General features: G+C 49.1%; 2 protein-coding genes and 1 long non-coding RNA gene across 6 annotated transcripts; 2 read left to right on the forward strand and 1 right to left on the reverse strand.

Moving 5' to 3' along the window:
• Positions 1-12,737: 12,737 nt before the first annotated feature.
• On the reverse strand, positions 12,738-21,782 carry LOC132251401 (uncharacterized). Its single transcript, XR_009463419.1, has 2 exons — positions 21,602-21,782; positions 12,738-21,244 (listed from the first exon to the last, which is right to left on the reverse strand). It is a non-coding gene; the product is annotated as an uncharacterized LOC132251401 (long non-coding RNA).
• A 71,856-nt stretch (positions 21,783-93,638) lies between these two features.
• LOC102572496 (diacylglycerol kinase beta) lies at positions 93,639-232,074 on the forward strand. The gene is made up of 25 exons (XM_019489894.2): positions 93,639-93,979; positions 105,949-106,025; positions 114,417-114,582; positions 116,488-116,550; positions 119,564-119,821; positions 121,235-121,405; positions 128,275-128,324; positions 132,978-133,052; positions 134,103-134,222; positions 144,818-144,935; positions 146,636-146,724; positions 147,684-147,800; positions 150,296-150,394; positions 151,293-151,409; positions 152,276-152,349; positions 157,834-157,908; positions 158,072-158,157; positions 159,542-159,631; positions 162,506-162,666; positions 169,615-169,679; positions 186,168-186,258; positions 196,103-196,304; positions 217,329-217,449; positions 219,294-219,354; positions 221,138-232,074. The coding sequence occupies exons 1-25, from the start codon at positions 93,913-93,915 to the stop codon at positions 221,234-221,236; spliced, it is 2,712 nt and encodes a 903-aa protein (XP_019345439.1). The 5' UTR covers positions 93,639-93,912; the 3' UTR covers positions 221,237-232,074.
• An 8,017-nt stretch (positions 232,075-240,091) lies between these two features.
• ETV5 (ETS variant transcription factor 5) lies at positions 240,092-271,097 on the forward strand. Of its 4 annotated transcripts, none has more exons than XM_019489876.2 (13): positions 240,092-240,165; positions 241,849-241,992; positions 242,144-242,231; positions 242,371-242,418; positions 242,512-242,562; positions 252,350-252,479; positions 253,358-253,654; positions 258,781-259,040; positions 261,112-261,174; positions 262,904-262,972; positions 263,169-263,338; positions 267,459-267,560; positions 268,872-271,097. In XM_019489876.2, exons 2-13 carry the CDS (start codon positions 241,948-241,950, stop codon positions 269,091-269,093), a joined length of 1,545 nt encoding a protein of 514 aa, XP_019345421.1. In that variant the 5' UTR covers positions 240,092-240,165; positions 241,849-241,947; the 3' UTR covers positions 269,094-271,097. The 4 variants fall into 4 exon arrangements, with proteins under 4 accessions (XP_019345421.1, XP_019345422.1, XP_059586777.1 ...); XM_019489877.2 differs by having other exon boundaries at positions 240,163-240,248; XM_059730794.1 differs by lacking the exon at positions 240,092-240,165 and adding an exon at positions 241,360-241,711 and having other exon boundaries at positions 242,147-242,231.
• Positions 271,098-285,368: the final 14,271 nt, after the last annotated feature.

The following is a 285,368-nucleotide window of genomic DNA, read 5'->3' on the forward strand; positions in this document are numbered from 1 at the left end:
AATTGTTGCCTTGGGTCCTCCACGATCCACTGGCTGGAAAATTGTCTCCGGGGTCGGACCCAGAGGGTAGTAATTGATGGAAGTCACTCATCGTGGTGTCCTGTGACCAGTGGGGTCCCCCAGGGCTCTGTCCTTGGACCCATACTGTTCAACATCTTCATTAATGATGTGGACACTGGAGTCAGAAGCGGACTGGCCAAGTTCGCCGATGACACCAAACTTTGGGGCAAAGCATCCACACCAGAAGACAGGCGGATGATTCAGGCTGACCTGGACAGGCTCAGCAAGTGGGCGGACGAGAATCTGATGGTGTTCAACGCCGATAAATGCAAGGTTCTCTACCTTGGGGAAAAAAAACCTGCAGCATCCTTATAGGCTCGGCAGTGCTATGTTGGCTAGCACTATGGAAGAAAGAGACTTGGGGGTCATCATTGACCACAAGATGAACATGAGCCTGCAGTGCGATGCTGCGGCTAGTACCAAAACGCTGGCTTGCATCCATAGATGCTTCTCAAGCAAATCCCGGGATATCATTCTCCCCCTGTACTTGGCCTTAGTGAGGCCGCAGCTGGAGTACTGCATCCAGTTTTGGGCTCCACAATTCAAAAAGGATGTGGAGAAGCTTGAGAGAGTCCAGAGAAGAGCCATGCGCATGATCAGAGGTCAGGGAAGCAGACCTTACGATGACAGGCTGAGAGCCCTGGGGCTCTTTAACCTGGAAAAGCGCAGGCTCAGGGGTGATCTGATGACCACCTACAAGTTTATCAGGGGTGACCACCAGTATCTGGGGGAACATTTGTTCACCAGAGCGCCCCAAGGGATGACGAGGTCGAATGGTCACAAACTACTACAAGATCGTTTCAGGCTGGACATAAGGAAGAATTTCTTTACTGTCCGAGCCCCCAAGGTCTGGAACAGCCTGCCACCGGAGGTCGTTCAAGAGCCTTCATTGAACACCTTCAAGATGAAACTGGATGCTTATCTTGCTGGGATCCTATGACCCCAGCTGACTTCCTGCCCTTTGGGCAGGGGGCTGGACTTGATGATCTTCTGAGGTCCCTTCCAGCCCTAATGTCTATGAAATCTATGAAATCTATGAACTAATCTCCTGAGCACACTGAAGTTAGCCTTTCTGAAGTCTAGCACTTCAGCCCTGCTGGTTAGTGTGGCAGGGCACTGTTGGTGCCTGCCACTTTAAGAGCAGAGCCAAGCAGCCAGCAGGTGCTTGACTGTGGCGGTCATGTTAGACTTCTGTCTGCCTGTATAAAGAGAGCAGTTCCCTGTTGGCAGGGGAGGCAGTAACATTGCCTGGCTGTAAATCTTCATGCAACATCCAGGATGTAAGGGTAGGAGCTGTAGGGGATGGCTTGGAGGCTCCTGGTCCTGGGCATGACCTAAAACTGCACCCTGCCAGGAGTGGGTGGCCTGGTGGGACTCTCAGTGGCATGGGAGCCCCCAGGAAATGCCAGGCCAGTTACCACCCGTGTGAAAGGCGGGTAGGGGTGCCTTAACCCCAGCCCTCACCTTCGGGTGGGTCATGTAACATCAGAGACAGTTGGGGCCAGGCATGGCTACGGCCACCTGAACCCTGTGGAGTGCAAGACCCTGAGGAGGAAGAGTGGGAGCCAGGCATGGTTGCGACCACCTGAGCCCTGTGGGGTGTAGGACCCCAAGGAAAGGTAGTTGGGGCCAGGTGTGGGTCTGGCCACCTGAATTCACCGGGAAGGGAAGCCCTGTGGCCCCAGTGAGGGGGTGGTGTGGAGCCCCAGTGAGGGGAGGCCAAGGTATGTCTGTGGACGCCTGAGGCTGCAGTTTGGGGCAGAGGCCAAGTAAGGGGGCTCAGTCCGATGGATAGGGGTGAGTCCTGACCCTGGCAAATCCTCTGCTGCTGGGAGGCTGAGTGTGGGTCAAAAGTGAGATCTATAGTTGAGCACAATGACCTGCTGCTCCAGGTGGGGAGTGAGTACCCGTGAGACCCCAGAACACCAGTCGTGATGTGAGTTAGGAATACCCTGGTGAGGAGTGGCCCCAGAAAGGGGGCAGAGATGAGGAGCCCCTGTGGGGGGGGGGGAGAGAAGAACCAGAGGGCAGGGATCCCAGTATGTCTGAGTGCACAGAGTTGCCCCAGGAAGGGGCCAGGGTAAGCTTAGACCCGGTCGGGTAATTGGTTGGCCACTACCCTGGTGAGGGTCACAGGAGAGACCCAAAAGACAGTACATCTGCCACCCAAGGTATGAGCTAGCTAAAGCCTATGGCCTAAGGGGCCCGCTCCAAGGGACAGCAAGGCAGTATAAGTTGTTGATGCGTGAAAGAGACCCTGTGAGAAGGGGTGGAGTGTGTGAGGCCCTAGTGAGAGAAGGGCGGTATGAATGTGCATGTCTGTGGCCTGACAACAAGGGCTAAGCTTGGCCTGGCTGTAAGCCAGGAGCATTGTCATCTGGATGCCATCTGCAAGGCTTGGGCTGTGGTGTAGGGGAGGAACAGAGCTGCAGATGGCACCCCCTGGCATTGGGGCACGAATGGGCAGCCTCCCACCTTAATTAATAACTTGATTAATTAACAACAAGGCATGGCAGGTGAGTCAGTTGGGTGGCGTGCCCAAAGGCAAGTCGGGAAACTAGCGCTGTGGCTAGTTGGGGAGCCCCACTTTGCCACAGTTAGTTTACCCACCCTTCACCCAATAGTGAATTCAGTCAATCGATGGTCACTATCCCCTAGGTTACCTTGTATCTGCAGATTCCCCAGCAGGTCATCCCCTGTAGCTAACACCAAATCCAGCAAGGCATTTCCCCTAGTGGGATCGTATACCTCCTGTGTTAGGTGCTGGTCCTGTATGCGGGTATGTGAGGAGTTGGATTCAGCTGGCTGCTCCTCCTAGCAGATGTCAGGGTAGTTTAGGTCATGACAACTTTATCTCTCAACTGTACGGCCACTGAGAGCTGTGTGGAGAATTACAGGTCTAGCTCATCCTCCTGGTGTGGCAGTCTATAGTAGACCCCCATTACCAAGTCCCTTTCCCCCTGACCCCTTTGTATCCTGACCCACAGTACCTTGGTTTGGCCCTCCTCTGATCCCATCATGATTATACAGGATGTATATTATTCCTTAACGTAGAGAGCGACACCCCTCCCCCCACACTTTTTTTCCCCACTCTGTCCCGTCTGTAACCTGTAACCCTCAATGCCTACTGCCCAATTGGTGGGACCCTACTCACAGGTTTCAGTTAGTCCAACCAGGTCAAAATTGTTGCTTGCAGGGAGGAGTGCAAATTTCTCCTGCTTGTTCCCCATGCTCCTAGCATTAGTGTAGAAACACTTAATCCCACTGATGGGTGCCCTTGATATCCTCTGTCCTGATGTCTGTCAGGCCCCTTAGTGCTTACCTGGGCTGATCCAGTGCATTGCTCATGGCTCGCTGATCCTAGGTTCTCGTTGTCCACTGGATCCCTGTCCCCTAATGAACCTAGTTTAAAGCCCTTCAGAGATCAGTAACCTGTAAGAGAACAGATTCTTACCTTTAGAAGAGAGATGAAGACCATCTTGTCCCAGGATGCCTCTCTCATGGAAGCACGGATTTTGGTTGTAGAAGCCAAAACCTGCATGATGGCACCAACTCCGGAACCGCAGGTTGATTTCTCCGATGGAGGTGTCCTGATGCTGACGGTGACTGCTGACCGGAGGGATGGATGTGAAGACCACCTGCTCCCCCAACTTCCTAAGCCTGGCCCCCAGAGCCCTGTAGTCACTCATGACATGGTCTGGACTACTCCTGGCTGCATCATTCGTGCCCACATGGATGAGGACCATGGGATAGTAATCAGAGGGCTGGATGAGGTTGGGAGTCCTTGCAGTGATGTCCCGAATCCTGGCTCTGGGTAGGCAGCAAACCTCCTGTGCCATGGGATCCGGTCAACAGATAGGCCCCTCCATGCCTCTCAGGAGGGAGTCCTACACCACAATGATCTGGTGTCTCTTCCTCCGGCTGCTCTGTTGTTGCTCAGCCTGCCTGGTGTTTGTTGTGGATGTGTCTTCCCCTGTGGCATCATCCTCCAATGCTGCCAGGGCTTCGTATCTGCTCCCGACTTGAGTTGGGGAAACAGTCACAGCCACGCGCTGTCTAGCTCTGGAGGTGACTACCCTCCATTCAGCTGTCCTGGGACTCTCCCATGATGTCTCTGCACCAGGTGTCTGGTCCTGCAGAAAATGAAAGTATCCATCAATCTCATCCTCTGCAGCCCTGATCCCTCGCAGCCCGCTCACCTCTGCCTGGAGTTCCCTTACCTGCCCCTGCAGGGCCTCAATCCAGGCACATGTGGGACAGGCAAGGGGACCCCCAGCCCCCACGCTACCCCTCAGAGGTCCTGCCAGGCAACCCCTGCAGACGAGGGGCCAGGGCACTGCACTCTGTGTCACCCCATAGTAGTCCCCCTCCTCATTCAGTTACCTGAAGTCTTTGTCAGAAGCTCCCACATACTCTTACATCGTGTGTACTTCTGTCCACAAACTACCTGCAAACTGCTCCCCTGTTGGCAGTGGCTGTTTGCTGGTTGCCTGGGGAGTCTCCTTTTATACCCTTCTGGGCCTGGGCTGACTCCAGTCCAGGCAGCATTCCCACAGCAATCAACACTCACTCAGCAGTCAGCACTCACTACTGCTTCTCAGAACAGCCCCCCCCCCAACCAACCAACCAACCAACCAACCAACCAACCAACCAACCAGACAAACAGCTAAACCAAAGATACAGGCAGCTGGATCACATACCTTTCCTGGGCAGGATCTGGTGCCTGGCCTGGCTTCTCTCCTCCTCCTTCTTCCCTCCTCTTGCCTCCAGAAACTGCCTGCAAACTTCTCTCCTGTTGGCAGTCCCTTTTAACTCTGCATTTCCTGGGTTTGTTGGATCAGGGGATTTCAAAAAATAAAACTCCTCAACCCAGGAGGGCAACCTGAAATCAGATCTTGGCTCTAGGCGCCTAACCATACCCATGCCTTGTGTGTGTGAATAATAATCCTTACCTATCCACTCACCTCCCAGGACTCTGGAGAGGATTAATTAGCTAATGTTTGAAATAAGCCATGTATGAGCTAACCATTATCAAATTGGCAAAGAAGAAATGTTCTTTCCAAGACCTTAATTACCCTTCCTCTCAGCTTTTGCTCCAGATTTAATCAGCTCTTATGTTCTTAACAAAAAAAATCTGCATTTGAAAATTGAATTGGGAGGTTAAGTGTGGACACAAGTGCCAGCATATTATTTGGGTTTTGGACAAATCAAAATCCTTAGAAAATAATAGATGTACTAGACATGTACACAAGGACATGCTGAACAGAGAGTTTATTTGAAAGAATATGAGCTTTCTGAAATTGGGTCAGGCCTGTAACCTTGAACCCAGAGTCTTGGCCTAACTAGCATAACCACTTGACTCACTTGGGGACTTTGCTTGCCTCTCAACCCCCTGGCTTCCTGGCTTCGCTTATCCCTGGAGTCTGCTTGCCTTTTCTATCTCTGAATTTTACCCTGATCCAGTAACCTTGATCCCTGATTAGTCCGTAGGCCTGGCTGCCCATATCTCGGCGCGGATGATCTGACTGTTTTGAGCATTGATTTAGAATCACTGAATCACAGAACATGAGGATTGGAAGGGACTGCAGGAGGTCACATCTAGTCCAACCCCCTGCTCAAAGTAGGACCAGCCCCAACTAGATCGTCCCAGCCCAGGCTTTCTCTACCCAGGTCTTAAACACCTCCAAGGATGGAGATCATTGAATCATAGAAAATTAGGGTTGGAAGGTGCCACAACCTCTCTGGGTAACCTGTTCTAGTGCTTCACCACCCTCCTAGTGATAGATTTTTTTCCTAATATTCAACCTCAATTCCCCTTCTTGCAACTTGAGCCCGCTGCTCCTTGTTGTCATCTGCCACCACTGAGAACAGACTAGCTCCAACAGTTTTGCCCTACTGCTTTGAGTGCTGCTCCTGCAAACCATTTTCCCCATGTGTGTGCATCAGCCCTGGGATACAAAACTGTAACCTTGAGAGTGATCACAGTCATGTGTTCAAGGTTTGTCTCCTCGCTATCATACACTCTATACTGATAGTCCCCTGTCCATCTGATGCATTTTGCCGGAGGTTGTGCAGTGTTACCTGGATGATATTACCCAGGGGGTGTGGTCTGTTGTAGCTCTTGGATCCAGCTCCAAAGCATACCTAGGACAGCTACTAGAGCAGGATAGAAAGGGGTGATAGGAAAGGAGTACTTTTTTTCATTACTGCTGCCTTGACTTTGTGGCTGCTAACAGGAGAGTTGGGGAGTGGAGGGGTTTTGGGAAAGAAGTAGGTGGAACAGCTCACAAGGAATACTTTATTCCATGATCCAACTCTCCCCGCCCTTTTCACAGGCTGCAGCTTATAACCAAATGAATTAGCTCACAAGATTGACTTCTCAGGGCCTCTTTTGGGGGATGCTTTGGGCTGTTTGCTGCAAAAATTCCTAGGAGTTCTCAGTGTTCCCATTTGAATGTCTGAATTGTCTGATTGCTTGCTCCATCCAAGCTGTAGATCCCTATCCTCCCCCCTCCCCTTGCCTTGGTGGGGTGACCTGGTCTTCATCAAGTACTTTTGCCTGAAACCAATTTTGTTCAGTCACCAAATTAATTTAATTTTATGATTAAACAAACTTTGACGGCAGCTCCAAAGCAAACTTTCCATGAACTTCCCTTTCTAGGGTGGGGATTCCTGTGCACAGAGAGAGAGAGAGAAGCACTGGCACTTTCTCTGCTTGGCACTGTGACAGGGCCATAGCAGCCAAAAGCCGGCATCTGCTGGGAGAGAGCAGTGCACGAAGATTCAGCTGCAGCATGTTCTGCCTGGCAGGGCTGGAGCAAATGGGAAGATGTTCTCTGGCAGCAGCGAGGGAGAGAGTTAGGAGCGCTGGCTCTGGGTGGCTGCGGCGAGGGTCAGCACCTGTTAGGAGAGCAGCAGGTGGCAGGGGAGTTGAACTTGGTCCTCCATAATTTAGGAGCAGAGACTGTAACCGGCCAGCCTTGTGTCCAGGTAGCTTGTACTGTCTGCAAGGAGCAGTATAGATACAGCTTTCATCACATTTGCGTCTGTGCGACCATGGAACATAATTTGAAAAGTCGCATTACACCAGCTATTAGGCATTTGTTTGGGACTCCAGCAAGTGGCCATAACCATGGCTTGAAAGCATAGGTCCCCACAGGGACCAACTTTTAGGAGCCTGGACCTTACGGTAGAATCTCAAACCCAAGCCCCCAGAGTGCCTGCCCATGGAACGGGGAGCATTAGGTACCTCAGAAAGGGCTCCAAAAGCCTGCACGCAAAGAAGAAAGCTGCTTAGAGCTAGGCTTGGGGGACAAGGCTATGTTGGGAATCTCTCCCTTCTCCAGAGATGAGGTGGAGGCAGAGCCTCAGGCCTACATGTGAACACCTCATCCGCTGGAAATGCAGAGCCGCAGCTCCTCTCCTGAGTCTAAGTCCTGGTTGTTGAAGGACCCGAGCAGGACTTGTGTCTTTCAAAACTTGGCCAGAGGAAGCGAAGCCAGCGGGGCTGCCCTGCTTCTATATAACGACTCAGGGGTTCTCAACTTTTTTAGACTCAAGGCACCCCTCAACAGATTCAGGGCACCCCTAGATAGATTTGAAAAAGCCAGCTCTTGATTTTTACTTTATTTTTGACGACAGCAAAATACTAGAGCATTTCGTCTGTCGCAAAGACCTCAGGCAGCCCACAGGTTTTTAGCATCATTGGTTCCTATGTGAAATCTCTGGGTTTCTCTTGCGAATCACAGTTGCATACCAAGCTGTGCTAACATTGTATACAGGCACTCCTCACTTAACGACCGAGTTCCGTTCCTGCGACTAGGTCGTTAAGCTAATTGGTCGATAAGCGAGGAGCTGCCCCTTGATACTGCGTGCCTTGGCTTGAAACGCCGCGCTGCCGTTTCCACAGTACGTTTCGTACAATACCGACTGCTCGGAGAGCTGGTCGTAAGTCCGAACGGTCGTTAAACAGGTAGGTTGTTAAGTGAGGAGTACCTGTAGTGCCATGCTAGCATTGGGAGGCACCCTGCGGCACCCTTAATAAGATCTCAAGGCACCCCAGGATGCCATGGCACCCTGGTTAAGAATCACTGTAATAGCCCAATGCAGGGGCCAGATCCAGTTGGTGAAACTATGGCAGCTGGCCTGTAGGGCCCTCCATGGGTCGGGAATTTAGGTGGTGGGGGAGCAGTGGCAAGAAATACTGCTACTCTTTTCCCACTGCCAAATCCCCAAGCCTGGTTGGGCTGGGCTAAGGCTGAGCCATGTGCCCTACTCCACCCCTGCGCAGCTGGATGGGGCCCTGCTGTGCCTGCCCCACATACCAGATCAGTCCCACAGCTGGATCTCATCCACAGATGGATCTCATCCACAGATGGACTGGGCACTGCCCATCCAACCACTCACACAGGAAGTGGGAAAGCCAGGTTCACTGGCCGCCTCCTCCTGAGGGGCTCAAACAGTCATCTCCTACCTCCCAGGAGAGTACCTTACCCACAGCCTGTGGGCAGAGAGGTGTGTGTATGCGCGTGGAGGGAGAGAGGCACCTACAGAAACATTTGCATCCGACCAGGAGGCACCTGGCGCATTCGGGTGCCTCAGGGTTACATGGCTGCTGAGCAGGGGGCTTTGCACCAAAAGTGTGGATTAAGAAGCTCAGTCAAGTCCTGGTGTAAACACCTAAATTTTGGGGGGGACCTGGCCCATAACCTTATGGCTTCTCACATCACACTTGTGGCTGTGAGGTGCCCACTGTAGCTGTTAACCACATTGTGTTGAGCATGTAAGGAGGTGATCAACCCTCAAGGGCTCAGGACCCAGCTGCAGGTGCTCAGCAGCTCTTAGGGTGCCTGGCTGGGAGACTGGGTGCTAGCTGCAGCTGATACCAGCTGCTGAGGGAGGAGCCATGATGAGGGTTTAAAAGCTCCAGAGAAGTGTGCAATGAGGAAGGGAGAGCAGGCTGTGAAGAGGCACAGGGCCAGAAGGGTTTCCCATTCCTTGTCTGAAGGAAGATGGGAGATTTTGTCTGCTTCCTTTGCTTAATTTGTTTATTGTGGGTATGAAGCTTTGTTGGACGGGATAGGGGGATCTGCTCTGCAGCCTGAAGCCAGAGCTGGCTTGCTTTGCTAAAGAAGCAAGGTAAGAAACCTGTGTACAAGTGTCCATGTCACTTCAAAACTTTCCCCTGGCTAAGGCCAACTAATCATAGCTCCCAGTCATTGCCTCCTTGTGATGGAGAGGGAAGCAGGCTGGAAAATGTAGCCCAGGGAAGGAACCATCCTTCTGGGAGTGGTCTGGGGAGACATGGTGATTACTTCTGTGGCAGAAGTGAAGGGAACAAGGAGGGGGCTCTGCCTGTGGCTTTTCCTCTGCCATTGACCTGGGAGAGCTCCTAACTCCATCCTCACAGACACACCATTGCTTGGGTGCAAAGCCAGCTTTGTGCTCTGCTTGCCTGGTCCAGGGAAGATCCCTGCTATGCAGGAAGCACTGGGCTGTAGACTCTGCCCCCTCCCATCTGCTATCACTGCCCTTTGGGACCCTTAGCAGCTGGTGCAAACCCCAGCAACCAGGCTGCTGTGTTTGGTGCTGGGCACTGGACCAGCACCCAGCAGCCTCTAGAAGCAGCAGGGCATGTCTGTGGCTTCCAGCTCCCTTTTCCCCAGCACCTGCCAGACTCATGCAGAGCACAGCTTGGGTCCCTGGAGACGAGGGGCAGCAGTTCACAAAGGGGTGGGCATTTTTCATATGTCCCTGAGCACCTAGTGTAGTGGGAGAGGACGGCAGACTGCCCCGTGGCTCTTGCTCCCCTTATCGCTGTGCTGCACAGGAGCTCTGGGAAGGGCTGGGATGGACACCACTCTCACACTGCTGTGATTGAGCACAGGTAGCACACTCAGTCCAGCCAGCAGTGCTGGCACTGAGGACACACCATGGAGCGGTGTGCCCTGCTGGGCCGTGACCACCCTCACTGAAACCTGGGCCCCCTTCATTGTGAGGCTGTGGGCCCCTGTGTCTACTTCCCTAGCTGCAATCCCATGGCTGCCTGTCCTCCAGCAGGCATCCTGCCCTGACATCCTACTGCACTGCCTTTTGTCAGTGGAGAGGGGAAGGGGGGATTTCCAAGCTGCCGTGGGAGCTCCCAACCTCGCCAAGTGGTTGTTTTTCTAAACAGAACATTTTTCAGGAGCAACGTGCTTCATTAATCACCCTGACTGCGAGGCCAGGATCCCAGTGCCGGGATCTGCTGACTAACCTAGGCAGAGAGGAGCTTTAATGATGTCCATCTCCTTTCTGGCTGTGGGGCAAAACTGTAAACACTCCCTTTGCATCTCAGAGCAGATGGTTTCTTTCTCTCCCATGCCCAAGGCAGCAGACAGGAGGGTTTTCCTACCAAAGAACATCACTACCAAGCCCAGCCCTCTTCTGTGGCTTGACACTTTCCTGGAAAAAGGCACTGGTTTCCCCCTTCCCTTCTATGGTCTGGGTAGGCTATTTTTAAATTGCTGTAGCAAACAGAAGACATGACACAAGGAGACAGGGCTTCTCCTGGCTGCCACACGGCTCTGTGGGGGCTGAGTGAGCAAGAAAATAACTATTGGAAATGGCTAATTAAATTCTTGCTGGCAGGGATAGGACTGTGGGATCAGGTCATATCCCATAAAACCCCATGATGCAGACAGCAAAGGGAAGCGTGGCATCAGAGAAGCCTGGAGAACAATCCCCCAGCAAAATGCTAGGGTTGGTAAAACATCTCAGTCCTGATGGCTCAGCAGGTTGTGCTACATTAATCCCCCAGCTAAGATCAGGTTCCCATTTTGCCTGGCATTAAACATGCCTCCTGACCAATAGTCCCTGCTTCAAAGAACTTCCAAGATCTGAGTAGTCTCAATGACTGATGGGTGGGGAAAAGAAAGACTTGCTGCTGCTTCTCTTCCAACTAGGAAACTGGCCTCCATCCTGCAGCTTGCTGAGAGCTCTGACCCCAGTCCAGCAAAGCAGTAGAGAAGCCATTAACATGAACCTCATGAGTAGGTCCCTTAACATGAGTGGGGCACCTGCAAGACTTAAATACTTCGCCAATACCGTGGTTATGCGGGCAATTAGTGCTGGAGCTGGGAAAAGACCCAAGATATCCCGAGTCCTGGTCCTGTGCCTCATCTCTCATTAAAGGGATGACTTGCCATCTGAAAAACAATTGGAGACACACTAAAAGACCTGGAAATACTGTGACTGCACCAGCTGTTTTGCCACTGCCTCCGGGCAAATACTGGAATTTGAAGTGAGCCTTTTTGCCAGTATGCCTCCTTAGTAACACTGAACCAGGCAGATGTCTGGAGAAAGTAAACACACAAGGATGATGCCTGTGACTGAACTTGAATTTGTTTGCAAATACAAATGTTTGCAGGAAAGCTTTTCTACTATTCTCTCAGCTCTGCTAATTAGAGGACTGTTTTGAGGGTGTGTTGACAAGTATATGTAAATTAAAGCTAGGGATTCTGATCTCGTTGAAGTCAATGGCTCTACAGCTGTGAAAATCAGGGATAAACAAGGCCAGAGCCAGATCACCATTCTCTGTCCTCCATTTCTCCTGGAGGCCCCGGGCTCTTCCGGACCCAGATGTGTTCAAAAGGGCAGTCTCCTCTTCCCCCTCCTTGAGACCTAAATCCAGCTTCACAAGAGACTGCTGAGGGGAGATCTTGTAGCCGCCTATGAATTTATTAGGGGAGGTCAACGGGGAATAGGTGGTGCGCTGTTTACTAGGGTGCCCCAGGGAGTGACTAGGAATAATGGGTGTAAACTAGTTGAGAGTGGATTTAGGTTAGATATTAGGAAGAAATTTTTCACAGTAAGGGTGGCCAGGATCTGGAACGGGCTTCCAAGAGAGGTAGTGCTTTCACCTAGCTTGGAGGTCTTCAGGAAGAGGCTAGATAGTCACCTGGCTGGGGTCATCTGACCTCGGTCCTCCTTCCTGCCAGGGGCAGGGGGTCGGACACAATGATCCATTGTGGTCCCTTCCGACTCTACAATGTATGAATCTATACCGACAAATCAAACATTTAAGCCCCTGCATCTGCATGTCTCCTCTTCATTTAATTTATCCCCTTAGTATCCTTCTCCAGTCCTTGAAAAGTAGTAAAGCTGGGAGCACCCTTTCTAGAACCATAGTTCAGTGCTCTTCATGTGGGTCCTTCGATGGATCCAGCCCTTAAATTATCAGGGCATCAAACAGTCCACCAAATCAATGTACTTTATATGTTTTCCCACCAGCTGGCAAAGGGAAGTGTAGTCTGCAAGCCCACCACTTCTGGATGACTAGGGTGCTGCCATTCTAGGACCACCTAGGCACAGAGGGATGTTGCATGGCTCACCTCAGACTCCACTCTGGCTGAGGACAACAGTGTCTCATGGGCAGATGACCTGACCTGGTCATTGCTTCAGTTGCCTTCCAAATGAACACCAAGCCCCAGATGCTATCCCACCCATCAGGCATCTGTATCACTTACATGTGATTCTATTCTGCCCTGTTCAGGGCATCTACTTGTGCGGGCCGGGGGTGAGCCGGGCCCGTCTTTGTGCACGCGGGCTGTGGCCAGCAGCTCGGGCACGTGAGGCCAGAGAGAACCGTGCGGCGGCAAGGCACGCACGGGCTAGAATTAGTCACAGAGGCATAATGGTTGATTTAAAGATTATTTACTTACACCCAAGATGGTTGCAGTGCAGGCAGGAAAACTTGCTTGAGTTACAGTTGCAGATATAAAAGAAGAGAGGTGGACTAGAGTTCCTTCCCGTGAACACTCTTCTAGCCCAACCAGTTGGAGGCTTTAAACCGCGAGCCCGTCGCGCCAACCGAAGAAAGTACTCGAAACAAAACAAGAGCTCTGAATACACTCACACAAAGTTTGCTAGGCTCTGTGGATCCTTTTTGCGCGCAGGGAAGAAGGATACATCGGGATTGCGCTCGGTGATGGGGAGAGGCTAGAGGCTGATCAGACCTCTGTTGCCTGCTTGAAACGCATTGGGTCCGTAAGGATCTGCAGCGCTTAGAGATCTTCACACAGCGTGAAGTCTCCTCCTCCTGGTGTTCGTGGAGTCCTCCAACTTGGGCAGAAACCACTCAAGCTCTTTATACGGCTAGCAAGCCAATCACTAGCCGCTACGTGTGAATAATTTAGAACTAGCCAATGGTGGGGCACAAATTTGAATATGAATGGCGGGAACTCCTTGCAACGAGCATTTCTGTGCTGCAAAGAAGAAATGCACACTGCAAAGAAAGCTACAAAACGGCGGGAACTTCTTTTGCACCTGGGGTTCTCCTCTGCAGCGGAAAACTCCACCGTGCAAAGAAGCTGCAATTTGGCGGGAAATAATTCAGTGGTGCCCAAGCGCACACAAACAAAAACTCACAACTTTGGGTTGTGACACTACTCTTGTAACACACCGTCCTCTTAGCCTTAAGGTTGAGTCACAAAAAAGCAGTGAGGCAGATGAGGACCCACCCACCTTTTGCACTAATTCTTTTCCAGGGATATGAGCAGGCTGGAATAGAATCACATGCCTTAGTACTTAGGTACTCAATTTACATGCCTAATAGGAGAAATAGGAACTGGTCCCCACTTCTGTAGCTGTAGCCATGGTGAAACAAGTGCTCCTATCTGTACTTCCTCAAGAAAAGAGCATTGAGTTGTTCTCTCTCTAGAGAGCTGGCATCTCTTTTTTTCCATCCCCGAATATGTTATAATGCAGGGGTTGGCAACCTATGGTCTGTGGAGCCAGGGCGACTTCAATGTCATTCAGTGATGGAGGCTTCATCCACAACGCCGTTGGGAGGCAAAGGGTTTTGTCTTTGCTGGGGCTGGACAACAGACCGGGCAGCAGAGAAAAGCAGCAACAACCACCAAGTCCTACTTCCAGCCCACTTGGGACCAGAGCTGGGTCATTCTGGCCCGTGGTTAGCAAACATTGCCATTTGCTGCTCTAATGTTTCCAAGTTTCCTTCAGAGTTTCCTCTCCAAATATGAAGGCCCGCAAACCCAACAGGCAGATTGTTCAAAAGAAGCTGGGATCCAATGCTGCTTCTGTCTGGGTTGAGAAATTCTGAGGATACTGCGGCACAATTGTGTTTCCAAGTGATATTCGTAGCAACTTCTGCCCTGGCTGTTCTCCTTTGCTGCTTTCCTACTGCATGGGGTTTCAGGCCTGGGCCGCGCCCCTCCATGCTAGTGACAGGGATGGGTTTGCCTTCCATCACCAAGCAGACTGAAGACCCCATGTAATGAATCTATGAAAGGACATCTTTGGGCAAGCATGTTTTCCCTTTCTCTGTGTGCTGTATACTACCTTACTGTTGTTACCCTTCCCTCTTAACCTAGCCTTCCTCACTTGAGCACCTTCCTTCTGCGTCTCTCTCTCCAATTTTCTTCTCCAGCCAAGTGGTTAATAAAGCAACAGAAAATAGAAGAGGTCAGAGATGAGTACCTGCTTGACAAAAAAATAATTAGACTGCCCCAGCTGTTTGCTTAGAGCAGCAGTCACAGATAAAGGGCCCAAAGATATGCAGGCTAAAAATAGCCCGAGCCTTATAAATTAAACAAAAGGTTTTTTGCTGGGCTTTCAGGAAGAGACTTTTCCAGCAGTATTTCTTATCTCTGTGAGATAGAGCTCCCAGGTGATGTTTATCATTACTAACCAGACAGACTATATGTCATTACATTGCAAGTGGTTGGAAATGTTAGTTCATACTAGCCATGCTCTGGGTTCCTGACAGCTTCCATAAGCCCCCAGCAAAGAGTCTCAGCCTCAAGCTTTTCCATCAGCTTCCTCACTCTCTGCCTTTTCTCTGATTCAGTGCAGCATGCTGCCTGTTCTCTGGACTGAGATTTGGATGCCTGTGCTGCAGGTTGGCTCCCTGTTGTTTGTGCACTTCATTCTGATCATCCAACCCAGTTGAGAAGCGCACCATCCTTCCAGTAACATCTAAGAAAGAATTGGTTTCATAGATCCAAGCCAAAGGTTCTTCAGAGCCCAATAACTCATTGTACCAGCACAGCTAAGGTGCACTGTAGACAGCAATGCATGAGAGAAGTGGCTGGCATCACATCCGACCACCTCAGGCTGCCCAGCCCCAAATAGCCAGATACAGCTTCTGGCACAACTCTAGCCCTTCCCCTGCTTCTTATACAGCCTCAAGTCCCTGCAGGTGCTGTGAAGCACTCAGAACCTCAGATTACTGCTCTTCAGAGACCCGGACCCTGACCTCCAGTGTTTGCACAGCTCCAGAAGTCTGTTCAGAATGAGGGCCAGAGATGGTAGACTCAGGGTGTTGGTTTCTGAAGAGTTAATGCACACAGAGCCCCTTCTAGATGAAAAGGACATTCTTAACTTTTTTCAAGAGCTCAGTGTTGCCATTTTATTAAAACACAATCTCATTTATCACCATAGCAATATGTAAGCTCTGAGACCAGATGTCATGTCACTCTTGATTTGTATCACAGTAAGTGCCAGTGATCAAGTCAGAACCAGCACACTGCAACAGTGCTGTCCCTGGCTGAGGTCAGGCCGGGAGACCTCCCTGGTTAGACTGTGCTGGCACTGTGAATGGTGGTGGTGACTGGTATTCCTCCTTCTAACTCAGTTTCATAGATTTCATAGACATAAGGGCTGGAAGGGACCTCGGTTCCTGCTGCCTCAGTGTGAGGTTGCTAGTGCAACTGGCCAGACCAAATCACAAACAGAAACAAGGTTAAATACAGAGGGTCTCCAATTTTAAATCCTGGGCCTGTCTCCAGTGAAATGCTAGTGGTCATGAGTGTAATAAGGGCCCTTTCCCTGTTACTGAAGATGTGGAAAAAATCATCATCAGCTATCACTCAATACAGGGCTGATGTCTGCTGGAGAGGGGACAGGGGAGGGAGGGAGATTACTGGTGAGTTTTAAGGGGCTGAGGAGGCCAATCGGTGCTCTGCAAGGTTTTCCACAGATATGACAAGTGGTGCCTTGGTGGGTGCACAGCTGTTGGCCAGGATGTTGTGCACTTTCCTTCCTTCTCTGCCATTTCTTGGCTTCCAGAGCAAGACAGTTCTCTTCAATGTGAGCTCTAGCTTGATGTATAATGCAGTGCCATTGAGACCTGTTACCAGCCAGCACTTCCCAGTTTGTAAGGGTGATTTCACCCTCCTTAAGGTTTGCTTTCAGGGTGTCCTTGTAGTGCTTCCTCTGTCCTCTGTGGGTCCTCTTACCATGATTGACTTGAAAGAAGAGGACTTGCTTTGGGAAACAAGTGTCAGCCATCAGTGCACAGTGGCCAGCACAGTGCAGTTGATATTTCATGATCTTTGGCCTCAATGCTGGTTATGTTAGCTGCAAAGAGGATGCTGGCATTGGTGCAGTGGTCTTCCCATCTCGTGCAAAGGATCTTCCTGAGGCAATGCTGATGGAACTGTTCCAGGCACATAAGATGGGTTTGATACATCACCCATGTTTCACACTCATAGAGGAGTGTGGGGATAATCAATGCATTGTAGACCAGGATCTTAGCTTCCATCTGCAGATCTTGGTCAGCAAAGACATGGCGAAGCAGCTTTCTGAAGGATACGTTGGCACAGTGAATCCTATATTCGATTTCTATATCAAGAATGACTGGGAGAGGTGGCTACCAAGGTATGGGAAATGCTCAATGTTTTCCTGAGGTTCTCCATCAGTGCTAATTTGTGGGGGGAGGAGGGCAGCTTGTGCTGGGGCAGGCTGATGGATCACCTTGTTCTTCCCAATGTTAAAGGAGAGTCCCAGGCTGTGATAGGCACCTGAGAAAAGGTCAAGGGTGGACTCCAGATCAGTCTCAGTGTGCACAAGGATAACACAGTCGTCAGCATACTGAAGGTCGGTGATGCCAGTTTTGGTAATTTTCATTTTGCTGTGAAGGCGCTGCAGGTTGAAAAGTTGACTGTCCATTTGATACTCAACCCCAATTTCAGGAGGAAGGTGGTCACAGATGGGAATCAAAATCACAGCAAGATAGATGGAGAAAAGGTTTGGGGAGATGCTGCTGCCCTACTTGACACCAGTACAGATGGCAAATGGCTCTGTCTCTGATCCACTGCAAAGGACTGTGGCAGTCATCCCATCATGGAGTAGCCTGAGGATGCTGATGAGCCTCAGTGGACAACCAGACCTAACCAGCAGCTTCCATAAGGCTTCACAATTGATGGAGTTGAAGGCCTTGCTTAGGGTAACGAATACCATAAGCAGCTCTTGGTGTTGCTTTCTACGCTTCCCCTGGATCTGTCATGCAACAAAAATTACGTCGCTGAGATGGTCTAAAACCAAACTGGGATTCTGGGAGGACATCTTCGGAAAGGGGGAAGAAGTGATTCAGAAGGATACAGGTAATAATCTTCCTGGCAATGGAGAAGAGGGCAGTGCCTTAGTAGTTCCCACACACTGACTTGTCCCCTTTCTTGAAGATGGTCACAATGTTGGCATTCTTTAAGTCAGGTGGAACTTCCTCATTAACTCATATTTTGATGAACAGTTGGTGAAATGTTGTGCTAATGCTGTTCTACCAACTTTAAAGACCTCTGCGGGGATGCCATCTGGGCCTAGTGCCTTATTGTTCTTGGTCTGAGTGATGGCATACTAGACATCCTTGAAGGATAGGGGATCAGCAAGAGGTTCTCTTACTGGGTGTTGAGGGATGGACTCGATGGTGGCAGCTGAGACCTCAGATCCATGGTTAAGTAGAGACTTGAAGTGCTCTTTCCAGCTTTGCTTGATTATCTGTGAGAAGGGTGGAGCCATCCTGGGATCACAAGGGGGCTAGGCCAGTGCAACATGGCCTGTGAATGTTTTTTATTGCTTGTCAGAAGTTTCTAATGTCATGTTGGTCAGTGAAAATCTGGATGTTCATGACCTTCACTTGTCACCACTGGTTCTTGAGGAGAGGTGCCTTTAAGGGCAAACCTGTTTTGCATAATGACCAGAGGGGGTGGAGCTTATTCACCATATAAGCCAAGCTCCAGGAGCAGAGCTTGCAGTCTGATTCTAACCCTGGGGGAAGAAGATGCTCCTAGGAGGCCTGCAGTGAATTGAAGTGCAGTGCATAAGCCTAGCAGGGCTGAGCGGTTTTGAGCCTATGAACAGAGGGACAGCACCTTGGCAGGATGGTGTTGCTTTTGTGAGACTGTGGGTTTGTGCTAAGGCAGATTTTTTGGCTTGTTTGAAGCACAGGACAGCCGTGGGATTGTTGGGGAGACTGCTGAGAGTCCTCTGGAAGTGGGGTGCTTGGTGGAGCTGACAAAGGCTTGAGGACTTGGGGGGGGGGGCGGGGCAAGCCCAAGGAATCTTGAGACTAGGCTAAAGGTCCTAAACCAGCAGAGAGAGATGGAGGGTGTTAAGAGTAAGCCCAGTGGGGAGGTGAAGTGTGTGGCACTAAGATTGGGTGGTCTCCTGGAACTGGAAACAGACTATCCATTTGTTTCAAGAGCTTATTCTATGTGGACTCTGATAGGGGGTGCCAGTCCCCGTGGACTGTGAATTGGGGCTAGGAAGAGAGCCTTAGTTAGGGACTGTTAATTGAGAGGGCAGAGAAAGCCCTGGATATCAACTGCTAGTTGTGAGTCTCAGAGAAAGAAAGTGAGTTTTCTCAGTAAAGGCTAGGGATTTCCAGATGCCTTCCCATGATGAACAGCATGGGAAAAGGCACCTGAAGTATCCTCCTGGCTGCCTCCCAAGTTTATTACAATAATACCAAGGCAGGGTAGGGGAGGCAGGGGGTTGTTAGTGTGCCAGAGAGGGAAAGAGGCCAGAGCAGGCCACCTGGGGAATGGCAGACCACTCAAGAGATCCTAGGCCTGCTATGATGAACAGAGCCCTTATTTCAAGAGAGGACCTGCTCCAGTTCCAGGTTGAGTTGATGCATTCTTATTCCCTAAATATGGCTGTAGTTCCAGATGACTGTGGAGCTCTGCTCCAGATCACAGCCATCTGGCATAAGGTAGAAGCAAAGGAGGCCCCTTCCTCCAGGATGAAGTGATGCCCGGTGTGCCGGCCTTCCAGCTGTGTGTACAGAACCATGACCAGTGATTGCATAGCATCATCTAGGAATGCATGTGGCAGAGAGCGCTTGTCTAAGAGTGACTGATGCAGCTCAACTTGTTGGCCAGGGGGCTTAACAGATCAAACTTGCTCAAAGTGTGTCTGCTACTCAGAGTGGAAGTCTGCTGCTTTGAAGCCTGCTCCCTCACAACTGGTTAGCACATTAAAATAAAGCTGGAGCTGTCTGAGGCTGTGTCGAGAGACCTCTCCTGGTCAGATTGATGTGGCACAGGGAATGGGTGGTGATGGCTTGGGAGGTGGTATTCCTTCTTCCAAGTCAGCTCTTCCCTGAAGCAGCAAAGGAGAAGGAAGTATGCCTTGTGATCTCCTTGGGTCCCTACTCCCACTGTGTCTTGCAGGGGGTGCTGATGCTGGAAGGGGGTATGAGGCACACCACTGGCAAGGCAGGTGTGAGGATGACCAGCAAGAAGGGAAGGAGGAAGCAGTGGCGTGAAACCATACAGGGTGGCAGATCCAGGCCTCTCTCTAGCCTCTAGCTGGACTTCAATGGTTGTGGACTTGGGAGTGGAGGGATTGTATATGAGGACCTTTGTGTGGTCTCCCAAGTGGCAGGGAGCTGTACAGCCCTTCCCTGAGAAGGATTGCCATGACTCTGGCTTGCAGACCAAGCCTGCCCTGATGATGATTTCTGGGTTCCCTATGCTCTCTGGTAGGCACAATGGAGGAGGGTCTGTTTATTGTGGATGGAGAACATGGGAGCACTTTGTCTACAGGATGCAAGTTTGTCAAAGACCATGGGCATCATCGCATCCATGTACATCCAGTCTAGATAGTATGGTGAGACATGTCCTTGTCCAGAGTTCAGAGGAGCTGAGGGAGGAGCAGCACAAACCAATCTATGGGGACCTCCGGTGAAATTCCCAATGCCTCTTTATGGTCTGCTTTGACAAGGCAGATCCAGCCATAACTCTCCTTCACATGTAAAGTGCATGTACAGATGTTTGTCGGAGAGACTGGGTAGTTCTCTCCAGTGCAGCCACTGTTGGGACATGCGTAGGAATCCTGGGCTGCTGGTTTAATCTACTGATCAAGTATAACATTGATAAGCTTTTATTAAGAGCCATATATCAGCATTAGCCTCCCTCTGCCTTGAGATAAATGGAATTAGCCCCAAAAGAATAACAAGGTCCTTAACAGTACTGGGTATGCTCTAGCCAGAGCAACAGGGTTTAGTAGCCTCTGCCTTTAAGCAGAAGACATACATGTCTTCCGTCTCTCGCAGCTAAGGTGCAACCGTAGACTACAAAAGGACTCCTGAGCGTAGAAGTGCCCCAAGCTAGATCCTCTGAGCTTTGCAGGAACTGTTTATTGTCTATATAAACTTTGTATATGTAATGCTTACCTCGTCTCCTCACTTAAAGGGCAAAAATCTGCTGCCAGACTATTTTAAGTGAACTTGAGGAAAAAAATGTCAACTCTGAACTGTCATGGCTATATTTAGCTGGAACTTTTCTGTCCAGGATTGAAACTGTATTTGGAAACCTTGTACCTTGGAGCACAGCCAAACGTCTCTCTTTTTTATACAGTAATCCCTCAGCATATGGCAAATGGTTCTTGTCCCTCTCCATGGCTGCTGCACTGGCCCAGGCAGGCCAACAGCAGAGGCCTCTAAGCTGAAACTGAGACAAGCTGGCTGTCTACATATGGTGATTCACATCCCAGACCCAGGAGGCCTGTTAATAAAAATGTCTTCTCTAGTGTTTTGAAAAGCCACGGAGAGTCTGGTGCCTGCCTTTGTGCTTTGCTTCAGGCTTTCAGATGGCAAGAAAAGGTTGGTTAGTAACTCCAGACCCCCATGCAGTCTCTGATCACCTCCTCCTTTCTGCAAAGCTCTTTTGGGATTGTGTGGTAAGGATGGAAACTTGTGACCCCAGCGTTCGGCGAAGCTCACGCTGTTGACCCATGAGGGTAGTGACTTGCGGTCGAGGCAGCATTGATCTTTTCACTTCACTCATGCTTAAAAATCCCTCTATTTCACACTTGACTGGCTGAACGGAGCCTCAGTGTCTGACGCAATTACCGCTCAGAGGCCAATTTGATTTCCAGTGATATTGCTGGGATGCTATTGGTGCTGGCAGTGAGGGGAAAGAATTTAAAATAAGTCATTTTCACATATGAGTGTGGCTGTCTGATTTTTGGCTTGTCTCCCGGTGGCTGAACAGTCATTGTCATCATAAACACAGACCCCACAACGCAGGCCATGCCACCACAAACACACAGCCCCATGCCCTTATGCACACAGTGCAGGCAACATCACCCCCCCCCCCCTTGCATACTTAATGCAGGAAAAAGCATCAGAAACTCACACATTCAATGCTATCATACCACCCCAAATGCAAACCCTTATGCACATGCCCACCCAACATATTCCCCCCCCCAAAATCAAACCTTCACATGAACGCACACAGTGCAGGAAACACTATCATACCTTCAGTATCACAGGCAGTGCACCCAGCATTGTGGGCCGCGTTTTGGACAGGCCGTTTCAAAAGTTTGATTGTTAAACAGAGAGAATGTTTTCCTTCCCTTTTTCCTGTTGCAGCTTTTGAATGAGGTGTTTCATATTTCATTCTCCAGGGCTGCCTCTTCAAGTCCGGTTCCTGTCTAGACAGGCCTCCACTACCTAGAAAAGTTTGCTAGAGTAGAGCTTACTCTCAAACTTCCTTTATCTCACCAAAGCTGTGCTCCATTCCTTTGACTGGCTGTTGTAAACTGGCTTTGACTGGCTGATGTAGCCTTCTGGTGTTGTGGCAGGGGGTCACTCCTGCTCACTTGACATACGCTACATACACAGCGCTGTGCTGGCTGGTTGATAGTGGCTTCTCAACAAAGAACGCTCCCTGCTACAGAGGAAGGCAAAACCCAGCACAGTTTGTATCAGTCTGACTATGGGGTAAAATTCCTCCCTGACCCTAAATATAGCGATTGTTCTGACCCTGAGCAGAGGGGCAAGACCCTTTAGCCAGGAACCTCCAGGTTTAAGACCCAGCAGGAGCATTGGCAAAGCCCAGTCAAAATCCCCAGCCTGGGCTGCAGACAACACCCTATGCTTCTGCTTCATGATACCACTAGAGGGCTCACAAACTGTTTAAAGGATCTAACCTGTTCCTATACTGTGTAGGGAGAGCTATGAAATGTGGTGAGGATACCCAGGTCCAGATCCTGTTTCACCTTTAAGAGGTCTAATTAGCACTTGTGTGATTTTTAGATGTCGAACTTGCCAAGTCTAATCCTATTTCACCCTGCACGGTAGCACAAAACCACTAAGATGCTTTGATTCCTCATGTGTATCTAGCTTGGCTTGAAGCAATCCCTAGTGACTGGATAAGATGCAGGAGCTGTCTGACTCCCACTTAAGCCCTGTTGTAATCCAGTTCAGTCTGGGAGCTGCAGGAACTCTGCAGAAGACCGTAATTCCATAGGCAGAGAAAACCCATGCCAAGTACCTGTTTGATCCTTTGTGTAGCTCGCTGGAAGGTAACACACCTACCTGTTACCCAAAAGCCTAATGGTTAGGGCACCTGGGGATGTGGGCTTTAGGCCCCAGTTACCAGAAGAAACTTAAACCCATATCTCCCATTTCCCAGGAAACTGCCCTTACTTCCCACCTATGGGCTTTCAGTGGCTGAGGGCAGTCTTTATGCTTCTTGTTGGAGCTGGGCCTCAGGGTGCAAAGGCATGCATGAGTCATGGGGCCAGACAGACAGCGTGCAAGATAGATGAACTCCATTAAGGCAGGCACTGCTCTGGGAGAGGCTCTGGGGTCTCTTCCCTGCAGCTTCTGCATTTTTACATTACATAGTTGTTGGATAAAATGCATAAGACATAGCCCAGATTTCCCTCCCTCCCAGGGGGAGTACCTACCTCATGCAGCTGCAGCATCCTGTTTCCATGTGTTCCCTATAATTGAATCTTTTTCCTCATTACTTGAGTGCTGGGGTAGCACTGGGTGGATGGCCCCTTTAAGGCCATGTCCATACCCACTTCTAGCCCCACCTACCCAAGACCATATAAGAGCTGGTGAACTGGAAGCCAGACATAGTCACTGTCTGGTCTCTGAAGAGATCCTTGCCAGGAAGTGCTGTGGACATCTCCCAGGGGAGGGCTGGGCAGTGTTGGAGAAGGGTGCTGAGCAGCTGGAGCAGAGCATGGTACTGTGGGGCTGCAGGAGACCGAGGGTAAGGCAGGAGTGCAGAAGAGAAGGCTGATCCATGAGGTATTCCATTACAATGGATCTGCAGTGACAAGGTACCTGGGAAGGGTTGGGGTGAGACAGTGGCACAGAGGGCCTAGGGATTGGGCAGGCAGGGGGATGGGGGGCAAGATCCATGGGGCTGAAGAACTAGTACCAGCCTATTATTTTGGCAACATGGACCTTTGTTTTTTTTAGCCATATAATGACTCAGGTTCTCCAAGAAGGATGGATGGTCTTCTAAAAAGGGAGAGAACTAGAGTTCGCCCCTGTCCTGGTAGAGTGGGTTTATAACCAGGTCTCTTACTTCCTGGGCAAGTAGGCTAACCACTAGGCATTGGGCAAAAGGTGAGTGGGTCTCTTGCATTGTGCTTGACCTTACACAGAAGTCAGTGCTGCTGTTAGTTAGACATGCTGGTTCAGGTAAATGTTTTGAGTGAGCTGGATCTCACTGTGAGGGCAGTGGATATGATTAGTGAGAGGTAGTTGGCCATGTTAGTATGAAGTCAGGGAAAAAGCACTTTACAAGCTAGCCAAATAAGATGTGTATGTGTGTATAGAGTACAAACTTTCATGAGCTTGATTTCACTTTATCAGATGCTGTGAAAAGACGTGCACAGAGCAGTGTATAAAATGGAGTGAGTGATTTGAATACAAAAGGTGGGCAAAGAGGAGGGAGATAGAAGGGAGTATTGCTGGCAGAGGCATACAAGCAAAAAGCCCATAGGAACAAAGGGGACCCAAAAAGTAATCTAGGTAATGGGATAAGAATCTCTAGTCCCTGTTTAAAACATTCTTAAGTACAGTCAAGTCTTTGCATGATTTCTATTATACCACTTCCTGTTCAAACTGGTTTTTAAAACTTTATGGTCTGAGAACAGCCATCCTGAGGTCAGCGATGGAGTGTCCAGGAAGGTTAAAATGTTCTGCCACAAGCCTCCGTGGTTTTCTGCAGCTGATGTCAGATCTGTGTTCATTCATCCTTACACATAGACTGCCCTGTGTGGTGAATATAGGCAGCCAAGGGGTACTGTGAGTAGGTGATGGCATACATAATGCTGCTAGAGTTGCAGGTGAATGAACCTTGCATGTTGAACTTGTTATTCAGTCTAGTGATGATGTGTTCTATACTGATGTGGGGGCACAGCAGACATTTGGGTCCAGGGCAAGGTGTGGTGCCTTGATGAGAACGACTTGAGTGGTCTGTTCTTGAGAGATGTTGTTTGAGGCTGTGGGCCTCTCCATACAGCAGCACAAGCTTGTCCCTTGTGACTACCTTGAGACAGTCCTTGTTTTCCAAGAGGGGTTGGAGGTGATTAATGATGTGTCTAAGGCATTCAAGCTGGGAGTGGTAGGTGACAAGTAGAGGGATTCTGTAGTTTGCCTTGAAGTTGATATTATAGCAGGTTGGAGCAAGGTCCGAGTCTAGCTTTGATTTGAGTGGCTACAGTTTTGGGATGGTATTGTAACTGTAGGAATCCTTGCTTCAGATCACTTAAAGTGTTTATCTTAGTCAGTGGGGTCAGAGTAGATCTGGTTGTAACAGAGCTTGGCTATAGATGATGGATCTACTGGTATGCTTAGGATGAAAGCTGGTAGCATGAAAGTAGCTGTGGCAGTCAGTCAGTGTCTAATATAATGTGATGGTGGTGGTGTGATCATTGCAAACCTCCATGTAGTGTCTAGGAAATGGATCTGTTGGGTGGAGTGTTCAGGAGTTAGTTTGATGAAGGGGTGGAAGTTGTTAAAAGTCCTGATGACATATCTCCAGAGCTTTCTTCCCATGTGTCCATATGATGATGGGATTGATGTACCAGGGGGATGAGGGTAGCTGCAGAGGAAATGGACTTTGAGATCTGTCATAAAAATGTTGGCTTACTGGAAGGCCATATATGTGCCCACTGCAGAGCCCTTCACTTGTAGATAGTGTGGCAGGCCAGTAGGGGGTGCTCCTGTGCTGAGCCACCCTGAAGTCAGCAATGGAGAGGTGCTCCTCTCACTGTGCCTGACCACCTTCCAGGCTCAGAGTGCCTCCCTGGGGACGCCTCACACCTGGCCGACCCCCTTCCTTGAACACACCCGCTAGCCTGGGGGTAACGCTGCCACCACCCAGGGTCTGGCCTGAACTTGGCACTGTGCCCCCTGGGAAACACAGGCCTAGTAGCCCTTGAAGGTACTCAACCCACTTCACGATCTTGGGGTGCTTCCCTCAGTCTGAAGCACAAATAGTGGTCTCCCTTAGTCAGCTGAACCAAGGGGACCCCAAGGCATAATCTAGACCCACTCCCAATAAGTCTTCCATGCTAGGTACAAAGGAGAACTTTATTGGTTACAAGGAGTAGGTTTGGAATAGGGTACAGGGTAGAGCAATATCAGAGAAATCCCATAGAGCAAAGTGGCATGGCTGCTTTGATCACGCATCTAAGTTACTGCATGTTATATAACTAGTTAGATCTCAAGTAGCTTACTCAGGAGTATCACCCAAAGGCAGGTGGAGATTCCCTCTGGAGGAAGGCAGTTCATTGATCATGAGTAGGGATCCTGGTTTTCTCTGATTTAAAAAAAATCCCCAATTTTTGGTTAAAAAAAGTAACCCCCAAATCCAAATTTTTTCCATGATTTTAAATGAAACACCACTTCTAGATAAATATATAGATATAGTGATGTTTCATTTTAATCATGGAAAAATGTGGATTTGGAGTTACTTTTTTTAACTGAAAATTGGGGATTTTTTTTAAATTGGAAAAAAACAGGATCCCTGATCATGAGTTTCAAGAAAGAGAGCAAGTTTCAGATGGTCCAGCTCTTCTCTTTCTGAGTTTTCATCCTGGCTACTCTCCTCCTGGGCAGTCCTTAACTTGTATAAAGCTTATGATCTCATTTACCTGGTCCAATGGAGGCCAGGACCTGTTGGCTGCTACTCAACCAATTTGAAATGCATCCCTGGTTGCTGGGTAGACTGGCATTGCTCAGAACAAGGGGAAGCCCAAGCCCCTCACCCAGGTATGTGATGCCAGTTATGTAGGCAAAGGGAGCAGGTTTCCCCCCTCCCTCAGGAATGTATCCAACTTGGGTTACAACTCAAGGTTACCTAAAGAGCCCATCGGATGTCTGCCCTTTGCAGTGACCATGTTAACCAAATTGTCACATAGCAGAGTTTTTGGGGAGACAGAGGTGGCATTCTGCCACAGATAGGGAGTCTCCATTGGGAAAATGGGAGAGCTCCCCAAACAGATCACCTTTTGGGGGCAAGGCACGAGCACATGCGGAGTGACTGTTGGGTCCTACATGTCTAAGGATCTGTGTCCTAGAGTTAAGAGCTGCTTGTCCCAGCTGCTGCCAGTAGGAACAGCTCTCCAAACAGATGTGGATGTCATGCTTCTATTGTAGCTTAGGGTTCAAAACTGCCTTCCTACCCTGCTGCCTACCTTGTTGCACTCCCTCCTGCTAGTCCCTTGATCCCCTGCTGTGTTACAGTTATGCAGGTCTATAAAAAAAAATTGTAGTCTCCAGGTAGACTAAGGAACAAGAGACAGCAGAGTGCAGAGGCTGCAGGGTCAGAAAAGAAGGATGTGGAAAAGGTGGCGGGTGCATCAGCTGCAACTGCAGGGCATGAGGGTCTGATGGGGATGTGAGATCTGGCCTGTTAGGAGTCTGGGGTGGGTTGCTGTCTTTACAGAACAGGGAAGTGTCCCCACCTAAAGCATTACCTGGTCTCCAGACTGTTCCAGTGTGTTTTCCTATTAAACAGTAAAGGTGCTAGACCTTGGAGCACCATGAACATGTGGTCCAACAATGGTAGCTACCATGCTTGACCATCGGAACATGATCCAGCTGCTTCCAGAGACCCCTCATGTTAACAATAAATCCCTCACTTTCACCATACGGCCACCATGGCACACTCATTGAGAGATGATACTGAAGACACTTTTTTTGAGGCACACTTGGTTATCTTTTGGCTCTATGCTAATATCCTGGTGAAGATCAGGAGCTGCATCAGCTTTTGGCAGTGTTTGGAAGAGCTTTAGAAGGCAGGTACTCTGAAGCCAGAAGCTCGTTCTTCAATAACTACTGTAAAAATTGTGTTACTGAACATTAAGAGAACAGACAAGAATGATTAATCCCAGAAAATTTGGGGGGGGGGGGGGTGTTACACAAAGAAGAACCACTTCTATATGAGACAATCCAGAAAAAGATGCAGCTAAATTCCATAAATTTCAGTTAGTATTGCTAATATTTCCACTTCCAGATGAAATAGCCCTTAACCTAGCACTTGCTCTTCAAAAGAGAGAGAAAAGAAGCACAGTCAGGTGAGGCTGACATGAATGTGTGGCAGTGGCAATTGGTGAATGGCTATGAACAGTCACAGTGGACCTGACTGCAGCAGAACCAAAACCCTTTGACCACAACAAAATGTTACCCATTCCCTTTGGATCATGTCTGAACTCAGTTGCTTTACTGGCATGTGAACTTGGTTGAGATTTATGCTTGTAATATAGTGCTGTTGTGGGTTTTACTTGGTTATGCAGTCAGTGTGGATGGATGGAACTGCACTTCATTTCTCCCTTTCTGCTTTATATACTGGGAGTCTTTATCCCCACTCTTATACATTACATTAAATACAAATGGGCATATTCTCTGCATTATTATGAATAGGACTGTTTTTTGAGTAGCTCTTTTCAATATTAGCAGTGAAGAAAATATATAAAAATGGCTATTTGGGAGAAAACTAAGGAGTCTAATGCACAAGATAAGGATTGGCAGCAGTTTATTGAAGGTTTGGACCACCATTTCATTGCAAATGAGATTACAGATAAAGAAAACCAGCCTGTATGTGTGAGGCAGTAATTCATAATCCCTCAACCTAAAAAAGTAGTCTCTTTTGACAGAGATAGACACAGAAGCTGAGAAGACCTGCAGGAGTTGAGTCTTGTTGAAGAATGCTTTGAGATGTGTAGTGGGGCAAGGAGTCAATGTGACTCAATAGTGGTATGTGTGGTTGAGCTGAAAAGACTCGAGTCCAGGTTCTAGTCCACTTATTCAGCTCCTGGGAGATGCTTGGACCTCCAAGTATGATCCTGCTTCAGAACCTGAAAAATTCTTAACGAAAAGAAGAGATGGGTCCTTCCCCTCCTTGCCATGTCCTGTATTTTAGTCTTAAGATTAAGATGAAAGTCTATTACAAAAGCATCTGGTGCTTTTTATTTTGTTCCAGAGACTGAATCGGGATGGGCTAGGATTACGTTTGGACTTAAAGTGAAACTCAACTTGGGCATGGCTGCCAAAATGGCTAAGAGGTCACTGCTTATAGGCAATGAAGTCCTGAAACTACACTTAACTTGTGTGTCTGCATTTTTGGTCTTCATGACTCCACTTGTCTTGTTGTACTTTGCTATGGATGCAGGGCTGTCCAACTCCATCTGTGCTCCCCTATGATTCAGTTGCATTGTGGGTGATGGACATATCATGCAAAACCCTGCTAAATGCTGTGATGGGCAACTAGTTTCTGCAGGGCAGTGGTGCCCAACTCTTGTCCTATAGCCTAGGGCAGCTGCCTAACACCCTGGGGACAGACCCAAGCTCTAGGCCTACCTCCTGTCAGGAGGAACTGAATGCTGTCCTGTGACCTGAGATGTTAGTACTCCAGTGCTCCTTCCTGTTGAAGCTTGGCCCCTGGGCAGCCACAATGCTAGTGTCCTGGGGGCAGAAGGAGAACGAGGCCTGTGGCCCCGAGAGGTAGAAGTTACCCTGGCAGGGCTGTAGGCAGAGAGAGCCTTTGTGCCTAAATTGCATTTATGAAATCAAGGGGCTCTAGTACATGACTGGGGGGGTGGGGAGGGATTAAGCCCAAAGGTTTAATTTTATGCCCCCTGTGGCAGGGCACTGTTGGTGCTGCCACTTTAAGGGCCAGAAGGCAGCAGCCAGCAGGTGCCTGGTGAGGGCGGCCATTTTAGATTCAGGGCTGCCCATACAAACAGGGCAGTTCTGTTGCTGGAGGCGAGGCAACAACATTACCTGGCTGGAGGGCTGCTTGTGTCGTCTGGAGGTAAGGCTGGAGCTGTCGGGGATGGTCAGGAGGCTCCTGGTCCTGGGCATGACTTAAAACTGCACCCTGCCAGGAGTGGGTGCCCTGGTGGGGCTCTCGGTGGCACGGGAGCCCCCAGGAAATGCCAGGCCAGTTACCACCCTGGTGAAAGGTGGGTCGGGGCGCCTTAAGCCCTAGCCCCCACGACTGGGTGGGCGACCCCTTTGTTGGAGGGCCCAGAGGGTGGAACCTTGGAGAGTGAGAAAAGGGCCATAGGCTCAGGCCTGTCTGAGCTCCCCCTGACTGGTCCGTGCTGGGGCCAGGACCGGAAGGGTTGAAGGGCTGGGGGTCCACCGCGAGGAACGCCCAAGAGCCGAGGGCCTGGGGTCCCGACTGGCCTGGGGGTGGGCCAGGGCTAGAGAGCCGAAGGTCCTGGTGGGGGGACCACACTCGAAGGGGGATCAGTTCAGGGAGCGATGCTGCCTGGTATGACGGCAGAAGAGTCCTCCTGAAGGGAGGAATCCAGGTGGGTTCAATAGTAGAGGTGTGGGGGCCGGTGATGATAAGAACATCTGGATGCCATCTGCGAGGCTTGGGCTGCGGTGTAGGGGAGGAACGGAGCCGCAGATAGCGCCCCCTGGCATCAGGGCATGAAATGGGCAGCCTCCTGCTTAATTAACATCTATTTAACTAATTAACAACAAGGCGTGGCGGGCCAGAATGCGGGCGGTTGGCCCAGGAACAGGTGTGCGGGCCAGAGTGAGTTCGGCCCCGAGCAGGCCCCCCTGTTACACCCCCTAAATTGAAAAAGTGGGTTTTTAATTGGAACCCATAGTTTAAATTTTTCTGTCACATTACAGTCCTGTCCTGTGTTGTCGTCCCTCCCCCCCCAGGCCTGTCATGTTTTTTCCCCTTTTTTTTGCTGGAGCCTGCCCATGGCCAGGGGTGAGCTGCTGGTGGGCTGAGTGGCCCCTGAGCTATGGGTGCCCTGGTCCTTCTCTCCATGGTGGTGGCGCCCCCTGGGGCTGCCAGGGAGGGCTGCTAGTGGGCCAGATGCTGCCCTGTCTCAAGAGGTGTGTGTGCATGACACTTTAAAGTGGGCTAAATGCTTTTGCATTGCTTTAATGGTGTCAGTGTTTGCACGCCTCGGCGGTGTATTGCACATTACTTCCAGCTGCTGTAGGAAATTTGGCAGCATAATGCACCTTAAAAGACTTTGGGTGCAGCAAACTAAAACTCCTTTGAGGAGTTTTAGTTTGCTGCCCCTACAGCCATGGAGCGAAGCACAGGGCTCTGCAGGCAGCCTGGCAGCAGCCGCGGAAAGCAGGCTCCACCCAAGGAAAGCAGTGAGACTCGTCTTCCCCCCTTCCCCACACTTCTTTGGAGCCTGCCTGTCTGAGCTGTGGGGGGGCCCAGTGCTTCCCTCCGTGGCAGTGGTGTCCCCTGGGACCACCTGAGGCAGGTGCTGCTGGGCGGGGGAAGGGAAGGGCTGCCACTGCTGTGGAGCGAAGTGCCAGTCCCCACCCCCCCCTGCAGCCCAGGGACCGCTCCACCCACTGGCAGCTTGCCCTCGCCTCTCTGCTACAGAGGCAAGTAAGTCAGTGGGGTGTGTGCACAACACGGAGGGTAGAGGGAATGTTAATCAGCCCTAAATTGAAGCAGTGTTTTTTAAAAATGTACACTGCTTCAATTTAGGGCCCCAATTTTGTCTACACATGCCCTAAGGCAGCAGCTGGCCTAATCCAACTTTTTCCTTGAGCCCATCAGGTACTGCTCCCTAGGCGGGCTCTGGGAACAGTTGGGTTGGGCAGGGGGCTGCTTCCAAACTGGGTCGGCTCAGGGGCCACTCAGCCAGCTGGCAGCTCACTCCCCAGCCATGGGAGAAGCGGGGCAGGCTCTTCTGGGGGGTGGGGGGAAGGATGGGGCCCCTTGCCACTTCTGCCTTCAGCAGACACCTGCTGAAGGCAGAAGTAGCAAGACGCCCAATCCTTTTTTTTTTTTTTCTCCAGAGCCTGTCCACCTCTGCCATGGCCAGGGCATGAGCTGACAGCTGCATTGCTGCAATTTGTAACATTGCAAACTAAACTACGTAGAGATGTAGTTTTAGTTTGCAACAGACAGTCATTTAAAACTCCCCAAACTGGCGCACATGTAATGCGTGATGCCGTTAGGCCCCTGTGCTGTCCAGCTGGCCACAGAGTTCCCTGCTGCCCTCAGAGGACCCCCACCCCTTTTCCCCCTGGAGGGGCAGGCAACCCCTGTTGCCCCAGCCTCTGCCCCCACCACCCTGCACTGACCAAATGTTAGGGATTTTGCTTTACTTGGCTGGTGGGATCAGGGATAGGGCAATCTGAGCCAGATTGGTATTTGGCTTCCCCTGCTGGAATTTATGGGGAATTGCACATGGGGCTTAATTTGTTCAAAAGCCCAGTGCAGGCAAACACAAACCCAACGCGCCAAAATAAACAAGATTAAAATTTGTAATGCTCTTTAAATTAATGAGGATTAGATGCTGTAGTGTGTACAAGTGGCCACAAATTACATTTTCATCATATGTGCATTGTGATGACAGGCATGTGTGCACGCATCCCTGGGGGCTCTACTTGGATTACACTGGGGGCAAAGAACAGGCTACTTCACACAGTGATCCATCTGCTTGAAGCTCCCTCTAGTGAAGCCAGACAAGATGCCCAAACTGTACTTGAAGAGCCTTTTAGTGGGAGTCCTTATTCTGGTACAGTTTCATGCAAGGAAGGCCTGTTGAAGGATGTCACCTAGTCTCCAACATGGAGTGTTCACGTATGTTTGGAGAGAGGAAAAGGAAGGAAACATCTAGAATTATGCTTCCTTTCAGGCAAACCAAGCCCATATGTGTACAAGACTTGGCATTCCCCAGCATTCTGGCACTACCTTCTGGTGGAGAGAGGAGGCTCACATTCCATCAAACGTGTCCTGAAATCACACCCCTGCAGCAGTTCTCACCAGACATCCATCTTACCCACAGGGTGGAGGGGTTGTAGGAATCATTGGCGGTTAGTCTGTTTGCAGACCACTCAGCACTGCAGGCCAGGTCCCATCTCACTTGCATTGATATGATCCCATTGGGCTATATCCTGGCCTCTGTTCCTGAAGTACAATCCAAAAGGCTGCCATTCCTCCAGCATTACATCAGCTCATGTGATGCATTTGGCACTAACTAGCTTTTGGGTATAATGTGTAAGCAGCCAGATGGTGTCCTTTTGCCCAGGTCACAGGCTTACACTCTCTTTTGATTGCTTTCCTTCTGATGCTATGACTCTTTCCCTCTTGACTGCCACTTTTCAGTAGGAGGCAGGTGAATGGTACTTCTGGCTATGCCTGCCCCATAGCTTGCTGGTTAGGGCACAGTGCTAGGACATGAAGTGAGTTTAAATGTCTTGAGGGTGGGTCCCCCAGAACTTGTTTCCCATGACCTGGGCCAGTGCTCCAACTGGTAGGTTGCTTATGAAGGAAGGTCATTTGAATGTGGAAGTCATGGGTGCCTGGTGGATAGCTGCAGCTGTTCATGTAGGCATGTCTTTATCTGGATCCTAAGTCCAGTTGAGGCATGTAGTTTTGGCAGGTTGTGGGGGAATGGAGTTCTGACCAGATGGAAGATACATCTGTGGAGGCATCTATTTTGCTGTAGACCCATGACTGTCTCTTCATTACAAGAGAAAATTTTAGCCCATGCTAAGTTGCATCTAAGTGCTGCATGTGAACAAGTGGAAAAGGCATGTGATCCTACAGGGAAAAAATCCAGATGTGACTTTGGGGGTGTACTAGTTTCCTAGTGGAAGCTCAGGAGAACCTCATATCACAGATGATGTAGAATGCCTCCCTGTCCCTGGTCACATGAGCTGAGACTGCTGGCAGCTACATGGAGACTTCTAGGGGGTGAAGAAGAAACTTTTCCTTCAGATGCCAAGGGGCAGTTAGAAGCCTGCTTGGAGCTAGGCATTGTTCCACCTCCGTGAATATTGTTCATTTGGAGGTGTCCTGGATGAGTTGCTATGGGACAGGCCTGTGCTGTTAACATAATGGTGGACTTGAAGATTTAATCATTGGTGGAAGTTAACACAATGTAAAGTGGCAGAATTGGCAACAAACCGTGGGATCAGCAGTGAGGAACCAACACCATCTGTACTTGTCAGGCAGGGGCAATCGGACTGATGCGGGAACAAAATACAAAGTGGGCAGAAGGGGCTGAGGCTTCTGAGGGGAGTCTCTGATGTTGAGGGGCTTGTTCTGGATTCATTCTTAAACTTTAAAATGGCTGTGTGTCTGAGCGTGTCTGCACTGTGGTGGGGCTGGAGCATGGGAACAAAGGTGTTAGTACTGCACCTCAGGAGAATGTATATGTGTTGGTGATTCTGACTGGGAGATGACTTCCTAAGAAGCACAGCAGCAGAAAGGGATCTTGGAGTCATAGTTGACTCCAAGATGAACATGAGTAGTCAGTGTGACAAAGGGATCAGTAAAGCTAACTGCACTCTATCTGTATTGTCAAGTGCATCACGAGTGGGTCTAGGGAGGTAATACTTCCCCTCTGTGTGGCACTGGTAAGGCCGCAGCTGGTGTACTGCGTCCAGTTTTGGGAGCCCCACTTCAAGAGGGATGTGGAAAACCTTGAGAGGGTCCAGAGGAAAGCCACTCATATGGTTAGGGGCCTGGAGGTAAGGTCCTACAAGGAGAGATTGAGGGACCTGGATCTCTTCAGCCTCTGCAAGAGACGGCTGAGAGGAGATCTAGTGGTAGTTTACAAATTCCAGGGGGGGGGACGGACAGCAAGGAATAGGAGCTGCTCTGTTTACCAGGGCACCACTTCGAGTAACTAGAAACAGTGGCCACAGACTGACAGAGAGCAGACTTAGTTTAGACTTTAGGAAGAACTTTATAGTAAGGGTTACCAGAATCTGGAATAGGCTTCAAAGGGAGGTGGTGCTCTCCCCTATCTTGGAGGTCTTTAAAAGGAGACTGGACAAGCACCTGGCTGGGGTCACCTGACCCCAGTGCTCTTTTCTGCCCAGGGCAGGGGGTCAGACTCTGATCTACTAAAGTCCCTTCTGACCCTAAACATCTATGATTGAGATCAAGCCGGTTTCTAGAACTTCTGTCCCAGACCCCTTCCTGGTTTAAGTTAAACCAGAGTCCCCCAGCATGCTTTGCAGCCCTGGGCAGGGCTGTGCTCTCTGCTGCAGTGGAAAAGGGCTGGCCCCACCCCTGTGTTCCCTAGTTGGAGCAGGGGAGAGCAGGGGCAGAGGCATGGCCATATGCCAGCCCCTGCCCCCCAGGCAAAGGGAGCAGGAAAGAGGCTTATTTAGCCCCTCTTTCCCCATCCTACCAGCACAGACCTGCCAGGCATTTCTGCACTCTCTGCTGCAGAGGAGAGGGCATAGCCAGCGCCGGCAGCAGCCTTAAATGAACTGGCTAGGTAGGGGTTTAATTCCCCCCTCCCTGTCCCACCACAATGAACCCGAGTTAGGGTCCTCCTGGCGCTCCCCCCTCACTGCTGCAGGGGTGGGGGTGCAGCCAGATGCTGGCTGGCATGGCTCCCTTACACATTGGGGGAATAAGGGGGGGTTATTTTCCCTCCTCCCTCCAGCATCTGGTGAAGGGGGCAGCAAGGGGGCTTAATCCACTGCTTTCCCTGTGCACGGAGTGATCAGTGGAGGCGGTGGTCAGGGTAGGTGGACCCCAGCTGCAGTCCCCTGGAGTGGAGGAGGGAATAAACCCCCTACTTGCCGCCTCTGCCTTGAGGGGCCATTCCAACTGGTGTCTGACCATGCCCCCACCCCTGCCACTGCTGCAGTGAGGGGGGGAGTGCCAAGTGGATCCCGGCTTGGGTCTGTGCCAGTGGGACAGGGAGGGGGGAATTAAAACCCCACCCCTAGCCAGTTCACTTGAAGCCTCAGAGGTGGCTGTGAAGCCTAAACCAAACTAGGAGGAAATCTTTCAATGTGGCTCACGGTGAAACTCTGGAAGCTCCACAAGGTCTGCTCGGGCCTTTCTAAAGAAGGATCAGAGACCTTGCAGCCAGTCACGGTCAAGATGTATATCCAGGATAGGGGCAAAGTGAAATACTGGTGTAGCAGCCTTTAAAAAATGGACCCACCTGAACAGAATGGGAAGAGCTGCCTGGCAGAGGCAGAGTTTGTCCCAGAGGGGACACTGTAGGCTCTGAGGGCAAGTGAAGCTGTTTTGGAAGCAGCCCTGTTGGAAGTGGGAGGGGTGATGTAACCCCTGCAAAGTTTTGAAAGAGAGGGTTAGCAAAAGCCCAGGAAGGGCCCTGAGCTGGGATTGGCTGAGAGGCTTGGATAAAACAGGGAGCAGTTGTTCATGCTGGGGGGGTGGGGTGGGAGGGACGAGAGAGAGGGGGCTGAGGGACAGGCTGGAGACCGGATTTGGAGTTTCAGCACAGTGGTCCCTCGCAGAGCCCTTGAGAGAGCTCTGCGGAAGCAGCAGCAGAGAAGCTGCAAGGGAGTGAGCAGTATCCAGTATCCAGTTCTTCTCTCTGGCCCCAGAAGGCTGTCGAGGCAGGAGCAGGCAGGGACTGCTTGTGTGGAGAATCCAAGCCTGGAGAGACCTGTCTGCAGCCGGTGTGGCTGGGTGAGCACAGCAGAGCCGGGGTGGGGACTGCCAGAGTCTGCCCTAGTTTCCCTGATGGGTGAGGGGCCCCAGGGGCAGGCAAAGCCCAGGGAGGGGCTGCATTTGCAGAGGCTGTGTGGGACAGGAGGGTTGCTACAGCCTGCACCCCAGACACTGTTCACAGCAGATCCCGGGGAGGGGGTCAAAGGCAGGGGGAGGCTGTCTTGCAGGGTCTGCAGAAGAGGAGTCTCCGCTTGCTGCCCAGAGACTCCAGGAGCACGGAGGCGGACACCAGCGCCAGGGAGCATCCACAGACCACGTGCAGGGATACAGACAGTCCCGCTCCCTGAGATACCCCGCTAGGGGCAATGCACACAGGATCCCCAGTACACCGTGTGCAAGTGAGAGACTGTAAATAAGTACTTGAGGGTTTATTAGTCGGTGTATCCATGTGCTTATTTAATGATTATTTGTTATGCTGTAAATAATTAAATCTTGTAAATAGTTTGAGAATTGTCTGCGAGGGTGCTTGATTGTAAGGGGAGTCTCTCCACTCGGGGGCACTGCAGCAGCTTCCCAGGGGGGCTGGGTAGAGTTACTGGGTACCCCAGGATCCCATTATTCAGGTGAGGGCACATGTAGTGTTGCACCCAGGGTTACACTGGGAAGCAAGAATAAATTCCTGAAGCCCTTGCAAAAGGGATGGAGTTAGAGGAGCTGGGGAAAGGCCCTCACTTTGCTAAGGGGTTGCTGAATGGGTCATGCCTGTAGCTCAGCCAGATAAGGCTGTATTGTCGAGGGGGGAGAATAAACACATGGTGAATCAAGACAAGTTAAACTGTTTCATGGATGGGGGATGTCTGTTAGGCGGGGGTAAAGACACAAACCAACCCCAAAGTGGTGCCTTGTCTACCCAGCTCTCAGCAGATGTGGAAGAGAATAAGATCTTTATCACTACAGCCACTCACAGGGGCACACTTCAGTGCAGTACGTTGGCCTGAAATGGCCTCTGCAGTTGGAATTTTCCAGAGACATGGAAATTTTTCTCGAAAGGTTTGGTACGTGACAGTGAGGGCTGATGACAACATCCTGGGCACAGGCAGAAGCAATGCTGACCATCTGTTAATGCTAGAGATGGTGCATCAAAGCCTGGAGACAGCGTAGCTTTGTGTACAGCAGAAAAACCTGCTTTCTCTCAAACGAAGTATGTGGCTATGGGACAGACCAAGAGCATGTTCCCTGACGAAAGACAAGCTCATGGCCACTGATGTTAAATTATTATGACAAGTTTCTCCCAAATGTTGGAGCCTTTTCTGAGTCCTTGCATCGCTGGGGGAAGGAACTCCTGAGTGGCAGGGGCAGAGAAAGGAAATGGGGTTGCGAGCCCTGGAAGCTACCTGCATATAGCTTTGGGCTTTGACCCTGGCTGTTTTTGAATAGAAGAAAGTCCATAGAGCAGGTTGTCAGTGCAGGCACAGCTTAGCATTAGCAGAGGAATCTGGCCCTGGAGCTTCCAGGTGAATTTGGGAGGCCATACTGCCCAGACCTCAGTTGGGAACCTGACTCAACAGGGCCCTATTCCATCTTGGGTGCTGGCCAAAGGCAGTGGGTTGGGTCCAGGCTCTATCCTAAATGAAACTGGGCCCTAGCCTTGTACAGTCCATTTTAAATGATGGCTGAGTCTTACAGAGACATCAGGATCATGTTTGCAAGCTGCAGAGCCTTGGCCTGTGGATGGTTCTTGTTAGAAGAAGCCAAGGACCGGAGAGAAGGCAGCTGTGCTGGAATGGACAGGATCAATAGAGAGTGGGCCTCTGTCCTGGGAGATTGGTGCCAGCACTTTGTGGAAAGCTACTATCTCATTCTGAGAGAGATGAGCCCTTGGCTGTTCACAAGGCCACATCCCAGTTGTGAATGAAGAGGGGAACAGATGTAGAAAATGTCCTGCTCATGAGATGAAGTGAGTTCTCTTGGGTAATATGTGATGGATTCACGCTTCAGCCTGAGGTTGCTTTCTGTTCATACAGTGAGAATCTTTTATTCATTCCCCCCCCCCCACTTCTCTGTTGTGATATGATGTAGTCAAGATAAAGCAGCATGTTTCCTTGCAGTGCTCTGCAGACATTGAGCTTTTGAACTGAGCAAGCCTTCAAGGAAAAGCTGTACAATTAATGGAAGTGAAACTCACTAGTGTCCTCTTACCTCCTCCTGTTCTCAGCAAGGCTGTGTAGCCCCAAAATACCTGTGCAGTCCCAATGAAGTCAAGAGAAGTATGCATGTGGGTATGTTTGCAGACTTGGGGCTGTAGTCAGTAACAGGCACCTGTAAGCTTATTGAGAATACAGACTAAATGGGACATTGCTCTTTTTTCTGGTTGTTCTGAAAAAAAAAAGAAAAAGGGAAATATGGACTAAATGTATTGAGGTGATTTAAAATAGTTTATTTTACAACGCCTTTCAAAACATATTTCGAAAAGGCCTACATTAACGATATTGTATATTTAAAAAAACAAACCCTTTTCAAATTCAGTCTTCCTTTAATTTTAATTCACCACTTACAAGGATTTAATAAAGTAAATAATTAAAATATTCAGATGGCTCATACTTAATGCATGAATATGATTCCAGTCTTGTAATATGACGCAATTGAATAAACCCACACCTGGTACAAAACTGGATCTTCAGCAGTAAGTGACATTTTTTACAAATGAGGGAGGGGGGGAACAGAGCCAAATATTTAAATGGTATTTAGTGGATTTGCATAAGGGCTTCATTAGGTACCTAAATACCTCTGAATAGCTGGCTCATAAGGGTCCAGTACTACATAGGCTCCTGTTGACGCATCTGAAGATTACCATGTTTTCAATTAAATGCATATGGGTAAATACTCTCGGGCTCAGAACCTCAAATGCTAATGGGTTGCTGAGGGTAGTACACCACTGGCACAGGCAGTTCCTAACTGTACCGGTAATGAAGAGCTCTGAAGTGTTGTGGAGGCTGAACAGCATGTTACCGTGTTTAAATATTCAGCATAGTAGTTCTGGGGAGAAGGGAAGCTTCTGTTCTTCTGTGAGAGACTTTGTCCCACGCCAACCTTATTAGAAGGGTAGAAAATCGTCTACCTGGCTGTGTCTACTGGGGCTGCACACGCTCTCTACAACCCTGAGCCAGGAGTGTGCAAAGGGTGGAGCACCCAGCTGCGACTCCTCATACCAGTGGGTTCCTAGGATCCCAGAGAAGTCTGGCAGAGGGGACCTTGGGAGGTCACATCGGGTCCAGCCCCCTGCTCAAGGCAGGATCAGCCCTGACTAAACCAGCCCAGCCAAGTGTCTGCAGTGGAGCTCACAGATGATGTTGAGGCTTAGTTAGTTTGCTTTGTGCAGTGTTTTCAATACACATGCTACAAATGTGCCTGCTTAAACAATGCCAGAGCCCCCAAACCAACCTCTTTTCCCACTTTGTAGTCTCATCTGGGTACTGAGGAATAGGTCCAATGGCACAGGGCAGTTCTCTAGTCTGTAAAATTTTGCCCTGCCTGCTAATGATGCACATGGCATGATTTTTGTTTGGGAGAGTCACACCCCCCCAGCACACCTGCTATTTCTAGCTCTCTTACTGAAAACACACACACATGGCTTTTTAGAAAACTCCATGTGTAACACATGTCTGCCAAGGCACCCCCTCAAGAAAAACTGTTTCCTGTCACAGAGCTGGTTTCTTCAAGCACTCTGGGATATGAGGAACATCACTGTAGGAGATAAGAGATCCAAGGACCTCCTGCTGGCAAACACTGAGCTGCTCGACAGCTCTCTTTGAATCAGGCAGTAGCTCCTGCCTTCTGAAGCAGGGAGGATCAGAGCTTTCTTGCGGAAGCTCAGCACCAGTTGTGCCCCCCTGTAAGAGCTAGCATGACCTTCCTAGAACTATTATTGCTAGTAATGCAATCCTCCACTGTAGGACCATGGGCCGATGAGACTCTCAGACCCTGCCCCTCCCATCCTTATGATTTCTGTTTTGTCGTTTGTGCTGGCACAGCCCTTGCTCATGAAGAAGCAGTATTTATAGTCCTTGTGGACCTTATCAATATTCCCGAACCAAAGTCTCTGTTAGATGTGCCTTCACTGTCTATAAGAATCTACACAGTAGCTGTGCTGGTTTGAGCAACTTTTTTGCAGCTATTTAGTTGGTCTAATAAATATCGTCTCTACAGAAAGACTTTACCTCCCCTATCTGCTGCATCCAGAGTTCTGTCAGTACTGGAACCTGAAGTGCTGGTGTTTCCAAACTCTTTGCTACTAGTAGTGGCCTTCACACTTGACTACTGGTGATTCTTCCTGTTTCTGTTCTGTAGGGATCTTCTGCTATAGGAATATTACTTTTAGGCATCCTCAGTCATGCATGGCACCAACAGCACATCTCTTAGGAGGTTCTTTCCTTTCCCCAGACTGACTAATGGGGTACTCGCACAAGGAGTCCTCACCATCACCACCACATGCTCTAGAGAGGTCCCCTGCTCAATAGGTACCACTGCAGTAACATGCCCTTATGGTATCTGTTTTAATTCTAAAATGAGTGAGCCACTGCACTCTCCAAAGGATTTTAAAAGTGAAGGTTGGGGTCTACAAAGGACACCTTTACTAAAGATGCCTCATGCCAATGCCAATGGAGAGCTCCAGGATTTTTCTAGGAATAGATCCTGTTCCCAGAGAGGCCCTTCTATTCTGACAGTGCGCTCTCCATCAGACCAAAGACTACAGGTTTCCCATCATGGCTGACAGCCCTAGACTAATCATAGGCTATCCACTTTCTTTTTTTTCTTTTCTTGGATGCATGAACCACAGTTGGAACTGAATGGTGAAGTCATCTAAATGGGGTGCTGAATCAAATTTTTTCTCTGCCAACTGTATCTTTTCTAGTCCTACTCCTGTCCTGGAGCTCTTCAAGATGGTTTTCTCTTTCTCCCAGATCAGGTGCAGTGGAGAAGGCTCCTTGAGTTTTGTGGCAAGAATTTAAAGTCTTGGTACTTATCACTGAAGAGAAAAGGGGAAGGGGGAAGTGACCTCCAATTTTAAATCTTAGAAGTCCTAGTAAGTCCATCTGATTCAAGTTTTCAAGCTCTTCTCCATGATCCTTTCCTTAGGTCTTACAAATTGGTTTATGCATCTTTACTTGCACGATGTATGCCATCATGTACCAGCTCCCATGTGCTGGATGAAATATCAACAATTCCTGGTTACTGACAGCTTCGAGTCCTTCTGTATGAAGAATAGCTTCAAGGGGATTTATCAATGTCTGCCTGTAGTAGCATATCAATTAAGTAGCCAAGGCTGCCTTGTTTAACTATATCTGGCTGACAGCTGACTTTGAGATCGATCAGCTTATCAAGTCAAGTGTGGGGATGTCATATTCTGAATCAGCCTTATAGCTGCCCGTCTTCTGGGCGCCATACACAATTTCAAAGTTTTTCCTGCTTTAGTCGTCATGGTCAGTGGACCAACGACCTGCTGAATATCTTTTCTCCCATTGTGTTCATCCTGAAAGAGGATTCCTCAAGGCAAGGCTTGAGGAACCTCAGCCAGTGTATTCCTGTTCTGGTCCCCAGACCTAAGACACTTGTTAGCTAATTCATTGGTAGATGCAGAAATGGAAGAGGAGACACTTCAAGCCTGATGCTTCATCCAGACCTAGAGTTTTTACTTCAAGTGTTCTCTGATTAACTCAGTGAAATGTGCCCAAACGAATTCTGTGGGAAAGTCTAGCTTGCCTGCAGTACAGGGCATTCTCGTTCAAAGGTGAACATGAGACACACATTGTTGAGTGTGATTCTGCTTCCTGTACTCTTGTGCGCCAATGACCTTGGAGCTGTTGTGGTCTTTCTAAGCATCCCTGACTTTTTCATTTAGCTGTGTAAGTGTTCTTCTGGGTGCTATTTCAACATGTACACCATGGATGAACAACCACACTCTTCTTTTCTCACCCTTCCACCCGTGTCTCCTTCTCACCTTGCAACTTCTACAATTACAGGTCTGACTTGTGGCTTTTACCCATAAAGTAGCCATTTCCCACTGGGGCTTGAATGTTATATCCCACTACTTGATGGGAATGCTCTCCAACCCCCACTCCCCTTTTTTTGAGTCAATGGTATCACATTCTCTTTATTTTACCTTTTTAGTAAACTGTTTCTAGTTGCTAGCAACTCAGCCTGCAGAGTACGAGAAATTAAAACATTGATGTGTTGGTCTCTGCCTATGGTCTTTCATTAAGATGGAATAACACTCAAAACACACACAGAACTTTTGTTAAATGTCATGTTAGTCTTTCACACATCTATAAATTAGCTCATATGAATACTTGTTTTTCTCCAGATCTTATGGTTCATCAGAAAAGAATGAATCACTAGATCAGTAATTCTCAACCTTTTTAGACTCAAGATACCCCCTTGATAGAGTCAAAGCACCTCTCAGAAAATGCTAGTTCTTAGCTTTCACGCTTTTTTTTTTTTTTTGTCTACAGAAAAATAATAAAGCAATCCTTCTATTGCAGCAAATGAAACGACCAGAATGGGTCAGAATGTTTCTAACACTATGGATTCTTATTTGAAACCTCTGGTTTTTATCTTGTGAATGATGTTTCCATGCTTCACAAGGTGCCATGGCACCCTGGTTGAGTAACTACACTAGAGGTATGTAGAGCCGTATCCTCCTTGCTTTCCAAGATGGTTCTTTTCGAGAGAGCAACAAAACAGATGGATGATTTGGCTTTGGCTAATATGTTTTAAGTGTTTCCTCTCCCAGGCTTTCTAAATGGGTAATGGGCTACATTTAAATTGCCTAGTTTGAATGAATTATTCCTTCTTAATTTAAGGCTTGTTCTAGTAGAGCCCAAGTGACATATGTAGCTTGTTTTTAAAGTAGGCCTGTATTCCCAGATTCTGTAGTGCAGCTGATTGGGTTTCAGTTCATATTCTTATCAATCACAACTGTCTCGGCTTTTAGAGCAGCTTCCCAGTTTGGTAGAGTGATACTATGCTAATTTAGAGCAGACTTCCTCAAAGTGTGACAAGGGAACCTGCCCTGTTAGTGAGAAAGCAAGAAATTGAGGACTATGCCTTTTTAGGGCAAGCTCTTAAGAGACAGGTATTGAGCTAAATAAAACCTGCAATAGTATCGGAGTGGGCAGTTTGACCTGGGCAGAGCTGGAATAAAGGGCTCACTGCTGGGAGCAGAGAGAAGCAGCGCAGGGAACTGGAGACTGACCCTGGCTGTGCTGAGTGGAGAAGCAATGTAGGAGAATGGGCCCCCCATTACAGAAAGGATGTGGGCCAATTTAGAGAGGGTCCAGCAGAGGGCGATGAAAATGGTTTGGGGGCTGGGGCACATGACTTCAGGGGAGGCTGAGGGAACTGTGTGTATTTAGTTTGGAAAGGAGAAGACTCAGGTGGAATTTGATAGCAGCCTTCAATTCCCTGATGGGTAGCTCTAAGGAGGATGGAGCTGGGCTGTTCTCAGTGGTGGCAGGTGACAACAAGGAGCAATGGGCTCAAGCTGCAGCAAGAGAAGTTGAGGTTAGATATTGCAGGGGGGAAACTCTCTCACAAGAAGGGTAGTGAAGCACTGGAACAGGTTACCCAGAAAGGTTGGTGAAGCTCCATCCTTAGAGATTTCTGAGACCTAGCTAGACAAAGCCTTGGCTGGGATGATCTTGCTGGGGCTAGTTCTGCTTTGAGCAGGGGGTTGTACTAGATGTGACCTCCCGAGGTCCCTTCCAGCCCTCTTTTTCCATTATTCTAATGGAGGAGCTGTAAGTAGGCCAGGAGGGCCTAAGCTGGGGGAAGCCAGCAGAACTGATTAGAAAGGCACTTAGCTGCCTTTGACTGTGGTTTTCCTTTGTGTTGGTGTTTAGTCTGTGAGGCATGAGAGTGGCTGAAAAGGAGGGGGACCCCTGCAGATATCACACAGAGGCTTAGATTAGTGTTGAATGGGTGGGCTGTCAGAGCCCCTGTGAACTGACCAGGCTGATTAGGGCACTCAGGACAGCCATTCTGGTTCTTTGGAAGCAACCTCCCACAGTTGTTATAACAAAGGTATGGCAGATGAGGACAGGGAGTGAGACCAGAGTGGAAGGGGTGGGATTAGGGTGGCCCAAGGAGGTGCCACTCCCACCACTTGTGGCAGGTCCCATTACAAAGGCAAACTATAATTGCCTGCTTTGAAGGGTAACTACAAATTGCTTACTGCTGGATAAATCTGGGTTCATGCATACATCTATACTGGGACCTGGGTTGCGAGAGGCATCTTGGGGAGCTCCAACTGCTTGCTCAGATGCTTGAGGATATAAAGGTAAGAGCTGTGGTCCCCACAAACAACTCATACCTGTATGTGGGATGGGGCTGCAGTTTTGCTGTGGCATGAGACTCAACCAGCTCACTTGTGCAAGAACTCTACTTCTTCTCATCTCAGAGCTGCGAGTTGGGAAGCCTCCAGTTCACCTTGCCAATTGCTGCCTGATTGTGTTTATTAATACTGATTGTGAAGCTCTGGCAAAGATGCTGGCCATCAGGCCTGAGGGAACCATGCCAAATCTGGTGCATCCCAACCAGATGGGCCTTATTAAGAGATGCCAAGCTGCTAACAACACCTGACAGTTCTTTGACTCACTTCCCTTCTCTCATCATGATCTGACTAAGGCAGCCTTTGGAAGCAAAGGCAACTTTGGGAAAGGGGGCGTTGGTACCACTCATTTGGTTGCATTGAAAGTGGTCTGATATTCTGCTCGACTTTTTTCCCTCTCAGTGGAAAGGGAGTGTTTGTTAATGATGTGATTTGACTTGACCCAAATCACAATTAATGCTGCCTGCTCTTGCTTTCTGAGGCTTGTTTGGCTTACAAGCTGTTTCTGGTAGTCATAAAGAGCAACGATGCTACCAGCAAGCAGGAGTAAAGAAAGCTTCTATAAGCAAGCAACTGATGGCTGCTCTATCCTCAGCCTTGACATTTGTGTGACATTTGTGATTTTTAATATGGAGGCCAAGTTTGGGGGTTAAGAAAGAATTTACCTCCCTGCCAGTCAGATTGGCACAGACTGGGGGAATTGCCTTCATCTGTAGTGTGGGGCATGGTTCTGTTTCAAGGATCTTCTGAAACTACAGTAACCAATTATTTCCCTGCCATTGCAGTGTCAAGGCACTGGTAGCACCCTCATCACCTTTGGTTTTACCTGTGGCACACTGTTGGAAGTTCTGGGTGTTTTGGTTTCACTCTGTCATTGAGTGAGGTTTTTGCAGCAGTGATAATGGGTCAGCAACCACATGCAAATGCAAGGGACTAGACTTGGAGAACATCTCGATCCCAGGACCATTGGCTTCATTAAGAACCAATCTTCTTCTTGTAAATCAATCTCTGCTTCACAAGCTGGCTGCTTGGTTTGGCCTGTATTTGGCACCCCAGTTGAGAAAAGCCTATAGGTTTATGCCTGGATTTAAGCCTGTGCTTAAGTGCCATTGAATTTTTAACAGGACTCAGAAACATACTCAAGTACCATCCTGAACAGGGATGGATTCTGGAGAAGGTGAGATGAAGTCAGTGGATCTGTGTCCCAGTGGGGCTTACATTCTACCCTAGCATGTGTGTGACAGCTGAAAATTATGTCTGTGTGATAAAGGTGCTTGCTGAAGGCTCTGTGAGGATTAGGCCAGGTGTCTTTTGTCATTTGTATTGTAAGCTGTATGTTGTCGCTAAGAGCCTAATTAAAGTCAAAGATTAGTGAGGCCTTATATGTAGTGAGGCCTAGTAAATTTAGCAAGACCTTGTAGAAGTAGTAGTAGGCCTTGTGATGTAGTCAAAATTAACCTTATCAGAAGAATGCAAAGGCTTGTACTGCTATTGGTCAGTCCTAAGGAAAGTTTGTAGTGGGAGAATCTGAATGGCTGTAAATTATCAGCATAGCTCAGAAGTTATAAATTGGCTAGCACATCTGGAAATCATTAGAAGGAAGATGCAGCAGTGTGAGAGAAGCTACTGATTAAAAATTAGCTGCTGACCTGGATTTAGTGGGCCTGTAGATCTTGAGGAGCCCGAGGACTGAATACCAGGGTCCTTTCCGGTACCCCTTAGACAGCGCAGATCAGGGACACCTGACTTCACTGAGCTTTATAGGAGAGGAACTTGTCATACATCAGGCATCAGAGGAGACTGCCGATAAGTTGCAGACATGAATTGTTATTGTCTGTCATTGCTGTTTTATACTACACGTAGTTGTGTTTTTGTTAAGTCAGTAAACCTTTCTTGCCTTTTACTCCTGACCACACTCTCAATCCCGAACCCTCTGCTGGCGGCTGGGACATGGGCATGGGCATGCATCCAAATGTTTCTTAAAAGAGTCCAGAGTAAGTGTTTGTACCACCTCTGGAGGAAGTTTATTCCAGGCCCTAGGGGTTTGGACAGTAGAGTTTTTCCTTATGTGCAGTTCAGGAAGAATTTTCTCACTAGGAGGGTAGTAAAGCACTGGAACAGGTTACCCAGAGAGGTGGTGGACTTTCCATCCTTGGAAGCTTTTTTTTTTTAAAACTAAGCTAGACAAAGCTTTGGCTGGGATGAATTAGTTGGGGATGGTTCTGCTTTGAGCAGGATCTTGGACTAGATCAGTGTTTTTTCAACCCATGGGTTGCAACCCAAAAGTGGGTCACAAGAAGATATGAAAGGGTCATGAACAAACTTTTAAAAATGGATTGACAAACTTAAAGAAAAACCAACAGGATTCTCCTTTAAAGGAGAAAAATGGTAGAAACTGGGGCCCTGTCATGTGTCATTTCTGCTGCCGCCCCACGCACCCACTCCCTGCCCTGCAGGCCAGGATCTGGGGATGGAAGGGCAGTGGGTTAGGAGTGAGGGGGACTGGCCATCAATGTTTACAAATGGGTCATGGTACAAAAAAGGCTGAGAACCACTGGACTAGATGTGACCTCCTGAGGACCCTGCCAACCCTAATTTTCTATGATTGTATGATGATCCATTTTCAAAGTTTGTCTGTGACCCTCTCATATATTCTTGTGACCCATGGGTTGAGAAATGCTGGCTTAAAGGACAGTCCAATATGTGAGTGTGGTGATACACCACTGACTGTTGACCACCTTCTCATGTGTGCAGTGCATCCAGGATGAGGACCTGGCAAATATCAACAATAAAGCAATCATGTGGCTCCACCACATTACCAATGTGTAGAGAAGGATGTATGTTGCATCAGCTGCAATAGGAACCAGGCTCAGCATTTTGCCTCTCTTCACCCCTAAGGCTAGGGTTTCAAATTGAGCTGCAGCTACTCTCTCCTCCCAGAGTTTGGATTTATGGGGATGGATAGATGTACGTGGGTATGTTAAGTGCGAGAGACTACGTGCGTCTCTACAAAGCATAACTCAAGAGCGTTTATTTGATGCAGTGATGACTCTGACTCTGCAGAGAGCCCTAAACAATAGCAGTGAAGTGTGGACTGACTCACTGCCCCAGTGCAGGATGACTTCAGATGTCAGCGCTGCGTAGCAATTTCATTGCTCAGAAAATAGAAGAAATACAAGGAAAAATGATCTGATCCGTCTTAAGATAAATTTCAGCTTGGCTTATTAGGTGCCTCCAATTTAGGCTTTACATTTTAAAGCATATTTCATGTCTGGCCCTGGGGTCAGAGGACATGACTCAGAGGAGCTTAGGCTCTCTCTCTATTCAGACAACTGGGCAGCTGATCACATGTAAAGGGTGGCTCAGGGTATGGGTAGGCGCACATGTAAAATGCTTCAAATTCTGCCTGTATTTGAAGAGCTTTTACTTATAGTGTACAGATGTACATTCTTCTCCAGCTACATCAGTGATTCTCAGCCAGGATGCTATGGGACACCTTGAGATCCATTCAAGGGTGCCCTAGGTGTCATGCAGTGTTATCACTGCTAGGCCTGCATATAGGGTTCATGAGCCGAATCCGCAGCATTAAAACTACTTTGACTTGTTGTGGGCTTTGAGTTCTTTGCAAGAGAAGGATGGCTCTAGTAGATTTTTGTAGTCAAGAGAACAAGTGAAAACCAAGAGCTGGCATTTTTCTGAGGGATGCCTTGAGTCTGAAAAGGTTGAGAACCACTGAGCTAACCCTCTCAAATTTTGCCAGAGTCAATGCTCTGTGCTACTTCGCATCTGGGGGGACTGCAGCAGGGATCCCAGTAGTCCTTTTGGCTGCCATTCAGAGGCTTCTGAGAAGAGTAATCTTGAGTGTTGAGCTCCAGCCACCAAATCGAGTCTGGAGGAAAGGCTTGGTACAGGGTACGTCAGAACTGAACATCCCTACCTGGAGCTTAGGACTCCATCTCAGAGCTACCGTACTGGCCATTGCCATCCATGAGGAACCAGAATCGGGGGGAGATCCATGAGGCAGTCACTGAACAGCCTAGAGTCGGGAGCAGTTGCCCAGGAAATGGGAGACCTGGGTTTTAGGCCTGCCTTGGTGATTGTGAACCCATATCTCCCACTTCCAGGAGAATAACCTGATCCCCATTCTGTGGAATAGGCTGGATGGAGGAATGAGGCAGCAGATAGCACAGGATTCAAGGTGCCATGAGCAAGCCAGAGGGAGCATGACTTTAACTCAGTAAAGAAGGTACCTCTACTGGGGTGGAGGGAGAGGGGTCCTGACTTCTGGTCCCTGCTTCAAGGAACTTGCAAACTTTATATGAGGCAGACGTTGGCTAAAAACAGAAACGAGCAGGGCCTGAAGCTCAGGACTCCCCATTCGCAGCTGAGTGTCCCAACCACTAGGCTACAGAGGTAGGCTTCTTTGGTATGTTCTTCTGTCCTATGCCTCTTGCATTCCGGGCTGCCCAGAGGAGTGCAGCGTTCTACAGGAGTGCAAAGTTCCTGGCCAGCCTACCCTATAGCTTGGTGCCAAATGTACCTTTGGGGTGGCAGCAATAGTAGGTTTGATTGCCCTCAGACTTGTGAAGAGGGGAGCCTTGAAACCTGGTCTCCCACTTACTAGGTGAGTAGCCTGTAGACTAGTACACAAAACTGGGTAACATTGCCTGTGCCCCCACTAGTGTGTTTGAGTGAAAGTAGCCAGTACTTTGTATTCAACTCAGTGGTTTTGGTACAGAGCTACTGGATAGGCTCTTCCAGGGACCAAGGGGAGAGTTAGGTGCCTTGCTGCTCAGACTGGGGATGTGCAGAAGCCTCTGCTCGGGTCCTCTTTACAGTTCAGTAGTCTGGATCTGGCTCATAGCTAAATTTGGGGGTTTGTGTGCATGTGTTTTTTGTTTTTTCTTTTCTTTTAGCGGCAAAGAACAATGATAGAAGCCTTCCTTTCCTCTTTAGATGGACACTGGGTCAGGATAGTTTAGTTGAGGATGGTTCTGCCTTGAGAAATGAAGTCATCCTGTCCAGCTTCTCTGAGGCCCTTTCCAGCCCTGTTACTTTTCTGTGATTCTGTATTTTGATGCAGTACTGCTTGTCTATAACAAATGTGAAAAGCCCTTTTCCCCAGCACACAGCTGGTTCCAAACAGCAAGGTAGTATTTTTTTATTTTTTTTTCTTCAAAATGCCAACTGATTCTTTGCAGAAAAAAACACTCTCTTTCAGCTCTCCCCACCCCCCTCGGGATCATACTACAAGCGGTTCTTTGACTGTTACTAGCTGCCTTCATGTACTTCCCTGGTTCCTTCCACTGCTCTCAAACTTGGCATCAAACAATTCTTAGCCCCCTGGCACTTGCATTCAGATACTATTGAAACCTTGTCCTCACATAGCTCAACTTCTGACTGGCTTTGTCTGTGGCTTTGCTTTTGGCTGGTAGTTTCTCCACTGTTTCAGCTGTCTATGCTGTACTCAACTGCTTTTTAAAGTAATCCCAAATGTGTGGGGTGGGGGGGGGGGCTCTTATGTCCACTGGATTCAGCGAGGTTCTACTCCACCTTCAGTGAAACATGGGAATCGGTGTGGTCTGCCTGGAGTGACTGCTCATCACGGCAACAGGAGTAGGTGGGCTTGGACCTTATCCCCCTATTAAGTTTTCTTCACCAAGATTGGAGCAGAGCCCAGTGGGACATTTGAGCCATGCTAAAGTAGAGTCAGAACCCCTGGGCTTGGTCCTGGGAGGGGAGCGGATGCTCAACGTTTTCAGCCCTGCGGGCTTGATGAATGGTGGGGCTGGCTTGCAGATCAGATCCTGTGGGTGGGGTCAGTTCACAGGCTAGATGTAGTGTGGGGGCAGGCTACAGGTATGGTCTCGCCTGCTGGATGAGGCCATGGAGCATCCCTGTATGCCAGCTTGACTCTGCGCTGGGCGTGTGGGACCATGTCATCCAACCCACAGGCTGGAGGCTGAGCATCACAGATCTAGGACGTCTGCTGAGGACAGGGGCTCATATTTTTGGGGGAGTGACTGGATGCAGATCCTAAGCTGGAACTGTAAAGAAACTACTTTTTTTTTCTTCCCTCATAATTCCAGCCTTGCTTTTATCTGTGCTGACAATGACCTCTAGGGAGCTGCAGAAGCAGCTGCTGTAATGGTATGTGAGGAAACTGCTGTTCCCAGACATGGTGCCACTTTCAAAGAAGCCCAGCCCAACCCAGCCCAGCCCAGACATGCTTTCTGAGCTGCATCTGACTCTATGGAGCAGAGCTGGCTTTGTTATGTAGTGAGCTGGGCTTGCTGGAGTGGAGTCTGTCCAGCGCTGACCAGAGGGGCTGCTGTTGACCCGTGTTGCCTTTGCTTGCCTGAACCTGCGCAGATCTCGGTAGCTGCTGTTTCTCTGAGCTTTCTCTTTTGTAAGAGTCTGTAGCTCTAGGCTGCAGTTCCTTTGTGCCAGTTTGTCCCTAGCTTCATGTCCCAGGCTGCTCTTTCGGTTCCAGTGCCTGGACTCCAGAGCAAAGGATGCACTGATCACAATTAAGTTGGGTGGGTTCCTTCATACCCAACATGGCCTGACTTCCTGAAGCCCCATGCTAGGTTGAGAGCAAGGCAGGGAGTAGGTTCTCCAAAGGAGTCCACCGGAGATCCCCGGGATATCGGGGGCTTATGAAGGAGTCTGTTTCTCTCTTCCTTCCCTCACTGAGTCAATTGCTTCCTTTGCTCTGTGTGGCATCTGGATGTGAACTTTTAATGGCCTGTTCAGCTCTACACCACGTGGGTCCATCAGGGCCTCCAGGTTTGTGGCCAGACTTGGCTACCAGTTTCTGCTTTGAGCCCTCATGGCTGGCTGTCTACTCAGCTTGGCTTCCTCCTGTATTGCCTGGTGCTCCTGTCTAGCTCACACTTGGTAGATTGCTGTAGAAACACTGGCTCCCTCTCCCCTTTCTCACAGTCAGTAAAAGAATATTATTAACCCTATAGTAAAGGCTGGGAGCTAGAGCTGGGCACTCATTACAGAACATGACTTGCAGAACATCATGGGGGAATCTTTTTTTCTGTTCACTACCTCCGAGTCTGCTCAAACACGTGTACTGGCAGGTCTGCAGTGCACCAAGCCTCAGGGTTTGGAAATCAGGATTTGGGGTCTTCCTCTAGCTCATGAAATTGTAAATCAGGGATGGGCAATTATTTCGGGTGAAGGGCCACTTACTGAGTTTTGGCAAGCCATCAAGGGCCACGTGACAAGCAGCCAGGGGCAGATGAATATTAACTTTCTAAATTTTTTAGGGGCCCTGTGGGCCGGATAGAATGTCCTGGCCCACGGGCCGCATTTTGCCCACCCCTGGTGTACATGTGGGCTAGAGCTTTTCTTTTACAGCTTCGCTGGTCATTCACATTCTTTCTCTGCAACCTGGAAGGCTGGTTCCACTCTTCAGATGAATCTCCCTCTGGAATGAGGGACTGTCACAAACCTCGCCACCTTTCACTCTAAATGAAAGGCACGTTCTTTGTCCTGCCTTCTTTACTGTAAAGACAGAGCAAGGCGTTCTACAAAAGCCTACTATAGCCTAGACACACTTCTGCACACACTCCCTCCCCCTTCCCCCCCCCGAGATCATATGCCAGATGTTAGTCACACTTTCAAGTGCACTATTAGAAGCTGATCAGATACTGCTGTTTTATGAGTGTAGCATATAAACCAATATAGAACAGAACAGAATAGAAACTTACTTACAGAAGAAACTTAAAAAAAAAAAATCTACCTGGCTCCAGGAAGTGAGACTAAGACAGATGCCAAGTATCGTGAGATTTGTGATTAACACTGCCAGTCTTATCACCACTGAAACTCTGTCTGTCTGTCAAAGCAGCAAGATTTCAGTGACCACTAAAGAGTTTTTACAGCAAGCAAATTTCAGACTTGTTATTTGTACTAGAAGCTTTAGGGGCTGACTCATCAGACTGGGAACAGAACATACAATCTACATGGTCAAAGAGCTTGAATGTTAAGTTTCCAAGATGCGTAACAAAAGAACTGCCATTCAAGAACGATTTGCCAAGACTCCCCAGTCAAAAATAAATAGGAGTTGGAGGTAAACCTGGCGGTTTCCCCCAAGGACAAATCATGAACATTAAAGAGAGGTCCGCATGCTGCAGCACAGCAGAACTGGTATTGCCTGAGACAGGAGGGGTCTCTTATTGCTATCTGGGGTCAGTCAATGATGCAGAGCATGGCTGATGCTGTTGTTTCCACACCAATGCATTGCAGTACTTCCCAGGCAAGAGGTTACCAGGGGATGGGAAAAGACTGCTACATTTACACACAGCTCTTTGGAAAAATAGCAGCTAATTAAAACAGACAAGCAGCCAAGGGATTGTGTGTTTTGCATTGCAACAGGCTGGGTTTGCCCTGCGCCTGAGAGCAGGATGACTTCCAAACAGCTTCTGGGCTGTGAATGAGGATTTCAGCAGGCTTCTGGGGATGTGACCTAGTGCTTGGCGAAGGCCCTGATACACTAGTAAGTAGGAAATAAAGTAGAAAGTGGTAATGCAGCACATGCTTGATTGCTGCCTGCCAACTGGGGTCAGCTTGAGTTGGCTGTGTTGTCAGAGGGCAGAGGGGAGGAAGTGTCTGTGTGGGAAGAAAGGAGTACATAAGGAGTCATGACATTTTGGTGCATCCACTTCCAACTGGGCACTGCGCTTACATCTGACCTGGCAAGGACCCACCTTCACAATGTGAGGGTCTCTCCATAGTGATGCTTTGCAGAGAGCAGGCCACACTGCTCAGGAGACCACTCCCTCTGTCCTTGCTCTCAGTTGCAGTAATTTCCCAAAGGCACTTGGGAACTCTGTAGCAATGCACACAGCGCCTTAAATTGACCTTTGACATACCAGCCGGACGGCTTCCCCTCCAGTACCTGTGCAACCTTTGCATACAATGCCCTGATCTTGTATGTGTGGGGATTCAGGCTGGTATTTAACAGGAGCTTGAGTTACCAAGTGCTTACACAGGTCCCTTCACCAAGACCTGATGGTGGACTCAAGTAGAAGCATATGCTAATATAAAGACAGGTTAAACCTTGTCTATGTCTGTTGCTGTTGGGTCCTTTTGGGGTGGGGAAAAAAGACTGTAGATTTCTACCTGCTTCCTCTTCATTTTTTTTTTTTTTGAGGCTAAAATTAAAATAAAACAAAAGAATGAGGAAAAAAGAACGGTCCCAGTCTTGCTTCCTATGCTGAAAGTAAATGTGGTGCTGATGACGACCACCCGCAAGCAGTAATCGCAGCAAATTTCCTTTACTGAAAGGCCAGTGCCAATGAACGGGCTGAATAAAGGCAGTGAAAATTTTCTTGCAAATGTGTACTTCCTACAGCTGTGCCAGTTGCCTGGAAATCCCTCGAACAAGCTGTTATGTGTGTGAGCTTAAAGTAGGCAGTGAAATGGCATGCAGCTATATTTTTTCTAAAAGCCCAAATCCAAACTTTTGATCTGGTCTCAGACATAACACCACATTCTCTTTAGGGTTGGGGGCTGATGGGAAGTCTGGGGTCATTGTAGTCTTGCCTTTGCCACTGTGTTCGTTGCTCAAGCCCTAACATGTTTTGCAGTTCCTGTTTTCAGTCATACATGCAGTACAATAATCTGGTTATCATTGCAAGGGATTCCTTGCTGGCCTACGTAACAGGAAGCAGATGGGGAAGATGCCAATATAACTGAGTTAGCTATGTAATGACCTAATTAAGCCTCAGCGGAGACTTCTAGTAACGATGTTTAAGAGGGAAATCTCATTAACCCCTACTTGTTGAATATGTTATTCAGAGAGAAGCCAACACAAGCGCTCCTCAGGGTACCTGGTGTGCCTTGCACTTGACAGTATTTGAAGTAGGACCTTAGCCGTGGAGTCTCCCTGACACTTGGATGAGTAGCAGTGGGGAATTTCAAATGAAGGTGATGGCCAGCTGGCATGCTATAGGAATTAAAGCCCAGGGCAAACTTTGTCAGATGAAGAGTTTATTCTCTGAGAAATGCCGTTTGTGATCAACTGACTAAAATAATATGTTAGTTTGTCCTGAATTTAGCAAATCATTTTGGTTGGGAGAAAAAAAAATTCTAAATGTTTTGTTTCTGTATCTTCTAAAAGGCCCGTTTTATTTATTTATTTATTTATTTATTTATTTATTTATGGCAAAACAACATTTTGACTAAGCTATTTGGAAAAACTTGAAAGTTAAAACCCCCCCCAACAAAACAACCAAACAAACGCTGAAAACAAAACCCAATGCAGGCTTTTTTCCTCCTTTATTTTTTTATTCGTAAAACTGGAAAATGTTTGACTTGGTCTGATTAGACTTTTTTTTTTTTTCAGATGTGGGTTTAATGGAAACCCCCCTCCTCCCCAAACTGTAATTGCACATTTCTAATTATAATACTGTGCATCAATGCAATAGTATTTTTGTATCACACTGAATTAGAGAATATTTTTCATTCTGTAACAAGCATTGAGTCCCCAAACAATTCTTGTCTTTGTTCACTTTGTTTTGTTTTTTTAAATGACATGTTCTGTCTGTAGGCACAGTGGGAGAACAACCACTTGCACACAATTTCTGCCTGGTCCTGTCTAACAAGTACCATTTCCTAAAAAGAGCAAGTAGTTAAACAGCTAGGTCACCTAGCAGTTGGTTGGTCAAATTGGGGAGGGAAAGGAAAGACAATGGGAAGAGACCCTGGTCAAAATAAACCTGGTCTGTAAAAGTGCCTGCTGGACTGGGAAAGTAAACAACAATTGATCATCTTCATGTCACTTGACAAAAGAGAGCATAACTGCAAGACTGAAAACCGGGAGCCATGACAACCAGAACGAGAACGTCTGAGAACACAAATGGAAAGTGGAATGAGAATTAGTCAGCAAATCTGCAGACCTGCTGAAGGATGAGAGTCTTTGGCCTTGTCCAAATGCAAACAGTGCATGGATTTAGTGAAGATTTGTCAGAAAAGTATCAGTTTAGACTTGGGCTGAGAATGGGGCACAGTTGTTGACTTCCTTGAAAGTTCTTCTAATGAACTTGACTTAAACTAGCTGATTTTTTTTCCACCTGCTATTGCTACATTTGATGCCTGTAAGCAGCATGCAACAGTGTTGTAGTGCAGCTGCAGCCATGATGGTCCAGGGAACAGGTGAGAAGCAAGATTTGTTTGTAAAGCTGGTCCAGTAAAAAATATCATTAAGCAAGTCTTGCTTCTTAAGTGATCAGTATAACATGGGAGAACATGTCTTTCCCTCTAATTCTTCAGACCATTTACATGTGGATATGACAGCGCTTTCCATGGAGTTTGCTGGGCTGTAATCAGGCCTGAGTCTATTTTCCTCCCTAGTTTGTGCAGGCCTTTCATATAGGTACAGAGAGGACAGGGCTTTAAACATAGGCAAATGCAGCTTATAAAACTGCAGCCCTTGGCAAGGAGGCTGAGAACAGGTGGTGTACCTCAAATGCCTTTTGCTTCTGTTCTTGAAATGGTGTAGACTTCCAATGGATTGTCCGTTTGAGTCTTACACTGAATACTCCCTGACCCTCTACTGTTTCTTTTTATTTTTCTCCATGATGTTAACAAGATGTGACTGTGCTCCTACGTGTACTCTTCATGTTTTGTTCTCCTAGGTGTAGGGGTAAATAAACCCAGATTCTGTCTTGGAAGTTGTGATCTTTGTGTCACCGCAATGTGTAAGATAGGAGCAAAGCTAAAAACAGTGGGAGCTGTGGGCCTATGTCTGTCCTGTCTCGGGCATATTTACTAGTCAGGACCAGAAATTCCAGATTAAATAATGGCTGTGACGTAAGAAATGCCCACTCCATAGGGGTAATGTTCAACCCTGTGAACCACAACAGGTGGAGTCTGGCAGATCCTAGAAAGTTATTCATAGAATAAATAAGTGCAGATCATTATCAATATGTCTGTACAAATGAGGGCTGTGGTCTTTGGTATGCAGAGAGAAACACCTTTCTTTCCCCCCCCCCCCCAACTGTTAAACTTTATAATTAAAACAGTGTGAAAGTGCACGAGTACACAGTGTGCCCCCCCCCCCCCCAGCACTGGGCAAGAAACATTCTTCAGTAAAAAGCTACCCTTGCAACCAGAGATTGAAACCCCCTCTCCAAAGGTAGTTCATGTAGTTATGCTTTTAGGACTAGCCAGGTATTTTCCACTCTGCAGAGCACCCCCTCAAAAGCCCCTCACAATACAAACTGAGCCAAGTTCTGTTGTAAGGTGACATGTCCAGACATAAAGCAGATATGTGCCCGGACCTGGAAATGGAAGAGGTAGAAGGCATCATCAATTCCTGTGGCTCTTCAAGGATGCCATGTTGGCCAGGCAGATCATGCTGGTTGGTAAGGGGCAGAGATGACATGTAGTTGCAGAGAAATTTAGGACCAGCACACCAACGTGAGCGGCGGGGGCAGCAAAGAGCTGTCACGGCTGGGGCAGTGGAGGATGGCATGGACGAGTGTCCCCTCCATTTTCTCCTCGCAGAAGAGGCAGGCTGCTGATACCAGCAGCAGGGAGGGAGGGGAGAGAGAACTACTCCAGACTGAATTTGCAAAGCTACTGGAAAAAGCATGTGTTCTGGAACACTTGGCGTTCACCCAGCAGTCCAACATATAACAATTTGGATAGGATGTGTGGTCAAGAGGTTCCAACAGGACTGCCAAATATAGGCTCTTGAATCTTTATTTAGGTCCCTAAGCTATCTTGGGGAAAGGGGAGGCTTTCTACAACTATTTTCTAACAGCGGTTGCCCTAGAAAAGTCCAGCTAGCTGCCCTGTCACCTGGAATGATGTGGTTAAGTTGCCATGTTACGTTTAGGTAAAAGCAGTGGGAATCTCAGCAGATACCAAGACCTGGTTGCTCCTGGCAAGTACTGACTCTTTTAATGATGGTCGCTTGGATCAAAAGGGAAAGTCCCTACCCTTAAAGGAAGTGACCACTGTGGAGAAACCCAGCAACTAGACAAAAATTAGAGTGAGGCTTTTAACTTCTAGCTCAGGAGCAGGAAGCCACTGACCCTTGGACTTCTGCTACATCGCTTCTGCCACTAAACCCATCAACCTCAGCTCAAAGCAGAAGCTCCTTATTAGTCCTTTCCTTCCTCAGGTCACTTCTGCTGCTGCTCAACCCACAGGACTATGGTAGGGAGAAATTCTTGCGGGGGGGGGGCAAAGAAAGTGAGGGTGAATCCCAAACATGGATGGAATTGCAAAGGATGGGGGAATCTTCCATCCAAATGTAATGCTGCTGATTGAGGACTGCTTTCTCTACTAGCAGCTGCATTAAATGAATTAGGATGAATACTGAGAACCCTGGAGCCATGGGAATCATTGTATTCAAACTCATCTGGATTTTGTGGTCTCCCTGAGATCTGAAAAACAAGACCATTTTGAAGCAAAGCATTCCTTTTAAAGCTGTGAGGTCTGATGTGGCACCTGTTTTGTGTGTGTTCACTCTAGGAAGTCTTCATGGAGAGTAGTCTGGGCAGCAGGCTCACCAACCAATGCCCAGCAAAGGTGGCAGGCCTCAGCAGCCATGTGCCACACATTCTCCATTTCTTGCAGCCAGAGCTTGGCTAGGCTGGGAAGAAAGTGGTTTTCTTTTCTTATTTGGGCAAAGTGTGCATGGCTGCTCATCACCAGTCCATCAGTTGCTCATGGTGAGCACCACTTAGCCTCCAAGCTGTTAAACCAGTAGATGGCTTGAAACCCAGAGGTGATCAGTGGAAAAATTTGCCCTGGTTACAGAGCAGGCTGGAGAGGCTCAAGCTGGCACATTTAGGGGAGCCAGGCTCCCATGTTGTAGCAGTGGTCAAAGGAAGTTGGGTGCCTGATGGTCCAGGACACTTTTGAAACCCTGTTAGGGTGTCATCAGTCCTCTGCATGTCTGACTTCCTTCTCGGAAAAGGACCCGGACTAGAATTCTTTCCTGATCCCATTGTATTTACAGCACGAACAGGCTATTATTATTGCTGCTGCAGCTGCAGCGGCTTGCCACAAGGATAAAAACAGCATGCCTGCTCACACAGGTGTAGCTTTTGTCAGCCAGCAAGCTAGCTCTGAGTAGAGGTGCCCTACCACATTGCCATTGTTCTGCTAACTTCTTTCCCCTCCAAAGGCTGTGGTGAGAACCTCTGTGTGGGCAGTCAGTCCAAAGCGCTCCCCTTCCAGGTGGGAGGTATGTGTCACTCGACCTTTCTGGGCTTTCAGTTGAGATCTGTGGGTGTCGGGGCTGGCGGCATCCCATTTTGCCCAGTTGCCATGGAACCTAGAGGTAACCCACTAGAATCGCATGAGTTTCCCTCTCCTTACATGTAGGAGCGTGGGAGGTAGCACTGAAAGCGGCTTCCTGGGACCTCAAGTCCAGGCCCCTCCTATCCTAAACACACAGGAGGCGATTCAGATTCCGCCTACATGAGTGGAAATCAAGGGTAACCCCACCGAAGCCAATACTTACACCAGGGCCAAATAATTTGAGAGCAAAGTCAGAGCCAGTCCTGTATAGCAGGGACTGAAGTTGGGTGAAGAGGCTTGAGTGCTGACTGCTAATTGCCAACAATTGGTTTCTGGCTCTTTCATGCCTAGTGCTTAGCTTTTAGTCCCTGAGCTCTTAACCCAGCAGTGCAGTGGGTGTAGCTGTAGTGGTCATTAAAACCCATATGGGGTTCCCTGCTCGGATAATTTCAGTAGCATTAGTGGTTTCAGATCTTTACTCCCCTTCTTTTAAACTAGGGAGAAAAGGAATTACTGAACATCTGCTGGGCACTAGACCCATGAATAATAAGTAGAGAAGGTTTAAGAAGAGTCAGGTTTGCCAGACACATTTGATTGCTTTTCTGGACAGGGTTACAAAGCAAGTGGCTGAAAGGAATGCAGTAGATACAATAAATACAGATTTTTAGTGCATCATTTGAATTAATTTGGAGAATACGATTTCATGAGGTAGAGCATCAAAGTCGCTTGGATGTGAGAGCAGTGTCTTGTGAACAGAATTGCCTTCAGGACCCACAGAAAGCAACATATAGACTCTGCGCTGGTGGAGATGTCTGGCAGGCTGCTGCGGGGGACTGTTTTATTCCATGATTTCATTAATGAGCTGGGACAGGGTGCAAACAGCCTGTCAGGGAGTGAAACTAATCAGTAAAGTGATGGTGTAATGGGAGAAGTTACAAATCTTCGGGGAAGCTCTGAAACACAAAGGGAATGCTCAGAGGTGAAATTGCAGTTGGGCCTAATTCAGTCTGGATTTGCCTTTACCCTGGCAGTGCCGAGGCCTGGGGAGAAGGGGCCTGAGCATGCCCCAGCACCTCTGCCTGCTGGCATACTGCAAACCTGGACGTTCGGTGAGGCAGCTCTAGGCTTGCCCCCAGTGGCTGCTCTCAGGCCTGCTGGAGAGTGTGGCCTCACCAGTGAACTTCCGGGTTTAGAGTGTACCTATGGATGCAGGTGAGCAGGGTTGGGTGGAGTATGCTTGGCCTGTCCTTGCCCTCTGTTGTAGCAGTGCAGACAAACCCTCAGAGGCCAGCAGCCTCTGGAGGTGTTCTGGTTTGAGTCTGGCACTGGTTACAATGCTTTCCTCAAATTCTTTGAGCTAAGGGGAAGAAAAGCTTGGGGGTTATGGCCAAAGGAGGCAAAGAGAAGCTTCCTCTCATCTCTCCAGCAGCACTTGTCCTAACATCTATAAGTGTGGCAGGGGCAACACATAAGGGGTACACAGGGGTGTATATGCACCCCCTGACAGTGTCAGTGCACCCCCTGACAGGACACGCTCCCTGTTTAGCCAGCAGGCAGGAGGGCAGGCGGGAGCACCAGTGCCCCCCTGTGAGTGCTGGCTGGGGAGTAGAGCTGCTAGCAAAAGCGTCCGTGCTGCTTCTGGAAGTGGCTGCAGGATTTCTGGAAGTGGCATGGCAGCTTTTATGGTGAGCAGGATTGGCCACCGGGCCCCCCCCGCTTCCCTCCCCCTCATTCAGCATGGTAAGGTTGGGAGCCATCCATGCGCCCTTGGAGTCTCCCCCATGCTGTTCTGCTTAGATGTGAACTACACGTCCACCTGTGCATGGAAGAGAATGAAAGCAGAGACAGCACGAGCTCTTTTCCATTTCCTTCCATCTGGCTGTCTCCGTGTATGTCTATACTTTGTGGTACGTTAGGATGCATGGAGCTCCATACTACTACAGCCGGGCTGCTCGCTTGCACCTGAGCTGATCATTTAGAGCTGGCCATATGCTGTACCACAGTGTACAGCATAGATGTGCTCCAAAAAGTTATGCAGGAAGAGTCCACTACAAGCTGAATTTTTTTTTCCCTTTGGGTTACAGTACCTTGGGGACTTAAACATTCAGGCCAGGAACAGACATTACACACAAACCAGTTTAAGTGATAGGAAACTGGTTTAAACTGGTAACAGAACAGATGTTTAGTGCACAGAAACCAGTTTGAAAATGGCTAAAACTGGTTTGAGATAAACCTGGTTCGAATGTAGCATATATGTGCTGCCGAAGCAAGCAGATCAGACTTAACTGATTTGGCTCAAACCAGTTTATGTAATGTGTGTCCCAGACCCCTTGCTGGTTTAAAATAGACCAGACTCCCCCAGCATCCTGGCATGCTGTCTGGGCTGGGGTGGGCAGGACTCTGTGCTCCTCAGCAGGGCTTGCTTCTCCTCTTTTCTCCCTGGCTGGAGCTCTGGCAGAGACTGCAGGCACCTCAGCGCCTGCCTGGCTTCCCCCTGCCCTACCCCATACCTCGCTGCTCAAGCAGGAATTCCCCTCCCCTCCTTCCCATCTCCCACAGCGCGGACCCCAGCCCCATGGACCCTAGGTACATGGTATGTTAGCTAATGCCAAGAGGTATCTGTGTGTGCATGTCTCCAATTTCACTGGGACAGGCAAACAGAACAGTAGCTGCTTAGGGCTTTTTGGAGCTAAATCAACAGGTCAGCTGGTAAGCTGTTTAAGAAGAGTTTGAACTAATGGAGAGAGGCTTTTGTTTTGCTGAGATGGTGATCAACACTGTTATCAGTTCCCTGCTGGGTTGCTTGCCTATCAGTTTGCTGCAGATAGTATAAAGAAGCAGGGAGGGAGATTGAAAAACTCCATATCATCAACAGATGCATGCAGTGTGTCCCAGGGGAACTGGGGTTGCAGAAAGGCCCTAGGCAAAAGGAGAGCCTCACTTACCTTCTGCAGAGCCCGAAGAGCAGGAGGAGAGGTGCACGGTGAAACCGCCATCATGGCTGATCAGCTGTGTATATATTCAGCTGCGGCCAAGCAGTGTGGGCGGGAGACGCTGCCCGGCGGAAATAAAAAGCTGCCCCGAGGTTGCGGCGGGGCAGCAGACGAGTAGAGGCTCGGGGAGAGAGCCCTCACCCGGAGGGGCTCAGCTGCCGCGTCAGGCAGTGAGGAAAGTTGGAGGTGGAGTCAGGAGAGGCTCTGACAGTAGAGCCGACAGGGTTGGCAGCGACGCCGACAACAGGGCCGGCAGGAAAGCCGGCAGTAACGCCGGCAGAGAAGCCAGCAGTGAGGCCGGCAACAGAGCTGACGGAGTCGGCAGTGACGCCGTCAGTAGAGGCGGCAGCAAAGCCGGGAGCGACGCCGTCGGAGGAGCCGGCAGAGACGGCTGCAGCAGGGATCACTGCAAAGTTGAGAGGTTGGTAGCAACTCCGGCAGAGGCTACAGCAGCAGCACCTGCAGCAGAACCGGTAGCGGCACTGGCGAAGGAGCCGGTTACAGACACGGAGAAAGCAGCGTCGGAGCACGCTGGCGCGGGGAGCAAAGAGTGAGCCATCATTAAAGCCATGGAGAGGAGGTAACGGGTGTGGCCAATGGGGTCCCATTGGGTTTCGCCAGAGGGCGGCTGAAGACCCAAGGAGGGGCTGAGCAAGTGACGGACGTGGCCCAGTATAGCCCTAGGATAAAAGGCTGGGACTCAATACCCGAGTAGGGCAAGCCGCCGGGGCTGTGGAACCCGGGCACAGGGGAATCCACGAGGCCCATAGACCAGAGGCACCCTTCGGGGCCTCCTGGCCCAGTAGCTTAGTATTTCAGCTGTTACGGTGGTGGGATTGGCATGTCAAGTCACAGGGTGATTAGTATAGGGCGCTAGGGTTTTGGATCGGAGGGACCAGGTCCGAGGATTTCGAGGTCCATACATCAAGGCCCGAAGACTCTGGCATGTAGCTGGCAAGCCATGGGAAGAGGTCGGGTAAAACTAAGAACGCCTAAGGGGCCCAAAGACCGGCAACCCAAGGTGGTGAGTGGCCGGGGTGTAGGGGAGGTCGGAGCCCCGTGAGTGCCCGCCAGGAGGTGCGACATCCCTGGAGACTGCCTCGAAGGGGAGCCCCTCCACTGAGGTAACATTCAAAGTCGTGGCAGGAGAGTCAAGGGGGTCTCCTGATGTCAGCTGGGGTAGTCTTTGGGGTCCACCCGCAAGCCCAGGACAGGCGCGATCAATAGTCTGGGCTAAGGCAGCACGAGAGCGCCTAATCGAACAGAGGCGGGCACACACTGCTTCCCTTTCCCCCCCCCCCCCCACACACCTCAGAGTGCTAGCAGGGGTCTGGGGTCTGGCAACATTCCAGCCCCCTGAGCAGCCAACGGGGAAAAGCCTGGGATGGTGCAGGCAGACCTCCCTAATCAGAGGTCCTGCCAGGGACTGGTACCCCCTACTTGAGCTCAGCATTGTGCAAGGGAAGGGAGGGCTGTTCTAGCATCCCCTAGCTTCTAGCCTGAGCCACTGCAGGCATGTGCCTGAATTTCCTCAGTCCAGAATGTCTGTCTGGTTACAAACCAGTTCAGCCTAGGCAGGTTAGACTAACCTGCAAAAATTGAATCAGTTCAGGCTCAGGCTTTTTGAATGTCTGTCCCTAGCCTCAAAGACTTTGAGCTTGAAGCAGGTGGTCTTGGGCTCAGATTCGGTGTGCTCCTTCCCTAGAGACTAACCACTCTGATCCCCTTCCCCTGCCTTATCCATTGCTGTGGTCTGACCTCTTTGCCTTATCTGCTGCTGCTATCCATGCTGCCTGTTGGATTGGCTGCATGTGCCACTTGCTGTTTGGCTTCTGTGGGTTAGCCAGCCCTGCATTAGGGTATCTGCAGTATGACTGCTGCAGACAACGAGATGTCAGTAAGTAGTGGGAATAGGGTGACAGGGTGGAGATATATGATCTGGTAAGTTTTTTCACCATAAAATTCCACTATTAATAAAGGGCAAATCCAGAGAGAAAGTCCCTGACTGTATTTCCTGAATGAGGAGAACTTGGACTTTCCTAGACAGGAGCAGGTTGTGTAAGGTTCTCTCTATTACAGGCAGGCAGCAAATCTCAGGGGGAGATTCAGCTCATAAAAATTAAAGTTAATATTGTTCTGGGAGGAAATAATATCACTGTTTCCACAAAGAATGGAAAGTCTCCCTTTTTCATGCAAGTAAGGGATCTTTTTCAACTGAAGTTGCAGAGCACACGAAGAAATCTTCCTTGACAACCAGATTGGCAAAATCAGCATAATTTTTGAGCAAACAGATTTATAGCCTAAAAATGCACGGAAAATACGGACAGTTCTCCTCCCCACTTCCCTCCCCATTTTACAAAATGTAGTATATGTTTGCAAGTATGAAGTCACGCCAACAATTCCTCAAACACTTTGGTGGAAAATGTCACCAGTGACAGGTAACATGGCTAATTGGTGATTAACGTGGACTTGGATAAAGATTTATACATGAAGGGTGTGAAAAGGAAGAGAAATGTTTACATCTCTGCTTTGTAATTTTTCCTTTCCTTCATTTCTTTGTGTTAATTAGCACCAGAATTCTTCCTAGAAGGTATTTTGACTCTGAGTGTGAAATAGTATTTCAAGGGACGTGGTTGGGTTTGTCATCCCCTGAGTGTTTTAAAAGCTGGCTGGACAAAGTATTGGGAGAGGTGCTTTGGATTAGTTAGCAAATAACTGCACAGCTGCATTCTGTTCCATCCATAAGGTTTATGTATCTGTAGTGCATTGCCTGTCTGGCTAGACCTGGGTGAAAATAAAAATTATCATGGCCGTTTGTGTAAATGTTTTGCTTTGGAATTCCTGACCCCTTGGATTCACTTTCTGCAAATATTCCTACAAGTCCATTTGTTTGCAAGAATGTTTGTGGAAAGAGTGAATGCTTGTGCAAATTGGTTTCCATGTGATGATTAATGTGGAAGTATTCAGTATGTGTCTGGATTGTTCAGTGTGGATGTCGCTGGTGATGTAGGTGGTCAAAGGGCATGAATGACCAATTATGAATAGTGGATCATTGGCATTTCTAGTTGCAGGGAAGAATTTGCAAGCCATTTCTGTTCTTTCTGCCAAGCCAGCCCTCTTGGCTTCTGGGTTAAATTATGAAGATTAAGAAAAAGGTTGTGGTTGTTTCTCTTAATAGATTTCCATATCTAAAAAGGAGCCAGGTGCTTTCAGGGAGAAAGAGCTGTGCGTTATATTGGTGAAATGACAAACAGAGAACAAAAGTAAGATATCCATGAAAGATGGAGAGAAAACACACTCTGCATCCAAAGTGGCAGGCTGCAGCTGGACACAAAATGGACCTCTGCAGCTAGGGATGCAGGCTTCTCCTCGCCTCGTGGTGCAGCTCCCAGAAAACCTTTCAGAGCAGATACATGTCTTGCTGTCTCCACCGCTCCAGGCTGCACGCTACGCTTTTGTGTAATGATGGGCGGGCAAGAGGGCTACAGGCCCTTCATAGGTTTCATAGACATTAGGGCTGGAAGGGACCTCGGAAGATCGAGTCCAGCCCCCTGCCCGAGGGGCAGGAAGTCAGCAGGGGTCATAGGATCCCAGCAAGATAAACATCCAAATTTCTCTCGAAGGCGTTGAAAGTAGGTGCTCTAACCACCTCCGATGGCAGGCTATTCCAGACCTTGGGGACTCGGACAGTAAAGAAATTTTTCCTTATGTCTAGCCTGAAACTGTCTTGCAGGGGTTTATTACCGTTTGACTTTGTCATCCCTTAGGGCGCTCTGGTGAACAAATGTTCCCCCAGGTGAACACCCCTGATAAACTCATAGGTGGCCATCAGATCACCCCTGAGCCTGCGCTTTTCCAGGCTAAAGAGCCCCATAGCTCTCAGCCTGTCATTGTAAGGTCTGTTTTCCTGACCTCTGATCATGCGCGTGGCTCTTCTCTGGACTTTCCTCAAGCTTCTCCACATCCTTTTTGAATTGTGGAGTCCTTGATGCTGTTCTGAGGGGCAGGAGTGCTGGAATGGATCTGGGGAGGTACCTCATGCTCATGTCTGTCCCCCCCATCCCCTCACATGTTACCTGCTTCAGCTCAGGGAACAGTGGCAGGGAGAGCAGAGACATGACAGCAGCATGTTGCTGGCTCCTACCCTGGGGGTCTTTAAGAGGAGGCTAGATGAACACCTTGCTGGGGTCGTTTGACCCCAGTACTCTTTCCTGCCATGGCAGGGGGTTGGAGTTGATGATCTGATCAGGTCCCTTCTGACCGTACAAACTATGAAACTGTGGTGGAGGAGTGGCCAGAGGTTGACAGCTGCCCAGGAGAGATGACAACCCTGTACTTGCCCCCCCCCAAAAAACACTTGGGTTTTTTTGGCCTTCTACATACATGGTGGTAGCAGAACATGGGATGACATGACACCTCTCCTGCAACAGTGAGCCTCTGGCTGCTCTTCCACTGTGTACCATCACTGCTTCTCTGCCTGCCCCCAGCCCTCCCCGGAGTTCCTTTAAGAAATCAGCATCCGTCAGCTGCAATGCTTGCATAAAGTGTCTGTGAAATAAAATAGAGTGGAGCACATGGCAAATGTGTCCCAGCTCATTCAGACAGGAAAGAAAGGGAGTATACTGGATGTCGCTGCTTTCAAATAGTCCATTTAGGCCTGAGCAGTGCACCATGGGCTTTGCAACCTGGCTTCTGTGAAGGCCAGAAGAGCCTTTCTCCTGGCTGTGAGTTCAGACGCACCTGTTGGACACTCTGGCAGAAGGACAACAGTCCCTGAATCTGGCTGTTCTCCTTCCTTGCTCTATCACAATAGCAGCTGATGCTGGTGAGTACAGTGGATCAGTGCAGCTGCAACACTTTTCTTCTTCAGACAGTATCGGGCTTGGGGAATGGACAGTGCAGGAAGAGGGTGTCACCTTTGCACTCCAGAACCAACCTTTCCAGTGGAGAGACTACTGTAAAATGGCCTACAGTTTGGAAAGCAGGTGTAAGCAAATGCAGGAAAGTCTTGCATGTGCAGCCAGCTGGAAACGGTAGCTTTCAGCTGCATGAGCTACCTGTGTTCATCTCAATTAACTCTCAAACCCAATGTTATTTCACTGCTGATCAAGGCAGGCAGGATGAAGGATGGTGGCAACTATGAAAATCTGCCCACGGTGTCCCGTTTTGGTGATTTAGAAGTGTGAGGATCAGACTGTAGATCAAGCTGGGGAGACTGTCAGTACTCCTCCCCCACTGTCACACACATTCTTCAGCCCTTGTTTTTAAGCCCTGAGAGAGGGAAACTGTCGTGAGTGATGAAGAGGAAAGTAAGCAGTGCTTCTGAATTGAGGGCCCTGGAGTCAATTAGAAGGAGCTCAGGGGAATACAAGGGGATCTTGTTCTTTACCTCTCTTTGTGAGGACCAGAAGACTCTACCCTCTGCTGTCTTGAGCTGAACTTCAGCCTAGGCTCAAGACCAGATCCCAGTCAGCTTTCTAAGCACCTGAACAGGACTTTGGTGGAAATGAGGTGTCTGAGTAATAAACACTGACCTAGACCAACCCCATTCCAGCAGCTGGAAAACCACATAGGCCCCTGGCTTCTTGCACATCTCCATTTCAGCCCCTAATCATTGTAGGCTACTGGGTATACTCTGAAGTGATCTGGATCAGCCACGGAGGCTCCTAGTTTCCACCTGAGCTCCATTCCTGGAGACCACCTACATCTCTTGTTCCTTAGGTGGCCGTAGAACGCACCTGCTGACGGACATGGACACCATAAAACTCATTGCAAAGCACAGTGCTAGAGGAGGTGACAGGGCCTGCCCTTTGCCCAAGAGTCCCATGGTTAGAGCTTTCAACCAGGAAGGGAGAAACCTCACCTCCAGGGGGTGTGAACCCACATGTCCCATGTCTTAGAATAGTGCTGAACCATTAGGCCATGTGCTGTGAGCCTCCTCCAACCCTCTGGTCCAGGGTGGAGTTCCTTAGACATCTCTAAAAAAGAGCAATTCCTCACCCACAAGTGGTTTGTGAATTCACTCAACACGAGAGTCAGACCTGGCCTTTGTATCTCCATCTCCCCCGTCTCAGGAGGGCCCTCCAGACCACAGTCAGTTGGCTGCCCTGCAATCTAGCTGTTGGAGCAGTTCTGCTTTGCTTAAATACTCCCGTGGTTCTTGGCGCATATGCTCGAGCATTTGAGTTTCTATTGTCTTCTCTCAATGTCTTCTTTTAGTGCTGCTCCACTCTATTAATAAATATTCACTGGCCTAGAGAGGCAGTATGAGATTGACTTTAGAGCTTGGTGCTTAGGGTGGTTGGTTACCTGGGAGGTGGAAAACTGAGGCTGAAGTCCCTGGTCTGAGTGAGGCAGGTCCACCCTAAGAGACCTAGTGCTGAACCAGGAGGACTGCTCTTTCCATTGGGTTGTTAGGTGTTCTGGGCTGGGCAGGGAGGCATATCTTTCTCTGCTTTTTTTTTTTTCTTTTTTATTGGAAAGCTTTAGAGGTCTTGGTTTCTTCCTGGCAATGACAATACTTTTGAACAGTTTCACAAGATTGCAACATTTTCTTGCTCTGCTGTATCTTGCATACATTCATGGCTAGTTTGAAGGTCTGGACCTGGACTTTGTCTATTGTGTAGCTGTCTAGGCCTCTGTGAGAGCAGTGTTCCTTTCAGTCATTCATCTACTCTTGAGTTTGTTAATAAACTCCCATCCAGTACGTTGCTACTAGCCCTGGGGGCTTTATAAACATCCTTTGGGGTCCTCTGCCCTTCTGAACAGGAGCATGCAGCCCTAGATAGATGCAGCCTTTGTTCCAGGGGCAAAGTCTCAGGTTTCCTGATGATATGGGGCTAAAGGCTCTTGGGGATAAGCTTCTTGAAAAACTGCTGATGCTAACTGGGTCCCCATGGCAGAGGCTGTACTGAAGCTCATGGGAGGGATATGCTTAACAAGTGCAGGATGTGCTACTTCCTGGCTATTCTCTCTGAAACATGGAGAATAAACTTCAAATCAAAACCTGTCCAGTGACTCAGACATCTGAGAAGTGCTCCACAGTTTTGAGAAACCTGATTTTTTTTTTTAAGTTTGGACTTTGCCATGAGGTAGGGAACTACCTGGGGCAGGAGACGGAATCTAGGACCTCTATAAAATCCTCTCAGGAACTTATGGGTCAAGTTAATTTGTTCAAGCTGACCATTTTCCACTGCTTTCCAAAGGCAAAAAGTGTTCCTATCTATCAGCAGGGCTACAAGCAACAGCCATCTGGGTTGTTGGAAAAGATGGGAGTAGAACCCATGTTCCTTCCCCCAGGAAGACTTTCCTTTGACGGACTAGGTAAAAGGCAGATATTAACTGACTCGGAAAGGATGAACTTGCATAGGCAACAACCTACTTCAACAGATGCCTGGATCCAAGTGCATCTGACAAAGTAGATTATTGCCAAAGAAAGCTCATGCCTTTTTGAACCAGTTAGTCTCTAAGGTGACACTCTGCCCTGCCTTCTGTCTAACTTCAGACTAACATGGTTTACCCCCTCTTTAAAGGGCTAACGCTTTCAGCCATGACCACCGGCGCACACGACCCTGTGATGCAGTGTGCATTGACTACAATAATTTACTGCAAACTAGGTCACTCCAAGGATCTCCCACCCTCTGTGGCACATCTGTGAGTTTGTATGTCTGCTCTCTACATACAAGGACCAGGATGGGATGGGACTGAAGGGGTTGGGAGAGAGTGCACAGATGTATGATGGGAATGTTATAAAGGAATAGGAATATACCCCTTCCTTCCAGTCTGTTTTTCTCCAGAAAGTTCAGTTTTAAGCTGTCACTGCCTTTTCCTGCTTTTTGAAGTCAGAGAGCTTCTTTAATTAATTAATATAAATATAGTGAAACATAAATAATACAACATGCCTGAAATAGTGTCACCCTTGAGCATTTAGGCAAGCACGTCATGGAAAGAAAATAAAAGGGCTTTTTTTTTAATCTGTTTTGGCTTTCTCTGTCTGTCTGTCTTTTTTGTTTTCTGTGCTTTGCCCATTCGTGAGGAAAGTGCAGCCTTTGCCACGGATGCAAATGCTCTAAAGATTTTTAAAAAGTTGAAGAAATAAACAGATCCATTCATTGGAACAAAGCAGAAAGTTTTCCATTGCAGGGGTTGTCATACCATTATAGGACAGTGCCCGTACGTGTCTGGTGCAGCATGTTGGTGTTTTTAGACTGAACTCTGGGGGTTTGCAGATACCTTCCCCTCACCATGACATCACTTTGGAAATAAAACCCCCCAAAACATAGGGTAGGGGCTGAATGAGCTTGAACAATACTGAAGCAGAGAGCTTGAATGGGCAGAGATTTCCCACATGTATTCAGTGAAACCTCTGCAGGCTGGGTGAAGCGTCCCAGTCGGGATATTTATGACCTGACGATTCATTTGAACCTGGTTGTGGATTAGGAAATGCTAGCAGAAAGATGAAAATAAATGATCTGGAAGTAGTGAGGCTTTTCAAAAGGGCCTGTTTGTTTAAGGGAGCACTAGGATTTTGGGGGAAAGAAAGAAATGCCGCAAAGGTCTTCCTTAGGTGATGAGTGACTTGCAGGCTGGGCACACTTATTCCTCTGTCTGGAGGTGCCAAAACAGGTTACTACAAAGTGAGAGAGAGCGAGAGGGGTTAAATAAATTGGCTATTTCCTTCAACTCCGCCTCTTAAGTCCTAAGTCTCTGCTCCATTCATGTGGAGCAGCCAGAGCAAGTGTAGTGTCTGAGGCAGAGGGGCTGAGCTGGATCTGCATCTCTTTTTGCAGATCAATCCAGTTCTGCTGCTAGTGGTTTGAGATCCACCTTAAGAGGGTAGCTGGAGCTGTCGGGCTGAGCGGGGAAGTGCTCAGACCAGCAGAGACAGCAGCTGCCAGTGCAGACGTTCACCATCCAGGACAACATAGCAAGAAGGCTTGGAGGAGCTTGCTGCCCCGCAGCAGCCCTCTCTTCCCACCCCCACCCCAGGGAGGCAGAGAGTGGAGCCTGACCCTCCTGGATTATAGGGGCCAAGAGCGCAGCTGGCTTGCTGGCTTGTTTCAGAGGTTTGTCTTTTTCTATTCTCCCAAGTAAGGGAATAAATTAGGAGGAGAAGCCTGAGGCAGCTTGCTTGGCACTGGAAGGTAAGGCTGACCGTGGCATGCCGGACAATGTGCGTACACTCTGTGTCTAACCGTACTCGCTCCGGTCCGGGTGCCTTGTAGAGGCTTGCTCAGCAGAAATGAGAAAACTGCTGCCTGTTTGTGTCTAATGCCTGCTTGTGATTCGGGTTTGGGGAAGCTGGGCTGCGGGGGAACTAAAATGACAACTGAGAATCCCAGTAGCCCTGAGCACTGCAGCTGGCAGGGTGGGAATGCTGGGGGGGGAAACTCTGATTTCATGTGCGCTCCAGGAAAGGCAGCTTGAAGGCCAGTTGGATGTGGTGCTCATGGAGCTGTATCGCCTGGCTTCACCCTTCTACCCTACTGTCTTTATCTCCATGCCGGATGTGGAAGGCAAGGTGTGTCTGCTGGCCAGTGTGAGCCTGGATTATTGGGGTGGGGGACTAGCCCTTAAAATCCTGCTTTTCCGAGATGATGGGGTCCTTTTTCTTAAAGCCTCCTGGGTACGTTTGTTTCTCCTAGAAATTGAGGTTTTGCCTCCTCTGCTCTAAAAGGCAGCTCTGGGGGACCTTCTTTTTGTAGCCCAACCCTCCTTCCTCCTCTGTTGCCTATTTGTACCTGTTTGCTTCAGGAGCAAAAGTTTTCCTTGCTTTTGCTGCTGTTGGCACTGCAGAGCTGACCCAACTCCCATGGAGCAGGCTGAGAACTGCAGCTCATCTTACGCGTTGTTTACTGAGGTCGAGTCCATCCCAGCCGGGCTAAGCGGCTGCAGGCAGTGGCCTTACACTGCTGCCACAGAAATCAGAATCTGAAGATGAAGGGGGTGGTGGGTGTTGTTGTGAAGGTCCAGCTGAGCCAGCATAACCCAGGTTGACCCAGTGCCCAGGTTGAAGGGTTAGGGCTGGCATTAGAAAGCACTGTTTTTCCTTGCAAGATGTGCATACTTGAAATGCAGTCACAGAGAGGGCAAGCATGGAATCACTGGTGGCAACAGACAGCACCAGTGACTCTCGAGTGGAGAGGGTTGACGGACAACATGTGTTGCATGGCACTGCACAGCCCTACATGAAGATGCAGTGCAACAAGGGGTGCTCTGGTTAGGCAGTTGTAGGGCTAAGACCCCAGGAAACACGATCCCAAGGTGTCCAGCTGGCCACCCATTGAGCCCTCCATCTAGTATTCTTCCCAGTTCATCTGTGCCTGTATTGTTGTATTCTCAGGAGGGACACCACGACCCGGCTGTATTTAGTTACCAAACTAATGATGTTGGGTGATCTGTTTGTTAGATCCAGGTCCTGAGAAAAGATTGTGGGACTTGGTGTTTGTGTTCACTAGGAAAAAAAAGGTTTCTCTAGTCTGAGTTAAGATCTCAGTAAAGACAAGGCACTATGTACTTTTTACATGTGTTTAGCAGATCGTGTTGAAATACGAGGCTTCCTATCGCCTACAAGTCAATCTGCTCCCCTGACAGCTGAATTTAACTGAATTCAGTCAGCTTCAGGCTGCCTTGTCTTTTCACAGAATCTCAAACCAAGTTAGCCAGGCCAAGCTATTGAACTTGAGATAGGCAGGCATGGTTCTTTGGGTAGATATAATATCTAAATAGTTGGAAAACAGTTCTTTGCAAGCTTTCAGGCACAAACTTGAGATAAGAAGGCACCTTTTCTGCCCAGCGAAAATGCAGCCTGAGTCGTTCCTTCACTCTGCTGTGACTTCAGGCAAGCTCTTTGCCTTCCTTCTACTTAAGTAAAAAAAAATTAGGTATCTCTTTACTTCAAAGGAGAGGAATAAGACGGGGCCTATTGAAGGCATATAAAATAATGAATGAGCTGGAGGAGGCTGTGGGGGGAGAGTCACTGAAACTTAGCAGTAAAGTCAGAGCTTTGTGCACACCAGGTTTAATCTGTGGAATTTACTGCCACAAGACACCAAGGGATTGAACAGAACTGAGAAAAATGGGACATTACTAGTATAACTCTAGAGTCCTGTATGCTTAGGAATCTATGGTTGTGTAGGCATGCTCTCCAATGAGCCACTGGGATCATGTACACAATGTAGATACTGCTGGCGAATAAACGCGCAAACTCAGGCATGTGAGCCAAAACTTGGAATGGGCTTCCAAGGGAGGTGGTGCTCTCACCTACCTTGGGGATCTTTAAGAGAAGGCTGGATAGGCATCTGCTTGGGGTTGTCTGACCCCAGCACTCTTTCCTGCCTAGGCAGGGGTTCAGACTCGATGATCTGTTGAGGTCCCTTCGGACCCTAGCATCTATGAATCTACAAATCTAAGTTCTTGCTGTGTAGGTAAGGTTTTATTTTCTCAAGCTTGGGAAGCACTGGAATCCCTTCTTCAAGCCACAGTCCAATTTAGCTACTGAATAGGTTTAGGAGGAAGCTATTCTCTGTGGGCAAGCTGTCCCCTGTGAAGAAGCATCCCATACTTTGAAATTGATGCTAGATCAGGCCTCTGGTCTGATCCAGGTCAATGAGAACAATTACTCTGTTAAAAGGAAGGGGTTCCCCGAGCACTGTGGTGGGAACCTGAGAAACTTTCATGCATAACCAGCACCAGAATGTCCTTCACATATTTTTCCCATTTTTAGTGTATCTCCAATGAATTGGCTAAATAAATCACAGAACCAGCAGATCAGCTAAACTGACCTTTTGTATCCCTCTTGTTGCCTGAACTGCTTTATCACTGAGACTTTCTTCGTTGTCACTGATGCTATCACAGTGTGTAGGTCATGGATCGGGTTGCCATTGTGTTAGGTGCTGTGCAGACATGCAAGGAAAGGGCTGCCCCTCTCTAAAGAACTTGTAGTCTAACTGGAGATGAGAGACAGCAGATAGATACTGGGAGGCAGACAGGGAGTATGAAGAAGCCATGAAGCATTATATATCAGTGGCAGGCAGTGGTCCAGATGTGTAGGCAGTTTAGCCATCGGCAAGTTGTCATGGAGTTGCCTACCCAGCAGCACCAGTGGGTCCCAGTGAGAATGGGCCTGGGTATACCGCACTAATTCATGCCTTCTGATGTACCCAAGACCCAAAAGGGCCAGCGAAGCTGCTCCAGCCTCATCCCTATTGCCCGCTGGCAGCTGCGGGCTGGAGGGCAGGACCAGAGGGAGAAGGATGGAGTGGTCTCACTGCTGTATTTCTGGGTTTGGGACATACCTGAGGCATGAGGCTTGGCTGCAGCCTTGTCGGGACCTGCCACCACTGTGGGATGTACAAGCCCTTTGATATCTGAGTCCTGGTGTTCAGTTAAACTAAAGGGGGCAGCTGTCCATTGTGGAGCAGAGCCTGGCTGGTGTTAGCAGTGGGAAGCATACGGGTGGTGTGTGTATCTGGGGAGAGGAGGTGAAGTCTGACTACGCATGTGCTTTTAAAGGGTGACTAAAATGGTGCTGACTAGGTCTGTGTTTACTGCCTCTCTCGCCCAGTCTGAGATCATCTGTCCAGGGTAAATGCATGTGGCTTTTGCCTCGTGACCAGCCTTACAGGTTACTGGGCAGATGCACCAATCAGGGAAAGCAAATACAGCCCCAAATTGGTTCTGTTCACTTGCCCCAAAGCCAGAGGCTTTAATAACACAAAAAATCCAGAGCAAGAGCGAAGCAAGGACAAGTACCAGCGTCCAACTTGGCTCTCAGCAAGCTGGAAGAGGAGAAGCCCAAGCTATTTGACCCCGCTTCTGTAGCTCCCATGCCAGATCATGCATGCTGGCACTTGGGTTGCATTGGTAACCCTCTCCTTGCTGGTTGTCAGCGAGTGCCTTATGGCTGTGTCCCACCTACCCTGCGAGCAGAGAATCAAAGGTGCAGCATGGTCCAAAATACATGAATAGAAACAATGGCAATCTGATATGTGAGCAAGGCAGATCCTCTCGGGGTTAAATAAAGGAAAAATTACTTTATTTTCATAGAAGAACCCACAGGAAGGCGTCAAACAGACATGCAACAGCCAGGTCATTCGATGCCAGAAGGTGCCATTAAACTTTGTTACATCACTGAGCAGGGCCACATCAGCTTGCTTCAGTCAGGAGATACTGCCATAGTTGTTAGTCACCCATACCTGTAGATAACACGGAGAGGAGGAGAGCATAGGGGACCTGGCACGTGGAAGCCAGGCATGGCAGTTTAGGGTGTAACACAGCGCAGCATCTCATTCTCGTGTGTCATCGGAAAGCAACCTACTCAGCTGGCAGCCCTTGCAGGTTGGCTACGGTTTGCTTTAAGAGGGAGTGGGGGTAATGGAGCTGCAGGTTTATCTGTCCTTCGCCGGAGCTTGTGTTCAGCTTTAAGATAGCTGCGACTCTTCACGTCTTCAGTTACAGAGGGGAATATCTGCTAGTGCCATGGCCGGAGGGGTACACCCTAGCTGGAAGGCCTGAGCTGCTCCACCCCAAGGCTGGCAGTTCTCGTTCTAGGGCTCTGTGCGCTGCTGGGGGTCTAGTGACACACTCACACCAAGCATGGGATTACTGAGGTTGCAGAGCTGGATGGAGGGTGTGTAGTATTTCCCATGCTTCTGGGCTGTACTAAGTGTCATAGAGCCCTGGAAAAAATTTCACCCCCTTCTTTTTGCTACATGGGTCAAGTTTTTATTTTTTTCCGCGTTCCTCAGAGGCATTGGGTGTTGGCTGTAATCACGGCTGAGGATTTTGACTGGGCTGGGCCAGTGCTTCTGCTAGGACTTAAACCTGGAGGTTCCTGGATAGGGGGTCTTGCATCTTTGCTCAGGGTCAGACCAATTGCCACATTTTGGGGTCAGGAAGGAATTTTACCCTGTGGTTGGATTGGTAGGGACTTGCAGGGGTTTTGCTTTCCTCCGTAACGGGGATTTGGCCCTCTTCTTTGCATCTTTTGAGTGCATTTTAACAACCCTTGTAGCAGCAGGGCACTGGCTGCCTTTGTCCCTCTGATTCACCTGTGGCAGGTTAGGATGCTTTGCCTTGTGGCAGGCTTGATTGTGTAGTTTTTGTAATAGGTTAGAGAAGGATTTGTATGAGATGGTTTGGATTGGGAAGAACCTGCTTCAGGTAGGGGGTTGGACTAGATATGACCCTCTGGAGGTCCCTTCCAGCCCCACTTCTCTCTGATTTATCTGATTCTTTATATACAGCATGTTCACATGTCCCTCCACCTATTCCAGTACATTGCGGATCAACCCCCGTATCTGAAAGGTTTCCCCTCCCCACCTGCACCTTTCTTCTCGCATGTTTTCACAATCCTGGGGCTCATCAACCTCTGGTGAGAAAGGGCCCATTTCTTGCAGAAGGGAGAAGCACAGATCAGTTACACCCATTTTTTCGCTCTTCAGGGAGCTTGGCGCACTGGGCAAAGAAAAGTCTCCCCAGGGGGTTCATAGATTTCCACTGCAGAAACAAGCAAGGAAGACCAGGGCAATATGTTTGCTTTATAGCAAATTTGCTGGAAGAGTCCAATGTTGAAGGGATCAAAACGATTTGTATTTGGGTGGATTCGGTGAATGGAACGGACTGAAAACCCCATGGGGAACATTTCAGAAACTCTGCTGGATCTGTTTGTAGATGAAATGATTTGTTTAAACAAAGCAAATGGTTTCATGTTGCTATTTCCCAAATGAGACCCTCCAGCTTTCCTTTGCGAAACTTTGTTTTCACTTCAAAATTGACTTAAATGAGAAAAAAAGGCAAGTGTGTGTCTATGTGCGTGGGAGGAGTGGGGGCGGGGACGGAGCCGAAGGGTTTAAATTGCTACAAAAACAACACAGTGGTTTGGGTTGATGTGAACTGATTGGGGGGTTTTTTGTTTGTGTATTCCACTGAAAACCAATTGGACAATTCCTGATTTTAGCCCCCTCCCCTCCCCCAACTGAAAAATAAAATTCTGCTTTCGGCTATGGCCACTGGCCCAACAATTGTGTATTTGGCCAGCTTTAATTCAAGGGCCAGTCTTCATCACTGAAGGTGCTTGAGGTTTAATTCCAGGCCAGGTATCTGGTGCTGAGAGCTCTGGGCCCCACCTTGCTTGACACTAGCTGAAGAGTTGGCCGTTAGTTGGCAAACTATGAGCGTTAGTTTGCTTGGCCCAGTGCGGGCAGAAAGGTGCATGCAAAAGGAATGGGCCTCTGCATATGGCTATGAACCACCAAGGCTTAATCTGAGTCAGCTCCTGGATATTTTGGGGACCCACCTGCCCCAGAGAGTGGCCATCCAACAGTCTTCTCCCCTTGCTGCCCATGGCTGTGCTGTCCTGCATGGGTGATGGTGCCAGGGCAGGGAGAGAAGGGACCCTGTTTGTGATTTCCTTGTTTAGGGGCAGCCAGGGGCCAGTTTGTCCTTCATGAACTATAGAGGCTAACTCAGTGGCTTGTCGCATTGTCTGCTGTGGGCCACTGCAGAGCCCAGCCCTGCTTCAAACAGTCCTGATCTGCCTCCACCCCTGGGGGTTCTCCAGCAGTGCATCTGGCATCAAGCTCTCTGTTCATGTGGCAATGGAGTGCCTCCATCAGCCTTCTGAGCCCCACAGTTCATCCTTACACAGAAGGCCATCTCTGCACAGGAGAAGCTGTCCCACATGCACAAAATGGTGACAGCAGTGAATCCGCACATATGTGTCTGGCAGGTGCATGTTTCCCATTGCAATGCAATTCTCCCTGTGAGCTCTGAGGTAGAACCCAGGAGGTGTCTGTAAGGCTGTAGATGGAGGGTGTCTTTGGAGTGGGAGTAGCGGGATGTGTCCTGGCACAGCCGATCAGCTTCACTAGCATAGCAATGTCGCTTGGGCCGTTGCTCTGCAGGTCGGGCCTCTGTTGCTTCAGAGGCCTGATCCTGGGTTTCCCCTACTTGCAGCAGCCTGACATGCATGCAGCAGCAATCCCCTTCAGGGAAGTTCCCGTGGCACTGAGTAAGCAAACAGGCATCCTCCTGTTGAAGGCATCCCAAACTGTGTCTGCCTTTGGTCACGGCAACATTTTTGGGCACTTGGAGCACAACAAGAAGCTCGGATGCCAGAGAGGGTATGACAGAGGATAGATCACTCTAGACACACTTATTTCTTGTGCTGTCTCCCTAAAGCATTCGCTATTTGCTGCTGTCAAAGACATACTGCTGGGCTAGAGGGCCAGTTGATCTCAAACAATCTGGTACTTCTTGTGTCTTGAGAGAGGTTGCAGAGAGATGGCTTAGCTGACATATTTCTGGGTTTGGAGCATGGGAGCAGGAGTGAGTAGGTGGGGCAGGCTTGGGAATGTCCCAGCCAGGACATGCATGATGGCACATGTTCAGAGCCATAAAGACACCTGCCCTTTTTATCATGCCTAATACCCACCTCTCCCTCCCCAGGGTGGATGGCTTCAGGATAGATCAGTATCAGGGGGATTCTCTGGGGTAAGACAAAAATAGATGTTCTTTCCTGAAAGATGGGCCTCACAGGCTAGAAAATGCCAGTCCTGAAGGGACCTGATTCACTTCTGTAGAACAACAAGGAAGTTGCAGGTAAGCCTGTAGTTCATTACAGGTCGGGGTGTTGGTGCAGAGCCTGGCCTATGAAAACACAGGGACGTATACCAGATTCATTAGAGCTATACCACAGGTCCCAGCACTTCAGGGCCTGCACCTGCCCCCTCAATTCTGCAGACACACTCCGGGGCTGGGAGGTCACTATTCAGGTACTCTGTACCCATCTGAACCCTCAATTTCCAACGTGCCTGGGAACAGGTACTGGGGACAAACCTGGAGCAGCCTCACTAGCAAACATCCAGTTCTGGAACATGTTCATGGACACGGACAGGTAGGACTTGGGGATGGGGCCATCAGCCCACTCCTCCTCAGGACCACCAATGACTAGGGTGTAGATGTGCCCTTAGCAAACCACAGTGGCAGCTCCCCTCCCTGTATATGCAGTGAGGCTCCCCTTCCATCCCTGTTGCATGCAACTGATGAGAGGCCCCTGGTCCCATTACAGAGAAGAGGAGAAAAGGCATGCTTGAACCTTTAAGACATCTGGCACAGACCTGGAGCCCTGCCCCCCCCCCGAGCTATATAAGTGCAGCCACAGGACGTGCTGGGCAGAAGGACTCTGGCTGTGCAAGGGAGGAGGGGAGCTTCAGCTGGAAAGAGCAGGAGCAGGGACAGGGACAGGGAAGGTGATGGTAAGCAGTGAGTAGGTCTGAGGAGTGGCCAGAGCTATGGTGAGGCTGCTCCATAGGAGTCACTGGGACTGTTTTGGGACCACCATGCCATTTGGACTGCTAGCCAGCCCATTGATTACTGGAGGGGCAGGCTGGAACCCTGCGAAAGGGACGGGACACGGGTGAGGGCCTATGGGAGGCACCTCCAGGGCTGCCCTCCACCCGTCTGGCAGCCTACGTCAAAGAGTAATACCGAGACAAGGCAGGTGACTAAATTTGGCATCGGGGTGGTCAGATGTGTAGGCAGATGCAAATTGATTCCTAGGGGCCAGATCTCCTGTCGTGTTACAGTTGCATAGCCCTGCTGCGAGCAGAGACCATCATTCCCCTTCCCAGGGGGTGGTCTGAGGCAGAAATCCCCAGGAAACCAGGGCTTGGATCCCTAGGCTTTGAGTCTTGAAAAACATTTCTGACCTACTTGAGGCATTGGGCTCTGATGTCACTACGTGAGCTCCATGTTGTTCTACTTCCTTGAAACCCATCCATCCGCACATTGTAAGTTTTACCAATCACTCTACCATTGGTAGACTGGTTGTTTGCTAAATTAAGGCATTCACAACCCATAATGTCCACTGATTACCTCAGTTTGGCAGTGTATTCTCTTAAGCATCAGATTCACAAGATGCCTGGTTCTTTGTTAATTCTTGGAGTAGCAGGGATGTGGCAATTACGCTGAAAGGCTCTGGAGAACGCTGACCCCTTTGATGTATTGTTTCACTTTAAAAATACTCTTTGGGCCGAGAATCCCATCAGCTGGCTTTATCTGGCAGTGAAACAAACTCTTCAAGAAGTTTTCTTTCTTCAGACAAACTGCCACTGATTGGAGATCCTCATTAATATTTCAGTTGAGCATCACAAGAGCAGAATTCAATAAAATGCCGTTCACTGGCAGCAATAAAATCTCAGCCTCCTCCTTCTCCACTTGTAATGTGATGTCCATTTTGCAGACCCTCTGTTTTGCATAGGGCTCCGGAGTTTTTGGCTCCCAAGTGGGATTAGGATAAAGATTATGGACCTTAAAGCAATATATGCCCGGGAGCTGTGCCTGGCAGCTGTCATTAGTGTTTACTTCTGTGCCAGTCAGCTGAGCACTTGGAGGAGTTGGGGAGAGGAAAAGTTTAACTGAAAACTACCACGTTCCCTGACTTAGAGGATAGGGCAGGAATTCATGGCTCTTAGCACTGTCCTCTGTCCTGGAGCTCATGGAAAGATGAAGGGGTGACTGGATCAGTCTCTCAGCACCTAACTAGAGAATGGTACCTTGATAATGGACTTTTGCAGACAAACGTATTGCAAAATCCAGTAGTTGAAGCTAAACAAATTCAGACTGCAAATAAGGCAATGTTTTTAACAGCATGGGTAATTCATTATTGGATCAATTTACCATGGTAGATTCTCCATCACTGACAGCTTTTATATCAAGGATAAGTATGTTGTACTAACATCTATTTTAATTCATCAGAAATTAATTTGGGGCATTCTAAGTTGTTCTGTGCAAGAGGTCAAAATGGATGATCTCAGCGGTCTTTTTTGGCTTAGTGATTTCTGAATATAGGTGGCTGGGATAGGGCTAGAAGGACAAAACTTGGGGCTAGCTGGTATCCGCAGCATTGTCTACGGCTGAGCCTGAAAACTCCTGTAGAGAGAGGGTCAGTGCAGGCTTGAGATGCTTCAGACTCGAGACTGCTTGGACTTGTTTGCCCTGAAGCCAATGGCTAAAATGGTCTGGGTAAGACTGAGACAGGAAGCCTGACTCTCCACTGCCTTGCAGCTTGTGTATGGCAGCAGTGCAACTGAGCCTCGCTGTGCTGTGTGCTGCTGTGCACAGAGGTAAGAGACCAGTTGCATGTCACTCCAGCTTGTAACTAATGGCTTATGCTTTTGGCAGACACGTGTAACTAGCAGTGGAGAATCAGGCCCACCTTTGTCACTGGGGACAGTTGGATGAGGTTCCCTTGGCAGGACTGACTAAGGGAACATGGCTGTAATTTACAGCACGGTACAGAGTCCGGCTGGACCTGGCACTGTTCCTTTAAGCTCAGGTAGCAGCTGAGGCTAAAAGCACTTTTTTTCCTCCATCTGGCCCTAGAAAGACTGAAAATTCTCTCTCTTGCTCAGGTATTGATGGCTCAGGTATCTATGGCTCGATGTCTAGTTGGCAGCCAGTATCAAGTGGAGTGCCCCAGGGGTCAGTCCTGGGGCCAGTTTTGTTCAATGTCTTCATCAGTGACCTGGAAGATGGCATAGAGAGCACCCTCAGCAAGTTTGCAGATGACACCAAGCTGCGGGGAGTAGTAGATGCACTGGAGGGTAGGGCTAGGATTCAGAGTGACCTAGACAAATTGGAGGATTGGGCCAAAAGGACTGTCATGAGGTTCAACAGGGACAAGTGTAAAGTCCGGCACTTAGGACGGCTCAATCTCATGCACAGGCTGGGGGCTGACTGGCTGGGCAGCAGCTCTGCAGGAAAGGGCATGGGGATTACAGTGGACAATAAGATGAATATGAGCCAGCAGTGTGCCCTTGTTGCCAAGAAGGCTAACAGTATACTGGGCTGCATTGGTAGGAGCATAGCCAGTAGGTCAAGGGAAGTGATTATTCCCCTGTATTCAGCACTGGTGAGGCCACATCTGGAGTACTGTATTCAGTTTTGGGCCCCCCACTAGAGAAAGGATGTGAATAAATTGGAGAGAGTACAGAGGAGGGCAACAAAAATGGCTTGAGGGCTGGAGAACATGACATGTGAGAAGAGGCTAAGGGAACTGGGCTTATTTAGTCTAGAGAAGAGAAGACTGAGTGGGGATTTAATAGCAGCCTCCATGTCTCTGCAGGGAGATTCAAAAGAAGGTGGAGTTAGGCTGTTCTCAGTGGTGGCAGTTGACAGAAGGAGCAATGTTCTCAAGTTGCAGCAAGGGAAGTTTAGGTTAGATATTAGGAAGAGTTTTCTCACTAGGAGGGTAGTAAAATGCTGGAACAGGTTACCCAGAGACGTAGTAGAAGCTCCATCCTTGGGGGTATACAAAACCTGGCTAGACAAAGCTTTGGCTGGGATGACCTAGTTGGGGCTGGTCCTGCTTTGAGCAGGGTGTTGGACTAGATGTGACCTCCCAAGGTCCCTTCCAACCCTCACTGTCTCTGATTCTATCAGTGCGCTGGAACTGAGCTGCACCAGCCCAGAGGGTAGATCTTGGCACCCCACTGGAGACTGAGGCTGAGTGTTAGGCATGGCCAGTGGACTGCAACTGCACCTCCCTCATGTTCTGGAACCAGCCCTGACCGCGTGCCAGGATCTGGATGGCATGTCACTGGTTGCCTTTAATTATTCAAGCACTAAGTCCTTTGGGGCCTGGTTCCCTGAGGCAGTGCATCACAGCCTGCTCATCCCACAGCCAGCCTTAACAGCTGCCTGGGGGCCTGCACAATCAACCAGAAGAGCATAGCTGTAGCCAGATGCTGCATGGTGCAGCTACCTCAGTGCAGCAGCAAAGCACTCGGGGCCGCTGGCTCTCTTCAGCAAAGGTCATTAGCGTCTGTAACACTGAACAAAGGGAAAAAAATGCTATCAGCAGAGGTGCCCAAAATGCAGCTCTGGTCTTGTTGCCTGCAGGCTGTAGCTGGCAAGGCCACCTCTTTGCATGGGATTCCTACAGTTCCCTGCCTCAGTCCTAGTCTGCCCCAGCCTGTCTCCTCTCACGGCCATTGGAGATGGTGAAGGGAACTCTGCCTTAGTACTGGAAACTTGCCAGAATGAGGAGAGGGGTCTTGGTGTCTTGTGTCGGAGAGAGCCTGCATGAGGGAGAGGAACTTCTTAGTGCATTTAAAAATGGAGGTAGCAAAGCGGCATTGACTCCCACCAGCCGTAGGGAGAGGTTGCTGATGTCAGTAACACTCCTGCCTCCACTGCAGCGCTGGCTGGAAAGGAGGAAGAGCAGATGCAGGAAGCCCTGCCTCCTCCACGGGCCTCATTGCTCCACTCCCTCCAGGGAGATATCGACCAGCGCCAGCTTCATGGAGCTCTGGGTGGCTGTCCCTGCCTGACACTTCTGCAAGGACTCTGATTTAATAATGCAGCACTTAGCTCAGTCTGGTGAGGAGCTAGAGACATAAACATGAGCTCCGAAGCACTCTTGCTCCTGGTGAATCCTGCTGGCTGCCTCTGCTCAGCCAAGATACCCTGGAACGAAGGCTTCTGCCTTGCAGCTGGAACATAAAGCTGGCTGATTGAGTGGAAAGCCTGTAGTCTGGAGGTTGGATCACCAAAGCTTCTGTCTTAGAGCTGTGCCAGCCATTAGGCTTTATACTTCAGCCAAGCATAAGCACAGCAAGAATGCAGATAATGCCTTTTGGGACTGCCGGCTGGCTGAACCAAACATTGCCACAACACCTGAGCTAGGGAGGAACGCCAGGGAGAAGGATTTGGCCAGCCTGCAGGCCTTCAAAGCCAGCAGGCATTCCTGGGCTGAAGAACGGTTGCTATCGCTCCATCCCCTTTTCATCTGTGGGAGGGCTGGGGCCAGCCCAGGCACCCTCTTGGCTGCCCAAATGGAGAGGGAAGGACCTGGCCAGCTTGCCCATCCCGCAGAGCTGGTAGGTGTTCCTGGGTTGGTGCTGCCCTGGGGTGCTGGATGGTAAATGGATGTAGGGAAGTATGGTTGGGATTGGCCAGAGAATTTGCTTATATAGAGGAGACTGGGGCAGATCTAGGGGGGGTGGGGTGCATTGCTGCATTTGCACCCCCTTTCATTCCTGCCCCACCTAAAGCTTAAAACCAACTGCCTGGCAGTGGCAGCAGCATTTCTAATCAGGCAGCAGCGAGGGGGTTGTTTGGTTTCATGGTTCACTGTCATCTACTTCATCCCTTCTAAACTTTTCATTCCCCAGGTGTTAATAACCCTCTCTTCTTTGTAATGGTCTTGTATCCACTAATTGAGCTTTCCTTTGTTCTGCAGTGCTGCCGTCTGCCCCTGCTCCTGGTACCGAAGCTCTTATTTCACAGCCCTGCAGCTTGTTCTTGGATCGTGCCAGTGGAGCTCTACTTGTTTTTGCTTCAATCTGAAACTGAATACTGCCAGGGACCTAGGCCTAGATATTACTACAGCTTCTAGTTTCTTTTTAACTGGAGAAAAATGTGTTATATGTGATGGAGGGGTTTAGGTTGTAGCCGTGTTGGTCTAAGGACATAGGCAGACAAGGTTCCTTGGGTGAATTTGATATCTTTTATTAGACCAACCCAAACAGTTGGAGAATATTTATTAAGCAAGCTTTCGGGTTCAAAAACCCTTTGTCAGACTAAGGAAGTTTCAGCAGTTGGTGTGTGCTCTTCCTGGTGCACCTCACCCCTTTTCAAGATCCTGGATCTGGCTATGAGGAGGGAGGTGCGCGGGTGTGGAGGGGAATTAGAAGTTTCAAGTTTTGCTGGGGGCTGTTTGGAGAATCAGCTGTTGTTTCCTGTCTGAGTTGTTTGCTTATTATAAGCCGCTCTGAACCTTTTGGGCAGGGGAGAGTGTAAATCCATAAATAAATACAGGGAAGAGTTGGAGGGAACGGGCATTAGGGGGATGCTAAAGGGTGCAATGAAGACCAGTCCTCTTCTGTGTGTCCCAGAGGGAGTTGAGGGCATGGGTTGACATTTGTTTCCAGATGTGGATTTGATATTTGTGCCAGATCCTCTATTAACACAGTGGGAGACTGAAGCCCGCCCTTTGTCTACCAAAGAGACAGAGCGGTGGCAGCCCCCATGCAAACTTCCCCCCTGCCCTTTCCGTGTGCCTCAGCCCTGAGCTGCTTTGTTGGCCTGGGGCCGAACCAGCTCTGTGTGCCTAGGTGCCAGCTCGGCTTGCCAGGGGAAGTACTGCAGCTACTTCACAGCCTGTCACGGGCCTGGCACAGGAGTGAATCACCCCATGAAGCCCAGGTCTTCTCTGTCTCGAGTAGGACGCTGCCAGCAGTGTGAGAATTTCGACTTGGGAACCTTTGAAGGGCCTTTTCACCGGTGCAAGTACAACCGGAGGCCGCTGATGCTTGGCATTGGGGGTGGGCTCAAAGAGTGGCCAGAGTGAAGAGGAAAAATAAGGGAGCAGAGTAGAAAATAGGGAGCAAGGCTCAATTGCTATTAGCATGGAAGGGGCGATGGGTGAGCGGGGGCAGGCGTGCGTGGGTGATATAAGAACCAAAGGGTGTCTGTTGGGAGGTAGGGGGGGCTGCAATGAGAGGGATGGTGTTGATAGGCATTGCAATTGTGCTTTTAGAGTGTTTTAATGTGATTTCTCTTTCCAGTGGGAAATGCAGGAGTGAATGAAGCCCAGGGGGGTTGAGACAAGCCTGTGTATTAAAGGGACTTGAAAGCCAATCACTTGCACGAAGAGAGTTTTAGCAGCGCTTCCAGCCAATGCCTCCCAGCCCTCCAACTCCCTCGGCAGTTTTTATAGTCTTGCACTTGCACATTGCTATCTCAGAAGCATTTATTCTGTGTCACTTTACTGTGGAAAACCCACACAAACAAGGGAGAAATGACTGGGCAGGGTAGCTGCCGAAAACCAACCGGGCAAAGCACTGTCAAACTCACAAGGCAGAACCGGGGGAAGATGAATTGTTTTCTTGTTAATCTCCTTCAGTCAGAGTAATCTGATGTTATTTGTAACCCTAGTAGGGGAGCTATTTTTAGAGAGAAGCAAATTTGATTTAATAGAATATAATTTGCCAGTGACAATTTGGAGAATGCCAAATGAAGAGCAGCTGGGTTTCCAGAGAGCCTGTCGGCGCCCCCCCCCCCCCCCCCCCAATCTAAAATGCAGGAAATTGCATTCATTATTCCAAAAATGGCTGTGGAAAAACCCCTACAGTGTCCCAATTTGCAAATTTTCCCCTCTTCCTGGCTACCCATAGCTTTCCATCTCTACCTTCACTGTTGAAATGGTGATGATATTTTGACTATCTTCACAGAACGGGCTTGCTGTATGCTATCAATCAGGTCATCCCAGGCATACAAAGCAGTCTGACTGAAAGTACAAAATTGAGAGAAAAAATGCAAATAATGGATTTTTTGGCTTGCTGACCCCCTTCCCCAAATCATTTCAGGTCAAGCTAAAATAAGAAAAAAAATGTTGTGGGTTTTTTTTTTCTGGGAATCAAAAGTCAGATTTTACTTTGGCAGGGAGTCAAACCACTTTAGGGTTGGAGTGTTGTTGTCACCATGATAATCCAGGAAGTGTACAAGCGTCAGGGATATTTTGTGATATCTTTTATGGGACCAACTATATAGTTGGGAGAGCTGTTGGACAAGCTTTTGGACATCAGGTACCCTTTCTCAGGTCTTAGATCTTGAGCATTTATTTTCCGGGTTTTTTTGTTTTTGTTTTTTAATTCTGCCTGGTGAGTTTAAAAGGTATTGGGAAATAGCGGGAAGTCAATATTTTATTTTAAAAATAGCAAAAGAAAACATTTGAACTTTATCTTCTGTTTTCAGATCCCCGTTTTCCCAGAGCACACAATTCAGTGAAACTGCCACAGATTTACCAAATGTTTTGGTGGCATCACATAAGCAGTTTGCACCAAAAAAAAAAAAAGTTGGATAGAAAATTTTGCATGTGTCTATTTAGGAGCGGAAGAAACAGGTGACCGGTTGGGGGAGAGAAGCCTGAACCCTGTAGGTAGAATAGGAAGTGGGGTGTTTAACCTTCAGATCTGGCATTTCAGATCATAGACTCCATCCATGGTGGAGACCATCTTGTTAATGCAGGTCACATTATCCTTATAAGCCTAACATATCATTTCAGCAGTAGAGAAGCAGGATGGTAGGTAATTGTTACTGCTCTCAGATAATCTAACACTAGTGCAGAGCAAGCATATTACATGATCCATCTTACTCCCAGGCAGTGGTACTCCAGTAAGGATTGTCTTCTAACCAGGGGTAAAAGGAAAGAACAGCTATTTTCCAGAGGTTTAAGGATGCATTTAAACTCTGCCAGAAGCCAGGACATTTGGCATCCAAGCTGAAATTCCACCCACACTCCACAAATTGCAGCTCCTTGGTGCCATAAAGTTAATGACTAGAAGGACTGGTCTGGCATCTAACTGGCATCTGGTACGGCACGGTGGGGTAGGTCATGCAAGGGCTTTTAGCTTGTATGCTTCCTCAACAACAGCAGTGCCACCCTGGGGCTGTCTCTCACCTATTAGCATCCAGCACAGGGGCAACAAAAATGCTTCCCTCACTCTTGAGATGTTTCCCTGCAACGATGGTTTTCTTTGGCAGCTCTCAGAACTTGACTGTTTATTTGGAATCGCTGCAGCCCTGACATCTGGGAACTGTCCCCCTTTCCTGTCCTTTTTTTCCTCAAACCCCTCTGGTCTAAGCTTGCACACGATATGGGATCCTCTGCTCCACTCTGGGTTTAATCAGAGGTGTTGGGGCTGTATCGTGGAAGTCACGCTTCCATCCTGGAGCCTGATAGCACTGTGTATTGGAGCCCTGGACCACGTTTATTCATGGATTTGTTTATTTCATGTTAACTGGACACATGTTACTTATGATTTATGAAGGGAAAACAGTAACAGTTGAGCCAGTTGCGGAGCAGCAATAGTGTCTACGGCTATTAAACTTTTACAAGAGGAAGCTGGTCTGTCCCAGCGAGACGCTGCACCACAGGCAGTGCAGAGCCTGTGCAGAGTCCCATCCTGCTCTTACTGAAGTCAGTAGGAGTCTTGCAACTGATAGCCACAGGGTGGGGCTTTTGCTCTTTGGTGAGAGCAAGCCAGCCTGAGAGGGTCACACTGTGGGTAAAACCTGTACGTTCAAGTTGTCCCAACTGGATGAGTGACTTTTTTTGCCCATATGTGACTCAAAGGGTGATTCGTTTTCCAAATCACCTCCCCTTGGAAACCAAGCACTTGGCCCAACAAGAGAATTCTTTAGATTATTAGCACATGAAAGGGGGAGGGCAGTGAAAAGGTGAGCAGATGCAGGCAGTCCGGACCATGTTGTTGCTAGCAGATTCCCACACTACTGAGAACGCACAACAGCCTTCTTATATCTTGGCAAAATGTTGTAATCCTCCTTTCCAGTGGTGAATTAGGCCTTCCACTGTAATGTGCTTCTGTCAGCAGGGATCCCTGTGTAATATTCTTTAAGAGACGTCTTTGCAGTTTGTGATGCAGTTTTTCCCTCTGCATCTCATTCTGGCCACTGCCCAGACTTAGTCCATTATTAGACCTCTTCCAACGCTGAGCTTAAAGAGTTGGGTATTTCCAAGCTAATGCTGATTCCTAGGCTGAGTAACTTCAGCCTAGGCTGATTGTTCAGGGTCTCATGCCTCATTGGGAACAATGCTGTTTTCCCCCGATATTTTTGTTGTGCATGAAGGTCAAGGGACAAAAAGATGCATGTAAGTGGCACATTTATATTGGATAGCTTTTATCTTTGTAGCGTTTCTTCTGTCCGTTGCCTGAGAGTTAAATACCACCTTCCCGTGAAGCAAACTGCCAACTCAGGTCAAAGCTTGGAGCTCTTGACTGTCGGACTAGATGGTGCCACAGAGAGGGCATGGAGGGGCTCACCAGGTCTGAAGAGAAAATCTAGAGATATGTTTTAAACCAGAAGCTTTACTCAAATTCATTTTAGGCAAATCTCTCTGAATGCCAACTCTGGAGCAACATCCTGATGCTGGATGAATTCTTTGTAAATAATTTATCCAGTTAAATTTGGGCATTTCTTGGTTTTTTGAAATTTTCCTTCCTTAATTGCCTACTTCTTCTGTCCCCAAGAAGAGTGAGCAGACAGGCTTGCACACAGAAAGTACTAGCAGGACTTTCCTTTTTCCAAGGATGAATTTTTTGTTGTGGCCAGAGACACAGACAGATTCATTTTGTGGCTTCTGTAGAGTGTTTCTGTGGACTAATAATGTCTTTTCTGGTTACTAAAAGACAGGTGGATCAAAAGTAGTGGTGAGCACCTGGAGACATCAGTGGTAGATGCCAGGTATCTGTCTCTGATGTGGAGCCAGATTTTTTCCCCCAGAGACTAGTGCTCTCTTGCATACCTAAATGCAGGCCAGAGCACTCTGCCCCTGTTCTGCATTCAGTGCATTGAACCTTTCTAAAAATCTGATCCTCCATTTATTTTTGATTGCAGATACTTCCCCTTGCAGAATTTTAATAGACTGGTTTATGTTCACATTGTCTGATGTAAGGTGTGCTACCATGTCTCCTCTTCAGTAAAAACAATAGACCAGTCAGTCTCACGGGCCAGTTCTCATGCCTTGCAGACTTGTACTGCAAGATCTGGATTCTGAATGTTCCCCTGAATGCTTTATTTCTTCCATTTCTGCTGGCCTCATGTTTCCTAAGAGCTCGATGCTAGCTTAGATGCCTTGGAAGCGCTCAAACATAGACCCGTGGAACTTAGTGGAGCTGTTCAATTATGTAAATATTTACAGACTTCCCCTCCACTAAAGCTGATGTTCAGTTTGATCTGGTTGTGTACCTACCTACATGCAGTACTGAAAATATCTACCACTGCTTGAAGCATAAGGATTATGGTGTTGAAGATTTCCATCCCCCCTCTGATTAAACTGACAAAGTTTTAGAAGTGCTGTGAAATGCTGTCCCATCTCCCACCCCTGATATCTCTTCCCAAGTTGGATAGGATTTTCAAGAAACAGACATGGGGACATTGGGTAAGATGTGGAAAATGAGATTGTAAAACCAGAACATTTTGGAGGTCTACTTCCATCCACTCGTTTTTTAATGGATTGTGGAGAGAGAACGGAAGGTAGGAGCTTCCTCTTTGCAAAAAAGCTGATCAAAAAGGGAATCTGTTTGAGTGATGGAAAATGAGAGAGGCTGTAGGTTGGCTTTTAGGCCAGACGGAAGGGAGAACATTCCACTTCGTTTCGGCAGGAAGAGACATTCTGCTTGTTTGGAAAATCTAGTTTATGCGATTAGATGCAGAAATGCACCAACCCACCTGAAAAGCAGTGCTAAACAGTCCTTAAAACCTTTCAAGGAAATGCTTGCTCTAGAAGTCTTGTAGATATTGGTTGTATCTGTGAGATCTGGCCACTCCAGTGGATGCATTACATGCAAATTCACTTATGGGGGGATATGATATCACTTATCAGTTAAGCGTTTCAGAGCGAGCAGACCCTTAAAGGAATCACTGGCTATTTGGACAGCTTTGCCCTGGAAGGGTAGGTAGGGCCTTTCTGCCCTCAGTTGATCTCTTGTAGCCTCCGAGTCATGGGATTCCAGGGATAGCTCAGAGGAATCCCAGGAACTGGGTGGCTAGTTTACCTTCACCTGATGAAGAAGAGAAGGGGAGGTGAGCACGTTCCACACCCCAGGAAAGGGACTAGGGTGGCATGCTCTCAGCTATGCTTCTTTCAAGATAGATTAGTACAGGGACACCCAAAATCTCCTGGTCTCACAAATCCCACTGCACCCATTTGGCCCTCTAGTAAAATGAGACTTGCTGAACTTGACATTCAGCATCTGTCAGGGAAATGGGCCTAAAATTAAGGTCATCCTCACCTTTCTCCTAGACAATGGCTCTGTAGACTGCTGCATGCACCTTCTTAGAAAGCAGATGTTTCCCAAATATTTCTCCCCCAAGTCTATCAGTTTAAGCCAAGGAACTAACAGGTTGTCACATCTGCACATTGATTGTCAGCAGGGCTGTCACCTCCAGGAGGTCACTGACATTTCCTCTGTGGCAGAGAGTTTTCTGGGGGCTGTGCTGTTGGAAGCTACTTTGTTGTTCGTCTCTCTTCCCTCCTCCTCATTTTTTTTCTTTTTGTTTTTTGATTTAGATTTTCATAAAAGCTGTTATTAGCTTAGAATCTGTTCCCAAGGTCAGAGATGAAGGCATGATCTTTGAGTTTCCACTTGTTTAGGTCATCTTTGGCTTCAAGGCTTCCTGACCTCCCGCTTCCCTAATTAATAGTGCTGTCCTTTCTGCTCAGATCAAATTGTATTTTCCCTGGGAAATTTAAGTCGTAAGTAAGTAGAATGGGAGCTCTGCAGTACTTCTTGCCAGTGAGAGGTTACAGATTGTACTGGTATTTTCCATTTTCTAAGATGTAGGAAATTCCTCACGCTGGCAATCATCTTTCAGTGTGGAAGAAGGATTAGGTCCCAGCCTCTGTATATGGCTGGAGAGTGGGAGGGATCCAGACAGCAGTGTTAGTGTCCCCAGCTCCTAGACATGACCACACTCTGTCTGACATATTGCTGGGGCAGTCTGAACTGGCTACTGTCCGAGTGGCCTGCTGGACTAGGAACTCTGATGGCAAACAAACCCTGCACTGTTCTTGGTAGCTAGCCATCTCTGTCACCTCAATATCAATGCAACAGTCATTTCTGGTCACCTGCAGGGTGCTCATGAGCCTTGGCTACAGTACTGACATCCTGGTGTTCCCCCTGATAGAGATTCAGTACAGAAAGGCTTGGTAGGAGGAGAAATCAGAATAATACAAGGTGTCTCGTAACAAATAATAACAATGATGTTGATGATAATGACAATAATGATAACGTTGATTATGGTTATTATAATACAAAAATAATAATACAAAGTGTCTTGCAGTAAAAGATGTATATGGACATGTGTGTCACTTTGAGCGTCTGGCTGTTCAGGATGGATATTTTGACCATCTACAACAGCATGCATTGTAAATGCTGCGTCTCACTTTCTAAGGTAACAAGAAGCATCATTGTCAGTTGCTACATCTGTACTCCTGATGACTAAAGTGTGTATATCTATTTTTTCCTGGAGACTCTTTGTTGCCCCCCATCCCAGTCCCCTTATCCCACTTTGCTGTAGGGCCCAGTAGAGCTGGCTGGACTGTGCAGTTCAATGCTCAAGCTAATGTCTAGATGGGATTGGGGCACAAGAGGGTGTCTCAAAAAATGTATATATGCTTTAGTCAGAAATACAGAGGCAGTAATGATTCATGTTTCTTTTTTTTAGTTATTTTAAGATCAAAATAAATAATAATATTATATTAAACAGCTCTGTATGAGAACAGGACTTCCTATGGGAGTGCTTCAGAAAGCAGCAGCAATTTCACAATAGAACCATTTCATATTCAGTGATCGTTTACTGTGCCATATCATCTCTCTCCATAGGCATGAATGATGAGTACATTTGACAGTGCCACCATTAGTGTTCCCCCTGCTGAGTAGTTTCCCACTCATTGCACACAAAATGGTTTTATTTTGAAATTGCCTTTCTGAGATGCCCTCGTAACATACCAGAAGGTGGTAGCCATCTTTGGCGTAGTCTGTATATAAAGTGGCAATGGTTTAGGGATTGTTCAACCAGTGGGAACCCTTCAGTTCAATCAATGTAAAATGCATCTGAATTGAATTGAAGAATGTCTATGGTGTTTTGCTGCAGTTCAAATGTCACCCTTCAGCTGGTTAACCTGGTACAAGCTTGAATCCAAATTTGCTATATTTGACCAAGTTGCCATGTCAGATGGTCACTAGTTGCATGACACGCATAACCTTTCTTTTAGTTTTGACACACGCTGAAACATGCCTCCCTAGGGAAGTATTTGATTCTGTACATTCTGCTCCAGATAAGCCATCCCTTCATACACCACTCGGATATGCTGTCAGCCTCCGCACCTCATTATAAAACTGGCTGTGCAGCTGAAATCCCTGCTGTACCTACAGTGTTCCACCCCCACGTATACCAATACCTATTAACTTTGGCATTTGCACAGGTCTTTTTAAAGTTTTATGGCCAAAGTGTCTGTAAGTCCAGGTTAATGTGTTCATTATCCAGATAAAATGAGAGAACAAGCCATGAGCAAACAAGGCCCTTTCATTCTGATTTGATTGGAGAACCATGAATTACAACCAAGTTTGGTAGAAGGTATTTGCTTTATTCACATAGGTCCTTGGAAAATACTCAACTTACTTGGTCATCAGATCCAACCAAGAATTTGCTTGCTTGCACTAGATAGTTCCCTCTTTAGGGTTTATTGTCCCAATTCCCTTTTGTTGTTCTCCTGCTTCACTCTTCAGGATGGCTTGAAATGGGTTCAGTTCCAGCTGACTACTTGTGTTTAAGCAGCAGGCTGCTTGTGCCTTGATTAAACTCTTGTGTGGCCCTCATTCCTCTGATGGCATGGACAGATGAATATGTAGTACCATAGGAGAGCAGGGCTGGAAGGGACCTCACGAGGTCATGTGGTCCAGCCCTCTGCTCAAGGCAGGATCATCTCTGATTAAACCACCCCCCTCGAGTACTTATGTACCGCAATATATTTTACTTTTGTTTTGAACACTCATGTAAATAAAACTGGGACTAGGACTGTACAGATGTGCAGCTATTTCCAAGGTAAGCTGCATGCAGTAGGATGCTATTACTGTGGCACACCTGTAGGTAGCATGGAGAAGATAATACCTTGTTGCCCTCGGCTAATGGCTACCCCCAGATGGGTATGGACAGATATCATCTTCAACCGGCTAACGTATCCCTATAGAGTTTTACTCTTTCAAGGGTAATTCTTTACTAGATTGGTCAAAGTTACGACAGCTAATCTGTCCCTCTTTTTTTTTTTTAACACTGGTTTCATGCTGGTTACACTAGGGTAAACATCCTGTCTGTCCATGCCTGAGCAATTGAGAAGGAAGCAGACAGGTATTGTAAGTGATTGACTTGCTTGCATGTCTTTATAATTTTAGGAGAGAAGACAATGAAGTAGAGTTCATCGCTTGGCTTCTCTGAAGTTTGTCCTCGTGGAATCACTCATGTCATGGTCGTGAAGATGTCTGTGAAAGAAGAGACCTCAGCGCTAGCCCTGGAGGTGATGTGAAGTATGTACCTTGCTCCCTGTGACACTGTGGACATGGAACTACAGCAATGAACCCAGACAACTCCTAGCTCCAAAGACAACCCCTTGCTGTGGATCTTTATTCCCCCTTTATTGTGGACTTGGTCTTCCCAAGGGCTCACCTGAAAAATGAGTGATGGTGTGTGGATCTCCCTCAGTCCGACAGAGTTTGCTCAACTCCAGCAATACACTGATTGTAAGTACCAGGACTCTTCTTTGGCTCTGTTGCCATTTTTACTATCATCATGGATTGCTTGTGTGGGGGCAGGGTGAGTGCTCCTGAGCTCAATGGCCAGGGGTGTCACCCACAATTTGTGTGCAAGGCAAAGACAGTTCATGTTCTCCTCTTCATGGTGGCAGTACCCAGAGCCCATCCCATGGTACAGAACCTCTGTAGACAGGGAACGTGCACATGGAGGTTTTATGAGGCACTGCCATATATCCTATAGGTGCTACCAGTAACCTGTGTTCCATGGAGCAAACGAACGTGTACCTCTGTGATTCTCCAGCATATTTGGGCTGAGGTCTGGCCTGTCCCAAGTCACAGTCCTGAGTGTCACAGGTCAGACAGGTTATGTTTGTTAAAGTGGTAGTGACCTGAGGTGCTTTTGGTCACTTGATCCACATGTGTGGCTGCAACAGCATGTGTAGAGGGTGAGGAGAGGCCTGCCACTCTTTGGCAGAAGTCGTTCTCAGCTTTGTCCATCACAAAGAACTCATCAGAACTGCCCTGTGCATTATTCTTACGTAAAGTTTGCATAAACCTTGCTCCTTCAGCCCCAGAGACAGGGGCTGACTGGGCAAATCTCTTCCCTGCCCCACAACAAACCATATCAACAAGATGAAATCTTATGGGGCCAGTCTAAAGTCATTACTAGGCGTCTGCATCACTGATTAAGCAACAATATCTCTAGTGTTTGCAGCAGCATATACAGTAGCTTTAGTGCACTTATTCTTGCACTAGCCCCTTCAGACTTCTCACAGCTGTTCCTCCTTTTAGGCACTGGCAGTTCCTTCCCTTTGCATTTCAATCTATGTGGATCCGAGATGAGTAATCCAGGTTAGCTGCACCAGGGAGCCCCACCAAGCTCCCTTCCTGGAACCACAAACCCAACTCCCATTAGAACATTTTGGGGGATTAAGCCTTCCCAAATATATTTGATAGCCACAATAATGATGACACGATGTGAGTCTGAAACGAACTCTGCTTCCATTGCAGGGGGGAGTGGAAGTTCAGCTTGGGAACAGCTACAGTGGTAATGTTACTCCCTTGAGCAGAACCCGCTGGGTATCACTGCTAGGGAGCTACCCCTTGCTTTTGGTTTCCACCCACTGATTTACTCCTGTGTATAGGCCTTCCTGCTTACAGCAGAGCTAGCATCAGGCAGGGTGAATGTTGACATCAACTGTACCAGTTGAGAGGGTGGCTAGGGAAACTCAGAGGATCCCTAGGCAGAGCCCTAGACTAGTGTTTCCTACTGTCTTGACCAGATCACCTCCCTTATTTCCCCCAGCCTATACTCCATCTTCCCCTGTTTTTCCTCACTCCCTACTTTGGCAGATTCAAGCTTGTGACTGTTTTGAGGCCCTGGCACTGGGAGAGGGGGGAAGCTGTGCATGGATGAGATCAGTGGCCCACAGTTAGCCAAAAAGATGCAGTATTATTAACTACTGCACTGCTACTCCATTTTATCCAATGACTATTAAAGGCAAAAAGCAGACACGCAATTGGAGGCAGATGCCAAAACCCAGGGCCCAGTCTGCTGAGGCAGGGCAAAGCTCACTGAACCATATTTTCTGTGCTTTGCTGCCCTCCTGGCCCCACATATTCTTCCCTCTGGGTCATCTTTAATAGGAGGGGTGAAAAGTGCGCTTGGCCCTGCCTAGACAGTGGCCTGGGGCTTAGAGCATGTTGCAAGGAAGCAGGAGATGTAGGTCCAAACTCCCTTTGGCAAGGTGGGGTGGGCAGGTTTCTCACTGCCTGTGCAAGTGCCTTAAACATGAGACTGGTGGCCTACCACATGGGAGGCCCATTCTCTTCCTCCTCTGAAGAGTTGCTAGCTGTATGTTTTTGGGATCTTACGTGAAGCTATGTGCCTCCCTGCATGGGTTAGGGTCACAACAGAGCATAAAAGGCTGAGCAGATCTCTTCTGAGTATGCTCATAAGAGCAACATGTGTTGCACAGATGGGAGTAGGGTCTATAATCCAAGAAGTTGGCCGCAGATGCCCTTTCTGTGCCTAACTTCAATTGTGTGAGCACCCACCTGAAAGGGAGTTGGACTTGGGTCTCTAATATTTCATACAAGGTGGGACATTAAGAATCACCCAGGGTTTAGAACATGTGCTGGACTGCAAATCCATTTCCTGTATGATTCAGTGTAGGAATCTGAACCACGTTTCCCCACCTCAGGTTAGGCCAGGGTCCTGGGAGGTAGAATATGTGGTTTCACATCCCTTCAGGGAGAAGAGAAGATTCAAATCAGCTAGGGGGGTGTGCTGATCCCTGAACTATGTTACAGGAGAGGCATCGCCTCTTGTTTCGTGTGGTGCAGTGAGTGACAGTTGTTTGTAGTTTCAGGGCCAGTGTAACGTTGTAACCTCTGTGGCAGAAATGCCACCGTTGGTGCCCCTCTCCAGAGACCTGTCTCTGCCTGCGTGAGAGGCTGGTGTTGAATCCCTCAGGGCGGGGATCTCCCTCCCTGGTCTGCATGACAAAAGCCTGGTGCCTGAATGCTCTGGTTACCTGGGCAGGGGGGAAAAGCCTGGCCCTGCGCATGGGCCCAGGTAGCCAGGGATGCTTGGTAGATTGGTTGGCTTGTGGCCAGTATTGGCAGCTTCGATTGGACCGGGCTGCTGAGGTCAGAGAGGTTTTAAAAAGGCCCGGGCCAGGAAGAAGGGCAGCCATTGGCCATGCGGTCATCCAGGTGAATCTGAAACTGGGGGAGGAGCTTCACCATCTGAAACTTGCTCTTTCCTCATCACCGCATGCTCCAAAAGTGGCCTGCCTCCAGAGGAAAACTCCAACCACCTCTGGATGATGCGTGTGAGTAAGCTGCTCGAGATCAGACTAGATATTTAGCTTACAGTAACTCAGATGCATGTTTAAAAGGCTACCATCAGCCACCCTGGTTTGCTGTTTGGGATTCCTCTGATATTGTTCTTCCTTTTACCCTGTTTCTGTCCTACCCCCTGTAATCCATAAATTACAGGGGTCTAAATTATGCTGAGGAGGCCCCTTAGGTCTGCGGACTAAGGGAGACTTTCCTAATAAGCCCCTGACTTGGGGAAGTGCCCCAAGTGCTGGTATTGGGTCTAGTATCCATTGGACAATCAGGCCTGTGTTCTCCAAGGTGCGCAGAGCCAGAAGTGAGTCCAGAGCCTTGGATGGTGGCAGCGGGAACCCCAGGCTAGCGGGTGTGCTCCAGGGAAGGGGTCGGCTGGACGTGAGGCTCCTCAAGGGAGGCACTCAGAGCCTGGAAGGTGGTCGGGCACAGGGAGGTGGGCAGCTCAACGCAGGAGCGCCCCCTACTGGCCCGCCACAACCTCAACTCATCCTAGAATGCAGAGCTGTCCACCTTCGTGTCCCCTGGGCTAACAGTCTTCCTTGGGGTCTGAGGCCGCTGAGATGCTCTTGGTGCAGAGAGGTCCTTCTGGTTAAGTCATAAGCCCCTTCCATTTCAGTGGTAGAAGAGTCTGTATACCCCCATACCCTTTTTCCTGGGCCTCTCTAGGTTTGCTCTGCTCTGTCTTGTAGCAGGGCTTTAGGTCTACCATACAGGGATAGAGCATGTAGTACAGGTTTAGCCATCTGACTTGGTCTGGGGCTTGATAGTCTTCAAAGACCTTCCCTGAGCTTGGTAGGACAGTAGACCTTCATTGCCTGGCCACTGTAGAGCATCTCAACATTGCTGCCTCCATGGCACTTGTGACAGCAGGTGCTGCAGTCACACAACCCTCTCCTGATCTTTCAACTATGCTGATAAGGTGCTCTTCTTGGGTATACCCTAGAAAGGTGCTTTTCTTGGGTATGTTTGATTCAGGGGAAGCTAGAAACAAGTGGGGCTGAGCCTAGGCTTCCTAAAAGACCAGCTTACCTGTGGTAGTCAGACTACCTGCTGCCCTGCTAGCTGCAAATGGAAAGTACCTGTCTGTTGAAAAAAGGTGAATGATATAGGAAAACTCCCAATGCTTTACCAAGAGATGGTTCAAAACAGCTTACGTGCATGTCAATCCAGTAGGCTTTTCCTAAATTTGTAAAGTGGTTTTACTCATTTTGAGGTTTGTACCTGTCAAGTCTTTGCAATAATTATACGCAGCATTTTTTCAAAGGACAAATGGCAGGAGTCAAGCAACAGCTTGCATACAAAACTATCTCTGGAGAGGGAGAATTTCAAGTCAGAGGCTCACACAAGCCTAACAACCTAGAGCTAGTGTGGTTAAGAAACAAAAGTTTCTGTAGCCAGAGGAGACGAGTTTCCAGTAAATATATACACTGGGGAACACGCAGGAGTCAGAGCAGAAAGAACAGAATATTTTTAGTTCATACGTATCAAGAACGAGATTCATGACTTTGAGGAGGATAAAGAAATAAAGCATCAAGAAAGACCATAAAAAAATAAATCTTCATAAGATATGGCTGAGAGTCAAAAGGTGATGATGTATGTGGAATAGCAGCATCTGAATCCAGGCCTGTGTTTTATTTAATAACAGACCATAACAAGCTGGTTGTACTGTTAAATCCCCCAAAATACACAACATCTTTATTTTATTAATAAAAGTTTGGCAAGAAAACCCCTGGTCTGGAACTCAGAGAGATGAGTTATAAGAAAGCCGCTAACTTTATCTACGTAAGAGTTATTCAAGAACTAACAGGGGAAAGTGATATTTTACAAAAGTGCGAGTAGTGTTTCCCTTTCCAGACCGCATTTGGCCTTCCTCCTATGTTCCACAAGTGACTAACAGCATAAATGTTGGTGTTTTTTAATGCTAGATGCATTGTGAGTATGCAGTACCTTTCCTGTATTGTTAAAAAGAGAAAGATTTCCTCCTCCCATTACTACTTAATGCAGATAGATGCAACATTCAAATACTGTGTTTTTCATAAGTTCTCCTTTAAAGTGTAACATATGTAAATTGCAGTTTGGCATTGTTTTTATTTCCTTAAATCTCTTGTACATTTTCCTAAATTAGACATGGTCCTGGAGACGACCATAATTTGCATCTGACTGGAGGGTCTGGTGGCGGTGTGGTGGGGCTACTCATGGCAGGAAAGTTGCTATAAAATGCCACAGTGTTGCAACTTCCAGAGTAAGGCCAGTATAGGGCACAACAAAACCCTACTTTCCACTGCCATGTGGGTGCTCTTTGGTTGGAGAAAGTCTAAGGGACATCAGACAGAAACGTGCCCTCGCTGAGGCATCAGGCAGTCAGCAACAGTTCTCATCTGTTGTTCTCTCACAGAACCTACAACCATCGAGGCACCGAACTCCTGGATTTGGTCTTGCCTTTGGATTCTGTCTTGTTGCTCTAAAGTGGGGTTGGTAGGTCTTGGGCAGCCTGCACTCCTTCCTACTCTTACCTAGGCATACATGCTGAAAGTCTTGGTGTGATGGTCACATAGACCTCTTGCACGTACACCATGATCCAGAGGATAGGTAGTTGCCAAGACATGGATTTGGAAGACGGTAGCTTTGATTCAGGCCGTGCTGTTCATATTTAATGCGGTGGGCTGGAACAGGTCCATTCTCCTCCTGCTGGCTCTAGTGTTGGGTCTCCCACATGTAGAGAAGGGCATCCCTGACATGCTGCCTCTAGCATCTCACTGGTGGAAAATCCCCACCAGTTTGATGCTAGGAGATAGCAGCAAAAAGCTGCACTCGAGGCATGGCTACAGCACCGCAGACCTGAGTAGGGAGTGCTGCAGGCCATGCCAGGCCCATTCTTCCTGCACACAACTCCTAACTTGGTGTTACGGACTCTCCTTGGTGAGGCAGCAGGTGCATGGCAATCAGCCCACTCTCAGCCTGCTCTCCAACAGGTAGCTAATGCTGTATCAAGGCAGTGCTGCTGTGTCCTTTTGGGCTGTCATGCCTCTGGTGCAGGAGCCCTTTAGTGATGTAAACACAGCTTCCCTTTCCTGGTGGACTGACCTATGTGGATCTTGAGCAGATGTGATCCCTGAGGGGCCACATGTGGGAACAAATACACTTCCTGCATGGTTGGGCCCACTTGGAACGGGATAGCTCTAAAGTTCCCATTCCTTTCTCTTTGCTCCCATAAACCCCCAGACAGCTCTTGGTTGGGTACAGAGTTCCCTTCTCTGTGGTCTCCTACGTTACAGGAGACTCAAAGAAGGGCTAGAAGAAAAACTTGCTAGGGCCAGAGGTGGACGGTTAAGGAAGCGGATATTCCTTTTTGCTGAGCTGTTGACATTTAAGGGTGTCAGGCAACCCTCCATCTCAGATGCCAGCAATGCAAAGGCAGGAAGACCGGGGCTTCTAGTCTTTCCCTGTGGCACTTTCTGCAATGGGAAGGTGCTTCTTGGAAGTTTGTAGCTTAGTATTATTTCAGTCTCTCCATTTACCATTCCCGCATCATTCAGTAATGGCTGTCACTGCCTCAGTCCTGCTTCATAGGCCAGACCTTTAGGGCACCTACTCTTGTTTTTAAGTTTCTTTATGTTGCTTTACAGACCATCTGTATGTTAGCCATGGGCCTGTTTTTTTGGCTGCCTGTTTGGCATCTCATGACCCCCCTGGTCCCCTTTACTAGGCAGAAATCCCTGTTCCCCCTTTGGAACAGGCTTTCTTTTGTTTAGCTTGGTGCCCTAGCTAGACCTCTACAAACCTGGCCTGTGCCTCAGGCCCCTCCTTGCTTACTTTGCATGCTTTCTGCCTCCAGTATGTCTCTCCACCACTTGGCCTGCCCAGTATGCCCCCTTCCCCTGAAACTGCTTTGTCTGCTGTGTGAGTGTCATCCCTGCCCCTCTGCTTGGGTCTAGGGGGCTCCCACTGTGCACATGACAACACCTTCACTTGGGGTAGTTTTTTTCCAGGTTGCCAACTTCTCCAGTCCTGCACAGGCCCATAGCCAGGGACAGGTGCATCCTCTTCCTGCTGGCTCTGATGGGTCTCCCCCATGTAAAGAAGGGCATCACTGACATGCTGCCTCTAGCATCCTGCCCTTAGTTTTCTGTAGGAGGAGAAAATGGCTCCCACCCTTCGGGGGCATGGAGAGGGAGGGAGAAGGCTCTTGTACAGGGGCAGTAAGTCCCCACTCTAAAGAGGAGTCTCTTCGCCAGACTACACCCATGAGGCTGCTCCCTGAGGAGCAGCAGGAAGGCAAGGAAGTTAGCAGCTGGTTGCTGGGCAGGTGTGAGGGATGTGGAGCGTGATGGGGAACCTGCACCACTCGGGATAGCCTGCAAGATGAGGGCACAGAGCAGGGCTTGGTCAGAGAGAGGGAGGGAGGGAGGAATCATAGTTGGAATCATAGACAGTGAGGGTCCGAAGGCACCTCAGGAGGTCACATCTAGTCCAACCCCCTGCTCAAAGCAGGACCAGCCCCAACTAGATCATCCCAGCCCAGGAGGGAAAGGTTGGCCTGTAAAGATTACTAAAGGGAGAGCTGGCAGAGCTCTGCAGGCGTCTAAGCGGCAGGCCAGTGTCACGTGCACCCTGGGGGGGTCATGCTGCTGGGAGTGTGGAGAGGCAGCCTGGCCCATCTCCTGGCTCAAGCAGTCCATCCCCCTAGATTCATAGATTCATAGATGTTAGGGTCGGAAGGGTCCTCAATAGATCATCGAGTCCGACCCCCTGCATAGGCAGGAAAGAGTGCTGGGTCTAGATGACCCCAGCTAGATGCTCATCTAACCTCCTCTTGAAGACCCCCAGGGTAGGGGAGAGCACCACCTCCCTTGGGAGCCCGTTCCAGACTTTGGCCACTCGAACTGTGAAGAAGTTCTTCCTAATGTCCAATCTAAATCTGCTCTCTGCTAGCTTGTGGCCATTATTTCTTGTAACCCCCGGGGGCGCCTTGGTGAATAAATCCTCACCAATTCCCTTCTGTGCCCCCGTGATGAACTTATAGGCAGCCACAAGGTCGCCTCTCAACCTTCTCTTGCGGAGGCTGAAAAGGTCCAGTTTCTCTAGTCTCTCCTCATAGGGCTTGGTCTGCAGGCCATTAACCATACAAGTGGCCCTTCTCTAGACTCTCTCCAGGTTATCCGCATCCCTCTTGAATTGCAGCACCTAGAATTGCACGCAGTACTCCAACTGCGGTCTGACCAGCGCCCGATAGAGGGGAAGTATCACCTCTTTGGACCTATTCGTCATGCATCTGCTGATTCACGATAAAGTGCCATTGGCTTTTTTGATGGCTTCGTCACACTGCCGACTCATGTTCATCTTGGAGTCCACTAGGACTCCACGATCCCTTTCCAATTCCGTGCTACCCAGCAGGTCATTCCCTAGGCTGTAGGTGTGCTGGACATTCTTCCTCCCTAGGTGCAGCACTTTGCATTTCTCCTTGTTGAACTGCATCCTGTTGTTTTCTGCCCACTTGTCCAACTTGTCCAGGTCTGCTTGCAGCTGTTCCCTGCCCTCCGGCGTGTCCACTTCTCCCCATAGCTTTGTGTCATCTGCAAACTTGGACAGAGTACACCTCACTCCCTCGTCCAAGTCACTGATGAAGACATTAAAGAGTATCGGTCCAAGGACCGAGCCCTGCGGGACCCCACTGCCCACACCCTTCCAGGTCAAAACCGACCCATCCACCACGACTCTCTGGGTGTGACCCTTCAGCCAATTCGCCACCCACCGGACTGTGTAGTCATCCAAGTCACAGCCTCTTAACTTGTTCACCAGTATGGTGTGGGATACCGTATGGAAGGCCTTCCTGAAGTCTAAGTATATGACATCCACCCCTCCTCCTGTGTCCAGGCGTTTCGTAACCTGGTCATAAAAAGAAACTAGATTGGTCAGGCACGATCTGCCTGCCACAAACCCGTGCTGATTTCCTCTCAGCATAATTTGTCCTGCCGGGCTCTCACAAATGTGAGCCTTGATAATTTTTTCAAAGACTTTGCCAAGGATGGAGGTGAGACTGACAGGTCTATAGTTGCCCGGGTCCTCCTTCCTCCCCTTTTTGAAAATGGGGACCACGTTGGCCCTTTTCCAGTCCTCCGGGACTTGGCCCGTGCGCCACGAGCTTTCAAATATTCCCACCAGTGGCTCTGCAATGATGTCGGCCAGTGCCTTCAGTACCCTCGGATGGAGCTCATCCAGGCCTGCTGACTTAAAGGCATCCAGTTCTTCCAAGTGACTCTGCACCATCTCAGGGTCTACGCATGGAAGTCTGGCGCCTTGCTGCTGCCTCTCTACAACCCCAGTGAGAGACTTGTCGTGCCCCTCGCTTAGGAACACTGAGGCAAAGAACTCATTGAGGAGTTCAGCCTTGTCCCCCCTGTCCATCACCAATTGTTTCTGCCCATTTAGCTTCTAGGGCATGCGTACTGTTGCAGCTCTAGCATGTGGGGCCTCTCTCCTCTGGACACTTGTGGAAACACGGCCCAGTTCAAAGCCTCGCTAGAAGCCAGTGCCAACCAGGGGTGCCACCGGGAAATGGGTTTGTGGCCTTGGGTCAGTGCTGAGCCAGCAGGGGTATGCACATTTGAGACCCCCACCCTGGCAGGTGCCGTTGTACACTACCTTCAGCAAAGCGAAAGGATTGGAAAGGCTACAAGCACCTCCTGGCAGGAGCCAGGGCAGCAGGCAGGCTAATTGCTTCCACTTTTCCCTGGTTACCTCCCAATCCCCTGACTCTTGACTCCAGTTTGCACCTTGTCTGCTTCTGATCCCCTGGGGTTGTGACCTTCTGTGCTCAAGCCCTGACCTCCCAGGTCTCCCTTTTAGCTCTAATGCTTCCCTGTGCTCACAACAGGGCAGCTTCTGTAAGTTGAGATGGGGGCAGCATAACAGTGGCATTGGCTAGCCTGTTCCATGCCTCTGTACTACCCAGAGCAGGAAGCTCATCACCTTTCCCCTTCCTGAACACCCAGGTGAGAGCACTCTTGAGTCAGCCTTGTGTGGGGCCCTGTTCTGAGGAGGGATCTCCATTCTGCACAGTTCTCCTTTATGGGTACCTGGCAATTTCTTTCGGGTTTTCCTTTTTCTGTATCCAGGCAGCAGTTTTTTCCCCTCTAGTTTTCTCCCTCTCTGCAGACTCCCTGGCAGGGAGAGGACTTGTAAGAATAGGAGTCTGCAGGAAACTGCTATTTGAAGAAAAAACATGGCAGTATAGAAGGCCTGACTGTGACTGAAGGGGCCACTGCACATCACGTACGGTCTCCCGCAGTCCAATAGAGATTGCTTCCACATCCTTGAACATGCTGAACCAGAGGAAACTTCCCATAAAAGCCCCAACCTACCCAGAGCTCTTTCATATCTTATTTATTCACAATAAATCCCTGAAGACAATCAGGTGCATTGTCAGGTTCACAGAGGAAGCTAGGACTGGGTCCAAGGCACCCACTGTGTTCAGGTGGATGGATCCAGTAGGTTGTGAGACCTCTAAACTGTTAACTTCCTCCTTCTGTTTTCAAGTAATGGTGCTATTATTTCCTCCTGATCTTTAGCGGTTCTCTTATCTCCTGCTTTGAAATGCAGGTGTTGTCTTGGCTGGATACAAATTTGGGGAGAAAAATTGGCAGATTCTCTCTTGTTTCTTTCCTTCATTAAAACTCTTGATCAGGTGGGGGAAGAAAGAGGAGGAGGAAAAGCAAAAAATCAAACAACGCTACCCTCAAAGAAGTGGTGTTTTTCCCCTGGGTGCAGTAGTAATAAATGAATAAGTAGATAAAAAAACAAAAACACCTGTGGCCGGATCCTATTTCACCTGTTAGGCATGTGTGTGACCTAGTGTGATCCTATCCCACCCTGTTCTAATCCCTGAGAACCTGTTTCTGTTATCTTGGCCTTAAGACCTCATTGCAAAAAACAGCAAGGAGAAGAAGGACTCCCCACCTATTGCATTAAGTTGTTCATGGACTTGAGCAGGGTGGAATAGGATCACAGTTGGTATGACAGGATCTGCCCCAAAGGCCCCTGCTTGCTGGTGTGTTGTATAGGTTCTGTAGGCTGGGCATCTCCAGCAGCTCTTTCCGTCCTTCCATCCATCCTCCCACTCGGCTCTTTGGATGGCACTTACCTGCCCCCCCTGTTACAGGAGCCCCTTCCCTAAGCATTGGGATTTGTACATCCTCCACTGGCCCCTTCCATCCTACCAGGTTCATCCTCTTCCCACCTATGCCAGGAGACATGCATCTACCCCTCCATCATGTTTGCTACTTCACTCTTTCCTCCTGGGAGATGTCACTTAGACTACAAACAGATGTTGTTTCTGCGTCTGCAGCACATCTGAGCTGATTGATCGGCAGGTCCAGATGTTGCCCAGGGCCGCTATTTTGTAGAATTGGGGCCCTGCTACTCCCAGGGCTTCAGGACATGATCCTCTGGGTTGTTGGCCCTGGGAGCCTGGCCCCAACCTGAAGCACATGTATGCAAGCTAGACAAACTATTAATAGGCTTCTCTCACTAACATTATTGGGCTTTTGGGGCATAACAAGGTCCAAGGATGTCTGTTCACTCATGTTTTGTGTCTACAAACAGATGTCACCAGGGTGACATCTGCCTGATTCATAGAATGACCGACTATTTCTCTGTCGTGGCAGGCATGGCACTAGCAGTGCCCTCACCTTTCCCCCTTCTACCTATGGCATGTTATGGGTCTCCTCCATATTCTGGGTATTGTGTCTTATGGTTTTGGGTGAGAGATTAAAGAGTTGAGTGGGGAGATTCCTTGAGCAAATGATTGCCTGTAAACACAGAGGTCGATAGACCAGGAAGCCCCTTCCATTCCTGTGTTCCTGTGACTCTCACTAATGACGCTAATGTCGTCTAAATGGATCATGGAGTATGATGGAGGAAGAAGCATTGTGGGCAGGTATGTAAATGGTACCCTTTGTAGCAACCTACTAGACCTGTTTGTCCTGTGATTAGGTGGAGGAATTAATGTTTCTGGGAAAGCTCATGACATTGTGTCCTTTTCCTCCTCCGTTGAATCAGCAGTGCTGTGATGCTTATTGCTGTGGGTTCTTTCTTCCTAGATTCTAGTAAGAAACTCAAGGATGTCTTGGAAGAGTTCCACGGGGATGGAGTCCTCTCCAAATATAACCCAGAACAGGTAAGGGCCTTTATATTCTGAACTTCTGAAACCAGCATGTTACATATTCATCCCCTTCCATAAAACCTCACAGGAGTAACTGGGGTAAGTACATCCCTGGCCCATCCCAATATCCCCTTCTCAGCTGCTGTGTTCTCAGGGTGGAATCAGGTGATTCTCACATTCTCGGGGTTTCACTGGGTTTCATTTCCTTGTATATCAAGTGTAACTACCTTAGCAGGTGTGATATATCCAGTGCTTGTGAGTCTGCTTCCAACGGCAGCAATAGCAGTGGTGAGCACTGAATAGACATCTCTGATTTAGTTAGTCTATAAGGTGCAAATCTACCCTGTCTTCTGAGTGACCAAACAGCCATCTTAAAGCACAGCAAAAGACAAAGGTGTTTAAAAAACCCTCTGTTCTTCAGACATTAATCAGTCTATTTGCACACTGGCCCCTCTCTAAGGCTCACTGCTCCCTGGAGCTGGAGAAGGGATGGCTGTTTTCAGACACCCCTACAGACCACATTGGCACTTACTGACAAAATCTCCGGACCATGCTTGACTATTACCCTCCTCACTACCACCACAGAAGCCAAGCCAATTACTGCTTGTATGTAATAGCCCTTTGTTCCAGTAATGCTCAGCTTTGGCAAAACAAGACTCATGGCTGGTTAGTGAAAAGCAGTAGGATCTTTGAAGCTGTCTTCTCTCATTGTCTTCCAAGTGTGCACCTAGATGTTCTTACCAGGGACCTTTCTTCTCCAGTCCCACTAAATTGTAGTGGTACATTAAATATTCCAGTGCCACAGCATAAGTAATAGTGTCTCGCAGTGCGTAGGTTATATAAATGTGTTCTTAGATTACCATGAAGCCTGTTCACCTCTGTCACAAAGAGGTGGGCAGGTCTCCCACCCCTTCTCATCAGAGATATTTGAGCTCCAATCTCAGCCGCTTGTTGTGATGCCATTTACCTAAACATTGATTCTTCCACCCCCACCTTCCCCTTCCTCCCTGTCTATTAGGGGAGCAGTGTGCTTTCCTAATGCAGTTTTTCTCTCTTCATGCAAACACTTCTTCAGCTATTAGCAAAGCTGGGACAATGGGCCATCCTAGTGGAATAAGTATGGGGAAAGCCTTTGCTTTGTAACACCTCTCTCAGGAGGAGGTTTGTCTTTTGTTAGAGGATGCTTTTAGAAAGGCTTATGAGCATGCCAGTATGACAGAACCTATAGCAGGGGTCATAATTATAAATCATTAGAAACAAGGTGATTAAGCAAATCAGTGGGCTGCACCTGGCTCCGAGGCACTAAAAGCTACAGAGCTATTCAAGAACGCAGTGGGAACCCAAATCGGAGAGCATGGGCTGACATTATGTGGGGCCCAGTCACAAAGGGAATTGGGGGAAAAACTTCTTGTCACCAAAGGTAATTATGCATGGAAGAGAGCAACAAAGGCGCTGAGAGAGCTGTGGCTGTGAGCATATTGAGGGGAGAAGTAAACAAGCATTAGGAGGAAAATAGGACAAGGTCCAAATGCTGGGTTGTGGGTGGACCTAAGAGGTCCTCACAGCTTCCTGCCAAGCACGTCTATGGCTGTTCCAAGCTTGTGACATGGCCTCTATCCAGGAGCCTATTCTCCTGGCACAGTGGGGACTCATGTAGGTGTGAAGCTTTTTGGGAGAAATTAGGATAATGACTAATTACATTCAAATGTCTTCAAAGCTCAGACCAGCCTGGGGGAAGAGGGGGGTGGTCCTTGGATAAAAATGGAAAAGGGCTGTTTTCCTCCTGTATCTCTCTTTTTGGGGTGTTTTAGTAAACAGAGTCCTTCTGCACTTACCTCTGTGATTTACCAGGGAAAACATTCTTTGGCCCTTGCCACAATCTTCCCTTACCACATCCCCTGAGATGCCTGAGCATGTGGGTGAAGCTTAGTAGGCTTGCTCACCTCGCTCCCACCATGTCAACCTGCTGGACTTACTCTTGGGGGTGGGAGGGATCTGCAGGCAAGAGCCTTCACTTGGTCCAACTACCTCTTCCAGTTGGTTAAAAATGAAAATGTGCTTGGAAGACTTTGGCTCATAGGACTCTTGACATCTCCCTCATGGATCAGTTTGCAAGGTATTATTTAACACTCTTGTTTCTAACGTGGCTGAGTTCCTTTGCATTATTCCTGTGTCTCATTGGTTTTCCCAACACTTCCAAGTTCTGGAGGATTTGCAGGACTCATTAGTGTTTCACTTAACTGCAATTCTCAGGGTTTAAGGAGTGTTAATTAAAATTGGATTTAACATGGACCCTTTCAGCATGCTGTTAGATCCCAGTCTCCCCCTACAACTTGATGCTGCTTATTGCTACCTGTCACCTGTTATCCTCAATATTCAGTCACAATTGGAGGGGAAAGAAAGCTGAGGAGGTGCAGGGAGAACGTCTCTGAAGAGGCACAGCTGTGCAGACAGCTGCTAAAGGCCTGAGCTATATCATAAGCTTGGTTTTATGTATTTGTAAAGGCTTAGTTGTATCCTTGTAACCTGAGCAAAATAGGGTCCAGGAATGAAGCCCTGCAGCAAACCTAGCCAAGAAGTCCATCTTGGGCTAGATTAAGGGCAGATAGGTGCCCATGCGTAGTATTTAGACACTGGCAACATTTGCAAAACCTTCCTCCTGCAGCTACTGCCTAAATCTGGAGACATCAAAAGTCCATAGTAAAGTCTCATAGTCTCCTGTGTTTTATGTTGCCTACATCTTGATAACACCATCAGCATCTACCCCGTGCCTCTTCCCCCATGGGCTCACAAATAAGGTGCTGGCTGGTCTCTCACAGGAAGAACCCAACTCCGCAGGTGCATTTTGAGCACACAGACACTCATACAAGACAGCTAGGGGAGGAGGATCCCCTCTTTAGAGGGATGCTCAATGGCTAGAGCCCTCACCTGGGCTGTAGGAGACTTGATTTGATTCCTCTGCTTGCTCTGGAACCCAGGTCTCCCACACCTCTAGCAAGTCTCCGGACCACTGGGCTAGAGAATATTCTGAAAAGAGGAGCTTTCCCAGTCTCTCCCCTGGGTCTCCAGGGTGCAGGGCCCTAATCACTAGGCTATATTTTCTCTGGCCAAGTGGATGGAGGTGCTTCCTTCCAACCCAGAGTCAGGTGCTTTTGCACTGTAATGGGTGGGGCTTGGGTTCCTCCCCTTGCTCAGAATTTCCTACTGGCTGGATCTGGGGGTCTGCTTGCTTGGTGTACTAGCTTCTGGGAATCCCATTCATGACCTAACTTGCCCCATGGCTCCTAGCAAGAGCCCAGGCACCAAACTCAGGGCTGTGAACTCCATTGGGCACCAGGGCACCTAACAAAGCCAAGCGATCCCACACCTAGTTCCCTATGGCAAATATGGCCCTTTGGTATTGGACTAGCTGACCCCAGCCCATCAGCTTCCATTGCCCAATCATGATTCCTAGGTAACCTTTCTGATAGATTGATTCCCTCTTCTGTCAATGGAGTCTTTTTATCTAAGGTATTGCTTGCTACTCACTCTAAGTTACCTGCAACTGTGCTGCCATAAAGGTCCTTGCACCTTTATTATGCAGAGGTCTGAAAAATAGCATAGGTGAGACAAGAAAATAATTGGAAACTGGGGCTCTGGTGACTCACACATTTGTGCTGGAGGGTATGTGCAGCAATGTCAGCAGAGCAGCACCAAGGTTTCTATTTATGTGCTGCAAACTCTGGTTGGAGCAGCATAAGGCAACTGGTCCTGCAGTTCTGGGTGATTACAGTGTGCTGGTGATGGGAATGCCACCAGAGCACTTCCATCACTGGCAAAGTTAAATGATTGAAGGTACTGACTCATGCTTTATTGCTATCAGGGTGAGGAAAGCTGTTTTGCCAAGGGGAATGCTTCCGGTGCCAGGCTTTGGATGGTGTGAACAGGTGCAATTATGGCACCTTCACTGGAGGTCTGCCAGTTTACCTCTGCTCGGGGCCCCATCCTGAAAACCCATTTCCTGCACTTGATAGCGGATGTCTGAGCAGCAGTCAGAGGCTGCAGTGACGTGTGGCATAAACACCTACATAAATGCACCAGGCTTTATGTGTGTCTAGGATGTCAAGGTCATTTTGTGACAGTTTCCAGCTACTAACACACCTACGATTCCACTAAGATTTCCGGAGCATGGTACTGGCCTAATCAGAAATACATCCTCATGTACTGAGTTCTGGGGACCAGAGGGACAGCCCTGCCACCCTGCTGTTCAGAAAACACATCCTCTTTACCTGGCAAACTTGTGAGGGCCGAGGTCCCAGTTGTCACTCGAGGTCCTGGCCTGGGAAAGTGCCAGGGCCACTGCACCTGGAACCCACTCAACTATAAAAGAAGGCAGATGGTCTTGACCCCAGGGTGAGAACCAGGGGTTCGGCCAAGCCATTGCCTTGCAGTGTGGAATTGGGAATTGTGGGGCCCAGTGCTGGCTTCAGGTTTGTTTGCAAGATGTTTGCTGTGCTTCCTTTCTCTTCCCTCAGCTGTGTGTCCTCACTCCACTGCCCTGCTGGCAAGCCGTTCCCTCGTTGTGCTCTTTCAGCCTTCTGTCTCCTCCCAGGAATGGCTCCCTCCAGCTCTCCTCTCCTGACCACCACGGCCTCCTCCCCTCTTTCCATCCTTCATCCTTCTCATCTGACTTTCCTCCCCTGTCCTACCTTCCAGCCCTTTCCCACAATCCCTACCCCTGAGCATACCCACGATGCTCACACTGCCAGCTCCCTGCTGCACCTTCAGTCTGGCATTCCTCCCTGGGCATACCCGGCACACGGATACTAGGCAGAGCAGACAGCACTCACCAGAGTAAGCTCCAGGAGCAGAGCAGCACCCAGAGCATGGGGGAGAGCTCCAGCACAGAAAACCACATGGGTTTCCAGAGCTTAGGCAGCTCAGCGTAGAGCCCAGGTCTGGGCAGGAAGCTGGTGGGATCAGCAGAACCACCATCTGGTTATGTTCATACGTGAAATCTCTAAAGGCCTCTCTGCTCCCCTCCTCCACTGTGACCAAGCTCAGTCATTGCAGGAGCATGATCCCCAAGCTTGTAGTCTTTGCCTACAAGACAAGTGACTGTGTAGGAAGGTCAGGGCTCTTTTTATTGGGCTCCTGGGGATGAGATTTTTAGGGCACTGTCCTGCTACATTCTTGGTCTTTTCTCTAACCAAAAGAGCTATAGATTTGCTTTGCTGGGAAACTGGGGGCATGGCAGGAAGTGCAAGCTGAAAGAGAGCAAGGCAGCCTGTAGTCAGCAGCAGCCGCAGGGGTGATGAGGGGGAGTGTCACCTGGGTGGGAACCCGTGGGTTGCAAGTCAACCCTTTTACAGGCTGATTACAACCCACCCTCTGCCAGTTGGGCAGCCAGCAGGTAGGGCTTTCAGGGCATGGGATTTGCAACGAGCTGGTTCAGTTCCTCCCTGCACCAGGTGTTTCTGCAGGGGAGATTCCCCCTTTACCTCAGTGCTGCTTGTGCTCTGGCCCATCCCCTTCTCACTAAACTCTCCTCTCTGTTTTCTTTGGTCTTCTTTCCTGCAGAAGCAAGACACCTTGAACCAAGTAAGAGACCTGGCTGCTGCTTGTCTCTGGTTTTGGTGTGTGTGGTTGGCTGTTAGCTCCTGCTTTGCATGCTGGCTTCTGCATGTTCAGCTGGGGCTGCTACTAGGGTTACCACATCCCACCCACCCCACATGTCCCTATGGCAGGCAGCTCCCCATAGGAGAAGGGGCAAACCCCAGGAGGACTGGTCTTATTAGGACCTAAACAGCAGAGACACTCCCTTCATTGCTCCCTTCCATACAAGCAAGAGACAGCAAGTTGAATACCCAGGCTTCCCACCCACCCTCCGCCTTCTGCTGTTCACTAACATCTGAGCTCCCACAAAGAGTGGGAGGTGGTAAGGGGCCTTGTCACAGGCATGTCTCCCCCTGCCCTGGTATCTGGGCAGTAGAGACAGACAATTGTGCTCTTTCTCAGCCCATGGGGTTTCAGTATGTCCCTGCCAGCCCAGAAACGGGGTCTGCATGTTCCACCACAAAACCCACTCTGGGCATCTTCCTAGTTGTACAGTTTGGAAACTTTTGCCTAGAGTTATGTGGATAGTGATTTACAGAAGCAAGGTTATCTCCTGAGCTGCAGAGTGAAGTCACGCTGTGGAGAACAGAAGTCATTAAATATTTTAGAAGGGCTTTAGCTTTCCAGAAATAGCCGTCTAAATGGGCGCAATTTCACTCCACTGTGACATGAGCTATTGGGTACTGTGCTCCCGTTAATGGAGATTTTCTTGCCTAGGTACCACAGGCACATCATAATGAAATGTTAAGTGGCAAATCGATTTGGGTAATTTATTTATATATAATTAAATGCAGAAAACTGAGTTAAAGCAGGACTGTGGATGAGATTTAGTGAGAACAGAAGGCAAGAGCCTGGAGGAATTGATTTATGAGGAAAGATTAAAACAGCTTGGCTGAATGATGAGCCAGTGGGTCATGAGAAGAGACCAAGAAAAGGCCCTGATGCTCTGACTGGCTCCACAGAGTCGGACTCCTGTCTGTGCACGGAGCGTACTGGGTTCAGTGGGGTTTCACGTGGCTGTGGCAGTCTGCCTTTGTGAGACTGAGGTCTCGCTCTGTGCTAGTTCAGTGTGGCAGTTGAAATCTGGCCCTCATTGCACTGCCTTTATCTTATTTATGCCTCTACTATTTCTGCCCCCATCTAGCTACCTTGAAAGGCTTCCCTTAGAAAGCTACCCTCAAAGTTGAGACCTAGGGTGAGAAATTTCAGTCCCTAGGGAAACCATCTGGGGGTGGGGGGTCTGTGCTCAGTACTGTCTGAGCCAGCCCTGATGGAGCTAATTTTTACCTGAATCAACGTGCAGCAAAACCCTCCGTGTATTATCTCCAAAGGGAGCATGGCACAGGGAAAGGCTCTGGAGTGGGAGGATTACACCCACTGCCTACAAAACAGGCATGGCAGGACCTGTGTCAAGGGCTTCTCTTCATCAGGACCAGAGGGATACTGGGCAGTTAGCCTTGGCTCCTTTTCCGTGGTGCCAGCCACCCCAGTGTGCCAGTCTCCAGCTCCAAGAGCAGCCGTGGGGAGAGGGAACCTGAATGTTCCCCACATCCCCTCATCTTTTTCAGTATAACCAAGGAGAGGGATGGGGCCAAGGGTTGTTCTTCTGAGGATGGGCGAGGCCTGTAGAGCGATGAGCCAAGACAGGGCACTTGTCCTGCCCCAGGAAGGGAAGGGCAGAGTGGGGTCGTTCTTCCCTGGCCCAGCTCAGACCCAGTGTAACTAGCAGAGTCCTGGCATGATGGCAAAATGACCTTGGTGGGGTATATCTCAAGGCGGGTCTAGTGTGGCATTTCTGGCATGGACTAAAAAAGCTGGGGAAGGACAGAGCTAGGAAACAGTCAGCTCAGAGAGCACATTGCATGCTGGTGAGCAGAGACCTCTCTCCTGGGGTAAATGGGAAAAATTGGGGGGGGCATCAGTGGATCCAGGAAGGAGGTAAAGGGAGTGTGGGCGCCGCCGCCCCTATGGCTGTGCCACACATGTCCAGTGAGCTCTGAACTCACTGCCTGGTCAGAGCAGGCTCCTGCTCAGTGTGGCCAGTGACGTTGTTTGGAGTCAGGGCTGGCCAGAGCCCCTGCTCTTGCACAGCTCCAGAGCCTACCGGTAAATGCTGCTGCTGTTCACCCTTCCTTGAATTGAGCAGCTGGGGAAAGTCAAGGAAGAGCAGTGGTTATCCTGAGCCATAGGAAAGCAGGGGCTCTGGGCAGACCCATGCTGAGAGTTCACATGTGACACAGCCAAAGTGGAGAGTGTGACTGCTACCTTCACCTAGTGCTTTTCTGCTGGGATGCGGAGGGGAGTGAAAGCAGTTACACAGCCCTCGTCCCTTGTGAATCCTTGCTGTGCTGCCTAGCAAGGTGGCTGCCCCTGGATGCCTGGCATGTGACCCGTCATGGGAAAGCTTTCAGAGTCAGAGGCTGAACACAGAGGAGTTCAAAGTGGTTCTGCTTAACCGCAGGAGTTGAAATCCCGGGGGAAAGAAGCAGCACAGAGCAGGCGCTGTTCACATGAGAAACCTCCCACAGGAGAGCATGGAGAGGTTCCTATGAAACAGCGACATGTTCCCAAAGCTCCTTTTGCTGCTTCCCATCTGGGCCAGCAGTTCCCTGTTTTGTGTGCCCTTTGCAGAAGACACTTGCAAAAGCAGGAAAGCCGTTTTGTTCTTTGCTGGTCATTGCCTCAGAGGAAAGGCCATGTTTCTGCACAGGTCAAACATTGTGCAGAGGAGGCAAAGGAGTCTCTGTCCTTGCTGTGGGGGTCCCATGGGGAGGCAGGGCATTTCTAATGGCATCCTTTGCTTCTCCATAGCCCATTGACTATGAGGGCTTCTGGCTCTTCATGAAGACGTACCTGGAGGTGGATATCCCAGAGGAGCTTTGCCAGCACCTCTTCATGTCCTTCAAGCGCAAGGTCTGCCAGTATTCCCCAGAGCCGCAGCAGCAAAGTTCTGGCGTCTCTCAGCCCAATGCACTCGGTGAGCAACATGTATCCTATTCCTGTGATATCCCCAGCCCTACCTGCTCCCCACAGCAGCAGCTGATGCAGTCACCAGCCATTCCCAATGCTGTTTGCAACCGTGCAAGTGGTAGCTAACTGAATTAGATATAGAAGTTAGCATCCTTCATGGGTGGAACTGTCTGGCCAGTAACTGACAGGTCAGACTCAATGATCTTCTGTTCCCTTCGGGCCTTCAAACTCTCTGATTTATGCACTTTGTAGGTGTCTGCTTGTTCAGCATGTTTGTCTAGCAGGCCCTGAATAGTACTGGGGGTGTGAGCTTCATTCTCCAAATCCCTCTGATTCCCTCTTTGATGTTTCAATAATGCAATCATCTGGCTGCCCTGACATATGCATGCACCGAAGAGGTTGTTAGAAATGAGGGTTGGTCCAAGAGGATGGGAAGGATGCATCTATTGACTGATTTTTTTTTAACCTATTGGAATATGATGGAGAACCAGTTCTGTTGACCCACAGCCAAGGAGGGACAACTCAGCTGATGTGTCCAGGGTCTCTGTACCCTCAAGGTGGTCCCGTACTCAGTCCATAGCCAGAGAATCAGGGCACTCATTACAATTGGTGTTCCTGGTAGATTTTGCATAACTTCTACATACAGTAGGTAGACAAAGCAAGAGCCCCTGTCTCTCATTCTCCTCAGTTTCCAGGGCTTCCACAGGGCTAGGGAGTTTTCAATGTGAGCTACATTAGGTGGCTAATGTAGCTCTGGGGATGGTGGAAGAAGCTGTATCAAGAGGAAGACTGCCAGTATTTCCTGCATGGTCTGGACTCATCTGATTGCATCTGGAAAGTCATTCCATGGCTAGATCCCCACAGCAGAGACTGCCTTGTCCCTAAACCCTACTTGCTTTATTCTGGGGTTGAGTGGGCTGCATTGTCTCGGAGGATTAGGGACTTATAAGTCTCTGCTGTAATTGGCACCTGATCTATGAATGGCTTTGGAGGTCAGGACCAAGGTCATCAGCTGGCAGGGGAAGCAGACTGTGGGCCAGCGGGAGGCATGGAGCATATGGTCAAAATTATCCCAGTGATCTGCGTCACAGAGAAGCTGGGTAGTCAGAGCTTACACGCTGGAGGCTCTGCATTGCTTTGACATCCAGCCTCAAAGATGCAAAGATGACTGCAAGGTGTCCCGGCATCCAACATACCCACCTTCAGGCCCCACTGAGTATAATGTGGCTCTGTCAAGGATGAAGGACGTATGCAGCAGGCATCATCATGTAGATCCTGGTAGTGGTCCTGAGAGTGTGGCAACTAGTGCATATCACAGGGGATATAGTGTGTCCCCCACACCCAGGCATGGGGACTGCTTTCTGGTATAGTGGAAAGACTGGGTAGGCATAGTGATCGAAGTGCATTCTGGCCATGTCCCCTCTGAACAGCTCCAGCAGGTCAGTACCGCACTTTTCAGGCCAGAAAATATGGCTCCCAGTGCCAGATTATTAGGTTTATTTTATGTCTCCAGAGCAGAATAAAGTTAATTCTTAATGTACTAAAGGGAGGATCCTTCCACTTAAGCTGGTGTGTATTTGATTGAAGAAGAGGTTCTTTCCCTCAGACTAACACCTTTCCCTCCTATATAGCTTTTTAATAAATGACATCACCAAACAAACCTTTGGTTGTGGATTAATCCATATATCTATGACTTTGTGACTCTTTGAAGCAACTGAACATTGGTACAAGTTCTTATGTGCAGCCTTTCACCAAGTGCTCTTGTTTTTCATTTTATTTTTTCCAGGATGGGGGAGGTAGAGTGAAAGATGAGGGATGAGGCACTTCACCTGTTTCTCATAATGTTCAAATGTTTGAAGATGAATTCAGTATATTTATTTATTTATTTGTTTTGGTTCTTGTATGGATTCAGAGTCAAAGTCCATCGATACGGGCATCTCCATTCAGACCGAAGTGGCTTGCGCCCCTGTCACAGGTAACTATTGTGTTTTTGTGACTAATCACACAATTTGTGGGATCCAGTGCATCTGAGAGAGGAAGTGTTTTTTTAGAGAAGATAACCAAATTATAAAAACAAAGAAGAACTCTGCCCAGCTCAGGTTCCAACTTTGTCTCCCTTGTTTACCCTTTGTCTACCTTGTCCTACTTTACAGCACACTGAGACATCTAGTGGCTGGATTATGTATTGCGCAAAAATATTCATCACTCCAATTCATGCAAGGGACAGGTGTGTAAGGTTTGGTGCACAGGGCTGAATGTCTTGCAGCTTTGGGTATCTGTCTTGCAGTGCAGGGAAATGTAAAGCCAAAGACAGATGAGTACAGAAGAAGATGGGAAGGGTCATTTTTCCCAAACGGGCTAGATCTTTTCCTGACTGTGGGCAGTACAACAAGGGGTGCTGGTTCACTTTTGGAGGCTGCAGGTCCAGCAGGGATTTTTAAATGTATGGTTGTGCAGATAGTCTTGTTGTCAAGTTTGGAGTCAAACTGAAAAATTAAAAAAAAACCCTGGTTCAGTCCAAACTGAAATGATTTAGGTATTTTTTTGGCCAAAACAATACAACCAAGCACTTCATTTGACTCAAAGCAACATGCTTCATTTCCATTTCTGAGGCCCCAAGGAAAGCAAGAGGCTAGACTTGCACCATTCACAAAAGGGACAGTGACAGGAGCAGCAGCCACCATGTGCTTTAACTTGGTAGCCCAGTAGTGTGTTCATCTGGGATGTAGAAGACCCTAGTTCCACTTCCTCCTCACTGTGAGGGGTTTGAACCTATATCTCCCACTTCCCAGAAGAGGACTCTTACGGGCTTTCCTAGGGTGTGTTGCTCTCATTTATTCCTATTGATGCTGTCCTGCTTTTGTATAAAACACTTGAGTGTTCATTGCAGTGGGGACTAGAACCAACTGTTTCTCAACTCAGCTGCCCTGAGGGATCTTCTTTGGCCCTGGGAAAAGCCATTCCATGGGAAAGCTGACTCTCCTGTCTGAGCAGTGCCGCCTCCTCGCCAAGTGGCAGCATGGTAGAAAGACTTCTGTTCAAACACCTGAACCCAGGGGGAAGTGGTGGCTGTCTGAACCCTCTTTGGTATAGAAGCCAGGGACCAGTTAGGCTAAAAAAAATCCCCCCAGGCAGATTTTCTTTCTCCCTGTCTAGCTCCTAATTGTTTATGGGAAATAACATGTTATTTCTGGGCCGTGGCAGGCATCCCCCAGCATATATAGGAGCATTCTCTCCCTGCAGGCTGTCCCAGGGTGACTGCAGAGTAGTTTAGAGGATGTCAGTCTCAGTGGTTGAACTCCATGGTTTTCCCTATTATGTTCTGTAGGATTTTTACATAATGGCCTCTCTACTGCTGCCTTAGATTCATAGATTCATAGATGTTAGGGTCGGAAGGGTCCTCAATAGATCATCGAGTCCGACCCCCTGCATAAGCAGGAAAGAGTGCTGGGTCTAGATGACCCCAGCTAGATACTCATCTAACCTCCTCTTGAAGACCCCCAGGGTAGGGGAGAGCACCACCTCCCTTGGGAGCCCGTTCCAGACCTTGGCCACTCGAACTGTGAAGAAGTTCTTCCTAATGTCCAATCTAAATCTGCTCTCTGATAGCTTGTGGCCATTGTTTCTTGTAACCCCCGGGGGCGCCTTGGTGAATAAATACTCACCAATTCCCTTCTGTGCCCCCGTGATGAACTTATAGGCAGCCACAAGGTCGCCTCTCAACCTTCTCTTGCGGAGGCTGAAAAGGTCCAGGTTCTCTAGTCTCTCCTCGTAGGGCTTGGTCTGCAGGCCCTTGACCATACGAGTTGCCCTTCTCTGGACCCTCTCCAGGTTATCCGCATCCTTCTTGAAGTGCGGCGCCCAGAATTGCACGCAGTACTCCAACTGCGGTCTGACCAGCGCCCTATAGAGGGGAAGTATCACCTCCCTGGACCTATTCGTCATGCATCTGCTGATGCACGATAAAGTGCCATTGGCTTTTCTGATGGCTTTGTCACACTACCGGCTCATGTTCATCTTGGAGTCCACTAGGACTCCAAGATCCCTTTCCACCTCTGTGCCACCCAGCAGGTCATTCCCTAGGCTGTAGGTGTGCTGGACATTCTTCCTCCCTAGGTGCAGCACTTTGCATTTCTCCTTGTTGAACTGCATCCTGTTGTTTTCTGCCCACTTGTCCAACCTATCCAGGTCTGCCTGCAGCTGTTCCCTGCCCTCCGGCGTGTCCACTTCTCCCCATAGCTTTGTGTCATCTGCAAACTTGGACAGAGTACATTTGACTCCCTCGTCCAAGTCGCTGATGAAGACATTAAAGAGTATCGGTCCAAGGACCGAGCCCTGCGGGACCCCACTGCCCACACCCTTCCAGGTCGAGACCGACCCATCCACCACAACTCTTTGGGTGCGACCCTCTAGCCAATTCGCCACCCACCAGACTGTGTAGTCATCCACATCACAGCCTCTTAGCTTGTTCACCAGTAACAGCCTGGCTGTCTTTGAGCAGCTGTTCTCCCAGGATGCCTCTTCTCTGCTCCTCCAGTACCTCAGAAGCACCAAGGCACCCTGCCCCTTTCGCTCTGCAGCAGTCCCTCTGGAAGTGGGGAGGGAGGCTAAGATAGGAGACCAAGGCACTGCAAGCCCAAGCTGCTTTGGCCAGTGTCCTAGGACAGCACAACAGGCTGCTGTCACTGCAGCCCTACCAGATCTCCTCTCAGCCCGTGCTCAGGTGGCACAGTTGGGAGCTGTAACTCAGAGACCAGGAGAAGCAACGGGCTGGGCTGTAGCCCTCTTATGTTTAGCACTCGGTCAGTGACTAGTCAGACGAATCCAAAGGGCAAAGACAAGGAGTGAGGGGCGTTGCCTAAGACAGCTGTCCTGAGTTGGGCAAAGCCCAGAGCTGCTGGGGCTTGGTGCTGTGTTCTGCCCTGCAGAGCTCTTCTCAGGGGTATCCTTCACAGCCTACTCTCCACATTCATGTGTCTGCATTGCAGGGATGAATGGGAAAACTCTCTTAAGTGCCTTGGGAAGACACACTCCGGAGTCCAGGAGCTCCCAAGCTAACCTGACAGACCAGCCACCAGCCACTCTGACCCCTGCGCCTATTGCCAACAACAGTGCCATTGGGAATGCCTCTCCCAGCTGGTCCAGGTCATCCTCCCAGAAATCCACTGCGGGCACCCCTTCTGCCCACAACTCCTCAGGGTCTTCGAAGATCTCCTCTGGGTCTCTGCTCAACCCGCAATCTCCAGGTAAGCTTTAACCTGCCTCTCTGTTGCCCTGCTCAGGCCTCACTGTCCATGGCTCTTCCTGACTTTTCACCAGTCCAGTCTTGGGTCATTTTGGCTACCAAAAGTCAGAGCTTCATGTTTTGCTTTCTCCCATCACCTTCAGATAAAGGGGAACGATTGGCTAGTGCAGCCTGTCAGGTCCAGCAGAGACCTGAGACTGTACCCATTGTCATGACTGCCTGGGGAAACTGGGATGTAGACTCTGTGAGGCTGTCATTGGAAAACTTACATTTAGGGAGCCTCAAAAGTACACCATTTTACACAGAGGCTAGAGATGAGCGTGCAAACTGCTTATCGGCATAGGTTGGACTGATTGGAGCACCCAGAGCTCTCTGGGGGTCTGTTCTTGGGGCCCTAGTATTTGATATTCCTGCTGGCTTTTTAGACAGGGGCCTGCATTTTTAAAAGCAAATGACCTGAGATAGCTGCACAGTCTGTTCATCCCCTGAGGGAACAGCAGTTACATTTCAAATGCAGCGGGCTCCATACCATCTCATCACCTTCACTTGTGGCTCAGAACACAAATCCTATCCTGCTGAGACACCGTCAGTCAATGTCTTAATTAGCTGGCAGCAGGGATGCTGGGGAGTGAGGGGATATTAAAGTGACTCACCATCGCCTCAAGTTGTGCTTATGCCAGCAATGAACACTGGAGCGGGGTGAGGTTTGGAAATATCCCTAGATGCCAGATTGAACTGTCTACTGAAGGGTAAGGCCCTGCTGTGCTAAGAGTGTGGGCCATGATGGTCTGTGCCCCGGCTTCTTGGTCACTGAGCATGCAAGCCAGCCAGCTGCCTCTTGCTTTCATTTTAATTTCCTCAGTTAAGTCCTGGGGTGAATGTAAACAGGAGTTTGACTGCACCAAGGACAAACTTGGAGAGGGGAATGTCATGGGCAGTCCAGCCCCCTCGTCTCTGTGTGGGCTGCCAGAAAGGCTGTTTTACATCTTTTGGCCATTGATCCACTAGCGACCAAAAGTCATGCCACCCTCCAGCTTTGTGGTGTCCTCTGGGAAAGGAGTTGAAGCAGGTGTATGCCTGTCATACTTGAAGCTGGGCAAAGCAGCATGGCTACAGGCTGAGCCAACCCAGACTTAATCTAGCCTCTGAAGACTTCCCTTGGGCCAGAAGAAGGCTTGACCTGTTTGGGTTTTGTGCATTTTGCTTTGCCCGCATTTGCACTTCCCAGTTCTAGACTGTGGAACAGAAATGCCACAAGGGTGGAGGTTTCACCCATTGTTTCAGTCGTGTCCAAGCACCACAGTGCATACAACACATGACACCTTGGCCAGGGGTAGGTCACTCAGAGAGGAGCAGTAAGGGAGCAAGCTGGCAATTGGGGGTGGCCATTAATTATCTCCTTTTCCTCCCACAGGCGGAAGGAGCTTGGAGAAGAGGTTACCTTTCAGCCTCCGGAAGACTCACAACTCTTTGAAAACGGCCAATGCACACCCGCCAGCCCCAGTGGCTCCTGTAGTGTACTTGAAGGACATTGTCTGTTACCTGTCGCTGCTGGAAAGAGGACGGGCTGAGGATAAGCTGGAGTGTAAGTGCTTGTGGGCAGGCGAATGTTTCAGACTGAGGTGCCAGTGATGGTGGCTTGTCTAAGGTGGAGGGAGACTGGGAGGCTGGGAGGACTGGTTGGCAATGGCTTTTCTTTATGGGTTAGTGAAAAGAGCAAGACAAGATGGGGGGGGGGAGGGCCATGTCTTGTGTTCACAACTGATCTACTCTCTGTGACCCGGACAGTGCACCAGCCTCTCCTACAATGTAGACAGAGGGAAAATGCTGCAACGGAGATGAGGTTTTGGAAGAATTGGGACCCTTAAAAAAAAAGGCAACAGTAACATGGTTGCCCCCATTCCCCTCTCACTGACATATCTGTTACTGTCAAAGCATTTCAGACAGAGGGTCAGAGCTCTTTGTTGATTAGCTCACTGACCATGGCTGATACTGTGAAGAAGGTGGCTGATGAGATTTCTTCTTGAAGACCCTTGTTGTGTTGATCTGGAATCACTAGGGCTGTTGTGTTTCAACTTTGAGAAATAGAGGTGTTTCTAGGAACTGATGTTGGCAGAAGCATTCTGATTGCCTTGAGTTTTCATCACAAGTCAAGAAAGCTTCTTACATGGACTCAAGGGTTGCACTGCAGTGTTTGGGGGTTGACTCTGCTCATTTAACCCCCAGCCATTGCTTTTTACTTAGCTTCCAGCATGAAAACAGTCAAATGACCTGAATAGTCAGAAGCCCATGTAGATTTTTTTTTTCTTCTTGTAATGGTTTGTATTAATTATACAAAGCTCTTTACTGCCTTATAAAAGCAGGGTCTTGCAATTGAATATGCTGTTCTGAGGAATTTCTCCCCTAAATTGCCCTCATTCCTAAATATTCTGAGAACCAGAAAACCTCCCCTTCCCAAAATTTAACTCATCAGCCTGACTCTACACAGGTCATGCTAGCCAAGCAGGGAAGAATCTAACATGTCACAAAAGAGCAATCCCAAAGACTGTAGTGAAGTGGTGAGTGTGCATTTATGTACGGCTGCCCCGCACCCCGATATAATCAGCCTTGCACCGCAGTCACAGGCTTTTCTCAGCTGACAGCTGACCATAAGTTCGTGTCTACACAGATAAATTGAGCTAGTACAATGGTACTGATATAACGTGCCATGAGGACAGTCTTATCAGTCGTGTATACACACACACCTGATAAGACTGTCTACATGGCATGTTATACCAGTACCTCAGCTCAGCGTACCTATGTAGACATGTATATGGGTTTGGTTTAGTTTAAACCTCTTCCCAACTGAAAATAGCCCTCTTGTGGCAGACCAAGCCTGCTCATGTGATATAAATATATCAGCATAAAAAACTTTCTCGTGTAGACAAGGCCAGAGTTTCCTCTCCAACAGCTTGGGGCCTGTGCTGGTCAGCAGTGGAGGATTTGAATTGCTGTGTTGTTCCCAGCCTTGTTGATACATGTAGTGATCATGCTAGAGCCCGATGTGCTCTAGGAGAGCAGTGGTTGGTGCTCATAGCATGGCTGCAACCCCTTGGGCAGGAGTTGCAATAGCAGCACAGAGGGAGCTCTTTTTTCCAGCCAATTAGCAGGCACATAAGCCAGTGGCATTGGTTAGGCCAGTAGTTTTCACTGTTATCTTACTCCAGTCCAGCTATCTGTGTGCTCAGAGGAATATTTTTTTCACTGTCCTTGAAAGAGGAGAGCTCTCTGGGCAGTACCTAACACAATGGAGTGCTGACTCCCCCGCCCCCCCACAACAGGCTGGCTTCACTCTATGGCAGTGCAAAGCATTCACGATAAATGGCAGCTGTCTTTGGTACTGCAGACACTGCACCCCCAGCCCTTCCTTTCTTGAGCTGTCCCTTTGGCCTGAGTGCTCTCTAACGCCTAACGCCCAACTCTGCTGGTTATAGTCGGGAGAGACTCCATTTCATAAAAGGGTCTGGGCTTCTGGTACCTTATCATGTGTTTTAACAGTTAACCTGGAGTTTGTTGGGAAAGGCTTCTCTCCTTTCTACTCTCCCCACACTTTTCCAGGAGCTATGCTGTTGAGGGAGGCTATGTAGCAAGCTGGTACAAGCCCACGCACATGCTCAAGGGAGCTGGCATTATGTCAGCCACTCATCTCACTCGGGTGCATGAAAAACAGTGTGGCTGCCAGGTTTTGCACTTGTTAATCACTGCATTTCCCATCAGTCTCCTTCTACCCCACCAGCTGCTGCTGGGGAATTCCCACCTGCCAGTTCTCGCTCTCCATCAGCGCCTGCCCCTTCACCCCTGACTTTGGCTTCTTTCCCTTCCCTTCCCCAGGAGTGCCTGAACCCCTGGGATGTCTCTGTGACGTCTCAGCAGCTTGGCCTATGGCAGGGAAATTGAACCACCTGCATTTTTTAAATGCCCAGTTGCTTTTAACGGATGGGAGTGCAAATCCTGGTTACATCAAAGGTTTCCTAGCTGCGATGCCAGTGACTCACATAGGCCAAATCTGCTGGCTTCAGCAAAGACAAGTAGGAGCCAATAGCCCTCTCTGTCCTCTTCATTTTCTAAATTCATAGATGGTCAAATAGCATTTGAAAAAATCCATTTGCATTGAAAGTGAGGCCATTGTTTACAATGACAAACACTTGCATGTGTTTTCATTACTACCTGCAGTGACCTCGTGCACACTGTCTATGGGCTTAGCTGGGGCGGGCAATTGTTTTGGGCAGAGGGCCGCTTACTGAATTTTGGCAAACTCAAGGACCGCATGACAGGCAGCCAGGGACAGATAAATATTAATTTTCTAAATGTTTTAGGTGCCCCACGGGCCAGATAAAATGGCCTGGCAGGCCATATCCGGCCCACAGGCCACATTTTGCCCATGCCTGGGCTTAGCAGTATGATAGCAGAATGAGAATAGCCTTCTCTCATGCCCTGTTATGAGGCCTTCTTTAATAAAGGTGTGAGGTATCCAGACATTTAACAGTGGTCAGTGGGAAGGGAAGGGTTAGCTTTTATGCAGCCCTGGCTTGTAGTTCACAGCAGCTTCCCCACCCACTTAGGTATGTATGATGCTGTGAAGGAAACTGCATCAGAGCTTCCCAGAGCACTAGAGCTTTTTGCTGCTGTGTCACTTGTTCAAAGTAACACATTGTGGGGGAGGAAAGAAAGCCGAACCCAGGGACAACGCTTGGGTTCAGAGCAAGAAATGGGGGGGGGGGAACCCACCTCCCAAAATGTCAACGTTTTGGTGTTTTGAAAAAATGCAGATGGAATTGATAATCTCTATTCTAAATAAATCAAAATCAAAAGTGCACTTTGTTGGAAAATATTCCCTCACAAAAATTCAAGCAGAAAGTTTTCAGGCTAGCTTGTTCACGATGGGAGGATGGTGTGGATGGCCAAAGCATTACTCCATGTTACACACAATGAGTACACTCCTGTTATGCTATGCTTCTAGTATGCATCTCATGAGGTCCCTTCCAGCCCCTAATGTCTATGACGTCTATGAAAAGAACTTTAAAAAACCAACTTGAAGACACAATGGTGGAAGAAACAATCATCCACAGATTGGATTGTCTAGTATGGTCACAGGAGGGACTATGGATTCTTATCCCATTCCCTGGACTAGCTGTGACGTCTTATGTCATTTAATGTGCTGACTTCCTTGTTCATCTCCATTGATCTAATCAGCCCTTTTTACCTGTCCTAGCAGTGTCTCCTCCCCCATCCCTTTTCCTTCTGTATAAAACCCTCCATTCACAGCATCTGGCAAAGTAGGCTACCACCTGTGAAAGCTCATGCTTCTCTGAAGCCGTTCATCTCTAAGATGCCACCTTGCCCTGTCTTTGCCGGCAGTAGTGATGTGCACTTCTTCAGCACCCTCCCCTCAGAGATCTTTGGCAAACAGAAGCATGTTTAGCCTCCGAAAGCTAAAGACTGCCATTGTCATAGTATCTGGGTGAAGAATGAGGCCCAGACTATCTTGGGATACCTTTGCTCTTGTTATATAGGACTGTCCCCTAAGGGCAGTTCTTGTGGCATGCAGCCATGATGTCATGTCCATGGCCATCTTAGAGGTCATTGTCAGAGCAGGGCATAGCATTTGGCCCCTGTGACTTCCTGCCTTGTGCTTTCAGAAGGAACTTCTTTCTTTTATGACCAAGTGCCTGCAGCTTCTAAACTTCCAGTCCCAAAAATGTACTGTCTGAAAAGCCAATTAAGATTGCTAAGTGACCACCTACCACTGGGCCCTAGGTCTTGAAAACAGAAAAATTACAGTCTTAGGGCACCATCAATCTTATTCTGCCCACTTAATAGAAGCCATGTCTGTATCAGTGCTAAAGAAGTGCATATTTAATTGGATCTGTCACTTTCCTTTTGCATGAATCATGCATGACTCGCAACACTATGCACTCACTGAACAGTTACATCTTTTCTGCAAAAGAGCCTTGGTCTGAAAACTTCCTGTTACTGATAGTGGTTCAGCTCCATTGGAAACCCTTCTTTAGAAGCATCATGTAGCTGAACGCCATCTCAGAACAAGTCAGGTTTACCCAGTGCTAAATAGCCTGATGGCAGCTGGCACCTGTCTACGCTGTCTTGCAGTGTTGCCTACTCTAGGGCGGCTAAGCTGATGTTAGCAGAGGTATAACTGCCCGGCACTGTGCCCCAGGCAGTGGTGGCTCATGGGGAGGGAGCAGTGCGTGGAGGTTTGCTGCTGCATGGGGAGATGTTACCTCATATTTTGCAGGTAATGTGTGTGTTAAATGGTCATTTAAACACTGATTTTCATTGGCAAACAAAGAAAGCAACATCTACACCAGAGGACAGGATGGTAAGGCACCCCCTTAGCTCCATTTGGGTACTCCTCCCTGCCCCCCCCTCCCCATCACCTTAGGCATCACCCAGAGCTCATGCCCTGCTCATCCACCCATCATTAAGCTCTACCAGATACTAGTACCAAAGGGAAATGTCCCTAACATAGGTAGGACCAATGGGGAGCATGCATCCAGTGTAAAGGATAAATGGGAAGGGTGACGGTCTGTTTTAAATGATTCCGAGCACAAACCTGTGACTTACAGATTGTTAATGGCTGTAAGACAAGAAAGGCCCTACATTTCTGGGGAATAATAGCTCATCACTTTCTCTGCGTATTAAAATTGCTTGGCTTGCTGCCTAACAGGGGCATTAGTCACTCGCTCACAAATGTGCTGCCTGCTGCGTGTGTCATTGCTTATTACCTGACGGGGCGATCTGTGCATAAGGGAAGGTGATCAGAGTAGGTTGTTGCAGTGAAGGAGTTTCTGCTGCTCTGCCTCTGTCTGTAGATCCCATGCCAGGGGAAGGGGGCTCTGTTGTTGTGCAGTGAAACTGCAAAGCTGCCCTCTAGTATCTACAGGCTCATTTGTCTTTCTTTTGCTTCTATTAGCCTTTCAGAGGGGTGTTAAAGCAGCTTGAGGGAGGCTGGAGTTTCTGGTGGGGATGTCTGTGACATCAACTCGTGAGATGGATTTTTCAGTGGCATAATTCACAAGAGCCACGTAGACAGGGGACCATAGATGTTGGACTTGAACAGTACTTTATTGGAGCCATTTCATACCCCCTACCGCCATCATTCACATCCTGGGTTTATGCATCTCTGTTAAGGTAGAAAAGCAAGCACAACGTGCTTAGAGGAAATGGAGATCCTCCACTGAAGAAAGCACTTGTTCATTAAGAAAGAAGAAAGAAGCTTGTAAAGTAGCCCTGGCAGCCATAAAGAGATTGATGGCCTCCCATGCTCTGCTCCCTACATGCTCCATTCATGACACCAGCTGAGGTGGACAGTGCTCCTCTTCACCATGCAGTGGGGAGGTGGTTAACAGCATTGCCATTTATTGTCGTCTTTAGATGCCAAAGTTAGGGTTTCCCAGATTGTGAAGGGGCAACTGACACCTCCCACAGGGGTTATCGCAGAGTCTCTGCAGACTCATGGAGGCATCACTGCATTGGTTTACTCATGTTCTTGCTTTAAAAGCTGTCTTTGGCACCAGAGTATTCAAGGCTTGTTTCTGGTTTTTTGTTTTTGTTTTTAAACAAACTTGAGACTCTTGAGCACAAAACACAGCTGTGGGGAAGAGACCCCCACTGTGAGATGGCTTATCTACCCCCAAAGCATTTGGCCCACCTTGCTATTCAACTCTACCTAATGCAGAATTAAAACTAACACTTTCCTCAGTGCCAGAGACTCACAGGCTCTCAGTGGCTGAAGGCAGTTTTGAGAAGTTCAGTTGCACTTTTACATCTACTTCCTTTTAGTCCTAGAAGTACCGGATAATTGCCCCGCAGCACCACCCACCATCCTGTTGGCTTCTCCGAATGCCAGTTTCTCTCCTTCTCACAGCTCCCTCCACATCCAGCTCCTTTGGAAAAGCTCTGGATGACTCATTAGGAAAAGAAAAGCTCTTCTGTGTCACCGGAACCAGTCTTGGGGATCTAATAGAGAATTTGATAAGTAGAGCATAGCCAAGCAAATCCTACAGCAATGCCTAGCTCTTGTATGGCACTTTTCACCTCCATATGCTTTAGGCTGAAGATGGGTATCATTTTGCACTGCACAGTAAAGTGTATTTAGGAAAGCACATGATGAGACACAGCTCAGGGGGCTGCAAGTGAGATCTCTGGGTTTTAGTGCATCTCTGACATCGAGGAGAAGGTGCCTGGAGTAGATTATGGATGGCTGGCCATCAGCTGCATTTAAATCTTTCATAAGATGAGAGCTCCCTGAGATGCCCAAGGGCATGGGTTTAGTGGGCCACGAGTGCGTGCCCATGAAAGCTATGGGAGTGGCCCCAGGCTGGAATGCAGCTTGGTGAGCTTGTTCGTCCACAGCCCTGCTTCTGCCTCATGCCTGGTATGTTTGTTTGTTTGCAGTTATGTTTCGCCTGTATGATACAGATGGCAACGGCCTTCTGGACAACTCGGTAAGTCTTCCCCAAGGACCTTGTCTGATAGAGAGATCTTCTTGAGCCCATCTCTCCTGACATAGGAGGACACCTACAGGCACCTGCCCAGCTCAGGCATGGTCATCAAGTGTGAGCAAGGGCAGCACCTGAGCCTATGAGTCATTCAGAGAAACTCTGGCAATTTCCAGCCCCATTGTCCAAGCAGGCCATTGCATGCTGGTTGTCTTGGGCTCAGTCAAGGGACATATTAGATCAACTTGAGATTATCTGTGGGACACTCAGCCAGAGAGCACACTTGCAGTGGTGTGCAACAGGCATCTGTACAAATCACACTGTCTCACATAGAGACCTGTAATTCATCACATCAACCCACAGATACATGGAGGGAATTGCATGAGTGGAAAACACCTGAGATGTTGCCTTAGATCTGTGCTGGCCATTCAGCCCCGCAATTCAGGGCATGAAGGCAAGTCACCACCTCCTGACCAGGCTGCAGTCACTTTGCAAAAGAGGCTTCCTGAATCCAAACACTGTCAGAACCTCACCTGAAAGGCAATCTCTGTATTGACTCTCTCAGCTGCTTCTAGCTCAGCCAGCTTGTTTCTAGGCAAGAAACTAGGGTGGTTTCCTCCAGATCACTGGGTACATCACCATGTGTGCACTCTCCATTCAAGCCTCTCGTTGGAGCTAATTTACGTCTATGACAGAGCTATTTCATTCAGAAGTAGCTCTGCATGGTACCATGTAGGTACAGAGAGAGGTAGTTAGCTATGTTTGTCTGAAGTCAGTCAGAAGGCAGGGTATATATAGACTAACTAAATTAGACAGACAGACAGACAGACAGACAGACAGAGACAGAGAACAAATGCACAAACTTTTGTGATCCCAAGTTCACTTCACCATATAATATTCCTTCACCAAGCAAAAACTGCTATTATACTGCTCATGTTCATTTGAGTCCTTCTGGGGACATTTTTTTCTGCCCTTTCCCTCCTGTTTCTCTGGGGACAAATTATAATTCACTTACTCATGTTGAACTCTGGTTCACCTCAGGGGTAGATATTGAAGCAGGGCATCCAGTTCTCTGGGCAGTATTTGGAGGCAGGGGCAGAAATTGTTCCAAAACCTAGTAAAAAAATAACTTTCCCACAGAACTGGGAAATCCACTCTTTGATTTTACTTTTTTAAATCATTTGGAGCAGCTGCTACTGAGTATCACCATCATTTTCCCATCAAAGTATTTCCTGTGCTGTGAGAGAGAGAAAAAGTGGTAAGGTGTCACACAAAGAGGAGATGTATTGGTTTAAAAAGCACAAAAAAAAAATGTCAAGGCACAGTAGTCTTGATTTAATAATTAAAAAAAAAAAAGTTAGACTAGTCCAACCAGTCTACAAGGTCATGTTACGTTAGTGGTAGTGTGTGTATGAAAGGTCACAAGCTGGCAGAGGGTAGATACAGACTAGACATCAGGAGGCGCTACTTCATTGTCAGGGCAGCTAGGATCTGGAACCAACTTCCAAGCAAAGGGGTGCTGGCTCCTACCTTGGGGGTCTTTAAGAGGAGGCTGGATGAATACCTTGCTGGGGTCATTTGACCCCAGTATTCTTTCCTGCCATGGCAGGGGGTCGGACTTGATGATCTGCTCAGGTCCCTTCTGACCCTACTAACTATGAAACTATGAAAGACCATTAACATAGCACAACAGAAAGTAAAGTGAAAAATCAAGAACAAATTTCAAAATACCAGAATCAAGTTTCCGTCCAGGAAAAAAAAATCATGTTTTTTCACATTTATTCTGTGTCAGTTTTTAGGGTTATTGAGACAGTTTAGGGTAAATACAGACATTCAGGAAGGTTAGATCACGTTAAAAATGGCCACGTGATCTAACTTAGTCCCCCCAGGTGTGGACCTTACACTTAGATCCCTAGTTAGGTAGATCTAAATGCAAACAGTATAGAAGTTCAGGGGTGTGAACTGTACAGAAGTGACAATTTTCACATGATCAGGCCTCAGAAAGCAGTCTATAGCTGGTGATTGAACACAAGTTCACAGCTGTAGACAGCTTCAAAATGGTGGATTGGAAGAAAATCTGCCCCCCTCATTGCATGAGGGTTCAGATGAAGACATTTCAAAACAGAGTGTCTTCTGTAACTTGTCTGCCTGCCTGCAAGCCTTGAGCTGTTTTCAGAATAGGAGCGGGGAAAGAGAGCAGAGGGAGTTTGGTTTGGAGTTTTTTTTTCAACCCCTGCTGGAGGATGGGGAAGGGTGTTTGAAGCTGCTCTCCCTGAGCTGGGGGAACTCCAATTCACCCACTCCACTGTCCAGTGCCGGTTGGGGAACACCTAGAACAAGCTCCCTCTGCTCCCTTCCCCCCAATTCAGAAACAGGGAGAGGCTGGGAGAAAGGAGAACACTTCCTGCAAAGCCTTTTCAGTTACAGCGGGGAGCTGCACATCTGTCTGTGCCCCAGGATGGTTAGATCAGTCTAAAAATGGGTGAACCAATCTAAGTCTGGAAGAAGGCCAATGTGGTGCCTATCTTCAAGAAAGGGAGGAAAGTGGATCTGGCTAACTATAGGCCCATCAGCCTGACTTCTATCCCAGGGAAGATCTTAGAAAAGTTTATTAAGGAGGCCATCCTTAATGGACTGGCCGATGCCAACATCTTAAGGGATAGCCAGCTTGGGTTTGTTGCGGGTAGGTCTTGCTTGACCAATCTCATTTCCTTCTACGACCAGGTGACCTATCACCTGGACAAGGGAGAAGAGATTGATGTCATATATCTTGACTACAAAAAAGCCTTTGACCTGGTTTCCCATAATCACCTCTTAGAGAAACTGGCCAATTGTCGCCTTGGGTCCTCCACGATCCACTGGCTGGAAAACTGGCTCTGGGGTCGGACCCAGAGGGTAGTAATTGATGGAAGTCACTCATCATGGTGTCCTGTGACCAGTGGTGTCCCCCAAGGCTCTGTCCTTGGACCCATATTGTTCAACATCTTCATTAATGATGTGGACACTGGAGTCAGAAGCGGACTGGCCAAGTTCGCTGATGACACCAAACTTTGGGGAAAAGCATCCGCACCAGAAGACAGGCGGGTGATCCAGGCTGACCTGGACAGGCTCAGCAAGTGGGCGGACGAGAATCTGATGGTGTTTAACGCCGATAAATGCAAGGTTCTCCACCTTGGGAAGAAAAACCCGCAGCATCCTTATAGGCTCAGCAGTGCTATGTTGGCCAGCACTATGCAAGAAAGAGACTTTGGGGTCATCATTGACCACAAGATGAACATGAGCCTGCAATGCGATGCTGCGGCTAGTAAAGCGACCAAAACGCTGGCTTGCATCCATAGATGCTTCTCAAGCAAATCCCGGGACGTCATTCTCCCCTTGTACTCGGCCTTAGTGAGGCCGCAGCTGGAGTACTGCGTCCAGTTTTGGGCTCCACAATTCAAAAAGGATGTGGAGAAGCTTGAGAGAGTCCAGAGAAGAGCCACATGCATGATCAGAGGTCAGGGAAGCAGACCCTACGATGACAGGCTGAGAGCCCTGGGGCTCTTTAACCTGGAAAAGCGCAGGCTCAGGGGTGATCTGATGGCCACCTACAAGTTTATCAGGGGTGACCACCAGTATCTGGGGGAACATTTGTTCACCAGAGCGCCCCAAGGGATGACGACTAGGTCGAATGGTCATAAACTACTACAAGACCGTTTCAGGCTGGACATAAGGAAGAATTTCTTTACTGTCCGAGCCCCCAAGGTCTGGAACAGCCTGCCACCGGAGGTGGTTCAAGCGCCCACATTGAACACCTTCAAGAGCAAACTGGATGCTCATCTTGCTGGGATCCTATGAACCCGGCTGACTTCCTGCGCTTTGGGCAGGGGGCTGGACTCGATGATCTTCCGAGGTCCCTTCCAGCACTAATGTCTATGAAATCTATGAAAGTTAACTATTCCTCCAAGGTAATCTAACTTAATTGGGTCTGGCGAGACTGATGTAAGTAAACATTTGTACAGTTCCGGGCCCAGCCCTGGGGCTGGGAAAAGCCCAGCCACTGGTCCCAGCCTTGGCCCTGCACTTTTCCTACCACCCCCTCACCCTGACACCCAGCTATTTTTAGTCCCCTGGCCCTTTGCCCCACCCCAAAATGGACAGCCCTCATCCTGCAACCCATGGACCAGCCTGCCCACCCCCCACACAACCTGCTAGCACCCCTGATCCTGCCAAATCCTCTAACTCCGCTGGTGCCCTCTGATCCCTCCAACTCCCCCATTAGCGCTGCTCCCCTCCCCCATCTCAACTTAACTTGGATGGGATGTCCATTTTTTAACTCAATCTAACCTCTTTCTTACCTCTCTGAGTGTCTGTACTTACCCTTTGTGAAGAAAAATCAGTTTCAGGAAAACAGCTTTTTCCAAAGAAAACTGTTTTTCATCCAGATGTTCCAACCAGCTGAAATGTGGCTGCCTGTATTAAAGGTGTTTCCCCACCAGACCTGTAACCTCAGTGTCCACACTTTAGTTTGTATATGGTTTGGTTTGAGGTCTCTTCCACCTTGTGTCTATGTGAATAGCCTATGCCATGAGTTGTACATGCTTGTAGTACTGTCAGATGTTGGTTGAGGGACATCTCTGATTGTCTCTGTTTCCTTGTTTGTCTCCTCTCTGGGCTCAGGAGCTGGATCGAATCATAAATCAGATGGTGCATGTAGCAGAATACCTGGAGTGGGACTCAACAGAGTTAAAACCAGTAAGTTACAGCAGAGCCTGTGGCCTCTGTCAAGCATGTGACAATTGTTAGAGGAGATGAAGTTGAAAAGACTGAGGTGACCATTTTGGCAGCTGCTTATGCTGCAAGGGCAGCTCTAAAAGTTGTTCTTTCTGAAGACACAGCACAGCTCAGGAAGGTAAAATTGAGGCATCTAATCAGGGGCTTTGTTATCCAGGGGCAATGTTGCTTATTCTGGCTTTTTAATGTTGCGGCTAGCTGCTATAGAGATAGAATCATAGTAAATTACTGTTGGAAGGGACCTTCGAAGGCCACATCTAGTCCAATCACCTGCTCAAAGTAGGACCAGCCCCAACTAGATCATCCCAGCCAAGGCTTTGTCGAGCCAGGTCTTAAAAACCTCGAAGGAGGGAGATTCCACAACCTCCCTGCGTAACCTGTTCCAGTGCTTTACTACCCTCCTCATGAGAGAGTTTTCCTAATATCTAATCTAAACTTCCCTTGCTGCAGCTTGAGCCCATTGCTCCTTGTTCTGCCATCTGCCACCACTGAGAACCGTCCAGCCCCGTCCTCTTTGGAACCCCCCTGCAGGGAGCTGAAGACTGCTATTAAATCCCACCTCAGTCTTCTCTTCTTCAGACTAAATAAGCCTATACACAGAGATAGTCCCAAAGAGAGGGGAGCTGGGACCTGAGATGAGGAAAAAACAGTGCTAGATTCATTCTGAAGAGACAGAGCTCCTCCGTTCATGCCTCTGCCCTTTTAATAATAAGGGTTGTTAAAAAAAGAGGTGATGGTGGAGACCTTCCAGAATAGTTAGGGAGGAGAGGCCAGGTGTAAGCAGCAGGGTAGAAGCTGGGTGGGAAAATGCTGTGGGGTATGAAGGGCACAGGGCTGCAGTCAGAGATCTGTGCTGGCCTCTGGGCACTGGAAATGGCATCAGCCTTGCCCTGTTCATTGCCTAGGTTTTCAGTTCTTCACATAAATGCTCTGACTTGCCATCCTGAGGCACCCCAGTGAATAGCTTCAGTAAGACTGCATGGTGACTCCTGGGGCTCTTGTTTCTTCCAGATTTTGAAGGAGATGATGGAGGAAATTGACTATGATCATGATGGGACTGTGACGCTGGAAGAGTGGATCCGGGGTGGAATGACCACCATCCCCTTGCTGGTCTTGTTGGGGATGGAGACGGTGAGTGCCCAGCATAGAGATCAGGTACTAGATGTACAGTCCTTGGAGATTGGGTGTTCCTCACTGCAGCCCACTTGGGAAAAGGAGCTTATCCTTCCCCTAGGGGCTCTTCCAGGTGCGATGTCCCAAAGTAGCAACACAAAGGGAAGTTTGGCTACCCAGCCCTGCTGGACACAGCCTAATTCTCTTTGCACCAAACCATGCACCCAACTCCAGAGCCCTGTGTACAACCAGAGTAGCACAAAATGGCTTTATGCAGTGGAGAGCAAGACCTGCAGATGGTGACGTTATCCCCATTGGGTGAGGAGCTCCTTGCACCCAGTGACCCCTCCAGAGCCCTATGTGTCCACACCTGCATTCATTCAATTCCTCTGTCCCTGTGTTGTGTGTGCCCCCTCACTGCTGCAGCAGCTGAGTTGTAGCCTGCCCTTTCTCTAGGAAAGCCCCCTCCATTTTCTGTCTGCACTGAACCTGATTATAGATACTTCTTTTGATTTCTAATGGAGATGCTGCATCGTCACACCCAAACAGGCTGACCGTAACTCAGGGCCGCAGGTAACTGTTCACAAGAGCAAAGGGAGAGGGAGAAAGGTGAGATGTCGGGTGCAGCTGCTGGAGAGTTCAGTGGGTAACATAGTACCACAAGAGGGTGCCACAGCCTCAAAAACCCAGCACCCAGAGCCCTGCTCTTCCCATGCTGCTGCTTCAGCAAAAAGGTTAGCAGGCTGTGGGGAAGTGTAAATGCCAACCAGAGAGCCATCATATTATAAGCTATAAGTCAACTCTGACTGCGGGGAAGAATAAATAGAAGCCTCCTTTAAAGAGGACATCTGTCAGGTCATTTGACATGTTTCCAGACTTAGTGAAGGATTACTTGGACTCCTGGGCTACCCACCAAACAGCCAAAGGGTGCACGCCAGGGGCCAGCCTCCCAGCTCATGTGAATCAATTTCTGGTAGAACCAGAGCATTGGGCCCCTACTGCAGAGCAGGCCCAGGAGAGGCACCTGTCTCATAAAGACATGTCTGCAGAATCTTTTAAGTCCCAATTCAAGGTCAAGGAACGTTCGCACAGTGTAAATTACAGCTCAGATGCATTTGCTAGTGTGAGACCAGAATTATCATCAGGGAGGAGTATTGCCCCAAGCTTTTCAAAACAGTTCTGTCTTCACTTGTTTGCTGAGGGTTGCATTCAGGCTCTTGGTTCCTGTGTGTTCTCAGCTGCAGTCTGATGACGCTTCTCCAAGTGCTGGCGGTATCATTAGTTCTAAGGTAAAACTCTAAGACACACAGGGCCAGCACAGATAACACATTTACACTTCCATTGGTTTTAGACACTGATGTAAAGTACACCAGGTTCCCAGAGCGCACAAAACAGCTATTCTGGGTGGCAGGGAGCAAGTAACAGTCTGTTTGTCATGCACTAACTGCTACCCCAGGATAAGGTGTGGACAGATGGCACCAACGCTGGCGTGATTTACACCAGTGGAGTTTTACCGCTGCTATTTTTCCTGGAGTATGTCCACACAGGATCTGAGTAGGTTACACTGGTCATGGGGCTGTATATCGTCAGTCCACTTCTTTTTTACATTGATTTATACAAGGCCTGTATTCAGACTCACTGAGATGCAGAATTAGGCCTTGAAAAATCAAAGTTCATTCAGTTGACTTTTTAAAATGTATTAATTTCAAAGTTGTAAGTTTCTTTCTTGCCCAGGGATTTCCAGTAGCCCAGGGCTGTTTGGTATGTTGTGTCCTAGGGTTTTATTATTAATGTGAGAGGTAGCTAAAACATTAGATTCCAGGTCCATGCCCAGGATTCGCCAAGTGGTAAAGCAGAAAGAACAGAATTAGGCTGGTTTTGAAGAGATGTTAGCCCAAATATTCAGGCTTCTGTGGGTTCATTCTAAGGAGGTCCTTTATATATAAGGGCTCTATTAGGCCTGAATCCATTCTAGCAAAAATTGCTATCGTTGTTTGTTTGAATTCTTAAACACATTCCCTTCAGCTGTGTTGGCCCTCATTCCTGTGTTTGCCTTCTGCATAGGGTCAAGTGAACAAGCTTACCGGTGGGAAGGTTCAAGGAAACGGGGCTTTTTAAGTGACTGTTGGAAAGTGCTTGTGCCTTAAACTCAGCTCCAAGAGATACGCTTATCCAATTGGGAAACACCAATTTATCCTGCAAACCATCTAGAGTCAGCACAGCTTGAATGTTTGACAAACTTTGAGCCAGCCAGAGAGGGAAGGATTGGCTTTAACTGTTCAGCAAATAAAGTCCAGAAAATGATAAGCTACTTGTAGACATCTGGTAAACAGAGAGTGGTAGAGTGAAATGAATGGTTTGTTAAACTCAGGGTGTGGGGGTGAGTGTGTGTGAGTGTGTGTGTGTGTGTGGGTGTGCGGGACAGTGGAAATAATGAAATAATGTGTGTGTGAGAGAGAGGCTGTCTAAGAAATTTCCCTTTAAGTCTCAGGATTACTAGCATGCCCAGAATTTCCAACCAGAATTTTTGCAACCCCAGATAAGAAGCAGAGTTGGTTCAGAGTTTTCTTACTCTACCAACATATTAAGAAGCTCAGTTAGCACTGGGTGTTGTTGTGCATGTCTGAGGCAAAGGCCTAATCACCTGGTTCTGGGCTGGCGGCAGTGGCTAGGTCAGTAGCAGCAGTGAGTGCTGCTATTGCACCCCCTCTAAGTAAGCAGTCAGGCTGGTGCCCTGGTGTCCCACCCATAGTTGTACTACTGGTCTGCAGCATGTTTTCTCCCCTCCTAAGCCGTCTCTAATAAGCATGTACCAAGCTGCAGCATCTCCAGCAACTGGGGGGAACCAACAGATCATAAAGATAGGCATGAAGTATTGCCTATAGGTAACAGTTTCATCTGCATATCTCTCAGTCCTGAGTACCTGGATTAGGAGAGCAACATGGAGGGAGCCAGTAAGGGTGGGGTAGGGCTTGACTAGCTGGGTGGGTGTGGCACTCCACCAAGAAATAATCCCCACCCACTTGCATACCCCCCAGCCTGTAAGTTGGGAAGATGATGGTCCCATGATCCCATTAGTCTGTGGTTCACCCAGGAAAGGTTTGGAGGATGGGAGTGAAGTGGGAAAGAATCAAATGTAACCAAGTTGTTTTCCTCAACTAAGTAATTAAGAAAGCTTGCGCTGCTCTGCCTACAGAGTAATAGACAGATGCAAGACAGAGACACATAAGGCACAGACAGAAGTGACAGTTTGCACCTGATCTGGCCCCTGAAAGTGCTCTACAGCCATGACCAAATGCATGGCTGGAGAACGCTTTAAAAGGGCCTAACCTCATGACAACCTGAACCCTCATTACATAAGTGTTCAGATCAAGATGCTCCGAAGTGGAGCATATTCATTAACTTCTGTCTGTGGATGCCAGGAGCAGGGCTCAGCTGTCGCAGCCCAGCACTGCTCCTGGTGCCGTTTTCAGAATGGAAGAGGGGTAGGAAGCAGAAGAAGCCCATTCTGGGGAGTGCCCCACCATGCAGAAGGGTGTGGAAACCCCAGAATTGGACCCCCGTCCCCTGCCTTCTCCCCCTTCCATCCTGAGACAGAATGGGAGCTGTGGAAGGCAGGGCAGAGCTAGGGGAAGAGGCTACAGAGACACAGCCTCTCTCCCTGGATCGGCTCCAAATTGGAAAGTGATCACCCAGCCTCCCAACCCAACAGTGAACGTCTGTTGGATCAGGAGGATCAGTTTAACTCAGGGGTGGGCAAATTCAGCCTGTGGGCCAGATGCGGCCTGCCAGGCCATTCCATCCAGCCCGGGGGACCCCTAAAAAATTTAGAAAATTAATATTCATCTGCCCCTGGCTGCCTGTCATGTGGCCCTCGATGGCTTGCCAAAACTCAGTAAGTGGCCCTCCACCCAGAATAATTGCCCGCCCTGGTCTAACTCATGGCGCTTTCTGTGACGCACCTAATAGGTGGAGCAGGGATCCAGCCCTAAGCTTGCATTTTTAAAATCTATTATCTCTAGCCCTCCTGGATGTGACGAGATCCCTGAGAATGTACAAGTGTAGCGGATGCAGTGGTGTCTACCTCAGCCTGCAGTGATAGCCCTGAGAAGCCCCATCCAGTGCAGTGATGCTCAGCCACAGTGTGGGAACATGAGATCCTTTTAAGGGTGTTGCACAGCACAGTTAAGTGAACAAACACTTAGCATGATTCACAAGGTAAATCTGGAGATTTCAAATAGGTATCCAGCGTGTCCAAAGCATTCTGCACTGTTGTGGCCTTTCTGAGTTGAATTATAGCTCTATTTTTTTGTAGTAAAAAATTAAGTGAAAGCTTAGAGATGGCACTTTTCTGAGAGGTACCTTGAGTCTAACAAGGGGTGCCTTGAGTCTAGAAAGGTTGAAAACTACTGCATTGTGGTCTCCAACCCAGCTCTTGGAGCCCTCCAGCTTTCCCTGTTGAATGCTTGACTGTGTCTATGGTCCAGTGGTGTGGTGTCAATACAGAACCCTGCTGCATGTTCACAACTGAAATTATGGAGGAAGGTTCAAATATATCAAATTCAGTTTCCAGAGAACCAGCTCCTGGTTCCTGTGCTGACCAGGCCCTTCAGGCCAACTCCTTTTCTGCTGATTACCTGCCTAAATGTAATGCTTTTCCACCCCACCTGCATCCCTGGAAAGCTGTTAATGTTTCTGCTGTTGTAATGCACCATCACTTTGGCCTTCAGGCTAAGTCACAAAAAGCAGTAAGCAGGAGGGGTCACTCCACCCACTTTTTCCATTAATGTTTTTTCAGGAGCTTGGGAAGGGGAAAATAGGTCCACTTGAGCATCTAATAGGTGGACTAGGATCTAGCTCTTAGCTTCTATTAACCAGAGTTGAAAACCATGGGCTGGATTCTCAACATAAAGCTGGGTCATTCAGGTCCCTGGTGTGTCCTCAAATAGACTGAGCTCTATGACATCTAGGATTGATTTAGCAGGGTAGGAAGCTAGGGCTGGTTCAGTTTCACATCAACACCTTTGGATGCTTTTATTCATCCTGTCATTGATACATGAGCTGAGAAATGAAAATATATCTGAAGAGTTCAGGAGGGGCCACTCCTGCTTGAGTCCTAGAGAATTGAGTGTTTGTAATTATAGGCAGGATCTCTGCTGTCTCCAGACAAATTAGGAGAATGATTTACTTGGGCTGCTGGGAGCAGATATCAGTAGCACGCACTTATGCATTTAAAATGGATGAGAATGTTAGGAAAGAGGATGAATTGTCATGAAGAAGCTGACGCTCTTGAAAGAGAGTGCCAGCATATACAAACCACCTGTATCTGATATACAGCAAGTATATCAGCAAGTAGACATTGATTTGGTACAAAACAAGGTCTCTAGCCAAAATGAAGAGGTCCTTAGCATACAACTAAGAGTGGCTAGAGGCGAGAATGTCCTCATAGCCAAATAAGACTACCTAAGGGGTTCTTCTGACCAAAGACTGCTGGTGCTAGCAGATCCTACTGCAGTTAATAGCAAAAAGGCCAAAACAAATCATTGTCTTGTAAGAACAAACCAGCTGAAGGCAGTATCATTCTTGCTGTGATACCTGGGAAAAGTATGCATTACTCTGAGTGCACTAGCTCTCCTGGTGCTGATGGAACAACTTCAGTGCTCAGTATTAAAATATACTCATAAATAACCCTCCTCCTGTAAAAGGTCTTAGACACCTAAGGGTAAACTTATTCTACCCTTCTCAAGTCCCTGAAACTGTTAACCTGGCTACTTTTGTGGCATGCTCACCTTTGCCATAAGACTAAGTCGCAGAAAGCAGGCAGGACACTCTTGCCTTTTGCATTCATCATTTCTGAGGGACTTGGGCAGAGTGGAATAGCATCCCATTTATGCAGCTGAATCCACTTAAACATCTAATAGGTGCAATGGGATCTGGCTCCAAGTGCTTTGGCCTAAGGAAATCAGTAAAGTCTCCACTGCTGCATGTTTCTTCATCACTCACTGGCACCGCAGCTGATTGGCAGTGCCCATTCATCCTTAAAATCGTAGAAAATGAGGGCTGGAAGGGACCACAGGAGGTCGCATCTAGTTCAACCCCCTGCTCAAAGCAGGACCAGCCCCAACTAGATCATCCAGCCAAGGCTTTGTCTAGCTGGGTCTTAAAAACCTCCAAGGATGGAGATTCCACCACCTCTCTGGGTAATCTATTTCAGTGTTTTACTACCCTGCTAGTGAGAAAGTTTGTCCTAATATCTAACCTCAATTTCCTTTGCTGCAACTTAAGCCCACTGCTCCTTGTTCTGTTGTCTGTCACCTCTAACAGCTTAGCTGCATCCTCTTTGGAACCACCCTGCAGGGAGTTGAAGGCTGTGATTCAGTCCCCCCTCTGTCTCCTCTGCTTCAGATTAAATAAGCCCAGTTCCCTCAACCTTGCCTCACATGTGCCTTAGCTGTGCCCCAGACCTCAAACCATTTTTGTTTCCTTCTGTTGGACTTTCTCCAATTTGTCCACATCCCTTCTGGGTTAGTTCTGTTATGGACATATCTGCTTGATCCAAAGGGGACCCAATGAAGTCAGAATAAGTTTTCCTACTGAAGTCATTAGGATCTGGGCTTGGCCCTCAATGGTCTTTGAGCTTGTGAAGTTTTATGAATGAACAACTTGTTATGTGAGGGTATTGATTGCACAGTAGTGTAGGTTTACATATATGCTTGTAGATGCTGTGAATTTCCACTGCTGGCCAGATTCACTCTGTTGAGTAAGTGCTAGCACCCAGTGGGGTTCTTTGGACTGAGCAGTGCACAGGGCAGCAAATCTCAGAGCTTTAGGGCTCATGGCACACCTACTCTGCATCAGGTGGTGCAAGGGAGCACAGCTGTGAAAAAACCACCCTACCCACTCATGCTGTTCCCTTTGAGGAAGCCAGATGTCAGGGCCAGGCTCTATTTCACCTATTAAATGTGTAAGTGGATGCAAGTATGAAAGCGTGACCCTATTCCATTGTGCTTGAAGTCCTGAAAAGCTGTTAATGAAGAAGGTGTTTGGGTCCTCCACTTCTTTGCTGCTTTTTTAAGCTTAGGGATAGGATGATGGTGTCTTACAAAATGAGATGCATTAATGGACTGGCAGTGCCCTCATCTCCCCTGCTTTTCCTACAGTCTGTTATGTGCTGTTCCTAGCATTCTGAGTATTGTGCCCTGATCTTGTGGGTGAGAAGCTGAAGTGGCCATTTTGGGGATTCCATGCATGAACAATTGCCTGTGAATGCAGGGGACTGGAGCTGATGGCTCAGAAATGAAGGCTCCTTCCAGTCTGATGTTCTCACACTGTCCCCATGGACTGGACTCTGTTTGCTGAACTTTCTAAAGGCTCAACACTGAACCTTGGCCTTGGACTTTAAAGATTCTTGTGAGAGAAGGGCAAACCCTATGATGAATCAGGGTGGCAAGAGGTTCACAGTCAGTGTCCCACCCCACAGCACACACCAGCAGGATCCACTTTGTGGACACTGGGTGGGATCTGAAACAGATGCATGGAGTGGTACTGCCCTTTTCCATTCCATGCCATTATCATTATTGAAGTGAAGCCTAGGTCAGAGATGAATTTGGTTTCACACAGAGATGTGCTTTGGATCAAAATGATATCTTAAGAACGCACCTCTTCACTGATTTGCAACACAATCCCCATAGAACTCTGTTTTAGGATGACTGCAACCATCAGATGTCCACCCAGATTGGTGTCTTCCTGGGAAAACAGGGCGAGCCATTTTAATACTGTTATATAATGGCAGGTAGCGGCAACTTTAGCCAAGGAATGGTTTTTGACTTGAGCCCCAAATATAGCAGTCCATTCTCTGTCTCAGCCTGCTTGGTGCAGGCCTGGAGTTCTTGGGTTGATAAAATCAAGCTAATGAATACTCCCATTTTGCTCTGGGCATTGGATACGTTAATGCTTGCCTATCCATGCTTGCCTATCCAGCTAGAGACAAGCAAGAGCCGCTGCAGCCATTGTGCCTGGCTTAAGGTCGTAGTCCACTCCAAGCTCCTTCAGAATTTGCAGTTATTGCTTTTGTAGATGTAGCTAACTTAAAGGTCCTTTGAAAGTCAAGGCACTTGCTTTGAATTTTTGTGTTGTGAATTCTTGGCTGACTCGCTGTTATGCTTGGCTCTACTCAGCTTTTTTGGTATCACTTTCACTTTGCTAACAATAAGGGAGTGGTCTGTATCACAATCTAAACTGTGATAAGTGCAGATGGGTATTATACTGGCAGGTCTTTCCTCCTGGTGATCACGAGGTCTAATAGGTGCCAGTGGCCAGATAGTGGGTGTCTCCCTGAGAATTTTTGATGCTCTTTGCCTGAAAAGTGGGTGTTAGTGATACGCAGGTAGTTTAAGGTGCAGAGTCTGAGAAGACGTTAGACCCATTTTCATTAATTTTTCTGATGCCATGATGTCCCAGGCAGGTTGATCAAGAGTCATGATCTACGCCTACTCGAGCATTAAAGTCCCCTTGGAGGGGAAGCCTCTCATTTGATAGTAGGTGCTCAATGACTTGATGCAGGGCATTGTAGAAGTTATCCTTATCATCTGAACTTGCCTGTAATGTTGGTGCATAGGCGCTAATGTTGTCAACAAAATAGTCAGTTGGCTGTAGTCAGAGTGAGATGATGCAATCTGATGTCCCAGTGGGGTTCTCCATGGTTTTAAGCAACCTGTTGCAAACTGCAAATCTGACCCCATGTAGGTGAGTATCTTCTGCACTTCTGCCTTCCCAGAAAAAGGTGTAGTTGGCTTCACGAATGGAGCCTGAGTTGGTGAATCTTGTGTCCTGTAAGGCTGCAATGTTGATGTTAAGATTTTGCAGCCCTTGATCAATCAGTGAGGTCTTCCGGACGTTGTCCATCATCTGTAAATTGTCATTCATGCTAAGACACATGTTTTTGACATTCCAGCTTCCCAGCTGGAAGGTTTTAAGGTTTCTTTTCTTGTTGCCTGGTACTTGATTTGCCATCTGTTTTTCAACTTTTGGTCTAGCCCTACACACCAAATAAGGCAGGCAGACCATAGCAGATCAGCACCTTACCGGCTGGGGTCTGCTCAGCTTAAGGTGGGCAGTAGCTGACCAGTGGAACACAGTTGGTTCCACCCACCAATGAAGGTGACGCGTGGCACTCTACACCAATTGAGTTCAGCTTACAACCCATGACTGCCCCCTTCCATATTGTGTCCCTACAAGTAGCAAAGATGGAGTGTCCTCTCTATTCAGTTTTAACTGCAATGGCCTGGACAGTTGATATGGAGATGCTGAAGTTGTCCATATATCAATGTCCCCCTCTTAGCCTAGTTGGTTGATCCCAAAGGAAAGACAGAAGCCAATACATTTGGAGCCAGCTTGGCTGCAGGAGCTGCTGGTACAAAGAAGATCTTACTTCCATCCACCTCTCGGGGCTCCACTCCTAGATTAGGTGCCAACCAAGGCTGGAGAGCCCAGTCCACCCCGCCATGGAATCCTCCTTTTGGTGCCATTTCCTCCTCCCAAGGTACCCCGCTAGAGCGGGGTACTAGTACCCTGCTCTATGTTGCTCCTCCATCCAATGCCATTAGGACCATAGAGGTTGTTAAGCTATCTCCTGCCTCCTAGCTCTTGGCATTGACAGCTGTAGGTAGTACCATCTACTGTCATAATGGTAGCAGACCTAGCCTGGTCTGACCTGACTATACTCGCACACCTAATCAGTAAAGTGGAATCTGGCCCTTGGGAGTCTGTCTTTCTGAGTGGGTCGATCGGTAAGGTGGAGACAAGTCCCCTGTGCTGGGCCGGCCGTGAGGGTGTGCGGTTAATGCCTGCCTCGCTTCATGCAGCCTTGTGTGTGGAATGAGTGGAAGAAGCGGGAAATGGAAGAGGAATAAGCCAAGAAGCACAGAGTGTTTTAAAGGCAATAGCACTGCCACATAGAAAGCAGAAAAGGTGAACGGACTGAGAGACATGCCCTAGGTGTTACCAGAGGCAGGAATTTTAGCAGCCCTGGGTTTCATAAGGGAGAAGAATGAAGACAGAAGCCAGCCAGGTTGACTGCCCTTGGATCACCCTACACATGCCTTGCTTTTAATATACTTCCTCTAAAGCATCCATTGCTTATCAGCTGGATACAGGCCTGTTTGCTGGACAGAGACAGTGGGCCTAGGCCCACCAGGAAGCCATAAGTCTCCCTCAATTAGAGGGAGACCACTAAATGCCACTTAAGTCCTTGGGACAACAGAGAAAGAGACAGAAATGGGAGTGCAGGTCATAGGATAATAACTAGAGCTCCAAGAGGGGGACACCGAGCAGAGAACCCTGGCACCCACTGACCCTCAGTCCTATCTCAGGATAGGATCCTAGCTAAGATAGGCATGGATGAGCGAGAGGTAGACAGCCCCACCGTCATCCTGGTCAGATACAGGAGACAGGGCTAGATGAACCTGTGGTCCAATACACCCTGGCTGCCCTTGTGTTGTTACAAGGGTTAGAGCAGTGATTTCCAATCGGGGCATCCTGAATGGCCTTGAAGTGGCCACTGGGGGTTCCTTCTTGGCCTCCCCTGACCGACTGCTGCTGTGTTTTGCCTGCAGAATGTGAAGGATGATGGGCAGCATGCCTGGAGACTGAAGCACTTCAAGAAACCTGCCTACTGCAACTTCTGCCGCACCATACTCCTAGGAGTCCGGAAGCAGGGCCTGTGCTGTTCCTGTGAGTCCTGCACACACATCGGCATGCGACCCCTGTCCTTGCCCTGAGGCACAGACCTGGCCTCTCCCTTTCAGTATAGCGTAGTTGCCACCATGCTGGATGAGCCAGCCTGCCAGAGGCCATTCTTTAAACAAAGGAAGCCACATGTTGCCAGCTTTCTGGATTTAATGCATACCCCTGAAGCTGGGATATTCAGGGCTTGTCTATGTCATGGCAGCAGTGTGTCCTGGCCCAGAGAGCTCCAGCATGCCTCACCTGCCTGCTTCCTCATGCACAGTCCTAAACACAGATATCACTCAGGAAGGGCTGTACTGGGTGGGTTGGGGGAAGGGGGTGTTAGGGCACTCCAGGATGGGGAGAAGGACATTGCAGGTTTAACAGGGAGTGCAAACCCATCTAACTTGGAGGTGTCTCTACCCGTGCTGGAAATGAGCCAGCGAGGCCTTCCCAGTGGCTTCTGTTAAGCAGCTGGAGTCTGAGGTCTCAAGGACAGGCAAAGGGGGACACCTGGAGTGTCTTCACCGGGCTCTGAACTCTGCCTGCTTTAGCTGTTTATGCAGTACTGGTCCCCCGTCCGCCAGCAAAAGAGCACTGCTTCCATCTCCCTGGGGTGTCTTCCTGCAGGTTGTTTGATCTCCTAATTCCATCATTACAGGGACTTGTTCCTCCAATGGTTGAGCACATCTCAGGCAGGTTTGTGTGCCTCTGAATCCTCTGGCTTCAGGTGTGGTGTTGTTGGGTCAGGCTGGGAGTCAGCAGAGTTGGATAATGCTTGATGTTTCCCTAGAGGTGCCGGACATCTCACAGACACATGAGACAGCAGGCAGCCCACACTCTTATGTGGTGCCTGTGGTTGTTGGTGGCCCTTCCTCCACTGTAGCATAACTAGGGCAGGGCATATGGGGCAGCTTCCCTGGGCACTGACTTGGGGGGGGGGGAAGGGAATGACAACACTACTGCAGCACCCGCTGCATGATTGAGCTGGCCCCATGTGTCACAGCTGCCCTGTACACTGTTTTGCCTCTGCTCCTCTCAGCAGTTTTATGCTAGTCTGTGCATGGATTCATATCCTCCCAGCATTTTCATACATTTTTCTGATGCTATGATGTCCCAGGCAGGTTGGCCAAGAGTCATGATCTACGCCTACTCGAGCATTAAAGTCCCCTTGGAGGGGAAGCCTCTCATTTGATAGTAGGTGCTCAATGACTTGATGCAGGGGATTGTAGAAGTTATCTTTATCATCTGAACTTGCCTGTAATGTTGGTGCGTAGGCGCTAATGTTGTCAACAAAATAGTCAGTTGGCTGTAGTCAGAGTGAGATGATGCAATCTGATGTCCCAGTGGGGTTCTCCATGGTTTTGAGCAACCTGTTGCAAACTGCAAATCTGACCCCATGTAGGCGAGTATCTTCTGCACTTCTGCCTTCCCAGAAACAGGTGTAGTTGGCTTCATGAATGGAGGCTGAGTTGGCTAACCTTATCTCCTGTAAGGCTGCAGTGTTGATGTTACGTTTTTGCAGCTTTTGATCAATCAGTGCGGTCTTCCAGTCATTGTCCATCATCTGTAAATTGTCATTCATGTTAAGACACGTGGCTCTGACATTCCATTCCTTTGCCCATGCTGCAAGGCAGCTCTAAGGTGGGTGCCACGTGGCTGTGTGGAGAGTTTAGAGGTGACTTCTGTCTTCCTCTCCCTTGCAGTTTGTAAATATACTGTCCATGAAAGGTGCGTGTCCAAAGAAATCGCCTCCTGCATCAGCACTTATGTGAAATCCAAGAGAAACACAAATGTAAGTAGTGTGCTTGTGGGTCTCCACTGACTAGCTTCCATTGCAGGTCTGCTCATGCCAGAGCTATCTGTGCAATCCTTAGAGACCACAATGGGCCTGTCCTTGTGAGGGGGTCATTTCCTCCATTCTGTATCTGAGGCCTAGCAGCAGGAGATGAGTGAAGCTTTAGGAAGCCATGGTCTTCCTCAGTGGGGTTCTTAGCTGACCGGTGGCCAGTGGAGTTGCTTAAGATCTTGAAAGGCTCTCATCAGTGCTTAAGATCCTGAAAGGGGCTGAAAGGCTCACATCAGGTTTAGCACAGACTTCACCTTTGAAGGTCCAAACCCAGGCAGAATGAATAGTAGGGAGGGTGACTATGGAGCCAGGTGCCCACCAGCAGACTTACATATTGGAGCATCATTCCATGGAACCAGCCCCTGGCCACCACTGAGCTGTGGGGATTGTCTTTTCCTGTGGTTTGCTGTTTGCTTGAGGCTCCCCAAGCCTAGAGAACCTTGGGCTTTTCCTGTGGTGGGCAGGTGTGCCTCTGAGGAGCAGCTACATTTAGTAGGACAGCATCCACTGATGTCTGGGTTGCTCCCCACTTGTCTGCTGGGTAAAGCAGGCCAACATCCTCTAATGTCTAGGGAAAGGAGTAGTGGCAGCCTATCACACTGTCCAGAACCCTTTATCCCAAGTTTTCTAGTGTCCTCTGAGAGCTTTGGATTCATGGACTCCTCCAGGACACACACCATGCAATCTTGTACTGATATGTCCTCATTATTCTGTTTAGTCTGTCACACTTGCTCCTTAGGACATGATCTAAGCCCAAGACTGCAGTCCCCACCCATTCACTGCCACTCAGTGAGAGCACTCAGGGCCTGAGCTGGTACTGGGTACCAAGGGTGCCACAGGCTGGCCGTGCCCTCAGTCTGGGTGCATAGTGCCATCCCTCTTTCTTTTCTCTCCTGTGCTTTTAGGTGATGCAGCACACATGGATTGAGGGCAACTCCCCAGTCAAGTGTGACCGGTGCCACAAAAGTATCAAATGCTACCAGGGTATTACCGGGCTACACTGTGTATGGTGCCAAATCACAGTGAGTACGTGGAGTGGATGATGCGCGGGCTTTGCTGGCACCCAGGGGTTCTGGGGAGATTTTTTTTCATAGACATTAGGGCTGGAAGAGACCTCAGAAGATCACCAAGTCCTGCCCCAGATGGAAGGGCCCAGGTCATTAGGTTGCAAAGGCTTCTTTTTCTCAGTGACCTGCTTACATCCAGCTCTAGTCTGTATCATTCCAAAGCCTGTTGCCACTGGCAAGGAGGAGGCAAGCTTTTGGCCTCATGGATGTGACCTGGGTCAATCCAGTTCCTCATGGGCATGGGCCCATGTTATACAAACTGCTGTCATCTTGAGCTGGGAGTCTCCATTGAGAAGCCAGTGACGGGCTCATCATGGAACATACGTAACTTAGCTGCCACTGCAGTAGATCTGGGCCAGTGGAGGGACTAAAGAAGCTTTTGGTCCTGCATTTCTTCAGGCAGTGACCACTGGGCTCACTGCAACTGAAACAGGTGACTCTGAGGAAAGGCTTGTACAGTGGGAAGAGAATGAAGGCAACTGTCCCAGGGAACCCACATGCTTCTGCTGCCCCAGTGACACTTATAAAAGAAGGTCTGGCAGGTCCTGTGGCCTGATGCACCAATACTTGTGCCTGCAGCTATGTGCTGTGTGCACCCAAGATTAGAGATTTTGCTAACAGTTTCTGCATGCTGCTAACCAGGGTTGCACACCAAACCAGCATCATGTAGTGCAGTGTTGAACTGGTTGCCATTCCAGTTCCTCTCTCTGCTCTTGGTCTGAGGTGCCCGTGTCTGCAGCTAACTGAGTTGGTTGCACATCCAGCTGTAAACATTAGGAAGAGATATGCTGTTTCTTGGCTTACTCCCCCAAAACCTCATTCCCAGGGGGAAGAGACAATAGATGCTCCTAAAGAGTTTTAACTTTTTATTTACATAGGATTAAGCCTTTCAGATGATACCCTACATTATCAGTCTTTGTTGCTGAGAGAGCAAGGACTGAAACTAGTTTCCACACCACGACTTCTAAACTGGTATCTAGCTCTACCATGACCTCTTGAATAGTTGACTCCTATTATAGTAAAGCTTATGTGACCTCAGTGGCCTTCAGACCCCTGAAAAATATCCACATTCTTCCTTTGTGCAGAGCAGCCACATGGGGAAATAGTCCTGCTTCCTCAAGCACAAGGCACTAATACAAGCATCTGCACTGCGTGCCCCTTGTGGTAGGAGTTAATGCAGTCAGTTCTACACCCTCCCCTGGCCCTGGTGCCGGCCTCATTAAAACGCATGCAGGAACAAGCACACAAAGAAGAGAAAACTTACCTGCTGGTGCAGTGATTGGAGGTCTTTGACATGCGGTATGCCCATAAGCACTCCACTCTCCGCCCTCTGCCCCCTCAGTCAAGGATCCCGACTGCTGTGGGGATCACAGTGGGGAAGGGACTGGAGTGGCAACTTGGTTCCTCTCTGTCCTCTGTGCCCATGGCTGGGGCATGAGGGTGACTAGTTTAAATGCTCAGAGTTGCAAAGTCTCTGGCCTGGGTCCCTTGAAACGGGCACATCTGGAGGAGCTCCAGGTATCACACTGTGAGTAACTTTACCTTAGGCAGCACCAAAAAAGGCCTTGGCTTCTGCCTTTACAAGGGAGCACTGAGAGTCAGGGGTGTGGCAGGAGGCAAGATTCTCCCGTGGTTCTCCAGCCAGCTGTTGCCGGTGGGTTTCTTTGGGTGATAAATGAGCCGTGAGAGGTGCCCTTGGGAATGGTGGTGATGCTGGCACTCAGTCAGCTCCCTTGTACCAGGCTGGGATGTCACACTGCAAACTTCCTCCTGCATTAGTCCACCTAGAAAGGGAACGGCACAGCTTTCCCAAAGCCACCCCAGGCCCTCCTGTTCCCTCTCCCTCTGCCCCAAATGTGCTGTGGGCCATCCCCTGAGAACTGCTCTGAGCTGATGGCTTCCTCTCCTTGTCCCTGCAGCCCCATGCCTCTGTGCTTGGAAGTAGATGGTGGTAGCACAGAGGAGGCAGCTTTGGCAGCTATCTGCGCTTGCTCTTATTTCTCCCTCCTGCAGGCAACAGCCCTCTCAGAGCCTTGCAGTGTGAGTGCCATGGCCCCTGACTAAAGCAGCCCTGGGCGCTCTTCTCCTGAGGTAGAAAATAACCAAGGCAATAGGGAGAGGTTTTAAGAAAGCAGACAATGGAGCAGGAAGGAGGAGATTCAGGCCCATGAATGCTGAGGGGGATTGGAAGCCCCTGCCTGGGAAGTCATGGTGCCTGAATAACCAGGCTACATATTACTGCTCCTCTGGCATCAGACCAAGCCCAAGGCCCCCATCATGCAGACCTCCTGTGGAAAGCTGGTGTGTTTGGTGCTTATACATACCATGCAGGCCTTCTCTGCTGCTCAGCTCCACATGATTCCCTCACCACAGCCCAGAGTTGGGGTGCTTGGAGGGGAGGCAGTCATGCTCACATCCCCTTTCCTCTCTCTCTCTCTCTTTTCATCCAGCTTCATAACAAATGTGCCTCTCATGTGAAGCCAGAGTGTGATGGAGGGCAGCTCAAGGACCACATCTTGCTGCCTTCCTACATCTGCCCAGTTGTTCTGGTAAGGAGGCCTATAGGGGCTCATGTGACAAGGGCTCTGTAGGCTATAGACACCATCAGATAGCTGCACATACATGTGCGCGTGCCCCCTCATAAGTATGCCCCTCTTCTGCCCCAGACGTCTTTCTTAATTCAAAACCAAGCTGGCACAAGGGCATTTCCTCACAACACAGTCCCTAGTATAGCGGTACCCAGAGACTAGCATTAACCCACTAGAACCACCGACCTTCCACAATATTCAATGCCAGTGGCATCACCGCCATCAAAGCCCACCTCAAAGAACTGCCAGGCGTGGTGAAGGGTAAGACTGAAAATGCCACTAAAGTATTCCCATGCCCTGCAACGATGGGTTAAGAATACATAGCATGGTATCAAAACGCAGGCAGACATCTGCTGTCCACTTCTGTTGTGGCTTTCAAAGGCTTGGATCCACTTTGTGACATACGTGGCTAAGCTAAGCCATGCACACGTGCCTTCCATCTACACACGTATGACCTGTTATAATGGGGTGTCACAGTGGCCAGTCATTGCTGACATTAGGACACGCAGGGACAGCTCTGTGGGTGGTGGCAGCGTGTGCAATAGGATGGAAAGAGACATGCGAGTGAAGCTGTACTGGGAGGCTGCTGTTGTACTGGGAAATTGGCAGTCAAGGCTACAGTTATGCCATGCTTCTCTGCCTCTGTGCTGAGCTCTCAGTGAGTGCATCTGTGATGCTTATGCCTGTGTGCCTATAGAATGGTCTCCATTCATTTTGTGAAAGCTTCCAGATACGGGTGCACCAGTAGCTTTGTCCCAGCTGAAATTATCCTAGGGGGTCAGGTGTGACAAATGAATTCATCTCTCTGCTGGTCTTCAGCCGAGTGCTAGCTATTTTGCACTTTTCTCCCCTTTAAAAGGAAAGACAGCCCCATTCAAGGAAATCAGACAGCGATTCTCCTGCCAGCACCAGTCCAGATGATGCCAACCAGACCTTCAAGTTCAATTCTACCACCGTGGATGGGCAAGGCTTGCAGGTAGGTGGCTGAGAGCTGCTTTCTGCTTTAGAGCGTGCCCCTGCTGGGCGTGGAGCAAGAGGCCTGGGGTCAAGAGTCCCTCTTGAATTCTCTTGCACTGGCTAATGGCAGAAGAGGCTGTGATTGAGGAGCTACCATTTCCATGCCTTCAGCATTGCTTTTCCACTGGTGACTGTGGTGTAGCAGAGCAGGAGTTGCCAGCCTCAGGGTATGGAAACCAAGGCAGGGACAGTCTGGCCTGGTGAACCTGTCCTGGTGAGACTGTTTCCCAACAACCGCCTTTTTTTGCCTACCATGTGACCCATTGCTCCTGAGGCTGTATTTCCAGAAAGGACAATAAAGAGCTGATTACTAGGGCGGATATCATTGCTCTGCTTCTGCTTGCCCTTCCCATCCATAGGTTGCCTTCCTTTGCTCCTCTGGTCTTGTCCTCAAATGGCAGTCTGTCCAGGGGATGGGCCTTCTCTTTGGCCTGTGTCTGCAGGGTGGTGAGCCCAGAGAGGCTGCAGCTGCTAGCCACTACTGCAATGCACAGGGTTCACAGTAGCTATATCAGCCGGCAGAACATGGGCCTGGCATTGCATTCCCTGCTCCCATCATGTACCAGACAGTTTTTTGTCTGTGTAGAATAGTGGCCATAACTCTGCCCTTGAGGTCCCTCCCTGGCCTCTTCCTTCATATGAGATTACTCCTCCAGTGCTAGAAATGTGGACCATCCAGTCTGACAGGGCTGCATGGCTCCTACATACCCTTTGAAGGAGATTGGGTGCCCCCCTGAGTGCCCTCCTTCCTTCCCCTGTGCACACAGAAGGACAGTTTTTGAATGTTTTCTAAGGAGGGTGGTTGTTCTGCTCTTTGCATTTCAGATCAGCCCCCGGCCTGGGACACACCCACTGCTGGTGTTTGTGAACCCCAAGAGTGGAGGGAGACAGGGAGAAAGGTACGTTGTCGTCTTCCCAGAGGGGATGGCACTATCAGTGACCACCCCTTGAGGCCACCACTTTTGTCCTGGGGTCTGTGGCATGGGGCATGACTGGAGATGGGATCAGGTATTAAGGGCTCTGTGATGAGCAGCAGGCATGCTGTGGTCTACTTCAGGCTTTGTCCGCCTAGCACCATCACTTAGAGCCAGAGTGCACATGTGGGAAGTGCCTCCTGATGCCTCTGCCAGGCAGAAGGCAGAGGGACTGGGCAGTTCTCTGCGGAGGAAGAGTCCCCAGGGCCACAGAAGTCAGTGCCCATGAGAGCAGTGGGAGGGATACAGGATCTTACGCCCAGGTTTCAGCCAGCATTTCCCAAACTAGGTGCATGAAAGGCTCTTGGAAGGGCACATGAAAACCATGACAGTAGTCGGTGGTCCCCCTACACCAGCCAGTCTTGTGTCCCCCTACTCTATCCACCACCACTGCAGAAGAAGTGTTAATGAAGGCAGCAGCACTGGCTAAAGTAGGGGGCATGAGTGCCCAATTTACTGTGGTGAGGTGTGAAGGTTTGGGAAATGCTGCTCTCAACCAGCACCCAACCATTAGGGGTTAGAATGAGACCTTCTTGAGGCAGGGTAGGCCACAGCTGCTCATTGCATGGGGTTTGCACTGTCCTTTGAAGCATCTAGAGTAGGGCAGAGGCAGGACTCAACGATCCTTGGGTTTGGTCCCCTGCTACTCATTTTGACCAGAATTTGGGGGATTGTGTATTACTCCAGTTGAGGGAGGAGCTGGGGACAGGGAAAGGTCTCTGTCCTCCTGCGTGTTTATAGGAACATACAAAATCTAGTTTACTTTAGCATGGTGGAATAAAGCAACCAAGAGACAGTTTCCCTTGCTCTCAGCCTGCTTTTCTGGATTACCCCAGCACCACACATCCATGCAGGGTCAGGCTGTCTTCCCAGCCCCTGTTTCTGCATCTGAGCTGTCTCCCTTCTAGACCTTGTGCCAAAACAGTGTACAGCAGCATCCGTTCACCTCTGCTCTTGTCTGGATGTGTTGAGAGTATGTGTGCCTTGTGTTGTGGGCTAGGAGTCTGCTGTTTTTTCAGCCCTCTGCTTCCCTAAGGGAGTCCAGTGACTTCCCACAGCTATCCCAGTGGAAGTGCTGTGATTCAACTTGCTGATCTCCAACGGGTTCAGTACAACCCGCATCTCCTGACTTAATGTTGCTTCATGGAGCCAGAAATGTTGGGACCCTAAACACTCATCCCAGATGCAAAGGAAAGAACTGTAATGTCATTGCTTAGAAGTGATACAGACCTCCCAGTTTACAGTCACAGGGTCCTATTGGGGTCCTCAGTACAAGACTTTTTTGGTCCCATCAGGACCTCTTTGAAGGTTTCCACTCCCTGATTTTCTTTTAGCAGGTAGGAGGGGTCTCTCTCAGTGAGTTCCACTCCCCCATTTTCCCTTTCCATCTGTAGAGTATCTGTGGTTTCTGTGTCCCTTCTGACCCACTGGTAAACTGGAGCATCTGAATCCAGTATGACAGGAGTTTGGAAGACGCGAAGACCACAATGACTCTGAGAAGGTCAAGGAATGCTTTGCTGACAGCTGCAGTGCCGTTCTTACCCATCTAAAGCAGTATCAGCAAACTCACACATGGGCTTTTTGTGGTCAGAGCAGAGCCCAATAAATTCAGTGGGCGTCAGGGTCTCGGTCAGTTTTGCATGGCCTTGATTTCTTTTTTTTTTGTCAGTGGAAATTCCCTCCCATGGTTTTGTCTATGCCAGCATTTACCAGACCACCTGGCACACATGTTGCAACCATAGTTCCTTTTTTTTTCCACTGTTCTCTGCTTCTCAGAAACATTTTTCAGGCTGACAGGGATAAGTTCCTATTTCAGATCTACAGACACATTAGCAGCTAAAGAGTCTCCCAAGACCCAGGGTTTTGGTCAGTCCCCACCTGTCCTTTGCAGGGAAGTTACCACTGGATGTAGTCATCATAATGATTCGTAACTCTGGCAGCAAGACAACTTGCTCCATGCAGCCAGTTACCTGTAAACTTTTGACTTCACCCAGGCCACATCTTGAAAGAGAATTACTGTAGAGTGAATTGTACAATGCCTTTCCTGGCAGTGAGGACACATTTGTTAGCCATTAGGAAATCCAGCCCAGTCATTAGCTCATCTTCTATCTTGGGTTCCCAGATGGGTTTACTCAAATTCTAGAGCTTTAATTTTCAAACTTGATTTTCTTAGTTTTTGCAGAAAGGCACTTTCTGCAGATGTTGTCTCTCCTTGAGACCATGAGGTGGCTGGGTCTGGATCCCCTGTGTCCAGCACTCCTGGCGTGTCTGGCCGAATAACTGTTCTGTCCAAGCCAGTGCCTGCTACTTGCTCTGCCTTTTCAGCTCCTATTATACATCCAGTAACCAAGCTCCTAGCTCGAAAAATACCCTGACTCCTCCTTGTCCCTCCAGGCTTTGCCCCTTCAGCTAAGCATCTCCTCCCAAGACCCCTTTCACATACTGGGAGAGTTTCAATTATAATGTAACATTCAAAGCTTCTAACATTCTTTCCTGGCCTGCTTCATAGCTGTAATTGTCCTCCTTTCATGGTCAGTTTTTTCAGTGTCAGCATTCAGCTGAACTGCCTCTTTTAGTTTCAGCATTGTGGTCAATTCCCCTTTCTTTACAAATGGAGTTGATCACTTTTATTCACTACTCGGTGAGGGGATGACCTGGATAAGAATCCCATTTGCCATCATAATGACTAGGCCCTGAGCTGTGCTTACAGGGCTCGTGGCTATCAGTTTCCATCTTACTTGCTTCCCCTTCTAATGTGCTGCTGTATGGAAAGGCTCTGGCTGGCTCCATGCCCCATTTCACAGTCTTGGTCTAGGGAGGTTGTTGGCTTCCTTCCTTTGACCGTGATCTGCAAGTCCAAGTTCACTTGAACGTCTATACACTGGTCCAATGCCAGTCTCTCCTTGGGGGTATCTGGGTATGCCATGAATATGAGTCCCTTCAGGTCTCTTGCCACTTCAGTCAGGCTCTTTACTGTGCTGTGGTCAGCCCTGATCCTTGGCTGGCTCCAAAGCCAAATTCAAAGGGCTTATTCCAGGTCTGGGCAACTACCTGTAGCAGCCTTGGATCTGAGTGGCTCATGTTGACTGCTAGAAACCCTTCTTCCTCTCCCATCTCCCAGCCATGTGTTTGACTTGTGACGAATCATAGAAAATGAAGGTTGGAAGGGACCTCTAAGTTGGAAGGGACTATCTAGTCCAACCCCCTGCTCAAAGCAGGACCATCTTCAACTAGATCATCCCAGCCAAGGCTTTGTCTAGCCGGGTCTTTGAAACCTCCAAGGATGGAAACTCCATTGCCTCTGAGTAACCTGTTCCTGTGTTTTACTACCCTTCTACTGAGAAAATTTTTCCTAATATCCAACTTAAACTTCCCTTGCTGCAACTTGAGACCGTTGTTCCTTGTTCTGTCATCTGCCACCACTGAGAACAGTCCAGCTCCATCCTCTTTTGAACCCTCCTTCAGGTAGTTGAAGACTGCTATTAGACTGCTATTCAGTCTTCTCTTTTCGAGACTAAATAAGGCCAGTTCCCTCAGCCTCTTCTCATAAGTCATGTGCCCCAGCCCCTAACCATTTGCATTGCTCTCTGCTAGACTCTCTCCAATTTGTCCATATCCTTTCTGTCGTGGGGGGCCCAAAACTGAACACAGGAGTCCAGATGTGTCCTCACCCATGCTGAATAGAGGGGAATAATGAGTTGAGTGGAATGTTATTACATAGAAAGTTGCTTTTTGGGAGTTTTCCTCTCAGAGTGTTTTTGTAATGTTTGAACTGGAGCAGTCCATCCTCTCCTTTCTGGGCCTCTGGGCCTCAGTGGGTTACCCCATGTCCTCAGACAGGGCCCATCCCACATTGGGGTGTCTGAGCTGATCTGTGACCTTAGATTTCCTTACGGAGCAGAATGCCAGGCTTCTAAGTCCTGGCTGCAGCTCACCTGTCTCAGCAAGTGCCAGGATGGCCAAAGATTTCTTGATCTTCCCTATTGTGAGGAAGAGCTTCTGGGCCACAGCTGTGCAGTGGTCAGTGTGTCTCACTAGGTCAGATGGGGATTATTGCAGCTGAGCTTCCTGGTCTGTCTGGGCACTCTGAAGTTCCTTTTCCAACAGAGATTTCACCCACCTCTGCCTGCCAGTCATCACGTGGCTCTTTCTGGGGAACCTCTAAAACCTAGGCGACTTGCCGCTGTGACGTTTTCTGTGTTCCTGCTTTGTCTCCATTCCTTCTGGTCATGTTTTAATGCTTTTGGGTTGAGCAGCACTGTTATTCACTCCCTACCTGCTCACAGGTTCACTCCTGACACTAGTGTAACCCCTTTTGACCCACAGGATTACTTGCAATTCAGGGCAGAGCTGTCTACCTCATTCCCACCCTGTATTCCCCCTGCAGTTTTAGTCACCAAGAGCCACCATGGGCCCTGGCAGTGGGCAAGGAGGTGGGGGTACATCCTGTGCCACACAGTGGCAGAGAGCAGATGCTGGAAGGGAGAATGACTGGGTCTGACCAGGGTTTTTCCCCTGTCCCTCCTTCTCACTTGCAGCCTCCACCACTGAAGGTCCAGGCAGCTCTGATTCAGAGGCTGTGCTCCTCACTCCAATGCTTGATAGCTGATGCCCCTTTCTTCCAACCTGTTGTAGGTTATTCTAGTTCTTGGGAGAAATTGGTGATGGAATCAGGATTCTTTGGTATTTATTTGCAAGAATACTGAAAGCCCTGCTTTTTTGAACACAGGAAAAAGCAAACAACCAGATACAGTGACCCTACCCTACAAGACAAGAAAGCTCTGCCCTACAAGACCCTGAATTGTAAGGGGATTTATGTCCCTTCCAGCCAGCAGCTTGACCCAAAGACCAGGAGCTCAGCCCAGAACTCTCAAGCCCTCATCCTGAGTCTTGATCACACAACCACCACACCGCAGAGACCTCTGCAAGCCTGGCCAGCTCACTCCACCCCTCAGTTCCCCGTCCTCAGAAAGGAGTTCCCAGCATTTAGCTATATCACAGGGGTAGATGATTCCTTCATATCTGTAATGCATTTAGAAGGGAAATTCAGATGTGAGAGATCACTAAGTATGCTGCCTTTGCTGCTGTGAACCAGGTGGGCATGCTTCATCAGCAAACTCAAGTGGAGGTGGTTGAAAGTGTTTGTACAAGTGAGGAATGCTTCTGCAGTTAAATTCCCACCAAGGATTCCCTGGGATGCTGCCCCCAACCTTTTCTGCCTTGGTGGGGGGTGTACAGTACTAGGAGTCCCACACAAGGTATAAGGATGGAGAATGCACAAGAGAGCCCCCGATAGCCCCATCGGTCTCTGTAGAGTAGAGGAACCAGCAGGGGCAGAAAGGCAGTTGCATGCCTGTTATTTGTGTTCAGGAAAGTTTTCTTCTGATCCTCTCACTCTTTGTTTCCTAGAGTTCTTCGGAAATTCCATTATCTGCTCAACCCCAGACAAGTGTACAACCTGGACCGAGGGGGACCAACTCCTGGGTATGGAGATGCACTGTTCAGCTACTAAACAGTCCCCAGCCTCCTACACCCCTTCCTTCTTGCCTCCCCTCCATTTTCTGCTCCTTTCCCCACCTCTCCTCCTCTTCTTCCCCCACCTTCCCAACTACAAACTCCTTTCTCTCCATTTTCTTACATTTTCCAGATTGAATTTTTTCCATGACACCCCAGACTTTCGTGTTTTGGCCTGTGGAGGGGATGGGACGGTCGGATGGATCCTGGACTGCATAGGTAACTAAGAATCCATACTGCTGAGTTATGACTTCACAGACCACAGGCCTGGAAAACTGGTTGAGACCTTACAGTGGAGCTGTCCTGGACCTTGGAGCAGACCTGCACCGAGAGAAGGACTTAAGAATTATTATTATCCCTTTCTTGCTTGTGCAATTGGCCAAAATTCAGGACAGAGTGGGTTATTTCCCTTAGGAGGTGTCATTGTTGGTGGAGCCAGGTGTGTGGTTGATGTAATCCTGTGTATTTTCAAATAATGTTCTTATAAAGACTTGTTCCTCTCACCAAGCAGCAGGAGACGGGTCCTTTGCTTATACTTCTAAGCCCCTTTCCAGCCAGCACTTAGCCTAAATTCTCTCCCTCTTACTTTTTCTCCAAGCCACGTGTCCAGTGTTAGTTTTGGCTTTCTGGTGCTTCTGTCTCAGCTCCTCTGCTGTTTCTCCTGCTTTTGTCACAGAGACAAGTAAATGCATCTCCACCAAGCAATACCCAGGGAGCCCTCTCTGCCCTTGGCTGCCTGTGTTCAGTGCACAGATGTGCCTGCATTTTGGGTAGAGGCTAATTTTGTTTTAGGTGCCTCATTCCTTAAAGGAGATCAGCTGGTTCTTATGTCAGCCGGTTTAGCTGAGATTTAATCCAGCCCCTAATGCTAGCAAGTGAACGCAGGGAGGGGCGTCTTCTCCTCCTGAGCTTCCATGTCTCCTACTTGCCCTCAAGCTGCTTTCCTGTTGCCTTATTGCTACACATGCCTGCCTCCTGCTCCCAGCTTCATCTTCTGCTTTATGGCTCTATTTTATTCTCTGCTATGGCCGCTCAGTCCCACCAATGCAACAGAAGGGAGATGCTGGTAGAGAGGGGAGGGAAGGCTGAAGAGCATGAATAGGAATGTCATGCAGCAGAAGGGAGATGTGGGTAGGGAGGGGAGGGAAGGCTGGAGAGCATGAATGGGAATATCCCATTCATGCTCTTCAGCCTTCCCTCCCTTCCCTATCAGCATCTCTCTTCTGCTGTGTGAAAGCTGGGTTTTCTGCAGGGAAGCCCCCATAGCCAAGGAAGCCTGCTCCTACCTGCATGTGCCCATCCCTCTACATGGTCTGTGCACTCCCTGAGCTCACCTTCTGCACTCTGGAAACTGTAGTGTTGTTCATGTCCTGAGCCTCACCTGCCTCTTGTGTGATCAGCCCAGTGCCCAGCTGCAACCTGTCCTCCTTGAGTTGAGGCCACAAAGGAAGAGAATCGCTCAGTTTGCCCCAGGAAGGATTGTCCTTTAAGCTGCCTCTCCAGCCTCCGTGCTGTTTTGGGCAGGTGGGTGGCTGACTGGGTTCTGTCCCAGGGATGCCTGCTTGTAGAGAGCCTCTGACACCTGTTTCTGTTTGGGCTGCAGACAAATTGAACCTACCGAAGCACCCGCCTGTGGCCATCCTACCGCTGGGAACTGGCAACGACCTCGCCAGGTGTCTGCGCTGGGGAGGAGGTGAGGCATCATGACCGCTCTAGTACTATTTGGCTGACAGGGCTCTGCCCATTCAACACTTATGCATCCTGAGACATGCCCACATGCCTCTTGCTCTGTGTTCAGAGGCCAAACACTCCCTTCAGAGGTGCGCATGGACACAGGGCACAAAGAGCCTCACTAACTTGCCATTAGGACACATATTTTGTGTAATAACTTTGTGGCTTATTCCTCATTTGATTGCGCCATTAATTGAATGAACATGTGGCCAGGTCACTACTGGAGAGTTTAGCCAATTAATCATGTCTTAACTGTAATTTCTGCCAGGGGCCTTAGAGTCAGCATGTGCCCAGTGGTCTAGCTGCAAGCTTTCTCTTAACACTGGTTAACCATGGTTGACAAAAAGTCACCCTGCATCAAGCCAAAAATTTACCCCTACTTAGTCACCTGTCTGCTTCACCAGAGATGCAGCTGGCCCCAGGAGAGGGCAGACTCCAGGATTCAGACCCACGTGCGCTCGCAGTGGACTTTTCTTCTCCCGCCCCCTTTGTCCTCTCATCTCTCCTTAGATAATCAATCCAGCTGGGATAGCAAAGGGCTTTGAGACCTGTTTCTAACTCCCTGTAATGGGCAGTATATATGCTGGTAATACAGGGCTTACGTGGATGGGATAATAACAAGGAATTCTCTTTGCTGGTGCCATAAGAGGTGATGTTACTCTTTGTGGCATGGGGTGGCATGGGGCTGTGTTACCTAAAAGCACAGTTCTCCCTAAGCACCCACAAGCACCCTCATCCACTACATCCCCTGGAACCCTAAAACCAGCAACCTCCGGGTTAAACTCTTGCAAGCAGGGAGTGCTCTCTTGGCAGCTGGTCCAAGGCCCTGGCACTTCCTTCCGGAGGAGGAGGAGGAGGTGAGAATGACCACAGAGCTTTCCGCCTGCACAGTGAAATGCTAGCCTTGTAGCGTGGTGTTCCCACAATGGCAGCAACAATCTCTTACCATGGAAAAGTGGGCTAGTCATGCACACCCAGGCAGCTGGGGAGGAGGAAGAATTATAGTCCCCTCAGTGGGCTCTCCTTTGAGGTACTGGGAAACGCACATCCTATGGCGATAGACAGAGGAGACAAACCCAGATAGAGAGCTGGGCATTGAGGCCACCATGAAGCATGCATGCTTCTAGCCTAGCTGTTACCCATTTTTAAATCATCCTTAAGCCAGGGATGGCCAGTCCTCAGCACCTCATGTCCTGGAGATTTCACGGGGGTGGCTCGGAATTTGTACAGCGAGACCAAACGAGCCTGGGGGTGGGGTAAATATGAACCAATACATCCTTTGCCCTGCAGGAGACTATTCCTGCTTGGGTCAGTAGAATCTTCATAAAACTTGGCCCATGGGGGTTGTAAACTGGGGCCCATTTGGTTCTGCAGTTTGACACGTGATTCAGGTTGCAAAAACATTATCCCAGCCAAGGCTTTGTCTAGCCGGGTCTTCAAAACCTCCAAGGATGGAGATGCCACCACCTCTCTGGGTAACCTGTTCCAGTGCTTTTCCACCCTCCCCATGAGAGAGTTTTTCCTTCCATCTAAACTCAACTTCCCTTGCTGCACCTTGAGCCCATTGCTCCTGTTCTATCATCTGCCACCACTATAGTCTAGCTTCCTACAATCCAGCCTAAATCCCTTGTGGTGATTTAAACTCATTATTTCTGGTCTTTTCCCCTGTGGACACAAAGAATAGTCCTGCCCTTCTCTTTATAATAACCATTTAAAAAATTTATTATCAGGTCCCTCCCCATGATCTTCTTTTCTCCAGACTACATAGTTCCAGTTCTTCCAAACTTTCCTCATACCCCTAATCATTTTTGTCACTCTCCTCTGGGCTAGTTGGTCCACATCTTTCTTGAGGTGCTGTGCCCAAACCTGAATTTCTTACCTGGCTTTCAGGTGAGAAAGTGACCCCAGTGTGCTGTAAGTGCACATCCTCCAGATCTGGAGTCAGATGTGCTACTATTGTGCCATAAGACACCTAAAAGCACATGTATGCAACCGGGGTGGGGAGCTGGGCCCTGATAACTCAGGAAGGTGCTGCCCACTGCCTGGTTTGTTGCACTGAGTGAAACCTACTGAGAAAACAAGCCCCTTGCTGTGAGCAGAAAATGAACCTGCACAGAGAAACCCCACTGGATTTCAAGTCCAGTGCCTTAACCACTCAGCCAAATGCAACTTCTAAGGACACATATGTTACCACTCAGGAACTGTCCTCTGCAGAGCATCTGCCCAGGCTGTAGCTCTTTGTGCCAACAAACATGGTGTTTCTGCCTGGATGGGGAGGAGAGCTGGTCCTGTCCACTCTTCACTCTGCTCACTGCCATGTCCTGCTGAATGCCATAGACCCTCTTCACCACCCTACAAAACTGCTGCTTCTGTGCCAGCAACCTCATTCAATGCTGAGTACTGCCTACTGCCAGTGACATACTGGTCACTGTCTGGTTCCATCTGCTTCCAGCACTGGTCTGTCACTGCACTTGCTGGTCAGGTGACCCTCACTGGTGACACCCCCTGCCCTGGTCACTGCCGTGTCCTACCAGCCAGCACTAACTCCATGTACACACAGATGGCTAGGCTGTACTGTGTCCCTTCTGACATGGCACTACCCACCTGCCTCTGCTGGCTCACCATAGCACTGGGCTTCATCTCCTACCTCAGCCCTAGTTGCAGACTCTGCAAGTGTCACCACTGTCACCAAATCTACAGCCCATGGAGCTGCATCTCCCATCTGCACCCAGAACCCCCACCAAGGCCTGACTCCTGCTGGCATTGTCCATTGCCCATCTGTACCTGCCACTCTTCAGTTAAGAGTGACCCATGGCTGTTGTTTTCCCCTCCCGAGGTTATGAAGGTGGCAATTTGTTGAAGGTCCTGAAGGACATTGAGCACAGCACCGAGATCATGCTGGACCGGTGGCGAATTGACGTGATCCCCAACAACAAGGAGGAGAATGGGGACCCTGTCCCATACAGCATCATCAACAACTATTTCTCCATTGGAGTGGTGAGTAATCCAGGAGTCCCCTTTCCCACAAGGAAGCACCCCGTCTGGCTGAGGTAGGGTCAAGAGGAATTCATTGATCCTGGTTGCAGGCAGTAGTTGCACCCTAGGTCCCCTAGCACCTGCTGTACTAGTGATTTGTCCCAAGCCTTCGTGCCAGCCACAGAGTTATTATGTATATTTTGTGTAATAATGCTGTGGCTTTTATCACACCATTCATTGAAAGAACATGTGACCAGGTCACTGCTTAAGACATGATGTCTTAAGTGTAATGTTTGTCAGGTGCTTTAGAGTCAGTGTGTGACTTTATGCTGGGCTGTAAACAGCGTGACAGGCCGTTACACCATGCAGTTAGTTCTTGGATGTCTTTTTGGAGCCGTAGTGGAGCATAGGGCTGGAAAGGGCCTTCCTGGCCATTGAGCCCAGGCTCCTGCTTGCCAGAAGCTATTGGCACAGAGCTGTCCAGAACTATAAAATACAATACAGTCCTGGAGCCCTACAGCCCTTGCTCATGTTGAGTAAACCTTGTTCACACAGGCCATCCTCTTGAAGCTCATTAGAAATGTGTCCTTACTGTGTGCAGTGTCACTTGTCAGTCCAGACCCTTCATAGAGCTAATTGAAGATAACTTCCCAGGGCTTGTCTATACCAAGATGGCAATAAGTCCTGGCAGTGAGGGGCATGGACTCACCCTGCCTATGTCCTGATCACCTGCTCCAAACCTGGAAGTTACCCATGAGGCTAACCCAGGTTTGTCCCTCTGTGGCCATTCTCAGGTGTGACATAGATCAAGAGAGCAAGAGCAACCAGAAAGAGAGGAGCCAGGTGCATCCAGACTGACCAACTGCCTAATTTGTAATTTGTTTGCAGGCATAGGTCAGCAGGCTGGTGACAGGACATGCTTGGGCCTCTCTATGCCAGGACTCACTGCTGTGTGGGATAGACAAGTCCCCAAGGGCCTCACCAAGGTGGAACTGCTGCTGGCCCTGCAGGCTGGGGGGTACAACAGTCCGGGGAGCAGGCTGAGATTCCTATGGGACCATTGTAGGGGTGGAAAGCTCAGGGCAGGAAGGTGCTTAATGCTGACCGTGTTCCACCTGTGAGCTACTAACACCCTCTCCATGCTGACCTGGGGAAGCCTGGTCTGAGCCTGGGCTCTCTGCAGAATAACAAGCCCACTGAGAACCACAGAAATATTTTCATCAGAACGGATTTTGGCCCAGTCTCGCTATGCCTGGCTGCTTCTAATACTTGCTCCAAGCTCAGGCAGATCTCCACTCTCAGATCTGCCCGTGCTGTCCCTTGCTGTGCTCCTGCCAAGTGATTTCAACACTGCTGCCCACAGGCATGGAGCTGTTGTACTTGTGGAGCTGTGTGATCTCCCAGAAAAGCTTCAGTCTTCAATAAAATGCTCTGCTTGGGCATTATTATTCCCCAGTCATATTCACTGGCATTTTCCCAGGGAGACCCACATTGTTATACTGCTTCCTGATACTTTTATGCTCGTGATATATTTTTTCCCCTGTCTTTATGGCTGTTTGCAGCACTTCTTAATTCAGGCTCCTCATCAGATGGTCCCCTTACAGTTTGACAATCTTTCTTAAACATGGAGAATAAGGTCAGGGTTAATGTTTTCTAGGCACGTTGGGGCTTGTCTACACTGCAGTGGTAGTGCATCCCCATGCTGGAGTGGGGTGTGAGTATACCCAGCAAGGCTGCTCCAAGGTCATCCTTAGTGCCCACTCTTAGACCTGCCAGGGACTACTCCTAGGTGACCTAGGAGCTTAGATCCTGTTGACCTTCAGTGAGATTTGGGCTCCCAAATGCCTTGCTCACCTTTGACAACGGGACTTTGGCTATTCAGGCAATGATGTGCTTCTGAAACTATTAAGCCAGACCTCCAGCACCTGCCAGACCCCTTCCCTCAATAGCATGCACTTCTGTTTCTTCCCAGAGATTACTCTCAGCTTATTTTCCTAGAAAAATAGAATCATCAGCAGTCAGGCTGGAAGAGAGCTCCAGAGGTCATAGCTAGTCCAGCCCACTGCATGAGACAGGATCAGCCCTGTCTAAACCGTCCCAGACAAATCCATCACCTAACCTCTCAGTAGAATGACCCTTGGCTTTGACATAACACAAGACATAACATGCTAACCTGCCACAGGTAAAGCAGCCAGTGGCCTGCTTCTGTTTTCCATTGAATGGCCTTGTTTTGGGAAGGTTTAGGGGCCCAGGTGCTGGGTTGACCTCCAGAAGGAACCTCAGGAAGGCTTGAGCTGAAACGTCATCATGTGGAAATAGGGAAAGGTCTAGAGCCAGGGGGGCTGGCAAAGGGGCTGGGTATTTACCTAAAAAAAGAAAAGGCTGGCTGTTATTTTTGTGGGGAGGGATGACATGACACATGCTTGTCCCCATCCTGAGAGCTGCCCTGTGAACTTCAGCTGTTTCCTCCTACTCTGCCCCTCATTTGACCTGACTCCTACAGATTTACATACGTGCCTGTCTTGACATAGGCAGGTTCCCTGGTAAAGCCATTGGCAGTTGCACTTCTGCTCATGCTACAAGCTCCATCTTTGAGAGCACCAGGGAAGCCCTCGGCCTGAGAATGCAATTCCCTTTCCCTTCCACGGGACTACCCTTCCTGGTCTTTGGAGACAGGCACCGGAGCCGGGATTCTCCAGTGACTCTTCATGGGCCACTGGTGACCTGTGGAGCAGTTGCTGGTCACTTGATGCCCATTCTCCTGTTTATGTCCAGTTGCTAAAGTACACGAAGATGGCTAAAAATATAGGGGATGCTTTACTATGTAAACAGTTGCTATGGTTGCCATGGCAATGTTATTAGACACCAGATGGGAAAGGAGGTGGCCCATCCTGCAGGCAAATAGGAGGGGAGGTGTGCCCTGGGCTATCTGGGCCATAAGGCTCAGTCCACACTTGGAAGAGTTTAGAAATTTCTGCTGGCTTTGTGTGTGGACGTGAAAACATCATCAGACATTTGCAAGCTATTTTTCCTTCCCACAAACTGACTGGAGGCAGTTAATTCACAACGCACAAAGTACTTAAATGCTTCAACTCATACTCCAAGTTAAGCCCAGGCTTTGTTCGGTGCTTTGTTTAATCAGGGGCTTCAGCCTTGATGCATCTCTAATTAAATTAAAGCCAGGACTTTAGCTAATGTTATAAAGTGGTCTCTCAACCTTTTGTGGCACTCAATATGACCTTAGTTAGTGACAGGGCTGCAGCACTAGATTGCCATCTAAAAATAGTCTTGGGAATCTCGCACATTAGCCATGTTCCTAAAGAACCAGCAGGAAAATCATTCTCAAGCTATTGACAGGTACTTTGCCTGCTGCAATCTTCATCACATGGCCATTTCCTACCCTGTGAAATCAATGCAGGACATGAAAACAGAGTGCCTTCTGCTTGGGAAACAGCAGCTCTAGGTGCTTTTGCTGCAGCAGCACCACTGTTGGTAACAAAACCAAAGAACATGCCAAAACAAATCTCTGTTTCTTATAGCATGGGTATGTTATGGGATCATTTTTCTCCCAGTAGACCAGGAGTTTCCCAGCCACCCTTGGAGGGAAGGAGTTAATGTCAGCCAGTCATATCAGCACCCTGTCGCCAACATCTTGTTGGTCCCACATGTGGACCTGGTTTGGATCATGGGCACGAATGGCGCAGGGCCCATTCCAGCCCTGTCACCAGAAGACATTAGTTTCAAAACAGATAGAGACAATTTCACATGCAGTCATTTGTGTTTTTCACATGTTTTCTGTTTAAATCTTTGTTACTGGTAACCCCTGAGGCTCAGCTCAGAGTCACAATGTACTTACGTACATCAGCCACTTTTCTGTATCATGGTGGGCCCTAAAAGGGCCCCAGTCACAAAAATAAGACCTGGAAGTATTTGCTACATCCAAACCATTCTCACTGTCCATTCTGGAAGACTGCAGGGTACTGGCAAGCAGATAAAAGGGACAGAAATGAATGCATAGCTCATACTTGGGAATCTCAGCGCTGACAGAATGCCTTTAAATAATGCCATTGATAATGGGATGTTTCAGTCTTGGGGAGCTAGGCTGCCACTTCCTATCTCCTCCTCCTTTATTTTGGGTGTTGATCCATGGCAGGCAGCAGTGATATCATTGACAGGAAGTTTTGGATTGCAAATAGTTTTTGTGCTATGTTTAACTCAGGGCTCCCCAAAGGTTCTGTCACTGGGTCTTAGGTGATGAATAGGCTGCTAATCCCTTGATGGAGTGAAGTGTATTTCCAGGGTTACCTGAACTCTGAGACTTGAAAGAAATCCATTGGCACTATTACTGGGGCATTTGAAAACCTACTTAAGTGGCTGACTTGATACCTGCATGCTCACATGGACGCTGCATCCGGTCACGTGACAAGCGTGGACGTTAACACATTTCTAAACAGGCGCTGTTGTTAAAAATGTCACACGTGGGCCAACACTGACACATTCTCCACTGCTTGTTATTGTAGTTAATCTCCCGTGTGGGATCATTAGCATGGCACACATGGAAACTGAGAGGGAAATTGTGCTTATTGGAGCATGGCGTAATCACCCTTTTCTATCTGCTGCTGAGGCGGGAGTTAATCTGTATCATCTCACTGGCTTTTTAACCCCAAAGGCATTTGCCCCATTTTTACTTAGGCCTCTTTGATGAATTAGCACTAGCCTTCCTTGTGTTAAATCTTGACTCAGTAATTCCAAAGCAGGAATGCCTTCTCCCGGTCCCCAAAATCCTAGAATAACCTAGAATTTCTGAATCACACCGGAGAACCTAATGGATAATTCTAATCCTGCCGTGCCATTGCATGGGACGATTCAAATAGTCCATAGAAAGAATAGTATTCCGCACCCTTAGTCAAATAGGTTGCCGTCTACACGGACCCAGGAGTGTGACTGTGCTAAAAATTTGGTGACAGTTGTTAATATATGTTTAAATCAAGCTCAGTAGATAATAAAGTTTATTTTTAGTTTTAAAATAGCTTTGAAATTGTAGGAAAGCAAGACAGAGATATAAAACAAGATTTGTCATATATTCCTTCTGCTCTTGAGACTTGCTGTTCTTTGAGCTCTGAGGGAGGGAGCGCAAGTAAGTTTGCTCCACTATGCTTTCCCTTACAGTAGCTGGCCATTCTCAGATTTGGCCTCCTTCTACAGATCCTGTCTTTCATGTGTGTAGGTTCCCTAGGTAGGAGGCTATTAGCTAATTGTGCCTTGTTCAAGAAGCCCATTCAAAGCTCTTCTAAACAGGATTGGATTTGTGTGTCCTCTGGCAATAGTCCAGTCCACTCCTGGAAGCTCTCCTGGGTAGCAGGGCCTGAAGGTCAAGTGTCTGCCTAAGCCCTGCTCCCTGCAGTGTTTCCCCAGCTCCTCCGCAACTGGTCTTTTCTGCACACCACTTTACCGCCCATAATCAGAGTAAAGGACAGAAGAAGGGTAAGTGTGATTCCTAGAAGAGCTCTACTCAAGTTTCCTGTTCCTGTTCTTCTAGGACTCAATCAGCCCTCTACCTGCCTGTCTATCCCACATGTCACTGCAGCAAGGTAGTGTCGAGCTGGGGGGGCGCCATTCACATGACGGTGAACCCTCAACTTGCCCTGAGGTGGAGGCATAGACCTACCCGTCCTGTTGTAGCACTGCAGAATTCAGTGCAGGGGAATTTAGCCCCACGTCATTATATATGACTGAAAGGTTCTTTTTATAAGTTGGCTTAGTGGGTCATATATAATGCATTGTCTTAATGGAGCCATCCCCTAATCAATGCCAGGGAGATGAGTGGTGCAATAAGAACTGCTCTTTATATGCTACATAATTGTACAAGAACAGGTGTACAATAATGCAGGGAAGTACAAGACTCTCTGCAAAACTAGATTTAATGTAAATTTTTCCCCTGAGCTACAGGGAAAGAGCCAGGGAGTGAGGTTGTTCCTTACAGTATGTGTGTCTGCTTTGTTCCCCGGTGAACATGGCACAGATTCCCAGCTCTTTTCCTGGTCACCTGGCATCATCAGGGCCTGGGCTTTGTCTCATCTTGTTTTGGGGGAAATCATAAATGAGTCTGGGTTAGCTTTGATCCATTCAGGTCTAGTCAGGATTCCAGGTGTCCCATGCTATTCCCTTGTTCCCGCCCTCCCCCCCACCTCCCCCCCCCTTTGCCCTCAATATCTGTGATAGCATATTTGCTCAACAGGGTACTGCCCTGCCATCGGCAGAGCACCCAAAGATCCCAAGATTGAGCCATAGTCATCTACTTCTGGAAATTTGGACTTACTGGTAACACAGAACAATGGTACAGCACAGACCTCAGCCTTAGCTGTTCTTCTGCACTTGACGCTGTCAAGGGCTTACTACAGGACATCCCTTCTCCTGGCCCCTACCCCTCCTACTCTGAAGAGACCCACCTTTCCCCCTATGGCCTAGTAGTGCTGATTGGGACTGGAGGTGTAATTAGTCACAGTCATCATAACACAGGATCCAAGCAGCCTGGTCTAAGAAGACCTGGTAGAACAGCCCTGAGTCATCTACAGATGGGCCAGGGCCCATCATTACCCTAGTATAACTCTGTACAAAAGCACAAGGGACTGGGCTTTATGCTGCCTCCATCTATTTACTCTGTTCAGAGTAAGGAAGCCCAGCATACAGCTTCTGCTGAGAGCCATCTGCTCTGCGTAGGGATGAGCTTTGTTTATTCAAATAAGAAACCCTAAGTAGGCTTTATCCCAGAAGTCCCAAATCTGTGTTCCAGGCCTTTGCCCCATGGAGATGATTTCTTTCCTGTGGCGGTGAACCATCATTCTCTCAGTCTCAACTCGTGGTGCTTCAGTGTCACATTCCTCTTTGTTTGCTGCAATGTCTCTTTTGCTGTTATCTGTCACTTCACACATCCAAATTCAAGTTTCTCTTCATTCCCTCTCCTTGCAGGATGCATCCATCGCACATAGATTCCACATGATGAGAGAAAAGCATCCTGAGAAATTCAACAGCAGGTAAACCCTCTCCCCATTCTGTCATGAGGCTGGTGAGGAGCGTTTTTTGGGCCCTGCCTGGGAAGCTGGGGCTTAGAACAAGCTTGCTTCCTTATCTGACCTGCCTCCTGGAAGAAACACCGATAGTCTAGAGGACAGAGGGGTGCAAGGGCAAAGCATTCATTGACCTGTCATGGTCAAAAGATGATTCCCAGTAGAAAACGTTGTGCACAATCAAAAGTTTCCCCATGGAAAAATTCAGTTTGGCCAAAACCATGTTTTCCATAGAAGAACTGTCCACCTGATGCAAAATTCCTATCAGGTCTAATTACAATCATGTAACCTGGGCACTGCCTGAGACTTTCCCAGGAACTGTCTGACACCCCTTGCTTTCTACATTTGCTTTCCTTTCCTTTGCAGTTCTGACCAGTGTGGCGGTCTTATACCTAGGCTAGCAGAGGCCAATCATTTGGCATGTGTATTGCCATCAATTAAGCCCTGAGTCCTTCTTGAGTGCTACTCTGATCCCCTTCCTCTGCCTTATTTAATGCTCTGCTTTCTGCTTCCTGCTCTGTCTTCTGCTGTGCCCCCCTCCCTGATCTTGCATGCAACACAGAGCCTGTCCATGCCACATGTGGCATGTGCACCTCAGGTTGGCCACCCCTGCTTTTTTTATGCTCGCCCCACTTCTCCACCTTCACCTTTGTTTCCTTTCCTAGGCTGTTTCTCTTCTCACTGGCTACACCAGTGAGAAAAGTAAAAACAGCTTAATTTGAGCAGCAACACCTAGAAGGGGAGGAAATGCTGTATTAGGCAAGTCATGTACAAGCGTGTCTTTAGGCCCAGACTCCATCCTTCAGGAGTCTAAATGGTATTTAACAACTGACTGTCTTCTGCACAGCTCAAGTCTCTGAGAAACTGATGAAAGAGAAGGTGGGTGGGTCTTTTTCCTGCTTTTTGTGGACTTGGTCTTATGGTGTGTTTCAAAAGTAGGCCCATAGACAATTTGTCAGGGACTTAAGGTGTAATATGTTCACGCATTGACACCTAACAGCTGGCATAGGATCTGGTTCTATGTATAGGCATATCAGCCCCTGCCTTCTTCATAAGCATGGTGGAAGATAGAGGAAAACAAACATTGGTTCCACGATGCACCCAGAAAATTAAGATCTAGGTTGATGGTGGACATAATCACACCTGTCTATAAAGCAGTGACATAACTCAACTGGAGGTGTCTCTTGGTTGATGACTCTGTGGGGAGGGAAACAGGCAGTCCTGTGCCATAAGCAATATTTGTATTAGGTCTTTACGTTACTCCATTCTGTGGGCCTGGAGAGGTAAGCTTTCATGGGAAACCTGCTGGAATTTGGCTGTAGATGTAATTACATTTGTTCACATTTAATATTTACCTACCAGTGTCAGGACTGGCAAGTACAGGCTCTCCAGCAAAGGCAGAGCTGCAGGTTCCAATTAGCTCAGATCTTACTTGGTGTTGATCAGAGTGGCACGGTGACAGGAGGAGCATGCTGCTTGTGACCTGGATCCCTACTTTCAGAAATGCCTATTAGAAAACCTTCAAACAAAGCAAAGAGCCTCCAGCCCAGCTTTCCTCTGAGACACAAAACTCGCTCATCTTAGGACAGCTCATCAAAGCACAAGTGAGAGACTGAAAGCATGCCCAGAAAAGCAGAGAAACTAAGTGGAGATGTCACACTGATGTACACTTTAATTTCCCCCTTCCCATCCCTGCCACCAAAAGCTAGATGAATAATAATTAGAGAGAACATGTCTTTCAGGGCAAATCTCCCTTTGCTAAAATCACAAGCTCCAAACTTGAGCTCAGCTTTGTAATTGTTTGTGTCCCACTGAGTTATTTCTGGCCTGGTCTGTGTGCCAATGATAGTGCATGTTTGGGCACTGGTGCATAAAACCCTCACTTAGGACCAAATCCCACCCCACCAAAATCAAGTCCCACTCCATTGACTTCTATGGGATCAGTTTTTAACCACATTCTTGTGACCCCCCCCCCCCCCCCTCCAGTGCTCTGAGGCCATGGGCTGGACACCGAGGCTATGTTCACAAAAAGACCTAGGTGCTACAATGCATGGTTACAGCAGTGCACTTTTAGGCAAATAGTCAGTAATAGAATTCACAGCCCCTGGCTCCCTGGACTGTACGTGGAGAGGATTAGGCACCTCAGAATAGGACTGAAAAAAGCCAGCATCCAAAGCAGGGCAGCTACCTAAACTAGCCAATAGGAGATGGCAGAGAGAGGGGTATGGTGTAAACCGTGCCCCTCAAACCACTGAGGTCTGTGTGGCAAAAAGTCATAGAGAAGTGGGGCTGGAAGGGAACTCCAGAGGCAACATGGAGTCCAACCTCTGCCCGAGTCAGGATCATCCCTATTCAAACCATCCCAGAAAAATCTATTGTCTAACCTTTTAGCAAAACTACAAAGTTGACCCTGATAGAACACAAGCCATAACACCTGAACCTGCCACAGGTAAAGCAGGGGAACCATGGAAGCCACCATCTTGCTTCTATAAATGTTATTAATATATGATCAAGAGATCCCAGGTAGAGGGCTATGTCTCTCACTACAGAAGAAAGCAACCCCCCCACACACACACCCTCTCCCCCAGTCTGTGCCAATCTGACCATGGGGTAAAATTCCTTCCTGACCCCAAATACAGTATTGGTCAGACTCTGAGCAGAGGGGCAAGACCCTCTAGCCAAGAACCTCCAGCTTTGGTCTCAGGAGGAGCATTGGCACAGCCTAGTCAAAATCCCCAGCCTTGGCTGTAGCCAATACCCAGTGCCTTTGATGAAGGCAAAAAAATGGCATGGTTGTTCGTGGCATAAAGAGCAAATTCCTTGGATAGTTTCCAGATGTGCTCTGGTGGCCCCTCCCCTCAACACTGATTGACAGAAGCATATACTGTATAATTTAATAGCAAATTCTGTGGAAAGTAAATTACATCATATAATTTATCATATTATTATAAATCTAAATATTACTACTAATATGTTAAATTGTTTTTATTAAGGGTAGCATAAATTATGTTAGTTGTTAAATGCTAGCATGCAGCATCCACCAGCAGTTGCAGCTGACAGCCTCTGTCTCTGCGGTGTGAAGACTTGTCTATACATTGAGATTTCACATTCTGTGTCTGCTGAATTGGTTGGAATTCTAAGTCAGCTTTTTGCCAAGTTTTAGAGATATGGAAACTGATCAGACACAGGATCCCACAATTCAGTTACATTTAAAGGCATCTGGCACTCTAACAAAGCTCATGTAAGCAGCACACTCATTAGCACGCTCTTTCTGCCATCCAGGGATTGATTTAATTAGCTAAGGGTCAGAATGCAGAAAAGATACCTGATTCGGGTCAAAAATGCAAACAACACTAAAAAAGGAGGCAGCCAGTTTAAATCAAGGTGGTAGTGACTGATTTAATTTTGTAGTACTGATTTAACTTTGTAGCTGTTGCCTAGACTAGTTCTTGTCTCTGCTGGTTTTCAGTTTGACCCTCTGAAAGCTATTGTGATGCCGTATCTTAACCCAGCTTATCAAATTCATCAGTTTGTTATGTGACTTGTGAATCAAAAACTGCTTCAAACCATGTTAGAAGCTCCATCAGCTAGATTGCTTTTTCAGCCACAAAATTAACTTGATCTTCACTTAAGCCCTAGCGCCACAGTGTTGCTGGGCACAAATCGTGACAGTGATGCTGCTGTGCAGTAGTAATGTGCTTCTGTGCAGTAGCTCATTGCTGCTGCACAGTAGTGTCTAAAAATAACTGTGTGGCAATGGGACTGTGCAGTAATGCCAGTTACTTCACAGTCGTTTAGTACTTGGTTAAACAAGTACTAAATGACTGCACAGTAAAAACTGCGCAGTCCAGCATATGTAGATGCACCCACTGTGTACAAGGTGTGATTTCAAGCTTCTCACAGACAAATTACTGGTAGGACTTAATATTCCTTTCATAGTAACAAACTGTGTTGAACCATAAATACCATTTTGGAAGCACTGGTTCTGATGGAAGTTACACGGTTGCATTTAGATCCTCATTTTGATTGGCAGTGGACTCCCTGTATCAAAGCTTACAGCCTGGACAATGATTGAATATTTTTTTAAAGAGGAAACCAGGGTATTCTCATCAGGAAAATGTATGCACTAGATATCACTTACTAAAGAAAGAATATGTGTGTTGCAGGTGACATGAATTGCACTAGACATCATTCCATGGAGCAGATCAGAGAAAGTGTTGCATATATACATTGCATTATCAGAGAGGAATGCTGAGATCTTGTTAAATTCTAAGCTGTAGTTTACAACAGCCCTCACTACAGCTTGTGCTGCAGTTGAAAAATGTACAGATGTGAGTTGAACTGGCTGTGTTTGAAAAACAGGCAGGTCGTGGTCTTTCCAGCTCCCAGGCATAAATAACGCATGGCCCTGGAGGTGACCACCTGCAGGTGGTGGTAGCAGTGAGTGGGGAGCTCCTGCAGGCAGCCTCAGCGGTGTCAGGAGGGGAGTCGGGGGGTGTAGTGAGCACCAACTGGCAGTTGGCGACCACCCGCAGACACTGCCGGCATTGTTGGTGGCACTTCTCTCAGGAGATCCGCGTGCACCCCCCACACATCGTCAATGCTCCCAGGTATAAATCCAATGTGGAGTACATAGTTATGCTGTGCATCTGTTGCTTCATCTCCTACAAATGAAATTGATTCGTATTCTGCCAAAGCAGATTTTGTAGACTGAACACGCAAAGCAATTACTTATGGTAGATAATCCTGGCAAAGTTTGTTTGCACATGGGAAACTGCCAGCGTTTGGTATGTGCTTGTTGAAGCAGTCCCTTAGTTTCAGGTTATCAGTTTTCTCCAAAGGTATGTTGGCAGCAATGAATGCCTACAGTAGCTTCTCTTCTTGTTAAACTGCTTTCAGTGGTTCTTTTTAAACAATCAAGGACATTGTCATCTGTGTTTTTTTTCTGACCTTCAGCCTTTGCAGAAGCCTGTTGCTTTATATGCGTTTTAGACTCGATCAGTGCTGTTTTTTCTCAGTACATCCAGAGTCGTATTGCAAGATGAACAAAACTATTTGTCACCATCTGAATGTAAAGCTCCTACAGGGAACTGTTACACAATCCTGAGCTGAAATGGATTTAGCTTTTTTTTATTTCTTTACAGTCATCTTCAGACTTCAAACTACTGCATTTAAGATGTCACTGAAACATTTCACTCTACCTTACTGACTAGTGCCTTCATTTAGTGACTAGTCTATGTCAGGACAAGGAGACGTTAACTCTCAATCACATGATCTATGGCTGTAGTGATATTGTTGCTTTGTCCTTGTATTGTGGTAAGCATTGGGACATTCTAAAACAGCGTATTATATGGATAATATGCATTTTATATTTTTTTAATTGATTTTGCGGGTAATCCTGTATTTTGCATTTTCCATGAAATCTGCAGAATTGTGATATAAGCAGACCCCTAATTACTACTGAGGTGTAGACACACTCCTAGGCTTCTCCTTTCTCTTTGGAGTTACAGCATTGACCTCTCTACTTGAGGTGGAAGCCTAGCCAGATCCTTCCTTGCACAAAACCAGAGGAGGAATTATGTCTGTTATGGGAGGGAGAGGTGTTGTCACACTTCTAACTAATAAATGTGGTTAGGGAGCTCACAGGGATGGAGGAAAATTTGATTGAAATCCCTTCTCTGCCAGAGAGACCATGAACCCAAACTACCAACTTCTATGTGAATGCTTTAAATGCTGGGACAGGGTGCTCTAAGATAGCACTCTGTTATGGCTAGGTTGCAGGTTGCACTTAGCAGGTGTTAAATACACTTAAAATGCAAGCAACTGAACATTCAAGCGGTAAAACATGCACCAAGTGTACTTGAATCGTAGCAAAGTTACGGCTTTTGCTGGACAAGTATTTCCAGATTGCATTAGGTAACACATTTTCAGCTATTGTCGGACGGTTCCATGGAGATAATATGAGCAATTCATAGTCCTCATCCAGCCGTAGCGCTAGCCAGGGAACCGTCTACTGTACAGAGCTCTTGGATAAGAAGAGGAAAGCCACACATCTTAGGAGGGGGTGGTCCTGAGTCTTTAGCTTGTCAGGTTCCTCCTGAAAGCTGGGTGCCTGCAGTCCCCAAGGTCCTAGGCCGATTCAAGACTCTAGCGTAGTGCCAGGGTTGTGATGGACAGTCAGCAAGCTGTGCATGTTATAGTTTGGAGCAAACATTGCCGTGCCAGTGCTCAGAGCACATTCTAACTCTAATACTGCACAGGTTTAACATGTACTAAGTGTCCCATGTGACAGAGCCCTTAGCTCTTCCTCATGGACCTCTTCCACTTAGTTTGCAGTAATTCAAAATTCTTTGGGCCACAGAGAGAAAGGGAGTGTGACTGTGTAGCCTACTGGTTAGGACCCTTCTTTGATGGAGGTAGAGCACCTGGATGTTGTTCTCTGCTCTATACTGTCGTCAGCCTAAAATTTCATGTTGATGCATATTGAGACAAATCATTTTAGCTAAATGGAATCTGTTCGTAGGTTGCAGCAAAGACGGTGCCTGTTTAGCAACTAGTTATGAATTGTGGTTTTGGATTCATACTTCAGTGACTTGAAGCCAAACCCTGGAGCCAAACAGCTTTGTTTTTAAGAGTTCAACATCCACATTTTCCTAATTTTGCAGGGGCATGGTGAGAGAGGAAGCAGGTGGTTATATGGGAATCTCCTGGCTTTTCTCTTTAGTTTTTTTGAGCAAATGCTGTTTTTGTTGAATCCAAAATGTTTCACTTTTGCTTTTGCCCAACTTCCAGTAAAACACAGGCTCTGTGTCTTTTCCTGCCAGTTCCCTTTGTTGGCAGTTTCCTGGCCCTGCAGCTCCAGTGCATGTCCTGCCACATTGTCTGCACCAGAGTGAGGAACCCAAAGCTTGCTAGCACCCTGCAGTGGGGCCAGGGGGATGGAAGCTTCTACTTTGCACGTGGCTTGTGAGGTTCCCAAGCTCTTCACTAGCCTAGGGGAAGATTAACACCAGCAAACCAGGGAGATCTGAAGAAACAATGGGGTGGCGGCAGTCTGAGTCACCCAACTAATGTGGCCCTTCCACATGTGAGCTCTGTGATTACTTGGTTGGCACTGGCTGGATTTATAAGGAGTGCAGCACTGTAGTACTCTATCTGGCTTAGTGAGAAGGTAGCTGGCCAGACTGAACAGGGTCAAAGCCAGATCCAAGAACAAGTGAGGTGCGGCAGCATGATAGGCCCGATGCTCTTCTCACTACTGCACCTTGGGCCAAGGTGCCCTGTGCATGCAGGGGGGAGTTTCCATCTCCACACTTGAAGATGCACACTGAGGGATGGCCCCTGTCTCAGGTGAGGTGCCCAGGGCCCTCTTCCCACAGGATTGGAGCCCTGAAGCTGAGGGGGTTCCTGCGGGGAGGTGGGAGGGGGCTGGAGAGTGAGCAGCCACAGGCTACCCACGGTCTCCCACTTGACAGCAAAAAGGCGGCACAAATGATTACTAGGCTCATTGCCACCACAAAATGCAAGCCCTTGTGGTGCAGCAAAGGGCTGTGGCATCTGTTCATTTGGCATTTGTGCTGCCAGAAACATTTTTATGGCACCACAGAAGTCAACTTCTGTTTGCAAAGGGCAGGGAGCAGGGTTGCTGAAAGCCTGCCACACAATCTTGCATCCACTCAAGCAAAGAGCTCAGGTGACCAGCAGGGGACTGAGAACATTTCAATGAGCCTGTGCAGTGGGTTGCCGGTTTTGCTCTCAGGATTGTCATCCCAGAGCTCTGCAAAACAAAAGAGATCACAGTTTCATAGCTAAATACGGCAGGCTGGTCAGACCATGCACTGCCAGTGCATCTGCCCCTTGCCCGCACAGCTTACCCCTTTTCCAGTATTGGCTGCTGCAGGCTAGCCCCATGTCCCACATCCAGCTAGCCTAGAAGCTGGTGCCAGCTCCTGCCCCTGGTGTATCTCTCAGCTTCCCAGTTCCCACATCCCCATCGGCTGCCAGTTGGCCTAACAAGATCCTCAGTCCCACGCACTGATGCTGGCTGGCCACGAATCACCCTTCCAGCACTTACTCCTCTTGGCCTGTTCTAGCACTCATCACTTACAGCTGTGAGAGTCAGCAAGTTGGCACATCTGGTAGGGGAGTAATTTTTTTGTCACTGAGTAACCTCCATCTCACTCCCTGTCGTTCCATGGCTTGAAAATTGTTTATGCCAAAATAACGACGTGGAAGTTATAGAAAGGAAGCATTTTCCTTTGTGTAATTGTCCATAAGTTCTCCCTTGTGGGTGTGCTCCATCCCTGAGCCTTTGGCTGGAGACTTTTATACCTTAGCACTGCCCATGGAGTATGCTCCAGCCTTGCATCCCCTGCCGGCTGCCTGTGCTGGGGGGATAAAGGGCAGCATGCCCTTCCTTCTCAGTCCCAAACCTCCTGGCGGGGATGGAGCAGTTCATTAGTTAGCTTGCTGCTGCAGCCTACTGTCCAGCTTAGCCTACGTTTCCCTTTTTACCTACTCTAAGTTCTTTATCTTCTGTCATCACATCCGAGTTCTCTAGCTTGGTGTGGGTTGACATCCTTTTCCCTTCCCTGATCCTCCTTTCTCTTTTCCCTAGCAGTTCATCAGGCACTCCATCTTAGGCACATTGTACCATATTTGTCTGTTGATTTACTCTTTGCTTTCACCCCTGCTGCAAATCTCCTGCAGCAGAATAAAGTTGTTACTTCATTGTGATGCCCACACCAAAATCCTCAGGCTGGTGCATCTGCCTCTCATGCGCAGGTTTCTGTCAGTCCTACCCAGTGCCAGGGGGACATGCATGGGCATTGGTCCAGGATTATTTAGGAATAGTACATCTGTACTGTGCTACTGTTTCCCATGCTTCTGGACTTTGGTGGTTACCACATGGGGCCCAGAAGGAATTTTTTCCCCCTCCCGTTGCTACGTGCATTATTGGCTGATTTTGGGGTTTTTTTTAAAAGCCTTTCTCAGTGACATTGGGTGTTGCCTGCAGCCAAGGCTTGAGGGCTGTCTGGGGTATGCCAGTGCTCCTGCTGGGACTTCTTGGCTAGAGGGGCTTGCCTCTCCACTCAGGGTCAAACTGACCCCATATTTGGGGTCAGGAAGGAATTTGACCCCATGTTCAGATTGGTACAGATGGGGGGGGGGGGGGTGCTTTCTTTGTGGTGGGGACGTGGCGCTATTCCTGGGATCTTTCAAGTGTATATTAGCAACTTTTAGAGCAGCAGGATGGTAGCTGCCATGGTCCTCCTGTTTACCTGTGGCAGGTTAGGGTGTTAGTCTTTGTGGTTGTGTCAGAGCTGGCTGTGTAGTTTTGCTCAGAGAATAAACAATAGATTTGCACAGGATGGTTGGGATAGCGCTGATCCTGCCTCAGGGTGGGGTGGGACTAGGTGACCTTTGGAGGTCCCTTCCAGCTTTGTCTCTCTATAATTCTATGTAATGGGGCCAGATGAGTTTTGTTGGCCCAGACAGTCCCAATCACCCTGGCTCTGATTCTGATCCTTGGCATGCCCCAGCCCTCACTCTGACTTCTGCCGTACCCCAACTTTGTCTCAGACTCCTGGCTTACCCTGACCTTGGCATTGGCTTCTGGTTCACCCTTACTTCAGCTCCAGCTCCTGGCTCCCTGGAAACAAGGTCCCTGGATATCACCTGCATATTAGGTAACTTTCCCCTACTGCCCATGCCCTGATCTCTAACAAGTGAGCTCTCAGAGCTCTCTGGCAGGTCAGCAGAGCTCCTCAGCTGTCTTCAGTAGGGAGGCACTTCATCTTTGGTGCCACTATCATGTACCCCTGTCAGAGGTACACCTTTCCAGTCTCCACAATGGTACAGTGGATCACCTCCAGTACTGTTCATTTATTGTGAGTGGAGAGATCAAGCACTCATTTTTTCTTCAGTGGCTTGCACAATGGGGTTTCCCAACCAAAACGAGAGAAAACACCATATTGTCTGCTCCAGAGTGGGCTTCAGTGCCAGCTCTCTTTTGGCTGAGTTCCTGTTTCCATGGTCAGGAGACCGTCTGTACATCTTCACCCCCAAGCCTGTGATTCTGCATGTGACCCACAAGGTGAGATGCTGCCTGTCTTGGATCACCCTTGTAGCTCCCATGTGGCTAAGATTGTTCTGGGCCTGAGACCCATTGCTTCTGTTAGCGTCACATCCTAAGACTTTGCCCCAGGCCTAGATCTCCTACTGCAGGATGACAGCAAGGTGCTTCCCCCAGGTCTGCACTCCCTCCCTCTCTCAGCTTGGATGCTGGATGGCTCTCACACTTAGAACAAGGATGTTTGACTCTGGTCAGGGGCTTCCTTAGCCACAGTAGGAAGGACTTTGCCAGGCCGGCCTTCTTGGTGAAGTGGTCTAGTTTGGCAGTTGGTGCCACTCCAGACCTTTCACTCCAACAGAGTCCTCCATCTCCTGCGTCCTGGATTATCTGCTAGAGCTAAAGAATCAGAGCTCACTTGGCAACTCTCTCAACTCATCATCTGCCTACTGATGGCTGGTCTGTTCTTTCCCATCCTGTCATTCTTGGTTTCCTCGAAAGTTTGGCCAACTTGTTTCCCTGCATAAGATTCATACTGTCAGAGCCTATGGCAATGCACTCTTTACTCCATCCATAGTCCCCACAGCTTGTCTAATTGGATCTTGAGACTGTCATATCAGTCCCTCCATCAGTGATTTGAGCTCACTCCACCAGGGCTTAGACTGTTTCTCTCCACAGTGTCTGCAGAGCTACATCCTGGAGCTCAAGACATGTCTTCACCATCACCACATCATTGTGGAGGCTTCAAGAAACAATGCTGCATTTGGCATGGTGGCCCTTCAATCTTGGTCTGCCTACTGGACTCCAAGAACTGCCTCTGTGTGTGTGAAGGTGCTATGCTAAAGTCGCCTCCCCAGCGAGGATGTCTACATGGACAGCTTCTCAAGAGAGAAAAGGAAATCACTTACCAGTAACTGGAGTCCTTTGAGATGTAAGGTCCATGTGCACATTCAAACCCCATACTCTCTTCTCCCTCTTCCTCAGAGTCGCATGTTTTAGAGGCTGTATGGTTGAGGGAAACGAGGAGTCAGAAATGCACACCATTTTGTAACCCCTCTGTGTAGGCAAGGGAGGCCATGGGGGAAGTGGAGCTGGAGTGCAATCTATGGGTGCTATTAAGGCATAAAAGTCTCCCATCAGAAGCTTACAGACTGAACCTACTTAGAGGTGATAATGTGTGCATGAGCAATTCATCTTGGGAGAACTCCAGTTATTGATAAGCGTATTCCTTATCCAACAGTGGATCCATGGGGGGTGCAGTTGCACCCCACTTTGATTCCTGCTCCATCCAAAGTTTAAAACCAACTGTCTGGCAGTGGCAGCAGTATTTCTAGTCAGGCAGCAGTGAGGGAGTCACTTGACTTTATGGCTCATTGTAATCTACCTGATCCCTTCTAAATTCTTCATTTCACAGATGTTAACGACTCTCTCTCCTTTGTAGAGGTCTTTAATGGTTCCATTAATCAAGCTATCCTTTGGGCTGCAATTCTGCTGTCTGCTAGCTGCTCCTGGTAATGTAGCTCCTATTTCATAGCCCTGCAGACTCTTGACTAGAAACATGAAATCAGGATTACAGTGAAGCACTGGATGCACTGCCAAGATGATCAAGAAGACTTGATTTTGTTTCATGAATATGAAAGAGATGTACATTTAATTCTAATGACTACAGAACTAATGAAACATCTTTTGATTATTTTTGCCTAGTTTGTTGTATTTTTATATAAAATATATAAAGTAGCAAATTGAGCATGTTCCAGTTAATCCACCCAGTTGGCCTGCCTGGGGTCCAAGTAGAGATGGCTACTCTCAGATCTGGGAGGCAGTCTGTCTAGAGCACAACAGTGTGGTTGAGAGCCCTGCTGTGGCACATGGTAAGTTTACTGGTCCGAGGCCCTAACCCAGGAGGATGAAAGGCTCATGTGAAAGAAAGAGAGAGCTTAAGAAAGAGAGAACAAGAAAAAGAACATAAGAGAGAAAGAAAGAACAAACTAAACAAAATGAAAGAAAGAAGAGAAAGGTCAAGGCTGTCCCAGAACCACCTAATTTGAGGAACTGAGGTTGTAAGAAAAAATGCTTTGAGAATTGTGATAAATTGTGAGTGTTGGCAACACTGAGGATGGGACAGAAGGAACACTGGACACTTGGAAGGAAAGCAGATTTAAGAATGATACTTACATTTTCTCTTCTACTAAGTCCCTGGTTCAGCATTAGAAGAAAGCAGCTCTTGTTTAGGATTCATAGATTCATAGATTCTCCACTGCTGTCACATGATGGAGGCCAGGCCTTGTTACTCTCCCTTTGCATCAGTGTTACTGAACCCTACGTACTTTTGAGATCCAGGGTCGGGTAGCATTTGTCCCCCTAACTCTGACATCTGCCTGTCCTATCCTTTCCTAATCCTTGGGAAGACCTTTGAGAAAATTATAAAGGAGCACATCTGCAAGGGCCCAGCAGGGGAGGTAATGCTCAGAAGCAACCAGCATGGGTTCATTGAGGGCAGGTCCTGCCTGACTAACCTGGTTTCTTTTTATGATCAGGTCACAAAGTCCCTAGACGAGGGCGTTGAGGTGGATGTCGTCTTCCTGGACTTTAAGAAGGCCTTTGACACTGTTTCCCACCACATTCTCTCAAAAAAAACTAGGTGACTGTGGCATTGATGCCTACACAGTCAGATGGGTGGCAAATTGGGTAGATGATCGTACCCAGAGTGTAGCGGTAGATGGGTTATTTTCAACCTGGAGGGATGTGGGCAGTGGAATCCCCCAGGGCTCGGTCCTGGGGCCTGTACTGGTCAACATCTTTATCAGCAATCTGGAGGTGGGTGTGGAAAGCATGCTGTCCAAATTCATTGATGAGACCAAGTTGTGGGGTGAGTTGGGCATTCTTGGGGTGAGGGACAGCATCCAGCTAGATCTAGACAGGTTGCAGAGGTGGGCAAGAAAGGAGAATAGGATGGAATTCAACACAGACAAGTGCAAGGTGCTGCATCTAGGGAGAAGGAACGAGCAACACACCTGCAGGCTGGGAAACACCCTTCTTGTCAACACAGTGGCAGAAAGGGATCTTAGAGTCATTGTTGACTCCAGGATGGACATGAGCCGCTAATGCGGTCAGTAAGGCTAACCGCACCTTGTCATGCATCCACAGATGCGTCACAAGCAGGTCCAGGGAGGTGATCCTTTCCCTCTATGCAGTGTTGGTCAGGCAACAGTTGGAGTACTGTGTCCAATTCTGGGCACCGCAATTCAGGAGGGATGTGGACAACATGGAGAGGGTCCAGAGGAGGGCTACCCGCCTGGTAAAGGGGCAGCGGGGCAGGCCCTACAAAGAGAGGCTGAAGGTCCTGAACCTATTCAGCCTCCACAAGAGAAGGCTGAGAGGGGATCTGGTGGCTGTTTACAAACTTACCAGGGGGGACCTGCAGGAATTGAGGGAGGCTCTGTTCCCCCGGATACCACCTGGGGTTGCTAGGAATAACGGCCACAAATTGTTAGAAAGAAGGTTCAGGCTGGACATCAGGAGACATTACTTTACAGTTAGGGCTGCCAGGCTCTGGAATAGGCTCCCAAGTGAGGTGGTGCTCTCTCCTACCTTGGGGGTCTCCAAGAGGAGGCTGGACAAATATTTGGCTGGGGTGTTATGACTCCGCACTCATTCCTGTCCGGGGCAGGGGGTTGGACCTGATGATCTGTTTAGGTCGCTTTTGACCCTACGCACTATGAAACTATGAAACCCTGGATATCTTCAATGATAGCGGTTCTGTGTCCTCCATATATTATAGATTGTATTCTGCAGAGAACCAGATTCCCTGCTGCTGGTGAGGAAAGGTCACTGCCCATCTGTGCACCCGAAGGGAGATGCATACATGGGGTGTATGGCCATCTCCTTGTCTTCTGGTTTTCAATGGTGCTGGCTGATGGCAGAACCTGCTAAACTCATGAAGTTATTTGTACTTTAGGTGCCCTGGACATACTCCATGACCTGTCAGATTGCCTCACTTCTTAGAAGTCAGCCACATTTTGGGTGCTGACTACTTCCAAGAAGCGCAACTTCCTCTATGGTCAGGCCTTCACTAGACCTTAGTTCAAGAAGTGCCAGTTAGCTCCTTGGCTAAATCTGGCTCAGATTTTAGTTGTGCTTCCCTGCGGCAGTGGCACTTTAGTGCATGTTCTGCTTGCATTGGCTTCTTGGGATAATCAGCCCCTCTCTCTAGCGTGGCATCCCACCGTAACTGTATTTTCTGACTGCCATCCTGTCTGCCCTCCTCTCTTCCTCTGAACTGATCTGATTGAATGTGGCAGACTTTCTTTCCCTTTGGGTAGATTGATCTCCTCTGAACTCCTTGCCTGTTGACCTCCAGCCAAGTTGTTAAGCTTGGACACCTAAGTGAGGCACCCAGTTCCATGGCTAGGTGTCCAAGTCAGCCCACATACTTGGCACCCTTCAGCTTACACAGCCCACCAAATATTTATGATATTTGTGGTATGCTTTGAACTCAGAATGGGGAATTAGTGTAAACAGCCATGTAACCATGTACATGACTGGATGCCAGCTTGTGAGGGTGCCTGCTGTAGGTGTTCAAGGCCAAGCTCTGATTTGAGCAGTCTAATTTATGCAACATTTGCTGAAAACTGAGTGCTGTTGTTTGAGAAATCTGGGGCATGGAGCTGTCACCAGTGCCCTAAATGGCCCTAACCAGTGCTAAGGCAACGGAAAGAATTACCTCATTTGTTCTATACGCCGTCCTATTAATGTAGCCCAATATAGCATACTCCATTTTTACTCTAGCTTTCCACTGCTGACTCACATGCAATCCATCACTCTTTAAGGCCCTAGATTCTTGCATTTGGAGCTGTTACCCAGCCAGTCAACCCGTTTTCTGTGAGGAAGTATGATTATTGGGGTATGAAACCAGTTTCTTCTCACTGACTTCACCCTCTTTCTCCAAGATAGCCAGGCCCTCATATATTTTAGTCCTACCCTCAACTTTAGGGCCTAGTTATTTCCTCTCTTCACCAGCCTTGTAGCAAAAAATTAAGTTAGCCCATTGTTAATACCTCATGCACTTGTCTGTCCTCCGAAAGAATGTGAGATACTTTGGCAGTACAAGAGACCTGGCTTTCTGACTCCCAGTCTGAATCAGCAACATACACATGGCAGGGAGAGAGAAAACCAGGCACTGTGTACACGCATGCACCTGGGTGAGGCTGCACAGCACACACGTGCACGCGCACACACACATGCATGCATGCATGCATGCTCGGGGGGGGGTAAGGCAACCACACAGCATTGTATACTGGTAGTGGTTTATGTGCTGTATTTCCCTCATTACTAGCCCCTGGCTACACATCTAGTTATTGTGAATGAACCCATGGATCTGTCCAGTGATTGCTTTGAGGCTTGCTCAGGGGGCTGTGCTGATCTGCTGCCTTGATCCAGTTGCTGGCTGCCACCTAACCAACAGAACTGCTTCCTTATCCCTCCCTGCTTCAGGGGGGCCCCAACCAGCTATGCCCCATGGGTCAGGCACTCCCAGCTCTTCCCCATAGCCCTGGGCCAGGCATTCCCAGCCCCGCTCAGGCCCTCCATCAGCCTTGTATCCATCCGCACTGCCTTGCTAATACTCAGATCCAGGGGGGGCCTCGGAGCTGGGAGGATGTGACTTGTGCCATAAGTGCTGGGACCTGCTGGACCTTCCCTCCCAAAGACAGCAGAGTCCAGGGGGAAGAGAGGTGTTGACCCATGTGGGATGCAGAAAGGGCCAGGGCAAAGAAGCTGCTTGTATTGTAGAAGCTATGATTGTAACTGCGGCTGCTTTCTCTGAGGCATTCTTTGGAAATCTTTAACCCCAGTAATTCTCTGTCCTGCCTGCTTCTGGCTGTGGGGATCTGAGGATCCCACGTAGAAGGTGGTTCTGTGGTAGGTTTTGACTGGCCAAAATGGGAGTGACTCCTTTCAGGATTCCCAACCCCATGCCCAGCACAGGGTAGCTCAGCAAGAAGGGAGCTCAGCAGAGCACGGCTTGCATGTGCAAAGTCTCCATCCACAGCCTGAAAGCTGTATGCTTGCCCCAGAAAACCTCAGCTCCATTATGCCTTGGATGTCAACAGCCACGACATCCCCTAATCAGAGAGCCTCAGGGGCCTAGATGATTGCCTGGCTAAGGACACTTATCTCTCAGGGGCATGCACTTGTCTGAAGAGACTCAGCAGCACCAAGGTGCAGTCTTCCTGTCTTAGTGCCATGTTTCCTCTTCTTCAAGGCCTGTGTGCCCTGAGTTGGCTGGGCAGGAACACAGAAAGCTAGCCATGTCTGGTCACTGGATTTGCCAACGAGCCACTCAGTAAAAAGCCATCCCCCCATCTCCATGTTGTGTGTTTCAGGATGAAGAACAAGCTGTGGTACTTTGAATTTGGCACAACGGAAACCTTTGCTGCCACCTGCAAGAAGCTCCATGACTATGTGGAGATTGAGGTGAGTGCTCGGGCTCAGATCTGCTGTTCCCACTGGGGCCCTTTCTTCCCCACAGTGTGTGGTTGATAGCCATCCCAAACCTTGCTCCCCTGGGAACGAGGCTCCAGTGCCTGGCTCTGACCTGCTGGTAGTGAGACATCTCCCCACAGAGGAACTGTGTGGCAGGGCAGTGGGTCACGACACGGAGCCGAGGGGATGGAGGAGGATAACATTGTCCAAAGTGCCTGAGTGAGTGAGACGTCTCAGTCCCATTTCCAGAAGTGACTGAAGGGATCTCTACACCCTTTCTCCAGAGTGCTGGAGACCATGCCAAGGAGCATGGCACTGCCCCCTGTGACCATGCTGTACACACACAAAACCTGGAACTGAGGAAGTGAGGCTGCCCCTGGAGACCCCTCTGTCACCAATCTTGAGCACTCTCTCTCCCTCTCCAGCCTGTTTGAGCACCACTTCATTGCCTTATTTCCAGGTTTAGCATAATGGGAGGGGGGAGGGACATGCCTCTTGGCAGCAACCCCAGGGTACCGCGGAAGCAGTCCATAGTTACTTGGGGCTCAGAAAGATTGGAAAATGCAGTGGTGTGCTTGGTGGGATTCAGAAGAGCACCTAAAGGCCTTGTTCCCATTGGAGTTTGTGGGGGCCGCACATCCAGCCTGCTCAGAGGCTTTTGAAACCCCCCCTGGACATACATCTCTGAGTTTAAGCACCTTTGAAAATCCATCCCTAGATACTAACAACAGTTTTGAAAATGGGATTTAGGTTCCCAAGCCACTTAAGCACTTTGAGCATTGTTAGCCTCAGGACCCTAATATATTTAGGTGCTTTGGAAAATATTAACTACAGGCCCAGCAATGCCATTCCTTCCTGCTTCCATTTTTGTTTCCTTAATATACCGCTTCAGAGCAAAGGTAGGTTTTCCATCTCTACCAATACACATTATAGCTGATAATTAGACTGTGACCTCAAGCCAGGCAGCTTTTCTTCCGGTGTGTTTGTACAGCACCCAGCACAATAGGACCTGGTTCTTGAGTGGACGTGACTGTAATGAATATCATACATAAGAATAATGAGAGCGCTGTGGTGAGAAATCCCTGCTTCTGACTTGAAACATACCAATTACGCAGCCTCTTGCAAATATTTCAGCAAATTCCCTTGAAACAATCCCATCCTTTCGCTCCGTGTTGCTGATTCCTGAGCTGCCGGTATGTAAATAGAAGCACTCTCCACTGAAAGCTCCGTTCTTTTTCCAGATTCAATTAGTGATATCGCAGTCTGACACTGGTGAAGTCACCGCACTGGGCTGTGATATCACTTGGCACCCTGGGCTAGGGGGCAGGCTGCTTACAATGGAACAAGTTTCTGTTTACAAGCTGATCCACTGATTAGCAGCAGTGATCAGAGGAAATGGATGAGCCAGTTTGGTAAAATATTTTGTTAAAGTTTGTATATGGGAAGGTGGAGTCTCTTTAAACACACACCAGACATCTCGAATCAGGGAGCTGGCTGTAACTGGAGCCAGCTGCAGGAGAACAGAATAGTCCTGTTTTTTTCCTCCGTACAGCTGTAGTTGAGTGTGTGCCTGGAATATTCTCTCTGTAAACTCTGTGTCTGCACACAGCCGTCTTTGGATTACATGGAAACAGCCTTTAATTAGAGGAAGGCGGAGGGGTGAGCTGCTTGCCAGCGGTTGCTATGAGCCATGGCGTTTTACAGTTCGCAGTGGTGTTTTTGTGCTGTGCTTTTTGTAAACTTCCTGCTTTTCTTATCTCAGAATAAATGAGCCATTTATTATTTATTCATGAGGGTGAGAGAAAAAAAAAGGTCAGTTGACACAAAGGCCGACGTGGAAGTGGCCATGCAAGCTGGGCCGCTTGCAATTTAATTCGTGTCCTAGTCGAGTGCATGCCAGCAAAGAAAATCCCAAGACACCCAAGCCTGGAGGAGTGTCTCTTGCCCCCTAATTATAGTCTGTGTGGGAAAGGTTGGGGGGAGCTGAAGAGGAATTGCCTACTTCTGCCTGGAAAATCCGGCACTGTGAACCTGCATGGGAGGTGGGAGAATGAAGGCTAGAGATAGCACAGGGATGGGAAGGTAACATGAAAGCACCCGAGCTAGTCAGAAGCAGCAGCACATATTCAGTCCATTCACAGGCATAGAAATGCCGTGGTATTTTACCTCCAGCTCTGGCATTTGCCTCCCTTTGTTATGGGAAAATGTCCTCAACCTCTGTCCCAGGAAGTGGAAGAGACAGAGGTGCTGGACAAATGGACTTGGCATCTAGGGGGTTGCTGGGTAGCTGAGCACAGAGGACAGGAGGATGCATCAGCTCTTTTCTTTGCTCATCCCTCTAATGACATCACTCCCTTTGCGTCCCTCCACCAGCTCCCTCTGCTCCACCATCCCGAACTGGCACTCAATTCCTAGAGACCCCAGGCAGACCATGGGTCTCTCTCTGCTTCTCCCTGCTTACTGGGTGCCTGGCATTGACTGAGCCCAGAAGGCTGTGATTGCTTACCCTAAAACCAGCCCTACACCAGCTACATCAGTCACAAGAACCTTGTCCTTTGCCATTCTCCATGTAGCCCTGCTGGGATGCAGTGATGCCAGCCTCTACCACCTGCCTGTCTGCTTCTCCCTTGAGGATCTCCGTGCCCAATTCCTATACTACCCCTTCTGTCTCCCCATAGACATCCATGAAGCCACCCATAGCTGGCATTAGCTAGCAAGGAGCAGGCTGAGCCTTTGGGTGTTCTGATCCACTCTGCTTGTTTTATGTTTATTGTATCCTCCCAGCCCACCACCCCCACCTTTTGGTCCCTGTTGAACACCTGTGGCACCCAGTCTGGCTTGCAGGGTTGTGCGCGTTAAGAGCAGGGCCTGTCATCTTTGTTACATGCCTGTACAGATCCCAGTACATGGGACCCAGACCCTTAATGGGGACATTACCATAATTAAATACTAAATAGTCATAGCAACAGAGGAGAGGTTAAGGGAGCTCACTGCATAGTCTAGAGGGGATATGGACACTATCCATCGCTAAATATCATTGGAGGAGGGAAATCATTCACCTCACACAGAGCAAAAACCAAGAGTTTGTCATTAAGGAGGGCTAAATTTAGCTTGGATATTAGGAAATACAAGAAACAGAGTGGTTGGACAACAGAGTAATTATCAAATGGAAGGTGTTCAAGGCACTGTCATTATGGATGCTGAAGGACAGGTCAACTGTGTACTGGAGAGATTTCCGACTGAATGACCTGGTGGACTTCTGACCCAACACAGCTCTCTGATCTTGTGACTGGACAGCCTCCCCAGAGCACTCTTCTGACCAGCTTGCATGGCAGAAACACAGGCTGACTTTAAACAGAGAGGCCAATCAAAAAAAGTTGATTTCTGAATGATGTCCGAGGGCATGGAAATGCACGATGCAGAGGCAGACTGTTGTGGTACATAATCCTCCAAACACATGGTGTTTCTGCCAGGGGCCCATGGTGGTGGGGAAGGAGACTGCTAACATCCCAGAACTCTCCTCCTGGCCTCTGCCCTGCGCTCCACGGCAGCTCACCCCTAGGCTCTCCAGGCAGGGTTTCCCTCCACGACTCGTGCAAATGCGCTGTCAGTTTTCCCCAGCACTCCATCTCACTTGCAGGCCAGCATTATACAGCGTACAAATTGCAATCCCAGGCCAGAAAGTGTTAATTTAGCAGCATTTTAAGCTGAAAATAGCAGCCTGTGCTCCCTCCAGCTCTGAGGCAACTGTCGTGATTGCAGAGAAATGGCAGTTTTGTTTTGGAAATTGGCATCCGTTATGGGATAGCTCCTGGAAATGAATTTGGTTTTCCCCCAGCTGCAAATTTCAACTTCCAGCCTCCCTGCCAACACCCCATCAGCTGCCCCTTCTCAAAGAGACCATTGTACCATGTTGGCACACAAACAGAGGAGGGTCAAAGAGGGGAAAAATAACATTCTCTGCTCATTGGACTGCCTTCAGTGTGGTGTGTATATATGTGGCATCTGTACCACATTCTTAGAGCCTTCCCAAACCTGCCAGCGTCCTGCTTATCCCAACAGTGGATGGCGTTTCTTTCTAGTACCCTGATCTCCACAAAGAAAGTCGGTGGCATCCACAGGATTTAGGAACTTATGTTCCTACTGGGCGAGGGCACAGACCCCTGCTCTTTCCCCGGTCACAGCAGTAATGTTTAATCTAAAGCATTCCAAGCAGACAATCTTGGTGCCTGTGAAAATGGGAGGGCCAGAGGCCTGGTGCACAGACTTTAACGACCCTGGCACTGCTGAAATAATGCAACCACCACAGTGTCGACACAGGCTGAGAGTCTGCCCAAGCCAAACAGCCCACGAGGTTTAAGACCTAGCAATTTCTTTACCAGCAGCACACAAGGCCATGATACATGTAGCATCCAGTCCAGCCACTTGACTTGGCAATCTAAACAATCAGGTGCCTGTTTACAGCTAGGTCGATGGGGGCAGCCTGCGGCACAAATCCAGAGCTTGGTGTTGTGCCTCTGGAACCACTGGATGCCTTAACCACTGCCCGCCAATATGGACCTACTTATACCAGTACATTGGGCCAGTAAAGCTTATCCCCATTAGGTGACTATCTGCTTCTTCGGGTGACTAAGCACCTCTCTAAGCCTTACCTCTAAATCCCTATTTAGAAGCTTTAATCAGCATTTAACTGAATTCGCACATGAGTACCCAAAGCTGCATTAAGGTAACTGTACATAGGTGTGTGCCAGACCCATCTGCAAATGGGGTTAACCATTCTGGGTGGGTTCTGTGCCTTCTCTACAGCAAATCTGAGCACATGCTGGCAAGGGGGAGAGGTTTGTTTCTCAGCAGCTGTCTCGAAATCGCTACAGCAGTGTTATACACAGGCCCTCTGTGTGTGTGTGTGTCCATTAATGATTAACAGCTGCTTTCTGACACGCTTTTGGGTTTGAGCCCTTAGATGTGGCATTCAAAATTGACTGAAGTATGGACAGACAGACAGAGAAGTGCCGTGGTGTTAAGTGTAGGACCATGCTTGGCTCGGCCAATTAATATGTTAATATATATTTTGACTTATGAGGAGAGGCTGAGGGAACTGGGTTCATTTAGTCTGGAGAAGAGGAGACTGAGGGAGGATTTAATAGCAGCCTTCAATTCCCTGAAGGGTGCTTCCAAAGAGGATGGAACTGGACTGTTCTCGGTGCTGGCAGATGACAGAACAAGGAGCAAGGGCTCAAGGTGCAACAAGGGAAATTGAGGTTAGATATTAGGAAGAACTTTCTCATGAGGAGGGTGGTGAAGCACTGGATCAGGTTACCCAGAGAGGTGGATTCTCCATCCTTGGAGGTGTTTAAGACCCAGCTGGACAAAGCCTTGCCTGGGATGATCTAGCTGGGGCTAGTCCTGTTTTGAGCAGGAGTTTGAACTAGATGTGACCTCCCAAGGTCCCTTCCAACACTCATTGTCTGTAGTTCTATATTGAATGTTACAATTTCTCATTATGGGCCAGTAGCACGTTATTCTGGGTGTGGTACAAACACATCAGAGTAATTCAGGACATCAGGGTCTTTAAAAAAAAAGAAAGTATTATTACTTTAAGAATCATGCTGGAGAGTAGGGCTGTGCAAAGCTTCAGGTGCTGATTCAATTCAGAGGAGATCCAATTCAGTGGCCAAATCTCTGAATCCGAATCAAATCAGGAGACCAATGAAAAGGTCCGAGTTGATTCGAAACTCTCTGAATCAATTCGGAAAAGATTCAGAGAGCTTAGGCGATTCAGTCAGTCCCTGCTTGCTGCTGCAGGGAGCTGGACCCAGACTCCATGGTGGTAAGTAGGGGTGGGAGAATGGGGAGGGGAACATGGGGGGGCCCTGCCTGCTCCCCCATGGCGGCCTTACCCACCCCAGCTCCCGGCCCTTTAAAAAAAGAAGAAGCCCTAACTCACTGGCTGCTGCAGCAGCTTTGGGGTTTCTAGGGGCTCCAAGCTGTAAGCCCCCAAAACACAGCTTATGACTTAAAATACATAGAACATTTCTGGCTTCTCATGTTTGAAGCTGAGCTGAAAAAAGAGCTCCAAGCATGATGGAGAAAACACACATGTATATACAAACATACATGCATATGAGTATGCACATATATGTATACCCTTGCAGTCCTATAGTCACACGTGTATGCATGCAGTAACAAATAATTAGTTTCCTACTTTTGACCCTGAATCTTATTAAAAATAAAGCAGAGGCCCTCACTGAGCAAGAAAGAGAGTGTCAACCATTTTAGCAATGTAAAGTTCTTTATTATCTAGTACACTTTCTTCTTAGTAAAGCAACATGGAGGACTAATCTCATCAGAATCGAAAGAAAAATAACTTTTCTAATCCTGGATGATCCATAGCTTAGTGGGCAAAAGAACAAATACTTTCAACCTGGAGAAACACATTCACAATTTAAAAAGGAGGTTTTTCCCCTACTACATTCATGGCTCTTGTAGCCAGGTCAAGGAAACTTTATTTTTCTACCTTGAAAAAAGACCCCTTTATTTTTACAAATAGAAATCAACAAATAACGATGTCTGGATACCAGTATTTTGGGCAAGTTTGGCAGAATTCACAGACCAAGTATTTTTGTTTAAGATACAAAATTCCCTACAAGCTTGAATGAAAAGGAAGGAATTATACAATTAAATGTTAGAGTTTTATTTACATGTTCTCCCCCTCTAATCATACAGAAAAACTCAAATACAAATATTGGACTTTTAAGTATAATTTTTCAAATAATGCAATTTTCCTATGTAATGCTGTGGAACCCTTAATAACAACTCCAAGCAACGTTTTATTACTTTCCTACAGTCTCCAAAATTGACATTTTTCTTGCATTTTTTCCTTCTTTAATATCATTTTCTGCCAGAGTCAACTCTATTTTCCAAATTGCCTGTTTGAAAAAACAGTATCCAGTTATCAAAGCGATCAAAGTACTACTCTAGATTTTAAATGGCCAGAACAATTTCTTCCCTAAAATAAGTTCCAATAATAGAAGACGGCACGGGGAAAATTAGATAAGTGGAATATTTCTAAGCCGCAGTAGCTAGAACAGGGTGGTGATTGACTTGTGATTAGAAAAACTTTCCTTTTAGTGACATCAATTCCACTTGAAGCCACTCTGACAGCTGCTACAAATTATCTAATAAGACTTTCTCTCTCTTTTTTTTTTTTTAAGTTTTCATGTAAAATACATTGTGAAAAGGGAAATGTAGGCTCTTATAGCTTAAAAAGAAAGAAAGAACAAAAAGAATGAATTGTCCCTGGCTCTCTAAGGCTAAATTCTATTTGAGAGCTCTGTGTAAATGCTCTGCTCTGCAGTATTAGAAGCAGACTTGCTCACACAGTAACACACACAACTCTGAAAGTCCACATGCTACACATGCCTCTTTTACCAGTGATGTGTAGTGCTGATAGCAGCACTCCAGCAATGGTGCCAGTTTTAAAAACAACTGACTGAAAAATACTAATTGGTTTTCTTGGGAAATTTCAGACTCCGTTTTTAGTTTTGTTAAATTTTTCCAGCGAACAAATTGTTGGTATTTGAACAAATATGTAGTAGAAAACTGAAAACTAAATGGTTTTTGAAGACCTTGTTTCAGTTAGAAAATTACGGTTCTGTTAGAAAATGGTAACTGGTTTTGTTGATATTGTTCTACAAAATGGAAATTATTCCATGAAGTTAACCCCCCCCCCCCCCCAAAAAAAAACAACAAAAAACCAACCCTTTTAATTAAAAATATCTTGAGAGGGAAATCTTTCGAGCCGCTCTCACTTTAAGCTGCTTATGGCTCGGCTCTTGCGTATATTAGAGATCATCTCTCCTTTTGTGGCATACTGTGACAGCTGAGAACAGAGGAGCTCACTGTACTCACAGTCCCTGCAGCAGGTAGCTAAGTCTAAGGGGTAGTGACAAGACGTTCTCAACGTAGGCCATCTTATCTGAAATTAACTTCCTCCTAGCTTAGTCCTTGACAACCTGATTCTGTGGCTCTACAGGACACGAGGCAAAGCCTGCCTCTCTGGCCCAATTTCCAATAAAGAGAAGACTGCGCAGGGAGAGTGTCATTGTTTGTAAAGCAAAGGCTGGAGTGGAGATTACGTCAGTTTTGATTTATCTGATGTTTTCCCCGGAGCCTGTGTATGCTCCTGGAGTAGTTATGAAAGGCGCATGAAATCTATTTGAAAAAGAAACAAATGCAGGCCTGTGAGTCTTTGCGGCCTGAGGAGGCCAAGCCTTACATATCAGGGGCAAGCAGACAGGGGTGTAAGGAGGAAACAAGGCTACGACTATCCAGCTTCGGTTTTGAAAGGGCTGGATGCTGAGTGTCCTGAACAGCTGCCGAGGACACACCATGGAGAGGTAGATGCCAAGCACGAGCCCCCCTTGAGCTGCCTAAGGGATCGATTCCTGAGCTATATCCAGGGGCTTGGCTCGGAGCCAGCACAGCACAGACCCCAGAGTGATAGCCAGAACGTTGACGTGCTGTCTGTGCGTGTAGGTTGGAAGACAACAGCTCGGGCTTCCTTGGATTCAGTTCAGCAAAGCACTTAAGCACGTTCTGATCTCCAAGCACATGACCGTTCAACTGGACTATTCATAAGCTGGAAGTTGAGCACATGCTTTGGAACCTTGCTGAATCAAGGCCAAACCCAAAGTGCCCCTGGAAGCATTTCACTGTCAATACCTCCAGACACTGCCTGGCCTCCACGTTTATCCAGGCAGCAACAGTCACTAGTCATTCAAATGGAAACACTTGACCCTTCTCTCCCCTAAGAGGTTTGCTTAAAAATTGTAACCAGTTAGTTGGCCAGAAGGGACCACTAGACCAGCATTTCTCAGCCCATTGGTTACCACCAAAAAGTAAATCACAAGGTTGCGAATAAACTTTAAAAATGGATTCTCCTTTAACAGAGAAAAGCATGGAAAGTCAGGGCTTTTCCCTTGCTGTTTGGCAGAGTTCCAGCCTGTGTGGGGCTGCTTGGACCCCCCCCCTCCCCCCTCTCGCCCCACACACTAGGGGGCTGGGGGCAAAGGGTTGGGAGTGAAGAGCACTGCGTTGGGACTGGCCATTGATGTTTACAAATGGGTCCTGGTACAAAAAAGTTTGAGAACCAGTGCATTAGACCATCATCTAATTTCACGCAGAATTTCACTGGATCAAAGCAAATCTCTCAGAAAGGCAAATAGGGCACGTCTACATGTGCACTTTAATGTGCAGTAGCCTATTTTACTTCATATTAAAGCATCACACAAAACTGTGTAATTGTGCTATGTAATTATGCTATGTAAAATAGGCTACTGTGCATTAAGCATCACTTTAAAAATGTGCTTTCAGTACTTTTAGGGCAGCCTAACATGCATTTATTTAGAACCTCACATTAGGTAGTGAATTGAATGTGCATTAGGAAAAATGCATTCATGCATGTATAGGTGTGCCCATAGGGTCTGCCTGGGGGCTGACATTATTTACAACTACCTCTCCATTCTCAGACTTGCATTGGTGAGATTCCTAGCAGGGGGGCTGCCTTTTCTGTTTGCGTGTGATGCTCATTGCAGTATTGAGGCCATTTGGAACATCCTTCTGCAGCAGAGACCTCACTGCTTATCCTGCCCTGCCCTCCTCCAGCACTTGAGGTGACAGAAGCACCCCTGAGAGCCTGGCTCCCTGAGGCCATGCATTGGTCTCTGTGTCACTGTTGTCTGCCCACAGGTGCAGTGCCCTGCTCGATATGTAATCCAGGATGCCATTAAGTATGTAATCCCTCACTGTGCCTGCCTGTCTGTGTGCCTGCCAGTGTGATGGAACGCTTCTGGACCTGAGCAACACCTCGCTGGAGGGCATCGCGGTCCTCAACATTCCCAGCATGTACGGGGGCTCCAACCTGTGGGGAGAGACCAAGAAACAGCGCAGCTACAACCGGATGAGCAAGAAAGTACCTGAGAAGCTGCATTCCACCGTGGTCACTGATGCCAAGGAACTCAAGTTCTGCGTCCAAGGTGAGCCGCTCATGCCGTCAGTTACAGGGCTGGGAGAGGGTGGAGGAAGGGGATGTGGCAGGACTGGTTCAAGTTCCCAGGGTGATGACTGAAAAGCGTATGTTCTTCTGAGAGACTTTATGCATGACTTAAAACAGGAAAGCAAGAAGAAATGGTATTACCTACAAGTAGATTTCTTTTTCATGAGCATTTAGCTGGCCCAGAACAGGAGCAAATCCATGGTGACCCCCTCACCTCATTGCCTTTGTCTGTGGGCACAGGTCTAGTGATACTGAACATTTTCCTGCCCGCTGGCCAACACTTGTAAGCCCCAAAGAATGGTCCATTCGGGTTGGCTGAAGACCATCTCAAAATGGTCCCAGTTCCTCAAAATGATTTCTAGGAGTAGAAGGCTTTGTGCTCTTGGAATGTAGAATGGGAAAGCCTACATTTGAGGATCTCTCTCAACCATGCCCTCCACACACGTCTCCCTCTTTGTCTTCTTTTTAAGAAAGGACTCGCTGTGGTGCAAATCCCACAGTTGTATCAACTCTCCAATGGCAGGCCCAGTGGGGTGCCTGAATTAAGGTACATAATGCCATAGAGACCCCAAGCACCATGAAGAAGGGCTCAGCTTAACAGATAGACAAGGAAGGGTGGCCTTGATGTTACCACAGCCTGAAACTCAGAAAGTCTGGGAGCAATACCCAGCTCTATCCTAAACTTCTCTGGGCCTTGGGTAGATTTTCATAAACTACCATAGATAGAATATCATAGACTTTTCTGGATCTGTAACGTGGGGGGTCACACTGCCTCCTCTGCTTGCTCTTTCCATTTGAATGGGTTGTAAGCTCTTCAGGGCAAGAATTCCCTCTCTCTGCACAAAGGCAAGAGAATGGGTCCTGGTGTAAGGGTGGGCCAGGCTCACATGAAGTCTGTCAGGCATACCAGCCAGGCTCCGGATTAATAAAGAGAAGTTCCTGGGGTAGGGGACAGCTCAGGGAGATGCATCCACCATGCCCTGGGGGTCCTCATTCACAGACGCAGAGAAAGGGCAGGAGAAGGGTAGGAAATAAGGGGCTGTTTTCTGGGCCAGAATTTCAAACGTCTAACTCAGGTGTGGGCAGTTTGTTAGGGGATGCCCATGTGGGGAGGCAGAATGTCAGTATTGCCCTTCCAGCTTGGGGATGCCCACTTGGGGAGGAAGGGATATCTTGGTGCCTGTTTGTTTGCTGCTGACTGGAGGGAAGGAGCAGGAAATGGAGATGCAGAGCTTGCCCAAGAGTCTCCCTCCAGATCTTGGCTGCAGCTTTGCCAACACTGTCAATTTTATCACGTTCCTTTCCATATTTCTGCCAGGCCATTGCAGCCAACTGCCCAAGCAAGGGCTTTGGCTGTCACTGAGAAGCAAGCTAAGCTTCTAGCCCCACTGTGTGCAGAGGAAACCTTGCAAACATGGCCTGAGAGCTCCATGGAGACCACCAAGCCAGAGAAAGAGCCCAGCATTCATCACCATTATTACTTTCTAATCTCTTGTTTTCTAAGCCAGTCTTCTCATTTCTGCGCCCTCAGTTATGACTCAGGGAATGTTTGGGGCTGGCAGCATTGCTAGAGCCAGGATTTGGGAGGAGTTTGAAGGGCACCTGAAGGCAGCCCTGTGTCTACAGGCCACCCAGACATGGCCTGGGAAAGCAGGCTGCCTTGCACCGTGAGCTAACCAATTTCTCTGTGTCACTGAGACAGCCCAAGACACTATGCTGCACCTGCAGGAGGAGCATTTCCATTGCTAACATTTTTGTTAGTGAAGGGCTGGATTCATTGCTGTTCAGGTCAGCACACCAGGACTATGTTCATGCTTTCTCTCTGCTCCTCCTTGGACCACAGCTGAGATTCAAGCCTCGCCCACTCATTCCCACCTGTGCGCACACTCCAAGCCTAGTAATTAGGCACAGTAGACAGAGTAGACTTGCCCTGAGGCTCTCTCTGTCTCAAGAGCCTGACTACAGCATTGGCTTGGCAAGAGTGAGTGGGTGAGGTGTGTTCCTTAGCAGCAGCCTTGGGCTGAATGGGAAAGTAGTACAGACACAGTCCAGGGGGACAGAGTGTCTCCTACTGGTGAGGATATAACTGGGTACATTTGAAGTGCCCCAAGCAAATGCTTTATACAGCTAGGAGCCCAGTCTGGTCCTCTGTAGGAGGAGGAAGTCCAAGAGCCCCAAGAGAATGGTGCCAGTACTTTCTTGTTTGTTCTTGACTTGATTTTTTCCATTCTTCATCCAGACCTGAGGGCTTTATTCAGGGAGATAAACCCCCTGAGGCACATGAATCATCTCTAGTGGCAAATACAGAGTAAAAGAAATGTTGCCCCTACCCAGCCCCAGGGACAAAGGCTGGGGCAGTTATTCAGCAAAAATACCTATATTTATCAGAAAACCATCTCATACTAGAAGAAGTCATTAAAATAACATGAAGTCTGTGTATTTGGTGCAGTCCTCACATTTTTATCCTGGATTCCCATCTCCTCTGAGTTGGGGGTTATTATCTAAAGCAGATGTTGTTTGTTAATTAGATATTAATCAAGTCAAATGCTTAACTACTAGTCATGCTAACATTTAAATCCTAAGAGGATAGCTCGTCAGCCTGCCTTTCAATACCTCTTTCCAGAGCCTTTAAAGAGAAGTAGCAATGATGTAGGGAAGTGCAGAGGAATGATCCTGCGAGCTAAATTTAGGTTCCGCTAGGAAGGATACTTGGGCCCAGGGCTTCTCTGTAGTAGGGGTCTGCAAGATGCTTTCAAATCTATATGCAGGACAGCTTGACATGGGAACTTCAGAGCTTTACAGTGCCAAGAAGAGAGGGGATGAAGAGAGGAACAGGAAATTAATTGGGCACTAGGGAGAAAAGGCTTCTACAGAAGGGACAGGTTCCACCTTAACCTCAGCAACACCAAACTGCACGCACAAAAAATCAGCTAGGGGGTAGGAGTTTATTTAAAACAAGAGCTGAGGAAGAGTGGATGGGTGCTGCAGAACATCAGAGTCATTCAAAGCCTTCTGTCTGGGATGTCAGGAACCCACAGTACCTCTATACTTAAGGAAGGGCAGGACAGAAATGGCAGGTGCACAGGGGAAGGAAGAGGTTGAGATGTCCCAGAAAGGAGCAGAGTTGGACTGTGAAGCTAAATATCCTTGTGTGCTGTAGAACTCACCGTTCCAATAAACATCAGCATTAAGGAAATCCTTCAGTAGCCCTTGATCTAGTGTGACATCCAAGCAGATGAGTCACCCCCCAGGCTTGATCTCTTTCTCTGCATCATGCAATCAGTGTCCTTATCTTCATCAGGAAGCCTGTAGTATGACCCTGGTTGTAGATTTGTACCTGTGACCTGGAATTGGGATCCTGGCAGATATGTCTGGACTGTCCTCTCCCCTTGGGGATGCTATCTCGCGTGTTTGGATATGGTAAGGGACTGCCATCTTTGTGAATTTATTTGTCTTTCTTGGGCAGTTTACCTCTCAGTTTGTGGCCTCCCATGGGGTTATTCCACCCAGCTTCAGTAATGCCTGTCACGTCAAGGGCAAAAGTCATCTCCAGGCATTAATTCACCTGTTCCTGCTTTCAGACTTCTTGTTGTGCCATATGATTTATGTGCTTTATTTCTGGCTCTGTGCCTTGTGTTATTCTCAGCGTAGTACTATTTGATACATAGAAATGGATCCTGCTGGTACTTAAAAAACCCAGTGGCCCTGCCTAGAGGCTCAGACTCAAGCTCATACCATCTGCCAGCTTCAGAGTCAAGAAGGAATTTTTCCCATAGGTCAGACTGGCACAGACCTACTCTGTAGTACGGGGCATGGTTCTTTTCCTAGGATCTTCTGAGCGTATTAGTAACTACTTTGTTGTAACTGCAGTGGCAGGACATTTAGGGCTGTGCGAAACAGCACCGTTTCGTTTCAACTTCCGTTTCAATGGGACAGTGTTTGGTTTCGTTTCAAAACCACGGTTCCATTTCATTTTGTTGAAACTGTTTTGCTGTTTGGGCACTGTTTTGATGTTTCGCCCATAGGCTATAATGGGGAACCATGAAACTGGCTATAACTTTGACAGTTCTTGCCTGATTCAGATGGAACTTGCAGGGATGGTAGCTCCTTCTGAAGCCATGAAGCCCGCCAAGTTTCAAAGACATAGATGCAGGGTTTTTTGGGAAATTGCACCTCAAATTATTGAAAGTAAAACTTGTGTCATGTGTGTGATTTAAGGAACAGCAGAGTGAAAGCTGCAGGGATGGTAGCCCCTGCTGAGGCCACAGAGCCTGCCAAATTTCAAGGAGACAGGTCCAGGTATTTCTGGGAAACTACACCTCAGGCTGCTGACAAGCAAAACTCATGTCACGTGTGTGTGTAAGGGCACAGCAGGGTGAAAACTGAAGGGATGGTAGCCCCTGCTGTGGCCATGAAGCCTGCCAGGTTTCGAAGAGATAGGTGCCGGGGTTTCTGGGAAACCGCACCTCAAGCTGCTGACAAGCAAAACTCATGACATGGGTGACAGGCCAGTTCAAACAATGCTGCCTTTTATGCTGTTCTATGCTGTGTTTCCATCCCTTCCCCAGAGCACTGGGATTGGAAAGGACCTCAGGGAAGGACCAAGGTCACTGGCCAGCTACATAGTCAATATGAGAGCAGTCCTTCCCCCCTCTTCCCCCTCCTTCTCCTTAGTTTCTGTTTTCCTGCAGGCAAGCCCTGCTTGAGTTTCAAAACTCAAAACATTTCGAAGCTTTCAAAATGTTTCGACTTTCCTCATTTCGTTTCGAGGCTGTTTCAAAGCCCTTTGTTTTGTTTCGATTTCGCTGTTTTGAGCTCGAAACGAGTCGAAACCATCAAAACGAAACAGCCGACGAAATTTCACACAGCCTTAATTAGCAGTGCCCTCATCTCCCCTGTTGTTTCCAGTCAGAGGTTGTTGGTGTTTCTGATTTTGTGCAGCATGTGATTAGGAGCCTTGTTGGACTGGAGACAGACATTCAGGACTTTGCATAATCAAGCACTTAAAATTCTTGGACTCAGCATGAAGGCTACATAGGCAGGCATGAAGGCATCATGGAAGGCATTGATACCTCTAAGTGGGCCTGATCCAATCTCCAGGAAGCCACTGGGAAAAGCCAAAGGGTATAAACCAGAGGGAAAGAAGTAAGCAGGAGTGTCTATACATGCATTTACGGGTGCCTAAATTTAATGTACATTACGTTAATGCGCATTAAGCTTATTTAGGCAGGCGTCTACATGTGCGGGTTAAAGCACAATGATGTTGTGTGTATGGACTGGCTTGGGACTAAAGTTAGTCCCAAGTCAGTCCACACACACAGCGTTAATGTGCTTTAACACATCTACACATTTATTAATGTGCTTCAACTATTTGCACCTAAATTTGATACCTGCATTTGCAGGTATCAAATTTAGGCACAATTTGCCTAAAATTGCCATTTTTGAAGTGTATTATGGGTATGCACGTGTAGATGCATGCCCTAATGAGCCTTAAATTTAAGCTCGTGTGCCTTAAAGTGTAGATGTGCCCAGAGAGTGCTAAATAGCAAGAGTCAAGAGGTTGTTCAGGTTTCATTCCAGTGAAGCCAACTGAGATGAGCATAAATGATGACCGGTGAAATGGAGGATGGAAATGAGGAGAACTAAGTGGGAATTTGAAGTGCAAGTCACTGAGTTTTAAAAAAAATCAAATCAAATCAAACAGCAGTAGTATTTTAAACACATATTTTAAACCTATGAGAGTATCAGCGGATCTGCTGGAGCAGCATGGGGTAAAGGAAGCAGCTTAGGAGACACCAACCTGAAAACTAAAATAATTTTTTTGTATCCGTCTTTGCCACAGAAAAGATACCTGCCTGGAACTTTCTGTGCTCCGATAAGAAAGAGGGGGGTCATATCAGAAACAGATGTGGCAAAAGAGGCAGTGCTGATATGAATGAATAAAGTAGGGCCCAGTCCCACTCTTGTTGAGCTCAGTAGAAAGATTCCCATTGGCTTCACTTGGGAGTTGCACAAAGCCCTTAAAGAATAAGACAACAGCAGAGGGGTGACAGGGCTTCTGAAGGAAATAAATGGTGGGCGTGAGCTGCTAGCACAAGCATGCAAACCCTCCTCAAAAACTTTCAGTGTGCCAGGGGGCTGAAAGGGGTGCATATTATCCAGTCCTTCAAAGTAAAAGGTCTTGGATGGGCCTCAGAATTACAGAGAAGCAAATCTAATTTCAGTTCCAGATACATTTTGGATCTATAATTGAAAGATGAGGATTATAAAAAATCTGAAGGAACATATGTTAATGGCAAATTAGAATGGCTTCTGTCTCATCTCTCAGAATTCTTCAAGTATGTCAACAAAAGAGTGGCTAAGAGGGAGCTAGCTGGTATCTTGTACCTCAGTCTCAACAAAGCCTTTGAAACAACCCCTCAAAAGGGCCATTAAGTTACAGGGCAAGGGGCAAAGTACTGTCACCGATCAGGAAGCAGAGAAGAGACAGGAAGCAAAAGGAGGAAATCAGTGGTCAGTTTGCATTGTGCAACAGGGTGTCCCATGATTCTGTAACAGGCCAGTGTTGTTTAATTATTTATGAATAACCTGGTAAAAAAAAAAGAACAGTTGAAGAAATTTGCAGGTGACACAAAAAGATTTAACGCAGCCAAAACTGGACAAGGCCGCGAGGATCTTCAGAATCACCTGACTCAGCTAGGCAAATGGGCAGCCCCATGGCAGTGGGAATGAACTGCTGGTAAGTTAATGTGCTCTGTAGGGAATAATTTAATGGATGGCACTCACTGCTTCATTCAAAACCAACAACTCAGGAAAGAGCCCTGTGTGTCACCGTGGATAGCTTAAGAAAGATGGCTGTTCATTGCATAGAGGCAATCCAAAAGAGAACATGATGTAAAGAGGCAAAAGGAACCAGGTAAAAAGTAAAACTGCAATAGCAATATATCAATAAAGTGACAAACCCATAGCCTGAAATATAGCAGTGTGTAGAAGTCAAGCCATTGTAAAAAAAAGGACTACAAGTGATTTAAAGGAGCAGAGGGGCAAAAATGGTTTGAAACCTTGAAGGACTTCCATACCAAGGTAGATCAAAAGGACTGGGGTTGTTTAGAGAGCAGGCAAATAAGGGAGAAATATAAGAAGGGGGCAGAAACAGTCAGGACAGCAATGGTGGCAATGGATGAGCCTCTTCTTTTTGTACCCAGTGGCATAAATAGAGAGGGCTGGGGGGAGAATGGGAGTGGAGGGAGGTGCTACGAGCACAGAGGGAAGACGAGGGAGTGCCAATGGATTCTTATCTGATTTGGGGACTTAACAGAGGCCCTGGCTGCTGTTCCTTTGCCATGATCTGCCTAGTGCCTACCCTGGTGCTGGGGGAGGCTAGGATCAGGGGAGTGCAGCCACCCATGCAGCACTTGCTGTTCCTGTACCCCCATTTTTAAAATCCTGGATCTGCCTGTGGACACAGCCTATAGTTAACCCACAGAGCCCCCAGCCACAATATAGCGAAAGCCAAAATACAGCAGGATTCATAAAATGTTCATTAAACATTTATATGGGTAACAAGAATGTCCACAGGTAGGGCCTGTCAAACAAAAAGTATAAAGGATTAAGGCCCTCCTGTTTCAAGGGAAAAACCAGCCTTCCAGGATGAGTCCAAAGGTAATTTCCACTAGAGTTTTGCTGGGTCATCTGTTTCACTGGAGGGGAGGGTCATCTGCTTGCTGGGTCATCTCCTCTCCTGTAGGGGAGGATGATTTCTGTGCTTAAGACCCTGGGTTTGGATTTGAGGCATATGGGTTTTGTTCCTGGGTCCACTACAGACTCCCTTTGTAACCCACACCAAGTTGTTTGATTTTTCTGAACCTCCATTCCCTTCCACAGAAGAAGCATAATACTATTTTTGCTAGTCTGCCTTTAGTCTGACTTGTCTGGGCAGAGTGCAAGCTATTCAGGGCAGGGACTGGCCCTTACCATGAGTCTGTGGATCACCTTGAAGAGTGTGGCCCTAATTTTGGTGATCTTGTAAACCAAGTAATAAATACAGTAATACCACAGAGGTTCAAGCACTTCCCTCTCTTGGTTAGTGGTCAGTGTCAAATATGAGACAAGGCTAGGGATCCCAATTCTGGTGCAGGATGCCAGTCTTATGCTCCTAAATTCCAGTACTCACTGGGAAAAGTAAGAAAACATATATCTATGAGAGCAGGTATCCATCACATCTATCCTGTCTCTGTGAATGCACTGGGAGTTCAGGCCTTGAACTTTATTGCTGAGTTTCAGGAACTAACATGATGTGGGGCCAAGCTGAATGGGAAACCTAGCCCTGAAGAGGGTTTGTTGGCATTGACAGAGGAGTCCTCCAAGCATGGACTAAATGGTGAATGTGAACCAAGAGGATTTCAGGTCACTGTACCTTTCTTGGCTTTCTCTTTGTCTGCCCTCCACCGCTCAGTTTGGACCACTCACTGGCTGGGTTGGGAAGCAATTTGGCCACAGCTTCTATCAGGGAATCAGGCCTAAATGTGATCTGTGAACTTGAGGGATCCATCTCTAGGAAATGACCCCGTGCATTTAGGGCTGAGTCAGGGACAGGGCTCTGTTTGACTGGGAGGAGCATAATCCTTTCTGAGCTCCAAAAGCCAATTGTCGGCATGAGTAAGCAGAGTTGGATCATCTCCCTAAGTGGCTGGATGGTTTCCAAAGTACTTTGACAAACATCAGTAACAAATTTGGAAGGAGCTGAGGGTCAAGAGCAACAGTGATTATTTGTTCCAGTTCCGGGAACACAAGTTTTGAAAAGCTCCAAGATCGGCTGGACAGCCTACTGAAGGCTTCTGTTTTCCTGCTCTCCGATAATACAGCAGTACAGTCTTGAGATCTTCACAGCCGTTTTAAATACGACTGTTCTGGACTGAAGCTGGAGTTTGGAGCTTTTGTTTCTCACTACAGTCCCAGTTCATTTGAGGGCTGATAGGATTTTCATCACACCTGTAGAGTCAGTGGCTTCTCTTAATTGGAAGAAATCAGTAGCAAAGCAAAGGTGGAAGGATCTTTGAGCCTTTTAGGGTCTAACAGGGTCTTTGCTAGCATTTCCCATATTAGAGGATGCAGGAGTGTCATTGCCTGAGCGTGGGTGCCCTTGATTTCCAATGTTGGGGTCTGCCGCTGTTTTGCAGTGCCCCTTTTGGCAAGACTTCCAGACCCATCAAGCAAGGGCTCAGAAGCTCTCGTGGGATGGCAGGAAGGACTAATGAGCTAATGTTTGCATGGTGCCTTGAAAGTGTTCTGTAAAGAATGGCTCTGTGGTGTCCACAAGTGTTTGCACTCATGAAGTAGACCCACTTAAGAACGGTCTCTCCTAATTTGTTTCACTTGACAATAAGAACAAAATTCCTATTAAGATTGGGAAGAAACCTGCAGCCAGGCTTGCTTAGCTGTAGCAGTGGCCCCCAGGTCCCAGCTGAACCAGTGCAGTCCGAACTTCCAGTTCGTCTTCTCTCACTAGATTCAACCACAGTGCAAGCATCTCCCCATATATCGAAACATGGGACTGAAAGGGGCCTCTTGGGCCATTTGGTCCAGCCTCCTGAATCCACAGGCAGAGACTTACACAAGGAAGCCCCAGTGCACCACTGTGAACCCTCACTCACAACTACAAGGCTTCAAACCAGAAATACTGACAACACCTTCCAATGTACCCTAGGTGAAAGCAGGGGTGAAGGTGGCCATGGCAACCCTCTGCCCCTGCAGAGACAGGGAAGCAGCTGGTTAACATATGCTTAGGGGGTCCTAGGAAGAGGACTGTGCCCCAGACTGCAGAGAAAGGCAAAAGCTGCTATATTTTCCTTTTTCCATTGATTGAACTTTGTGCCAACTCTACAAGAGAGCCCATCCTAGACTCTGAGTACCTTGGACAGGCTCTCAAAACTACCATTGGTATAGAACAGACAATCCTGTAGGAACATACATGTGGGCTGTCACTCAAAGTCATTCCCCCAGACATAGCCCGGTGCCAAGCCATCTGGGTTGCGGGGGTGGCCTGGCATTAAACAAAGCAAAAAAGGAGCTGTTTCGGTCTACTTTAACCTATCACATTTGAAGAGAACTTCTGCTTTTCAGGCAATTGATGAGGTAATGTTATGATTGCTGATAATCTCCAAGTGTAATTCACATTGTCATCATTAGAAAGCAAATGTACAGTTATTAAGACTAGCGAGCCATGATAGCATGGTCTCTTGCAAAAGCCATTGTGAGCATTCCTTTCACTCCCTTCAGCTTTCTTTAAAAGCTCTGAAAGCATCGGCTAGAACAGCAGGAGCCTGTCCAGTTTTAAAGCTAAGGCTTGTTTTCTACTCTGAGCCTAATCTTGCCCTCTCCTTTAAAAGGACCTTCAAAGGTCCTTCCTGTGTGTGGTCCAGGGAATTGCTTCCTCTGACCAAAGGCATTCAAGGAGGTCATTTTTCATGGATGCGATCCAGACCACATAGAAGTGAATCATGTTCTGAAAATCCCCCATATTATTTTTTGTCACATGCTAGCACCACAGCAGTTTGCCTTACACACTTCAGACTAGGATCCTTTGAAACCCTACTTGGTAAGCACCAACTGCATGGGAGGAAACTGAGAAGGGACAGGCCCACGCAGGAATGTATTTGCTGGAAGTATCAATGGCTAGTTGGGCTTGCAAGAAGGTCTCAAATGATTAATGGGAATTGAAGTTTTCCTTACAAAACCAGCCAGACCATAGCCCATTTCTATGTGGAGAAAACTCTCAAGGTGTTTTGGGTTTCTGAAAAGAATAGGGAGGGTCACGCACTCACACGTAGTGTGCAAGGGGTGGCATTGATACATGTGTGCAACCAAGGCAAAGTTGCTGTTCACATAGAGGATGTGTGGGGCAGCGCCTTCCCCCAGGACCATGTTATTACTTTGTTCAAAGCTGGGATTCAAAAAAAAAAGTCACAGGGCACCAGACATGATGGAGGGGCCTGGATCTTGTGATTCCTGTAAGCCCATGATGCCTCTAAGCTGTTCAAGCAAGAACTGGGAGCTTTGGGACTGACAGTCTGCAAATGATTTAATTTGGGTCACTGGGGTTCTGTAAGAAACCCACTTGGGTACTGTTGACTAGAGTGCAGGAGCCCCCGCAATTGGTGCGATCCAGGCATGTAATAATTCTGAGCTAGTAGCTCAAGCTACCAGGCACATAGGCACACCTGCTGTGACAAGACAAGTATGTCTGTGCTGGTGTCCTCTCGGAGCCCTACCGAAGCCCCAGAGCCTGGAAATGTGCATGCTTGGGGGCACCGATGACCCCTTCAATGGAGAAATAAGCTGAGACAGATTAGCAGGTTCAGGTGCTTTTGACATCTGGGCTGCTTGGAGATACCAAGCAGCGGCAGCCATGTTAGTATTTAGAGCTAGAGCCCTTTTTCATAGAGAGCGTTCACCCCTCATCCCAGTATCTTCGGACGGAGCAGTATGCTGAGTCCATTAGCTGGCCCACTCAAGTACACTAAGAAAGAAAGCTCACAGGTGCTGGGCAACCCATTTTCTTCTAAAAGCAACAGCTCTTAGCAATTCCATGACAATCCCCATGGAGTCAGAGCTAGGGGCAGTGTACAGAGCCCAGGAGCTCTGAGGTCCATCACAGTTGGTGCTATATCCATGTATGTGGCCCAAAACTCTTGCCCTGTGGAGATATGATGTTGCATGGAATGGGAAGAGAGCAAAGAATGGGGCTCCAGGGAGAACAGGCTTTGCTAGGAGAAGGGCAGGGAAGCCAGGCCCCAGCTTCTACTGGGGGTTCCCATCACTGCCATCATTTTGGAGCTCCACAGGAGGCAAAGATTCAAAGCCATACAACTCATCTGTGATGGCAGTCAAATACTGTGGAGAGTGTCATTGTCACTTAGTAAAATGTGGAGCACTTCTTTTTCTGTAGGCAGCTCAGAACTCTGGTCCGTGGGATCTCTGGCAGGAGGGTAGGCCTGAAGGCCCCGTGCATCTGCTTGTCTAAACCAATGTGAGATTAAGAGCTGTACTGCCTAGAATTTCATGCTGGAGCACATGCTTGGAGTCCTGCTGGATCACAAGCTCAGAGTCTGTCTTTTCTATTAAATGTTAATTTTTTTTTTTTTACACTAACTTCTCAGTCTCTGGCTGGTTGCTGATGCACAGTGTTATATTATCCAACCGGGCTGAACTGCAGACTATTTGGCTAATGATTTTATGTTAAAATGACAATCCTTTAAAGTGACCTTGCCAAGAACCTTGTCATGCCAATGGGACCCTTTTTACAGAGTAATGGTATTACTCTGATGAAGGGTAAGAACAGAAATCATTCTTCTGGCCTGAAGACATTTGGTTTTGACCTGCTAACTCTGTTTTTCTTCTCCCTAAAGAGGCATTATGAATAATAACTTGTAGTCAATGGGGAAAGTTTTTGTTTGCAAACTGATTTTAATTTGAAGTGTGAGATCCTTTTATGATACAGCAATTGTTATTGAAGGGGAAAGTGGATGGGCTAGCATGCCCCCAGCACTGGGACCTTCTAGCCTCAGCAGAACCTTACAGATCTTCACTCTAGCAAACTGCAAGTCCACAACGGAAATGCATTTACACCTTTAGTGGAATCTGGTATCAAAGCCAGATTCAGAGAAATTTTTGCCAGTATAATTTCCTGCATTGAGTCCAGGACAGCTTGAGTTTGTTGGACTTCATTGTGCCCAGCTTTTCTGTAAGGCGAGTGAGGATCTTATTAGGCCTGGTAGTTAATGATGTTGTTGCTAGATTATAGGGTTTGGGGGTTATTGATGAGGGTGTTTATTAAGATTGCCCCACCTGTGCTCAAAGCGTTGGATGGCTACTCCTGTATTGTAGAGCAGCAAATATCTGCATAAACGATGCCCTGCTCTTACCAAGCAAATGGGCAAGCCTTCTGCCACCTCTGAAACTTCATTGCACCTTAAACAAGCACCAGAGCACATGCAGTTGGTGTATGAGGCTGCTTCGCTTCCTTTCCTCTAACTTCAGCATGATATAAATTGAGACTCCCCATGTTTGGTCATCCAGCTAGTGAACTTCAAGCAGATGGACTTTTTCTATTGGGAAAATGTCCAAGTGGGCCAAAGCTACAGAGCTCCCATGGACCAGTTCTTGGCTACACTGCAAGAACTTAGAACTTAGCCTTATCCACAGGTGCAGGTTCAAACCAGGACTAATGTCATCCCAGCATGGCCAACCCCATGAGACTGAAAGATTGTTTCCATATACCCATAAGACCATCCAGAAGAAGCATCTTCATCCCTGCAATGTAGGGGACCATTAGCAGTATAAAAGGTTTGGTCTTTCTGTTGCATTCCAAGGACATAGCAATGACTCACTGTAGTAGCAGCTCCCTTGAAAAACCAGGCAGGTGACACTGCCAGAGTTGTGACTGAGTACAGAAGTTGGGACCCATCTTGAATAAGACCTGTTCTCCCTTTTAGCCATGGACATGAAATCCACCTTCCACCCCTTCTACCCCCCAAAGATTGTGTGTGTTGGAGTGACCATGGTGTCAGTGATGTGATGACAGAAGTTTGCCAGCCTCTAGCAAGTTTTGGCACCTGCTCAGAATGGCTCCACTGATAGTCTCACCCTCAAAACCAGGTCTGTGTGTTCCTGCAGCAGTTTGATCACAGGCACTGCAGATCTCAGTGGCAATGTCAGGCTGAGAAGGAAGCTTCTTTGATCCATGTGAAAAAGGGTCCCAGAAGAACAGCCTGGACAATGTTCTTCCAGACTGAATGGACCAAGATGAACCTTGTGATGTTTGCAGAGTGGTTCCCTGCAAATCACCAGTCTCCCAAGACAAAGGTGGACCACACTAATGCAGGTGGTCAGGTCTAGCATCTACTTCAAAGGGAGAGAGGTAGAACACAGTATGCCCCAACCAGGCTCCCTAACAGTTGGGGCTGCAGAGGACTTACAGTATAAAGCTGACTGTGCTGGCTCAGTGTCCACTAGAGAGACAAAAAATAGATCATAGCTGGAGCAGGGCTGTGAATCCCCCTGGAGAGTTTCCAGTAAAGGCAGAGCAGACGTGCGGAGCATTATCTCTCCCTCGTCTCATGTTCAGTAGCTTGGAGCTATAATGGAAATGCCATTAGCTTGGCTTGGCTGGCTTGCTTTTATGGTCTCATGTTGCAGTTTGTCCCTGGATACTGAATGCACAGGCCATTTGAAAATGGAATCATCTTCCTACTGCTGAGCTCTAAAGTTGTTCTGGGCAAGTACAGAAAGCACAAAGGCACTAGGAGAGCCTGAGGTATCACAGGGGGTGGGAGTGCCGCTTTTTCCTCCTGCAGCACATGCTCAAACTACGTTGCTACAGGTGGAAACCACCAGCCAGGGCAGGCAGACCTCTGTGTGTATGTGTGAGAGACTGCCAACTTTCAGGCTGTGCATGAATGAAACCCAGACAGGTTCAGACCGGAGAGCTCAAAACCAAGTGATTTCCTGCACCCAGGGGCATTCTGCCAAAGCCAGAGGAACAAAGCGAGAGCTTTGCACTCTGCAGTCTGCACCAGGACCGGACCTCCACATTCTGCTGCCCTAGGCAGATTGCTGTCTGCACTCTTCTGCCCAGCCACTCCCAGCCCCTTTTGCATTCAGCTGCACATTGTCACCCTTTGGCTGTAAGCTCTATAGTCAATCATTTTGAAAAGCAAACATACCCTTCCTGGAGCTTTCCTGGCCCAGTAGTAGTCCCGCATCTTGTAAACAAACTAATCTAGGGGTTAGCACAAATCACAGCTCCTGAGGTCACTGCATCCTGAACCCCTTGAGGAATGCTTCAGCCCTGGGCATGTTACAGACACGGCTCTTGTTGCTATGCTGGGTGATCTCCACCTGTCCCGATCATATTAGACACCATCTGTCTTCAGACTGTTAGGCTTCCCTGTGCCCATTAGCCCTACTGATGATAATATCTGCAGCCCATACCAACACATAACCAGTAATGGGGTTTGTTTTGGCAGGGGGAGGGGAGAAGCCATTTCTCAAGGGTCTCCCATGGACCTGCCCTTCATTCAGAGCTGTTTAGAGTCTTTATTGATGAACTTGGAGACAATATAAAATCATTGTTTGGTAAAGTTTGCAGATGACACAAAGATCAGTGCAGTGGCAAATAATAACGAAGGCAATTCAATGAGCTGAACTGAGTGGTAAGCACAACTCAAACAACCTGCATGTTAATGCAGCCACGGGTCATATATCTAGGAACAAATAACATTGCTTATAAGATGGAGACTATTCTGGAGAGCAGAGATTGAAGGATTATGCTGGAAACCAGCCACACGTGCACTCCCACTGCATGGCTGTGTAAACAGGAGCATACAGAGCAGAAAGGTGTTACTGGCTCTGTACATGGCCTTGCTGAGACCACAGCTGCATCCATTTCTGCTGTCCACCCTTCCAAGAAGCAAGTGAAGAAGTGGGAAGAATTGTTGCCAGAACAGTCTGCCAGCTGGAAAACTTGCCTGACAGTGAGGGACTGAAGGGGAGCAATGCGTGTGGTTTCAGAGAACATAAAGGCTAAGAAGTGACTTTATCACAAGCCGTAGGTATCCACAAGTGGAGAAGGTTCCTGCTATAGGAGGGCACTAACTGGGAGATAAAGGCATAACAAGATCCAGCAGCTGGCAGATGAACTCGGAGAAACTGAAACTGGAAATAAGATGCCATTTTTGAACAGTAAAAGTAATTAATTGCTGGAACAGATAATCAGGGAACCTCACAGATCCCTATCCCTTGGAGTCTGTAAATTAACAATGAGCATCTGAATAGTCACTCTGTAGCTCAGCTACATTAGAAGGACTTGATGTGGGGATCGCTGACAGGGATTTTCTGGCCTGTGTCCTGTAGATAGGGGTAGCTGAGCCCTGGTCCTTTGTGCCCTTGAAATCCTCAAAGGAATCACCGAACTCTTAGGTCCACTCTCAAGGAGCTGCCAGGTGAATGGGAGTGCTCCAAAGGGCAAAGTTCTTCCTCTTGCATCAACCCACAGAGCTCCCACCTGCTGATCATGAATTGATTCCCAAGCAGGGTGTCCTTCTGGTCTCTGTGGTGCATCTGGGGACTTGCAGAGGCAAAGCTGTGAAATGTGTCCCCTTCTGCCTTGGCAAGTGCCCCATCTCATCAGGAGAATCCAGGTATGTGAGACCTCTGTGCTCCATTCATGTAACTCACCGGGCTACAGGCAGGAATGGAGCCATGTACCATGAAGATGCTCCAGCTGGTACAAAACACCTCAAGCCCATTTCTGGTGCTCACTAAGAGCATATCACTTTGGCCTATTGAGAAGCGCCAGGCATAGGGAAGCTCTCAGGTGGCACCTTCTAATGCATATTAGAATTATAGACAATGAGGGCTGGAAGGGACCTCAGGAGGTCACATCTAGTCCAGCCCTCTGCTCAAAGCAGGACCAGCCCCAGCTAGATCATCCCAGCCAAGGCTGTATTTAGCCAGGCCTTAAAAACCTCCAAGGATGGAAAGTCCACCACCTCTCTGGGTAACCTGTTCCAGTGCTTTACTATCCTCCTCATGAGAAAGCTTTTCCTAATATCTAACTTCAACTCCCCTTGCTGCAACTTGAGCCCATTGCTCCTTGTTCTGTCATCTGCCATCACTGAGAACAGTCCAGCTCCATCCTCTTTGGAACCACCCTGCAGGGAGTGGAAGGCTACCTGCAGCTCTTCAACCAGTGTTAGAGCAGTGAAGGGGTTCCTCTCACTGCCCCCAGCTGACTGCGGTCCCCGGGCGAGAATTGGTGGAGTGCACATGCACTCTCAATCCACCTCTCCGATCCTCTGCCCTGGGAGTAGAAGGGCAGTTGGTCTAGGAGTGCTTAGGCTTCAGTGTCCCATTGGAGAGCTCTCCTTTGACAGGGGTTTCCCTGTAGAGCAGATCTTGCTGTTCCCTCCCACCTGAGCAACCCAGGGTAGCCAGAGTAAGCCTGCGCTTGTGGGCTGAGATGTCCCATTTGAGAAAAGTTGGTTTCAATCCTCTTCTCCAACCTGCTCCCCCAGCTTTCTGCAGGGGACTGTCAGTGATCCAGCTCTTGGGGCCAGAGTCCCCTGAACCCTGCAGACTGAGGACAATAGTGATGCTGTGCATCCATACTGGTTTTGGAAGAGAGAATCTTTCACAGCTACAGCAGGATCCGGTCTGACCAGAAAATGAGCAGAACGTACCATGCACAGAAAATAAGCATTTGTCTTCCATCTCTCCTAGTTTTCCACCTCTCCCTCCCTCTGTATCCCCTTCTTCCTTGCAGCCTCTCCATCCACTATAGAGAAACCAAAGCACCTTCCCAAGCAGAGCTGCGTTAGCCTCCTCTAGGCTATTACAAGCTGCACATTTTTTTTAAACCCTGCCTTTAAAAATCCTTCCAGAATAACATCAGCATTTCATCCCCCACACCATGTTAGCTTTGGTTTGAGAGTTCAGACAAGACAATGTGTCTCTGTCTTTGTCAAGTGTGAACAGCCGCGGGCTTGGAAAAGAAATCAGATGCTAGAGATGAGCAGAGTCGGCATTCCAGCTTGCCCAGGCAGGGCTTGGGTCACGTGGAGCACTGAACAGCAGCTGTAATTCACCTGTCTGATTAGCAAAAGAGTCAGATCTTCGCAAGCCCAGTACAAGGATATGCTGACTGGATAGAACTGCAAGGCACTGTGCTGCACAGCCCTTTTCTCGCATGGTTCCCAGAGCTGCCATTATACCCAATTCTGAAGGACACGATCGCTGAAATCACTTACAGCTGGGCTGGACGAAGCCACTGAGAGTCAAATGAAGTAGGGAATGCAGTGGAGAACTGCCTAGAGTGTTTCCGTCACCCATTCTAGGGTGTGGACTCACTGCCAAAAAGTGGGCCTTCAAACATGAAAGCAAGTTCACTTCTAGGTCCCAATCCTCCAGGCCTGATTCTCTCCTGCTTTGTGTTGTCCCCATGGTGCGAGGCACAACTGTTCTGACTGGGTTGAATGATATATCTGTTTCATGGTCCCTTTGCACAGATGTAGTTGGCTTCACAGGGCCAGGAGACTTGCTCAGGTGTGTTAGGGGGTAAGGAGCATCATGGGCAGCTTCCCATCGTCATGCATCCAGCAGTAGCCACTTTTCTGTGCCGCCAGGACTGGAGGGACCACTTCTTCCAAGGACTCATGGGAGTGGAGCTCTGTGGACCAGGCCACAGAAAAAGCCAGGTGTTAGATGCAGCATAATCTGTGATGGTAGTGCCTGTTAGCACTCCCAAGCATCTCATGGAGCTTTGACCTTAGTGGAAAGGTGTATTGATGCATCACGGACACTGAGGACTTGGAGGCTCCCATACTTTGCCAGTTCTGATCGATATGTAGCAGAGGAATGTACTTTCCTTGCTGCTTGAGGGGACATGGAGTATCTCACAGGGAGCAGGGCACCTCTAAGAAGCGATTCTGTAGGAGAGAGCAGCAGTCAAGGTGCCTCTTCCATTGGCCCAGAAAGCAATTCCATGTGCTAACTGAATGCCGGGGCTGGGTAGAGACCAAGAAACACAAAGGCCTGATCAGATACTTTCACAGCAGTAAAGTCACACAAGCCCATCATGGTCATCTCCTTGGACACGCACACACAGGCCAGAAAGCCTCCCCAGTGACTCCTTCTAGCCACTGGCTCCTGTTCTGCCTTTACCTTCTAGGTTACAGAGTCCTCTGCTGTCAGAGACCTCTCCAAGGAGGTACCTTGTGATCACAGTCAAGTTACCCCTCCACTTAATCTTTGACAAATGAAAGAGCTGGAGCTTTTTTAGTTTCTCTCTGACAGGTGGGTTTCCTGATGGCCGGTCACTCTTGTAGCTTTTCACTCGGCCCCTCCCAGTTTTTCATCATTCCCTCTGACACTCAAACTGAACGCCATATTCCTTCCACGCTCTCACCAGCACCCCGGGCAGAGACAAAGCCACTTGGCCACACTTTATGGACACCCCTTGTAAGTCTTGTTGCTGTGAGCTCATGTTCAGCTGGATTCCACTGTGACACCCAAGTCTTCAGAGGCTGTGGTTTCTAGGTGTTGGCCCTCATGCTGTACGTGTGGCTGACATACTCTGTTCCCAGATAAAAAGAGTGATGGGAGAAAACCAGGAGGGAATGAGAAAGAGCCAAGAAAGAGCAAGATAAAGGTTTTGATATCGATTGGCTGAGTCACCCAAAAAGGAGTCCTGTCTTTATTTTTCTTTCTCCAGCAGCTATTTTTTTTCTTGCCAAGCTAACTTTGCCTTTGTTTGCCCTGCACATGTACTTGGGCACATGCAACTTGGAGAACTCTCCCAACCTCCAAGCTCTGCAACCTACATTGGCTACCTGCAGACATTTGCTGTCCTGCATCAGGGCCTGAGTCCATTGTGCTTTTTGGTGCTGGGTGGGTGCAGAGGCAGCTGACAAGGGAGCTTCTGGAACCAAATCACACCCCAGCATAAATTGCTGCAGCCTGGGGTTGCTCTGGGCAGGTCTGCGCCATCACAGTGGACGGTTTGGTGCTCCAGGGGGATCGAGCACATCTCACCAACCCCATGGGCGCACTCCAAACCCTGAAGTACATCAGTGACAGCGCTTCAGGGTCATTTTTTCAAGCCCTTCATCTCCAGCAGGCCTGAGAGCAGATGATGTACCTCTGGGTTTGGTATGTGCCTGTGGACATGCTGAGCTCCCTCAGTGCTGGGACCTGCTACCATGGCAGTGGGCCAATCTCCAGTCCATCTCCTCATACCTCTGCTTTGCTCCAGCATGTGAGGGAGACAGCATGTGCTTATGGACAGCCGCGTGCTGTGTCTGACTCAGGGGTAATTGTGGGTAGATCTTTTTGAAAAGGGGGTGCAGATGGTGAGGTGCATCATCATGTACAACACAACACATTTTTCTCCAGCTAAGAAGAAACTAGAAGCTGTAGTAATATTGCATGGGGCATAGGCCTGGATTATTCAGTTTAAGATTGAAGTAAAAATAAGTAGAACTTCATTGGGACAAGCTAAGAACAAGCTGCAAGGCTGTGAAATAGGAGCTTCAGTACCAGGAGCAGGGAGCAGACAGCAGCACTGCAGAACAAAGGGCAACCCGATTGCTAGGTACAAGACTATTAAAAGGAAGAGAGGGTCGTTAACACCTGGCAAATGAAGAGTTTAGAAGGGATGACGTAGATGACAGTGAGCCATGAAGTCAAGCAACTCCCTCAGTGCTGCCTAACCTGAAATACTGCTGCCACTGCCAGGCAGTTGGCTTTAAGCTTTGGGTGGATCAGGAATCAAAGGGGGATGCAACTGTAGCACTGCACCCCCCAGGGTCTGCCTCTGGGGGTAATTTTCTCTACTGCAGTGCTATAATGGCCCCAGTACCACAGGGGCTAGTGTGGGGGAGTGCTCTTCCTTCCCTGCAAATGGGAAGGTGGTGGGGTTAGTCCAGACACAGGTTGTAGCAAATTCTTTCTCTCTCTGTATGCTGAGCTCCCAGAGACCATCCCAACTCACTCATGGCTTTAAATGAAGTGAACATTTGTACATACTCCCTCACAGAATTTGCCTGGCTCTGCTGTGGACTCCTGGATTTTTCTAAAAGAAGAGAGCTGCTGTCCTCAGCATCCAGGCTATATTCCAGTGTAAGTTACCTACAGGCTATGGACTGTGCCTGGGCCAAGCTTTCTTCTTCACCACCTGTCCCTGTAGTGCAGCGACAGTGGCTGTTGAGTTCCCCCTCCCATTAGGTGTCTGTGAACAACAGAACCAATGTGCAGCTAACCATGCTGAAAAGTGCCTTGCTTTCATTAGTGAGTGGGTATGGGTAGTAATGAGTGACAGTATTTCATGCAGGACCCGAGGACGAGTAGAAAGCTGCTTCTGGAGCAGGTGTCCAGCTGGGGCCAGTGCTGGGCCTGGAGCAGGCAGTGTCATACCCTGCATCGCATCTTTGCCTTTCTTTCCTCCCAGACCTCAGTGACCAGCTCCTGGAAGTGGTGGGTCTCGAGGGGGCAATGGAGATGGGGCAGATCTACACTGGACTGAAGAGTGCCGGCAAGAGACTGGCTCAGTGTTCAGCCGTCACCATCAGGTACCTGCCCAAGCCCCCAGCACCTGCCTGAACTTGTTTTGTACCTCTGAGTTTGTTAAAACATAATAATAGAAACATGACAGTGTCACCACACTTGTCTGTGCTCTAAGCCCTGCTTCCCACCCCAGTCTGTCCCCCGGCTCCAACACATCTGTTTGACCGGTGTGATTTATCTGAGCACTTGTACAGCACCTTGCACAGGAGGCTCCTGGCCCATCACTGCAGTTCCCAGGCACGTCTGCCATATAAGTAACCATGACAGTGTTTAGCGTGAGCCCTGTCTCTTGCTCCTCGTGCTGCCTCCCCCAGCTGGTCACAGAGCCCCTCCATATTTGTTGTGAGCATTTGAAGTTACAGCTACTGAGAAGCTCCACAAGAAGCCATTCTTCTCCCTTTACTTGTAAAACCATTTTGCATCATATTCCCCAGGCCCCTGCTCCCTTCCTGGTTCTCAATGACTATTTGGAGGCACTTGTGGGTGTTTTTGTGTTAGCTGCTAGCTAGTTTTCTGTGCAACTCAGTGCGTCCCTTGGCCCCACACAGTGGCATAGGTCAGGTCCTGAAGGTCTCAGGTTGTGGGTAAAGATACTGGCAGGCAAAGAGAGCAGGTGTTTTACAGCACATCTCCTGCTAGCGGGTAACTGCCCCTGTGCGCGCTCTCCCCCAGCCATACAGGAAAGCTAAGGGGGACTGTCATTGAGGGCCAAGTTATTATGACTTCGCGGGGTAAGAGCCCATCACCAGGCAGCTTCCATGAGGTAGCAAATGTGCTTATGATCCTCACCTTCATTTATCTCAATAACTCAAGGTAATCTGCACCTGTTTTTGCAGCCATTGGACAAAACCTGTGTTGGAGTCAGTGGGCCTTTGGCTGCTAGGATGGAGCCTGTGCTGTGGGCAGACTCCAGGAGTTGCCTGTGCATGTTCAGTCTCCCCTTTCCTGCTTCCCATCAATAAATAGCTCTTTGTGCGAGGCCATCATTATCTCTGCCTTGCCCATACCTCTCCTTCCCTTGGTACAAAGGGATGTGGAAATGCAGCTCGTTATCTCAGGCCTCCGATTCATTGGTGCTGTTGTCTCCCTCTGCCCGTCCTAGGGCAGGAGCTACGAGGACTGGCTTAGATCTTTGACCCGTCTCCTCAGAGCCAGACGCCTTGGCCCTTTTCCAGAGGGAGGGTGGTTTGCTCCACCTGTAGCAGCACAGGATTCCTCAGCCTTCCTTCGCGCTCCTGGATTTCACTCCTTCCTAAAACAACTAAGACATCTCCCCATAGCTTAACACCCCCCCCAACTGTACTTCCCCATAGCCCCAGATCCCAGCATCTGCCCCATTCAATTGAATCCCATACACCTTCCCCTCTGTAGGCTTAAATCCTAGTTCTCCCACCCTTCACGACCAAGCCAGGCCCTGTGCTCTGGGTGCCCCTCATCCATGCAACCCCATGGGATGTTATGGTCTCTGTAGTGTCTCATCCCACATGGGCATCAGAGCCAGTAGTAGGATGAAGGGCATTCAGGTGGGGGCTGGGACAGAGTGGAAAAAAACTGGGCAAGAGAGAGACTGTTGTTCAGAGAAAGTGATTGGACACAGTAGTTTCATAAAACGTGGTGGGTTATCAGCTACCCTCACCAGCATGATGCCTCAGGTCCAAGGCGTAGCAGCCGTCGCTGTGACTTACGTACCTCCAAGAGCACCAAGTGTGTGGCACGAGCAATTGCCTGAGTAGCCCATGTGTTCCCAAAGGGCTCGTACAGGAGATGTGTCTGATCGCTGTACAGTGTCCAGCCCCTACCTGCTCCTGTGTCGTGTTCACCCCATGTCTTGTCTGTTTGCGGGTTCCAGGACAACTAAGCTGCTGCCCATGCAGGTGGACGGGGAGCCCTGGATGCAGCCGCCCTGCACCGTGAGTATCCGAGGGGCAGCAGCAGGGGTGGAGGGACAGGGTCCCACATTGACAGTGGCTGCCGGTGCTTTGGTTATCTTTTCTGTGAGGGAATTTGTGACGTGGCGGAGGTTCCCAGCAAAGTCCTCCTAGGTTACACTGTGTGACTGCATCTTTCTCTCATGCCCATGGATACAAGCCCCTCAGGCCTGAGCACCATGAAGCTGCCGCACGTCCCAAGGCTATGAGAGATCAGCTGGGATTACATTTTAAAAAACAAAGGAAGATCTAAGGTGTGACCGACCAACAGTCCCAGGGCCCTTGCATTCGAAGCAGGGCTCTCTATGGTGCCCGAGGCCGAAGCCTGGGGTACAGTTGTGGGGGGTCTCCAGTGGGGCCTGGGACCCCGCACACCTGGGTCTTCTGGAATCTCTTCCTCCTACTGCTCGGGATAGTGGAATACGTAGGCTGACCACAGACACCTGGTCATGGTCTATGTCTCTGGGTTGGGTTGGATGACCATATTCTTTTTAGTGAAATCCGACTAGGCAGATCTGTAAATGAGCCATGGCAGACTCTTTCCTCCCCTGGGACCAGCCCCAGCTGGGAGTGCCACCCCAGAAGGGCTGTGTGGACGCAGTGCTCGCCCTGAGCAGCCTGCCCAGACCTGGCTGTGTCCCCTCACCCTCTCGATCCCCGCAGGGGGCAAGATTCATTGCCAGTGCCATCCAGCCCCCTCCCCCCGAGGCACTGGCCCCCGCTTGTGTGAACAGGAACGCCGTGGCCCATCCTGCCTGCACAGCAGTGTCCGGCTCTCCTCCCCACACCATACCATCAAGCCTCTGAATCCACAGCAATGCCTCTGAGCTTCCTGGTGGGTGGCACCAGAGCCTGGCAACCTGCTATTTTTGTCCCTGCCGCATGTTAGACTCACTGCAGCGACTGCACTAGAGATTGCAGAGATGACTGTCACCAGATTTCACAGCAGTGCCTGGGGAATGGGCTCTGGCTGCTTCAGTCTCTGGCTCAGGGGGAAGTGGAGCCAAACCGAGTGCAAGTTGGAGTGTCCCTAGCAAAGGCCCCGGAAAGATTCAAAGCAGCCCCAGAGACCCCATAGTTCATGGTCTGGGGGCCTGCTGGTGGCATGCAAACAGACCAGCCAGGCAGGGCATTTCTGTCCTACTCAGAAGAACCTGGCTGCATGCTCTGGTAAATGGAACAGGGGTGGAGGGTGTAGCCGTGTTAGTCTAAGGACATAGGCAGACAAGGTTCTTCGGGTGAATCTGATATCTTTTATTAGACCAACTTCAATAGTTGGAAAAAAATTTTTAGCAAGCTTTTGGGTTTAAAAACGCTTCATCAGGCTGAGAAAGTCTCTCGCAGTTGGTGCAGAGACTTTCTCAGCCTGCAACTGCAACTGCAGAGACTTCCCATCAGCACACACCAAGACAATGACTTGAGTGCGAGTCTGAAGAAGGTTCGAGCTGCCTGGCCTCAGTCGTTAGTCACGCTGTGCGCAGGGTGTGTCGTGTGCTCCCCTTGCTGCTCCTTCCACAGAAGATGTGAGACTGGTAGAGCTCTCAGCTCCCAAACCCAGGTCTTGAGCTCAGCTCCCAGCAGGGCAGGTCGCTAGTCCAGTCTCTGCCAGGCCAGGTGGTGGTTGTCATGTTATCTCAGGTAATAGAGACCCTGTGCCTAAAATGGCAGGGTACCTGCAGGGAAGTAGCCGGTCAGATGTTCTCTGCTTCACAGGTTAACTATTCATTTGTTTTCTCTCTCTCTCTCTCCCTCCCTCTCTCTTTAGATAAAAATCACCCACAAAAGCCAAGTGCCAATGTTGCTGGGCCCACCCCAGAAGAGCAGCTTCTTCTTTCTGAGGAGAAGAAACCGAACTCGAGACTAATGTGTACCCGAGCAGAGAACTCCGGTTCAGAAGCAGTGGTTCTGCATCCTGATGGCAACTGTCGCAACAAAACCCAGTGGATTAGAAACCTTCATCTCTCCTGATTTCCTTACTTCTCTTTCTTCTGTGGAAACCTCAGATCAGAGGCAGCATCTTGAACACTTGATGGGAAACAGCATTGCCGGTCGCAGGATGCGACCACTGGAAATGGGACGTGGTCTGCAGTTTTACACACTTGCGCACATGTACACGCACACACTCACAACACTGCAGGCAGGCAGAGCATGGGTAGTTTAAAAAGACATTTTCCCCAACATTTCTGAAACTGAGGAGGGGAAATAAAATCTCTGGGACCCACAGAAAAGATTTGTCCATGGCGAAGCTTGGGATCTTTCAAGACGATCCTCAGTGAATGTCAGCCTTCTTCAACTGGGCCCAAAGTGAACAAACAAAGGCAGCTTGCAACTGATGAAGTATAATATCTGGCATGATGCTGCAGAGGATAGTTGGCTTCTGTCCTTTTATTTAAATAACTTACCCCCTACCAAGGCACAGAGGGAACATGGAAGCCAGGCTTCACTTATTTATTTTTTAGTCCTGTCAGATGACGCTGTGTTTGGCTGCACTGTCCCTGTGGTCACCGAATCCTACACATTCAAAAGGCTATTTATTTTCTTAGCATAGAGAACACTGAGGAGAGGAGCTGGGAGGCTGGCCGTCGTCTCTCAAACAGTTGTAATAACATGCTTCCAACCCCCTCAACTAGCTTTTCTTTGAAAAAACAGAAGCGAGGTTGTTATTCAGAGGCAAGCGATCCTTGGAAAGAGGGAGCCAGAAGGGATGGGGGCGGCTGCAAAAGAGAGAGACCTTTCTTTGGGTACAGAGAACAAACTCAGGGTAAACTGAGTGTCTCTGCTTGGGATGTGTAATGACTCGAACCTGGTCCTTTCAGCACAGCTGCCTGCCTCTGTGGGACCCTGAATCGCTGAGTCCAATTTTGGACCTCCAAATCTGTGTTTTTATTTATATATTTATTTAACAAATGCCTTTCTTGCTTTTTTTTTTTAAATAAGAAAGAGTTCGACAAGAATGAAATTTCTCCCTTCTTGTTGGCTGTTCTGAGTAAGGAGAAAACCCAGCTGCCCTTTCACGAGATTTGATTTAGTTCACTGACACCCAGCCCAAGCCAGATTTTGGATGGAACGTGGTTACCTCCATGTGCAGTATCATCACAACCAGCAGCAGGCACCTGAATGGCTTTAGAAGGTGCACGAAGCCTGGGGATGAAACCAAAGCAAGCCCAGAGCTAGCCCGGCAGAAAGCTGTTTGCTTTCTAAAGCCTGACTTTGCAGGGGAGAAATGTAATGAGTTCACCCCAAAGGGAGCCAAGCAACCCAAAGTTGGGTGTGTGTGATTCTGACACAGGAGCTACCTGTTTCTATACCTCCCAGCTCTGGAGATCTGCTGTCAAGTCTTAGTTCTTCTCTGTTAGTCTCCTTCTACTCTGTGGTGGGGTTGGTAGATAGGCAGAGTCCTGCTGGGCAGAGCTGTGGGAGGGAAGCTTCCTCAATATCTGACTGTCCTGCTCTCGCTAGCACATGGACAAGTAAGGGCAGACACTCGGGCACAGCCAGGAGAGAACTGGTAGTGCCCAGTGAAAGCATGTGGGCCTGGCCTTCTCCAAGTGTTTCTTGGCTATAGGGCAACATCAGGCTCTGTCTGACTATGCTGCGACTCACGGCTCTCTGCAGCAGTGTCTGGCACTGGTTCTAGCCATTACATTGTGAGACAGTGCCAGCAAGGGGCTTGTGTTGCCACAGCTCCAGAAAAGAGCAGGGAGAGCCAGTTGCTGCTGGGAGCCGGGATACCACACTTGTCCCTGGTGTGCAAGCGTCTTCCTTAGTTGCCCCCGCACGGAGTAGCTAAGTGGAATCTTCCTCTTCCTTAAAATTGTGGGAAAGGGCAAAAGCCATCAATCCTGAGGCGTGTCCCTGTCCCAGCCAAGTACATGGGAAGAGGAGGAGTTCCTGCCTAGGGAAAACACTTTAAATAAGCTAGGAAAGCAGGAAGGCACCACTGGGCATTGCATGAATCCATCTGCATGGTTACAGAGAGATGCACTGCAGTAGCTGGCCAGGGAGCTCTCTGCCTCTTCTGGGAAGTGGTGCTTTCTAGTTCCCTCCACGCTGGTAAAATGCTCCTGAACATGACTTGGTGTTTTTGAGGGGAAGAGGAGAGGAGAGGAGGGCAAAAGGAAGAGAAAATAACCCAACTCTTGCTCCTGAGCAGTTGTGCTGCTTTTGTGGTGATGGGTGTGAACAGAAGTGGGAGAGGGGACACGTTCCTTGCAAAGTGATGGCCCTGGGGAGGAAGCAGTCAGCGCCGTTCTGGTTTGGAATGAAAATGGACTTTCTTTGGAATTCTGCTAACTAGTTGCCTGGGTGGTTTCCCCACGGCCTCCACAGGGTGACCTTACATTGAACCAAGTGTCCTGATGGTCCAGGAGCAGAAGACCCCTGCTAGGTTTTCATGGTGATGTACGCCGCACAAGCAGCTCCCGAGGTTTCCCCATTCTAAGGTAAAAAGGTCCTATTCCAGCCTCTCCTCATATATAAACTGTTTTTTTGCACATGCAACTCTGAACGTCTCCGATTTATTGTCTCTGGAGACCCTACTTCAGAGAAGTGACTTGGGACAAGTGCACCAGGCTGATGGAGTTTAGGCACGGGTCCAAACGGAGGTTGTTTTTCACACAGGCTGTTCATCTACCACCTCACCCCAGCTTAATGGGATCCTCCCGGGGCCTCTCTCAGCCCTCCGTGGTGTTCAGTCCAGGACAAGCCACTTCTTGCCGATTGCTTTGTCTAGCAAAGAAATGTGCCAGCAAGTTGAAGCCACTGCCCTCGCTCCCTGTGAAAGGTCTCTGAGGCAAGGAGGGCCAGGGTCTCCCTGAGAGCAGCACAGACCTTGCTTGTGGGCAGGCTCAAAATACCTGTAGATGGACTCTGCAAAATGCAGCTGATGGGTGGTAGTAACACAGCCTGAATATCTTGATCCGCTTTCCTCCCAGAGGACAACCAACAGGCTCCATTCCTGATCTAGGCTGGAACGCCGCTGATAAGGGTCAAGGGCAGATGAGGAGTCTATATACTGTGAGAAGACTCCACAGGCTTCTTCATGACTGGACCACAAAGAGCTGAGATTCTGGACACAATGAACTCTGTTGCCAATGTTGGGTAGCAACCTGCTGAGCTTAAGCCATGAGTTGCGTGCCAAACAAAGGGAGGTGCTGGCAATCTCTGTTAGTGCAGGATGTCACCCCAGCCAGGAAAGGCACCGCTGTAAATCCTGGACTGTGGAATAAAGCTCCCCCAGCTGGAATGCAGACAGATATGGGTAGCCAGAGACCACAGCCCCTTTCCTACTCCCAGGAGGCTGAGTTGCACAGACACTGAGATGGCAGTCTGAGCTCATGGACCTCTGCACTGTAACCAGCAAACAGCAGGAAGAATGTCACTGAGCCGTCTGGGTAACCCAGCTATGCCCAAACTATCCCAATGGTGTGCTGGGTGAGGCTGTGATAGCAGGAGCAAGACTATGAAAAACCTAACTGATGCCATTTGCTGACTTTGCCCCAGGCACTCTGGCTGTCTCCCTTCTCACTTTGATGGTTGCAGGGTATCTGGGTATGCAGGGCACTGGACCATGAGGAGCAGAGCTCATGTGCCAAGCGTGGAAACAGCATGTGGGTGCAGGGAAAGCAGTGAACTGATACAGCCTGTGAGTTGCTGCTAATACATGTGGATTGAAGCCATGTGCGGCTTGGCTGGCCCAGCTGGGCTGTGAACACGGGCATTCCCTAGACAGTCCGAAGAGAGGCAGAGCCATAGTGAACAGAAGGAGCGAGCCTGGAATCATTCCCCACTCTCCAGCATCTCCCCCCGTCTGGTCACCAGCGGAGTAAGCTTCTTTCCCCTGTCCCAAGCCTCTCCTCCCCATCTCCAGGCTTGGAGCATAGTGGAAGTTGCTGATTTTCTGCCTGCCAGACAACACTATCTCTACTTCTTCCCAAATCAGGCTTCCCTCCACAGTGTGCTGTACTGAGCAAGGAAGCCAGGAGCTAGAGGGCCACTGGTCACTGCTCAGAAGACACCAAAGCAGCTCCAAGAAGCTGGACAGCAACACTTCCAGGGGAAGGGGCTTTCTCCTCCCCTCCTTCTATAGCCATGGAGCAGATGAACACCGGGTGGTGGTTCATTTCTTTCCCATGTTACCTTCTCCTGGCCATACCAGGGAACACCAGCTGGGGAGAACAGCAGTGCCAGGCTCCTCAGCAAATAGCAGTGTGAGAGGAAGAAGTATTAGCAGTGCAGATGGGTGATTGCCATCATTAGGTTTCAGAGTCAGAATGCAATGGACCCGATGAGGGCAATTTGTCCTTCTCCAAGGTGCGCTGATGCTGCAGTGATGGGTAAACTAAAACTGAAACGACGCACTTGCACTTCAAGTGGCAGATGGCACTGCAGGGGTCTGCTTCTGAGCTTATCCACACTGGCAGAAATGGGTGTATTAAACTGAAAAGCCCCATAAATAGGTGGCAGTAAAATCATTCATCTTTCCCTCACTGGAGGCCTGACGGGTGCAGCAAAGGGAAAGGACATTTCTTGGATCAGCAGGATGTCAACTGGCTTCCAGAGGCCCTTTGGCTGGGATGAGCAAGATGCCTTTTTCTTCTTTCATCCCCGGGCAGGTGGGTTTCCATTCTGAAAGGACAGCTAAAGGGGCCTGTCCATGATGCACCAAGAGAGGTAACATTGTTACCAGATGGAGATGCATGAGATGCATGCAAGGAGACAGCAGCAAACACAGCCCCAGAGATGCTTGCACAACCTGAGCCCAGCCAACCCTGCAAGACAGGAAGGGGGCAGTCTGAGAAAATGAAGAGCAGACAGGCATCACCAGAGTGGAAGAAGATAGATCCACTGGGCTGCAGCAGAGCCACTCAGATGAAGTGGGTGGCTCTGCAGTCTTCTGGATACCAGAGCAAGAGATGTTCCCTTACCTCCTAAAGAAGCTTGGGGATGTCCTTTCATTGTGGTCCTCACAATGAGCAAACTACATGAGCAAATAGACTGAAGCATAGTGTTATCTGTCTAGCATGAGGCCTGGTGACCTATGCCACCCTACAAGACTCATGCCTGGAGACCAGCTGAGCAGGACGTGGGTAGGGGAGAGAGGAGGGTGTGACCTGAGCCAGCCTTCCAGCAGCCAGGCTCCAGGTACACAGCTGGAAGCAAAGTGAGCCGAGTCAGTTCAGTGGGTTTTGAAAGGGGAGCATCTCCTCTGATATGGTATAGTCTCCTTGGCTGAGTACTACAGTAGAAGATAAAGCTACTCTCCAGCTGAAGTTGAGAGACATTAACTAACCTTGTCTTGGGCATATACCAAAATCCAAGGGGTACAGGTAACAGGCAGTGTAGACTGGAAATACTGATATGTTGGGAGAGTGACGTAAAGGGCATGGCTAGACCTGCCAGAGAGGGTCTCACTGCACTAATGGAAGGGATTGTTCCAGAGGACAGTGGTGGAGAGGTGACTCCATATTTCCATGTATTTGCCCTGCCAGCAAGGTATGAGGTGGTGAGAATGAGGGGAGAAGCAGGATGTTACAGACAAGGGAAAACCACAGGAAAATCGAACACTGATGCTGGTGACCCCTATGGCTCTGAAAGTGCCATGGAGAGAGGCAAGGACACTGCGTGTGATGCCAATCTCAAGCTGCTGACCACGGGGAGGCGAAAGACCCCTCCACAGGAAATGGAAACTAGATCTACAGATCAGTGTGACGGGGAGATGACGAGGGAATCCTCTAATGTCCTACCAAGCCCTGACAACTACTCCTCACCTGTCCTGGAGAGGCAGGAGGTAAAGCAGAATTTGGAGGAAAAAGCTAAGATATGAACCCTCCAAAAACCAGGAGGAGCAACCATGGCAGCTTTCATCTGGTATTGCATCTCACTTAAAGCTGTGGTCAAACAGCAGAGCAAAGATTAATCATGCAGTCCACCCTTCTCAGAAGTGGCACCACTTGTGAATAAAAGGTCCATTTCTTTCCCTTCCTGCTACAGCACAGAAACAACACCTCAGCAACCAATCTACAGGCCCTTTCACTGGCTGTCAAATACCACTCAGGCCAGAGAGGGTTCAAAAGGAGAAATCTAAGAACCCAACCCATCTCAAAATCCTGAGCCCCAAGCACCATGTACAGAGCACCAGCTGTGCCAGGCAGACTCGACTGCTTTGGAATGGAAAAGCAGAAAATGAGTGACTAAGAGAATGCATCGGGTGTCTGGACTTTTGTAAAGCGTCTTAGTCAGTGTTCCCTGAAATCTTAATTGAGAAAGATCATTCCAATTCATTCGGATTTAGGAACTGTCCCATGGGCTGGGAGCTGCCTGGGGGACACTCAATAACAGCTAATGCTTAATGGCAATGTATAGAGTCTGGGGGGAGATGTTCTGTGAGTCAGATGTCCAGACTGACCAGACTGGAGAGGGTTGCAAAGACCAAGGAGGCCAGAGAAGCAATACCATGGGAAATGTAAGCAGGGGATGAAATGCATTCATCTGGCAAGAACATACTCTGATATGCAGGAGGAAGAATTGTTGCTTGAATGCACATGGGAAACAATCATGTCCAAAGAGACTGACTGCAGAGGTAATGTGTAATGTGGGGTCTCCAAATTATAAAGGAGCTAGCAATTGATGGGGAAATGTTTCTGAAAAAAACAAGAGCCAGTTTCCTCCTGTGCTACGGTTGCGAGGGCCTACTTGGAGTTGCATCATGGATGAGACTGGCCCACTGCATGAGAGCAACAAGCATTTTCTAGCTTTCTGCACATCATGCCCCAGATCAAGGAGGGAACAATCCTTTTCTGTGACACTGAAGGGGCTTTTATGAAAATAGTGCTGTACAGGCGTAGGGCAATAGAGAAAAAGCTGGGAAGGGTGCAACTATAGAACATGGCGTGAATTGGGAGGAAGGAAGGACAAAATCTGTTCCATAGGCACGGGGAACAAAGGAGGCATGTGACACTCATTGCCATGGTGGGTGAACCCCAAGGAGGCAGAAGGGGTGTTGAGACTCAGCTCTTCCATCTCTAGATTTTTTTCTGTGGAATGGGAACAGCTTCATAATTCGGAGGCAGTTGCTCCCTCCCCTTGCTTGCCTGATGGCTTGTGCAAGAGAGGTGCAGCTCCTGCTGCAGCACTTTGTCATCAACAGTTTCCAGCGGGTTCTCCCCAGAGCAGAGCTGGGGGCTATACCAGCTTCTCCAGAATATGGTGTGTTTGGTCTGCAGGCTGCCTGCAGAGAGAGCCAGAGACTATCACAACCTGGAAGTATGTATTAGGAATGACCTAGACACTCCAAAGGCCAGACAGAGCGCAGAGAGCTCTGGTGAGAGAACTGAGGCCAGTCATATCATGCATGGTTGGCATGATCGCTCATTGTTGCTGCTTAAGCAGTAAAACATTTAAGCACATGTTGCACTCAGTGGGAATTAAATACTTGAACTCTTTGCCAGGTCAGGATCCAGGAGCAGTTGTTTGACCCAAACCCATGGAATTTTAAGGGGCTTCATTTTTGGAATCTACACTTGTTCAGTGCCCAAGCAAAAGAGCCTCAACCCTCACCCCAGGCAGGGTCTCCTATTTCTGACCTGGTTCCAGCAGCACTGGGCATGGTTTCTTTTAGAGAGGTGAAAGGCGGGAGGCTTGACAGCTTATGTGCAGACACAGGTAGTGGATTGTGCATATCATGATGATGGCTAACATCAAGCTTTTCAGTCACTTGGCATGATATGGGGGTGGGGGAATTATCACCACTGGGACCAGACAGACTGAATTGCATATCTGATATAAGACGGTGGAAGTATAGGCTGGGATTGCCAAAGGAGCCCTGTGGGGTAAGGCTCTCAGGTCCCACTCAACATCATTCCCATCAGCCTCCTTTAATGCAAGCCAGTCCTTCGGAGTGCCAGTCATGCAAGGGTTTTCCAAGACATAAAACCAGCTGTGTCACTTGCCTGACATTAAGCATAGCTTGGCTGGCTGAAGGGATCTGGCCCATAGCATCCCCTGCTACCAGCACACACCCCGGATTACTGTAAGACTGTTTGAAATGATTTGAAGCATTTGTTACAATGTAATTGCATGCACAGATTCGTAGGGAAGAACAATGTAAATAGCTAATGCAAATAGCCCAGGGATTTTGCTAAGCAACTGAGTAAGTGGAAAATAGCATCTGATTTTCCAACCATGCAGGCTCTGTGACCAGATGAGAACACTGATCAGTGGCTCGGTAGCATGTTGGCAGTGTGTAAATACATTTTACTTTTATCCAGACACTGATATTTGTAAATTAGTAGCAGACAAGCGCGTATAGTACCAGTGCCGAAATAAACATGTTAATTACCATGAAATATTAACAATACTTTTCTCTCCAAATCCCCTCCCGGATGTTACGAATGGCTGCAGCTGTAATACTTGCTCCTCTGAAAGTGTTAAAGAAAAAGGAAACTCTAGCCTTTTTTGCCTGTAAGTGCTCCTGGTGGGGTAAAAGACCTTCTCCGTTTAATGCGTATGATGAAAACATATGAGATCACTGGGGCTTATATAAGCAGATTTGGCACTCTTCCCCAGTTGGCATGGGCTGTAAATTATCATTTTAAAGTGTGACTATGGTCTGAAAAGTGCCTGTGTAAAAATAGCAACTTTTTATTCCACAGCCCTGCCCCTTGTGTGTGCTCAGAGTTGATGTGCTCATAACCCCAAGCAAAAAATAAGTGTTTGCTACTTTTTCCTTCAATTATCCCAGCAGAGCCCAACGCCATTTGGAGAGGGTGAGCTGAAGTCTATTTTGGCTCAGGCATTGTCAACAGAATTGTTAGCTGAGTTCCAGCTGTAGAATCTCTGGCTGGGGGTGTTTTGGGAGCCAGGAAGAGCTCAGCTTGATCTCTGCGCCCTGGCTGAGCTCAGGAGCTGGCAGAGAGACAAACCGGCCTTTTATTTGTCAATGGAGCACATGTGCTGGGGATGTCATGGGGGCACAACAGACGCGGAGCTCCACAAAGTCATTCAAAGAGGGGAAAGGTGCCCGTTCCTCAGGTCACGGGGCATTCAGCTGGTTCAATAGACCCCACTTCTTTGAAGCCACTGCAGGGGAGTGCGTCCTTTGTGGCTGCAATTGGGGCTAGTGTCCATGCGATAAATGGAAGTTCACCTGCTTCTTCTAGCCAAGAACTGGAAAGGAAATTACGGGACGGTAGAAAGTGAGTAGAGCTAGTGTCAACTGTTAGTGTAAAATGGGCACGAGCCATCAGCAGGAGGGGCCTGGTCTGGGGAATGGCTCTGGGCTGAACCCTGGTCCTGAGTTCCCCTTGAGGCTGCTTCCTTTCTAACCCAATGTCCCAAGCAGGGGAGGCTGCGCTCGGCTCGTCCCTCTGCACTCACTCCTGAAGCGGGCCTGAAAGCAGGTGCCAGGGGTGGCCCCAGAGTGACTTTGTCCATGCACTCCCACATTTGATGGGTGCCTTTGGGTGCGAATGCGGGGTGGGCTTGGCAGCAACCCAGCAGGAACAGGCCCTGTGTATTTCTGAAGGGGATTCATGCTGTGGTGCTGTGCTGGTCTTTGTGGGTCAGGCTCCCTCAGCATAGCTCCCCAGGGCTGTGAGCAGGTGAAGGCCATCACCCTCGCTGACAGCACCTCAGGGATGGAGCCGGTGGCAGGACACAGGCCCTGGGCCCCCACTTCTGCCCTGCTCCTGTTACTTTCCCTTATGACACCCTCCATGCTTTTCTCCTTCCCTCCCTGCATCTCCTGTCTCCGCTCCCTGTCACGTCTCCTCCTCCTCTCCCCCATATGCCAGCATGGGGCCGGGATGCAGCAAAGCTCAGTGCATAGGCCGTAGGGCTTCCCCATGGGGAAAGGAGGGAGTCTAGCAACCCCAGCCCTCAGATGGCTGTGCTTTCTGCCTCTGCACGTGGCACACAGCAGACTCCTTTCAACAACTCCTTGCCCAGCCGTCTCCCTCCAATGCCCTCTGCCCAGGCTGTCCATGTATTATGGAGCCTGATGTGGCCCTGGCCAGGCCCCTGTGCTCCCACAGAGCTGGAGAGTGGCACTGCTAATCTCCAGCATGCCAAGAAGCCTGTTGTAATTTAAAGATATGGCTGTTTCCCACACTTGGGACAGACATGCCTGCCTTTTGAGGAGGGCACATGGCTTAGAGGGAGCCATATTGACCCCTGCCTCTTGAGACTGCCCCCCCTGCCATGAGGGGCACCAAAGGGATGGAGCTGCCTCATGCCCACCACAGACCACCCCCAATGCACAGGGAGGGCTCCTTGCACGAGCCTGCAGCCAGGGCCCTCACCGTTCCCCTCCCCTGCAGGCTCCTCTGTCCCAGCCAGTGCTGGGGCAACAGAAACCCCTTGCTGGGAGAGCAAGACACCAGCCAAGCTGTCCATTTTAACTAGAGCTGGGCCAGTGCTGGTGACAGAGGTTCAGGTGTGTAAACAGGCATGGGGCACCCCCACACGGGCAGCACATCCTTCTAACGGCATTGCGTGGCTCCCAGACAGCTGAGTAACCCAGTTCCCCACCATTGCCAGTATCCTATTGAGCTTGGCCTGCCCTCCCTCTCCCAGCCCTCTCCCCCCCTGCATACGCTGTTGTGGCTCCCTGCATGGAACGGCGTGGATCTGTAACGTAGCACATGTTTATATGTAAATCCTGACTTATGTGGTTTTACATCAAATAAAGGCAATAATGCAGCAGTTGGCTGGGCCTGGAATGTGTCAGGTTCTGTTTCTTGTTATTGCCTCAGGAGTTTTCCTGCGTGCGACATCGGAGGCTGAAATGTCAGCGTGTGACTCACAAAGAGCAGCCAGATGTTTTGCTCTCACCCTTTCCAAGCCAGCACCAGCTCCGCTAGCAAATAGAGCACCCATTTGTCAGCCCCAATAAAGCTCTGTTGAAGGTTGCGACACACACCTGGCCCAGTGGTGACAAAGACACCCGGCTTGCATCTCCAGGAACTCTTGCAACATAGACAAGTGGCAGCTGAAAAACAGGTCCTGTTCCTCTGTCTTTGGCACTGCTATCCTTGCTACTGGAACAGTATGGTTAGCTCTGGTGCCCCCACTTCCAGATGGGTGTTGAGAAACCAGAGCGGGTTTAGAAAACAGCTGTGAGAATGACTAATGGACTGGAAAACAGGCCAAGAGTCTCCTCAGATGGTCTAGCATAATAAAGAGAGGGTTAATGACTGACTTGATTACAATGCTGTCGTCCCCCTGCTATACTCGGTAAGTAAGAAGGTGTTTCTAATGTTTCAGCTGTGTGCCTGGCCATTGTACGTGAGGGTTGTTCCCAATGTATTTTAGGAGCAGGTAAGACAAACACTTGTCGAGGATGGTTTAGACAGGAGGCGTGATGCTGCCTCGATCAAGGGGTTGGACTAAATGATCTCCTGAGGTCCCTTCTAGTTCTGCTTTTCTATGAGTCTATGATCTGCTCCGCACCAACAAGGGCAGTAGGGATTGGATGGAGGAGGGCTCTTCAGTGTGCAGACAAAGATACAGCAAGATCTGAGGGCTGGGAGCTAAAACCTGGCAAATGCAGATGAAGGGTGCATGTTTTAAAGGGAACAACTTACCCTGGGTTGTGGCGGAGTTGCCCTCTGGGGAAATCTCCAGCCTGGATGCACATCCAGAAACAAGGTGCACATCCAGGAATGAGGTCAGAGTGGTCTGTGGTCCTGTCTGGATTTATCATCTAGGGCTCTATGAAAGCCTGACCCTGAGGCAGCCTCTGCACCACTGGGGAATCCATGCATCCCTGTGTCCAACAGAAGCCAAAGTGCTTACGCAGCAAGGATCCAGTGACTGCAGGTATGTCAGGCTAGGGGAAACAGGGGTCACAGACCTCTAGAAAAGGACCTGACAGGCAGCAGGGAGACAAACTGGTACAGTGGAAAGTTAGCGGAGACTCACAAGGCAAAGCGCCTCACCCGTGAATCTCCCAGAGATGTTTCCTCTTGAAAAGTTTGGCATTAAGTGCCTGAAGCTTACGCTGATACAATCAGAGTTGAAATTAATCAATGCCTTGTTAATAGGAGCAGCAGCAGCCGCTTGGATCTCATGTGTTGCCAAAACCAAGCTGAGATCTCAACATGAAGCATATTGTGCTAAATTTAGACCCTATGATTTTTTTTTTTTAGTTTGTTCTAAATTTAGTGAGACCCGCGCTCCCCTCCCTCAAAAGACTGAATTTCCAGAGAGTTCAGCTCCCACAGAGGCACTGCGATGGCTCATTCCAAGCAGCAACTTGCAATCTTCCTGCACAAGTTGTGTGAGCCTAGCTCTTCCTCTTGAGATTGACTTGTGAAGGTTGCTCTCTCTTCAGTTTACTCTGCAGTATCCCCACTGCTTCTCAGACCCCAGGGAACACTTGGTGCTTTCAGGCTCTGCATGGGCCAGAGTGGAGCACTGACCTGACCCACCCCAGGAACCATTCTCAGTAAAATCTGAGCCTGGGCAAAGGCCTGGGAACCTCAGGAGCTACGGGGATGGAGAATCTGCCCAGCCCGGCCTAGCCCAAGCAGATTTCTGCTGCGGGCTACTGTTTGAATAGCCTTGCCGTTAGATTGAACCCAGGCTTGATGCAGGTGTTCTGGTGGGAGACTGCATATTCATTTCCTGCCCTAGGTCATAGAATCATAGAAAATGAGGGCTGGAAGGGACCTCAGAAGGACACATTTAGTCCAACCCCCTGCTCAAAGCAGGACCAGCCCCAACTACATCCAGCTAAGGCTTTGTCTAGCCATGTCAAAACCTTCAAAACCTCTAAGTATTGAGACTCCACCACTTCTCTGGGTAACCTGTCCCAGTGCTTTACTACCCTCCTCGTGAGAATATTCTTCCTAATATTTGCTGCAACTTGAGCCCGTTGCTCCTTGTTCTGCCATCTGCCACCACTGAGAACAGTCCAGCTCCATCCTCCTTGGCACCACCCTTCAGGGAGTTGAAGGCTGCTATTACATACCCTCTCTGTCTTCTCTTCTCCAGACTAAATAAGCCTAGTTCCCTCAGCCTCTCCTCACAAGTCATGTACCCCAGCCCTCTCACAGTTTTCTTTGCCCTCCACAGGACTCTCTCCAATTTGTCCAAATCCTTTTTGTAGTGGGAGGCCCAAAACTGGGCACAGGACTGCAGATGTGGCCTCACCAATGCTGAATAGAGGGGAATAATCATTTCTCTGGATCTGCTGGCAGTGCTCCTACTAATGCAGCCCAGTATGCTGTTAACCATCTTAGCAACAAGGGCACACTGTTGGCTCATAGGTCCCTTTCCTGAAGGTTAACTGTAGGCAGGGACAACCTGGTTTTCAGTGAAGAGGCACATAGCTTTTCTGTACTACCCAGCAAGCCTGACCACTGGTTTGGGCAGCCATGCCACAGTCTACAGCTTGGGGAAGTGGACCATCTTCCAGGGCAGAGGTGTTTGCTCCCAGGAATTTTGGGAGGCCCATAACAGCTGGAGGGATACAGACCCAGCAGAGACAAGCAGTGACCTATCGTCTCACAGACAGAGTAAGAGCTTTCCTGTTGGGAAGTCTGGGAATCAGGAAAAGGTCCCTGCTGGAGGTTGCCTCCTGTGCATAACAGGGGCAGTGAAGCTTGTGAATGAGCTTGGAAGCCAGCCAGGTAAGGCATGCAGCTGGACCAGCATGCAAGTGTTGCACAGCCCAGAATGCTGGGGCATTGAGAGAGGGGAGGATGTCCAGGTGTGGAGTGAGGACCATGAGCGTCCTACAACTGGGAGAGGCTCTCACCACAGCTACTGGCTCTGCCATCAGTTAGCATAACCGTTCTGAGCTTCTTGGGATAGGCCCAGGCTGATTATAAGAAAACCCTGGAGAGTGCAGCTGATGAATGCTCCAGGCTGGGAAGGGGCAAAAGACAAATCCCACTTGCAGTAGGAGGCTTCTCTCCAGATGGCCCATGCACCATGCGTACATGAGCAGAAGCTGGGAATGGAACATGCAGCTCCCATCCTGAAACGAGGGATTTGGGAAGGGCAGAAGGACCCTGCCTGGGCTGCACGCTGAGGCTAAAGTAGCTCAGGGCAGAGAAGACGGTTCAGACCAGAAGCCAGGGGGCAGTTTCAGAAACAGGGTAAGAGCAGGTACTGGCAGTCTGTTGCCTGCTCACTGGCCTCCAAATCACATCAGATCTGTATGTCCTACTGGAGGTTTCCCTCAAAGCCAGTGATGGGCTGGGGGAACTGCACAGCTGGGGCACTGGCTCACATCCCAGCATCTGTCTCTCCAACGCTGTCCGCAAAAGTCAGATCACTTTCTTGCCCCTGTTCATAGCTCCCTGATTTCTGCAGCAGAAGCTCTCACTTGTCCTTCTCATCACAGCAGCGCATTGGGCACTCACGGTGAGTTACTTGTCTACTGTGAGCCCTGAATCCTTTCCAGAGTCACTGTTCTTACCCTGCAGGTGCAGCTTGCACCCCTGCTCCCCCCACCCCCCCTTGTCTCCATGTAGGACTTTGCATTTGGCACTATAAAGGGAAAATTTGTTTGACTGGGCCTGGTTTACCTACAGATCCAAATCAGTGCTCTTATTCTGATTTACTACACTGCCAATATGTGCAGCATCCACAAATCTTAGCAGCCGTGAGACTAATTTCTAAGCAGAGCATCATATGGTACTGAGGCAAATGGCATACAAATGTCTGGTACCTCTACAGAGTTGCCTTTTATCAGTCAAACCCATGATCTCATCACAGAAAGAAATCAGTCTCCTTGACATGACCTTCGTTCCATAAAGCCTGCATTGATCAGAACTGGCAAATACCAACAGGAAAGTCTGTCTCATTTTTCAGTGAGAACATAGGGACAAAGGCAGGAGGGCTACAGAAAAGGAGAGCATGACCATGGAAGTTATCACTTTTGGGGGTGGAAGCTAAACTCAAAATTGCTTAATGTGCTCAGGTTGCATGGGCTATTGATGTGGCCCAAACCCGTGTGGTTTTTGGGCTGCATCATTAGAAGCATTAGGTGCAAGACAAGGGAAGTGATAGTGTCTCTCTGCTCAGCACTGGTCAGGCCTCATCTGGATACTGTGTGCAGTTCTGGGCAAAACATTTTAAAAGGACGTGGAGAAGTTAGAGAGGGTTCAGAGGCAGGCAACAAAGATGATTAAGGGCTTGGAAGGCAAGTCATATGAGGAGAGGCTGAAGGGGCTGAGCATGTACAGCTCACAATAAAGGTTCTTAAGCGGGGACATAGCAGCAGTCTTCAAATACTAAAAGGGTTGCCATAAAGAAGAGGGAAAACACCTTTTCTCTCTTCCTGCGAAGAGGAGGATGCAGAACAATAGCTTGAAGTTGCTGCAAAGTAAGTTTAGATTGGAAATCAGGGAAAACTTCACTATCAGAATAGTGAGGAAGTGGAATAGATGCCAGGGATGTTGCCGACTCTCCGTCACTGGAGGTGTTCAAGGAGAGGTTGGACAGCCACTGGTCAGGGATGATCTAGGCATAACGATATCTATATTCCACTACAGGGATTTCTCGGGCTTCTGGGCTGTACTGGTTGCCTCTGCCACCCCTTTCTGCTACGTGTGTCAGGGTGGGGGTTTAGCCTTCCTCAGAGGCGGTGGGTGTCTGCTGTAGCCAAGACCAGGGACTGACTGGGCTGTGCCAGTGCTCCTGCTGGGAGCAAAGATGGAGGTTGCTGGCTAGAGAGTCTTGCCCCTCCTCTCAGGGTCCAACCAATGCCATTTTTGGGGTCAGGAAGGAAGTTCCCCCCATTGTTAGATTGGTACAGACTGGGGGGTTTTCACCTTCCTCTGTAGCAGGGAGTGTGGCCCTCTAGAGCATATTTCATAGAGGCAGGACACTGGCTGCTGTGGCTCTCCTACTCTACCTGTGGCAGGTTAGGGTGTTAGGTCTGTGCTGTGTCAGGATTGGTGGTAGTCTTATGTACAGTTCAGATGATGGTTTGTATGCTATGGTTTGGATAGGGCTGATCTGGGTCCCTTCCAGCCCCATGTCTCTAGGATTCTATGATCTCCATTCAAAATACTGAAAGAACTGCTGTGCAAAATGTCAAACCCAGTAACAAGGATTTTCAGTGCATTTATCAAATCAGGGTTACTGCAGAGCTGGGGAATAGCAAGCTTAGCAGCACTATTTAAGAAAGTTAAAGAAACTAATTCAATATCTTCCTTTGGTAAGATCAGAGATTTTTTAGACAGGAAATTCATTAGCTCCAATTTGTTTAGACTTGAGTGAAGCACTTGATATGGCGACCTGTGGGCAATTATTAAGTAAGATAAAGAAGGTGGAGATTACTACAACAGGCTACAAGAAATACCATAAGAATTAGCTCAAGTGGGGAGGCAAGAACAGGTTGTACTAAAAGGGGAACTGTCAGCTGCGGGTGGATGATGAGGGAAGATCTCCAAGGATCGGTCTTAGGAACACTCTTGCTCCTTAGTGACCTGGGCACCAAAATTATGAGTGTATGAATGAACTGTGGATGACAAACTGGGAGGCATCACTGATGCAGGGGAGGATCAGACTATCAAATACGACCTTGAGGACTGGGATGACAGAAAGGTGAGGAAATATAATAGGATGAAGTGCAAGGTGATGTTTTTAGGGACTAATAGCAATAATTTCTGTTACAAGCTGCAAAGTCCTGAGTGTATTAACCAATCATGGGGTGACAAAGAACCATGGATGTGATGTGACCATGAAAAGATTTAGTCCCAGGCTGTATCTGACAAGGTATTTCAAATTGACATAGGAAAATACTAATCTAATACCCTCATACAAAGTGTTATTAAGACCTCATCTGGCATAATGTGCTACCCAAGTTCAAAGAGGATGAATCAAACTAGAACATGTGCAGAGAAGGGCTGCTAGGATGGTCAAAGGAAAGGAGAGTCTGTCTTAGACAAGGATACCAAAAGAGCTTAGGTGGCTTAGCCTAGCAAAATGAGAGGGAATAGGATTGTTCTCAGCAGAAAGAAAGAAGAGCTCTTTAAGCTGAAGGACTATGTTGGCACGTGAACAAATGGATATAGACTGGCCATGAATAAATTAAGTTTGGAAATGAGAAAATGGTTTCTAACCACTGGGGGAGTGAAGTCTGGAAGAGCTTCTCAACAGACTAATGGGGTCAGAAAACCCAATTTGACGGAACCCGATCTGTTTATGAAGGACATTAGAGGATGCAGTGCCTGCGAAAGCAGCGGCTGGACTTAGTGACCCATGACGGCCCTTCCCTTCCTGTATTATGTGCTCCTAATTGCATTCCTAGCCTTTTATTCTTTAGCAGCTGTATCCCCCACCAGCTTTTCCATTATTTTATCTGGGACTGGTGGCAGGCTGACATTGCTACCCTGTTTGAATACTGACACAATATTTGCACTCTGTCTTCAGGAATATCCTTGCAATTCCATGATTTGTTAAAAATCAGCACATCAGAATTCTCCCTGGCCAGCTCTTTTACAACTCTTGACTGCTTGCTGATTTAGAAATGTTTCCCCCACCTAGATGTTGTTGTCCTGATCAGTTGCTAACGGTTTGAAAAGTATTCCATCACCTTCATTCAATCCCAGCATCATGCCCTGCTGCTTTCAAACAGAGAACAGAAATATGTATTGACCACTTCTACCTCTGCCCTGTTATCTCACTAACAATATTACTGTCTCCAGCTGTGATGATTTAGGGAACTATGGATTCTGCTTTATATAACGAGAGCACCAGAGGTATATTTTGGGACTGAGGACAGAGTGCCCTATTCAGACCTGGGCCCAAAAGGAAACGGTGCTGGATAGAGATGCTCCAGAAGCCGGACAATTATCTATGGGCAGCAGAGAGGGGTCCAGGACTTAGAGAACTTGTCCCGGGGCCAGAACCCCTCCTGAGTGGGAAGGAGACAGAAACAGGACACCGCAGTAAGGTGTGCTTGTTTTTCCAGTCCAGATCTTTGTGTTTCCTGCGCTGTCCAAGCGGCGAGCGCCGTGTTCCAGCACCCTGTGCAAAGTCTGTGTAGCCAGAGCATCCACGTGGGTGTAGGCCTGGGAAAATGTGTGCTGAAGCTATGGAGGAGTCGGGGGGATAGCACGGGTCATGGGGCCTATGAGGGCTATGAGGGCCTATAAGGCCAGGCCTCTGCAGAGGCCACAGCTCCAGCCTGGGCCGGGGACAAGTCCGCAGATGGGGCCTGCAGGGGTGAAACCATCCAGAACAGGGCGCCAGACTCAGGCATGGGGCCAGGCCACAGGCGGGGAGAGCCTCTGCCCCGGCAGCCATGCATGCTGCCACCCTGGCCCTGCCACCACACTGCCACACCCCGTGGGGTGCCCTGAAGCCAGACTTCAGCGTGGGCCTGATGCCACAACTCCATGACCACACCACCGAGGAGCGCGGGCCGCGGTCCCTTTAACTCTTGCCCCAGCCTCGCCCTCCAAGGCCGGCTTTTTTTTTTTTTTTTTTTTTTATGAATGAATGCCGTCCCCCAGCGCTCATGCAAATGAGGCCGCGGCCATTGGCTGCAGCGCCGCGGAGAGCCCATTCGGTGCCGGGTCGCGGGGGGCGGGGAGGGGGCGGGCTCAGAACGCGCCGCCGGGCCGCCGGGGACCAATCAGGCGGGGGCGGCGCTGCAGCGGCCGCCTGTCATTGGGCGGGAGGCAGGGTAAACAAGCCGTGATGGACAGCCGGCGGCTCCGCAGCGGACCAATGACGGGGCGGCACGGGGGCGGGCTCTGGGGCCGCGGGGGGCGGGGGTCGGCGAGCGAGCGCAGAGGCTCGGGGCGCCCGGCGGCGGCACAGGGCGGGCAGGTGCGTGCGGCGGCGGCCGGGGCTCCGCGGGCGGGGACGTGGACACGACGTGTGTACACGCGCGTGGGTTCGCATCTGTGCAGGTGCGCGCGCGCGCGTGTGTGTCCGTGTGTGCGCGCGCGCGCGCGTGCGCCCGGGCCCTGTTTTTGTGAATGGGGCCCCGCGCGGGATCCGGTTACACGCGCCGGTCGCGGACCCCGCCCCGCCCCGCCATTCATAAAACCTGGGGCACCGCTCGCTGCGGGGGGCCGGGCCGCCCCGCCCCCCCCCCTCGCGTGTTACGAAACTCGGCTCGTGCCCCCGCCCGGGGGAGATGTGCACGCGAAGTGCCGCGTGTGCGGGTTGTGTGCGCGCCGCTGCCCTGTGTTGCGCGTGGTGTGTTCGTCCACGTGTGTTGCATGTATGTGTTGTGTGCGCACGTGCACATACCTGCGTTGTGTTGAGTGTGCACGTATTGTGTGTGGTGTGTGCATGGTAGCGCATGTGCATGGGTGTCTATGGGCACGTGTATGTTGTGTGTGTGCATGTGCGCACATTGCTTGTGTATATTATGCAAGTGCATGTGGTGTGCGCATCTGCGCAGTTGTATGCATGACTTGCATGTGAGTTATATGTGTGCATGCATGTGGCATGTGCATGTGTTCTGCATTCGATGTGTGCCTGTCTTGCGTGGTGCGTGTGTGTGTTTGCACGAGTGCTGCTTGTGCAGTGTGTGCGTGTATTGTGTGTGGTTGGTGTGTGTGTGCGTGCACGTGTGCCGGGGGGCGAGGACAGGAATCTCGGTGCCTGTCTAACTCCCGTGCCCCCTCTGCTCCCCACTCAGAGCCCCTGCCTCGCTCCACATCTGGCCCCTCCACTACTTTTTTTCATTAGAAAAAAGACGGGTAGTGAATGCAGCCCCGTCCCGCCCCTTGGAGGGATTTGCCCATGGCATGTCGCGGTGCCATTCACATGGGGCAGTTGGTGCCTTTCCACCTTCATACTGACCCATGGGGAGCACAGCAGTGCCACAGGCTTTCAGCAGATGAGGGTTTTATCCCCCTAAAGCCAACTCCCACTGAGCACCTTGCTCTTGCTGCCGACAGCCTGGGGTTTTGGGTGCGGTGGGGATGTGGGTTCAGCTGCCACCTTCGGAGCACTGCTCTTCCCCGCATTAAATAAACTGGAACTTGCTTTCCATGAACTTGTTGCTATTTATATCCCTCTTTTTGCCATGTAAGGAGAAAACATTTTGTGCACCCAGCAGCGCCAGCTCACCCATGTCCCCTCTGCTTCTTCTCTAGGCTTGCTTATAAGAGGGGTAATCCATCCTTAGTGACGCCACACCCGTTGCCATAGTGACTCTGTGACATCACGAAGGAAAGGTTATGACCTCGGTGTTGGAGCGAGAGGCTGGGCTACAGGGGGGAGAAACTTGTGAATGAAGTTGAGCCGTGGGAGCGAGTAATTGAACAAGTGGGGAAACATCAGAGAGTCGAGGGATTAATGGTGAAGCAGAGTGCGCCGGGTGCATGTCACGGGGCTGCGGCGGAGCTGATCTTTCTAGGTTGCTGGCAGTGTCTCCTGGGGCCATTGGAGAAGGGGGAGTCTCCTGCATGCCCGAAAGCAGAAGCATATTTTGATTCGCGTCTCTCTCTCTCTCTCTTTCTGTCTCTCGGTGCTGCTGCTGCTGCTGTTCCACAGTCTTAAATCAGCTGTAGTTGGAACTTGGACACCTCTTTCGCTGGAGCTGGCTTCAATGCTGGAAACACCTAAGGGGCTATTAAAGGTTTTGGAAGCACAATGGATGGTTTTTATGATCAGCAGGTCCCTTTCATGGTCCCGGGGGTAAGTCTGGCGGGCCTCTGCCTGCTCTCCCCCCTCTGGTGTTTTGTACCATCTCTGCTTCTTAGCACAGGGCTTCTCTCTCTTTGTCCAGCTGCCTCTTGCCTGCAGCTGAGCAGTGGTGCTCATGGAAAGATGCTGTCCTTTCTTTCAGAAGCCTTGCGCAGAAGACTGTCGAGGCCGCCCAGTGACTGACAGAAAACGGAAGTTTTTGGACACTGATCTGGCGCATGATTCGGAAGGTAGCGAATCTTCCTTTTCCCAACCCCACTCTAGTTTAAGCGGTCACTACTGTAAGTAGTGCCTGTAGCTGCTTTTCTTCATATAGATTGACTTTGTTTTTTTGTAACTGTCATCTGCTTCACTCTTTTCCTGTTCCAGAACTGTTCCAGGACCTCAGCCAGCTGCAGGAGACTTGGTTAGCTGAAGGCAAGTCTTCATATCTGCCCTTTTTCCATACAAAACCTTCTAGTCGGATATAGTTGGAGAAACTAAAAGACCTCAAACCACTTTTTTTTCCAGCTCAAGTTCCTGATGATGAGCAGTTCGTCCCAGATTTTCAGTCTGACAACTGTGAGTAACTTCTTTACCATTTCCTTCCCATTTGGCTGTGAAAAATGTTCTGATCAATGCCATGCACAAAAAAAAAGTTTCATTTGTGGTTTTGTCCCTCCTTCTGGGTGACTTTGATTCTTTAAGTTGAGGCTTGGCTATATTTGTGAATGTTCAGCCTTTATTAAGCAGCAGTAAAATAGCCACACTTGTGAAATACCTTTTAAGTAGGATGTCTAGAATTGGTTAAACACTTGCTGATTGTCTGCTGTTCAATAGATTCTTTGCTTTTGAAACCAGTTTGTTAGGGAGTTGCACCACTTATGAGACTGATACAGCACTAATTGATTAGTAGCATCTCTCTACAAAGCCCTCAACCAGTTCTGGAGCTTTTATGGTCAATGCCTAGTTAAGATTGTCAAGGGCAGAGCTGAGCAGCACAACTCGAGTGGCATCAGGGAGCCATAATCAGTGGCAAGTACGAGTGTTTTAAGGGAAGACCGGTGAAATTGCAGTCTCTTTTGAATTGCATGATAGAGGGAGAGTTGTTCTCTGCTCATGGTGCATGATAACAAACACCTGTGCCAGTCAGGGCTCCTAGTCCTTGGGTGTGGGATGCTTTTCTTCCTGTGCAGACATCGGACTCTGTTTGTGGTGGCATTGCAAGCTGAATGAAAGCAGGATGTTCTGAATTGTTACCTGCAAAAAAAAAAAAAACAACCCAAAAACCCACACATGCTAGTTTAGTTTGGTATTCATTAATGGGCCTTTCTCTGAAGCCAAACAGCGACAGATCTGAAAGAAAATCAAACGTAGCCTGCAGTGGAACAGATTCTTCACCTAAGCTCTGTCGCAGCATGCAGCAGAGTCTCTTATAGCAAGCGCATGTTAATTATTGCTCTTTGATTACTTCTGAGTGAGTGGGACGCTTGCCATTAAACTGCTCCAGACAACCAATGTTTCTGCCGGATAGTCCTCCCTCTACCCCCCTCCTCCTTTCTCCCCGGAGATGAAAGGCAGGCCTAGAGTCAGGAGCAGAGCTGCGTGTTGACATTCTAGCCCAGCCCTTCCCGTTCTTGCTCGGAGCCATATAAACTGCTGCACGCGTGGGAGGGTGGCTCTTTTGGCAGAGTCGCTCTCAGATGCCTCTTTGGCAGCCTCTTGTGTCTTTGTAACCTGAAGAGTTTTCGAAAGACATGAAATGGCTGCTCCTGGTCACTGGGCTTCGCAGTGGCTTGAGGGTGACTTGATCGGGCTTGGCAGAAATAAGCTGTAGCTCTCAGTGCCAGTTTGTAGTGCACGTGTGTTTCAAATGTGTTCTGCTTCTGCAGGAAATAAACCAGAGAGCCTTGTTGCAACGACACGTGTTTTGGGCTGAAGTGAGCCTGCCTGCAGACTCAAATGTAGGTCTGGGTTTCATGACTAAAGAAATCCTGAAGAGGTGCCATGCTGCTGGCAGATCTGGTAGCAGCCAGCACAGCCCGATTAGCTTCCTGTTCCCTCTCCTCCCTCACCTGGCAGAGACCTATGGAGGGAGGGAAAGAGCCCAAGTGTTTCATAACTTAGTTGGCTGGGGCTGAAGAGGATTAGAACAATATTTTTCGTTTTAAGGGAAGTGTCTCCTTGCCTTCGGGGGCTTAGCTGCACTAACCCACACTTCAGAGGGTTATTCTGGGGCTGTAATCTCCTCCGCTAATCTTTTTAACCTCTGCTAGTCTATAAAGAGGAACGTTGCTGTGTTCAGTGAATGCCCTGGGCAGTGCTGGAGCCGCTGTGCCATCCTGAACTGACCTCTGGGGGCAGGGAGGCTGGCCTTGCCCTTTCCTGGGACAGCCAAGAAGTGCTAAGAGGAACAGCAGCCTCCGTGTCCATTCCCTCCTGTGGCTCTGGAGGGATGCATGGCTTTGCTCTGGTCTGTGTTCCTGCCTTACCTAGTATTGGATGGGACTGCTGTATTACTTCCAGGGGACACTGTCAGCTCCAATTTACCTGTGTGTCTGCAAGTGGCCTTGCTTCCGCTGTTGAGATTGGGTGGAGTTGTAGGTTTTGCAGGAATTTTTTAATTGCACTCAGTGGAGTTGATGGTGCTTTGTGTACAGTTGCTTTCACTTCTTCCTACTGTTATGCAATAGCACAGTCTACCCTCAGGAATGGCAGTAGCCTGAGCTCACAAGGCAGCCACTGCTGGGGACCTGGGTGTCTCGGTGTCGCCCTAGTTCTTAGCAATGACATGCCAGGATTCCTTATTTGGACAGGTTTTATTTTTATCCTGAGCAAATCCATTCTGTCATCTCTCCCCCTGCATCACCCCCAGCACCAGCACTGCCAAGTCACCCTCCGCTGTAGTGTTGGACTGTGCACTATTGCACTAATATGGCATTGCCCTATGGGGCAGAGCCTTTCCTTGGTTTCACTCGTTTGATCCTTCCTATGCTGCTTTCACTAAATGGGAAGTGTCCTGTTTGGCTTTCCCACTGTCTAATAAACTTCAGGCTCAGTAAAGTATTGTGCTTATCTTGCCAAAAATTTTTGCCATATCTGGAAGTTTCTTGAAGAGAAGCCACCGGCAACTTTCTGTTTTGGAGATCCTCTTGTGTAATGCACTCCTTGACCACTGTGTTTCACAGCAAGTTGGGTGTTTTACAGCCCTGTGGGTGACTGAGTCATGGCATTGTATCTTGTGTGTGGGAGAAATGATACTTGGGGGAGGCGAAGTGTAGAATGCTCCAGGATAAAGACGGTGATGTTCTAAAGTTCCTCTAGGACACATGCGGGGAAAAGCTGAATTCTTAGCCTTGAAGCTTCTCCTGAGACCTTTTCCCACTTCTAAAGTCAGCCTTCATCTTGCACAAATGCCTGTAGGTAGATATCTCCTCCAGCTGAAGTCCCAGCACAGGTGGTTGGAAGAGAGGGTTGAGAGAGGTGGAAATCTTGGCTTTGTATATAACCTGCTCCATACCCCTTGGCCAATAACTCATACCCATTTTATTGATGGTTACACTGAGGCTTGCTCCCCCACGCTGCTGCCTCTAGTGAGCAAGCAATATGATGGCAGATCTCTGTGTCTACAGAGAGCCTTGCTGTGTTCGTTGGGGTCTGCCCCTGCAAAACCAACTGCAGGGTTTTGTCTCTCGCGGTAGCCTCTGAAGCCACTTTGGTAATGCATCAATGGTAATGCATCAATTGGTGTGACCCTGTGTGCATCCCATACTATGTCTTCTGCTGTCCTCTCCCCAGGGGAAAAGTGTGTGCGCCAGAGTGTTGAACCTCAGTAGGGTTTTTTTCTAACATAAATGTTGCCTCATGTCAGAAAGAAAATGACCTTGTGCTTGGAGTGGAAGGTGGGGAGGTTTGGGAGTGTCCTTTGTTCCTGGCGGGCATTTGTTCCACAGTCTTGGGCCGTCCAGAGAGTTGTCTGCTATATGGAAAAGGACTGAGGGCAAACTGTGGAGTAGTTCTCAGTTGGCTGCTGGGCCCATGTTGATGCTCTTTCCCTCGGGCCAGAATAACACCTTAAATTGCAAAACCAAAGAACCATTGTTTACATGACTTGAGAAAAGTTTCATGCTTAGGAGGAAAGAAGCCAAGCACTATGGTGTGTCCCTTCAGGTGCCTGCTTTGCCCTTTTGTGGAGAAGTTAAATAACTCATTAACTTGCCCGAGTCGGCGTGGCTGTACCTTGCTGGGCACTGTAGGAATGACTAGATGTTATGCACCGGGTTTCTTGCCTTTGTCTCGCCAGAGGTGGCTGACGTGGTTGAAATGCAACCCATTTGCTGTGGGATTCCCAGTGCTGCGGTGTATTTCCGAACAGGGCAAAGGCATGTTCTGTTGCTTCTTGGCTTTGGGTTTTCTTCCAACTTGTTTCCCTGAAATCTGAATTTGAGTCAATGGTATCTTCTTAAAATTAGCAGAATGGATGAAAGGGATGAAGGATGTATTCTAGCTACCAGGGCAGGGAGCTTAAGGATTTGAAACATTAGGAGTATTTGAAATAACTTGTGAATGGTTCCCAGTTTATTTATTTTGTTGTTTAAACCTTAGAACACCTGTCCTTCCTTTCTCGCCCCGTCTGGAGAGTCGGTGTATGATAACCACTTATAGATCAGGTTTCTAAAAGCGGAGAAATCAAAAGCCCTGGGCTGACTTAGGGGCTGTGATGTTTGTTTGAAGCTTGATCGGAAGAGCTCGAAAACTTGCTTTCTCCTGTGCTACTCTCTTTTGAACTTCTTACAGAGAGGAGAGGGAAGTGGCTGTAGCGGGTTGTGTGCAGTACTGTCTTGCTGGGTTTTGAAGGGCGAGGGACCCTTCCATCATCCAGCCCGAGGGCTCTCCAGTTGGATATGTGGCAAACTTCTGGAGGAGGATCGGGAGAGGAAATATAAATGGAAGAGAAGGAAGGAAAATGCAAAATGAAACAGCTCTACAGTATCTCTGGGGTGGCTGGAGAGGTCACAGTGCCATTTTAGTGACATGACTTGGGGACTTAGGGGAAAACAGCAATGTAACAAACTTTTAAGAAAAAATACGTGAGCCAAAGTAGTCTTTGAGAACCACTGATCTAACCCCCTGGTTCTCAGCCAGGGTTGTGAATCGCTTCAGTGGAGAATGCCTCCACCCTCCATTTCTCAGGTGAGCAGAAGTGGGCCCCAAAACTCGCTAACGAAGCCGCTTGCCGGAGAGGTGTGATCTCCGGAGCGGCGTGGTGCAGGCTGTTATTCCTGCTTGGGGGTTTCTGCCAGTCCCTCTGGGGACTTTACTTTTGCACGTTCTTTCTCTTGCTGTCCTTTTGCAGCAGCAAATCAGATCTTCACAGGCTCACTTGAGAAGTACTAGCTGCTGTGAGGTGGCAATAATAAGGGTTTTGGAGGATGGAGAATGAGACAATCCCGTTTGAAAAAGAGGGTGAAGGGAGGAAGGAGGGAAAGCAAAGAAGCCTAAGCTTTTCTTTGAAAGGTGGTAAAGGTCAGGCTTTGCTCAGCAGACTGGTGGGTCAGTGGTCTGACTGGGATAGACTGGTGCCTGCCTCTGCTGAAATGCATAGTGTGTACACAGACCAAGACCTTGGCCAGCCCATAGGCTTCTCCTGCTTGCTGCTCTCTGTTCTAGCTCATGAAAAGTGCTTTGTCTGGCTGGAGGTGCGAAATGGCCTGAAGGGCTGCAGGAAAAGGCAGGAGCGACAACAGCAGTGCTGGGAAGTGAAAGATCCCCCCACCTGGCCAGTTCAGATGGAGAAATGCTTCTGCCAGCTCCAGCCTCCCAGCACCGCATTCCTGAGCTAATCTCTGTAATGGTACATTGAGGCAGAGTCTCCAGCCCCGCCTGTAGTTAAGCGACTCACTCCCTCCCCAGCTTCTAATTATAGCAGAGAACATGAGAGCGGGAGGCCGGACGCGGGCTCGCACACACAGCGTGCCTTTGAGGCATGCAGCGCTCCATCTGGGCCCCGGCACGGTGTGCTTTTCCCAGGCAGCTCCCGCCGGGGCAGCGTTCCTGTCCTGTTCCCTACTTGCACGTGGGAGCAGACCGGGGACACCCTTGCCACTAAAGGGGGGTTGTTTATTTGCTAGCTTACTGACAGTTCCCTTATCAGAGCGCACAGAGCAGAGCAGCATTGGCTCCACGTGCCTCTTGGCCCAAGCAATGCCATGGCCCGGCAAGCTCCAGGAGAGATGCGGGCTTGGCCCCTGCTTGGTGGCCTTCTCTCATGAGAGGTGGTTGGGCTAACTGCTTCTCCTGCCCCCGGCTCTGTGATCTCCTTTTAGCTGACAATGAGCACATTGGAGAAGGTTAGGGGCCACCAAAAGAGAGGACATCCCCAAGCTGGAGGCAGGATGGGGGCAGGGAGCTTTGTCCATCTATCCCCATGCCACGTCCAAACTGTGCTTCTCGCCTGCTAGTTTAGCGGCTCTCAGTAGTCTGGTATGTGAATCTTGGCTAAGCAGGTCCCTTCCCTCCCCCTTCTAGCTCAGCGCAGGGCAACGAAAATGGTTCGGGGTAAACCACTGAGGAAGACTAAGAAGACTGAGAGGGGATTTAATAGCAGCCGTCCATGCCCTGCAGGGTGTTTCCAAAAAGGATGGAGCTGGACTGTCCTCAGTGGTGCCAGATGACTGAAGGAGCAATGGGCTCAAGTTACAGCAAGCGAAGCTGAAGTTAGATATAAAGAAAAACTTTCTCATGAGGAGGGTAGTAAAGCATTGGAACAGGTTACCGAGAGGCGTTGTGGACTTTCCATCCCTTGGAGATTTTTAAAACCAGGCTAGACAAAGCCTTGGCTGGGATGATCTAGTTGGGGCTGGCCCTGCTTGGAGCAGGAGGTTGGACTGGATGTGGCCCTCTGAGGTCCCTTTTAACCCTCATTGTCTGTGATTCTGTGAGCGCTGCCATCCGGTCCAGAAATAAAGCGGAGCTAGCAAGGTGTGGCTCTCTCCCCACTGCACAAGGAGCACATAGGACAGTGAGTTCTCCATGGGCCGCAGAGCAAGGACTTGGGCCTAGCTGTGAGCCTCTCCCATCCCCTGGCAGCCAGCAGCCCTGTTTTGAACAAAGTAGTGCAAGTTTAACTTCTTTTTTTTTTTTTTTTTTTTCATCTTTACTCCTCCTTTTGCCAAAGGGCGTTTCCGGTCCTGGCCACAAGCAGAGTTGTGCAATCATTTGGGTTTTGCATGAACTTGGTGAAAAGGCCAAGTCCCCGCGAGCTGCGCCTGCCATTCCTGCACTGTTTATGCAAGGCATTCAGACGCCACGCACGGCCCTGGCCGCGCGGTGCGGGCAGCTGGTCTCTGTTATGCTCTGAAGTGTCGTTTCCCTTTTCTTGAATGGTAGTGCTGAGCTGGAGGGATTTAAAAAAATTTTTTTTCCCCTCTGAATGAATGGAGCATTCCAAATTGGTTGTGAATGGAGGGCGGTGCCCGTGCGCAGACTTTTTCAATGAATAACCAGGCCCCATTGTGCTGCTGGCGGAAAAACAACCCGGCTCAAACAACACAGAGACTGTTAGAGAGAAACATGCCAGTGATTGGCAGCTGGAGCCCCTCCAAAATAAGTTTCCTTTTGCTTTCCTGCTGCTGGCTGTGCTCAGTGTGGGGAATGGCCTCTCTGAGGGGCAGGGTTAACACTAGAAATGCTGGAGGGTAGCGAGGCGTGGACCTGGATCACAGATGCTGCCAGGAGCAAGAGATTGCCAAATGCCTCTGCATTGCTATAGGACCTGTTTCTTCCAGCATCAGAGGATGCAGCTGGCGTCCGAACGGGCCTGTCTCTGTCACCTGAGGAAGAAGGGAGGCAATGGAAGGCCACTGATGTGTCCCTGAAAGGGGCTGGGGCAGCCTCCCATCTCATGTGGGTGTTGAGAGGGAAAGGGTTGTGATTTTGCTTTGAAGCCTCTTGGGGTTTTCTAGTGCCCTTGGGACTAGGTGTGCGAGGGGTTAGGCATTGCCATGTCTCTCAAGGCTTTAGCCACTGATGAACTTGAGCAGCTAATTAGCAGCCAAGCTGGAAACCAGAGCTGTTCTCTCCTCCGTGTTTCTGGGATGTGTTTAGACTCCGCGTGGAGATAATACTCCACCTCTGATTAAGCCTGCCTGCTTACCGCAGCCGCTATTTAGGTAGAGAGCGCTGACGTACCTTCCCTTTCCAGAGTGTCTGTTTTTAGAAATTAATTAGGTTAAGCGTATATTAGTTGGTTTAAAAAATTATATATAGTTAGCAGACTTTGACGCCATCGGGCCATAGCCAGAATTACATAGTCTGGTGTTTAAAGGGTCGCTGGCCTCTGGCCGGAGGAAGAGGAGGAGTGTTTGGCATGCTGGGCGCTGGCTCCACCAGGGAGCGGAGACCAGGATGTGGGCCATGTTTAACGGGTTCCCACAGGAACGGCTGTGTAAGCGTGCTCAGATACGAGGCAGCAGGTGCCTGTACTAGGAGAGAGAAGCACCAGCACACCGCCATCTCAGTGGACATGTGTGTGTATACAGGTACACGGGAGCACGTGGCCCCAGCCCTGTGTGGATTGCAGAGTAAAACATGAAGAGAAACTTCCTCCAGGCTGAGTACAGACCATGGAAAATGCCGTATAAGCCTATGAAAAAGGGACACCAGGGGCTGTAGTCTCCTGCCTGGTGTTTGAGGAAGAACAGTGAACCGTGGCCCCCAGAGCAGGGCTTGTGGGCCTGCTATCTAGCGCAGGGTCATAGGGTTAGGAGGGACCTCGAGGGTCACCCAGTGCACTGGTTCTCAACCTTTTTTGTACCTGGAGCCATTTGTAAACATTGCTGCTCCCAGTCCCTCAGTTTTTGGGGCAGGGGGCCCCCGAGCAGGCTGGAAATGTGCCAGCCTGCAAGGAGAAAGCCATGGTTTCCCATGTTTTTCTCCTGGAAAGGAGAATCCATTTTTAAAGTTTGTTTGCAGTCCTTTCAAATATTTTTTGCGACTCACAAGTTGAGAAACACTGATCTAGTCCAGCCCACGTTTGGATGCAGGGTGCACCGTTTATCTCTGGGTAGAGGCCTATCCAACCTCTTTATGAACACCTCCTATGGGCGAGACTCCACAACTTCCCTGGGCAGCTTGTTCTCTGTTTTCACAGTTAAAGGGCTTTTTGTTTGTTTGTTTGTTTCAGAGACTTGAACTGAATCTGCCTTGCTTCGTTTGAAGCCCATTGCTACATGTCCTGTCTTCTGCAGCAAGGGAGATCAGTGTCCTTGCATCTTCTCTGTAGCAGCCTTTCAGATATTTAAAAACTATACTGTCTTTCCTGACAGATGCTTGCCAGATACCTTTGTGCAGGCTTCTGTCAGACTGCTGCTTTTGCCCCTCCCAGCAGCTTCAGTTTTACCTTTTACATTAAGTGGAGGGCTCTTGGTGTTTCTTGGATGACTTGCCTATTGTCCAGTATTGCCTGTTAGGTAGCAAAGAGAGATTGCAGAGAACAGTGCATGTTCTCCACAATTTAACCCCAGCTAGGGGCCATGTGAAAGTGCTCTTCAGACTCAATGCATTCAGTTGGCTTCGTTGCCTGAAGGCTGAAGAGGTCTAGGCTAAAAAGCTCTCCGCAGACTGGTTTGTGCGGGGATCCTTGGCAAAGCTGGGCCCAAAACCACTGGAAGGTGGGAGGCGGCAAAGTGTGTGCGTGTTCTCTGCTGAGGATGGTCCTTCACTGGATGGTGCCATCACAGTTTAATTGCCTTGAGGCAGGCTGTGTTTTATTAGTGCCCTGCCATCTACATTCACCCTCCCAAGATCCACCTCTTGCAATGTACATCCAAGATCCAAAACCTGCCCTTCTCCACAGTTGTGCCCATCGGGTCTTATCTTGTCACCTGGCCTCCCCAGACAGAGCAGAGACCTTGCTTTCTATAGCCTTGCTTTTCCCAGAGTTCTTCCAGAACTGGCTCCATTGGCCCCTCTGAAGCTTGGGGACAATTGGGTTTCAGCAGTGCCGAATTGGCAGCCAGCAAGAGCTGGGTCCTCTGCAGTTAGTGACAGCCAGTCACCACTCTCCTGAAGGGTGCACGGGGCAATTCTATACAATTTGCTGCCTACTGCTGGCCAAAACATTGATTTTTTTCAACCTAAACATGCCTTGAAAGGGAGCAGAAACTGGCTGTGAGCCTGCTCTCTGCCGTGCTGTGCATGCTAGCTTGTGTACCACAAAGTGCTGTAAGCCTTGGTCTGTCGCCCTCTCATATAGCTCCGTGTTAGGTCGAAGCCCGTGCACGGGAGCTGTAATGGCAGATAAAACAGGGAAAGCAAGACACGGTGGTGCCTGTTTAATTGTTTTCTCCTCCTCCTCTCTTGATTTCAGTGGTACTTCATGCCCCGCCTCCAGCAAAGATCAAGCGGGAACTCCACAGCCCGTCCTCGGAGTTGTCCTCCTGCAGCCACGAGCAGGCCCTCTGTGCAAACTATGGAGACAAGTGCCTCTACAACTATTGGTAGGTGGTACCAGGGGACCCCCAACAGTCACAGAAGCCTGAGAGCAGGAGCAGTGTGGGGATGGGGGGCAGTACACTGAAGACCAGAGTGCAAATGAAAAGCTCTCCTGAATTGAGTTGGTTAGGGGAATTTAAACAGGTGTGCTGTTGTAAGGGTTAGGGGTTTTTTTGGCTGATTCCACTTCCAGCAGCTCAGGAGTTTAAACAACTCTAGGCTGCACAGAGCATTAAACCTGATCTGTGTTTCCATGACCATTTATAGACCCAGTGGCAGATTTAAGGGGGAACTAGAGCCCTAAATACCCAAATGCTTGGGATTTAGTGCTGCATACACAGGGCTTTCATGTGCTCGTGAGAGAGCTGCAGGAATCCCAGGTGCCGCTCTGTGTGCCTTCTCGTTCAGATGGCCTGCCCTGGACATGAAATCTGCTTGGTTCCAGAGTGCCAAGACCCACTTTCTACGCAGTCCCTGGCAGCTGATTAGAAGTTGCACGGTAACTGCTGGTAGTGATGTTGCAGAGTGTGATCCATTACACAGGTCCTCGCTAAAACTTGTTTGCTGTAAAATCCCAGACAAAGAGTTTGCAATGTAGGGAAAGGCTTAAATATGACGAGCTGGGTTTTTTGGTTTTTTCACACGTGATTGGAAGGGGAAAGATTGTGGGAAATCTGAGGCTTCATCATGGGGACCTACCTTGCCTGCTGCTTCTCTGAGGTACAGAGATTTCCCTGGGGGCTGCTCACAACCCAGCAGTGTTAGTGCCGCTGCCTCCTAACAGCCAGGAAACACTAGCAGGCTTGGGTAGCTGTGAGCAGTGTCGGGAGACTGCTCCTGTGGTCCTTGCTACATCACGGTCCTTTCTGTCTTCCATTTGCAGTGCCTATGACAGAAAGCCCCAAGCCGGGTTCAAGCCAGTAACCCCACCTGCTACACCCGTGTCGCCTGCCCATCAGAACTCGTCGCTTCCGCCCCCTCCACCACCTCCTTCTGTGCAGACCGCGGCCCATGTCGCGCCTCCAGGCCCGCTGCGGGGGGCTCCCCCAGCATCAACTGCACCTGCCCTTCATTCTCTTCAGGAACCAAGGCAGCAAACATTTGCAGTGCCCCGGCCACCTCATCCACCCATGCAAATGCCAAAGATGATGCCTGAAAACCAGTATCCAACAGAGCACAGGTAACAAGCACCATTTGCCTTCTGTCTAGACCAAACGTGTGCTTTTCTCTTCTCTTAAGACCGAGCAGAAGTTTCTCCAAACCCAGCAGGTTGATCCCTTTGCTCAGAATTTAACAGCTGAGTGTCGTTTTGGCGAGTATGGGACAGACAAACAGAGGGTCAAACACGCCTGATCAGAGCCATGTGATGCCCCATCCTTATAACCAAGCAGATCACTTCTGCTTTTGTCTGTTTCTCTTCCTTTTAGAAATCAAAAGATGGATGAAAACTGCAGATCTTGGGATTTTTTTTTAAAAGGGCTTGATGCAACATTTGTCACCTTTTGCAAAGATCTTTATTGCTTTCTGCTTCCTTGAGAGGCATCTCTCCAAACCAGTCGGTGCTCTGCTGCCACATTCACCCTAACTTACCATTGTTTCCAACCCAACACAACAGCAGGGGGTTGACACAAACCTCATGCTGCCTGTGCCTTGCTGCCTCTCCCCAAGAGAGTCCAGCTTTTTCAGCTGGGCTCAAAGAGACTGGTGCTGATTTATGGCAGACTACGAGAGTTTAAGCACTGACTCAGTCCATGTTCCTTCCCAACTACCTCTGCTTTTCCAGGAGGGATTGTGCCTTTCTGCTTGTCACAGTGTAACTTTGCTGCTACCTGTCCTATGCAGGATGGTGTCAAGCAGGTTTCCTGCCCTTCCCCAGTTAGTTTCCTTAACCATTGTTAACTTTTACTTCTCTGCCATACCAGTGGTATATGTGCCTTCCAGCCCAGAAGCTGAGTAGATGGACTCTCTCTTTAGCTGTTTCACAAAGCGCTGGCCTGTAAAACAGTTTTAGGGAGTTACCCTGCCCCTGGAGGCTGGTCAGGGTCTTCTGGCAGTGCCCAATCTTTGGAAGGCTATTGGAGAATAGAAGCTTGGCCACCCCTATTCCCTCCATCCTTGCTGCCAGTTATGGCCAAGTGAAATGTTGTAGAAGCACCATGAGTCTTTGCTAACCCTGCATAGTGTCACTGCAGGGCTCAGTTGGAGTTTGTTGTGTGCCTGCTCTGTTTCCATTTATCAACAGGGTTGGATAACTCAGGAGTGTAAGTTTAGCAGTGCGTGTTTTAGAGATACCCCTGTAATGCGCTTTGCTCAAGATTGCTGAGGTGCATTCCCAGCCTTGCTCCATCTAAACAAAGCTCCAATTTGGGAAATGCATCTTATGGGACGTGTCCTGTAGAGAGTCTGAAAACACTAAGAACCTTCTTCGCTTACCTGGGTGAGGATACATTTTTAAAACTCTAACTGCAGGCTATAAGCCATTGGTGAGGAAAATGTCCCACCATGTGTGCCCACCAGTGCATCTGTCCCCAGACTAGGAGGTGGAAGGTACAGGTTCTCTTCCCAGCTCACCTAATAACTCACTTGGAAGCTCACTGAGAACTAAGTAGGTATCCTCACCCAGTTCTAACTACCCCCTCCACACTGTGTAGGGGACTGGCTAAGAGGATTTAGTACTGTGTCTTATTTGTAAGTCCTGCAGGGGAAAAAAGAAAAAGGAACATTCCTTTCATTTCCTGCCCCCTCCACACCCCACCTCAATTTCTTATCAACACAGAGCCAAGGTTGTTTCTTTGATACCTTTGTCTAGCTCCTGCTTGCACATACATGAGTCTTGCTATTGTCTTGTGTGGGAGTTGCTGGACACTTGTCCTTACTTAATCTTCCATGTTTGTACGCGTTTCTGTCCCACTTCAGCTTGCCTAGATGTGCTCTATCCCTCCTCATAACATCCTCACAAGTGCTTGTTGTCCTTCCCTTTAGTATGTGTTGGTGAAAATGATTGGCATTTGGCGAGCTCACTGCTGCCCGAGGTCGTGGTAGCTTCCCACTTGAGTCGGCATTTCCAGTTTCTTGCCGAAGAATTAGCAATTTATTCTATTTGACTCTTGCCAAGTTGCAGATCCATCTTATTGCATCAAATTTGCCTGTCTCCAGTTTCCCTGGGAGAGCTGTGTGGAATGTGGCTGCCCATTCAGACCAGCAGCTATGACTAAAACATGCAGAAGCAGCATCTTAGCTCAGCATAGTTTCAGTAACTCTTTCTTTCCCTCTGTTCTTGTGTTCATATCCAATATTTAGCTAGGCCTCTTAGAGCAAGCTGTGGGCCTTACTTTGCCTAGGTTAGGAACCAGGAAGTCTGTGCTCTCCTTTGAGTTAGTTCTTTGTCTTGGAAGAGCTGCTGTGGATGTTTAAGGCTGAGAACCCTGTAGAGGCCAGTTCTGCTGGAAGAGTGGGGAAGTGGAAAGAAAAAGGTTCTGTAGAAACAGAGCTGTACCTGTATCTGTAGGGTTTAACTTGTTTGGTCTCTGTAAACAAGGGGCTTCTTTTTAAAGGTCCTGCCTGCAGAATGCAGATCAGTCCCTCAGAGAGGGGCCTGGAGGAGGGAGGGCTCTGCGTCGCATGAAGGTCAGGGCATAAAAAAGTTGGACAAATTTTATCATAAGCAGGATGATATGGAAAATGCTTGGCTAAGCTACACCAGTGGAAGCCATAGGAACATAAATCAACATTGGGCTTCAAAAGACGAGCTTACCTCTCTGCATATTTCTGCTCTCATCTTCCTCCCCCCCACAGCTCTTTCCAAAAAACCCCCCTGAGTGAATGACATCTGAGGTTGCTTTGCAGACCATGGGGCTCTGAGCTGCAGACGACCTTACAGCTATGTTTGGGATATTGACTCGGCCTCATCTGGAAGTGCCACTTCCTGCAGAGGCCATGCCAGTGCAGGGCTAGAGTTTCAGTCTGGAAGGTTAGAGGGACATCCATCGGAAGTGCAGTAATCCAGGCCTGTCAGCTGCAGAGGATCCGGTTACAAGGCCAAATGCCGTGCAGGCCTTGGGGTGCTTGCAAAGGGAATGGATTTGTACAGATCGCCTTTCAAGGTGTTAATCTGCTAGGGCACTGGGGTCTCTGCGCGTGCGTGGTGAAACGCCAGGCAGGGCTCCCATCCATCTCTCTCCAGTTTGTCAGCACTTAGCCCCTGTAAGGTCAAAAATGAGGCCATGGAAGCTGTACTCTCCTCCCTTGTCGATGGCAGTGATTCCAGTGGCGACACGCAGGGGGCACACGGGGGTGCATGTGCACCCCCTGACTGGCCGCACTCGCCACTTAGACGATGGGCAGTGGGGCAGGCGAGAGCACTGATGTCCCCCCGGCAAGTGCCAGCCAATTGCTGAAGCCGCTCCCAGAAGTGGCCGCAGCTGCAGCCGCTCCCGGAAGTGACTGCAGTGATCAGCCATCATGGGATTGATTGCAGGGGTCCCCCCAGGCAGTGAGATCGGCCACGGAGGGACCCCCATCAGTCAGTGGGACTGCTCACAGGGGAGGCACAGGGACACCCCTCCCACCCCCCACCCCGACTAAGGTGGCACCAGTCACATACGAGTGATTTCCTGGTGTGAGAAGTGGGACTTGGGCTGCACATAGGCACGTGGTTTAGCAACATCCTTGAATTGAGAGGCCAGAAGGGGGAAGTTCAAGAGGTAGGGGAGCAGAATCCTGAAAGCAGCTGGTTCTTCACAACTGAGTTGTTTGAGGGTCGCCCTGAGTGGGCCATGTCAGGAGCTTGTCATCTTGAGCATCTGCGTGAGCTCCAAGGTATATGGCCTTTGGGAAAATTTGCTCTATTCCCACCTTAGCATGTTAAAGGCTTAATCCCAGCCTCAGAGGCAGATTAGCAGCCATTTGTCTTCTGTTGATTGCTAAATGGATTGAGCATTTATACATGTGTCCAGTTCTCCATGGGAGCAAACTTGCCACAGGGCCTCTCTCTCCTCTGTGTTTTTATTTTGAACTTCTCCCTCTGCCAGGAATATGGAAAGGGCTTCCTGACTTTCCTGGAGATGGGGACTTGTCTCTCATCTGCTTGAGCACCAGGTGAGGTACCAAGAGGAGATTTTTGTGCAAGGGCTAGAACTTGAGGAAGGAGAGACAGCTGCACGTGCCAGTCTGATTCCCTTGATGTGGACAGGGCTTCTCTGGTGCTTGAACTCACATTACGCAAGTTGCCACAAAGGAGCGAAGAGTGGGAAATGGATCATTGTGCCCAAAGCCTTTCTCCCCCTGCTCACTCCCCCCAGTAAAGATGGTAGGTCCTCCAGGAAACAAGGGTAGGGGAGTGGTCCCAGGGTGTCCCCTACTGGACACAGCCTGGGAGTGGCTCCCTTAGCAGCAGAGGAACAGAACTGGCTGGACCCAAGGGGTGTGGAGGGTATAGGTAGGCAGTCACAAGGTCTCTTTTTGGTCTGCATAAGAACAGCTTGACTTCTGAATTTAACTTCAGTCCCTCCAGATCTACTGGGTAACTGGTCACTGCTTTATGAGCTGGTGATGGTGGGGTCCTTGCAGTCTGTTATCAAGTTCAAACTAAGCTTGTCATCTTAACTGTTCTTTCCCCCACACATTCTCACCCCATTAGAGAAAACTGAGTCCTTTGTGGCAGTCATAGTTCTCATCAACAGCTTGTTTCTTCCTTGGGAGGCCACTTGGAAAGCTACAGTCACATCTGCTGGGGATGAGTAAGTTTCTGGCCTTAAAACTGGTGGACCTTCCACCATTTTTCACAAGGAAGAGATGATATGAGGGCTTTCTCAGAGATTCATCCCCAGCATGTGGTGCTGGACACTTAGCTGCTCACTGTCCTTTTCACAGCCCCAGACCCATCACATTGAGGTCTTGCTCCCTAGCTTTGGGAGCAAGACATCCCTGGACAGTCTACTCCACTTCTTGTTGCATTTTACAGAAGTCCCCTGGCCTGCCTAAAGCTGTTGGCAGGATTCTGTCTCCGGTGCTAGGAGGGGAGAGTGGCCCTCTGTTCCCCTCTGCACTTATTGCCGTATCCCCTGTCTGTGGTTATTCTGTGTGGCAGCTGGCAGTGTTGGCGCTTGCAGTCTCTTGCGTAGGAATGCCTGGGATGGCATCTCCCAGTGAAAAAAATAGGCCTGGGTTGTTAACCTCTAATTGGAGTAGCAAGCTCCGTGACCCCGGTGGAGCCTGGACTGCCTGCCTATGCTGGGAACACGTGTTTTTTGCCCTCCAGGGTAACATCTTTTTTTTCCCCTGTCTTTGTGTTTCCCTCCCTTGTAGGTTCCAGCGACAGATGTCTGAACCCTGCCATCCTTTTCCCCCTCAGCCAGGGGTCCCTGGAGACAATCGCCCCGTCTACCACAGGCAGATGTCGGAGCCGATTGTCCCTGTTGCCCCCCACCCTCCTCAGGGATTCAAACAGGAGTACCATGATCCCCTCTATGATCATGGGGTCCCGGGCATCCCTGGGCCTGCCAGGCATGGGTTCCAGTCTCCGGTGGGCATTAAGCAGGAACCCAGGGATTACTGCATTGACTCAGGTCAGTATGAGAGCTGGGCCCTCAGTATGGAGGTTGTGAGGGACTGTCTGGGACTAGGGAAGAGACCTCCCACCCCCATGCTGAGGCCCTAAGAGTGTATTTGCACACACACTGTGGGAGCACATCCCAGGCTGTAACCTTGCTTCAAGCAAGACTCCCACCATATGCTGCTACATGTCCCTGTTTGGTACTAGTTCAACTGCCAGACCCAAAGTGAGGTGAGGAGGGAAGCAAATTCCTCGTGCCAGGGCCCACAGCCCTGCTGGAGCGAAGCTCTGCCTTAGCCCTTCGGCGTAGCCGCAATGCCAAGTAGACCAGCAGCTGAGAGCAATGTGCATGCCATGCTGCACATCTGGAGGGGAACGAGGGCCACGTCCCAGCTCTGCAAGTCCTGTCTGATCTGCATGCCTCGGAATGAGAGCAGAGCCAGCCTTTTATCTCTTCCATCTACCCACTGAGGCTGGGGGGGCTGCCGAGGGGGGGATGTTGGTGCATAGACCCTGCCGCTCTCAGCAAGTTAAAAATAACTGCGGCCAGCCCACCCGCCGCTCCTGAGGTTTACCTGGCAACTTCCTCTCCGCTGTTCTCAACAGTGTCGTGTTAAAGCAATGGCCCGGGCAGCTTTGGCACTTTCCCCTGGGGACAGAGGGAGCTGCTTCCCACTTGCTGCCACCAACCTTTTCACCTAGCTAGAAGGACAGATTTATCTCTGTTTTCACTTAATAAATAAATAAGCCCCTGGCCTTTGACAGATGTTGCTGTGACTAAGCTTCAGGGCTCCACGTAGCTGGGAGCTGCCATCTGCAATGCGACATGAGTCCCCTAGTCCGAGGCACCATGCAGGGGGGTTATTGGGACATGCCACTGATTTAGATGGGTTCAGGCCCATCGCTTCCCTCAGGGGGGGAGAGAGCCCCCCCAGTGCCAACCATGCTGCCCAGTTGTGTGATTTCTGTTGTTGTCTGTTGTTGGTGCAGGGCCCCACCCGCCTCACGTTGGCAAATCCTCTAATCGCATTAAGCCTAAAAATACTGTGACCTCAGGATGGAACCTGGTCATCAGCTACCAGCTGGAGCAGGTGGGGGGTGGAAGAGGAGCTGCAAGGGTTTATTTTTTTTAAGGACCCTTGTTATCTCCATTCCTCTCCCTCCTTATATGGCCTGAGCCATTGGGGGGGGGGGGGGGGGGGGGGGGGGGGAGTTTAAAAGGGGCTTAATTTTTTTTTTGTAATGAAGGCTGTTGCAAATGACCTTTCCCCTGTTGAGAATATCCATTGACCTTTGCAGGCTGCCACTTTACTGTGGATCTCTTCCAAACTAGGAAAAGCGCCTGCCCTGTTGTATTGTAGCTGCGGCTTCTCTCTGTGGTCACCAAAGGGATGTTCTTGCAAAGGGAATGAAGGGGGAGGGAGGCAGCTGGAGCAGGCGGATGAGAGCAGAGGAGGTGGCTTATAAAGACTTCTAGGAACAATATATATGCCTGCCTTGGTAGCGTATCAACATCCACAAATGCAGTACCACTCTCTGGAGTCCTCTCTCTGGTTCAGCTCGTCTTGCCCATCTAAAATCAAGTGGTAAATAGTTTTGACATGGGGGCAGGGAAGGAAAAGTTCAGAGTTAAAAACTGCTGTGCTGGTGGGTTTTTTTTTTTTTAAGCTATTAGTTTTCAAGGCAAGAGAGGAAACCCTTTCAGGGAAGTGGCAAGTAAAAGCAAATGCGAGTTAAAGATCAATCCTGCCAGCAAGTGGTTCCTGGAACAACAGCTGCCTTTTACGTTAACTCTTCCATGTCAGGGCTGTTGTGTTCAGGGGCTTGCCTGGCTTCCTGTTGGCGAAGCAGGCAGCAGACCAACGTAGGCCGGGGAGCAGGGGGTGGCCTTAGTCTGGGAAGGGGTTGAAGCTGGTCTATCCATATGCTGTGGGCTCTGCTCCCTCGAAGCAGGTCTGTGTGGGCCTTGGTGTGATCATGCAGTCCTGCACTTCCCCGTCAGGCTGCTTCTGCTTTTCTATCCTGACCGTGCAAAGCCTATTGCATTCAGCAAGGCACTAACGCAGCCTCCATCTCCATTTCAGAAGTGCCTACCTGCCAGTCCTCGTTCATGAGAGGAGGGGGCTACTTCCCCGGCAGCCATGATGGTGAGTTGTGCTCACGTGGGCATGGGACATCATGTATCAGGGAGGGGGCAAGGGCTGGCTGTGCACTCTTGGCTTGAGTAGAAAAATGGGAACTGATGACCAGATGCAGTCAAGGGGTAGTACGATGCTGGCACTCTCAAAAGGGAGAGGGCCAGGGGGCAGGCTGGGTGAATGTGAGGGTGAGTGTTGCCTGGCACTTCTTGCTCAATCCAGCTGCCAAGATCCTGGCAGGATCAGCACAGAGTTTCTCCTTCCTATCACTAGTAGGAGAAATCAGAAGGGTACCTGGGGTCACTGACTCCAGTTCTCTGCCTTCCCAGGCAGTTGGTTACCCAAGGAATCCCCAAAATGGCCACTTCAAAGCAAAGAGGTTTGCACTGGCTGTCAGCTTGCTTCTGACATGCTTCACTCCAGCTCTTGACAGCAGTGGTGCTTGTGGGCAGGAGGTCTGAGGCAGCCTGAGTCCCACTGAGCATCACTGACCCTAGTCCCTAGGCAAGGCATCTGCATGGCGCTGGTGGCTGTGCTGGCCATGGCAGCTGATGAATGGAGGGGCACCCCCTGACTCCCTCAGGGGCCACTGAAATGCATCCCAGGGAAAAGGAGCCTTTTGGGGCTGGGCTGCTGTGTAAGCAGGTGCTACTGCACTGCTACCAAACCCAGGCAGCACCCGGCAGCAAGGTTCATCTCCCTGAAGCAGCAAGGTCAGGGCAGGTGCTCGGAGGAAGTGTTTGAAGCTACATGCAGGCTGCAGCATCTCTGCCCTGTGCTTTTCTGCCTGCTGAAGCGGCGCTCTCAACACCTCAGAGTAACAAGTGCTTCGGTGCCAGCCTAGCAGGCCCCTGCCACCTGGCTGAGGCCTGCTATCACTCCTTTGCCACACCGGGTGCGGTCCCCCGAATGCCCGTGAATGCAGATGGAGAAGCGAGCCAGCTTTGATTAGAGATCCAATCTGCCTCTCACCGAGGACTCCCATCTCCTTCTGCACCCGCAGTTCAGCCCACAGGACACCTTCCTTCCTGCCCCCTGAGCTGGGGGTGCTAGGCAGTGATGCTGCCTGCTGCCTCTGCAGCTGCTAATAGCGTATCTCCATCCAACTGCCGCCTCACCGGAGCTAACAGACCATCCCAGCTGTTAGCTGGGGAGAGAAACCGCACGGCTTCTCTCAACCATGCTCCCCAAGGGCTGCCTGCTTGGCACTCCTCTGATTTAGGGAGGGAGCTACGTGCTATATGGTCTGAAGTGAGGTAACTTGCCCCCATGCAAACACAGCAAGGGCTCTGGTTACTGCAACTGCTGGAGGGGAGGGGAGAGGAGGGGACAACAGACCTGAACTGGGCTCCGGCAGCATTGAGGGCTCTAGTTTGCTTGCTGACGTGAACCTCTAGTCTAAAAAGACCAGGCTTGCTCTCTGTAGCCACCCAAGAAGGCTTGCGGAACAAGGCTTTAGGTTTGATGGAAAGTTCCTTTAAGGATTTTTTTCCTTCAGAACAAAGGGTGGCCTCTAGGAGTTCCTGTTTTGGGCCTTGGGCCAGACTGGCATGGGGGTCACATTTGGTCTTAAACTTCAGAGGATGAATAAAATGGGGCTTCCGCTGAGCATAGATGGGGTCCAGCCCATGTCCCTTGAGTTTTCCGATGTCCCATGGGTGGCTTTCCTGGCTGCTCTGGGTTGCAGAGGGCCATATAGGATGCTGCACTTAGCTAACGGGCCTGCTTTTCCCTCTAGGGTTTTCCTATGACAAAGATGCCCGGCTGTACTTTGATGACACATGTGTGGTGCCAGAAAGGCTGGAAGGTAAGCGCGATGCAATGGTGGGGACATAGTGGGGTGGGTCAGGGAGCTGCCCTGCACAGTTGAGTTGATGAAGACCCTGGCATGGTTCCTCCAGCGGCGGCAGGCTGCCATGGTTTAGAGGGGCTAGAGCGGGGGGGGCCTGGCTGAGCACAGCACCAGAGGCACGTGACCTAACAACCTGTCTCGACCTGTGCAGGCAAAGTGAAGCAAGAGCCCACCATCTATCGGGAGGGGCCCCCATACCAGAGACGAGGGTCTCTGCAGCTCTGGCAGTTCCTGGTCACACTCCTGGATGACCCAGCCAATGCCCACTTCATCGCCTGGACGGGCAGGGGCATGGAGTTCAAGCTGATCGAGCCTGAAGAGGTACAGACCTGATGGCAGGACTCCCCAGCACCACCTGCTTTTGCAAGTGCTGCTTAGTTTCTTGCTGTATCGTGAAGGCCTTGGTTTCCAGGCAGCCTTGCCTCCCTTCAGTGGTCAGGATGCCACGGGGGCAGTAAGCAGCCAAAGACTTTGCCTGGGGTTGAATCTGGGTGTTTAAACCCTTGACTGAAAATAACCCTCTGGATCTTGCCTTCTCCTGTATGACTGGCTGTTCACCTGTAACTGAGCAGAAGTAAATCTCCCTGGTGGAAGATGCTGGGTTTGGCTAGGCTGATTGGGGAGGGCAAGGGGTGTGGGACCACTGCGAGGTGCAGAAATGGTATGTGGCTGCCTCGCTACGTGTCTGTGTAGTATGTCCCATGGCAGTGCCCGTGGTGGGTCCGCTGGGCCCAGCAGCAGCCCAGGTAGTGTCGTACATCACCACAGCTGGAAAGGTTGTGAGGCTCTGTTGAACTGGGTGAGGCTGGCAGTGGGGCCTGCTTCACACTGGCAGACTGGGTGGGGATGGGAGGCTGCATTTCTGCCATTGAGGCGCCGGGTAGGCCTGTGGGGTGAAATTGATGGTTGGGTTTTGGCCTTAAGCAGCATTGTCCAGCAGTGAAATGGTTCATGGTGACCTTTCAGCAGTCCCTAGTGAGTTTGAGTCACCCCTGAGTTGAGTGAGAGGTGAAGAGTGGGCTCAAGAGTGCCAGCCGACGTGGGCCAGCGCTGCTGCCACGTGGTGGTATATAACAGGAGCAGCATGGAGGCATCTCTCCAGCAGCCAGGGCTACAGTAGTTTTCTGAAGAGATCTCAGCAGTTGCCAGGACAGGTTGCACCACCACAGCTGCCAGAAGCAGTGAGAGGGTGGCTCTGGTGTGTCCTGCCAGTCTTCATGCCCTGGGGTCAGTAGAGTCTGTTTGCAGGATGAGGTGGTTTTAAAGGTGAAAAGCCAGTGCTTGGCCTCCACTGAAGCAGCTGGAGCAGTTGTTCTGCCTTCCTGAGTGATACATGCATGCACTGGTCCTACTCTTCTCGGCAGCGTGGTGTGGAAGATGCACACTCCTCCTCCGCTCCACAAAGCCCCTGGTCAGTGTCAAATAGCTGAACCCCAGAGCTGGTCTTGGGACTCTGGTGTGTCAATGTGCTCTGCCCTGCTTGGGTTAACTCCCTAGGAAAGTTTTCCCACCTGCAATGCAGGCTCTCTGCCCCAGGCTAGGAGATGCTCTTTGCCTTTGTAAGACAGCAGTCTCTTGTGGAAGCCGCTCCTCTGCAGCCTGTATGGATTCATCCTGGTTTGCAGCCAGGGCTCTTCATTGCTTTGCCACAGCTGCCCTGGGGCTGTAGCACTGGCCCAGTGACTGCAGGGAAGCCCGGCTGTGGGCCCTGTGTGACAGCTATGCATCAAACCTCCCATCAATCCTTCTCAGCAGGGCCACGCACTAAGCCTAAAGCCCAGCCACTGGGCTGTCTGCTTAGAGTCCCAGCCTGTCCTTGGGGAGCCCTTTGGGCCTTGCTGTGCTATCTCCCAAGCAGCCCAGAAAGGTCCCTGCATAACTTGGAGCATGGTTCCATGTCTCTGCCATACAGACTTTCTCTGCTGCTTGTAGCTGCCTTCTGTTAATGAGCAGAAGCTGGTCAGATGCATCACTGTCAGCCCACGTCCACGAAGAGCCTCCTCTGCTAGTTTCCATTGTGGCTTGGGCTGTGTCCCAGGATTGCCACGGAGGTACTGGGTTTCATAACTGACCCTCTGCAGTACTCGTAAGGAGTGTCACGGCGAGCTTGTAGGGTGACGCAGAGGAAGAAGCCGTTTGAGGAGTAATTGAAACCAGCTGCAGAGCGGCGTGGTGCATGGTGGGTAATTATCCATAATATCTATTACGCCGTGCATGGAAATTGTGGTTTTTCAAACGGCTTTTTTGGCCAGCTCCCTAATCAAATGTCTTTTGATAGTCCTCCAGTTTAGCACTCTGAATTATGACAGGCTGCACTTTCATCTGGAAATGCTTTCGCTGTGAATCTGCATTTGTTGCCTTTTGAGAGGAATGGATTCGGGGAGGGGGGAGGAATGCATGTGGCCCAGCTAGGCTGCAGGAGGAGGGCTGGTCCCTGGGATGTGGTTGCTGAGGGAGGAGGAGAGATGACTGCCTCCTCACCCTGGATTCCTGACACCTCCCCAGGGCACGGGGAGGTGTGGTAGGGAAGGCAAGCCTCTCTGCTGTCTAGGTGCTTGGAGCAGGCCCTTGAGCCCTGCTGGTCCCCCAAAGCGAGCACCTGGCCAGCAGCAAGCATGTGCCCAGGACCCATCAGCATGTGCTATCATGCAGCAGAGGCAAAGGAGCTCTTCTGGGGCCTCCTGTGTCAGTGAAGCCCCTGTGCCCAGAATTGATTGTGTAACCATAGCTACAGGGCTGCCATGTGTAATGCACCGACTTGTCCTTGTGTGGATAAGCGGTGATGGAGAGCATGCGACTGAACATCGCGGCGTGCCCTAGAACACGCTCCTGTTGCAGACCCACTCGCAGAACCAGGCTGAGGGGTTTGGTGCTCCTTGGGGCAGTGTGTGTTGTCGTGGCTGTAGCTAGACGGGGCAAGCAGGAGGCGGTGGCTGTAACTTCCTCTTCTGTCACTTGTGCCTGCATCTTTGCGGTCAAGGTGTCATGGAAGCAGTCAGCCTGCCACAGGGGTGATGCATAAGAGGTACACTCGGGTGCATGTGCACACCCTGAGTGTGGTGGTGCACCCCCTAGAAAAAGGCACTACCGACACTGTCAGCAGCGCCAGTGGGTGGTCACCGCTTGCCACCCTACTGCCATCAGCGCTTCTGGGTGGTTGCCAACCCCGGTTGGTGCTCATGTTGCACCCCCCCAGCTGCCGACAGTGCCGGTGGTGTCTGTGGGAGCTCCATTCTTACCACTGCCATGCTCCCACCACCGCCAGCGCAACCGTGCCCCCCCAGCCACCAAGGGCACGCGCCATTCATGGCCTGCCATATGCTACTGCAGCCTGTTAGATTGGCCTGGCGCGTGGGCAGCAAGAGATGGTTTCCCCATCTTGTGTGGTGAGGATGGAAGGAGTCGGTAAAGGGCTGGACCCATCTTCCTGTTAAACCTCTGCATGGTTATGGGGTGCCCATGGTGGGGTTTGGATATGGAAGAAGGGACCGTGCTAGATGCACGCTTCTCACTGGTTTATTCTGTAACTGACACTGGCAAGTAAAAGCAGGCCTTCCATCTGAAGCACCCTGGGAGAGCTGAGCCGCCCCGCTGTCTGCTGTGTTCCTTGGATGGCTCTAAAACTGCATGTGTGGCTCTGATGGCTGCCCTGGGCCTCTGACATTTCCCCACCGTCATAATGCCTCTGGTGGACAGGGCTTGGGTTCGAGCACTTAGTGCTAAGCAATCCCATCAATCTCCCTCTGAGTGGGTAATGGCGCTGCATGGCTTATTGCTGGTGCCAAAGGTCCCCTGGGAAGCAGTGGATTGGCTGGCAGCAGGCTTATGTCTTTGGATTCCTGCTCCCAACGGGAACTGAAATTGAGTCAAACTTTTCCGGCTGCTGCGGGAAGCTGTTAGAAATTAGCTGGTGCACTTGCAGCTCAGGAGCAACTCGCAAGTGATGGGGGGGTGGAGGGGGCGCTCATCTAAGGTTTCAGAGCTGACCACTCTAATGATTCTTTATTGACTCCAGCAGAAACCGCAGGGCTAATGGCTGTTGATTTGCTCAGCCACTTGCAGGTAGTATAATAACTACTTCTTGGGCAGGGGCAAGAGGGGGCTGGTTAACAGCATCCTGAGCCTTTTGCCTTTTGGTCATAAGGTCGCTATGGTTTCCTCGTGCTGTAATGTAAGGGCAGTTTGTTTGTGGGCCTAGTCCCGCTTCCCATAGCCGTGGCCCTTGGCGAGCACTGGAGAGGTGAGAGCAGGCAGTGGATGCATGCAGCATTTAGGTGGGCTAGCAGCCTGTTTCTGGCGCCTGGGTTGGTGCCTGTCGAGGGGCACTGACCTCCCAGGTCTTTGGGATGTCACCCTCTCAGTAGTGTCTGACTTCAGCACAGCCTTTGCACAGCCTTTGGAGCTACTGCTGGGTCTTCACTGCCATCTCCTTTCCTTCCAGGTCGCTCGCCGCTGGGGAATCCAGAAGAACCGACCTGCCATGAACTATGACAAGCTCAGCCGTTCCCTGCGCTACTACTACGAAAAGGGGATCATGCAGAAGGCAAGTGGCTCATTGCTTCCTATCCAGAGAAAGCCTGGTGCTTGGGGTTGAAGTGGAGCCTTCCTGTGGGTGGGGAGATGGGGTGCTCCCAGCACTCACAGACCATGTTTGGTTCAAATTCAGGGGAGGCCTCCTTACTTGTGACTGGCAGTAAAACTGTGCAGGAGCAAGGGTTGGCTCCCCAGGCTGTGAGAAGAGAAACCTGGAAGAGGGGAGTGATTAAGCCAGAAGGAGGCAGTAGGAAGTTGCTGCTGCCTTTGGAGCATTGTTGCCAGAAGGAGGAATGGGTTCCATTTTACCTTCTTCCGCAGGCTGTAGGTACAGCAGTGTCGAGATGGAGATGGAGATCCCAGGTGACAAAGACGCGCTGCCCATACAAGTTTGATACAGGGCTCAGTGTGGTTAGGAGCACAACTTTTTGTACAGGATTCAGCGTGGCTGCTTTGACCCTGAAAGTGGGGCCTGAAGCTGCCCTGGTATAAGCATGGTCCTCTCGGTGTTGTGTAGTTTCTATTTTGCTAGTCTGGCAGACATTTGAAAGGGGCATGATATTGTGGAGATCAACCCTAACTTTTTATTCCTGCTTGTCTTAGCTGCAAGTAGCCATGGAGACTGCTCTAGTAAATTGTACAATGAAACACTTCTGAACTTAAGAGCGTGTTTATCCAGATGATTAATCCTCAAGAGACCACTTTTTTTTTTTTTAACAATAGCATCAACATAAAGCCCTTGGAAACACTGCACTGCTTTTCTCCATGGGGAGAGAAGCATTTTCCTTTAAACCAAGGAGCTCTGCAAACATGAGTGTAGCTGTGTATTTGGGGACCGAGCGAACAAACCCATCGTTGTGCTCAATTTGGTATGGAGTGGGCGCTCGTTAAAGTGCCTTGTTCTTAAGGCAGAGATGGTTTGAGGTGATGATTTGGAGGGGAAGCACTGAGACGCTCCATTGTAGCATACGCCTACGCTCCCTGAGTCATGTGTGGCAGCTGAGATTTTGAAAGCACATGAAGGGGCTTAGGCCCACCTCCCCTTCAGATTTAAGTGGAAGATAAACGTGCAAATTCCCTAGGTTCCTCTTGGAAAAACCTCTGCCAAATCTTTCCCTTCTGCCCCTTTCATGCCTGCCCAATGGGCAGTCTGCTGAAGGGACCCTTCCATCCCTTTGGATCGTTCTCTGCATCCTTCCTTCCATAGCACCAGCAGTGTCTCTTACCAAAGGAGACTTGGTCCTGTTGGTGCTATGTGGTGTGCATGCTATTTCTCCCTCTGTAGTTGCCCCCTCATGCAAACCTTTGTCTCTATTTCCAGGTGGCTGGAGAGCGATACGTATATAAATTTGTCTGCGATCCAGATGCCCTCTTTTCTATGGCCTACCCGGACAATCAACGCCCCTTCTTGAAGGCTGAGCCTGATGTCCATGTCAACGAGGATGACACTTTGCCTCTGACACATTTTGAGGATAGCCCTGCTTACCTCCTGGAGATGGATCATTGCACCAACCTCCCCTACGCAGAGGGGTTTGCTTACTGACTGGCTGGCTGAGCAGCTGAATGCTAACGCTAGAGTTTCAAAGTCAGGCAGATAAGGGCAATGGTTTTGTAAAGAATTTTTCGCTGTTCGTAAAACTGGTGTTTGTGAGCATCATCCAAGGAGCCTAAAACGTACAATGAGTGTCACCACCGAAGACAAACCTTGTAGTCCGAGGACTGGTATATTAGGACTGCCAGTGTCTGAAGGCTCCACTCACTGCAGCCACCAAGAGATTTTGGGGGAGGGAGCTAAAATGGAGTCTCTGGTCCAGGCCACGTTGCTTACGGACAGACACGTGACTGTGTGGCCATTGTTCATGATGGTGCCCATGGAACTTGGATAGACAGTGTGACTGTGTAGCGAATTGTCATGACAATCTGCTTTGCATCAATCACAATACTTGTAGCTGCCTTGTATGTTGGAAAGGGCTTTGATTTGCACAGACAATGGATTTTTTTTGGAGGGGAGGGGGGGTGGTAGGAGTGGGGGATGGGGGATGACAAAGCTAGTCTGAGTGATTTAGCCTTGAAGTGTGGTGCTTGGTATACCTGGGTAGGGTCAGCACTTTGGATTTGGAACGCGGGACACACCAGTGACCAGAGGAAGCCTTTTGTTTCCTCTAAGCCCAGACATACCCCCTCCCTCCACTGTGGACAGCTCTTCTAGCTCCTGCTCTGGTTCTCTGAAATAACGGCTTCCTGCTCCCCCTTGCTGCCCTCCCAGGTGTTTCGGTTGCTCCTCTTCCCTGTTCAAGGCTGTTGCTTTAATTTCACAGGAAGGGGATCATGGGGATCACATTTTAGGGAAAAGTTTCTAACCAATTTTTTGTAGGTTTTTTTGTATCTGAAGGTGAAGCTAACTTTTTTTGCAGACCTGCTGCTTTCTTGGCCTGGGATAGCACTTGATGTTTTGAGATGCCACAGCTGGGTCATGGAGGGACTTCCTAGCCAGGTACATCTGCAGGTAAATGCTCTATGCTTTTCTGTTCCTGGCTCCCAAGTGGAAGTTACACCCACATGTTGTCCAGTTGTAGTGTGCTTATCCCATGGTGGCAGCAGGAACCCCGGCTGGGGTTCTGCATGTACAGTTCCCTGCATTCACAGATGCGCTTTGGGAATTATATGTATATAACACATGGATAATCCTCTTGGCCAACTCCCCTAGCCACAGCGGTGGATAACCCTGGGCATGACTGTCCTCTTACTACTGAACGACCTGTCCCCCTGTTCATGTTTTAACCCTGCATAGGATTGAAAGGATTGGAGACAGCTTGAGCCATGGGCATCCCAAAACAGACTTTTTAATTTCGGTGTCACTTTTCAGATGTTCAGTCTGATCCAATGTCTTGAGGGTTGTTGGGGTTTTTTTGTTTGTTTGTTTGTTTGGGGGGGGTTGGGTTTTTTTAAGAGTTAAGCTGTAAAGATGCCGGGGGAGGGTGTCGAAGAGTGTCTCACCATAAACTAACCTTGTTCTCATCCACATAAAAACAAAAAATCATGCCCTTTCAATTCCAGCTTCCCCAGATGCCTGTACCACTCATATATACTAAACATATATGCATCTTTTCCCAACTGGCTACAAGTTTTTGTTGTAAATGCTGTATAGGATCCCTCCCCTCCACTTCTTAGTTAACCTTGTTTGGGTTTTGGCCGATTCATTCTTTTTCTTTCTCTTTTTTTTTTTGAGCATATGAAGATTAACTCTTTGTAGACTAAGTTACTCTCCCCATGATGTATAAAATGGGCCTGTACAGTCATGAAAGATGGTGGCAGTGTCACTGTTGCACTTCCCACCAGACTCCTGCATCTAGCAGATGGATTTTAGCTTTCTTTTTCTTTTCTTTTCTTTTTTTTTTTTTTTTTGGTGTGGAAAGTCTACAGTGCAGAAAGGGTTAATCTGAGGATTGATTGGAAGTAACCTTTATTTGAGCAGGGCTGTGTGTCTCCTGCAATGCTGCGTTACATTCTGTACTGTGTACAATAAAGGGTTTTTGCTTTCCGTTTGCTTGAGCCTCAAGATGCCTCTTGTTTCAGACAGGCGTACCTTGGCTTCAGGCAAATAAGAATCTGGTGGGGGCAGGGTCTCTTTCTACCCTCTTCCTTGCCCTGTCTGAGCTTGACATGTGTCCAAACATGCCTCTATCATGGGGGAAAGTATTTTAGCAGCGCTTGTGGATAAAGCCTTTGAAAAGCCTTCAGTTGAGGGTGCAGCCACGTATGTGGTGGTCAGAAGCAAGGAAAGCAGAACTACCTCATGTGGAAACTCTCAAGTACCTGGGGTGGTTTACCTGCTAATACCCACAATGCTTTTCCATTTCTGTGTTTGCATGATGTGGTCTTGTGGCAATGGAGGCAGATCTGCCCTGAAAGCAAATGGCCAGGTGTGGATGTGCACCTGAAGGGACTGAACTGCTCTGTTTGTTGCATACTTTTAAATCAAGAAACAGTTAAAATCCTTTTTGTTGGAGTGCGTTATGGGTGCTTTGCTGCATTAGCTAGCAGAGCTTTGTGGCAAGTCCTTTCCCTTTGGATGCTGTAATGCACTGAGATGCCTGGGAGAGATGGCACCAGCTGGAAGTGAGGAGGTTTGTCTCTGAATTAGGACAGCTGTTGGGATTCCATTCATGCCATCTTACTACTGAAAGCTTATCGACCAAGAGGTGCAGAAGGGTCTGACCTTGATCCAGGTACTACATATCCCCGAGCCCCACCTCCAGGATTAGCAATTAGCTTCCTTCTTTTGGGGAAAAATGCAAAGTGACCTCTGCATCTTGACTGGAGAGAGAATGAACTGACACCTTAAAAACCACCTGCACCAAACACACACAAGCCCTTTGCCCTCCCTCCCAATCATACACACATCCCTCGTATGTCTGTTCCTGTTGCATTGAAAAGAGAAGAGCTGACAAGTGTGCAGATGTGGGTATGAAACCACGCTCCTGTCTTATAACTGTTCTTGATTTTTACAGCCTTGGCTTCACTGCAGAGCAGGCCCCCCTCATGGTCACAGCTCAAAAGCAGCCAGGCTATTTTGCTCTCTTTGAAAAGGTTTCCTCTCTTTCAAAAGGTACAACCCTGTTGCAACATACTTCTACAGTCGTCTCAGGTGAAATCTGCAGGTTGCATCTCATGTTGCAACCCCAGGGGAAGAGTTAAATCTCCGACAGTGGGAAATTACAACTTACTGCCCCAAGTAGCAACAACAGGTGAGATGAGTTGGGTATGAGGCCAGTGGGTTGTATTGGAAGAATGTGTGGGAAGTGCTCCGAAGTTGTGGGTTAGTCATAGAGAGGTCAGGCTGGAAGGGGCCTCCAGAAGTCATCTAGTCCAACCCTCGCCTGAGGCAGGAATTAGCTCTGTGCAAACCAGCCCAAGTGGGAACAGGTTATTACAGATGCTGGCATTCTGTGATTTAAAGGTCCTCTGAAAGATGTTAGCCACAGTTCATTTGTAGCCATAGAGTATGTCATAGCTCACTGCGCTCATGGTGGTCTTCATTTTCCAAAAGCTCTTGCAGAGAGGCAGAAATCCTGAATTGTGGCTGATGGAGAGTGTAGCCAAGTGACCTACGCAGTGGTGAGGAACCCCCACTTATCAGCCTTTTAGCTCACAGGGTAAATGCCAAGGGCCTTTGGATTAAGTTCAGAGGGAGGTGGTACTTCATTGCACTGTTTTGGGTTTGTTTTGTTGTTTTTTCCCCCTTACCAGCGAGCCCAAGGTGATTGAGAAAATCAAAGTTTCAAGGCTCAGTAGAACTGCTAAATCCACCCTCCCGGTAGTACCCAGTGCTCCAGGGCCTGATAAGAGCCACCTTCACCTTCCCTGTCATTCCCCCACCCCTTTTTTTTCCTCCAAACGTGGAGATCCTTGTACATCCCGAGTATATTTTAACAATCCATGAAGCAACAGGACGCTAGCTGCTACTGTCCCCCTGGTTTACCCATGGCAGGTTAGGGTGTGACACTTGTGGTTGTGTGTCAGGGTTGCTACGTACATTTTTCAAGAGGCTGGACTAGATGTGATTTTGAATGCCTTGAAGGCAGACTGCTCTGCAGGGCACCACTTGATGTTCCATGTATGCGCTGTGTAGGAGCTACAGGGGCTTAAACAAGCTTTACATAAAGTAGTGGTACCCGTACGAACGTCTGCTAAAGTTCTCATCTGCTTTTGCTGAGGATGAGCAAGCACTAGGCAGTAACGGCTGACTTTCCCTATGCAGATGAGCACTAGGCCCTCATCCCAATCCTCTTTGGAGTGATTGCTGACTTTGAGTCTGCATCAGACTGTTTTTCTGTCTGTTGTCAAAGCCCAGGCCACAGGCAGAGGAGAGGAGGTTACCATTTTTGGATGCCTCGCAGGCCATTAGTCATTCCCTTTACTAGCAGTTCTGCCTTACACAGCCCATGGACTTGAGAGCTAGGGCTTAAGGGCAAAGGCAAGATCCTCAACGTGTCAAAATGGATTGAAATCCTATGTGTGGCATGTTATGCGTTAGCCCTTCAGTCCCTCAAGGTGTCTAATAACATCCAACTTCCAAGGTTTGTACTGATGTGCTTGAGTTTGCCAGAGCTGACAAAGGAACTTGCTTCTCACCTTTGTTCATCTTTCCTTAGCCGCAGAGCAGGATACCTAGCTTGACAGCTCCAAGTTCTCTGTTCCCTACCTCCCTTCCCCTCCATGCAGTGTCACAACTCCCCCCAGAGCAAGGATCTGGGCTAGCTACATTTGAATGCCTGTGGCTGGGGAGCGTGAATGCCTGTGTGTCTAGTTGAAAGCTTTCTGGAAGGCTACAGACTGTAGCGACATGTGCAGGCATCTCCCAGCAGCTTGGGCCTGCACTGACAGCTGCCCATCACTAGTTCTCTTCTTGTGGTCATCTCTAGGCAGCCTTTAGCATGGAAATATAGCACAAATCAGAGAAGCTTAAAAAGTGAGGGTTGGAAGGGACCTCTGGAGGTCATGTAGTCCAACCACCTGCTCATAGGAGAACCAGCCCCAACTAGATTGTTCTAGCCAAGGCATGGTCTACCCAGGTCTTAAAAATCTCTAAGGATGGAGACTCCACAACTTCCATGGGTAACCTGTTCCAGTGTTATTGAGAGAGTTCTTCTAGTATCTAACCTCAACTTTCCTTGCTGCAGCTTGAGCCCATTGCTCCTTGTTCTGTCACCTGCCACCACTGAGAAAGGTCCAGCTCCATCCTCTTTAGAACCGCCCTTCAGTGAGTTGAAAGCTGCTATTAAATCCCCTCTCAGGCTTGCTGGGGATGGAGCTACCTCTGTGTGGATCCAAACATGGACCAGACACATCAACAAAGCCAAAACGTATGCAGTGTGGCAAGGAAGCTCATAAGCTGAGCCTGGGTGGGAAGAACCCATCTCATCTCACACCCATGGCTGGTTTGTGGGGTGTTCTGTGTAACATGCCGCTTTGGAGGATACTGCTACAGATCTCAGCCAGGCGAGATGCCCTTGCTGAGCACCTCCCTCCCACGAGTGCTGCAGGTCTGGCGGGAAAGGGAGCGTGGTGGTTCAAACTGGGCAGGGCTGGGATGCTGGAGGTGCTGTGGTGCCCCAGTGACCATGCTTTCTGCCTCTCCTCTTCAGCTGTTTTGTTTTGCTTTGTTTCATGGCCCTCACATTTGCAGAAATGAAATCTTTCCGGGATCCAAGGCTTCCATGGGGGTGTCGCTGCTGTTTTAACTGAAACGCATCTCCTGCTATTGTTGAGCTTGGTTTCTATGGCAATGGATGCTGCTGTTTGTTCAAATCCAGCTCCTACCTTACCCTGGGCAGCAGATTGGTTTTTTTTCAGAACGGTGAGGGCAATTGTCAGATGTCCCCGAATGCCCATGCAGTCCATGACTCGGCTGTCTGGACAGGGTGCTTCTCTTCGGCAGTCTGAAATTTGGGACTGCCGTTGTTGCAATGGGCTCCATTCACCTGCTGTTGGGGAAGAATTTCTCCTTTGTTTGAAGGTGTTTTGTAATTACTGCAGTAGCTGCTGCCTCTTCTATCTATCCTGGTCTCAGTTGGGTGTTTTATTATCCATTTGATTCAGCAGGTGGGAGGGAGTGAATGGATGAAGGTGGACTTGCCTGCCCCTGAGTAGCTGGTAAGCTCAGAGCACCAGCTTAGTGTCAATGGAGCTCCCTTTCAAGCTATCTCGAGCAAGCACCTCTCAAAGCAGCGGGCTGAAAGGGATGAAGAGGCTGACTCTGGGTGGCGAGGCTGGAGGCCTGGCAGGGTATAACAATGACTTCACTATGAGAGCTGGATTTAGGACTGGATTCTGTGATCGGCCTCAGGTGACCTTGGTATGAGACCCAAGATGGGGAAGGTGAGATACTCCACGGCTCTGGTCGAGAGCCTGTGTGCTTCCTGTACATCCTAGCAGCCACCAGGGCGCTCGCTGCCACGAATGACTGTGGCCCCAGGGGCTGACTCGGTAGCCGGGGGTATGACCTTTCACTCTTCTCCCTCTCCCATCCCTGCAGTAGGGTCTGTGCTGCCTCAGGCAGACCTTTCAGCTGGGCCATCTTTACCAAGAGCTTCTTAGCACCTGGTTAATTCTGGATCTTTCAGGGCTTATAGCAGCCGCCTTCTTTCAAACGTGCCTGCTATGCTTGGCTTTCAGAAAACATTAAGCAGGACCAGTGCCAAGGAATGGGGGAGCAATCGCAAGGCTCCTTGTCATCTGACCCTGTAGGCTAGGGAACAAATGCAAAAGGTTAGATGTAATTGCTTTCCTGTTTTTTTTACCCAGTTTCTGCTAAGTTTCTTGAAGCCCAAGGCTTACTCACTGGTTACGGAGCCATGGTGTGTCTTAATCTGCTTCAACAGTAGCAGATCAAAGGTACAACAGGAAGAACAAAGCTGCCGGGATACATTCCCTGACAGTGCAGACACAGTCTCCTTTGAACAGGCCTCTCCCAAGAGCAGGGTGAGATTTAGAGGACTTTGTTGTCTTAAGAAATATTAATACTAGTTGATACTTCGGAACCTCTCAGATTGTGGGGAGCGTGGTGCTGACTGGTAGCTTCCTTAAGCTCACACAGTGAGTTGGCAACAGAGTTAGGACTGGCACCTAACTGCTTTGTCACCTGAGGGCCTACAGGTATATTTTGGGTGTGCCTCATTTCCCATTTCTTTTCCTTTTGAGAGGAAAAGGTTTTATTGCAAGCTGAGATCATCCCCACAATTGCAATGAGACAGCAACTCTGCTAGCATGCTACAAAATTGCTGGATTGGGAACCAAGGAGCTGTAAAACAGTCCTAAAATGTAGACATTGAATGCCATAGGCTTGCAAATGACTTTGTTTGGGTGCTGTTGGAAGTCAGGGGCAAAAGTAATTGTTTTTCTATAATTGTGGATTCCTCACGTGCCTGTGGCATCCACCCAAGTGTACAAGCAGCAAATTAGGGGAAGGGATCAAATAATTAAATCTGTTGCGCTCTATTGCCAGCACCAGAACTCAACACTGGTTATACAAAAGGCCCCTCATTATGGAGGATCCTGAGGAGAAGGTTTAGCTGGGATGGGGAAGCAGGGGTGTGGAGGGATCAGAAGAGAAAGCTAGCAGTCAAGGCCATGTTTCTGCAAGCCCATTGCCATGGACGATTGTTAGACTCACTCCTGTGGCTTTGCTTGAACATTGGGATCTCCTGGGAACCAAAAACCTGCCCTTGCTTTTTTTTGTCTTCAGGTTTTCAGCACGTTTCCTCCGCAGCTCAGCAAAACCCCTGGTCTGAGCCACATCCTTCCAAACCCCAAAGAGCTTTGTACTTAAGCACTTTATGAGGTCCACAGCCAGAGAAGGCCCTCATCTCAGGTCCTGAAAATCTTCCCAGGTTAGAACTGAGCTTCATGCTAATTCATGGTGTTCCAAAAGCAAATTAATGTATAGGGGGAACTCAGATACTTTCAAAGAGCCACAGTATCTCTGACTTCCTACCACTATTCCTTTATGTATAATTACTATTATGAATAAAAAAAAAATCCTATCTTTACACCTCAGTTTATGTCTCAAAGAAGCCTAGCACATGGGAAATGGCTCTGCCCATTGCTGAGATGATGTGGAAAAAATACTAAAGGCACAAATGGGGAAAAAAAGGACCATTTGATAGAAAGTGATATACAGGAGAAGTTATGAGAGAGAGGAAAATTGATAAGGAAAGCTAAAGGCATCAGGGGCTGGCAGGGCAAAAGGAGAAGCTTAGGTTTATGAGGAACAAAAGAAGTACTAACTAGCGTAGGCCCATTTGCTAGAAATGGTAAAGGAGTTAATGTTGCAGAAAGGCGGAAGTGCTCGATAAATATTTCTGTTCTGCATTTAAAAAGAAGTAGGCTGCCCTACTATCACATGAGAATGAAGAAGAACTGTCTAGTCCATTAACAAGCAAAGAGGATGTGAAACAACATACTCCAAGGATAAATATTTTCAAATTGGCAGGCTTAGCTAACTTGCATTCAAGAGTCCTTCTGAGTTGGCTAAGGAGATCTCTTGCATTAATGACGTCAATTTTTTATTCAGTTCAGAATCGCGGGGAAATTCCAGAATGCTGGAAGAGCCATAACGGTGTGCAACAGTTGGGAAAGGCAAACAGGACCACCCAGCTAACCACAGCCCTGTTGGTCCAATGCTGATCCTGGGCAAAGTAATGGAAAAGGTAGTATGCAATGCCATGGGTAAAAAATGTGAAGATAATGAATCCCAATCAGTACAGTGCATAGTGACTAGGTCTTGTCAAACTCACCTGATCTCACGCATTGATGGGATTACAGGTGTAGTTGGTAAAATGTGTAGATGTAACATACCCAGACTACGTCCAGAAAAGGACTCCATTGTCTAACATGGGACTTGGACAAAATTTACTTGCCTATATCCAAACATGGGATGCACAAACCTCCTCCTCAGACCTATGCAGCAGCTGGCATTAAACTCCACAGTACCTTGCCTGGGGATCTTAAATTCCCCAAGTACCTCTTGCTGTATGGGTTAGACATACTGCATGTAGGGACAGACTAAGGCATAAGGCTTGGGTATTAAAGGCTTGACATTAATAGGCCTTGGGATTGAGACCTAAATCCAGGCCTAGTTGGCAAAAGCAAATGACCACTATTGCTTCCTTCCCTAGGCCAGCTGTACAGTGGTAAACAAGTAGTTAAAGTGGCACAATAAACCTCAAGCATGTACAGAGTAGGTGTATTGATAAGGTAGCATGCAACTCCATGGATAAAAACGGTAAAGATAATCAATGCCAATTATTAAGGGAGTAAAAGGGCTAGGACCTAGAGAATTTTAATTACAACATCTTTACAGGAACTAGCAGGCATCAGTGTTAATTAGTAGCTGATGCTAAGATATATAACCTGTAATATTTGGGGAAAACTGATGAAGCTCGGTGTAGAAGCACTAATATGGAGAAAGATCAATAAATGCCTGGGATGGAAAGGTACAAATGAGAACTGCCAACTGCCTAAAGCGTGGGAGACAGGAAAACATTTGAGAGGTTGCTACTGGTTTGGTCCACCAATCTCAGTTCCCTTCACCAGTGATGTGGCAGTGGCATGGATGGAACAAGTTTTGCTCCTGCATTTTGTTCACTTTCCAATTGGCAGCAGAGCCATTTATATCTGGATTCATCCGGTTATGTTCCATTCACTTGCCCTCACTGGCTGCCCTCTAGAGATTCGTCAAATCCCCATGAATCAGGCATTCTTGTCTGCATACTGGTACCTCTGTACTAGGAGAGGTGAGGGGTGTCCTCCCATACATGCACCCTTAGAAGCTGGTGGAAAAGTGTGGGTTTGAAACCCCCTCAGACTGAGAAGGGAACTGGCAGCAAGTTTCCCACTCCTGAGAGAGTGCTCTCTTAAAAAGGGGAGGGGGACACACTACTACATCATTCCAAGTGGGTTTAAAAGAAAAGCATGAGCCTTGTCTGGTTCTTAAATAGATGGGCTATGGGCCTATCAGGAAGGGGGCTGCACTATGGGTTCTTGGTGGTGACCCCTTGGATCTTAGACACTCCCTGCAAGGCTGTACCATTGAACAGCAGCACTGGGCTAGTGCTAGAGAAACAGGCAGCAAGCTTTCTCCTTCCTTCTTCATTCAGCCAAGATTCCCACCACATTTTGATGGTCAAGGCAACTCGTTGAGAACACAGCATTGCCTTGGCTCCACCTGCAAAGTCTTGCTAGGAGCAGGCAGGGAAATGCCATGTTCTAACATGATCTCACAATAAGGGCTGATCATTTGGGTATGGACAGTGAACAGCAAATACAGAAGAAGAAACAATGGGGACATTCATTGCATTAAGATGGGATGATCTAGTTGGGGCTGGTCCTACTTGGAATAGGGTAGGACTAGATGTGGCCTCCTGAGGTCCCTTCCAGCCTTCATTTTCTATAATGCTATGATTTTAAGATGCCTGTAACAGGGAACCCAAACCCTGTTACTCTGGCATAATGGAAAGGGAGGAGAGGGGACTGTACCAGGGAGCTCCTGCTACTTTAAGAGAAGGCAGTGTGCTAAGCCCACTGTATGAGACCGCAGGAGTGCAGGCTGGCCCTTAATTAAGATGGTAAAACCCCTGTGTGTGGCTGGAGGGAGTCACATGACAGAAAGAGGTGGGGCTTCCAGGCATATAAGACCAGGCCTTGACCTAAAACAGACAGTCAGACCTTGCAGGTAGGCTGCAAGGAGAGAAGTGTCCTTTAGAGAAGCTGACTGTGAGAAGCTGTGCCCAAGAAAGGTAAGAGTAAGCCTAGCCCTGGGAATTATGGCTTATGGTAGGGTATTGACTGATAGTGGGGAAATACTTTGTGGAAGCAATTTGCTTATTACTTCTGTTGTGCTGCAGTTCATGTTTGCTGAGGATGGGGTATATAGCAGGCTGATGGGGAGAGTATAGCAGGCTGGCTGGCCAGAGGCTTGTACCAGGCTGTAGCTGTCTGCATGCTTACAGGAGCTATGGCCAGGAGCTGGTAGAAAGCTAATTACAGGCCTGCTGGGAGGAGTGGGCCAGCTGATACAGATAGCTAGCTTGTTGCAGGAAGTTAAGAGCTCTGAGGGGAGGGAGCTAGGGGAGAGATGATAGAGACTGCAGTAAGAGACTGCAGTAAGAGACTGCAGTGTGGAGCTGATGTAGCCCTCTGGGTCTGGGAAAAGACCACAGGGTGTGAAAGAGAAGACCCGGGGCTACAAAGCTGGAAGCAGGTGCACTATAATGGGACTGGAGTCGGAGCTGGACTGAGAAGGAATACTGCAGTGCAGGGGGAGCAGCAGTGAGCCAGAGGCACCTTCTCAGGGCTGGAAAAGACTCAGGACTACGAATGACCAAGACTGAGTATGTCAAACTTGCGGCCTGTGGAGCTGTGCTGTATGGCTGACGGGGCATGTAAATGGGCTGGAAAGTGGCAAGGGGGGGGGGGGGGGGGCTGTTAATGGATTAGCTGCATTAATCCTCACTGGCCACTGCCACCAAATCCAGATCCAGCCTGCAGGGAAATTTGTGGTCTGGATGTAGCCTAAGGGGCTAGTTGATTTTGACACCCCTGCTGTAGACCATATCCTCTATAAATTGGATACAGAGAGGGCATGAACATGGACACTTGTTTTATTAGGTTTTTGTTAATAAATATATACCATAATAGGATCCGTTGCAAAGACCTGCTTGTTGCTTTAAAAAAACCTTGTATTTTATTTTGTATTGTATTATTTTAAAGCAACAAGCAGGTCTTTGCAATGGATCCTATTATGGTTATGATGCGTCTTTGGAGACATGATCTGCCAAAGGCCATCCTGATAAATCTAATTATAAAAACCAACAGTTATGAAACCAAATGTGAAAATTGGCTGCCAGGTACAGTGGGGTGACCTGATTGATTGGGAGGGCATGGGCACACAATAAATTGCAAGGAACTTTGTGGGTTATGGGGGGGGGTGGGGATTGAGTAACAGGGCAAGAAAACATCTACCTTGTCTCTGCTTTAAGGCGTTTGGAAAGCTCCGAGATCCTCGCCAGACATCAGTGGACTCTCCAGAAAGCTTGTAAGGCAGGTCTAATAACTGACAAGGTCCAATGCTTACTAAGGGATCTTGGGCTTACTCCTAGATGTAGGGTCAGAAGGGACCTAAGTAGGTCATCAAGTCCAACCCCCTGCCCTGGGCAGGAGTGAATACTGGGCTCATATGACCCCAGCTAGGTAATTGTCCTCTTAAAGACCCTCAGGGTAGGAGCCAGCACCACTTCCCTTGGAAGCTGGTTCCAGATCCTAGCTCCCCTGACTGTGAAATAGTGTCTTCTAATGTCTAGCCTGTACCTACTCTCAAACAACTTACGGCCATTATTCCCTGTTACTCCGGGAGATGCACGGGTGAATGAGGTCTCTCCCATTCCCTGCTGGTCCCCCCTGGTAAGTTTATAGGTGGCCACCAAGTCCCTCCTCAGCCTTCTCTTGTGAAGGCTGAACAAGTTCAGGTCCCGTAGCCTCTCCTCGTAGGGCCTGCCCTGCTGTCCCCGGATCATGCAAGTGGCCCTCCTCTGGACCCTCTCAATGCTGGCCCCATCTCTCCTAAAGTGCGGCACCCAGAACTGGACACAGTATTCCAACTGTGGCCTGACCAGTGTCACACAGAGGGGGAGGATCACCTCCTTGGCCCTGCTTGTGATGCATCTGTGGATGCATGATAAGGTGCGGTTGGCCTTACTGACTGCATCCTCACATTGGCGGCCCATGTTCATCTTGGAATCAATGATGACTCCAAGATCTCTTTCTGCCACTGTGCTTTTGAGAAGAAAGTTCCCCAGCCTATAGGTATGCTGCTGGTTCTTACTGCCGAAGTGCAGCACCCTGCACTTGTCAAGATTGAATCCCATCCTATTCTCATTCACCCACCCCTGTAACTTGTCCAGGTCCAGCTGTATCTTGTCCCTCCCTTCTAGCATGCCCACCTCACCCCAAATCTTGGTGTCGTCAGCAAATTTGAACAGGGTGCTCTTCACCCCCTCATCCAAGTCACTAATAAAGAGATTAAACAGTGCAGGCCCAAGGACCAAGCCCTGGGGGACTCTACTGTCCACAGCCCTCCAGGCCAAATATGACCTATCCACCACCACTCTCTGGGTGCGGTCCCTCAGCCAATTTGTGACCCATCTAACTGCGTAGGCATCAATGCCACAGTTGCCTAGCTTTTTAATGAGAATGGGGTGGGTGACCGTGTCGAAGACCTTCCTGACGTCCAGAAAGACTACGTCCACCGTGACACCTGCGTCCAATGCTTTTGTGACCTGATCGTAGAAGGCAGTCGGGTTGGTCTGACCGGACCTGCCTCAATGAACCTATGCTGGTTGCCCCTGAGCATTGTCCCCCCTGCCAGTCCTTCCCAGATGTGCTCCTGGTTAATCTTCTCAAAAAGCTTCCCCAGGATTGAAGTAAGACTAACGGGCCTATAGTTGCCCGGGTCCTCCCTCCTCCCTTTTTCTGAAAATGGGGACCACATTAGCCCTCTTCCAGTCATCTGGCACCTGGCCAGAGCACCACAAGTGCTCATAAAATCATGCCAGGGGCCCCTCTAACCCCTGCCAATTCCCTCAGCATCTGGACCTGCTGATTTGAACACATCCAGCCCCTCCAGAAGTTCCCTAACTCAGTCTTCCCTGACCCTAGGCCTGGCGGAGTCTCTCCTGAGTCCATCCTGAATCTCAGTGGGGAAGCCCTGGTTCCTGCGCAAAAAAAATGGAGGCAAAGACATTGTTAAAAAGGTCTGCCTTTTCCTCTGGTGCAACCACCAGATTGCTTAGTGTATCCTGCAGGGGCCCCACGTTACCTGGTGCTTTCTTCATATTCCGTATGTATTTAAAAAAGGACTTTTTGTTGTCCTTGATGTTAGCCCTAGTTCCATATCTGCCTTAGCTTTCCTAACAGCCCCACTACAAACCTGAACTATGGAGGTATACTCATCTTTGGTGATAGCCCCTCCCTTCCACTGGGTGTATGCCTCTTTTTTGCTTTCAGGCATTCCTGAATGCCTTTGGTGAGCCAGGGGGGCTTTTGAGCACTCTTGCTCCCTTTGATTCTTGTTGGGACTGTCACCCCTTGGGCTCAGAGGATCATCTCCTTAAGGGATGGCCATTCATCTTGGACACCCAGTTCCCCAACTCTCCAGGACCCCAGTGCCTCTCCTACCAATCTCCTCAACTCATTGAAGTTGACCCTCTTGAAGTCAAGGGCTGCCGCCTTACTGCAGGCCCTTGACACCCTGCGCTGTATGGTGAATTTCAGTAGCCGATGATCACTGTCACCCAGGTGGTCAAGAACCTGGAGTCCCCTAATCAGGTCATCACCTGTGGCCAGAACCAGGTCCAGCAGGGCATCACCCCCCGGTGGGACTGTGCACCTCCTGGGTTAAGTGGAGGTCCTGTATCTCAGTAAGGAACTTTCATGAGCAGTCTGACCTGGCTGACTGCTCCTTCCAGCAGATGTCCAGGTAATTTAGATCACCCATGATGACTACATCCCTTGCCTTAAGTGCCTCTGCAAGCTGGCCTGAGAATTCATGGTCCAGCTCTTCCCCTTGGTTGGGTGGTCTGTAGTAGACCTCCACTGTTAAGTCCCTTTCCCCACAACCCCCCTGTATCCTGACCCAGAGCACATCAGCCTGCCCCTCCTCTGACCCCATCCTGTCAGTTGAGGATGTGTATTGCTCTTTGACATAGAGCACCACACCCCCGCCTTTTCTCCCTGTTCTATCCCACCTGTACAGTCTGTAGCCCCTAACGTTTACCGCCCAGTCATGGGATGAATCCCACAAGGTTTCTGTGAGCCCTACTATGTCTGGGTTTGTACTAGCTATCTGGAGGATGAGTTCCTCCTGCTTATTTCCCATGCTATAAGCATTAGTGTAGAGGCATTTAAGGCCTTGTACTAGTGCATGCACCACCCCCTGATTCTTAGGACTATCCAGACCCCCATCACTTACCTAGGTACTCCTTGTGTTCGTCACCCGTCTTGGTTGGGAGGTGTCCTCCTGTGGCCCCATCGCCCAGTGAAGCTAATTTAAAGCACGCCGTATGAGATCAGCCACCCTGGAAGAAAAGACACGCTTGCCTTTAGGGGAGAGATGTAGCCCATCCCTCCCAAGCATGTCCCCCGTGTGAAAGTGTGGGTCATTGTCCAGGAACCCGAGGCCTGCCTGGCCGCACCAGCTCTTCAGCCTCCGGTTAACCTCACCAATGCAGGCCTCATGTTGCTGTCCACGTCTACTTACCAGAAGAATACCACCTACGCCCCGTCTTCTTGAGCTTGGCCATCAAGGCCTTGAAGTCCTTCATGACGTGGTCTGGGTTGCCCCTGGCTGCGTCATTTGTTCCCACGTGGATAAGGACCATGGGGTACTGGTCCAAGGGTCAAATGAAGGCCAGGATCCCCTCTGTGATGTCTTGGATCCGAGCCCCAGGCATGTAGCAGACCTCGCGTGCCATGGGGTCAGGTCAGCAGATGGGACCCTCCATTCCCCTTAGGATGGAATCCTCGATGACAAGGACCCGGCGTTTCTTCTTCCTTGTGCTCCCTCTCTGCGCTGTCTGTATCATGCGTGGAGCGGCACCTTCCCTGCTGGAGGCATCCCCTTTGTCCTTCTCCTCCAGGGCTGCCAGGGCCTCGTATCTGTTCCCAGGTTGTACCTGGGGAACCTCCACCATACTAGACCAAGCAGCTCTGGTTCTGGTGGGTACCTTCCCCCTCTCCTGGGGGGGTCTGTACGCTGGATGCCTGGTCCTGCAGTGAATGGAAATAGGTGTCAATCTCGTCCTCTGCAGCCCTGATCCCCTGCAGCCTGCTCACCTCAGCCTGGAGCTCCCTCATCTCCTCCTCTGGGGCCCTAAGCCAGACACAGGAGGGACAGGCAAGGGAACCACTCGACCCCACCCCTACCACCAGCTGCTGGGTCCCTGCCAGGCCATCCCCACAGACAGGAAGGCAGGGGGCTGCTGACCCCACCATGAGCTCTATCCAGGCAGAGGCCCCAGAGGAGCCCAGGGCAGGCGGTGCCACCAGGGCGGGGCCCCTAGCAGCTGCGCTCTGCATCTGTACCATGTCCACGGAGCTGTGAGTCTACCTCCCTCGCCTGTTGGAGGCCCCTTGTGGACCGCTGCTGTGTGCCCGCCTTCTGCAAACGCTGGCATGCCCTTACAGAGTGTGCCTGTTTGCATGCACGCTGCCCGCACATGCAGCCTGGAAGTGCAGCTCCCTGTTGGCTGAGCTAAATGGG

This window comes from Alligator mississippiensis, chromosome 7, assembly GCF_030867095.1.
Source record: "Alligator mississippiensis isolate rAllMis1 chromosome 7, rAllMis1, whole genome shotgun sequence".
Taxonomy (NCBI): domain Eukaryota; kingdom Metazoa; phylum Chordata; order Crocodylia; family Alligatoridae; genus Alligator; species Alligator mississippiensis.

Bases quoted from the DNA above. Each gene is read 5' to 3' on its own strand.
- LOC102572496 (XM_019489894.2), top strand. From the start codon at position 93,913: ATGAGTGATGGTGTGTGGATCTCCCTCAGTCCGACAGAGTTTGCTCAA. The intron at 144,936-146,635 runs GTGAGTCCTGCA...TCTCCCTTGCAG, and splicing joins GCAGGGCCTGTGCTGTTCCT to TTTGTAAATATACTGTCCAT. The intron at 186,259-196,102 runs GTGAGTGCTCGG...TGTGCCTGCCAG, and splicing joins ATGACTATGTGGAGATTGAG to TGTGATGGAACGCTTCTGGA.
- ETV5 (XM_019489876.2), top strand. From the start codon at position 241,948: ATGGATGGTTTTTATGATCAGCAGGTCCCTTTCATGGTCCCGGGG. The intron at 242,232-242,370 runs GTAGCGAATCTT...TTCCTGTTCCAG, and splicing joins TCTGGCGCATGATTCGGAAG to AACTGTTCCAGGACCTCAGC. The intron at 253,655-258,780 runs GTAACAAGCACC...CCTCCCTTGTAG, and splicing joins CAGTATCCAACAGAGCACAG to GTTCCAGCGACAGATGTCTG.